Raw genomic sequence first — 288,358 nt, 5'->3', positions numbered from 1 at the left:
TGCAGCCACGGAGTGCTCGGGTTCGGACAGACCTGAACATGCTCATTTCTATCTGACTTTACAGTCCATGCAATGTTCTAGCTCAACTCCAACAGAGATCCATGGCCGTATTTGTTAGAGATGATGTCATATACATGGAACTCCCTAGCTATAATCCCTTTAATAAACACTGTACTCTTCTCAGGCTAACATATAAGAATATGGAATTAAAAAGGTTATCCAGGATTAGAAAAACATAGCTGCTTTTTTCCTAAAAACAGCACCGCCACTGTCCTCAGTTTGTGTGTGGTATTACAACTTGGGTCCCATTCACTTCAATGGAACTAAGCTGCAAAAGCCACAACCAACCTGAGAATAAAAGTGGTGCTGTTTCTGGAAGAAAGCTGCCATGCTTTTCTCATCCTGGATAAGCTGTCTTCTTTCTTGAACTAGACACCTACTTCTATATTTATGTGAACTGCAATTTAATGTCTCAGTCTTTACTTTATACTTATCCTCTAGTTATGATTACAGATGCGCGAGTAGTACCTGCACTATTCGAAATACATGTTTTTAATTGAGCACCCCACTGAAAACGCAGAAAAAAATGCAGGGTGTTAGGGCGTGACAGGCCCTAGGACCACGCTGGCATCGCAACAACAGCGTCTACATTCATTGGCTGGCTTACTCATGTGACCTCCACAGTACAGTGTAAGGGTCCGTTTACACAAAGATTTTTAGACTGATTATCTGCCAAAGATTTGAAGCCAAAGCCAGAAACAGACTATAAACAGAGAACAGCTCATAAAGGAAAGCCTGAGATTTTTCAAATCCATTCCTGGCTTTGGCTTCAAATGTTTGGCAGATAATCTGTCAGATAATCTTTCTATGTAAATGGACCCTAAGAACTTGGCATTTCCTGCTTGTCATCAGATGCCATCTTAAAGGGGTAGTGCCGCGTTTTCGTTTTTTTTTCAGCTTAATTAACACATATTACAAAGTTATATCCCCCCCTTCCCCACGGAAGTTAAAAAAAAAGTATACATACCAAATTACTGTCGACCTCGTCCTCTTTTCCCAGGCACCATCTTGGGTCGATGTCGTCACAGCAGGTGGCGGTCCTTGTCTCCTTTCTGTTCGCTGTCTTCCACAGCAGTGAATGGAAGAAGAATAGGCCTTTTCATTGGCTGGAGCACATCACTTGACTTCCAGCTTTCTCAGCCCTGATCGGATAATTAGCAAATCAACTGACTACCAGTACATCAGATTATTCTTACAGACAGGCAAGCAGCTGCTGCTCACTGTGAAGAATAGGCTGCTGTGTATCTCCTTCCTCCTTCACTGTATGTGTTGTAGGTAGTTGAGTGGATACAATTTGGAGTAGGGACAGTGAGGATTTTAGAAGATTGTAGGCAGGAGAGACCAGAAAACTACTACACAGCACAGACAGCAAATAGCTGCTTTCTCCACTAAGAGTGCATAGACTGCCTAGCAGCATATCTGATAGTGACACAGACAGGCAGTCAGGCAGCTTATAACTATCTTGCATATGTGGTGTACCCCCGAAGGTGTTATATCAGAGGGACGGCCGGTCACTTGCTAGTTGTTATAGTGTTACACCACTCCGGTGGTGGATGGCCGAGATACAGCCGGACCTTATTATGTTGTCACATGACGCCAGTGGCAGGTGGGCACACAGGTGTGATAGTCGCCTGCTTTTAGTGTGTAAGACCGGTTGAACCCTTTTCCCCTGTGGTCAGTGTCCTGTCGAGTTGCTACCGGGTCCCTTGGGATAATGGTATGGATGATGTAGTCACAGGTGGCCAGAGAGGTATACTGACCCGCCACCCACAGAAAGGGGAAGTGTCCCAAGGTTGCGGTGTATAGGCTGTGTAGGTGGTGATGAATGATCACAGACTCTGAGATAACGTTGAGTTGGTTTACTACTTGTAAATGTGCAACAGGTAATACAGAAAGTCTTGGATATACACTTGACAAAGTTCCAATAGATACTTTAACATAGGACAACCAGATCTGTGAGATAAGTACTGAGTAGGAAATAGTCGTGTTGGTAGAGTTGTACTGAGGTAAAGTAGAAGAGAGGAGGATGCCATGAGAGTCTCAACCCATGTGGTAATGTGCTCTGCTGGGATGTTAGAGGATAAAATAAAATACTTGTAGTAGTAGAAGAAGAACAACAACACCTGTGCCTGTGTATTGACCTTTGTTTTAGTCTTCGCACCACCTTATGTCCACTAGCGTTAGATGAACCGTACTAATGGGTGACACAGGTCCCAGACCTTGTTACCTGGGCTGAGCGGAATGCTGAGGGTTCCCTGCTGACACCCATGCTGCAAGATGGAGTTCATAGGCTTACTGCAACTTTGCTCCACCCGGATCAGTTCCTGGCTCTGTGGCTCTATAGTGGATACTGTCCTGCACTGTTACTTCTCCTAATCCACGGCATGGGTTGAGGTTATCTGCTGGCTGGTCCTCTCCTTAGAGGTTTAACACTGCATAGTCCTTTGTGAGGGTACTTGTAAGAAGGTTGGTAAACAGTGTGCTGTCTTGCGTCTTACCCATGCGGGGTACTGGCTAAGACTGAACTACGGGGACCTGGCAGAAGGCCAGGGCCCGGATAAGACTGCTGTGGAGAGCTATCTAGCTTGCGTCCTTCCTCCACACTGTCCCGAATGGAAAACTCTTGCTCCTCCCCCGCCCAAGGGACTAACTTCCTCTACAGCGTATAGGGTGCGTGGTGATTGGGAGAAAAGAGTGCAATAGAAGAATAGAGAGAAGAGGTGATAGGAAAGAAGAAAGCAGAAATCCTACTGGTTCACAGATTCTGGTACACATAAACACAATAACCCTTTGCGATTCTTCAGCTGTGCAGCTTCCATACATCAATACATAATAAAGCGACATCTAGTGGTCAACTCTTAATCCCGCTTCCACTTGGACTTGGACATGTTAGATGCACCCAGGCATGCTTCCCCTGCTGTCCCAGTTGCATTGCGGAGGTGTGTGCATTAATTTCTGAGGTGTCATTGTGGACTTGGAAACCTAAATTCGACCACTTGGCGGTTTCCAAAAAAAATAAGCATTTTTCTCCCATAGACTTTGGAATGGAATTCGATATTCGATCAAATAGTCGAACATCGAGGACTATTTGAATCGAATTTCGAGCTTTTGAATATTTCACTACTCGTTCATCTCTAGTTATGATCTGTTTCTGGCTTTATAGTCAAAAATAGTGTTTATAAACTTGACCATGTTGGGGTGCACTGGCATAATGTTATGAGACTTTCCTGCCTAACAGTAATATAATTTCCGAGAAGACTTGAGCCCCCGTGTGAACCACTTGCCTTGTGCTTGGTTTGAGCCTGCACCATCTGGGGATGTTCTGTGTATAATCTGGCCTATGTTTAGTATTCTCCGCTTACATTGTTTACTGCACACAATGTTCCCTGTCTGCTCCTAGTGGTTCAGTGGCTCTAAATTGTCTGAATCTCGGGAGATTTCTGGTAAGAATCCTCTAGTAGCATTCCTTGAATCCGCCAATGCAGGAATTGGAATCTATTCTCAGAGATGCCGTACAGCTACAATAATCTCCTCTATTTTGGTAGTGTAAATTATCTGCTATAGTACAAAGTGAGCTGGGCTTATACTATCGGAGGCTTCCCTGTGGATGAGAGCCAGGATTACATTGGGAAAATCTTAAAGGGATATTGCATGGACTGTCCTTGTAGTGTGCAAATTATAATTGATTGGATTTTAATACATTACTTACTGTCAAAAAAAAAAAAAAGTTTTGACGCAAACATATGAAAGGTTTTGATAAGTCAGGGTCTCAAGGCTTACTTGTGGGCTGACCTGACAGACTCGCAGCGAGATTTACGCTGCGAGTCTGTACTTGTGAACTGACCCTAAAGGGGGACTCCAGGATAAGAAAAACTTCTTTCAAATCAACTTGTGTCAGAAGGTGCCAGAGATTTGTAATTTACTTCTATTATTAAATTATCAGTCTGACACAGTGCTCTCTACTGCCACCTCTGTCCATGTCAGGAACTGTCCAGAGCAGTAGCACATCCCCATAGAAAAACCTCTCCTGCTCTCCAGACTGGAAAGAATACCATTTCCTGCAGGACATACAGCAGCTGATAAGTATTGGAAGATGTGAGATATTTTTTAATAGAAGTAAATTACAAATCTGTGGCACTTTCCAGTTGATTTGAAAAAAATAATTTAGTTATTTTGCTGGAGTACCCCTTTTATGCCAGGGTCACACGATTATTGAGTTATGTATTAGACTCTGTAAGGGTCCACTAACAAAGAAAGATTATCTCACCGATTATCTGCCAAAGATTCGAAGCCAAAGCCTGAAACAGACTATAAATAGAGATCAGGTCATAAAGGAAAGACTGAGATTTCTCCTCTTTTCAAATCCATTCCTGGCTTTGGCTTCAAATCTTTGGCAAAAAATATTTCTGTGTAAACTGACCCTAAACAAGGCTCCATTAAGGTGCGTCTGGCGCTATCTAATACAGCCTGTGGTGCCGAGAAGCCCATTGATCTCCAGATATAACCAGTTTGCAGTAGCATGCTGTACTATGTGGCTCTGCGCTCAGTCCATCTGATTACACGAGTCAGGCTCTTGTCGGGTACCGAATAGGGGATATGGTCAGTGTTCGCCATTTAAATTCAGCTGCTTGGAGAAGATGGATGCAGCCCTAGAGCTGTCTACCATTCTGTCCTCCAAAATGTTTATTTAATGTTACAGTTATGTAGCTATTTGAGCCATGTTTCTTTAGGGAAGTATTTTTTAAGAATCATTCTCAGGTAATGTACCCAGAAGATAGTGGAGGTCCAGTCGTGTCAACTATCAGTTGCAGCATCTGAGACAATACAAAAATATGGCCGCTTTCTTCCAGAAGCAGCACCACTCTTGTCTCCAGTTCAGCTGTAGTTTGCAATTAAGCTCCATTAAATTCAATGGAGCTGAGCTGCAAAACTTGACCCCAACATGGAGACAAGAGTGGTGCTGTCTCTGGAAGAAAGTAGCCACGTTTTTCTAATGCTGGATAACGTCTTTAAGTATAACACACACCTTTGTTTTAGACCAAGCAGTTTACTAAATTTACTCCAATAAGGGGTAAGGGGTAGTTCAGTTTTCTTTTTTTTCTTTTAAATTAACTGGTGTCAGAAACCTATTTAGATTTGTTATTTACTTTTATGGAAAAAAAAAAATCTCCAGTCTTCCTGTACTTATCAGCTGCTGTATGTACTGCAGGAAGCGGTGTATTCTTTCAGGTCTGACACAGTGCTCTCTGCTGCCACCTCTGTCCTTGAAAGGAACTGTCCAGAGCAGCAGCAAATCCCCAGAGAAAACCTCTCCTACTCTGGACAGTTCCTGACATGGACAGAGGTGGCAGCAGAGAGCACTGTGTCAGACTGGAAAGAATACACCACTTCCTGTAGGACACACAGCAGATGATAGGTACTGGAAGACTTGAGATTTTTAAACAGAAGAAAACTACAAATTTATATAATTTTCTAAAACCAGTTGATTTGAAATTTTTTTTTTTTTTTGCTCGAATACGCCTTTAGGCTGGGTTCACACTACGTATATTTCAGTCAGTATTGTGGTCCTCATATTGCAACCAAAACCAGGAGTGGATTGAAAACACAGAAAGGCTCTGTTCACACAATGTTGAAATTGAGTGGATGGCCGCCATATAACAGTAAATAACGGCCATTATTTCAATACAACAGCCGTTGTTTTAAAATACCAGCAAATATTTGCCATTAAATGACGGCCATCCACTCAATTTCATTTCATTTAACATTGTGGGAACAGAGCCTTTCTGTGTATTCAATCCACTCCTGGTTTTGGTTGCAATATGAGGACCACAATACTGACTGAAATATACGTAGTGTGAACCCAGCCTTAATCAGTGCAATGTCACAGGTGGTCTTGTAGCATGATATATAGTTGTTATATATTATTTGGAAATATGAAAGTTGTATCAAGGAAGCTATTTCATGATCGGAATATCACAACCGCAGTGAAGTCTAAAGACCCTATTACACTAAATGACTTGCAGCCAATTACCGACCATTCAGGCCGATTATCGTTTAGTGTAATAGCGCATGTTGAAAGGCAATGATCAGCCGACATGCACAATGCCGGCTTATCGTAAACTGTCAACATGCTGAAAAATCATGTTTATGTCAGCGATGTCAATGTGCATTGTTCAAATGACCCCACCCCCCCCCCCCCCCCCCCCCCCCCCCCCCCCCCCGCTGCTCCCTTCTCTCTGTGTATATAATAGCACAGGCAGCGAACACTGAACTGACAGGTCAGCGCTCGCTTCCCCTGGAAAATCACACCATGGCCTTTACACACACAGATGATAGCCGGTCTGCAGTATCTGATCTGGACTGCCTCCATATTGGCTCTCATCAGAGTAGATGGTCACACAGGGGCACAGTTCAAGGACTTATATGCCTTGCTAGTTTTATCTTCAGGGGTCATGTCCTGCTCTGTTTTCCTCTTGTTTTCCACTGCTCCTCCGCAGTTCCGTTTTGTGTCCAGTCTTCTCCAGGACAGCTGCGTCTCCTCAGGGTTTCTTGGCCTTCCTTGGATTAGAGTTGAACAGTGGAGCCAGCCCTGTTTCACAATCACTAGAGGGCAGAGGTGTAGCCAAACTACGCCTGGTGTCAGAAGTACGACACATCAATTACCATGAAGACGTGCTCCAACTCGTCAGAGATTCAGCTCCGCTTTTATGAGAGCGAATAAACTGGGTTATTAAACATCAATCTCCGGCCCTTGTGAGTTTTATGATATGCCTGCGATACTTCATTACCGTCTTATTATTTACTGTGTGCCTGAGCAATCATCATTCATTTGTATTGGCTGTTGAAGAAAACGCCTGAGTTGTTTTTCTCCGGGTGATAACTACTTTGCCGTAGGGATTTTCAGCCGGCATTCCACAATAATGACATATAGGTCTGTGTTATTATGCACTTACGTTCCCACCTCTCTCTTCTCCTGCCTGGCCTGTGTGTCAGGCTTCACCGTAGTTCTGGCATTCTATTCATAAACTGTAATGATCAGTGTCTCCATATAGGAGAGCTGGAAATGGTCATGCAATGCATAGAGGGGAAAAAAGTAAAGGGGGGGGGGGGGGGGGGTACATGGTGGCGTATCATTTAAGTTGTAGAACTAAATATTTGTGTGACTTGCTGTTATGCGATTGCTGCAATCTGGCTGTTAATAAAATAGCCGCACCAACGCCAGTCTATTCATGTAAAAAACACAAGGCGATGTACCTAGTGGTGCATTGGCTTTAAGGGGTTAATAATGATTATTGTCAGTAAACCAAATCTACTGCAGAAAAGTTGCACCAAATTGTTCAGGTCTGGATTTTGCGCTACAACATTTTAGTGTGGACATGGGAAAATATCCTGGTGCAATCTGCAGGAAGGGCTAGCTTACATGACTACTGTGTTTCACATTTCTGCTACTTGCTCGACAATGGGCAAGACCTAGCGGGAAAGGGGGTGGAGCTTGCATGAAAAAATGTATCTAACATTTTGCCATACAATTTTAGTTTAAAGAAGTTGTCCTGAGAAAACATTGCCTTCTTCTATCACCTCCCCATGGCATACAACAACATGAAATCAAGTCATACTTGTATTTTAAGGTCCCTTACACACATCAGTAATACACTTTCTGCAATTACAGACAGTATAGTACCCGTTTATTTCAATGACATCTGTCATTTTACGGACCCGTAGAATGGATGCATTACGTTCATCGCCTATCACTAATGACTTGGGTCAATGCAATGTGATACGAGTGAACATCCTTAGTCTGTCTGAAGCTGCGGGTGCAGACAGGGATATGTGAACCTAGCAATATTCTGCTTTTGATTCTTAAAAAGTACTTTTCATTAAAAATAACTTTTGACATATGAGACCTGTTGTGATCAGGAGCTATAGCCGGGGAGCAGCAGGAGTGATTTTCCATGACAGTGACGCTTTAAAGGTTATTTCATGCCTTATAATATCTGATGATATTATATTGATTGTATGCTGCTATTGCCTTTTCTTTTTAAATTGACATCCACATGGATTCCACTTTTTGCTAAAAATCTGCAGATAATGTATGTGTGACCCTATCCTGAGGGTGATAATATATATACCCAAGCAGAATTGTAAGCGCTTGCTGGTTGTAGACCAAAAAGAATGTTCATAATGTGAATTTGTTCCTATATCTGGATCAATAAGCGTCTATTTACTATTCCCTAAACTTATTACCTGCACTCCCAGTGAAGTGACACAGTGTGACCTGTAATCAGCTTATAATAGCCTAACAACTTCATTGGTTGCGGGAGGTTTTGTGGTGGTCCAGTTACATTCATTGAAATCGAAAACATCACATTTCAAACCCCATCTATCCTGCCAGCCTACAGTTCAGTGACCTTTACTATGATCTCTTCCAGAACGTCTCTCCTTTCTGTCATCCTCTGTGGTTGTTTTGCTGAGGCCTTCAATGATGTAAGTAACACTACCTGCCCTGTGGTCTGCCAGTGTTCCTCCGATGATGAGGTCTTTTGCTATAAAGTTGGGATTGAATGTCTACCTGAAGGTCTGCCGGCTTCCTCCATCTTATTGAACCTGGCCGGGAACCTTTTTCGGATCCTTCCTTTCAACGCTTTCCGTGATGTACCTGCCCTTCAAATCCTATGGCTCAACCAGAACAACCTGATCTTCCTGTATCCCGATGCTTTTATTGCTCTTGGCAACCTAAAAGAATTAAATCTTAGCCGGAACCCAAGATTGACCTACCTCCACGCCCACACCTTCCGTGGCCTCTTAACCCTCATCTCTTTGGATCTGTCACAATGCAAAATCTTTGACATCCACCCTCTTGTGTTCTCGCATGTCTCGTCTTTGGAATTTCTTGACTTGAGCTCCAATAAAATGCATCACATCCCGCAGGCGTTGAGGAAACTCCATAATTTGACCAAGTTATCTCTGGAAAATAATCACATAGAAGCCATCGGAATAAATTCTTTCAAATATCAGCAAGCCCTGGAAAATCTTAATCTACGGAGAAACCGGATTTGGGCCATTCAAGTTGAAGCTTTCAGCCAACTGAACAAACTGAGCGTGCTAAATTTAGGACACAACTCAATATCCCATTTGCCTAATCGGCTTTTTAGTGGATTAGACCAGTTAAGGATTATGTACCTACAGGCTAACAAGATTGATCAAATCAACTGCTCTCTTAATACACTTGTCCATCTGAAAAAACTCCATCTTAATAACAATCGTATAACGCACATCACGCACAACGCGTTTTCAGCCCTAAAAGAACTTCAGCTCCTTCAACTGAATAAAAATAATCTCAGCTTGCTCCCCAGTTACCTGTTCTCACGTATGCCCAAACTGAAAGACATCTATCTATCGTATAACAATTGGAGCTGTGGCTGTAGCATGGCATGGATTGCCAACTGGATGGTAACCTATGAAGGAGCCATCCAAGGCTTGAACTGCGTCTTTGCAATGTCTTACAGGACCACAACCGAGGTCTTCACCCATAATGGAAAGGTTTGCATCCAGGACGACATGGCGGAGGAGGACACATGTCTGGAGAGCTCCATGGATTCTGCTCCAGAAATAACTGTTTATTCAAAGCTCATAACACTTCTACTAACTTTAAGCCACTTTGTCTTTTTTGTAAGTCTACTATGAAGTGGTGATATACTGTTTGGAATGAATGGACTGTGCTATAGTTGTAGCCGAAGAAACTAAAACATATACATAGGTTTATGTCTGGCTCTGTGTATTTTTGTGGATGTCATTGTTTTTAGTAACTGTCTGGGGTGGAAATCTAGTTAAAATTGTGTATATGTATGTATGTACAGTGGTGCCTTGGATTACGAGCATAATTCGTTCCGGGACCGTGCTTGTAATCCAAATCCACTCTTAAACCAAAGCAAATTTTCCCATAAGAAATCATAGAAATGCAGACAATTGGTTCCACACCCCAAAAGTAATTTTTTATTCTGAATAACATGTAAAACTAATGAAACAACCATTTACGAACAGCTGAATATGTGATATTATAAGTTACTGTACAGTATAGCAATCAGCATGTGGAGTATAATGTATAGAAAGTGCATGAACCTGAAGAAAAAGCAGCAGTTTGTAACTGCAGATCCCCATAATACAGTAGCGTAGTACAACAGGCTAGAATAAAGAAGAAGGGCTGCTGTAAGAGGTCTGTGTGGTCACATGACTGCAATGGGGAAGGGGGTGTGTTTAGCATGGACCAAGCAGTAAGTGATAAACCTCTCTATACAGCAGTGTGAATGGCTGGGTGTGAGTGCAGGCAGCTTATAGCAGCAGTGTGCAAAGCTGAGTGTGAGTGCAGGCACATTATATCAGCAGTGTGTATAGCTGAGTGTAAGTGCAGGCACATTATAGCAGCAGTGTGTATAGCTGAGTGTGAGTGCAGGCACATTATTGCAGCAGTGTGTATAGCTGAGTGTAAGTGCAGGCACATTATAGCAGCAGTGTGTATAGCTGAGTGTGAGTGCAGGCACATTATTGCAGCAGTGTGTATAGCTGAGTGTAAGTGCAGGCACATTATAGCAGCACTGTGAATGTCTGAGTGTAAGTGCAGGCATATTATAGCAGGAATGGAGAGGGTGGGAAACACAAAGACTGAGAGAGACTTCAGGAAGGAATGAGCAGGGCTTACAGCAATGGGTTTACAGCTATGGAGAGATTACCTCCACAGTCCTGTCCCCTGATGGAAGGTGAAGGAGACTTCCTGGGTCAGACTACAGGGCTGTAGACCCCCGCTATGTAGACCATGCCCTCTCCCACTCCCCCTCCCACCCAGTAAAAATAGCTCTTAAACCAAGTCACACTTTTGAAAAACTGAGCTCTTAAACCAAAACGCTCTTAATCCAAGTTACTCTTAAACCAAGGTACCACTGTATATGTAAGGAGTATACTGATGAACTTTGTGATCTCGCAGACCTCTCTGATACCACAACAGAAATCTCTGATCAGTTCTAGAGATGAGCTCAACTTGAGTCCGAATGTTCAGTATGTGAAAACATGGATATGGCCATAGGCTGTATTCTTTTTTTCCAGAACTCCCTAGGGCTGCATCTAACCTCTTCAGCTACTGGTATTCACATACCGAACTAATCAATAACAAAGAGTTAAAAGCGTAGCTGTACTCTTTCCTGGCATGTCATTTGTATTAAATACTTTTCATGAAATAATGTTGGATCTCTTTCTTGGAACCATCTGACATTTCTCTGTTATTTTTTCTGGAAATGTGTAAGTCAATTGATACCTTAATGTTACAGTTTCTTGGTCTGTAGAGTATGTCCCTACCCAGCCTGGTAATGTCTGCACTGATCGGATTGTATGACAAGGGGAATGGGAATATCCACTATTATCCATACATATCCTGGAGGAATGACAGAGGAATAGCACAACTCAATACAAGCACAGTAAAACCTCTCCATCTCTTTGACAAAACCACCCTCTTATCCAGACCAGATTTCATGTGATGGATTTCCAGCCCATCATACATTATGCATAGTGGCATGCCCCACTGGAGCCTTTGGTCAATGCAGTTCTGGTTATTCTGCTCATAAAGATTACTCATTATTTCCAAAAAATGTCAATAGAGCTAACAGACCCTTATTACGGTTTTTTGTATTACAAATCAACTGTGATTTTTTTTAACATGTATCTATGGCTTATCACAAACCACGTTTTGGTTGTATTGCCCCTTTAATAAAATACAAGTATCAAATCAACTGGTTTCAAAAAGTTATATAGATTTGTAATTTACGGTTCAGGGAAGAAAAAGAGTGCTGCACCTCACACCTATGGCTGATACTAGTGCCCCTAGGCTAAATAAAAAACACATCAGAATTTTGTGTATGAATTGATCAAGCCACACTGCCCCATGTACCATCGTGCAGGTATCTGATACACATGGGTCCCTACACTAAGTCCACACCGTGCCGGTCAGTGGCTACCAACCCCGCAGGCGTGCACAGTCAGGGAACGGGGGCCATGGGACGGCCCTGCGACCCCCATGCCACAGGACCAGACCCAAAAACACCACACCAGAACCCGGCCAGCAACGCCGGCGGAGAAGGCCGCCCCCAAACAGCACAAGTCTGGATGAGGTATTGCGCTCACCATAGCTGCTGCAGACAGAATGGGAAAAGACAGGAGGGATTAAAACCATGTGCACTCAGGTGTCTCCTGCAAATTGCGGTCATGTGGGTTGCCAGGAGGAGTGCAAAAACACTGAGAAAAGAGAGAAACAAAATACGGTTCAGGGAAGAGACAGAGCGCTGCAACTCACACCTATGGCTGATACTAGTGCCCCTAGGCTAAATAAAAAACACATCAGAATTTTGTGTATGACTGTGAACGCCTGCGGGGTTGGTAGCCACTGACCGGCACGGTGTGGACTTAGTGTAGGGACCCATGTGTATCAGATACCTGCACGATGGTACATGGGGCAGTGTGGCTTGATCAGTTCATACACAAAATTCTGATGTGTTTTTTATTTAGCCTAGGGGCACTAGTATCAGCCATAGGTGTGAGGTGCAGCGCTCTTTTTCTTCCCTGAACCGTATTTTGTTTCTCTCTTTTCTCAGTGTTTTTGCACTCCTCCTGGCAACCCACATGATCGTAATTTGCAGGAGACACCTGAGTGCACATGGTTTTAATCCCTCCTGTCTTTTCACATTCTGTCTGCAGCAGCTATGGTGAGTGCAATACCTCATCCAGACTTGTGCTGTTTGGGGACGGCCTTCTCTGCCGGCGGTGCTGGCCGGGTTCTGGTGTGGTGTTTTTGGGTCTGGTCCTGTGGCATGGGGGTCGCAGGGCCATCCCATGGCCCCCGTTCCCTGACTGTGCACGCCTGTGGGGTTGGTAGCCACTGACCGGCACGGTGTGGACTTAGTGTAGGGACCCATGTGTATCAGATACCTGCACGATGGTACATGGGGCAGTGTGGCTTGATCAATTCATACACATAATTCTGATGTGTTTTTTATTTAGCCTAGGGGCACTAGTATCGGCCATAGGTGTGAGGTGCAGCGCTCTTTTTCTTCCCTGAACCGTAGATTTGTAATTTACTTCTATTTAAAAATCTCAAGTCTTCCCATACTTATCAGCTGCTATATGTCCTGCAGGAAATGGTGTTTTCTTTCCAGTCTGACACAGTGTTCTCTGCTGACATCTCTGTCCGAGACAAGAACTGTCCAGAGGAGTAGCAAATCCCTATCGTAAACCTCTACTGCTCTGGACAGTTCCTGTCTCAGACAGAGATGGCAGCAGAGAGCACTGTGTCAGACTGGGAAGACTACATCACTTCCTGCAGGACATACGGCAACTGATAAGTATGGGAAGACTTAAAGGACAAGTGCCATGAAAAACTTTTTCCCAGTAATTGAAGCACATTACAAAGTTATATAACTCTGTAATGTGCTTCAATCACCTATCTGCCTCCCTTCCCTGTCTTTCCCCCCCTCCACCCCCCACCAGGAAGTGTCCTGACTCACACAGACCTAATTACTCTCGCCACCGTCACCAAGCTCTTCTCTCAGCTCCTTCTCCTGTTACACCAGCCTCCCCCCTCCCCTGCCTTGTCAGGTGACTCAGCTTGCTCAGCTTATCTTCTTTAGTGACATGACTCCTTCACTGAGTCCACGGCAGCAGGAGAGAGGGTATGAGGGGAGGGGGGAGCTGCCTAAGTGCCCGAGTCAGTCAGAGGGAAGATAAGCAAGTGAGATGTGACAAGTGATGGCTTGCAGTTGTTCAGCCAATCGGAGGTGAGCAAGCTGAGTCACCTGACAAGGCAGGGGAGGGGGGAGGCTAGTGTAAGAGGAGAAGGAGCTGAGAGAAGAGCTTGGTGACGGTGACGACAGTCATTAGGTCTGTGTGAGTTAGGACACTTCCTGGTGGGGGGTGGAGGGGGAAAAGACAGGGAAGGGAGGCAGATAGGTGATTGAAGCACATTACACAGTTATATAACTTTGTAATGTGCTTCAATTACTGGGAAAAAGTTTTTCACGGCACTTGTCCTTTAAGATTTTTAAATAGAAGTAAATTACTAATCCATATAACTTACTGAAACCAGTCGATTTAAAAGAAAAAGATTTTGCCGGAGTACCCCTTTAATTATGATTGTGATCCTCTGGACCAGACTGGGCTTACCGTTCTCACAAATTTCATCCATTTTAGCTCAGAGAATGGACACAGATTCTGGCTCCAGTCCCAGTAGGAAGACATTGACCACTTCAGCCATGTCACAAGTGTATAGCATGTTCTGGCGGCAGCAGAGTGACGCACTGCTTGTTCCTGAAAGCGTACTGACTTTTACAATGAGCAGTAAAACCTCTTTAGTAAATTTCACATCTTGTCTATTCTTTTATCTCCTTGGTTCAGTATTATGTTCACGTTACAAACCGGTTACAATTAGAAGCAATAATCCTCCCTGCGAAACATATTTTAGCACATCTGGTACAAATGCACGGACAACAAATCCATCCTGTCATGTCGTTCAACATGGTTTTAATTAAATGTTATATTGCAATATTTCTATTTTTGGCAAGGACTTGTTCCCATGGAAGAAAAAAGAAGAAAGTATTGGAAATTCAATTGGATTATGGGATTACTTATAGTGGATGAATCTAGAAGGTTAACAACAACTACTACTACTACCAACTACTACTTCCATCAACTACTACTACTACTTTCATTAGTAATATATTTTTAAGCCCCTATTACACGGGGCAACAGAGAGGAGTAAATGAGCGTTGTCAGCACTCATTTGCTCCTTGTTCCCTCGTCCCTCGTTAAATTTGTCGGCAACGAACGGGTGAGTGCAGGGGCGTGTGGGGGCTGCCCGGGCGATCGCTAGATCGTCCGGGCAGTCCATAGCGGATAGCAGCAGTCTGCTGCCGCCACTCCTTTTCCATGCAGTGATGGCAGCAGATCGCTGCTATATTAGTCGTTTGTCTTTCAACATGTTGAAAGACAAATCACAGCAACGATCCGCTCACATCGTTCATATCGGATGATCGTTGCCTTCTATTACACGATTACCGAATACGGCCAATAATTGTTCCATGTAATATGGCCTTTAGGAACCAATGCAAAAACTCACCCCATAACTACCATGTACCACTTATAGGATGTGTTTCCTTTTAGATGTCAAAGGGTTTGGGTGTGACCCTATCTCTGGGAGACATAAGTACTGTGCAATAGAAGACACTTAACTGTGGAGCACAGAAATGAAACTATTACTCTGTGGGGTGGGGGCAAAGAAGAGGACTATTACTGTTGGGCACAAAGGAGGAATTATTAGGACATATTACACGGGCAGACTATGGCCCAATCATTTTAGTAAATGAGCACCGATCTGCTAGTTCGGCGCTCGTTTACTCGACCTATTACACAGCCCGATAATAGGGCATCAAGGGCTGCATGGACATTGTTAGCGATGTTCATGCAGCCCTTGCCCAAACACCTGTTACCTTACCTCTTCCCGCTCCTGGTCTTCTCTCCTTTATTCCACAGCTTCCCGGTCCTGAGGGCAGCAACGTCTGAGCGGCCTGTTGGCTGATAGGCTCAGCTCATCACAGGATGGGTCCTCCACGGCCTGTCAGCTGACAGGCCGCTTAGACGCTGCAGCCGCCGGGACCAAAAAGTTGCGGGCATGTATAATAGAGCCCTTACCTTATGGGGATACCTATTTTGTAGTGCTCAAAATCGGGTACTAGTAGCCTTTAGCCTTATTTTCAGTGTCTCTCTGTCCACACAGATTTTTCAGCGGACTTTTGCATTTTGTCTGTTTCACTGTTTAGAGCTAAAAATGAGACTTAAATTAGTGTGTAAACCTAGCCTTGCTGTGCACTGTGTAAACCTGATACTATTGCATTATTTCGTGGTATACTTATATGTACAGCTGAGCCATATAAATATGCTGACTCTGATGTTTATTTATTTCGTTTTGTGGAGAGACGTGAATAACTATAATCCACTTAAAGGGGTTATCTAGGATTTAAAAAAAAAACATGGCTGCTTTTTCCAAAAACGGCATCACTCTTGTCCTTAGTTTGTGTGCAACATCACAGTTCCACTGAAATGAATAGAGTCAAGTTGTAATACCACAGACAATCTAAGGACATGTGTAGTATTGTGTTTGGAGAATGGAGCCATGTTTTGCAAATCCTTGGACCCAATCCTGACCGAGCCTCATAACATTATATCATTATATATTAAAAGAGTATTCCGCTCAAACGTAACTTTTAATATGTTGCTGCCCATGGTGAGACTAACAATTCCTTTCATACTTGTTATTATCTATTCAGTCTTCTTCCACCGTCCTGAGCTTCTGCTTTCTGCTGAAGACACAAAAAACTGTGTGAGCGTTTCTCTCTGTCTCCCCCTCTTTCCTCCTTTCCCCTCCCTTTCAAGACGGCTGATGTAAACAAGTCCCTGGCAGGCTTTATCTGCAACTCTGTAGCTTCTTTGTAATGCTGGGAGTGTTAATTTGAGGTCAAGATGATGATGAACTCACTATGATTAATCCTCCTGGCATTACAAAGTTTCTACAAAGTTGCAGATAGGGACAGATAGGGGCTCACACACAGATTTTTTTTTCTTCAGCAGAAAGCAGCAGCTCAAAACTGGGGGGAAGGAGACTGAATAGATAATAACAAGTATGGAAGGAATTGTTAGTCTCACCATGGGCAGCAACATATAAAAAGCTATGTTTGGGTGGAATACCTCTTTAAAAGTTTGTAATGATCCCTGCTATTCTGTGTTCTCTGCACCATTACTCTGACATATTTTTGGCTTTATGTTTTATATGTAAGTCCCTGTTTCTATGCAAAACTGGTGAATGTCCGATGAGTAATGTGTGATTTCTCCCAGGAACATATTTTTAGTTTTCAGTCCTCTTGTCCAAAGTTTGACATCAGAGTTATTGAGTAATCACATGACAAGAGAACAGATTGTCGTACATGACATGAACTTTCTCTCTCTCCTAATAAAATGTTCTCTTATGCTGCTGGCAGTCAGACTTATAGAATAATTAGAATATTAGTTTAACCTCTCTTGGGCTGAAGGAGCTTTATAAAGTCTTGCTGCTATTTCTGTAGTATTCAATGTCAAACATATGTTTTACCTTATTAACTACTGGTTATATGAGAACAGTACATTGTGTCCACATGGCAAGGGAGATGGCGGAAACACAATGGGGCATCAAGTGGTAAACAGATCAGCTTCTAAATCCTTCTGTGATGTTGGTATGCACCCACCCCTGGATATACTGACACACACTTCTTGGTTTAGGACAGGTGTAGGTAGTGCCAGGGAGATACATTAAACAGGGTGACTTTGAATAATCCTGTAGACTTGAATAGGCTCTAGGAATACTTTACAGCTAGTCGCTGTTTGATAAATAGGAAGGACTTGATTTTAGTGGTAGTGGGCTACTCACGGGAAGGGGGCTTTTCCAGACCCTTGGGTACTCAACTAGAGGGAGCTCCAACCACCCTTTAAGTGGCAATGAACGGTACCTGTGTCCACAGTGATGAACATCCGCTTTTTAATATCTTGTGGACACAGAGTGACACAGGATCAGGCACTAAGGCCCCAATTCAGGGGAGGTCTCTTTTGTACTCTAACTGGTGTTTCTCTAGCCAGACAGGACTAGTTCTGGAACTCTTTTCAATACTGACTACCTCACTCTCTGGAAACTGACTCCACTACTCTCAATCTCCTACTACAGACTACACTCCAGACTGCAGTCTCCTGACTAATGCTACGTTTACACAGAGCGATAATTCGCCCGATCGCACGATTAACGATTTCGAAGTAACGATTTTTATTTTATAACGATCAGCGTTTAGATGGAACGATATATCGTATAGAAAATTCGTTTTGCGATCGCTTAAGCCTATCTCGCACATAGGAAAAATCAGCGAACGACTGTGTACACGGAACGATCTGCGAGTTTTTTGCGAACGATCAACTACGATTTATTAACATGTTCAAAGATCAAAATGAACGATTTTTAGCTAATCACTTGATCGTTCGCTGCGTTTACGCGGAACAATTATCGCTCAATGCGATCGTTATCGCGAAAATTCGCTCGATAATCGTTCCGTGTAAACTTAGCATTACTAGTATCACTTTATTGGATAACATATACGTAATCAAACAGCAGTTAGCTCACGTTTAGCTTCTTTCAGCTGTGCTCCTAGGTGTGCATGGTCCTGTAGATGGAGAAATAAAAGAGTTAGAGTTCTAAATGCAAAAATAAAAATTGTCACGGTCCTTAAGGCCATTTTAGGCTCTGTCCGTGAGGGGTTAATGTCGAGGAGGTGCTCCCTTCTGGGAGATTTTAAGAGGTCATGGGTTCTTTCCATTTTTTGCAAGCATCCTGGATGTTCCGGGAGAATTGTAAGGTACTAAGAGTGCCACAAAATCCATTATTTTGTCATAAGAAACATTAGAACTGGTGAAAAAATAATTCATTTTATTCATGGCATACAATTCAAGAAGGTAGAGCCTACCTAGGCCAGTTTATGTACTTAAAGGGCTTAATCCTGATTGGAAAACCAGCGCCACGCTTGTCCTCAGGTTGTGTGTGGTATTACAACATGGCTCAATTCACTTCGAGGGAACTGAGCTGCAATACTACACACAAACTGGATACAAGAGTGGCACTGTTTTTGAAAAAAGGTAGTTATATTTTCTAATCCTGAATAACGACTTTAAATTCAATGGGAGGCATTTATTAAGTCCGGCGTTTTTTACGCCGGACTTAAAAATGCCCCCGCAGCTCCGGCGGTACGGGGATTTATGTAGAGGCGGACTGCCTGTACATAAATCCTGTGCGCGCCGGTGCGCACCGCCGAAAACCTACGCCAGCTGAGGACTGGAGTAGGTTTTCGGCGTACATTTGGGCGGAACGGATGATAAATCGCGCGGACTCTGAGTCCGCGCCCTCCGTTCCGCCCACTTCCCGCCTACTTTCCGCCCCCTTTCCGCCCCCTGGCGTACTCGGCGGAAAGTGCCGATTTGCGATTATTTTATTCGCAAATCGGCCATTTGCGTATAAAATAATACGCAAATCGGCACTTTCCGCCAAAAATCATCCGTCCGCCGGATGATAAATGTGGCCCAATGTGTTTTGTCCCTAATTCATCCCTGCCAGCTGCTAACATGTGCACCATGAACTCTTCTAGGCTCTTGTCCAGAATCTGTCGTATCTTTAACTGCTGCTCACATTTTTGTAATTTCCAAGTATTTTTGGTATCGCCTTATAATGCAATACGAGTAACGTTGGATAAACATTAGAGATTTTGGATGGCATAAAAGGAAGATTTTGACAATTTTCGGCCAAATGTCGTGCTATTTGTGACATATAGAAACATGACAAGTCCGGACCGAAGGAAAACTGCTACTGCCGAAAGGTCTGCTCACGATTGCAAAGAGGAGACCCAGGACCCTCATTTTCTGACTGACATTGAGAAGGGTGTATATGCAGGATCGAGATGCAGTGCTGCCTCTACACGGCTGGCTACAAGAGAGACGGGAAGTCAATGGTTTCTTGCTCTGTCAGTCAGTGCGCCGCAGCATTTACGGTGACACAGTTAATGGGCCAGATGCTGGTCTGGGCTTGACAGCCCCCTTAATACATGGGCTCCGTAGTGGTGGCGTGGTCTGCATTTATGGTAGTCACACCGCTGGGACCAGGGGTGATTCTAGCCTCTCTGCTGCCCGAGGCGAACTATAGAATGACGCCCCCCCCCACCCCCGTCAATCCGCCCACATTATAATCCACTACTGCCCCCCCCCCCACTGCTGTCCCCAATAAACATAATGTTTGGTCCCTTGCTGCACAGAGGATGTCAGGAGAGGAGGAGGCTGACTTTATAGGAGAGGTCCCAGCAGCACAGAGGATGTCAGGAGATGAGGGTGCTAATCCTATAGGAGAGGTCCCAGCAGCACAGAGGATGTCAGGAGAGGAGGGTGCTGATCTTTTAGGAGATGGTCCCCCTCTTCCCCCCTTATAGATGGTCCCCCTCTTCCCCCCTTATAGATGGTCCCCCTCTTCCCCCCCTTATAGATGGTCCCCTTTCCCTTATAGATGGTCCCACTATCCCCCTCTTATAGATGGTCCCCCTCTCCCCCCTCCCTTATAGATGGTCCCCCTCTCCCCCCTCCCTTATAGATGGTCCCCCCTCTTTCCCCTCCCTTATAGATGGTCCCCCTCTTCCCCCCTTATAGATGGTCCCCCTCTTCCCCCCCCCCTTATAGTTGGTCCCCCTCTTCCCTCTCTCCCCCCCTTATAGATGGTCCCCCTCTCCCCCCCTTATAGATGGTCCCCCTCTTTCCCCCCCCTTATAGATGGTCCCCCTCTTCCCTCTCTCCCCCTCCCTTATAGATGGTCCCCTTTCCCTTATAGATGGTCCCCCTCCCCCCCCTTATACATGGTCCCCCTCTCCCCCCTGCCTTATAGATGCCCCCTTATAGATGGTCCCCCTCTTTCCCCCTCCCTTATAGATGGTCCCCCTCTCCCCCTTATACATGGTCCCCCTCTTCCCCCCCCTTATAGACGGTCCCCCTCCCGCCCCTCCCTTATAGATGGTCCCCCAATTATAGATGGTCCCCCTCTTTCCCCCCTCCCTTATAGATGGCCCCCCCCTTATAGATGGTCCCCCTCTTTCCCCCCTCCCTTATAGATGGCCCCCCCTATAGATGGTCCCCCTCTTCCCTCTGCCCCTCCCTTATAGATGGTCCCCCCCCCTTATAGATCGTCCCCCTCTTTCCCCCCTCCCTTATAGATCGTCCCCCTCTTTCCCCCCTCCCTTATAGATGGCCCCCTTCCCCCCCCCTACCTTATAGATGGTCCCCCTCTCCCCCCCCCCCCTGCACAGCAGATAAAACAAAAACAAAAAACAGCACACAACTCACCTGCCCTCCGTTCCCCCGTCGAGCCTCTCTGGTCTGGTCCCGGCTGATGTGCGGCTGCCCGGGGTGTCCCGTCCTGTCCCCGGCAGCGCGCGCATCACAGAGCTCCCCGTGCGCCTGTGCCTGTGACTTCCGGCGCACGGGGAGCTCTCTGATGCGCGCGCTGCCGGGGACAGGACGGGACACCCCGGGCAGCCGCACATCAGCCGGGGGACTAAGGCTGCATTCCCACGTTCCGTGATCCTGACGGATCACGGACGTGGAATGCATGTACTGGAGCCCCCCCGCCCCCGGGAAGTATCTGTAATGAGATGCTGGGAGCGGGGGGGACTGTATTCATAAGCGCCGCACTGTAGTAACAGCACCGCGCGGCTGATTTAGTACAGCGCGGCGCTTATGAATACAGTCTCCCCCGCTCACAGCATCTCATTACAGATACTGCCCGGGGGCGGGGGGGCTCCGGTACATGGTACAGTCAGGGCCGTTTTAATACATTGGTGGGCCCAGTGCACAGCCCTCAAGAGTGGGCCCCCCCCCTTACCTTTCTGCACATTGTATAATGTACTGAATTTGCCCCCACACTGTATCAAGAGCCCCAATACATACAGTAGTTACCTTATAACACTATTTCCACCATTCAGTGATTACATATTACATAAAAACTGCACTAAACAAAACAGAAAGATATCACCATTGATACCATTACATAATACCGCCACATCATGACCCCTATCAGTACAAGCCTATAACAGAGTGAAGTTACATCCAGTGACTCACCGGAGGCGTCTTCTCCGATCAGAGTCTGTCACCTTTTCTTTTTCTCTCCATCCAGCGTGGGCCACCTTGAAGTCTTCTCCTGGCTGTGAATCTTCTCTCCAGAATCTGCCAGACAAATATTTTAGGCTCCAACACATACAGTAGTTAGGTCCCTTGTACCCCTATACAGTAGTTACACCCCTCTGTACTCCTACATAGTTACACCCCTCTATGCCTCCATAGTTTTAAGGTGTCCCTGTAGTATATAGACCCTCATGTGCTCCTCCAGTTATATACAGCCCTCCTGTGCGCTCCCCCATTAGTATATAGCCCCCCTGTGCACTCTCCCCAGTAGTATATAGCCCCCTGTGCTCACCCACAATAGTATATAGCCCCCCTGTGCTCTCCCCCAATAGTATATAGCCCCCCTATGCTCTCCCACAATAGTATATAGCCCCCCTGTGCTCTCCCACAATAGTATATAGCCCCCCTGTGCTCTCCCACAATAGTATATAGCCCCCTGTGCTCTCCCCCAATAGTATATAGCCCCCCTGTGCTCTCCCACAATAGTATATAGCCCCCCTGTGCTCTCCCCCAATAGTATATAGCCCCCCTGTGCTCCCCCTCAATAGTATATAGCCCCCCTGTGCTCTCCATAATATATAGCCCCCTGTGCTCTCCCCCATAGTATATAGACCCCTGTGCTCCCCAATAGTATATAGCTCCCCTGTGCTCCCCAATAGTATATAGCCCCTGTGCTCCCCAATAGTATATAGCTAACCTGTGCTCCCCAATAGTATATAACCCCCTGTGCTCCCCCATAGTATATAGCCCCCTGTGCTCCCCAATAGTATATAGCTAACCTGTGCTCCCCAATAGTATATAACCCCCTGTGCTCCCCCATAGTATATAGCCCCCTGTGCTCCCCCATAGTATATAGCCCCCTGTGCTCCCCAGTAGTATATAGCTCCCCTGTGCTCCCCCATAGTATATAGCTCCCCTGTGCTCCCCCATAGTATATAGCCCCCTGTGCTCCCCAAAGTATATAGCTCCCCTGTGCTCCCCCATAGTATATAGCTCCCCTGTGCTCCCCAATAGTATATAGCCCCCTGTGCTTCCCAATAGTATATAGCTCCCCTGTGCTCCCCAATAGTATATAGCTCCCCTGTGCTCCCCCATAGTGTATAGCCCCCTGTGCTCCCCCATAGTATATAGCTCCCCTGTGCTCCCCCATAGTATATAGCCCCCTGTGCTCCCCCATAGTATATAGCCCCCTGTGCTCCCCAATAGTATATAGCCCCCGTTCTCCCCCATAGTGTATAGCCCCCTGTGCTCCCCCATAGTATATAGCCCCCTGTGCTCCCCCATAGTATATAGCCCCCTGTGCTCCCCCAAAGTATATAACTCCCCTGTGCTCCCCCATAGTATATAGCCCCCTGTGCTCCCCCAAAGTATATAGCTCCCCTGTGCTCCCCCATAGTATATAGCTCCCCTGTGCTCCCCAATAGTATATAGCCCCCTGTGCTTCCCAATAGTATATAGCTCCCCTGTGCTCCCCATAGTATATAGCTCCCCTGTGCTCCCCCATAGTGTATAGCCCCCTGTGCTCCCCCATAGTATATAGCTCCCCTGTGCTCCCCCATAGTATATAGCCCCCTGTGCTCCCCCATAGTATATAGCCCCCTGTGCTCCCCAATAGTATATAGCCCCCGTTCTCCCCCATAGTATATAGCCCCCTGTGCTCCCCAATAGTATATAGCCCCCGTTCTCCCCCATAGTATATAGCCCCCCTGTGCTCCCCAATAGTATATAGCCCCCGTTCTCCCCCATAGTATATAGCCCCCCTGTGCTCCCCAATAGTATATAGCCCCCGTTCTCCCCCATAGTATATAGCCCCCTGTTCTCCCCCATAGTATATAGCCCCCTGTGCTCCCCAATAGTATATAGCTCCCCCATAGTATATAGCCCCCTGTGCTCCCCAATAGTATATAGAGTATATAGTATATATAGCCAATGGCTCTCTCTCTGTCAGTGTCGCTGCTGCTGCAGCGCTGAAGCGCCGCAGCAGCAGCGGACGGGGGCAGCGGCGGACGGGGGGGGCCCTGCAGGGGGCGCCATGGAGGGGTAAGTAGATTACCCATCCATGGCGCTCCCCCCTGACAGGCTGGTGGCCGGAGCCCTGTGCGACCGCACTGGTCGCACATAGCAACGGCCGGCCTGCTCGGGGGGGCCCCTTTAACCAGTGGGCCCGGTGCACGTGCACCATGTGCCCTCTGGTTAAAGCGGCCCTGGGTACAGTCAGTGGCGGATTATAATGTGGGCGGCCGCCCGAACCGCTCATATTATAATCTGCCACTGAATGCCGCCCCCATGAAGATAGCTGGTGGCGCCGCCTGAGGCAGACGATTCAGGTCGCCTCATCATTGCGGCGCCCCTGGCTGGGACCAACCTTCCAGCCAAGCGGCTCTGTCATTACAGTGCCGTGAAAATTCAAACATTTTCCCAGCTCCCGGCATGATATTGATACGTGATGCTGGCAGGAAAAGACTCTGGCTATTACAAGGCTCTGGCATCTGTATAATCCATAGAATACGAGACGTGGCAATAAACCCTAACAACCTAGGGCTTTCCTGTGGCAATGATTCTACTTTAAGATTTGGCACAAAGTCAAATCTATAACAAGCCAGTTGTCCCAAAGCACCAATAGGCTATAGAGCAGACTGTACAAGGAGGCCGCCTAAAAAGGTCTTGTGCGCAGGTTATACAAGAACGACAAGGAACTCAACAGACTATTGGTAATAGACATTTGCTTGAAAGGAAGTGCATACAGTAGTTTGCACTGGATAAAACAGTGACCTTGAGATCAAATAGCTTTGATGTTTTTAGGTCATTCAACTATAAACCAGAAGATATGTGCTCAGAGAAATACTTCTAATCCTAGGCGAACTTACAGCATGAGTAGGGTGCCTCCGCAGTTTTGGTCTTGGTTTAGAATGGCAAAATGTTTTTTTATGCAAAGTTTTCACCTTGAATTGTCAGAACAATTAACACCACAGAGGGCAATATAGTCAGGTGACCTAATAAGATTGTACTGTAAGAATATTGTACTGTACACTTTGCATTGTATATATTAGTCCACTCCCAGTGAGGCAGCTTTCATACATGAGGTACAAAGTGTAAAATGTCCTCTTTTTGGTTTCCAAATGATTTTACTAGAGGAATCAGTCAGTCAGTCATAGTGACCGAGCTACAGTAGCTTGGCAGGACCTTATCATCTGGATGTGCTTTTAGAGCTCCCTTTTAAGTCTTCCTTGATCTAAATATTTATATGTCCACCACATGTGATTAATAGGAAGCAGTAGTAAGCCTCGATACAATGGGTTACAGTCCTAGGATGGAAAAGAACTATAAAAATTATACTTGTTAAAAATATAAAATGTATATATACATGCCCAAGGAGGCACTCTGGGCAAAACTACCAACCCTGGAACATTACTCCTTAAAATACGCTAAACCATTATTATCTTTAGCTGCGGATAATACATCTTAAAGTATGCTAAAATAAAAGATATTAACCTCTTAACCCTATGAATATTGAGAGAGTTTATAATTACAAACTACATAGGCGGTTGGGCCTATTTTTTTTAATGACCCACGCTTTAAAAATGGAAAAAAAAGAGAAACTTTGTGATAATCTAAATTGAAGGCGCCTATGTTTTTACAATTCCTGTAACAGCCTATATGCTGCCATGACACCAGATAACTATGTACTGTAAGGCCATGTTCCCACTGCGTAAACCACTAGCAGACCTGGCCGGGTCACAGAATGCCCGATGTTTGTGAAGATCATCCTGGACGGTACTGCAGTACCGGCCGGATGATTTTCCTGTCTGCTGAATTGGGATGCGGGCACATCCATGTGTGCCCACATCTCAATTCACCAGGGCCGGACTGGCCATAGGGCACTTCTGGCAAATGCCAGAAGGGCCGGTGGCCTCTGGGGGCCGGTCCCGTGCTCCTCCTGACCCGACGACTCCTTTCCCCAACCATAGGGAAAAGGAGACCCTGGGCCACGAGGAGCACGGGACCGGCCCACAGCGCTCCGTCCGGCCCCCGTCTGATGCGCGGCAGCGCGCGTATCATAGAGCTCTCTGTTGGCTTGTTCTGCGGCCGCGACTTGATGTTGCGGCCACAGGCCCACAGAGAGCTCTATGATACGCGTGCTGCCGGGGATAGGATGCAACACCCCCGGCAGCCGCGCATCAGACGGAGGCTGCAGGAAAAAGGCTCGACGGGGGAGGGCGTTGTCAGGTGAGTTTTTTTTGTTTTTTTAATCCTGCTTTCCACGAAGGGGGGAGAGAAGAGAAGGGGCCATCAATAAGGGGGTGGGGGGATGGGGAGAAGGGGCCATCTATAAGGAAGGGGGGGGGGAGAATGGCATTTCTAAGGGGGGTATAGGGAGAAGATGGCATCTATAAGGGGGGGGGGGAGAAGGTGGCATCTATGGTGGGGATGGGGAGAAGAGGCCGTCTCTAAGGAAGGGGGGGAGAGGGGGACATCTACAAGGGGGGGGGGGGGGGAGAGAGGGACATCTATAAGGGAGGGAGAAGGCGGCATCTATAAGGGGTGGGGAGAAGAGGCCATCTATAAGGAAGGGGGGAGAGGGGACATCTATAAGGGTGGGGGGGAGAAGGTGGCATCTATAAGGGGGGGGGTTGGGAGAGGAGGCCATCTATAAGGAAGGGGAGATAGGGGGACATCTATAAGGAAGGGGGAGAGGGGGGCATCTATAAGGGGGGATGGGGAGAAGAGGCCATCTATAAGGAAGGGAGAAGGTTGCATCTATAAGGGTGGGTGGGGGGGTGGGGAGAAGAGGCCATCTATAAGGAAGGGGGTGAGAGGGGGACATCTATAAGTAAGGGGGGAGAGGGGGACATCTATAAGGAAGGGGGGGGTGAGAGGGGGACATCTATAAGGGAGGGAGAAGGCGGCATCTATAAGGGGTGGGGAGGGGAGAAGAGGCCATCTATAAGGAAGGGGGGAGAGGGGGACATCTATAAGGAAGGGGGGGGAGAGGGGGACATCTATAAGGGAGGGAGAAGGCGGCATCTATAAGGGGGGGGGAGAAGAGGCCATCTATAAGGAAGGGGGGAGAGGGGGACATCTATAAGGAAGGGGGAGGGGGAGAGGGGGGCATCTATAAGGGGGGATGGGGAGAAGAGGCCATCTATAAGGAAGGGAGAAGGTGGCATCTATAAGGGTGGGTGGGGGGGGGAGAATTGGCCATCTATAAGGAAGGGGGTAGAGGGGGACATCTATAAGGGAGGGAGAAGGGGCCATCTATAAGGGAGGGTGGGAGAGAGGGCCATCTATAAGGGGGGGGGACAACATAGGGGGAGAGGGGGCCATCTATAAGGGGACAACATAGGGGGAGAGGGGGCCTATAAGGGCACAACATAGGGGAGAGGGGGACAACATAAGGCGAGAGGGGGATTATAAAGGGACAACATTGGGGGAGAGCGGAACATCTATAGGGGGACAATATAGGGGGAGAGGGGGCCATCTATAAGAGGACAACATAGGAGGGGCCATCTATAGGGGGGAAACATAGGGGGCCATCTATAAGGGGACAAAATGGGGGGCTTCTATAAAGGGGTGCAACATAAGGGGGCTATCTATAAGGAGGGGCGACAGAGAGGAGGGCCATATACTAAAATGGGATCACATAGAGTCAGCCTACCCACTAAAGGAGGGTGTAAAGGGGACAATACAGGTGTGCAGTGTGTATAGAGATGAGGATGGTGTCTGTGTGAGGAGCCTAATATGTCTGTCTGGCAGATTCTGTGGATTTGTGGCTCGGAGAAGTTCTAACGGCCCAGGACAGATGGAGAAGAAAATGAAAAGGGAAGAAATTCCAATCAGAGAAGATGTCCCCTGTAAGTCACCTAATAAAACTGCAGTGTAATGTATAAGGAGTACAGAACCTGTGTAGAGCTGCGTCCACCTCTATATGACTGGATGAGGTGATAGTGATCTGTGTACAGAGGATCTTATTCAGTAGCAGCGGTGGGGTTAGTCAGTATGTGGTGACATTAGTCAGTATGTGGTGACATTAGTCAGTGTGTGGTGACATTAGTCAGTGTGTGGTAACATTAGTCAGTATGCGGTGGCATTAGTCAGCATGCGGTGGCATTAGTCAGTATGCGGTGGCATTAGACAGTATGCAGTGGTATTAATCAGTATGTGGTGGTATTAGTCAGTATGTGGTGGTATTAGTCAGTATGCTGTGGTACTAGTATGTGGTTGTGGTGTTAAACTCAGCACGGTGCCCAGGGCCGGAAGCAGTCTGTCTCTGTACACTGTGTAGTGGTGACGACCTGTAACTGCAGCACCGTTACACAGTACAGAGACAGAAGCTTCTGACCCCATTTACTGTGTTATTATTTGTAATTCCAGTCATGGCCGTGATGATACAACATGTAGCCGTGCTGCACTCACAACATCGTCTCATAACTTATCACCGCGCGGCGGGTGGGCCAGTTTGTGTATACACTCAGGACGGGATTCCCTCTAACTGCAGTGCACGTAAGTTTTGAATTAATCACAGCCGTTGTTGCGAATCGGCAACAACACCCGTGATTAATTCAAAACTCACATTGTGTGAACATGGCCTAAGGAAATACTGTTCTCTCAAATGAAAATGATGATACTATGTTCTTACTAACGGAATCCACTACTGATATAATGACCTGCCTAATGGATTTCATTATTCCAGCTCACAACACAAGGATCCTTACTAAGGACAACATTTTATTTTGAAACTTGTCCAGTGCTACAAAACCATGGCCACCTTTGCACCAGTCTTATCTCCAGTTTGGAGTTCCATTAAAGTAAATGGCACTTAACTGCAAACCACATCTGAGCTGGAGACAACAGTGGTGCAAAAGTGGCCATGTTTTTGTGGCGCTGGATAACCCCTTTAAAGTGTAATGACAAACATTTGAAAAGTAAAAAGTTTTGATCAGTTGGCGTCTAAGTGTTCAGACCTCGACCAATCGGCAGTCATGAGAAGTCTGCGCCCTGACCTGAGGCCTATATAATTACTCTAAGGGAGGCATTTATTAAGTCCGGCGTTTTTTACGCCGGACTTAAAAATGCCCCCGCAGCTCCGGCGGTACGGGGATTTATGTAGAGGCGGACTGCCTGTACATAAATCCTGTGCGCGCCGGTGCGCACCGCCGAAAACCTACGCCAGCTGAGGACTGGAGTAGGTTTTCGGCGTACATTTGGGCGGAACGGATGATAAATCGCGCGGACTCTGAGTCCGCGCCCTCCGTTCCGCCCACTTCCCGCCTACTTTCCGCCCCCTTTCCGCCCCCTGGCGTACTCGGCGGAAAGTGCCGATTTGCGATTATTTTATTCGCAAATCGGCCATTTGCGTAAAAAATAATACGCAAATCGGCACTTTCCGCCAAAAATCATCCGTCCGCCGGATGATACATGTGGCCCTAAGAGTTAATTGGGAAACATTAAAAAGAAGGGAATTGCAGCTACAAACATCTATGTATCCCGTTTGCCTTATTTTGCTTTTTAATTCCCTCTTCATGATGTCTTCTTGACCTGCAGTTTTGTGTTACAAATTGATTTGTCAGATTCGCCTCCAAGAATAATCCTTCCCTGCACCCCAGAGGTTCTGTAATCAGCAGATCTGCTGGAGCGCCTGCTGATCCACTCCTCTTCTGCTAATCTTCAGTATCATGGAATGCTTTAGATGGGGATGGTGTAAAGCCATCTATGTGAGTTTTCAATTGCCAACTTGGATTTCAATCCCTGTTTTCTTGGGCTGTGAATTCAAGACAAATCCTTACAATGAAAGAGGGCTCCGCAGTCGGATAAGGGGCTGAGGAACACGAAATGGACGTTGCTGCTGAGTGTGCTCGCACAGCTTATCCCTGTTGGTGTCTGCTGTCTATTAAAAATTGAAATAAAAGACTGAAGTTTTAGCAGCAAAGGCGGTAAGTGCCTTCCTATGACTGGAAAGAGGGTTTGTTTTTCAGATACTTTATGCAGACATTCTAGGTTTATGGGGACCTTGTTTAAGAGCTTTTTTTATTTGCCATAATGAAAAATGTCTGCCAAGAATTTGTAGAACCTGACATTACACTTACAATCTATTGGTTTAAAGGGGTTGTCCAGTGAAAATCTTTTTCTTTGAAATCAACTGGTTTCAGAAAGTTATATAGATTTTTAATTTACTTCTATTTAAAAATCTCAAGTCTTCCCATACTTATTAGCTACTATATGTCATGTCATGTCCTTTCAGTCTGACACAGTGCTCTCTGCTGACACCTCTTTCCGAGACAGGAACTGCCCAAAGCAGCAGAGGTTTAATATAGGAATTTGCTACTGCTCTGGACAGTTCCTGTCTCAGACAGAGGTGGCAGCAGAGAGCACTGTGTCAGACTGAAAAGAAAATAACTAGAGATGAGCAAACCGGGTTCAGGTTCGAGTCCATCCGAACCCGAACTTTCACCATTTGATTAGCGGTGGCTGCTGAAGTTGGATAAAGCCCTAAGGCTATGTGGAAAACATGGATATAGTCATTGGCTATATCCATGTTTTCCAGACAACCTTAGAGCTTTATCCAAGTTCAGCAGCCCCCGCTAATCAAATGCCGAACGTTCAGGTTCGGATTGACTCGAACTCGAACCCCAACCCGGTTCGCTCATCTCTAAAAATAAAACTTCCTGCAGGACAGCTCATACGTATGGAAAGACTGGAGATTTTTAAATAGAAGTAAGTTTCAAATCTATAAAAAATTATTTTGCTGCATAACCCCTTTAAAGGGATCTGTGTAAATCTTCACTGTTTCTGTTGTGGTTCTGCAGGTAATTTGTACACTTACTGCCAGGTTCTCTTCACATTCTAAGTGATTGCGGTGTGATGAAATTATTTTTACCATACAAACAAGGGATTGCACAAGAAGGCAGACGGGGGAATAAACCATGTTATTATTAGAGCAATATTTCCAAGACCCTTTGTCTTTCCTGATATGCTGAACTTTAATGCAACCAGACGATGGAAACCCCTGATTTCACATAGAAGGACCCTCAGATTGGAAATAACATCTATAAGCCAGAAGGAAAAGTCGTGTAAGTCCACTGGTTGGCCATTTTACATGCAGCCTCAGTCCTATCCATAAGATGAGAAAAGATCACCACAAGATCCCCGCAATGGTTCCTTATGGAACCCGTGCTGGGATCCGAGTTGGCGCGGTCGTGCTGATTGGTTTCCTTCAACTCTTCTCTTCTGCACCAGTTTGCATTGTTGTCTGTCCCGTGCAGAAGGGGTTAATGCCCTTACACATTCTCATTAGTTTTATTATGATGATTATTATTATTATTTATTTTTGCCTATGACTTCTCAAATAAAAAAATAAAAAATATATATATATATATATATATATATATATATATATATATATATATGTATGTATATTTATTCGTAATGCAAGTGACCTTTGTGGCGAGCAGCTTCTTGTTCTATAAGAAATCCTTTAAGATGCTCAGCAATAACAATAAAGTGCTTTCTGGGTAAGCTCTATGTAATGTAGACCTAGTCCTGTTTTTACCAGAAATAATTTAATAAAGGAAACAGTAGTGTGCATTGCTTTTTATTTCTCTCCCGATGACTTGTGAGTTAAATATACAATGTGAAATGAAGGAAGATGCAAGTTACAGTTGCCAAAAAGTGCGCTGCCAAGATTTTCCGTTCTGATCCCACAGTGATGTAGGCGAACATGTCCCAGAGGGATAAACAGAAGATATAAGAAAGAGACCAGACATTTCAGGCAATTACTCGAGGACACGGGCAGAGGGAAGGAAATGTAGTGGATGTCTATGCTGCGGTAAGTTACAACCGGTGAAATAGCTCTGCATGGGACATACTGTATGTTTTACCTTCTTCTGTATATTGTATCACTATAGTAATGCATCACTCCATCAGAGCTGAAACCTACACATATTACCAGTGTAGTAGAGATGAATTTTGTTATTTTCGATAATTGAGAATACATTGTTGATTGATCATGGAGACTTTCAATGTTTAATCTATGTGGTATATGTGCAGTCCCATTCATTTGTACCAAATGACAAACTCATCTGTGTTTCATGTAATAAACTGAGCTCCGATGCATATAAGCTTGTGTGTAATATTACAATTATCCAGCTTATTGTTAGATTTATTCGTAACCAGGATGTTTATAGGCAATATGTATATTTTTATATACCTAAAATAATAGAGTTTCTATAAGTTTAGATCCATAATTTTAAATAATATGCAATATACAGAAAATGCCGTGCTGAGTTTGTCATCATGAGTTTGTCATCGTACTATTGATGAAATGAATGTAGCAAATTTATTTGGTAAAATTGCAGATATCCCTGGTGCCATGTCATCAAAAATGATCTTTACCGTATCAGTTCCCAGGTAGAGGGTTGCTGCTGTAAAAAGACAACAAAAGAAAATTAATTACTAGGATATCATTGCATGCGTCACTATACAGACGGCTATATAGATAAGTAGAAATATATAATTATCACATGCAGATTCACCTTTGAATCTGAATTTTTTAATATACAGTAGCATTTATTATTATATAACATAATTAATATATGTGCTTTAATTAAAATTATATTGCTTTAAATAGGAGCAGCTCTTATGACTAGAAATCTGTATATTAAATTAAAATTACTTTTCATGTTCACTGACATTTCAAACTAATTTCTTTGCATGTGATGCCTATGTAATCTGTTACATATTTGTCAATCACTTAATTTGCCAAAAATGACTCCGAACCCAGAAAAATAATTATTGGCCTCTAGGTGTCTCTCTTCTCTGCAGTCTGTTGTTCACCAACATTTGTTAGGGAAAATCTGTCTCTAGTAACAGAGACAGCAAGATGGAACACATGGAACGGGATCAGGGCTTAGCATGTGCTCTGTGCATGAGAGGGGGAAGAGAAAAAGAGGGATCTTAGGCTGTGTGCATGCAAGTTGAGGCTTTCTCTATCCACTGAAGACCTGCACTGCCCAAAATAGGTTCCGTATTTTCCGGCATATAAGGCAACTGGGCATATAAGACGACCCCTGGCTTTTAAGAATATCGTCAGGGGCTCGCCTTATAGGTCATGAAATGTAAACCCCTGCCTGACCGCAGCCCTGCTGTGGTCAGATGGGTTAACTCACAGTTAAGTCACCTGGGGCCCGTTCCCGGCATCCGCGCATCTCCTGGCTCGTTTACGACGCAGGCAGTGGGACGTACACTGGCTGCGCCGGGGATCCCCCAACGCTCAGCTGCTGGGAGAGCTTCGGGAGAATGACAGAGGGTTCGGGTACTTCTGGAGCCTCTGTCATTCTCCCGAAGCCCTTTCAGCAGCCGAGCGTCTCTGACGCTGATGTTCGGCTGCTTGGGAGAGCTTCGGGGGATCCGTGGCGCAGGCAGTTTACATCACACAGCCAGTGCCGGGAACGGGCCAGGAGATGCGCGGATGCCGGGACCGGGCCCCAGGTGAGTTAACAGTTTTTTGTTTTTTTTTATAATTGTTGCCCCATACGGTGGGAATGGGGCCATTTTTGAGCCCCCACACCGTATGGGGCGACCATACCCGACGTATAAGACGACCCCCGACTTCTAAGGAGATTTTTTAGGGTTAAAAAGTCGGAAAATACAGTATATCAAGGCTTCTTTCTCATCACAGCAGTGGTAACATTAGTGTAAACCCTTCCTTGCTGTGCTGCTGATCTATCTTTCCTTCCTACCCACATGTAACACCTTATAAACCTATTGCATTTCTTTTTTTGGACACAGTTAAGATACCAGTTACATATACTATAAGGCCAACCAAATAATATAAATGTTTACCTATGCTATACTTATGTCTTTCAGGTTATTGCATGGTGCCAAAGGTGGACATTTTGAATTCTCATCGTCAACGATAATGTTATACAAAAACTATTCTGTGCTCATCATCATGAGCAAGGGACTGGAGGATATGTCTATAAATCTAACAAGTAACCAATCTCTGTCATTATCCTGTGCCAATTACACTATTCCGAATTACCAGCGCGATCTGCTCCCGGCTTTCTACTCCTTCATTTTCATCTTCGGCTTCATAGGAAACAGTTTGGTCATTTCAGTGCTTTGTCTTCAAAGAGACATGAAAACTGTGGCGAGCATTTACATCCTAAATCTGGCTATAGCCGATCTGTTATTTCTGGTGACGTTACCCTTCTGGGCCACGTATTATGCCGCTGGGTGGAACTGGCAGTTTGGGGCAGTCATGTGCAAAATTTCAAGCTCCCTTTTAACCTTGAATATATTTGCCAGCATCTTCTTCATTAGCTGTATGAGCATTGACCGATATTTGGCCATCGTCTATCCTTTCCGGTCACAAAGAAGGACGCTGACTCAAGCAATTTTTGTAACCTTCATCATTTGGGCCTTGGCTGTTATGTCATCCTTGCCTACGTTCTACTTCCGGAACACTTACCATATTAAGAACCTTAACGTCTACGCCTGTATAATGGACTTTCCCAAGGACGAGTATTCGAGCTGGTGTGTGGCAATGGCTCTGCTGAAGATCATTCTAGGCTTCTGTTTTCCCATTACAGTTATCCTGACCTGCTACTTCATGATTGGATTACATCTTAAAAGGAGTAAAGGATCCATACTAAACAAGAAGACCAGAGATCGGGTTCTGAAGATTGTCACCGCCATCGTTGTATGCTTTTTGATTTGTTGGCTGCCCTTCCATGTTCTGACCTTTTTGGATGTCCTAACAAGAATGAAGATTATTAATGACTGCAGAACTGAGTCATTTGTTGAGGCTGCTATGCCTTTGAGCATTTGCCTGGGATTTTCTAATAGCTGCATTAACCCGTTATTGTATTGTTTTGTCGGCAACCAGTTTAGAGAGAATTTCCGGCATGTGTTTAATAGTATAAGAAGTATAAGACTATTACAAAGCACAAACAGCCATCATAACTCCTCCAAAAGAGGGAGTGACTCTAAAGAGCCTGCACTAAACGGAACTTATGAGAACCCAGTAGTATGACTACATGGCTTATTTACCATTTATGAAAAGGGCATATGTACTATGTGACATTATGGATGGTATTTTTTGTAGCCACGTTGGCATTTTCTTGAAAGTCTTTGACTGATCATGTAACCTTACAAGTATGTATATAATCACCCCGAACCAAGAACAGTAGTTAAAAGTACAGTAGTTAATCACATATTCGGCTGTGCCCTACTTTGCAACTCTATTAAATTGAATAGGATTAAGATGCAAAGCCGACCAGGGGCATGGAAAAGATTGGTGCTATGTCTTGTAAAATCAGAACGCCTGGGTATAAGTGTATGCCTTCAAGCGTATGGAACCATTTTTAAGTCATTAAAACAGCTTTAAAAACTCACACGTGTTTTTACTCACATAGATCCTTTTTCCCCCTGCAATGATTTCCGCACTTACCAAAATTTTCCTGTTATTATAAGGGTATATTCACACGGGCGGGCTCGCAGCGAGATTCTCGCTGCGAGCCCGGCAGGTCCTGTCAGTTCCCATAAACTACATACTTGCTGCGGTCTAAACGACCGCAGCGAGTATGTAATTATACCGCGCTTAACCCCTTCTACTCCCGCCGGCTCCCCCGCTGTAAGCAGCATACATTACCTGTCCTTGCTGCACGGGTCCGGCGTCCTGCTCTCCCGTCCGGCCAATTAGTGTGTTGCCCAGCCGCAGCCACTGATTGGCCGGGCGGGAGAGCAGGACGCCGGACCCGTGCAGCAAGGACAGGTAATGTATGCTGCTTACAGCGGGGGAGCCGGGCGGGAGCAGAAGGGGTTAAGGGCGGTATAATTACATACTCGCTGCGGTCGTTTAGACCGCAGCAAGTATGTAGTTTATGGGAACTGACAGGACCTGCCGGGCTCGCAGCGAGAATCTCGCTGCGCGCCCGCCCGTGTGAATATACCCTAAAGGGCGTATATAATAATTTGGTCATACATAAATTTCAGTCAATTTAGTAATTCACTAAGTATTATTTTCTCTAGATGAGTAATATAAAGCTGTATAGTTGGTAGATTCTATAATACTAATATTAAAATGTTTTTGATGGCTATTAGTGTAACAAAAATTAAACAATTAAACTAATTTTTAGTTCTAAACAACTTTCCCATTTTTAAACCTGCTTGGGATAAACATAGATCTATCCTAAGGTAATGAAAAGAAGGAAGACTGAAAGGGCAGACTAGATGGACCTGGTGGTCTTTTTCTGCCGACAATCTTCTATGTTTGACAGCCTGTGATTCCTAACTTTTTAAAAGCAATTAATTTACCAAAAATGATTCCTTATGCCAGAAAAACAAAGTCCTGAAATAATAGCCATTAAGTGTTATACTCCCCAACAATCTGATGTTCACTGTCTATTATTAGGATCAGCCCATCTCTAGTAACAGAGACACCAAGACAGAGCACAGGAAGTTAAAGAGGATGTACCACCCGTTACATCCTCTTTAACCTGAACCCACGGATCGATCTGCGCCGGCACGAGGAAGCCGGTGCCGTGGTCCGTTTTTCAGACCAAGGCCCGGTTCCTGTGCACGGCGCCGTTCGATCCAGCGGTACAGGCCGGCTGTACGACGCGGCTCCATTCATTCTAAGCGAAACGCGTCATACGGGGGGGAATTCCCTCCCACTGTGGGCGGCCTGGCCGACCTCCAGTGCTTCAGCACCGGCCGGTACCACTGGATCGAATGGGGCCGTGCACGGAAACCGGCCAGCGGTCCGAAAAATGGACCGCGGCACCAGCTTCCCCGTGCCGGCGCCGATCGATCAGTGGGTTCAGGTTAAAGAGGATGTACATCCTCTTTTAGATGGGGCTTGGCTACTGCTATGTGTAAAGAATTACTTTGGGCAGGGCGTTTTTTTTTTTAATGTGTCGGTGAAGGCTGAAAGAAATAATGTGCTCTGGACAGTCAGGGTCGCCCATCCAGTCAATGGCCATAATGGGGTCCGCCTTGGCCAATGACTTACTCATGACCCAGATCCCCTTTCTAACCCGGAAGCAGTCGGGGACTCGGGGGACTAGATCGGCGGTATGTGATATAAGCACTAAAGCTGTGAGAGCCTGTTATTTCTTCCAGCCTCCCTCTCCCTGGCACTTTTACAAAAAGAGAGAGGGAGAGAACCTGAACTGTTTACATGCAAACCTGGCCTGTCTGTTTCCACATTGTGCCCGAAAGGTAAATCAAGGCTTCACTCTCATCTCTCACCACACATAAAGTTCTGGGCAGCTGCCCCAGTGTACCATCTTCTGTATATGCACATTGCAACCTCCTGAAAATAATCTCCTTCTCTTTATTTTATCACCAGCTGTACTTTAGTTCTACTAATATTTACTTTATTTCTCTTGTCATTAATATAAAAGTGGGCATGGTATGGCTGTCAAGGAACATGGGCTCCATGTAATTTGCATACATTGAAGAAGTCTTTGCCAGCTCATCACTAGCATAGGTTTCAGTTTATGGGTCACGAACAGCCCCAGATTCAACAACTTTATTAACATACCTTACTCCATTGTAATTCAGATTACAAATGGTGTATGAAAGTTAATTAAAATTTTTCTACATTGAACGTTTTCAGACTTGTCAGAACTGGGCTTGTCTGGTTTCTTGGATCTCCCTTGCATATACTTGGCAGCATTATTTATGGGATGGCTCTTAAATCAGATAATTTTTATTGTAGTTTTTCTTACAAGGAGACAAAAGAAACAATTTCCAAAACAATTGGAACATCGCAAACAAATGCAAAATCGTAAGACAGGAAAATGAGTCCAACTGTGAATCATGTCAAACAATCGGTTATCACATATCCTAATTATATGCACAGAAATGTATAATATCCGATAATAACAAAAAGTCATACAAACAAAAAGAATAAACAAAAAGAACAAGAAAACATGCACATGTCTTGTAAACATTTAGCAGAATCTGAACAATCCCCTACATCCCTCTCCTAAGATGCGATTCGTGGACTGGCTAGACAGGTCACATAACACATTATTGTATAACAATATGTTAGAGTATCATAACACCATTAGATTGCATTTAGCAGCACATGGAATGGACTTCTACAGATCCTATGTAATATAGGTGACGGCAAGCCAGGAGTATCCACCCACCTACCCCATATGTTCTCAAATTTCTCCAGTCTCTCAAGTCTAATCACTGCATTCATTCTACAGGTAAATTCATCCACTGTCGGTGGATCAGCATGTGTCCACTTGGAGGCAATGGTTTTCCTAGCTTGGTAGAGGATTCGCTGTATCCCCAGGGCAGTATAGTCATCAGGTTGAGTGTTCTCCAAAAGTCCCAAAACACAATGTTTAGGTGTAAGGGGTAAGACAATACCAAATACATCTCTCATAAGAGCAACTATTCCTCTCTAATATACCTCCATCACCTTGCAGGCCCAGAACATACAGTATATATAATGTGTGCTTCTGTATCTCCGCACCTTGGGCAGGTGGAGGTCGGCCTATATCCTATTTTATGGAGAAAATACGGGGTTTTGTACACTCTGTGTAAGAGGAGCAACTGAGACATAAGCTGAGCCTTGCATAGGGACAAGGATGGTCTCATAGTTAGAAGCTCATCCCACTGTGCGTCGTCCAGCTCGCCCAGATCCCTACCCCACCTCTCCCGCGCCGCCAGTGGCTGTGTGTGTATACGTGCGGATAACAATGCCCCATATGCCACCGAAATAGCACCTTTCGCAGAGCCCTTATCAGCTGTATCCCAGAGCAAGGAGTGGGAGCCCAGACTAATTGGGCAGAGGCCATTCTGTGCCTGGAGGGCATGACTTAGTTGTAAATATTGGTAAAACATTCTATTTGTTAAAAGAAAGTCCTCCCTCCTTCCAAACTTGATTAACAAATTAAATACCTAGCTTGTCCCATGGGGAGAAGCCCTCAAGTTTGAACACTTCCGGCAGCCAAGGGTTATGCCAGAGCGGAGTAAATATTGTCATATCCCCCAGGCCCAAGAGAGTTATGGGATGGCTCTTGATCCCTATTCATTGCTATTATGAGAAAAATCAGTTTTATCCCAAGCAGGAAGAAAGAAAAAAAAAAAAAAAAAAAAAAATATATATATATATATATATTAATATATATATATATATATATATTAAAAAAAAGCATTTTAAGAATTTACAAGGGTTTGATGATGTCTCACCATCCATGTGTGCAGCATACTATAGGACCGATCATATAGATCATATAAAAAAAATGAATTCACTGGGTTTATATTCTTGAAATAGTCATGCATTCTGTGAATGTTGTGTTTCATATAATAAAGATACTATATATTAAGAAACCTATGTGTGGAATAGAAAATGATTTGTTGACTCTAATGATGATGTACTTATAGTACTCACATACATGCCCATCCATCCAAGACACATTCATCTGTCAGGGGAGAGACGGGAGGACATTAGATTAGATATTAGATTACTCTAAAGGCTCTATTACACCAATCGATTATCGTCCGTATTTGGGAAATTATCAGACGTTAGGCCAATAATTGCTTGGTGTAATATCTCCTGTTAAAAGGCAACCATCAGCCAAAATGCATGATGTCCACTGATCCTTGTCTGTCAACATGTGCTTCATGCAACAGGAGTGGCAGCAGCAGACCGCCGCTATCCCCTATGAGTTCCTCCTGCAGCTCCCTCCAGTGGAGCCCCTTAAACTTATCCCCCTCTCGAAGTCCTGGTCTCGGACCACATCCCGCCGCCGCGAAATCCCCGTCGGAAGCTGTGCGTGCGTTTACCAGAGATAAGTCCGATGCCCATAGAGAATGACTGGAGAAGTCATACTCTATGGGCGTCGGACTCATCTCTGGTGAGCGCACGCACTGGTTCCGACAGGGATTTCACGGCAGCGGGATGGGGTCCGGGACCGGGACTTCGAGCATAAGGGGCTCCACCGAGGGGTCGGGCAGGCTTCACCTCGGCAGTCAGGGTGACAGGCTTCCTTTAAGTGTTTTTATGTTGAATTTATTATGCTTTAGTACATTCTAATCTTTGGTATGGTATACAGTACAGTGGTGACTTGGATTACAAGCATAATTCGTTCTGGGACAGTGCTTTGGTGCTTAAACCAAAGCAAATGTTCCTATAAGAAATTACAGAAATTCAGACAATTGGTTCTACAAAAATAATGATTTATTATTCTGAATAACATGTAGAACAAAACAAACAATAAGAAACATCTGAATATTTGATATTATAAGTTACATTACAGCATAGCAATCATCATGTGGAGTATAATGTATAGTAAATACATAAACCTAAAAAACAGCAGCAGTTTGTAGCTATAGGATGGAACTGCAGATCCCCATAATGCAGAAACACTCAGTTTCTTCAGTCTATCTACTATTTTCACTATGCAGTGCGAGACACTACAAGGAGGACAAATCAGGGATAAACTCAGCCCACGCCGAGAACCACACTACAAAGTGCAGGGCAGTATCCTACAACCCAAAGGAACTAGCCTGGATAGAACAAAACAACCAGAAGGTCTACGTATTCTATGTCGCAGTGCAGGTGACACCGGGACACCCTGGGACACTTAGCTTCAACTGGGTAACCACGGCTGGGGCTTGTATCACCCTAGTAGGATGAGTACCTCAACACTGTAGGGCAGAAGGTGGTCAGACACAGTCTAAACACAGGTAAAAGTTAAAGGAGAAGTCTGGCAAAATTTTTTATTAAAGTATTTTATTGCCCCCCAAAAGTTATACAAATCACCAGAGGGATGGTCAGTGTCCTGCAGTGCCCTGTGTCCCTCAGTGTCCCTCTGCCATCATCCTCTCCAGCAGCCACAGCCCGCACAGCTCTGGGAGTCGGGTCGTGACATCACCATTTTATCCAGGAAGTGAAGCCTTGATGCAGTAGTAAGTGCAGGGAAAAAAAGCACTTTATAAGCATTTCCTGTAATAAGTGTATATTGGTAATTTGTATAGCTTTTTAGGGGGAATACAACACTTTAATTAAAAATTTCGCTGGACTTCTCCTTTAAGTGCTTCACTGAATCTGTGCTGAGAGATACTTGTAATTGCTGAATATAAAAGAGGTAGTGGTAGTTGTGCCTGTATAGCTGAGAGTTTTGAGTAGAGCAGTGGAGAAGAGAGGAGTTTGTCAAGGGAGTCCCAACCCAAAGTAGTTTTGTGCTCTGCCAGAACTTTAGAAGAGAATACATGAGACTTGAGAGTAAGAAGTTAAAGGAGAAGTTCTTATTACAGGAAATGCTTATAAAGTGCTTTTTTCCCTGCACTTACTACTGCATCAAGGCTTCACTTTCTGGATAAAATGGTGATGTCACTTCCTGGATAAAATGGTGATGTCACAACCCAACTACCAGAGCTGTGGCTGCTGGAGAGGATGATGGCAGGGGGGCACTGAGGGACACAGGGCACTGGAGGGACACTGACCATCCCTCTGCCATCATCCTCTCCAGCAGCAACAGCCCGCACAGCTCTGGGAGTCGGGGCGTGATATCACTATTTTATCCAGAAAAAAGCACTTTATAAGCATTTCCCGTAATAAGTGTATATTGGTGATTTGTATAACTTTTGGGGGGCAATACAATACTTTAATAAAATTTTTTGCCAGATTTCTCCTTTAAGCCTGTATCAAGATAAGCTATTTATTGCCAAAGCGTTTATATTGTTCAGAGACTGTACAGTAAAGCTGTTCTATTTATTCTACTGGGACTCAGTCTTCCATACATCAGCACCAGCACCTATACACATCCGCTACACACCTTGGGTCATTTTCCTCTTTCTGTGGGTGGCGGTACCGATAGTCCGGGTGGATCAATTGCCACTCAGGACTACCGTGACAAGAGCCCAAGGGACCTATCACAGCCCGGCAGGTCACCGACCATTTTTGGGGACAGTACAAACTGGTCATATAAAAAACAAGTACTAACATCACACCTGTGTGCTGCACTAGCACTGGTGTCACGACAACCACCATCACTAGCCATACACTACAGAATTTGCGTCACGTTAGCTCAACTACTGGCCGAGTACCACATGGATTGGCGATGTAAACAGTTTGTTGAATCATCATCCATCCAGCTATTACAGGTAGTGATGCGTGGTCAGGGCCTAAAGAAACGATCAGGCGATGATCGTTTCATTGGCTGATCATTCTTTCTATTACACTGAGCGATAGTCGGCTGAATTGGGCCAATTTGGGCGATTATTACTCAATGTAATAGTGCCTTTAGGCTTCCTTCATAGGAATGTATTGTCAGGTCTGTGTAACGCCCACAGTTACCTATTGATTTCTTTGCACACATCTGCTTAGTTTACAGCTCCAGATCTAGACCTGCAACAAAAAATAGGACCTGCATTTATTTGTGCAGCAGATTACCCATAGAAGTCAATGGGTCTGTTAAAAAATACAGACAGCATACAATACAAATTTCCATCAGTTTCAAAAATAAGAAGAGGAACTTCCCCCTCTTAACATTCATTTCTACCCAGGATCATGCCTGATCTGTGCATTTATCTGAAGTTCTGAGCTTTTTATGGCCGAAATGTAGGAAATGTAATTATACAGTGGAACACGACCAAGAAAAGCAAAATGAACCATTCTTCACAGATTACTACTGCCTCATGAGTTTCTATATTTAGTTCTGCTTGTCCGACAATTAAAGGAACGGTTCACAGTTTTTTTTTCTCCCACAGTCTCGGTTTATGACTCTCGCCAGCTTCCCCGATATTGTTATTTTTGGCATTTCTTAAGCACAGCCTTGTCAACAGCCGTGAAACTTTTTATGGAGAATAATATTACCTCATGACAGGGATAAGTACATAACCCATAGAACAAACACCTCCAGGTCTTCTAAGGCTGGACCTGTTTTTCCCAGGAGACAAGGGGGACAGGGAGATGGCAAACAACACCAGCACATGTAGCAATGATGTGTAATAAGATGTGGCACATACTTCCTGACATCTTAATCCTCATTGGCAGAACATTGGGCTCCACCCAGAACACCATCAAAATATCCAGAAATTATTTGCATAATCCCAATCCCAGGATAGTTAGGAGGTGTGTGAGGTAGCTGTAGTGGGCACAGAGGTGGGTTATGGTGCCCAACGTCACCTGTGCCACACAAGGAAACACCATTATTATGAACAGTAGGTTTAGGTTCAGATCTGCATTTCTGAAAATTAAGGCTATGTTCACACAGTGTATTTTTTTAACACAAGAACAGCCATTGTTTGCAATTAAAACAACTAACATTCTTGCCTTAAAATAATGCACTGTATTGAAGTCTATGGGGAATAACGTGCGTTCTTGCCTTAAAATAATGGACTGCATTGAAGTATATGGGGAACAGACGCTGTTCTTGCCTTAAAATAATGCACTCTATTGAATTCTACGGGGGACAACGGCCAAGTCAATTATTTGTGCAGCCGCAGGGGAACAACGGCCGCTGTACAGACACATCCAAAAATGATGTCAAACAGCGGCCATTGTTAATACATAGTGTGAACATACCCTAATGATAATGAAAAATGAATGATTTTTAATTTGTTGCTCGCCTTTATATAGAACATAATAAAGAGCCTCTTCTTTCCTAGCCACGCTCCCCTGGGTCCCCCTGCAATGTCTTGGGGTCTCCTGCTGAACACTATTGCCACTACTTCGGAGACGGCTTACCTTGGTAGTGACAGCCACCTTAGCCAATCACTGGCAGCGGCACTTAGTGATTGTTCAGCGGGGGACTCAAAGATGCTACAGCAGGACCCAGAGGGAGCGTGGTTAGGAATCGGCTCTGTATTATGTTCTATATTAGGACAGCAGTATTTAAAACTTTTTAAAGGACCGGAGTACCCATTTAAGATGTCATTTGATACCCCTTTAACTGGTCAGTTTGTTGCTAAAGTAAAGTGGGTTTTTGTATTCTACCAGGTCTGTAATAATTGTCATTGTCATGGAAAGACAAAAATGATAAAAATAGGATATGCTTAAATAAGGAGTATTTATTAAGGTGACACCTTCACCAATATTTACAGATATTTCCAAATAGGTAAGTTATGGAAATTCATGCACGCAGTCGTGCTGTTCTTTCCCTATGTCGAAATTGTCCAGTACAGTCCAGAACCTTTGTCGGTCTATTAGCTGTAACCAGAGATATCGTATAGTACCAATCAATCAACTCTACACCGTGATGGCATTGCCAACCAAGCTACTCCGTCCCATGTCGGTCTACGAGTATAATAGTCAGTCAAACCAATCACGTTTTATGTAGTATTAGTCCATACAATTTCCAAAATGCCTCGCCGGGCATGAATTTCCATAACTTACCTATTTGTAAATATCTGTAAATATTGGTGATTATTTAAGCATATCCTATTTTTATCATTTTTGTCTGTAGTGCAAGGATTTTTGGAATCATCTGGTACTTAGTGTTACATACCACACTATTTGATATATTTCTTGTCATGGAAAGGTCAGCCATATGCTTCAGATAGCTGCCAGGCAACACCCAGCGCCTCCAACTCTATCCCAGCACCTCTATCATGGCTATGCATAGTCAGCTTGTGTGAGCATACACTCTGTACAGGAGAGTGAGGCACAGTCACTCACCTCTTGCAGCAGTGTAAATATAATTGCTCTATTCTTCTCCCCTCCACCTTCAGATCTTTAAGGAAAGTTTGAAGGTCCTCATTGTTTGATGACATTAATCTGACGTGTATATCCAGCTTGATGCTATTCCCAGATATTTATCAGCTGAGTGTTATTCTTAGCTGTAATTAGGTGAAGATTATTCTAGATAACCTGAATTCCACAAGTACCATAAATAGCTTAGTAAAGTATATGGCATGAGTGCCAAGACACTTCCTTACTGCAGCATAATTCCGATAATTCAGATCATATCACACTCTAAGCACAGCAGAGATCCTGATCCCTCAGAACCCAAGGATGGTAAACTAAGTGTTGAGGCAAGTAGCTGAAAATATACTATTACTACTACTTATACTACTACTACTACTACTACTACTACTTATACTACTACTTACACTACTACTAATAAAAATAAAAATCTGTTGTTTAAATTAAGCTTTTATGTTCACCCGTCTTTCCCCGAGCACTGGCCAGCCAATGGGCCCGCCGCCCCCTAGTGTGGTGATATCCCCTCTCCTCTGTGACGCGGCTCCATTGATTTCATGGAGCTGTCGAGTCGTTCTTGAACATGTATGGCTAGCTTAAGATAAGACTTCCTACAGATTACTTGTAGCAGTGTCCGCATTACTACCACAGACAGAATTACTGTACAAGCTGACACTAGTGTATAGATAATGCACCATTCTTCAGAGCTGAAATTCAGAGCCCCCACTTTGCACAGGTAACAAGGCACACCCAGAAACCACTCACATTCTAGTGAATAGGGTCTGCTCCAGATCATTGATTCTATATCCATGGGGCTTGGATTAAAGCATATCTCTAATGTTCTTAGTCAGCTCAGGCAAGATGGCCATCCCATAATAATGTGCTAAAAATACATTGTGAGGTCATAATGTTATAGGCAGCAGACAGTTACTGGTGTTTTGTAGGAGTGCGGGGGTGATATCAAGGGAGGAGGTATACAGCTGGGTATCATCAGTATAGAGATGGTACTGAAAACCAAACTTGCTGATAATTTGCCCAATGAGTAAAGTGATAAAAAGAGGGGTCCAGGACTGATTTCTGAGGAACCCCAACAGTAAGGGGGAGAGAAGATGAGGTGGAGCGGGTAAATGATATGCTAAAGGAGCGGTCAGAGAGGTAGGAGGAAAACCAGGAAAGAGCAGAGTCTTTGAGTCCGATAGAGCAGAGCAGAGGGGTCGCCTTTAGATTTGGCGGTGAGGAGATCATTAGAAACTTAATTTATAGCAGTTTGTGTAGAATAGAGAGGACAGAAACCAGACTGAAAGAAGAGTTTTTAGAAAGATAGCGGGTCAGGCGGGAATGGACCAGACGTTCCAAGAGTTTAGAGATGGAAGGGAGATTAGAGACAGGTTGATAGTTGGCTGTACATGACGAGTCTAGAGAAGGTTTTTTCAGAAGTGGGGTAATAACTGATTGTTTGAAGGTTGAGGAAAAGATCCCAGAGGAAAGGAAGAGGTTAAAGATTTAAGTTAAGTAAGTGGTGAGAACAGGAGAGAAAGAATGGACAAGTTGTGAGGGAATAGGGTTACTAGGGCAAATGGTAGGGCGAGAGCAGGAGAGAGAGTCTAGAAACTTCCTCCTCTGTCACTGATTCATGGATGAATATGCAAAAGAAGAGCCAGTGGAGCCTCATTAAAGAGTCTCGAAACACAGGACTATAGCCAGATATCCCTCCGGGAAGGACCCAGCCAAGGGGCAGCTCCTGTAGGGAAACCACCCAAACCACCATATTAAGTGGCCCTATAAGTCAATGTAATGACAAGGGAAAAATCAAGGCCAGGTTCCATCCACATACAGCTGTTTCAGGGTGTTTCCCCTCCTCAGTGTGGAGCAGGATTCTGTCTAGGTGGGAGCAATGCCTAGTAGAGCCATAAGAGAAACAGATCACTGATCTCAGGGAGACCAGCCAAACGACAACACTGCCGGCTGCCAGTGAAAGCACTCAATGCAGTGAAATCCTAGGTCCATTGCCCCCTGGGAAACACTGGTTCATGGATGAAACTCAACATTCACGCAACTTTTTTTTTTTTTTTTTTTTACTATGAAGTTTTTCTGGGCAGTTTGGTGTTTTTCAATGAATTGCAGCTTTATGAAATCACAGCAGATTGTTTTGTGTTCTGTATTTTTCTACAGAAATCCCCCCCCCTCCGTTGGTATCTCAAAGGGGGTAAACACCAAAAACAAATGTATATTGTTTTTTTTTCCTAGCGTTTTTTCCCCACATTCTTAGAAATAGACCCTGGTGAGATTACTACCTCCGCACTTTCTATAGCTAATCACTCCTGAGAAACCACTGTAAAATTATATGTTAAGTACAAGTGGATATTAAAAGTTTGTTATATTTTTACTTAAAAGCATTTCTAAGAAATTCAATAAAACATCTCACTTATCCCATAGATTCTAGGAAATATTGTTAGAACTACTTCTCCAGAATCTCAGTTCTTATATTTGGATTTATATAGTGTATCTTTACTTTCCCAGTCATTTCATCCAATAAAAATTTCATGGCGTTTTGTTACTTTGTGTGAACAAGATCTTTCCAAAATCCTACTGAATCCATTAGAACATCTGACTGCTGTGGTGACGCAGCTACTCAAGGTAGACGCAAGATTTACAGGCAAGGCTAGTTGCCTAAAGCCGGAAAACATGGATGGGAGGGGGAGCAAGGAGGCATACTTACCTACAGCACATCAGTGATTCGGCATCACCTCTTTGGCAATTGTATCTAGAAGAAACAATCATAGTGTGTGCTGCATGTAACCTGATCTATAACTGAGAGATTCCCTTCAAAGTATCCCCAGTGAGTTTGCCTATTCTCAGCATATGAATATATATATTCCATAGTTTGTTTTTTCCTGGTAAATTTGGTATTGACCATTTGGCTCTGGGGCCCAGCTTTACTTCCACATGGCCAAAGCAAACCAACTCTACTGTTATAGGAGCCTATTAGTCAGAAAGCACTGTCGTTGTCATGGTGGGGTGGGCCCTATTCCAGGTTATGCTATTGATACTTTTAACACCCCTGAATAAAATGGTCCATTCCGATGATTTTAAAACAATTTAATAATTTATTCTGGACTTTGTACAAAGTATAAAGAATAGTAAATACAAACTATATAATATCTTCAGTCACTCTGAAAGGATGGGTTAGTAAATCCTGTAGTATTGGGAATCTCCATCCCTTTGTCTTCCTGCTTACCAGGTTCATCTTTCATTGGTATGTATCTTTCAACATATTTTTTATCTGAAATATCCATTTCCTTGTCTTCCTTCTTTACGCTTTCATCTTTCATGTGTTGGTACCTCTCATTACGATTTTTCGGTAAGGCAGGGCCCCAGGTATCAGTTGGTCTGCAGCAACTTGCAATACGCTGTATTGTGGAAAAATTATCTTTATTTCGGAACACAAAAATTTACTAAAGGTGGCAATTCACCTTCATAAGCCGACAGTTATCTCTGCCATCCCCCCATACACATGCTATTTGGTACAGCTAAACGGCCCTGTGTTCTCTATGGGGAAGGATAATCCACTTATCTCTCCAAGAACAAAGGGTTTGGGCAAAGATTTTCTATCACTCTACCTCTTTTCTCCGCCAACATCCCAAAGGAGCTGCCTGGGTAATTTCATAATTAGCTGCAGAGGACAGTGCTATATACTTACCTGTCCCACTGGGCTGCAGCTGGCGGTTCCCGGACATCCCGCTGTCAACATTTTAACACCATCACGTCACCAACACTCAGCACAGATACTATGGAGTCAGCGGTTGTTAAAACACTGACAATGGTGCGAAGGCCAGGAATTGGTAGCTGTGGCTAAGCGGGCCAGGTAAGTATGTAGCACTGTTATGTCCCCCCCAGCCCCAGCAGCATCATTGATTATGAATATATCCCAAACAATGTCTTTAGGTTAACTCGCTGCTGCTTTTTATTTCACCAGATTTATTTAGAGGTACCGATAATACCCCTAATAATTCTGCTTGTGCAGTTCAAAATAATGTAGCTTGGTTGGTTATAACATCCCGTGTCCATTGTGCAATAAATCTGTTACAGCACTTTCACCTCTGTTATAAATGGAAGCCTCAGTGCAGATATGAACAGAGCTTTAATGTTTCTGTAACATATACTATTATATCAAAGGCTTATATGCATATATTAAATGATGGTATATTGTTAGGATACACCATCATTTGAAACTATTGAACTACACTTGCAGTGCACTTTTTGCTCCACAAGGACTCTGACGAATGTACCAATTCCGGAAACCTCTGAGATGGTGTCTACGTTGCACTACTTCAAACTGATTAAAATTCATACAATTATCAAATTAGGTAAAACTTACATCACATAGAGTACTTGGCATCAATAGAGTAGAAGGGTAGTTACCATGTGACTCAATGACATTCTAAAATTATTTAGCCACAAACCTACTGTCTGGGCTCTGGCAATGATTCTTCTCTTGGGTTTGTTCCTAGAAATCTTATACTTGGCTAACTCCCTTCAGCCTGACCCTCAGCTCAACCCAGCAGACTCTTCCACAATTCCCCACTTAAGTCTGATAGGATGCTAAGTGTATACCACCTTGGCAAACATAAGTCAGCAATTCTCCTCCATGACTAATACAATCCAGTCCCTTCAACAAAGTCAGCTTGAATAAAAGGTCAGCTTACCATCTAAGGCCTTGCTGGGCAGCGTTCTAGGGATAACTTAAAGGAGAAGTATTTTTAAAATCCAGCAGCCAGCAGTGGAAAATTTGATAACGAGTAGGAACTTACCTCTCCCTGTGCCAAGTGGTGAGCGGCGGGATCGACTTCGGGACCCCCACTTGGCTCTGGGATCTCTGACGCTTACCCGTTATGATTCGGCTGATGGACTGGCTGCTCAGGCAATCAGTGACTGGGGTGGGACGTCGCTCCAGTCACTGATTGGCTGAGCGGCCACTCCATAAGCTAGGACAGGCACTTTCTCATCACAACTTAAGGCAAAATGCCTTCTGGCGAGGGTCCTGAGGCCGGTCCGACCGCTCATCACGGGCACGGGGAGAGGTTAGTTCCAACTCGTTATCAAATTCCCCCTGCCAGATTTGAAAAATTGCCGGACTCCTCCTTTAAGACACTTCTGTTGGACATGATCAAACCTACCTATTCTGCACAATCCAATCTTCGACTTGCTAAAACATATCGAATTATCATCTCCATTATATACTGACCTGCAAAATATTTCCTTTACTTTGAATGATCTTGACACCTGCAATGATTGGAATCCAAATAAGGCAGAAAACAATCATGAGGAATCCCAGGATTATACCCCATTTTGGATACACAACACCATTATTAACTGGGGCTTCAAATGATACCAGTGACCAAATCAAAATCACCTGGAAAAAAAAATAAAATATGCCTCTTATCGTCAGATTTGGTTAGAAAATTATACAGATTCAAAAACTTTACATTGAGGTTAAAATTTTAAATATAAAATTAAGACTTCTGTTTTAGGAAACCGGTTATTAAATATTCTATTTTAGAATTCCTCTATCGGCCAGGGACCGATCATTCATGCAACCCTTTTCTTTGCATCGATCCCACAACCCGTTTTCTATGGGGGAGAAGTGCTCACTGGGTCTTTTACACAAAGCAATATCGGCCCGATTAGCTGATACTTACCCCAGGTAACAGGGCCTTAAAGCGAATATACCATCAGGTACATAGCTTTACTATTTTTACATGAATAGACCAGTGCCGGTGCAGGGACGTTGGTGCAGTGGTCCTTTTTTTGAACTGTGCCCTGATTCCTGCGCACAGCGCAGGTCTGTTCCCGCCCAGGCTAAAGCATTGGAAGCAGGCCCACCGTCCCCCAGTATGATGAAACTCCTCCCCTTTGTGGCCCCGCTCCATTAGAATCACAGAGGGAAGAGGGTTTCGTCACACTGGGGGAGGGGGGTCCCATCCCTAATGCTACAGGCTGGGACCGTAGACCGGGGAACTGGGACACAATTCAAAAAGAGAACCGTGGCACTGGCACTGGCATCTCCGCGCTGGAGCCAGTTTATTCATTTAAAAAATTTTACATTTAAAATTTTACATTTAAGCGATGGGCCTGATGGTAAATTCGCTGGTTCTTAGACAATTGTCTATAGGATCTTGTCTCACCTAATAGACTTCTGGGATCAGATGGGGTGTACTTAACATATTGACCTTACATCTTTTCCAGCAACAACATTGGTGAACACTGGATGCCTAGTAATTGCCAAGATGACTTGGGAATGTGAAATGGGGAATTTTGTCCTGACAAAGAAATTCTAGCATTAGCTGGTAGATGGTAATACATAACACTTACCGCTAAAAGAACAGGTGACACAAAATACCAGCAGGCCCTCCACCACAACCAGAAGATCCAGTGCTTCTTACCAATCATCATCTCTATATCCATGATGACCTTATTGCCACCTGTTGGGTTGAAAAATGAATTGAAATTATTATGTAAATAGAAGGGAAGGTGAGATGAGTAATAATAATAATAATAATAATAATAGGGAAATGCACAAGTGATGCACAATGGATTACGTAATGACCTTCTGTAAACAATTATGTATCTAGTTGAGTTAAGGTCAGGGTGAAGACTGTTGGTTGTTTGCAGTTATTTCTCTTCCTTTACCCTAAAGGGGTTTAATAGGATGCCAAAAACATAGATGCTTCCCTCCAACAACAGCGCGCTGAGGTCATTTATTTGTTTAGGGAGTACTTCCCTTAGAGTCAATGGTAAACACTGGAAGATGATGCAAGTCTATTTCTCACCTTTTCTATCTTGGCTCCAAAATAAATATATTATTTAATAAATGGTTCATGATCATGACCATATTACGGAACCATGGAGTATGTTAACAATATAATTCTATGGGCCCATACTTCCGCATATTGTATGGCTATATTATGGAGGAGCATTATATGGAGGCCACCATTAACTGGCATAGCCGCAGGGGCGGATTAACTTTACCATAGGCGCTGGGCTGTTCACCAAGCCTGGGCCCCCCCACCCCACTGTAACTATGGCGGCACTAGCGTGGTGTTCATAGTACAGGATAGATAATGTCATGATGCCCTGATTTGTCCAAAATTGAGGTAAAAAAAAGCAGCGATTGTTTGCAAATCATGGCAGAAGTGTAGCCAGGAGACAATACACCAGTGAAAGAATAAGTGTGTTTTGGTGGCCATGGGCCCCCCAGGATCTCAGGGGCCCCGGGCTACCACCCGAATCGGACCTATTATAATCCTCATAGGGGTCTGTAGTATGTCATGTGCCCTAAACCTGAAACCAACACCATAGTTAATTTGAGAACTATAGATGTTCACAATTGTCATTTTCAGGTTATTTCTAGAGATGAGTATGTTCGTACGAACATGACGCTAATTGTTCGTGTTTGCCGATCACAAACTAATTGTTCGATGATCGGAATGGTTATAACGATAATTTTCGAACATATTCGAACTTGCCAATGTACACAACTGCGTAATTTACACTTTGCACCTTTGCAATCTGTACGCATCTGTGTAACTCTAGACCGAAACGTACACAATCTGTACGTAACTGCATGTACAAATGCGTACGCAACTGTGTAATTTATGCTGTACGCACGTGGGTAGACCGAAACGTGCACTTCTACTGCACGTTCGTTATTTGTTCGTGAATGTTTGATGAACATGAACCGATCACAATAATTTTTTTTTATGTTCATGTTTGTTCCGAACCGAACATCGGGATGTTCGCTTATCACTAGTTAATTTCAGTTGCATAAGCTCTTCACTCCACTCCATGTGATTAAAGAGATCATTATTCTATGTCTAAGTCTAATGATATAAAAAAAATCTACATTCTAATTTGTACCTACCATAAATCCATATCAGCGCCACAAATTCCAACAATGCAGCAAATAAGATCGCCCATCCCCCACAAAAGGAATCAATGAGAATAACCCAGTAAATTCCAGCCTGCAAATGGAAGAAACAAGAAGAGTCACATAAAAATGACATACATATACGATAATGAAAACCCTTATGATTGTGTGACCATTTCTTGGTCAACTTCTACAGTATGCCATTACTTTTCTATCAAGGGGGTCTGACTTTATTAAACCAGTTTTCTGGCTCATTCCTCCTTAGTAACAGAGTATCAGAAAGTTGGTAGAAAACGGTTGCTGTAGTTTCTTTACCATTAGTGTTTATACCAGTTAGTTGGTTTTCAAGTTAGTGATGGGTCAGGGAGGTCGCCCCCTACTGGTATGGAGAAATCAGTTAATCTCATATTTGAAATTCTGGAACCTTATATGGTCAAAAGCCAAAAATGACTCATAAACAACCAATTATAATACTACTCGGGGAAAAAGAGAGTGAAAGCAGTGCTTTTTAAGGTTTAGTCTTTGAGGTTTTTTTTAAGCTAAAACAAAAATAAAGGGGTCACTATAGGTTGCGTCCTTGGAGCACAACACCTAGTGGCACATCTAGTATATATTTAGCATTGCAAGCCGATTCCATTAACATTGAAGATCCAAAGCTGAATGGATGCCTAGTAAATATAATGGATTCAGTATGCGGACACAGGGTGCCCGTCATCTGTTCAAGAGGGCAATGAAAGGTGCCACTGGGGGAAGAGATGGTGCGGTGAAGTAGGAGTGAAGGAGATGTCTTTATTGAAATCTCAACCTAGTAAAATTCTAAGCAGCAGAGGAAGATCTCTAGACCCCGAAATGTGTTGCTACATAGAGATTTCAATAAATACGCTTCACTCCTTCATCGCACCATCACATGCCCTGGTTACTTCTTCCATTGCCTTCTTGGTCAGTTCGCACACTATCTCACTCATGAAAAAACTTGGGTTCACTCATAGTACTTTACTTTTTTTTTTTAATACTATTTTTACATAGTATTTTGGATGTGTTTCAGCAGGGCTATTTTTGTGACATATGTTAAGTCAGGATATCAGAAGAAGTGAAAGTGGTAAGCACAAACTGTACCTGAGTGACACATGGGATACCAAGAAGAAACAACAACACACAAAGCGCTGTGGTAAGGGGAATCCGCATTTTCTTCATTGCTTTGGGGAACGCGTCCTGTATGGCTGTTGTAACAGTTTCTTGTGAATAAAAAAAAAAGCAAAAAGAAACACAATTTAACTGCTGCTTTTTGCGAAACTTATTACTATGTACAAACATCTTTTAAGCAGTGGCTTGGCTGGCCAGAACAATACTATGGATGTGGATTAAAGGGTAATTGTTTTGCTTGTCTTACCTACAGTAGCAAACTGGGAGTCAAGTCCTAATGCGAGAAGCATGCAGAAGAATAAGATGGACCACAATGGAGATATTGGCAGCTTTGCCAGCGCATCTGGATAAGCAATGAATGCCAAGCCAAATCCTACAAAGAAAGCATACAATAGAACAATACAATAGACTGGAGCTGTCCCATGGAGTCTTTTCTATTAACTGGTGTCACCTTTCACTATAATGTTATACAGATCACTTTTCATCAGACACCTTCTTATCATCACAGTCAGAAGGGAAAGTCTAGATGTTAGGCTTAGTAATAAGAATGGAAACTGCAAGATTCTAGAATTATAATTTTAAGATACACATAAAATGCAAAATGGAAAAAAGAACCATTATTAACATAAAAACTTGATTTAAATGATAGGCCACTTTCTGATGACACATTCCCTTTAAGGCTTAGTTCACACTATGTTTTTGCAATCCATTTAACGTAAACGTTTTATGGAAACAACGGATTAAAAAACTAATGCAATTGTGTGTCATCCACTTGGATCCATTTTTCCATTGACTTCCATTATAAAACAAACAAACAAAAAAAAGGATCAAAATGGATGCGTGGATGCAGAAAAATAGTGTTGACTGCATTTTTCTGTCCATTAAAAGTAATCAATTAAAAGCGGATAGAAGCAATTCTTGCATTCAATGGCATGGCTCTATGCACTGGGGGCAGGCCCGCCGCCACCCAATGTAACGAAACCTCTCCCCTCATGGCTCCATTAGGATCACTGGGGAGCACCAGGTCAATAATACTTTCATATCGATATCTTTAAATTGTATTGGCCGTTCTTCTCTTTAAGAACCTTGTCTGTGAATGTTTTGTTACCTTCATCAACTACTTCTGAGACTTTTTTCCCAGACACGAAGGCCATGTGTCCCAAGATGGAGAAGATAGCGAATCCTGCCAGGACGCTGGTGAGACAGTTTACTACGCAGACCACTATGGAATCCAGGTAACAGTTGTTATTGAATTTATTGTAAGATGAAAGAGCGATCAGTCCACCCCAAGCCGTAGATAGGGAATAAAAAATTTGGGTAGCAGCATCTCTCCAGACCTAGAAAAGACATAAAATGAGGAAACAGCTCCCCATTCCAGATGGGATCCACCTCTCCACATAATGAGAGCGGCCAGAAGTAAGAATCAAGAAGTAGGTTCAGCAAAAACGTGTTCTCCAATCCAAACATCTTTACTGCATAAAAACACAAAACATATGTCAAATAATGTGTTTCGAGTCACAAATAATGTGTCTCGGGACCGCTTAACCTTTAATCATGGTACCATGATTAAAGGGAATTTGTCACTAAGTTTATTCCACCTTAAATAAGGGCAGCATAAATTAGTGCAAGGAAAGCTGAACAGATCGGTGTATTACTGACATCACTTTGTTAAGCCATTTTCCAAATATGGAAGAGAATAGGATTCTTGCCGCACCCCTCCCCCCGCCCTCCAGCTGTTGATTGACAGATGACTGTCTATACACAGCATAGATAGATAACTGCCAATCAGCATCTTGTGGGCGGAGTTTTCTCATAAATATCCAGGACTACCGGGCTTATGCACATAATGGAGAGGACTACTTATTGTCCAGGTTATTCAGGAGGATATCTCTGGATCAGCTGCACAGAACAATGTAAGTGATACATTATTCTGCTCAGCTTCTCTGACACTAGTTTATGCTACCCTGAGATAGGACAGCAGAAAACTACTGACAGAGTCTTTTTGAGGGTTAAGCGTAGCCAAAACGGTTGTGACATATGATGTGGTGTTTTCGCAATAAAGATGTTTGGATTGAAGAACGCCTTGAACCTACTTCTTGATGCTATAGATGTAATAAGTAGGCTATAAGTAGGCAAGGAATGCAATGCGACACTGATTTTTTGTGATGGTCCAGAGGTTGCCCCCATGCAAAGAGTGCGGTTACCCCTCATCCTGTACATGACTGCCCTCATCCAATCCATATCTTTATCATGCATCTGCTTCATCTAATAGATGTAGCACTGACTCTCAGATGAGATGAGCTCTGTTGTTTAATGTATTGGGGCTGGGGGGTGCAAAATATATGCATTTCTACTAAAATGTCACTTTATGGTCATGTTAACAAAATAAAGTCATTCTAGATAACTCCTGTAATTCATATTAAATAGCTTATCAGTTGCCCCTTGTCACAGGTGTCAATTTGCGGCTCTCCAGCTAAAGCTTTGGCTGTCCAGACATGATGGGAATTGTAGTTTTGCAACAACTGGAGAGCCGTGAGTTTGGCACCCCTGCCTATGTACAGGCTGGAGAGCAAGTGCAAAAAACTGATTTGATGCTGGAGAACATGGTAATCCCAAGGCCATGTATGAATGTAGTTGCCAACACTAGCCATGGGGAAAATTGTGATCACCGGCATCTTCTCTAGGCAATGTCACCTGATTGATGGGGATTTTCAGTGTCTGACATGTGGTGATCAGCTGATCGGCCCAGTGGCTTCCTGCCCAGCCCAATACTAGCCAAAAACATATGAACACAAAAGTTAAATCAGTAAAATGCAAAGTTTAACTGAAAAACTCACTTCCCCATTACTGAGCTTGCTGATGTCAGACTGCTGGCCAATATAATATTCTATCCCATCCTTTGCCCCCTCCAGCGTAGCGCCTCTGATCAGGAGGATGATGAGGACGACATAGGGAAACAGGGCTGTGAAGTACACCACCTACATTTAGGAGTAAAGAGGCAATACATAACTACTGATCTAGATAGTGAAGTTATACAATGATGAAGTAGTAGTAGTGTCATAAGACATTAGAGCTACCTTTCCTGAAGACTGTATGCCTTTAGATAATGAAGCCACAGTGATAATCCATGCCAGCAATAGACAAAGAGCTAGGTACCAAACTACATGCCCGGTCTCATCCAGGCTACCAGATTTCTGCAGGGCGACTTTTCTAAAAATATAGTAAAGTTCAGATCAGTATCCAGCTACAGAACAGGACATACAAAGACTTTACACCATTGAGAGTCTTAAAGGAGTAGTGCGGCGGTAAAAAAATATTCACAGAATAACACACATTACAAAGTTATACAACTTTGTAATGTATGTTATGTCTGTGAATGGCCCCCTTCCCCGTTTCCCACCACCCCCACCCGTGTACCCGGAAGTGTAGTGCATTATACATACCTGATCCGTGCCGACACGCGTCCGTCATCTTGTGCCAAACGTCATCTTCGGCCGGCCGGCCCGAACACCTCCGATCTTCCCGAGTGCCGGCCGCGTCATCAGCTGCTCAGCCGCGATTGGCTGAGCATAACTGTGCTCGGCCAATCGCGGCTCAGCGGCTGATGACGCGGCCGATGAGCCGCGATTGGCCGAGCACAGTTATGCTCAGCCAATCGCGGCTGAGCAGCTGATAACGCGGCCGGCACTCGGGAAGATCGAAGGTGTTCGGGCCGGCCGGCCGAAGATGACGTTTGGCACAAGATGGCGGACGCGTGTCGGCACGGATCAGGTATGTATAATGCACTACACTTCCGGGTACACGGGTGGGGGTGGTGGGACACGGGGAAGGGGGCCATTCACAGACATAACATACATTACAAAGTTGTATAACTTTATAATGTGTGTTATTCTGTGAATAATTTTTTACCGCCGCACTACCCCTTTAAGGTGACTATACACCTTCAATAACTGACCACCGCCCCATCCTGCCCCCCTCCTCCCTTAAGACAGGAACGTTCCACACAATTGATCTCGTGTTCTCTATGGGGAGGTTTAAGCCACAGCTAGTGAGCTCTGGCTGCGACTTCTTTTTTTCTAGAACAAAGGGGTATGGGAGTGATTTTCCATCATGCCTGATGCATATCTCCACCGATATTATCCGTGAGTGGCACAAGCATCGGGTATAGCCTATAAAAGTATCTATGAGGACATTTAGTGAAAATCCTGGCGAAAATTGGAAAAAATTGAATGTGTGAATACATTAGTCTTCATTTCTAGGAAAATAGCATTGTTCAAAGTTCCTTTTAGCCAGGCTAGGGTACAAGCATGACTTTCTAATACCGCATTACTACCCCATGTGTACATATTCTAATTGTACATCATCCATGAAATTAGTTTTATACATACTCCCAGTATTGTTTGCTTGGAAGCTCAGTATTGTTATCAGCCAGGCAGGTGAGGTTGTTGCTATTCACCCATGACACATTAACTGTTACTGTATCATTGTTCATTGTCACATTGCAGAATCCTGTAATAAAATAATAAATTATTAAAACAAAACATTTTATTATTATTATTATTATTATTATTATTATTGATAATAATAACAACAACTAAACTGTTATATTGTCTACCGATTTACCAGAAACTAAAAAGTATATGTCCATGTGAAATCACAGGAGTAATGTGTCTTCTTGAGAAAAGAAATAAAAATAACATGTGGAGATTAACAGGTCATTAAAGGGGTACTCCGGGGGGGGGGGGGTCAAAAAGTTATGCAGTTTTGTAAATTACTTCTATTTAAAATTCTCAAGTCTTCCAGTTCTTATCAGCTGCTGTATGTCCTGCAGGAAGTTGTGTATTCTTTCCAGTCTGACACAGTGCTCACTGCTGCCACCTCTGTCCATGTCAGGAACTGTCCAGAGCAGTAGCAAATCCCCATAGAAAACCTGATATGGAAGGAGGTGGCAGGAGAGAGCACCATGTCAGACCAAAAAGAATACAGCGCATTCAATAGCTTATATGTAGTTGAAGGCTTTCGTTTTTTCTTTTTTTTTTTTCTAAGAAGAAGTAATTTACAAATCTGGATAATTTTCTGAAACCAGTTGATTTAAAAACAATTTTATTGTGTACTCCTTGTATGCTTCACTGATGTTTTTGGGAAAGAAATCTAAAGCAAAGCAAAGTAATTCTGTGGTGGAGTTACCTCCAGAAGGTGGCACCATAGAGCTAGTTTGCATATGCATCTGCCCATGTGAAAGGACTGTTGACTTAAAGGGGCATTCCAGGAAAAATCAACTTGTTCCCTATCCACTGCTCTGGGAGTCGGGTCGTGACATCACCATTTTATCCAGGAAGTGAAGCCTTGATGCAGTAGTAAGTGCAGGGAAAAAAGCACTTTATAAGCATTTCCCATAATAAGAGTATATAACTTTTGGGCGGCAATACAATACTTTAATAAAATTTTTTACCGGATTTCTCCTTTAATAACCTAAAAATAGTATACTGACCTGATATACCGTTACGACAACTGCTGTCTGCCCAGTGGAAGCACTCTGCCCATGGCAGGTAACTATTAAATGAGGCAAACAAGTAATACAGACTATAGGCAACAATAACATTGTAGTAAATAGATACCAATGCTGATATGAGAACCATTGCCACGCCAACACCTGAGGTAGAAAGAGAGGCTGATTAATTATGGACAATTTTTTTTCAGATAGCTGGAGATCATTATGCAACAGAAAAGTTAAAGGATGGTTTCATTTTTTGTTTACTTGTTTGTTGGAATATGAGCAACAGCTACAGACCTATGAAATGGAAGAAGTATACTACATAGAGAGTAGATGGCATTGTGTAAATGGTTAATGTTTATAGATGTGTACAGCATTGTGCTGCTCTCTATGGTTCTTCTTCTTTGTAATCCTTCATCTCTGCAACAATTTGCAAGTCTAGATCCCCAACTAGAGTGGATCCACTTGTCTCCACAGGTTCCTTCTGATGCTCCAGTTTATCAACACATTTAGACCATTTATGCTACGTTTACACAGAACGATAATCGCCTGATCGTACGATTAACGATGTTGAAGTAACGATGTGTTTTTCATAACGATCAGCGTTTAGACGGAACGATATATCGTACAGAAAATTCGTTTTGCGATCGTTTTGCGATCGCTTAAGCCTATCTCACACATAGGGTAAATCGGTGAACAATGATCTGCGAATTTTTTGCGAACGATCAACAACGATTTGAGAACTTGTTGAAAGATCAAAATGAACGATTTATTGCTCGTCGCTTGTTCTTTTGCAGCGTTTACACGTACGATTATCGTTTGAATGCGATTGTTATCGTGTAAATTCGCATGATAATCATTCCCTGTAAACGCAGCATTAAACCCATGCCTTATGCTTGGGACACCTGAATCATCACACTGTCCCTGTTGCCTGTCTTGTTTCCATAATGCATCCTTGTGTCATCACACCTTCAGGTAAGTGATGCACCCAATTGTCCATTTCTTCCATGGTTTTCTTCTGATGCCCCTGTGCCCATTGTAGGCACTTTTGGCAGTGGCAGGCCCGGAATGATCATCTGCCTTTCTGGACAAATTCCTAGTGGGTCACCATGATAGTCAGTCAGTGATCCGCTGAGACTTTGTGTGTGGCTCTGCAGAGGCTGCCCGTCCTGTCATTGGTAACTATCAATATCTGTGCAGTACCCTGCACAATGGGGGAGATTTATCAAACATGGTGTAACCAATCAGATTCCACTTTTCATTCCTCATAGACTCTTTGTAAAATGAAAGGTGGAATCTGATTGGTTGCTACGGGCAACTGAGCCAGTTTTACTTTACACCATGTTTGATAAATCTCCCCCATTGTCCTTCTGCTCATACAGTATATAGTTAAAGAGGTTGTCCTGGCAAAACTAACTTGTCCCCTATAAACAAGTTACAAATCGTTGTAATCGTACTGACTTGGGGGACATAACATTTCAGTTTTACCATAGGGCGAACAACGTAACCCCTCTCAAATAAAATTGTGTTTTATTTTCAATTTCACTGCGCAAATATTTTTTTTCCTGGTTTTGCAGCATATTTTTATAGAAAAAAAAACTGAAATTGGCTCGGTCCTTAAGGGGTTAAAGAGATGTTTTTTGGGGTTATTTTTGAAGGTCTTGATGGTGGATGAGAGCCAGATGTGTCAGGGTAGAAAGTTCTAGAGTATGGGGGAGGCTTTGGCATAATCTTGGAGGCTGTTGAGTGAAGTACGAACAAGGAGAGAGCACAAACGGAGGTCATTGGAGGATTGGAGGTTGTGTGAGGGACGGTAGCGGGATATCAGATTAGAGCTATATGGAGGGGACAGGTTGGGGATGGCCTTGTATGTCATAGTCTCTGGAATCACAGTTTATTTATGGGTCAGGATATAAACTTATCCAGTGGACTGCAATATGAATTTTGAATGAATCCAGTCTCTAGGATGTGTCCCAACATAGTCTGATGTGCGCAAAAAACAACTCAAATATGGCTTTACAAATGGATGTAAAATCTAGACAGTTTTTTTGTCCAGTCATTTTTGAATGAAAAACAGTAGGTTTTTTTTAAGAATAGACATAATGACCCGCCAAAATGACCATGCACATCTGTAGGCACAAGCAGCCATTCTACTATTGGTTCAGTAAAAGTCAATAAAAAAAAGCCTTTTTTGCATGTTTTGTGAGCTGTAAAACTCTGTGGGAAAAAATAAATCTCCATGTGGCAGATGTCACATCACCAGATGAGATAAAACATCTTCATTAGTGTTTCATGATTTATGTCCGTGAGTCGGGATGTGTTACAGATCAAGGTAGGAAGCTTGGTTAGTAAAATGTTCTGGACTGGAGAGATGTCACATAGATGTCAGAGGATGTTGGCCAGCGGTGGGATGAGATATCCGTCTGTCCCCAGATTAACCCTTGTTTATCAGATCTGTCTCTGCCCAACGTGTCTATTGACATAGTGATATTGTAAAATCTGTGTTCCATGCAGCAAATTCATCTTCCTATAACCATATTGGCAACTGAAATTGGAAACCATCCTTGCAACTTTCCGAGAAGAGTATAATAAATATAATTTAGACTCTAAAGCCTACCTTCAAAGAGTGGCACAATCCTCCAAACTGCAACAGGACCCAGGCTGGCAAACTGGCCGATTGAACATTCCAAAAAAAACAGGGGCAAACCAGCAAATGCCAGCATAATCGTATACGGGATTAGGAAGGCTCCTGAAATAGAGAGAAACATTGTTATCTCTTTGTTATGTCTATGGACAAGCAAATCTTTCAGAATCCTTTTGAGCAATACCACCTCTGCAGTTAGTAGTTTGATCCATGGTCCGGTAAGACCGTAAGAAGCAATGGGGAACCCCTTAAGAGCACTGCCTGCCCCCATAGCGCTGATCTTCCCCGCTTCGGCCCGCCCCTTTATAATTATAATGAAAGGAGCCAGCTGGATCAGTGCTATGGGGGCAGGCTTACCGAACCATGGAGCAGACTTCTAACTGCACTGGAACAGCGCCGAAAAGGAAGGTAAGAAACATACCTTCCTCCTCCGCGTCTCCTGTGCAATAGGGACATGTCAGCTGGTTAGATTTGTCTAACCTGCTGACAGTTCCCCTTTAATTCTTGGTAAGAATATGTCCATAAAATGGTGGCAGAAGACATAGGTGCTCTTATTGTTCAATTGAGCCTATGTTATACCCCTTACTTGATCTTATTACCCCAGATGCTTTACTACTACTTTTAGTTATTGGGCACATGTAGCCTATGATAGCGCTGTAGTTACTGTGCATATTACACTGTGTTACTTGATATACTGCATCTTTTTGTTCAATTTGATTCATTTATGTAACCCCCACCTTATCCATCCCACTTAGTGATGTAACAGAAATTCACTGTTTGAAACGGCCCAGTAACAAGATTCCTGGTAAGGCCAGAAGAAGTGAATTTTTTGCCTGCAAAACAGCTGTCTTGACCCCTTTTGTTCCTCTCTACCCTGTACACTTTGTTGGAAGGTGGGTGGGAGGTAGTCACCTGGACGGCTCCCCGCCTGTGTCTAGTCACGATATCTCCCTGTCAGCGCTCTCGGCAGGGGCAGGGATTATTGACAGGGAGAGGCGCCGGTAACAGGGCTCTCTGCCTGTCACTCATCCCCAGAGAGCGCTGACATGGAGAGAGTGGTGAGTAGACACAGACGGGGAGCCGTTTAGATGACTATCTCCCGCCCCCTCCCTGCCGCACGTTTGGGGATTAAAATTAATTTTCTCTCGGTATAAAGCTGCTGCTGCAGCCGAGGCCGGAGCGTACCATGAGCTGCACAGGAGCTTTAAGCAACTTTTCTCTAGTGGAAAGCCTTTTGGGTTATTGCAATATGCTGTCCAGTGTCTGTGAGATTTCTATCTATAGTCAAAGAGAGACCCAGGTGAAAACACAGGAAGTGGCTGCTATTTGCTGGAGAGAGAGAGAGAGAGAGAGAGAGAGAGAGGACGTGGAATCCCCATAGAAAACCTCTCCTGCTCTAGACAGTTCCTGTCTCGGCCAGAGGTGTCAGCAGAGAGGACTGTGTCAGACTGAAAATAAACAAACATTTCCTGCATGACATACAGCAGCTAATAAGTAAGGGAAGACTTGAGATTTTTTAATAGAAGTAAATTACAAATCTATATAACTTTCTGATATCAGTTGATTTGAAAGAAAAATATTTTCGCTGGACAATCCCTTTAATATAAATCTTTGCCAGACTTCTTCTTTAATTTCCTAGCTGTAGTATAAGGCCTACAGAGCCGTGAATAACCGCAAAGAAAGTGAGCTGCCCATTTTATTATATTATTAAACACATTAGGCTGCCAAAATGGTTTTGGGTGGAGACAAGTTTCACTAATAGTCGGCTTATGGGAAGGATAAACATTCTAACAGGAAGAGCTTTATATTCTGTATCTTCATGATCATCTAGATAATTCTATGCAGGAAGAACATAATGAGACTACATTGGGAGCATGCTAAGAAAACAAGAGAAACTGCGATCTCACCTGAGACAAGGGACCATGGACTTACTATGCAGCATCTATATTTTTTTGCTGTAACTTCCATAGATGACTGTTGTCTCAGCTAAGTTTTAGGTCCCCAAACATCTTAGACTTTAGTTGACATACTCACCACCAATGGCAGGCTCAGCCATCAATCTAATGTGCATCAGGCTCTTCCTAATAACTTATGACAGATGATATCAATGGAGATGAAAAATCACCATGCAACCCCTTTGTTCAGGGAGAGATAAGTTACAGCCAGTTCTCACTTATGTAGATTTAAGCTGGCATTTGTATGAGGGAACTTTGGATATATTAAAAAAGGGAAAATGTTAATAAACTATGCAACAGAAAGCCAATGATGCTGGAAAACATTGCAAATCCCCCCCCCCCCAAAAAAAAGAGCACTGTCAGGACTGTAGTGGAGTACACTAGAGAAGGGATGGGAGAGGACACAGACAGTGAGTCCTAGCCTGGTTTCACCCAGCTGACCCTGCCTACTTGCAAAAGCAGCCCTAGGCAACTGCGGACAACCACAGTGACAGCCCCTTACCTGAGGCCATGGTGGAAACACAGAACAGAGACAAATCAGACAAACACCAAAGGAAAGTTGTATCGGTTGGGGTCAAACCAAATAAACAATGTGCACAAAATCAGGAACCAAAGGTGTAGTCAAGGAAACAAGAGCCGAGGTCAGGAAAACCAGGTAACAATGCAGAAATAGGAGGAGAAGATGCTTGCACGTTAGTGACACTAGACTTATAGCCAAAGAGTACGGGAGAACTAGGGGCATTATATAGGAGATAAGGGGCCTGGTCCAGAACATGATTGCCCCCTGATCCTCACCACAATCATGAATCAGCTCAGCTGCGGGATTCAAACCTTCCCACAGGTGACATGGGCCTGTACCACCCTGATAGCTAGGGATGCCATTGGGTATCCCTGACATTACGCAGCTGGGAGCGCCACATGGAAAACCTATTGTAAAGCTGCTGGAGCATATTCCTGAAGGTCTGGGGCCACGCTCCAGTCAGGAAGGAAGTCACTGGAACGCTGGAAGGTAAGGATCTGACAGAGCACCATTGGGTGGCATTCGGTCTTAGTCTCATTTATTTCAATGGAGCTGAGTTTCAATGTCAAATACAACCCATGGACAGGAATGGTAATAAAGTCTACTGTAATAACTCTGTTTTTACTATAAAACACATTACACATCTTTCAAGACATTGTACTGTTCAACTCTTTCAGTATTGTTGCCTATTTACCTCCACCATGTTTGAAAGCAAGGTATGGGAATCTCCAGACATTGCCAAGTCCCACGGCATATCCCACCATCGACAACAAATAGTCGGCTTTTCTAGGCCACATCTCCCGTTCTGGTTCTCCATCCTTGGCTGTTTCATTGACTTCACTCTTCATTTAACATGTATATTATATAGATTAATTTACTTAAAATGACTGAGTGTTTATAACAGTATTGGAAGATATGATTAGTGATCGTCAAAAAAAGAAAACATCCATATCCCACCAGTGTCTGAATTTAAAGGGGTACTCCAGCGGGGGGGCACTTTTGTGCTGGGACCGGGGAGGAGGTGGCTGAGGGAAAAGACGTCCACCCACCTCCCCGGTTCCAGCGGCGGGCCGGGCACCGGAGCGCCGCGATGCAAGACCCGCCACTGGAACCGGGATGGTGAGTGGATGCCGTTTCCCTCAGCCACCTCCTCCCCGGTCCCAGCAAAAAAGTACCCCCCCCCGCTGGAGTATCCCTTTAAATTTAGTCATAAAAGGCCCAAAATAAGCTGTTCCAGAGTATCCTGATACTGAGAGTCGTATCATACTGCTTTAATCTGTAGGGGAACCTGACACCACACGCTCAATTCAAATCCAGTGCCACCATAGGTGTGGTGAAGCACTGCATGCTCAGAACACTTAGGGGGGATATACATCAATGTCCGCACATAGTGCATACCAGTGAAAAGGTGCAGAAAGGCCGGTGATGGGCGCTAATTTTGAGACTTTTCACTGGTCTGAACCGCACTTGCTAAGAAGGGCAGGAAGCGGGCATGGCATTGCACATAGGCAGGTGTGGCCGCTCCATGTACAAGCTTTATTAAAGTATATGCCTACACATAGATGCCACCTAAGGTCATGAGTAGATTCCTGAGGCTGCCAATCTTGATACATTCCCCCTTTAGTGAGCAGAATAACAAGGCTAAATGAATCCAGAGCTGATTTTGTGAAACTTACTTACTTAGAAATGAGAAATAAAGATAATAAAAAGAAGGTATGAAATGGACATAAATAAGAAAAAATAGGAAAGGAAGTAAAGAAAGAGGGAAGGTAGAAAATAAAAGAGGCAGAAATACATAAATTTATAAATATATTAAAAAAAAAAAAGAAGGAAGAAAGTAATAGACATAAAGTGAAAAAAGATAGATCCAAGATAAAAAGGTAAGGGTGCGCTAAAAATTTATCTGAAAGATTTAGGAAGCCAAAGCCAGGAATGGATTTGAAAAGAGGATAGATCCCAGTCTTTCCTTTATGACCGGATCCCTGTTTATAGTGTGTTCCTGGTTTTGGCTTCAAAGATCTGTCAGATAAATCTGCCTGTGTATACGCACCATAAGAAAGATAGATGTACATAACGTAAAGGTAAAAGGGGAAAGAAAAAGGCTACAAAAAGCTAGAAAGAAATAGATAGTAAAAAATAACACATAGATAGAAAGATAGATAGATAGATAGATAGGTAGATAGGAAATAGATAGATAGGAGATAGATAGATAGATAGATAGATAGATAGATAGGAAATAGATAGATAGATAGACAGATAGATAGATAGGTAGATAGGAAATAGATAGATAGGAGATAGATAGATAGATAGATAGGAAATAGATAGATAGGAGATAGATAGATAGATAGATAGATAGATAGATAGATAGATAGATAGGAGATAGATAGATAGATAGATAGGAGATAGAAAGATAGATAGATAGATAGATAACATAGAAAGAAAGAAAGATAGGTAGGTAGACAGAAAGTAGAAGAAAATGAAGAAAAGAAAAAAGCACGATAAAAGAGATAGCTAGATAGAATAGAAAAATAAGCGCTGTAGGTAGTAAGCACGCAGAAGAGACATAAGAAAAAAGAAAAAAAGAAGCATCAATAGAAAAAAGAAAGAGATAAATACTTACATTAATATCTAGAGATTTCTTTTGCGCACATCTCATAAATCCCAGTCCAGATAACATGCCCATGTTCTTCTTCCAGCGTAGCCTGTGAAGTGACTTGTCTGCACTGTGTCACTATTGGCAGTGATTGCTGGGAGGTGCTATCAGGTGTCCCATTGTAATTATTACAATCAGTCATTTATTCCCTGGGATTTCTCAATGGCGCTTTATATCTAATCCTTCACAGATCTGCTTCATAACTATGCAAATCTGAAGTAATGTCATTAATAATTAATTAATAATGTCAAACATTTAATTACAGGAGTTCTTAATTGACAAATACCTACATATCCTCAGTGGTACATTACATATGTAATACAATGCAAACCTGACCGTGACGTGATAGTTTGGGGTACTGTTATTCTGAAAGTGCTCATATGTATGTATCATGCACATGCTGGGTCCTCCGCAGGGGGAAATGCTCAGGTTATCCCTATCCACCATAGCTAATACATGGAGATCTTGGAAGTTGTCCCACAATATATATGCGCATCCTCGCTCTAACTTACTGTAGATACTGTTACACCCATTTATCAGGAAAGGTCTCTATTGTAATGGAATAAAGTCAAGATTGAAATACCCTTCTAATATATTTTTTCATAACTACACATCCAACAATGATTTTTATTTTTTTATTGTCTATTAAGGGACAACTCCTGGTAGAACCACTTTGTAAAAAATGCCCCGGAGGGGATGAGTAAAAAAATAACACCCACTTACCTGGCTACTGCGCTGGTGCCCGCTTTCACCCCTGGTGTCCGGCTGCTTCCTGGTCTAGAGACGAGACTGGGAATGTGATGTCCCAGGCCCACTCGGCTCATCGGTGGCAGAAGTGGGACGCCGTTACAGCCACTGACTGGCTGACGTCATGTCCCAAGTCCAATCTCTAGACCAGGAATTGACTGGACACGGGGGACCACAGCAACGGAATGCGGGCACTAGCACGGGATCTGAAAAGGGAGGGGGGTAAGTGGATGTTATTTTTTTCACTCACCCCCTCCCCAGGCCTTTTGAAAAAAATGGTCCTGCCCGAAGTTCTCCTTTAAATTCAATGACCCAACATGCTCTGTACACAGTCTATATGGTGTTATAATTAAGTGTATAATTCTGTGAGGTCTTTATTCATAGAAAGGGTCAAGTAGTAGTTCACAGCAATGAATGAGAACTGTCAAGCATTGTGTTCAGATATTGATGTAAGATTCATTGATCTTTGGTAATTCTGCTGTTGATCATAAAGAAACCTATCTTTGCAATGCCGTTCCAGGGTATTATTAGGAGGTCTCTCCCTGTAAAGCTCTTTGTGTAAGTATGATATACCCCTACGGTGTTGCTAGTGTATACACCCTTCGCAAAAGCCTGTACTCTAAGTAAAAGTGGTGATGTAGTAGTACCTAAGTTTTGCCACTAGATGTCACTAGTATTGTATACTTAAGTATTGTACAGCTGTAATACTGTACGGGTTATTGTTGTTTGTGATCTGTGCACCAATGAGAGCTCTTTCTTTTTCTCTACCTATCACTTTTCTCCTTCTTTCTCTGCACTCTCTTCTCACCCACTAACAGCAGGCATTACAAGTGTTAGGGAGCCTTAGTCTGGTTCCTGTACAAGGAGGAAGCAAGCCAGAACAGCCCCTACAGAAGTCACGTTGGGCCCTGGCTTATGCCAGGTCCCCTGCTAGAACCAAACTTCAGTGTAGTCTAGTGAACAGACACACATGGGAAACAAGGACATCCGTTTCTTGAGAGCAACACTTCTATACACCATGCAGTGTTAGACGCTCTCAGAGAGGACAATTCAGGGATCATCCCAGCCCATGCCGTGAACAAGTCTAAAGGTGCAGGACAGTATCCTAAAGAAAGAGGAACTGATCTGGATAGAGCAAAGTTGCTAGAGAGCCTATGCACTCTATCTCGCAGCGCGGGTGTAACCTGGAAACCTTGGTCACTCTGCTCAACCCTGGTAACAAGGTCTGGGGCTTGTGTCATCCTCTAGGACAGGGCACCCGACACTGGTGGGCAATAGGTGGTGTAAAGACCAAAGAAGTCAAAACATGGGCTCAAGTATTCTCTCTACTCTCAAGTATTCTACTTACTCTACTTTTAAAGTTCCGGCAAAGCACAGTACTACATTGGGTTGGGACTCTCTTGACATCTTCCTCTCTACTTCTCTGAACTTACTGTACTTCTCTGCAGGCAACCAAGCCAGCACGGCTATCCTACCTCTCAAGCTCTCAGCACAAGTCTGTTAAGTCAAGTCCAAAGTTTATTGTCAAGTCAGAAGTCTATTGTATACTACTGTATCAAGTATTCTTGGAGTAAAGAAGAGTTAATTTATTGTAAAGGGACTTAAGCACTGACACAGTAATTGCATCTTCCTTGGGTCATCTCCCCTTTCTGTGGGTGGCAGTACCGATAGTCCGGGTGGGTAACAACTCTACTCCGGACCACCGTGATAAGCGCTCAAGGGACCCTCTTACAGCCCGGCAGGTCACCAACCACAGGGGAAAGAGTATAGCCAGCTCCCTAAAATAAAAGGAGGTGTGCCTACATACCTGTGTGCCCAACCGGCACTGGCGTCACAGCAACCTAACGTCTGTTATATCCCGACCAACCACTACTAAAGTTGAGTCACACTTCACCATTTAGCAAGTGACCGGTTGAGCCTCACATTGGGGCTGCACCACACCTGCAGCGAATTTCCCCTGAAAATAAAACTTACACTGATCCTACAGGTATGACTCAACACATTTCCTCTAAATAGTTAGATTCCTCAGGGAAAAAGTAGTAGGAAAATATGTGAGTTGTAAATAATTGGGATATAAACCTCTCCATTAGACACTGGCAAAATTGTGTGATTTCTGATACAGTGGTACAGTGGTGTCATAACAGAGGGACCAGGCACAATGGAAACTGTGACCCAATGAGTCTGCTGCTACCTCTGTATGTGCCAGGTACTGCACTTCACCCAGCTTCTGTAGGTACATAGAGTTCAGTTGGGCTCCTATATGCCCAGATATGTAGACTTATAGTCCGAGAGAGGCCTCTGCTAGTGTAGGACCAACTCTTTGAGGTCACCTTAACATGGTGAGTTGGTACATTCTGTTTGATCAAATGGTTTGCTAAGAACCTCATTTAAAAAAAAAAAAAAATAAAAAAAAAAACTAAAATTGTATATGGCACTTACAGTTTGCTGCAGCAATTTTTTTTTATTTTGAGGTACTATCCATAGCAGCAGCAAATCTCACAGAAAACCTCTCCTGCTCTGGACAGTTCCTGACATGGACAGAGGTGGCAGCAGAGAGCACTTTGTCAGACTGGAAATATTATACCACTTCCTGCAGGACATACAGCAGCTGATAAGTACTGGAACACCTCAGAAGTTTTAATATAAGTAAACTACAAATCTCTGGCACTTTCTGGCACAATTATCCCTTTTAATAGCCCTGATACAGTCAGATTCTCTGAATCTCACATTATGTTTAATTTTGAAAAGGTTGTTCTACTTTTCACGTGTTTCCATTGTTCGAGTCAAATATGAGTCTCAAGTCTCCTTGTAATGTGCCATACCAGACTGCCTAGTCAGAATGCCTAGAGAGCAGAACACTAAGGGGGGCATCTATCAAAGTTACGCCAGGAACGTATGTCTGGGAGAAGGCACCGATTCACCCCTTCTCCCTGGTATAGGCCGGCCAGATCCCCCCCTTGCCTGATGGGCGGGCAGCGGGCCTCCTCCCACACCTCATTTATCATGATTTACGTCTGTTGGCTGGGGTAAATCAAGGTCCAGATCTACACCTGGCGCACCGGGCGCACGGCTAGCTGGATCCACTAAGAAGCGTGTGCCTCTTAGTGAATTTGGCCGGGGGAAAGGGGGTGGGGCCTAATTTAATAAATCTTGATAAATGATTGCATCTCCGCATCCATTGAAATTCAACCTTCGCAAAGGATTAGCAAAGGATATCGCCGCTGATCCGGAAGGGCTGATCATGACAGGTACACTTTAAGAAAGGTACATGCTGTACAAACAACGGCCGTTGCATCATGATAATTAATTCCGGCCGTAGGTAGCATTAAAAAAAGTCAGTTCACAGCAAGGAGTATTTGCTAGAGTATCGAGTAATTTCGCATGATACTTGAGTGAACACTATACTCGATAGAACGTGCTCGCTGACCCCTAATTTGCATGCATGTCCCTCTGCATCATTCTGACAAAAGAGTCAGGTCCGATTCTCTAGATCAGTGAGAGTTCCAGTAGTCGGATGTGCACTGATTAGCTTTTTCTCTGTTATCCTATGGATTGGGGATAACAAGCTGAGATGGGAATGTCCATTTAACTCCATGGAAGAAAAATCTAGTTACACCTTTCCCTATAATATACTTTGTGGCCTATAATATTTATGGTACTCATGTTTCAATTTTTTTTTGCTTCTTTCTCTTCTGCATCCACAGTGGTTTCCTAGCTCTCAAGCATCCCTGAGGTGGTGCAAGTTTTCCATAGATTTTCCATACAACAGCCTCTTACATATTTACAAGTCTTTATTCTTGTATTGTATTACTATTATCTGTACAGGAGGTTTTAGGCATAATTTGCCATAACAAAGTGACCTGTGCAATATTACGAGTTTTTTTTTTTTTTTTTTACATCAAGCTACAAATCAAGGTTACTTTGTATTATTCACCTGAGGAATTGAACATGTTTTCTGTGGACAGTCCAAAAAAAAAAGTGAATGTATAGAAGAAATCTATCAGATTCAGTCTTTCTGAAATGAAGAATTATCAAATCCTGTAACGTCTGGAATCTCGACCTCGTTTTCTTTCTTGGAAGCATCATCCTTCATATGTTGATACCTCTCACCGCGGTTTTTTGCCAGTCGAGGACCCCAGTTTTCAGTCGGTCTACAACATATTGCTATGCGCTATAAAGGCAAAATATTAAAAACATGAAATTCTAGATGTAGCATATACACAATATATAGTTTATAAATGATAAGTATATATAAACAAAGTGATCAAAAATAACATGTGCAAAAAGCATAATCAAAAGAAACACTATTAGGCTATGTTCACACTGCGTAAAAGTACGGCCGTTGCCATCCGCAACAATGGCCGTACTTTATGCAGTGTTGAACATTGCCTATTCCTCTATGGGATCCCGGCCGGAGCGTATACACATCATATACGCTCCGTCTGGGATCCCGTGCGGCGCCGCAAATAATTGACATGTCAATTCAATGACAATGACAATTCAATTCAATGAATAGCAGCCGTGATGTGTGATGTGGGAGGTTCTGATGCGGGCGCGCTGATGCACCTGCATCAGAACCCTGTGGCCGGAAAGATCATCCGGCCGCTACTTAAGTACCACGTCACGGAACGGCAGGTTGTTCACAGCGTGTGAACATAGCCTAATAATGGACTAGTCGTAAAATGTCACTTAATATGTTAGAAATACTGACCTGAAAAATGTTACCAGGAGCTTGAATGACTTTTACAATAGCTATAATGGGAATCCATATTAGACAAAATACAACCATAAGGAAGCCGAGTATGATTGACCATTTAGGATATACTACACCACCATATGTTGCAGCCTCATAGGTGACCAACGACCAGACTAAAATAACCTATAAAATAAAAAGTATATTAAAAAAATACAATTTGAATGTATGTCCTGTAATTACACATATGTACACAGAGACATGTCAGATACTTTTATTAGTCGGGCCTGAGTGTTCAGACAGTAACCGATCAGGAGAACAAGTGGGAAGAGAGGCACATGGCATCTCTGCCTCTATGTGAGCTACACTGCTTCAAAGACTTAGGCTAGGTTCACACTGCGTTTTTGCAATCCGTTTTTTTCATCCTTTTTTTTTGCAAAAAACTGATGCATTTGTGTGCATCCGTTTTGATCCCATTGACTTCCATTGTAAAAAAAAAAAAAAGGGATCAAAACGGATCCGTTTTTTTTGACGGACAAAAAAAGTAGCTGACACTACTTTTGTGTCCGTTAAAAAAACTGATCCGTTTTGATCTGTTTTGCAAAAAAACGGATTGCAAAAACGGTGTGAACCTAGCCTTACATCACATGTCTGTCTCGGTTACATGTCTCAGAGCAGACTTCTCTGAACACTGAAACCCGACAGATAAAAACTTTTTATTTGTCTCTATGACGTATCAAAAGTTTTTGGGTGACAGTGCCCACCCCAGCTGTGGAAGAAGTGGGCTACCTTGTGCTTCTCCTGTTGAGATCTAGAGATTCGCCAGGGCCTGAACATTCAAATTCTGAGTGATCAAAACTTTTTGCATGTTTAACATGTCCAAAGTTGTGGTAAATGCTGGTGTTTTATGGTGTTTTTTTTTTTTTTTTTTAATTATTTATTATACCCACTGTTTGTGTCAGTATGTTTACAACAATACCCAATGAATACAACTTTTATCTTGTTTTACCACCTTTAAAAAATTTAGGGACACATTTACCATCTGCACAATTTTTGCTGTGCTTGCACATTTTTTTGGTGCTGCACATAAACTCCCAGACCTTCCTCAAAATGTATCATTAGGCGTACAAGCCTTGATGAATCTTGTATATTCAAAGAAAAACAGATACTGATTTCACGTAGCAAAATAATCTTTATTAAATACACTTTTTAAAACAATTCATATATATTTATAAAAAAGAGAGATGACCAAACATTAGAAAAGAGAACGGCGGCTGTCCTGTAGGTATTCCTATTGTAACCACATCACATATGCTGGGATCCCTTGACCTACAACTTGCATCACAAACCAGGGGGATAAATACTGAAATCTCCTGCAATAGGGTATTATATTACTAGTATTACAGAATAAAGTGCTAGTGCATCTAATCCATATACCGACCTACAGCTAGTTAATTAGTCTCCTATCCACCCTTCACCTAGATATTACCACCCAGGTGGTACCACTCTAGGTGAAGGGTGGATAGGAGACTAATTAACTAGCTGTAGGTCGGTATATGGATTAGATGCACTAGCACTTTATTCTGTAATACTAGTAATATAATACCCTATTGCAGGAGATTTCAGTATTTATCCCCCTGGTTTGTGATGCAAGTTGTAGGTCAAGGGATCCCAGCATATGTGATGTGGTTACAATAGGAATACCTACAGGACAGCCGCCGTTCTCTTTTCTAATGTTTGGTCATCTCTCTTTTTTATAAATATATATGAATTGTTTTAAAAAGTGTATTTAATAAAGATTATTTTGCTACGTGAAATCAGTATCTGTTTTTCTTTGAATATAGTTTGTAATAACTGTAGTAGCAGTTCAACGACTTTCTGCATTAAACCCAGATTGACCGGCACAATCATCGTACTTCATTATAGGTATTGCAGATAGACAAAACCGCGAACTTGATGAATCTTGTGCAATTTCTTTTGCATAATTTTATGGCTAACAAAACTTTGCTAAAAAACATGAAAATTCTGGTTAAGAAAGTAGCTGACTTGAAACCATGCCTCCGAATGAAAAACATTAAAATAAGTACAGTCGGCATAAACTGCTCGAAAATAGCACAAATGGCGTGCAAAATGTTGCTTAAAATTTTACGATGTGCCATCCACTCAATTCCAACATTGTGTGAACAGAGCCTTTCTGTGTTTTTAATCCACTCCTGGTTTTGGTAGCTATGAGGACCTGACATGAGGACCAAATACTGCCTGAAATATACCGTGTGTGAACCCAGCCTAAAATAAAATAAATATGGTGAGCGTCAAGACTGGCCTTGGGACCCCCACTGGGCTCCGGGATCCCTAGAGTGTACACGTCACTACACAGCTGTTGGACTGGCTGCTCAGACAGTCAGTGATTGGGGTGGAACGCCGCTTCAGTCACTGATTGGCTAAGCGGCCAGTCCATCAGCCGGGACAGGCATTTTCCTCAGAGTTGTTAAGTCATCACAACTCGAGAGGGGAAATGAGTTACGGGCTCGGGGAGAGGTAAGTGCCTACTAGTTATCAAATTCCCCCCTGCTGGCTGCTGGATTTTCAAAATCCCTGGACATCTCCTTTAAATAGAGTTTAGTTGTGCAGACTGACACTTTCTGTATTGAAAATATTCTAGTGGCGCCCTCTTGTGTCTGATATTGCACTGATTCGTTTGAATTTATTTATTTTTTTTAAATGAAGTAGCTCTTTCTATAGGATAGCCAATTATCACATATACAGATTGTAACTGAAACTTACAGCTAACAATACAGGGGACACAAAATACCAGCAGATTCTCCACCATAGCCAGAAGATCCAGTGCTTCTTTCCAATCATCATCTCTATGTCCATGATGACCCTATTGCCCCCTGTGGGAATTAAACAAGCAATTGCATCAACACATCAGCACAACAAACACTAATCCATAGAAGCCAAAGCAGTGTAAAGAGTACAATACAAACACATTGGGGGAGATTTATCGAACATGGTGTAAAGTGAAACTGGCTCAGTTGCCCCTAGCAACCAATCAGATTCCACCTTTCATTCCTCACAGACTCGTTAGAAAATAAAAGGTGGAATCTGATTGGTTGCTAGGGGCAACTTAGCCAATTTCCCTTTACACCATGTTCGATAAATCTCCCCTATTGAGTGGGAATGAACAATTTCTTGGTAGATAATCTGGCTAATGTCCAAGTTACCGACTACCTTTATCCCCCCAAAAATTGCAGTGCTGGCTTCTTATTTCATTGGAAATTATGTAAATTAAAATGTGACATATATCAGACCAGGCCACTTTAATTCGTGGTCCATTTACTCTACGTTCTGATACCTATCATAGCCAGCATAATAGTAGCTAGTTAGGTGGGATGGGACAAGATGGGTTAGCCTTTGCTCTGCGCAGGCACCCATGAACGTTCAGCCATAGGGACATCAGAAGTGATAACTATTGGTCAAACTAACCTTGTGTCAGCAGTTATTAAAAGTATAAGGCTAGCTTTACGAAAGGAATTATGTCAGGAAAAAAAACCTCCATTACGGTTATATATGATTCATTGTTTTGGAGGTTTACCATATATCCAGATGACTGCTATCAATTCCAGGACTGCCGCGAACAGCAAAGCCCATCCTCCACAGAAAGAGTCAATGAGGTTTACCCAGTATATGCCTGCCTGTATAAAGGAGAAGAGAGTTAAATACAAACCGCTGCACATATGAGCCACATCAGTCTGGTTTATTAATATGGATTAAAGGCAATGTACCATCATAGTACCTGCTCTGCACCGGTACGGGGGTCCCGGTGGTACAGTCCTTTTTTCAAAATGCTGCCTGGTTCACGCACTCTGCACCCTTTATTGCTTGAGCACCGGCCTGGCTTGGAGAACTGGGGGGGCAGGTCCAGTGCCCTCCCGGAGTGAGGTTTTATTGTCACACCGGGAGGCACTACGTCTGCTCCCAGTGCTCCAAGTCGGTACTCAAGCTAAAAATTTCAATGAGCACGGGAACCGTCCAGCATTTTAAAAAAGAGACCAAGCCACCGGGATCCCTGTGCTGGCCCTGAGAAAAGAAAAATCAGGACCATTGATTGTACATTCGCTTTAAATTCTACTCATGATTAATAACAACAATAAGCTTCTATCTTTTCATATGCCCCACTACTTGTTACTGGTGTCCCATTTGGAGCCTTTACATATTAGTTTCCTTTGGCAATTTTAAGAAACTTGAGTAGACAATTTCATTGCATTAAGAGCTTGTTGATAGTTCCAGTGTCATCATCCTGTCATAGTATACATTAACTAAACACTGTGTAGTATTTACTGTTTCTCCAAAAATAAGACAGGGTCTTATATCATTTTTTTCTCCCAAAGGGTCTTATTTTTGGAGAAATAAGGTATGCTCCTACACTGTAGCCCCACTCTCTACAAAAGTCAGACACCATACTGTATGTCCCTCTGTTGTTAGGCTCCTATATTGGATACATCCCTCCTCTGCAGGTAGTCCCCATACTTTATACCTCCCTTCCCCCCTCTAGTTGGCCCATGTACCTTCTGTTCCCTCCTCAATGCCCCCTTCTGTGCATAGGGGGCACTGTGATAGACCATAGCCCCACAAGTTGCTTCCTTTAAATCCATAGGGGAATCCGGCTAGATGTCTTTGTGACTATGGCCTCATGTCTGATGTTACATTTACTATTTACCTGAGAAACACAAGGCAGCCCAAGGAGAAATAACACAGCACATATTGCTGCCGTAAGGGGAATCCTCATTTTCTTCATGAATACTGGAAACACGTCTTGTATTGTTGTGGTAAGTGTTTCTACAAAGATGAAAAATACGCTTATAAGCCATGCAACACAATCATTTGACCCTATACTGTCCACTGCCAATCTTTTAGTAATGGAGATCTCTGGACATCTCTCTGGACATCTCTCGTATCTCTGGAAATCTCTCTGGGATCTCTCGTAGACCCCCAAGACCTTATCTCTCTGTCTTAGGGTCCTATTACACCGCCAGATAATAAATAGTAAACGAGCGCCGTTCTGCTAGTCTGGCACTCGTTTACTGAGCTATTACACAGGCGACTATCCGGCAGCAAGGGCTGCATGGACATCATTAGTGATGTCTATGCAGCCCTTTTCTTTAGAGTAAAATAATAAAATATTAACTTACCGTACCGTACCATGTTCCCTGGTGTCATTGGAGGCCTTTCTCGCCGTCTGTAGCTCTGCCTTCTGTTGCGGTTACTACACCAACAGGGTGTGGCCCCTCAGCCAATCCCTGGCTGGTGATTGGCCGAGCGGCCGGCAACCTGTCTCGGCCAGGGGCCGCGGCCAGTCAGTGCAAGGACTGTAACAGAAAGCAGAGCTGCAGACATCAGAGAAGGCCTCAGAGGACACCGGGGAACGTGGTAAGATAAGTTAATACTTTATTATTTTATACTACAATCATCAGCCGTCAGCTATCACACATATTGATGTGCGCCCGATGCCAGATGATTTTAGGTTTGGGCCTAAAGAAACAATCAGCAGATGATTGTTTTACCGGCTGCTCGTTCTCTCTATTACATCGAGCAATAATCGGCTGAATCAGCCTGATTTGGTTAATTATCGCTTTTCCCCACTCCTCCTGACCTAAGTTTTCACTTTCCTTCCTTAGGCTATGTTCACACACCATGGTTGGACAACCATCATTTTGAGTCCAAATAACGGACGTTATTTCCTGATGACTGCTGTTATTAGCCCCATACATTAACATATTAGGAATATTTGCACCAGGGAGGGCAATATAAATTATGTTCAGCATACCTATTAGTGCAAACTGTGAGTCAAGTCCCAAAGCCAGCAGCATGCAAAAGAACAGAATAGACCAGAGAGGAGAAATCGGCAATTTCGCCAATGCATCAGGGTAAGCAATGAAGGCCAACCCGAATCCTACAGGAAATAGAATTCATTTGAAGTCATAAAGTTAACAAGTACTACTACTATTAATATAATGACTTTATTCTGTGAGCAACAGTATCAGGGCTATTTAATATTTTTATGTTCAAAATCTAGAAAACTAGTATAATCATCTCAACACATTATGGGTATGTTCACACAAAACATGCAGAATTTCGCAACGCAGAATGCTGCCTGCTTCAGTGTGTCAATGGGATGGCTCGAACGCTTTCGCTGCTCTCCACTCAAAGAATTGACATGACAATTCTGCTTTTTTTACTCAGTGTGAACGGGCCCTATAAAGGTAACATGCAGTTGAATTCTAAATATTTTACTTCAACAAATTGTATATCACTAGAACTAAGGCTAAGCCTATGCTCCCAACGTCTTTTAAAGACTGGTGAGTGCCATATCTTCTTTCTTCCTATTTCTGGATCGAAGTATGTGCATATATATACAACATCCTGCATTGCGATACAGTGATTTAGTATTCTGCTCCCACCTTGTCTCCGTTCAGTGGTGGCGGACTGGTGTATATTGTTTTTGTTTTTGTTGTTTATAATGTATATAGGCATTCATAACAATAATTAACAAAATGATCACCTTAAAGCAGAGAAAATTGTTATGTTCATGCCTGTTCAGACATTGGCATGGTCTTCGGCTCGTGGTATGCGGCTGAGAATGCACTCTTAGGGCCCTATTCCACTGGACGATTATCGTTTGCATAATCGTTAACGATTAACGATCTCAAACGACCGCTATTGCGAAAGACCTGAAGACATTCACTCATTTCCATGGAACGATAATCGTTACTTATGTTCGTATTTGCGATTGTTTTTTCTTCGATATTTCTTTGCTATTGCGTTCGTATCTACTGCGAACCACCGAAAGACGTCTTATTCAATGCGAACGATTTGCGAACATTTTGCGAACGAGCAACAATAAAAATAGGTCCAGGTCTTATGAAGCAATCAACGATTTCTCGTTCGGTCGTTAATCGTTAACTGCATTTCAACCGAACGATTATCGTTTATATTTGAACGATTAAACGATAATCTGAACGATAATCGTCCGGTGGAATAGGGCCCTTAGTCATGGTTGCCTATTTGTATTCTATGTTCCATTTGTACTTCTCTGAACACTGTCTGAACACAGGTCTACTACTTCTGCTTTGCTGATTGAATTCTTACCACACCCATCTCTTCCTTGCTAGTTCTCTATGGACACTTAACAGTTAAGCTCTGTCTTGCTGAGGTGATTGACATCTGGTTTCTCCATTCACCTTTGCTGTTTCTGTGTGTTTCTGGTCCAATCATTTCCTGGACTGGGTCCCTGATCTCCTATAATGCGTATTAGTGCCCTGATATCCATGCTGGCTATTAGACTAGTTTTCTAACATGCAAGCCTCTCCATATCTTTTCCTGCATTGTTACCTGCTTTTCCCTGACTTTGGCTCTGTCACCTGACTATTCTCTTGGATCTTATTATTGTACCTTTCTGCAGACAACCCAGGTCCGTTAACTACCCTTTGTATGTAAGTTTGTCTTGTCCTTGTTCCATGTTATCACATTGGGACTGTCTCTGTGGTTACAGTCACCTAGAACTGTTTAGGCAAGTAAGCAGGGCCAGCTGAAGGGACAGATTACGGATCACTGTCTGTGTCCTCCCCCGTCCCTTCTCAGGCTGTACACTACCTACTGTCATGTCAGAAATATTATGTATAACCTATTTTTATTAAACATTTTTCATATTTAACGATTATTTTTCACACCATATTAAAGTTGAACAATAATAAAGCTATATGATATCACGAAAGTACAAATATACAGCTCGTCATAGTAGAAAAAGCAGAGAAAATATTACATCATTAAGTGGTTTACCTTCATCCACCACATCGGAAACCTTTTTTCCTGATACCCTAGCCATATGTCCAAGGATGGAAAAGATAGAGAATCCTGCAAGGATACTGGTCAGACAGTTGATTACGGAGACCACTATAGAATCCCAGTAAGCATTGTTATTAAATTTATTATACGATGAAAGAGCGATCAGCCCTCCCCAGGCTGTGTTCAGAGAGTAAAATATCTGGGTAGCAGCATCTCTCCAGACCTAGAATGAGAAGAAACCAATGGGCTTAATGACCGTCCTTCTAAAGTTTAGGAAGAAAGCAGTTGAAGGGCAGTCACACAGAGCTGTCATACAGTCGTCATTGTATCTAAGAATAATAAAAAAAAAATACATACCTCCCCATTGCTAAGCTTCGATATATCAGATTGTTGTCCAATATAATATTCAATGCCATCTATGGCACCCTCCAAAGTGGCCCCTCGAACAAGAAGGATAATAAGGACAATATATGGGAATACCGCTGTAATATATACCACCTAGAGGAGAAAAAAATCAGATTGAACTGCAGATTACAGTATATCGAGCCTGGTTTGATGGGTCTTCCAATATGACATGTACATTATATGTTTCTGCTTGGCATATGTTGAATTATTTATATCATTAAATGATGATTGTACCATGGTTGGCAGACTGGTAAAATGGGGTGCGGGTGTATATCTGCATAGATAGGTATGGGTCCCATTGATTTACTGACCTGAACATAGTCAACTAGTGACTGCAGTCATTTCAATAGGGATGAGCGAATTTACAGTAATGGCAAAGCAAAGCACTCCACTAGTCTCAGAGGTAGGATTGTCAGTCGGCTGCCTTTGCACTCAGTGCCACTCCGCTCTGCTCCTGGTGCCAGAAAATGCTGGATCAAATCCAATGATTGGATCCAGCTTTTCCAGGTACCCAGAGCGGAGCAGCAAAGAGCAGCACCGAGTTCAAAAGCAGCCGGCTGACAATCCTACCTCCGAGACTAGTGGAGTGCTTTGCTATTACTATAAATTCGCTCTTCCCTAGTTTACATGTATTCGCTCAAAAGCGTAGTGTGATGCACTTTCCACTCAATACAGTCAAGTCAATACAAATGTACATTTGGAAAGCGTTCCAAGAGTTGCCGACAGTTGACAACATTCAGGTCAATAAGTCAATGGGACCATTGCCAATCCATGCATGTATACAGTACATTGGCACCCCCGGCTTTCCATTTTGATAGTTTACTGACATATATACTGACATATATTTGCCACAGATGGCACAATGTGAACAAGTCCTAATAAATGCCTCTCAGTTAATTCCAGTAATCTAGGCTGGCATATTTACTGTGTACCTTCATACATAATACGATTTTAGTAGCCAAAATGTTACTTGAGATATTGTTAACAGCAGAGAATATAGGTTTGAATATTATTTTTTTTTATAGTTCAGTTTTAGTAGTACAAATGTACCCGCTGACCATCATCAATTGAAGTCATGGATGCATTTGGTTGGACCCAAGCTTTAAAGTCAGGAGCTCAAGTTGGTGCACAATGTATCTGTTATAGGTCAATTACATATAGCGGCAGTTCAAGGGAACTTTGGTGTGACTGTCAAAAAATATGTTCAATGGAATAAATAAAAGCTGACACCATCACACAACATAAAAAGTAAAATTATGTTTCCGCACTTTATGTACAGGCAGAACACAGCTATAGTGCTGCAGAGGGTACAGTAGGACTTGGGTACTGATGCCTAAAGGGTCCTTGTGCAATACCAAAAGACACACACATAGGGGGAAATTTACTGGTGTAACTGGTGTAAAATAGAATTGTCTCAGTTGCCCCTAGCAACCAATCAGATTCCACTTTCCATTCCTCACAGATTCTTTGAAAAATGAAAGGTGGAATCTGATTGATCTGGTTGCTAGGGGCAACTGAGCCAGCTCTACTTTACATCAGTTTAATAAATCTCCTCCATAGTGTATTTGAGCCCAGGAGCATCAAGTTTCTTCTCCATACACATTTTTTACAAGCTTGTACATACCCCAAGGGGGAGATTTATCAAACTGGTGTAAAGTAGAACTGGCTTATTTGCCCCTAGCAACCAATCAGATTCCACTTTTAATTCCTCACAGATTTTTTGCAAAATGGAAGGCGGAATCTGATTGGTTGCTAGGGGCAACCGGGCCAATTCTGCTTTACACCAGTCTGATAAATCTCCCCCTTGGGGTATGTACTTGAGTCCAGATTTAGATGTCTTCCCCATAGGTCAGTTTGACATCTCATTGATATCACAGTCTACTTTCACCATCACTTTTGCACCATAACTTATGGTGCGTTCACACCTACAGGATCTGCAGCTGATTTTCTGCAGCAGATTTCATTTAAATAACTGAACACAGCATCAAATCTGCTGCAGATCTGCTGCAGATCCTGTAGGTGTGAACGCACCCTTACAAAGAATTGTGCAAGTACTAGTACATGTCCAGCAGCTTCTGGCCTACAGTGAATTTGTTTTGCCCCAGCATGCTCACAGTAGTGTCAGCTGTCGACAGTGTTTAAGTGCAAAATAACTAGACAATGTCAATTATAAGATACTAAAGTAAAGCTGGGCTTAGAGCTCCCATTATATAGCTTTAGTCTGTAGATAATTATGACCTCTTATAAGTGCAGTGTGAGAAGAGCCTTATCTGACAATGCTTCTTCTCCTTCTAACTTCTAGTGTACAGACAATAAAAAAATATAGAGCAGTGGAGCAATATATTGAGCGTTCTCTAGGTCATTGTTAGTGATGAGCGAATAGTGAAATATTCAAATATTTGATATTCGTACGAATATCTCCCCGATATTCGAATATTCGATTGAATATTCAATCCCATTAATGTCTATGGGAACAAATATTCGCTTATTGAAAAACATCTATTTGACCACTTGGAGGAAAAAAACAGAAGTAGGGGGATTTGAACGCTTATCGAATATTTATCGAATATTCGGCGAACTATTCGATAATATTCGATAGGTCGAATACCTTACTATTCCATTGAATATCTATTCGATCGAACAGTATTCGCTCATCAATAGTCATTGTATTATCCCTAAACAGCATCTTTAAATACTTTGTAAAGAGTTTTCCAGCATTAAAAAAAAATGGCCACTTTCTTCCAGAGACAGCACCACTCGTGTCTCCAGTTTGGGTGGGGTTGTGCAACTCAGTCCTATTGAAGTAAATGGAGCTTAATTACAAACCACACCTGAACTGGAAACAAGAGTCATGTTGTCTCTAGAAAAAAGTTGCCATGTTTTTCTAATGCTGGATTACCCCTTTAAATCTCATATAATTATTTTTGTGTTACACCGCCCTATTGTATTACATGGCAGCAGCACTTAGTAATATACACATTTACCTTTCCTGAAGATTTTATTCCCTTCACCAGGGCAGCAGCAGTTATGATCCATGCCAGAAGCAGGCAGAGGGCCAAGTGCCAAACCACCTGCCCTGTCTCGTCCATACCACTCGATCTCCTAAGAGCCACTTTGCTGAAATAATACAAAAAAAAATTAGTTATTAGAGCCAGTCTGTATGTCTACTGTATGACTGTATAGGCTGGGAACTTATATCACCACTCATCTTATACTGTACATAGTCATTGATATGAGTGTCTCTAGAGACATGGCATGTATTTCCTGGGGTACACGAACCACAAGTTGATAACCTAAGCTTGAGAAGATTCATGTAGTACAATCTATACATTTGAGCCCATCCTTGATTTACTTCTTTTACAGTATTTTGGGGTCTTCTATCGACCATTTTCACGCACAAAAATTGTGTTTAGCCTTAGTCCAGAAAAAATATTCATGCACTCCCGCATGAGCTATATGAAAACCGAATTCGAAGCTAAATCTGCTGCAGATCCTTAACTGTCATCTTCAGTGAAATTCCATACTCACAATGGGATTGTCATCCCGCTGCGTGTAAGTAAAAATCAGCCCCCTTAAACCCCCCCCACACACACAACCCTGGACAAAAATTACTGGGTCCACGCTCCGGCTTGCTTTGGGGGCTCCCGTATGACTTTTACATTGTCATACCAAGTACACGAGTATAGAATCTCGTTGAAAATGACAGTTAAGGATCCGCAGCGGATTTCGCTGCAAATTCGTAGCGTAAAATCTGCTGCGGATCCGATGTGTGTGAACCCACCCTTACTCCTAAAAGCATGGGAAATAAAGTTTCTGGAGTCATTGGTTTTTGGGTATAGGTACAACTTACAATGGAACTGGTAATCACTTTCATGCTGTCTGAAAATAAGTAATTGAGGTGGTCCAACAGGGAGAAATCTATCAATCAAGCTAAAAAGGGTGGAGAGAAGCTGCTGGGGACCACCCCATGACTTGTGGTTCAGCCAAAAGTGATGACAGGTTCCCTTTAATGCAAATTTTGTAACAGGGCCTCCATCTACTAATTGCCATTTATAATATTAATCTATTGATTTGCGCAAGACAGGCACCTGGACCCCCTCCGACACCAAGGCTCCAATGCCACTGCTGTGTGTACCTGCTACAGCTACACCAGTGTTTGTGGGTTAAAAAAACTAGATTTTAACTCTCTGAACTTTCAATGTTTTGAAAATATCTGGTTATCTAATTTGGACAATGCATATACTGTTTATTCATCCTCCATGTCACAGAGAGTCAAGTAGCCCCTATACACAAAAGATAGGCATGTATAAGCTTGGAAAATGAATTGAACGTAGTCACCAGTTGACTTTATTTTCCCGACTAAAAACAGTCGTCTTCATCCCACTTTGACATTTTGCCAACATGTCCATGCCTCAGAGGCCACCATTGTAATGTGAACCCAGCCTTAGCCTGCAACATTTCCATTAACTATTAAACTTGAAGATGAGAATACAATACTTACTCCCAATATTGTTTGCTGGGTAATTCAGTGGCGTTTCCAGCTGAGCAGGTGAGGTTGTTTTCGGTGACCCATGATATGTTCATTGTTACTGTAGTATTCTCCAGAGTCACATTGCACAACCCTAGAAATGAGATGTTACAGTCTTATCGGATGAAGGGGAATGAACCTTGTAATATGTTATTTTGTCATTGTACTAAAAAGCACTGTATGACACAATGCGACATTTATAGAAGAATGCATGTAGATATATATATCTAGATACAAGATAAGAAATACCGAGGCAGCATCACAGCATCACAAGGGTACAAAGCTGAGGACCCCCCCCAAAAAAATGCTAAGACAAATATCCTCAGTGCCGTCTCCTTGTTTACTGAACACATGACCGCATCTGCCCGTCGATGGGGGTGTTAGCACCTGGACCCTGATTGATCAAAACTTATTACATGTCAAAAGTTTTGTGAAATGACAATTATAATGGGCATCATCATTAAATCCTGCTGTCAGAGTCTCTTTAAGCAGGGTTCCCCATGGTATATTTAGGGGTCCATAAAGTCAGCATCCATATTTAAATGCATCTTATGGCTAGGTTCAGACTATGTAACTGTGCGGCTGTATTTGAGGCTGTAATTATGCGGCGGTATTTTTGGTGGTTCATGCGTACGCTGGAAAGTATAGGATATACGGCTGCACAGTGCACACTATGTATGAATCTATGGCCCTATCGTAAACGGACCCGTAAAAAATGAACAAGACCATTGTTTGCGGCTGGAAATGCGGCCGTGGATTGACAGGCGGTCCGTACGGAGTACTTCAAAAATAGCCGGCAATGATGCCGAATGCCGATGCCTCTAATAGTTAATATATTAAATTAATAAAACACATTTTCTTAGTAATAAAGTCCCTTTCGTTGTTCAATAATTTAATTCTAACGAATCCATCATTTTGCAATTAAATATACTGTTAAAATAAGTATATATATAAATAAATGTATATTTATATATATATTTATTTTTTGACAGTATATTTAATTGCACAATGATGGATTCGTTAGAATTAAATAATTGAACAACGAAACTGATTTTATTTCAACGAAAATGTGTTTTATTAATTAAATATTAATTAGTACAGGAAGCTCCATAAGCCGTTAATTCATATGGGTGCAGTCTGACATCAGTCTGGCCCCCAAGGGGTTAAGGGGGATGCAATACATCCTCCCTTAACCCCTTGGGGGCCAGACTGATGTCAGACTGCACCCATCCCAGCAAGGAAGGGGTTAACTGACCCCCCCTTCCTTGCTGGGAGGGGTGCAGTGCTGGGGAGGGGGTGGGGAGAGCTCTATACTCACCCCGATGTGTCCTCTTCGCTGGTCCGCAGCACAATGAAGTCACTGTGCTGCGGACCCGCTAATTATATGTGCGCTCAGCCGATCAGCCAATCAGCTGAGCGCACATATAATTCAAAATGTTTCTTCTAATAATGCTATTGTGATAACATAATTAGAAGAAACATTTGATGTTTTAATTAAAGTAAAGTGATGATTAGTACAGAATGCTCTTTTGCCGGCAATATGAATTAACGGCTTATGGAGCTTCCTGTACTAATTAATATTTAATTAATAAAACACATTTTCGTTGTAATAAAATCAGTTTCGTTGTTCAATAATTTAATTCTAACGAATCCATCATTGTGCAATTCAATATACTGTCAAAAAATAAATATATATATAAATATACATTTATTTATATATATATATTTATTTTAACAGTATATTTAATTGCAAAATGATGGATTTGTTAGAATTAAATTATTGAACAACGAAAGGGACTTTATTACAAAGAAAATGTGTTTTATTAATTCAATATATTAACCATGAGAGGCATCGGCATCGGCATACTGCAGAGGATCGCAAACCCCGGTAATAGCAATTCATGTAAACTGTTTCCCTGCTTTCCCAGATGCATCCAGAGGTGTTTGCATCACTTTCTTAAGATTTTATTTGTTATTTTTAGTTGAACCAGATTTCCAAGTAAATGACCGTATGTTTTCTGCCGCATGTCTATTTTTTCCCGCGGCCGGAGTTTCACCCGCACATTTACAGCCGCATAAAAAATACAGCCGCACAGTTACATAGTCTGAACCTAGCCTATTAATGGATTTGATCCCTTATAGATTATATATAGCTTTTTAGACCATTGTACAGTTCACATGCAGCATGCAGTAGATATAATCTCCAGAAGGAGTTGAGTAACTTTGTAAATACTCTGATTAACTTATCTTGTAATGACCTGAGTTTCATCATCTCGTAAATACAAACTCCATTCAGTTGTGTGCAAGTGTTCATATATCCAAGCAACCTCTTTAGCGTTTGACAAGAGCTTATTGCATTAATTTGCTTTCCGGGAATTAGGGTTATTCTAGCACTCTACAGTACCAGATGATCTTCTGAAGGGCAGCAGCTCCAACCAAATACTGGTCCTAATGGACGTTAAGCATAGGCGGAGGGTGGCCCATCAGAATTAAATGTAGTTTTTACACCGGATAAAGTAGGATATATAGTAATAAGCACTGTTAAAGAAGCTAAGCTGTTAGAGGTGTGCCTTCAGAATTATGAATGCAGCTCTGGATGAAAATAGATTATGACTAAACTACAAATTTCATGTAACTCAAGGTCACTACAGGGGAAATAGGTAATAAAATTTCCCTCAGCTTGGGCGGCTTGTCTATTTATTCTCAGAAAGCTCATTCCATCTACACTGTCATGCGGCGTATGTGAACACAAAATCGCTGGCAAATGTATCTTTGTCATTTTTTGCTATCTCAGCCAAGGAGGCTAAGAAAAGGAGGTGAGCTAAGATAGCATTCATACTGTTTTTATGTTCTGCATTAATCTCTATAAGCAATTAAGTTGTTATTCATAGAAATTGCCTAGGGAGACTAAAAAGTGTTGATAAATAAATCCATTGCATAATATAAACTCAAGTTACCCCTCTGTTCCCATTTTTCAAATAAAAAGTACTGTAAGTAAAGATAAACAACAAAAAAAAACCAAATAAAATAATTCTGTGTACTTAAGGGGTTAAAGGGATCAAGCCATCAGACTGACCCCTTTCAAAGAGAAACTAGCTGTGATGAGCTGATCACAATTTGTTTGGCTTCAGAACTCCCAAATCCGGAAATGTAGCATTCTATTTAGATACAGTATGTAGTATTATATTTATATTATACAGTGTTGAGTGAAATTCTAGTAAATGCTTCTAACTCATTTTCTTGGCCGTTGATGCTTATGAATAAATCAACAACTAAGTCATAAGGTTTGGGCTCAGTCACATTTACTAGAGTTCAAAATTTTTTCAAATCAGTTGGTGCCAGAAAGTGCCAGAGATTTGTAATTTACTTCCATTAAATCCTTCCCACAGAAGGACGTACCAGAGGGGCCTCGCCGCAACCTTGCTCTGAACTGGCACGATCCCGGGTGCTTTCTGCCGCACCCGCTAATTAGGAAAGCAAAATGCGGTTGTCAAACATTAAAAAGTCCTTAATAGCCCCCATCCCTGCTGTGTAGTGGCCAGATCCCCCCCCCCCCGCGCAATGCGATTGCAGAGGGGGGATCTGTTGTACTTGCCGGGCTGGGACTTAGCACCGGAATGGCGCTGATCCGAACTCTGTATCTTATGTATCTGGTCTGCAGCAGACCAGAGTAATAGAGCACTAATCTAATGGATAAGTGCTCTATTATATACACAGCATTGATGCCTATGAGAGATCAATGCTGTGAACAGAGAAGCCCCCCAGGGGGCTTGGAATTAATGTATATGTGGTAAAAAACGTTTTTCTACTAGTAAAAAATTCCTTCTGCTAATAAAAATTTGAATCATCCCCCTTTTCTTATTTTATAAATAAAAATGAATAAATAAACATGTTTGGTATCGCCAAAAATTGTGTTAAAAAAGTCATACATACGCAAATAAGGTACAGATAAAAAGAACAGATAATGGTGCCAAAAATGACACCTCACACATATTGTATAATATATTAACCCCCTCCCACCGCTGCACAGTAAATTAACGTTGCTATGCCCGAAACTGCAGCAACGTTAATTTACGATCCAGGATGACACAGGCACAGAAGCTGCACCTCTTTCAACTGCGACGGATTCCGGCTGTCAGTGATAGTCGGGGACCCGCCGCAACTGTCCTATCCAATAGCACAATTATTAGTAAATAGGTCTTCTTACCACTTAAGCTTTGGCATTTACTGTCGGCCCACTCAAAGCAGTCGGACCAGGGCAGATAACTTCGGAATGAGGAAAATAAATAAAAGAGACTGTAGGCTATAATCACATTGTAGTATATAGATACTAATGTAGATATCACCACCATGGTAACACCAACACCTAGAAATAGAAAAAAGATGTTACGTACTGTCTAAGCAGAACATATGTACATACAGTGGTACCTCTGTTCTCGAACTGTTCGAGAACTGAGCAGTAAGTTTCCATAGGGAACAATGTAAATCTCATCAATAGTTTTTTTTACACTCCATGGGTCAGGTGCAGTGTGCCCAGCCCACAGAGCGTAAAAACTAGCAGTAAGTAGAGGTGCATCTTGCACCACAACTTAGGGCCCTATTCCACCGGACGATTATCGTTCAGATTATCGTTAAATTGTTCGAATCTAAACGATAATCGTTCGGTTGGAATGCAGTTAACGATTAACGACCGAACGAGAAATCGTTGATCGCTTTATAAGACCTGGACCTATTTTTATCGTTGCTCGTTCGCAAAACGTTCGCAAATCGTTCGCATTGAGTAAGACATCGTTCGGTCGTTCGCAATAGATACGAACGCAATAGCGAGGAAATAGCGAAGCAAAAACGATTGCAATTACGATCATAAGTAATGATAATCGTTCCATGGAAATGAGTGAACGTTTTCAGGTCTTTCATAATAGCGGTCGTTTGAGATCGTTAATCGCTAACGATTATGCAAACGATAATCATCCGGTGGAATAGGGCCCTTACTGTAAAGAGCAGGGATTCCCGTCATAAAGATAGAAATCCCTGCTCTGTGTTTCCCAGAGAGTCAGCAGCAGGCAGCTGTTTAAATTTGCCACCCACTCCTTCTTCTCTCAGCTGCGGGGAACACCCTGTAAAGATTCCCCTCATAATAGTTGCATGTTAATGTGCTTTAATTTAAGTCAATAATTTGGTAAACACAATGGGGGACATTTATGAAATTCGGCGTTTTAAATTAGGCCCCGACACAGGTGTAGATTTCTGCGCCTGGATTCACTTTTTGTGAATCCGGCCTAACCTGCGCCTGCTGTTTGGTACAGGAGGGGGCCACATCTTCTCCCCACCTTACCAGACCCCCCTCCCCGCGCACCCATTGGGAAAATGGGGGATTCAGCAGGCATAAACCAGGGAGAAGGGGCAAATCTGCACCTTCTTCCTGGCATATGCCAGTGGAGCAGAATTCATAAATGTCCCCCAATGTGTACATAACAGGGCAGATCAGTGGTTATCATTGGTTTCCTTGGGGCACTGTAGACCTGGGTTCAAAGGCAACCAAGAAGTTTGTATGATCTCCAGTTTCCTCTTATACTCCCTGCTAACTACATAGTTTACCATAGAGTGTGCCTGACCACAACTGTACCTTATGGCTTTTAGAACACACCAACTCTATTTAAATCAGGGATAGGGAACCTTTGGCCCTCCAGCTGTTGCAAAACTGCAATTCCCATCATGCCTGCAAAGGCATAATGAGAATTGTAGTTTTGCAATAGCTGAAGGGCCAAAGGTTCCCTATTCCTTTAAATTTTAGAAAGTATTAATAAAAAAAGCCCCTTAGTCTATGTTGAGTGCCTTATTGTCCTTAGGTCACATGGCATTTTTTATACTCCTAAAACATAATATGCAAATTATACTGAGTAGCCTCACCTTGAAAGAGTGGTGCAATCCTCCATATTTCAATGGGGCCTAAACTGGCAAACTGTCCAAGAGAGCACTCGAGAAATAATAAAGGTAAACCAGCCAGCGCCAGCATGATCACATAAGGGATAAGAAATGCTCCTAAAGTGAGGAAACATATAAAGATTACTTTGAAGTAAATACAATTCACTCCCAAGGTATAAGAGGTGCTTGTGTATTTTAGCTAATGGGTCTGAACAAATTTGAAGGGGCTGGTCCCTTTATAGTAAAATAGTTCAGTGTAAAGTATTAGTAAGTGTACTGCACTGCACTTACAGCAACTCCCTGTGTACAGTACCTCATAGAGCTAAATCAGACTCCCCTCCTCCAGGCTGTGCTGCCCTGCTCTGTGGTGAGTCTGTCCATAAGATGGCTCACATGGAGGAGCATATGACTAAAGATGAGGGAACCTGACGAGGTTCGGGTTCTTATGAACCTGAACTCTCGGTGTCTGATTCCCGCTGTCTGCAGGCTCCGTGAAGAGGGTGGATACTGCCGGAGGACCGCCTGGAAAAGTGGGATACAGCCTATGGCTATGGCTGTATCCCAGTTTTCCAGGCGGTCCTCCGGCTGTATCCACCCTCTCCACGGAGCGGGCAGACAGCGGGAATCAGACGTCAAGAGTTCAGGTTCATACGAACCCTAACCTCGGCAGGTTCGCACATCTCTACATATGACCATGCCCAAACCCCAAGTGTCTAACATTGAGACTGTATATGCCTATGGAGGACCCTGGTGGGCGGGGAATAGTCAGCCATCTTATTTACAGACTCACCACAGAGCAGGGCAGCACAGCCTAGAGGAGGGGAATCTAATTTTAGCTGTATGAGGTAAGGGGAACTGTTGTCAGTAAGTGCTGTAAGGATACTTACTTAGGCTATGTTCACACAACGTATATTTTTGTAAATATGGCCGTGATTATTACGAGAATATACGTTACCTTTCCTTCTATGGGATCCCGGCCGGAGCGCATACACATAGTATACGCTTCGGCCAGGATCCCTAGCGGCGCCGCAAACAACTGACATGTCAGTTTTCTGCGGCCGCTATTCATTGAATAGCAGCCGCAGAAAACCATGTCAGTGCACACTGTCGCTCGCTCCATAGCGTGCAGTGGAGAGTTCTGATGCGGGTGTTCACGGATGCGCCCGCATCAGAACTGTGCAGCTGCAAAGGTCATCGGGCCGGTACTGCAGATTTTTTCCAGAGAGTGGCCGTTCCATGACCCGGCCGGGACACGGAACGGCCGGTCTCTTACATAGTCTGAACATAGCCTGATACTGTACACTGAGCAATTTTACTATAAAGTGACCAACCCCTTTAAATTTCAAATAAATGTAAACACTGCTATTCAGCTGTTTTCATGGGTCCCATAGAGAATGAATGGAAAGGCAGTGCAAAAACCTGCCACTTCATTCTAAAAGTACACTGGGGTCCCCATTCTTGAGATCACTATCAAGCTAGTTATCCCCAAGGTTATCATGGGAAGATGGGAAAACCCCTTTAAGCAAACGACCTGTCTGTTTTTAGCTTCCTGACTAGCTGTGGTGGATGCAACCAGACCAGAAGGGCTAAAGGGACTGCTTAATATGAGATGGGGCCTGTATCTATCAGAGATTTATGGCATATCCTGTGAATATGTCACAATTATTTAAATGGGAATACCAATATAAAAAGACATGTTTCATCAATCAAAGAATTTATCAAGGGATAAATTAAGGGATTTATGCAACTTGCAAAGTTGTCCCCCGTCCACTGGATAGGGGATAGCTATCAAATTGTGTGTGTTGGGGTCTTACTTCTGGGGCACCCTGCATCACGAGCAGCGTTCCTTTGTTCCTTCACACACTCATGTTTAGGGAAGCTGGGAGAGCTAATGACGGTGGACTGTCCCGGGCCAGGTGAGTATGTGTATGGGGGCTATTGTTGCTGGAGGTGCAGTATTGCCTCCAGCCACAAGAGAGCCTGGCAGACCCGGAAGCCAATAGCTTCTTTCTCTCTAAAGTCAGAGCACCGCAGCATTTAACTGTGAGCATTCATCACAAACGTACACAGTTAAAGGGCCAGGGGCCTGCAGGCCTCCTTGGTGCATTGGCACCATAGCAGTGGCATGGTCTGCCTTTACGGTAGCTACAACACTGGTTACAAAAATCTTTTGACATGTGAGAGAGTTTTGATTCTTCCGGGTATAAGTGTTCAGAACCTGACTGATTGTGAGAATGAGTGAGGAGAGGACCGCTCTGCTGTGCGCTCCCTTCCCCTGATGTGCTGTGCTGCGGTCCACTCCCTGCTCTGCTGTGTGATCTGCTCCCTGCACTGCTGTGCGGTCCACCCTACACTCTGCTGTGCGCTCCATTCCCTGCTCTGCTTTGTGGTCCACTCCCTGTTCTGCTGTACGCTCCGTTCAGCGCTCTGCTGCGCACCCTGCTCTCTGCGCTGCTGTGTGGTCCGATCCCTGCTCTGTGTCAGTGAGAAAACATGCTCCCTATGGACTTTTATTGTGAGTTTTTTTTTAAATCACACAACACAGACCTGGACTGATCGAAACGTTTGATATGTCTCTCTGACATGTCAAAAGTTTTTGTAACAACAGTAACACTTGAAAGCGTTTAACTTCTAAAAAAACCTTATTACTCTATCACTTTGTTGTATGGTCACGTCTAATGTAAAAAACCTTCTTACTCTATCACTTTGTTGTATGGTCACGTCTACTGTGCAGGAAATGCTTGTAGTCCAAATTCTCTTCCTGTTGCAATATAAATACAATAAGTACGTTTCTAATCCTTTCTGATTATTTCCCTTCCGTCTAGTTTTATGCTTTCCATTTATCACCTATTGTCCCCAGATGAATGGCCTCCTGTCACTATTGTACAGATCATATATTGCATAGAATAATAGTATGAACTGCTTAGTAGCTATGTAAATACATGTCCAGACAACCTATTGTGTTTGGGGGCCGATGTCGAGGGGTTGGGGTAGTTTGTGCATGACTGTCGCAGGCTCGGGGAGGAATGGCCGACAGCCAATTCTACTATTTTCACTGACATGAGGTTTAGCCCCACTCATACCCAGTAGTGGATTATAATAGGGGCGTTTCGGGCGGCAGCCCGGGGCCCTGAGCTCCTGGGGGGCCCATGACCACCCAAAAAGACTTATACTTTCAGTGGTGTATTGTCTCCTGGCTAGACTTCCGCCATGATTTGCAAAAAATCACAGTTTTTTTATGGCAATTTTGCACAAATCAGGACATCATGACATTATCTGTCGTGTACTATGAACGCTAGGCTATTGCCGCCATAGTTACAGTGGGGTGGGGGGGCCCAGGCTTGGTGAACAGCCTGGGGACTATGGTAAAGTTAATCCTCCCCTGCTCTTACCTGCTCACTGTCTGTATGTGTAATAGCACTAACAGCGAGCGGGAAATGAGGAACAAGCGAGCACTGATTTGACAAGTTTGCACTTGCTTGCTCCTCCGGATTGGGCTGTGTAATGAGGCCCTTAGAGTCCTTCTACACCAGCCAGTGATCGACAGACAAACAAGAAATCTCTCGTTCCTCGGCCAATTGCATGTTTTGTGGGGATATTGAAGACAGGAATGTAGGGATGACTGGAATGAAGTTAATAGATCTAGCAATCGGTTGTGCGGCCTGTCCGCTCAATTGATTGAGCCTTTTAAAGGCTTTGCAAATCAGTGCTGATCTTGCTGATCATTGCCACTTGTGGCGCCACATCGGCCCATGTTAGAGGGCCCTTAGACCTTTCTTTCTACATTACCTCAATAAAAAAAAATAGGCTGGTCTTAGTAAAAAAAAAAAAACTTTTACGTATCTTTCCACTTTACCTCCTCCATGCTTAAAAGCAAGGTACGGAAATCTCCAGACGTTCCCAAGTCCCACTGCATATCCCACCAAGGATAGGAGGTAGTCTGTTTTGCTGGACCAAAATTCCCGTTCTAGATTTTCTTCATTATTTTCCACACTCACTTCATTATTCTGGAAATACAATGTGAATACATTTAGGTTCTCATTTGTGGCAGTGGTTCAGCCCAGAAACACAAACACAACACAATGATCACAGCTTTCATGTTCATTCAAATCAATTGGTGATAAGAAAACAAAAGACCAAAATAAACATCTAAGAAAACACAATGACCCCGTAAATAGGCCATGTTACATTCATTACAATACACTACAGAAAATCAGGGAGAATACTGAAGCAGCCAGAGCCAGGTGTGAATTTGACCTAAATACACAAGGTAAATGGGCAGCATGAGTGGTAGAAACAATTAAAGGAACAATAGATACACTGTATAGTGGCAGCTATTAAAAGGGCATCTAATAAAGTGAATACAAAACCCAATGTATTTAAATGTTTTTAAGGTTCTCACTTCTCACTACTGGAAATATGTGACATAAGTGGTGATTATAGGATCAGGAAGTCTTCTGCGCTTTCTGTACTGGACCGCCATATAGAGACACTATAGTCAGACCAGAATAACTACTCCAACAATAGTAACATTACTGTAAAACAAAATAAAGGAGGCTGAAATGTCTAATCCCGTATAAATATATAAGCTTTTATAGAGACCAGACAGATGACACATCTAAGGGACATACACCTTTTAGGGGAATGGGGGTCTCCTAATGCAGACCTGCCAGCTGCATAGGCCTCTATAGTTAGTGGTCTTCTCTGTTATATTGGCTCTTTCTATAACATCCATATATTTGGAAAGAGTCAAGACCACTTCTCCATTGAAACCAATGACTTTTTATAATATACATACGTTAGGGGATCTCTATGCTCCTGATAGGTGGGAGCCCCATCTATAAACCATTAATGATTTCTTGACATGTGATATATCATGTACTTTTTCTTAAAAAATGATAACGATAATTCTTTATAATGTAACGACGTAAGAGCATCATTATAAAAATTGCCCTGAACCTGTATGTAATTACTCCTGCAGGTTCCAGGAAGATATTTGAGCTATCAGAAGATCATGGGAACCAGAACCTAGTAATGTTACTGAAAACGCATTCCTGTTTAGAATCGGCTGCTAACAGATAACAATAGATTGCAGTCAACATTACCTAATGTTGATAAAATAAGTTTGTAAATGTGATAATGAGATAAATGTGTAGGTGAACAAACTCTACCATATGTTTTTAGATGTGTCTTTTCTGCTGTAACTAAATCTCCCCTTGTTGGAAATTACAATGTGGGACATATCAGATTATTTTAGGGAGATACAAGGCACGTATTCAAGGAAGCATGTAATTATCGAATAAAAAAAATTACTTTGCAGAATAAATTAAAAACTAAAAAAAAAAAAAAAAATCACCACCACTAAAGGAGGGAGATGTTGGCAGGTCTCCACTATATAATGTTACTTACATTTGTTTGTGTAGAGTTCTTTCCCCGGCGTTTCATACATCTTGATAAAGCTGTATTCCCCATGTCCTGTATCGGAAGCTCTTTGTAGAAAGTCACTGATATAACCTGTGCGTAGGATTGTCATTGAATGGAGGGGGTGTAGGATGACACAGTACTTTATAATTAAAGAGGACAATGATCGACTCCCTGAGATTACTCAATAAAACTGCCACAGAACGCCCATCCTACAGTGTGCTGTAATTCACTATGCAAATACTGAAGTTGTATGACTGGTAGAGACAACCAGACCTGAAAACGAGACAGCTGCGGGGATGTAAATTTCTCCTACGTCAGCACAGGTGAAAGAAGGACGGCTAATGGATCCCGATGGCTGTCATTCCCACATTTTTAGGATCTTGATACTAAGCAAGAAAAAGTTACCAAAAATTAATATTCACATTTGCATTTGTCTTCTCTGCTTGCTGTCTTTTTGTCTGATCGAATCTTGCAACAGAAAAACGTAATTTAACCGATCCCTTTGATTTGAAGGGGCGTTCCAGCATGTGGTAAAAAATAAGATGGTGCTTGGAAAAATATCATAAAAACCTATACTGACCTAACTCAGTCCCTTGCTGCTCCCCTATGGTCCCCATTCTTTTCTTTGGTCTTCTTTCTTCTTCCTGTTCTGAGATGAGTTCTCTGTGCAGGACCTGCCCACTCACCCAATCAGCGGAGCACTGTCTCAGCCAATGCTGGGCTGGATCCTGCAACAAGAAGAAATAAAACTGGGCAACTAGAAGGAAAATAACAGGAGCAGCGGGGCACCGGGCCTAGTAAATGTAGCAATTTTTTTTACCATATTCTGGAGTACCCCTTTAATTGGGTCAGTTTTTTTATCAGTTCTTTCTATCCATTCTATCTCTTGTGGCAAAAAAGTGGCATGCACTATATTCTTTTTCTATTCAAAAAATGAAAGGGTACCTCTAAAGTTCAGCTCCCACCATATCCTCACAAGCTGAAGCAACCTTCTAATGCCCATTAAGTCCAGTGCACAAGTCCTTCTATGAATTGGCAATTGGCTTCTGCACTGAACTTGCTGGGTGTTGTATGGTTGCCTTTGCAACTGTAAAGCCCACTGTGGATACACTGCGACTGATTTAGTGCTAGAAATGGATTCTAACTCCCGAGCTACAGCTGCACTCCGAAGCAATACATTCATATGCAGTTTTGTGAATCTCAGCTGTTATACTCAATAGTTAAAATCAATTTGTAGTGCTACAAAAAGTTGCCGTGTAATCCCGACCTTAAACCAACACTGAGAAGTGGTACAGCTTAGGATGAAGGGTTGGCAGGGCATGAAAGCAGGAGCTCCAGTAAGCCACTTTGCCTTAGCTTGCGAACTGAACTGAAGATGAACTGAGCGTTGGTTTAATGCCTTACAAGCTGGGTTACAAAACTTTAGGGTCAGGTTGTCTAGTCTAAGGGCTAGTTCACACAGTCTGTCTTTGGGAGGGCTTGCGTGCCTGCGCTCTCTGTGCCTCTCCGCTCAAAGAATTGACATGTCAATTCTTTGAGTGGATGAGAGTGGAAGCACGCAAGGCCTCCCATAAACAGACTGTATGACACTGAGGCAGGCGGGATTCTGCGTCGGAGAGTTCCCTTGCGGAATTCCACCTCTTTTAAGATTAATCCACAATGTCTTCCTATGCACCACCTCAAAGCTGATTAACATACAAACAGGCATACTCAAAGGGGTCATCCTTTATGAGAATGGTGGCCCTGTTTGGCAATCCCATAGTCAGACTGTTAATGTATCTGATACCCCTGTTCCCGTGATTGGCTGTTGTCTTAGGGATAGGTGAACATTTTGGAATAACCACTTTAAAGCGAATGTACCATCAGGTACAGTGCCTATTTTTTTTACATTACCCAATCAGTGTGTGGATCCTGGTGGTGCAATCCTTTGCTCAAAACGTTGCCCAATTCGCGTGTTCAGCGCCCTTTTTTTCTCGTGCACCGGCTTCACTCGATTCACTGAAGATGGGCCCAGTGCCCCTCAGTGTGATAATGTACCCTCCCCTCTGTGATTCGACTCCATTAGAATCAGTGGAAGCATGTCACATTTCTCCTCCCCTCGAAGGGAGATGATATCGTCACACTGGGGGGCCGGGCCTGCCCCTAGTGCATAGAGCCGATGCATAGGAAGAGAACGGCGCCAAGCACAGGAACCGGGAGACATTTTGAAAAAAGGACTGTGCCACCAGGATCGGGTAATGTAAAAAATAAATAAATAATAAAATTAAAAAAATACTAACATAAAAAAATAAATACTATTGTAATTGAAAATTGTGACAGCGCCAGTGTAATAACATGTTTCTTTCTAAATATAATAGACTTGTCTCATACCCTTCTATCAGAAACACATACCTCTACATAAACAAAACAAATAATAAATAAAAATATTGCAGTCTGACGATGTAAAGTCTTCATTCTTTGTATTTCTGTGGTGATCTAAGTATAACATTCTGCAGTACAAATTGTTCCAAATGAATTAGCAGTGAAGCTAGGCATGGAATGCTTTATAAAGATGGCAGACGGCCACATGGCAATGATATCACAGTTATTATATTTACTCACCACTTAACAAGAATGGCAACTAGCAGCCTCACTATCGTGCAATGTCTGATTAACATTATTAAAGTCAATCAAACTGGACCTCCAGTCCTAAGTCACCACAGTCCCGGAACGATCGGCGTCGGATTCCCGCTGTCTGCTTGCTCCGTGCAGCGGGTTGATACCTCTTAAGGAACGCCTGGAAAACTGGGATACAGCCAATGCCAATGGCTGTATCCCTGTTTTCCAGGCGTTCCTTAGGAGGTATCCACCCGCTGCACGGAGCGAGCAGACAGCGGGAATCCGACACCGATCGTTCTGGTTCTCACGAACCAGAAATCCGAAAAGTCCACTCATCTCTACTTATCAGCTGCTGTATGTCCTGCAGGAAGTGCTGTATTCTTTTAAGTCTGACAAAGTGCTCTCTGCTGCCACCTCTATAAGTTACAGGAACTCTCCAAGCAGGATAGGTTTTCTATGGGGATTTGCTACTGTTCTGGACAGCTCCTGTCATAGACAGAGGTGGCAGCAGAGAGCACTGTGTCAGACTGGAAAGAATACACCACTTCCTGCAGGACATACAGCAGCTATGTACTACTGGGATTTTTAAGTAGAAGTGATTTTAAAAGGCTTCATAACTTTATGACACTAGCCGATTTGAAAACTTTTTTTCTTCACTTTAACTCTTCAATATCTGCTGAGCACACAGTACCCCGTTACAATACAATCTAACATTATTATTGGACCATAGGAATAACGCACATTTGACTATGAGGATACTGCAGAAATATATGGATATTACTTATTGTCTGAAAGCTTTTTCGGTTGAGCTTTCAGGCTACTGTATGTTCACACAACGTATATTTTCGTAATTATTGTGATTATTACGAAGATATACGTTGCCTGCCTTCTATGGGATTCTGGCCGGAGTGGATACACATAGTATACGCTCTGGCCGGGATCCCTAGTGGGGCCGCGAGAAACTGTCATGTCAGTTTTCTGCGGCCGTTATTCATTGAATAGCGGCCGTAGAAAACCCTGTTAGTGCACACTATGGAGTGAGCAGCTCCGGCCGCTCGCTCCATAGTGTGCTGTGGAGAGTTCTGATGCGGGTGAGCACGGATGCACCCGCATCAGATCTCTGCGGCTGCAAAGATCATCCAGCCAGTATTGCAGTACCGGCCAGGATGATCTTTTCGGAGACCGTGAACATAGCCTCATGCTTTATCACCCTTGATGGACAATGTCGCTATCTGTGTTTCGAAACAGGTGATGACACAAGCCTAGTCTGCTGCCCGAGAAGGCTTTACTGACCTGAGCATTGTTGCCCCTTACTGTTCAGCACTATGCCATTAAGTACATTATGTAGAAACTTACTGGTAACTTCTGCCCTTTGTTTGCTGGGATAAATATAGAGACTGAGATTATAAATGAGTGACAGTTAATGAAAACAAATGTAACATTGTGTTCTCAAGGATCAGAAGTGATCATGATACTTATTCATTGAATGTTCTCTAGACATCTTATTGTTGGACAAGGATTTGGGAGTGAATGTAGCAATAAAGCTGGATGGTTATAAAATGCTATTAAGATCTTACTGTGCACAAAGCTGCATTGATCTATCACAGCAGAGCACAGTATAACTTCCCATACATACCTGATATACTTTCTGAAAGTTTTTCAATATAGGGCACAGTATAACTTCATTAACATACTCTATTGTAATTATGAATGAGACAACCAATCTGTCCAGTTAAGAAATAGTGAAGGAAGAAGGACTATTGTGGTGAGCCCAGCATATTATACAAAAAGCAACTTTATTAGATGATCATAAAGTGCACTTTATGATCATCTAATAAAATTGCTTTTTGTATAATATGCTGGGCTCACCACAATAGTCCTTCTTCCTTCACTATTTCTTGTTTGTACTACAGACTTGTGGGAGCCACATATAGAATTATTCAGCCAGGTACCATCCTCCTTTCTTACTCCCAATCTGTCCAGTTGCTTGGCGACAGATGTAGCTGGGAAAGGATGATGCTGGGTTCCCATACTTCCATTTTACCTCCAGAATCGCTGCAGGAGGATTTACATAATAAACGCATAGAGCTCGGGTAGACCCTATATTTGCTTTAGTAGCCCCACAAACACATAACCAGCATAGTATGATACAAGGCCGTTTCTAGGTAATTTTGACTACAGGCAAATCTTGCTAAAAGCGCCCCCCCCCCCCCCCTAAAAAAAAAAAAAAAAAGGCATTCAGTGACTCACAGGTGACTCTTTGATCTGAGGTTTCACTTTGCTTTTCCTCTCCTTCTGGCCCAGACCACCATGATGATTTCTTCCAGGTGCAATTCATCTCCTCTGAACCTGCCAGACAAACATTTTAGGCTCCGCACTTTTATAACTTCCCCTTTTTGTGTCATGTGCAGTTAAGTCAGTAGGTATGTGGGTTGCCCCCTGTATGTAGGATCCCCTGCTGTACCCACATATAGTAATAATTCCCCCGTGCTCTGTACCCATAGTAATAATTCCCCTGTGCTCTGTACAGTTCCCACGATAATAATCCCCCCTGTGCAGCCCCCATGGTAATAATCCACCCTATGCAGCCCCCATGATAGTAATCCCCCCTGTGCAGTCCCCATGGTAATAACTCCCCCCCCCCCCGTGCAGTCCCCATGGTAATAATCCGCCTGTGCAGTCCCCATGGTAATAAATCCCCCTGTGCAGTCCCCATGGTAATAACCCCCCCCCATGCAGTCCCCATGGTAATAAACCCCCCCTGTGCAGTCCCCATGGTAATTCCCCCCCCGTGCAGTTCCCATGGTAATAATCCCCCCCTGTGCTTTCCCCATGGTAATAATCCCCCCATGTTCTGCCCCATAGTAATTATCCCCCCATGTTCTGCCTCATAGTAATAATCCCCCATGTTTTGCCCCATCGTAATAATCCCCCATGTTCTGCCCAATAGTATTATTCCCCCTCACATGTTCTGCCCCATAGTATTATTCCGCCTCACATGTTCTGCCCCATAGTATTATTCCCCCACCCATGTTCTGCCCCATAGTATTATTCCCCCTCACATGTTCTGCCCCATAGTATTATTCCCCCTCACATGTTCTGCCCCATAGTATTATTCCGCCTCACATGTTCTGCCCCATAGTATTATTCCCCCCACCCATGTTCTGCCCCATAGTATTATTCCCCCTCACATGTTCTGCTCCATAGTATTGTTCCCCCTCACATGTTCTGCCCCATATTATTATTCCCCCTCACATGTTCTGCCCCATGGTATTAATCCCTCCTCCCATGTTCTGCCCCATAGTAATACCCCCCATATGTTCTTCACCATAAAAATACTGCCCCCCTTTATTGCCAATCACAACACACACAACAACAACAACAAAAATGTTATACTCACCTTCTTTCAGACAGCGGGTCCCTCTCTCTCTCTCCCTCTCTTCTGATCTCCGGCATGTTCTGCCCCATAGTATTATTCCCCCCACCCATGTTCTGCCCCATAGTATTATTCCCCCTCACATGTTCTCCATAGTATTATTCCCCCTCACATGTTCTGCCCCATAGTATTATTCCCCCTCACATGTTCTGCCCCATAGCATTATTCCGCCTCGCATGTTCTGCCCCATAGTATTATTCCCCCCACCCATGTTCTGCCCCATAGTATTATTCCCCCTCACATGTTCTGCTCCATAGTATTATTCCCCCTCACATGTTCTGCCCCATAGTATTATTCCCCCTCACATGTTCTGCCCCATGGTATTAATCCCTCCTCCCATGTTCTGACCCATAGTAATACCCCCCATATGTTCTTCACCATAAAATACTGCCCCCCTTTATTGCCAATCACAACACACACAACAACAACAACAACAAAAACGTTATACTCACCTTCTTGCAGACAGCGGGTCCCTCTCTCTCTCTCCCTCTCTTCTGATCTTCTCCGGCCTGCGAGGAGCAGGCCTATCCTCAAGCAGGCGCACTGACGTCATGTCAAGGCGCCTGCTTGAAAGAGAAGAACAGGGCAACGGCAACCTGTCATGTCATGGGCAGCTGACCGCGGTCCCGGGGGGGGGGGGGGGGGTTTGGTTGGCGAAGCTGCGCTCCAGCAGGTGATGGGGCGGGGGGGCAGAGCCGCACTCCAGCAGGTGATGGGGGTGTGGGGGGGGGCAGAGCCGCACTCCAGCAGGTGGTGGGGGCAGGGGACGGAGCTGCGCTCCTGCAGGTGATGGGGGCGGGCGGACAGGCAGATGATGCGGTGGGCGAGCGGAGGCGCGCACAGCTTAGGTGAGGTCTGGGGAGGTGCCATGAGCGCCCCCTAGCTGTCGGCGCCCCGTGCGGTCGCCCGGGCTGCCCGCCGCTAGAAACGGCGCTGGTATGATGTAAGCTTTGAATTTTCCAGTATTTGTCCACTCTTTTGGTCAGAGATGATTGCTTGGCTGATGTAGTAATCCTGAATAAAACCTATTTACCTAATAAAACCTGTTTTATTAGATTTTGTTTTTATAGTATCTGTTATGAGAACATTTTTTGTGTGCAATAAAAATTATGAATTGACCTCATTGCTTCTGCTGAACATTTCCTATACGCAATGTAAAACAGGACCTGTGGCGGGTGTAAAGAGATCTGTGTGACCCTGATCTCCTGATTCCCACCGCCCCCCCCAGTGATAAGGAGCTAAGTGGTTGTGGGTTCCCACACTCTATGCAGCTATACTGTTTTGGGGGTGCCCGTGATGGTAAGCTATAGAAAGGAAGGCAGACACTGATGAAAAAGTCTAGCAGAATTATAAATTCTTCCGCAATTGGTGGAAGAGTCTCATAAACAGTATACAGGAATGTGATGGCCGGAGCAGGGTTACCCACAAAACATATTTGGTTATCTCGAGCTTTTTTTTAAATTTTTTTTATTTGAGCCCATATGCTTTGTTACTAGTATTTTATTTTGTCTTTCTTCCTGAAGTAGGTGGCTTAGTAGAGATCAGCTATGGGAGAGATTTCCATTTATTTTTCTGGTAATAATAATTTTTATTTGTATAGCGCTAACAGATTTCACAGCGCTGGCAACATATCTTACAGTTTTGGGGTGCATAACAGCAAAATCCACCCAAATAGCAGCTTAGGAATATTTAGGATCAGATTGTAGGCAAGAACTTTTAGCAGGAGCCACACATAAATCCCACTATACAAAGATTAGTGTCCCCCCCCATACAATGACCCATACAGAGGTAGATACCAATTGTACACAGGCTGTGCACACCATATAGTGATTACAGTGCAGTTATATTTAGTGACTCCAACTCCCATATAGTAGTTAGACCCCTCTGTAAATCCATATATTTTAGGAGCTCTCTGTGCCCTCCTCTTATATAGTAATTAGGTCCCCTGTGTCCCCATACAGTAGTTGGGTTCTCCTATGCGCATCTATATAGTAGTTAGTCCTCCCTGTGCAGGTAGCCCCTTCTAAGTAAGTACTGTCCCTGGTAGGTAGAAATGCGCCTGTATGTAAACCCCCACCCACACTCAATAATAAGTAAGCCTGCAAGTATGTAGTATTCCCTGGCATCCCCTATAGGTAATCCCCTATAGTTAACCACACTATGCACCGCCTAGTAGGTAATTTCCCTAATAGTTAGCACCCCTAGTAGATAGTATCCCCAATTTAGGTATCCCCCAGCCTCTTATGGCTGGAAGAATGATGCTGCCTGCGGCCACAAGCTAATAGCTCCTCACTCTCTCAGTGACACTCTGTGCTGCATTTAACTGCGAGCACTCACAGTAATAAGTCCGCTTGGAGCACCCAGCGCTGACACTGCCATGGGGGGAGTGGAACGCATGGAGGCGATCCATAGTCTGGGCTACAGGCTATGGATTGCTGATCTGGTATAGTTCCAGGTTTTAACACTTGTACATAAGGTTTCAGGTTTTAACGGAGAACTGTTTAAACTTTATTAAGTAATAATTATACTTCACAATGACACCACAATGAATCTATTAGCAATGCAGAATTTGAGAGCTTTAGTGAAGCTCATAAGATGCTATATTGCTCCACCTTGAGGTAGAAATATTAACTGCAGTATTGATTTTTTACGTAAAAAAAAAAAAAAAGTATACATAGATAAATAAATAAATAAAAAGAATACATGAATGAATAAATAAATAAATAAATAAAGTTGTCGAATTGAGTTTAAGTCATTATACAATGCATGCCTAAAGATAAAATAAAAAAAAAAGATATGTTAAATGTATAAAACATGAGGCTTTAGGTTACATGTGCTTCCAATTGACTGTGTCAGGGGCCTTCTATTTGGCAGAAGGGAGAGTGTTTGGTGCACCTGAAAACCTCAGAAAGTGATGGAAACACCACAGAAATGGCATGGGTGCATGTGTACAGCACATAGGGCCATTTTATCCAGATATAATACAGCCAGATTCAGGCCCACAATATATGACAGAAACCAGTATCAGACCTACAGTATAACAGACCCCAGATTGTCTTCCCATCAGCATAGCCATAAGGGGACTTGGGGATTTTTTTTTGCCAGATAAGTCACAAGTGCCATGACATGGGTCATTTTGATTACTTTTTCATACTTCCGGAGAAACGGCACTAAAGTGCTTCAAGACAGGACCTATGTGTTTCGCGCGGTATCGCTTAATCATTGTCATGACAACTGGTTTCCCGGTCTCCTCCCATTGGCAGCTGCACAGGGGCCACATCCCCCATACTGGTACATAAGCAGCTTAGTAAAAGCCATAAATATACTAACCAGCAGTGAAGCATGGGCCCGGGCCATCCTCCAGTATTCCTCAGGTGTTGCCTTCATATCTCGATGATGGAGGTCAAGGAAATCCATGTTGAAAAATCGAAATCCAAAAATCGTAAGCCAAGATCCAAAGGCAAAAAGTCGTAGTCCGGGTAGTCCAAAGCCCAAAAAAAGTGCCCAACACTCAGAGTCTGCCTTCACTCAGTAAGGAGATCCAACAGACAGAGTTGCCTAGTGTATAATATTGGAATTTATTCTACAAATAATTTTTTATTAAAATAATATATTTTTTATTATTTATTATTATTATTATTTTTATTTTGCAGTTTAGCGATGTACACATGAGCTCAGTACCAGACACATGTACTATATCTATCCCTATGGCATCCAATATTCCTATATTTATAGTTAGTATAGAACAGAAGAATAAAATCTACAGCTCATCTATCAAGTAAAATAGAAGCTTAGCTAGGATTGGTTACTATGGGAAACGGAGGCCATTTTTACTGTAAGATTGCTGCATAACTTTCCCTCATGAGATGTTCTTCACCGATGTAACAGTTACTGGTTTCATGTTCTCTCTATTCCCAGTGTATACTATATATTGGGTTCTATGATAGTATTGAGGAATATAAGTCTATACATACAGGCCAGTGGGGGCAGTACAAAGGGGCTCTGCCATATTTGCCCCATGCTGGGCCAGATTATACTGACACTACCCCCTGTGTCACTGTATAACCTGAAGGACCAGCCAAGACATTGACTTTTCTCCCATACCCTATTAATAGAATATTATAGATTGTAGTCCCTAACCTGTATCTGTAAGGGCATGATGGGATCTGTAGTTTTACAACAGCTAAAAAGCCACAGGCTGCGGATCACTAATCGAAGACATCAATTATAACAAGTATTGTGTATAGATGACAGTGTAGTCCGGTGCTTCTCAACTCAAGTCCTCATGGCCACCAACAGGTCATGCTTTGAGGATATTCCATACAAAGTATCACCTGTGAAATACAAGGAAATCCCCAAAACGTGACCTGTTGGTGGCCATGAGGACTGGAATTGAGAAGCACTGGTGTATTCCATATGGTAATGCACTTTAGGGGCTGAATACTATATATAACAGGATGGGGAACCTATGGCTGCAAAACTACAATTCCTATGATACCTTGGCAGCCATTGCCATATCATTCGTTTTCAAGGTATAATGGCAATTGTAGTTTTGAAACAGCTTGGGAGCTGCAGGTTCCCCATCCATGTTATATACTATGCTAAACATCTGACCCACTGGCAGCTCCTCTGTATTATCTGTGGGAGCGCCATTGGTTTTTGATTATAAAATAGGAAATGAAGATATTTTCTCCTATAAACCTTCAGTTTAAGATATTATTAGCCTATATGGCAGTATGTGAAGTCCCTAGAGCTATGTACATCTGTATATCTGCTCAGAGCTTGTGTGGAGCTATAATACAGTCCTATATATGAGACCTAAACCCATACTATATACCGCTGATCGCTTGTTCCAAATGTTACCACCCCAGATTACTCACTCCAGTTTTGAGTGCAACCACTCAGATTACCCATAACCATCCCAGATTGCCACAGACTGCCTGTATCCCCCCGTTCGTCCATCACTACCTCTGTTTGCCCATCACCACCTAGAGACGAGCGAACTTTTCAAAAGTTCGTTCCGACCGGACTTCCGGATTTTTTCGGAAGGTTCGGTTCGACCGAATTTCGGATTTCTTCGGATTTCATAGTTTAAAGCATCTATATGATACAGGGGTAGTGTATTTGGTTGAATTTAGGGCTCTACATGTCAGTAATATCATTATCTTTTCGATCTCAAAGTCAATTTTTTTAAGACTTCAATATTCACCATTACAGGGTCTATGAAGGAAATTCACCATTACAGGGTCTATGCAGGAAAAAGGTCACAAATGCAGTGAAGGAGCAGCAGTAGTCATTATAAGCCAGTGGAGGTCCAGCAATAGTCATTTGAGGCCAGTACAGGCAGGAGCAGCAGTAGCCAACAAGGAGGCCAGGCATCAGCAACAGTAGTCAACATGGAGGCCAGGCAGGAGCAGCAGTAGCCAACATGGAGGCCAGTACAGGAGTAGCAGTAGTCAACATGGAGGCCAGGCATCAGCAACAGTAGTCAACATGGAGGCCAGGCAGGAGCAGCAGTAGCCAACATGGAGGCCAGGCAGGAGCAGCAGTAACCAACATGAAGGCCAGGCAGGAGCAACAGTAGCCAACATGGAGGCCAGGGCAGGAGCAGCATTAGCCAACATAGAGGCCAGGGCAGGAGCGGCAGTAGTCAACATGGAGGCCAGTGAAGGCCCAGCAGTTGCCTATATGGAGGGCAGGGCAGGAGTGGCAGTAGCCAACATGGAGGGCAGGGCAGGAGCGGCAGTAGCCAACATGGAGGCCAGGGCAGGAGCAACAGTAACCAACATGAAGGCAAGGGCAGGAGCAGCAGTAGTCAACATGGAGGCCAGTGAGGGCCCAGAAGTAGCCTATATGGAGGCCAGGGCAGGAGCGGCAGTAGCCAACATCGAGGCCAGGCAGGATCAGCAGTAGCCAACATGGAGGCCAGGGCAGGAGAGGAAGTAGCCAACATAGAGGCCAGGGCAGGAGCGGCAGTAATCAACATGGAGGCCAGTGAAGGCCCAGCAGTAGCCTATATGGATGCCAGGGCAAGAGTGGCAGTAGCCAACATGGAGGCCAGGGCAGGAGTAGCAGTTGTAATGGGGTGACATGAGCAGCGGAAGCAGAATAATGAGGTCCATGGACAGGCGAAAGGTAGTAGGGCAGCAGCAGGAATGGTGGAATGACCAGTAAGGTCTAGTTCACATATAGGCCATAATAGAAGCAGAAAAGGTCCTACATCTTGGTGACAATAGGACCAAATCCTACTCTGTGAATCAGAAGCAGGTGTCACAAAGTCCTTATCTATTCATGTGGCGTTCATTTTGATGAAAGTCAGACGTTCCACACTATCACAGGAAAATCTGGTTCTCCTGGGACTGACAATATAACCTGCTGCGCTGAAAACTCGCTCGGATGACACACTGCTGGCCGGACAGGAGAGTATGTCCAAAGCAAATTCAGTTAGTTGTGGCCAGACATCTAATTTTCCCACCCAGTAGTCCAGGGGTTTAGGTACGTTAGGTGGCAACGTAGAGTCCAAAAACACCTGGACTTGCTGTTTGAGGTGTGCCGCAATGTCCTGCTGCTGTGCGGGTGCTCCTGTTACCCCGGCCTGTGGCTGCATAAAAGCGTGCATCATGGACATCAGGCTCAGACTAGTGCCGCTGCTCATGCCACCCAAGCTGCTAGAGGAGGATGTGGAGGAGGCAACGCTGCTGGTGTGGCCCTGGTGGGAATGGCGTGAATGAGAGCGCCATGTTCCAAAGACTGCCACTGACTGTGCACCCAGCTCCTCTCTATAATAATTCATTTTTTCCTACCGTTGTGAAGGGTGAATGAATTCACACAGCTTGTTGTGATACAGTGGGTCCAGTATTGTGGCCAGCCAGAACTCGTCCCGTTGACAAATCCGTTGCAAACGTGGGTCAGCCCGAAAACATATCAACATGCGCTTAGCCATTTCCACCAGGGAGTTGGAAGGAGATCCCGCCTCCGTCTCCACAGCATACTGCCAATTGGTACTGCCTCCATCCTCCTCATCCTCCTCATAGCCCTGCATATCCTCCTCTGGTCCCCCTCTGGTCTGGCAGGAAGGCTCATCTCCTTCTCCTCCACCCGTCTCCCCTAAGAGTTGCTGTGCGTACAGGTCCTCCTCCTCCTCAACTTCCTCTGCCTCCTCCTCCACCAAGCCTTCCTCCAGCGACCCAGACTGCGACGATGGCAAGATCTGTTCCCCCTCACCACTGAGTCACATCAGCATGGACTCCAGTACATGAAGCATGGGTATGATGGCACTCAGTCCTGTATCTTGCCCACTGACCAGAAAGGTGGCCTCCTCAAAGGGTCGTATCAAGCGGCAGGTGTCACGCATGAGCTGCCACTGCCCGAGCTCCAGGTTACACAGGGGGGTCGCCGTGTCCGCCTGCATCAAGAAGAAATCAGTCAAGGCCTTCCTCTGCTCATAGAGCCGGTCCAGCATGTGGAGGGTGGAGTTCCACCGCGTGGCTACATCGCAAATGAGACGATGGTTGGAAAGACCATTCCTCCGCTGCAGGTCGAGGAGGATGTGGTGAGAGCGACTTGAATGGCTGAAATGGTTACACAGCTTTCGAGCCATTGACAGCACAGTCTGTAAATGGGATGAAGACTTTAGAAAGTGTGTAACTATTAGGTTTAAAACATGTGCCATACATGGGGCATGCCTCACTGTCCCACTGTCACTCACTACCGTCCCAACTTTAAGATGGCGTGGAGTCAGCCACGAGAGGATTTCTGTCTTGAGCAGGCAGTGCAGCTCTTCCCCTGTGTGTCTCCTTTCTCCCAGGCAGGCTAGGTGCAGCACAGCATGACACCTCCGTGCTACACCCAAGTGGTACAAGGGAGGAACAGTGGCGGTTAAGGAGGCTTTGGACCTACTGGAGGAGGTGAAGGAGGACCGCAACACAGGAACCCTGCTGTGACAACGGGGTGGTGTCATCGCCCTTCCTTGGCCAAGTTGCTGAGGGACCGCCGGCCATATTACATTTACCCACTGAGCAGTAATGGACATATACTGCCCTTGCCTGTAATTACAGCTCCAGATGTCTCTGGTTAAATGTAAATGTCTGCTCACTGAATGGCTCAGCGAGTCAGCAACCTTTTCGCGAACATAGCTATACATGGCCGGGATAGCTGTGTTGGAAAAGTAGTGTCGATTCGGCACCTTCCACCGTGGCTCCGCACACATCAGTTCACGGAAAGGTCGAGTCGACAACTTTAAACGGCAGAGCCTGGAGCACCAGCAACTTGGCCAGGTGGGCGTTCAGCTTGACTGCTGCGGGATTGCTGGGTGCATTTGTCTGCCTCCGGTATAGGGACTCCATGATGACAGGCTGCCTACTGTTAGCAACACAGGGGCCACCAGCTGAAGAAGGGAGTGAAGACACACTCCCTTCCCCAGAGGAGGTCTGACTCTGTGAAAGGCCCCCCTGACTACTGCTGCTTCCTGCTGCTGTTGACCACGGGTCTGCCTGGGCCTGCTGTGATCCACTCACAGACGGAAAGGTGGTGGCGCTTCATATGGGCAGCCATGGCGCTGGTGCCAGGATGGCAACTCTTGCCTCTTTTAATGCGCCTGTCGCACAGGCGACAGATGACCACATAGGTATTCTCCTGGCACTTTTTAAAAAACTGCCACACAGGCAAAGAGTAGAGTCTAGTACCGACAGGCTGTGAGGATGTGCGGGGTGCTGCTGATACTAGGACCTGCAGTGGAGGAGGTTTCCCCAGTGGTCATCTGCTTGTCCCGGCCATGCTTCCGACTTGTTAGTTGACTTCTGCAGCCTGTCTGCTTTTTAGTTGTGGCGGGCCTTCTGGCAGATGGTTTCCTGGTTGATGAATCCGTTGAATAAGCCAAATCCTGCCGTGGATCCCATGTAACATCCGATGTAGCATCATTCGGTTCCAGAATGATGCTATCATCCTCATCAGGCTCCTGCCCAGCCCTCTCTCGTCTACTGCCTACTGCTCTCCTTCCAGGCCTATCATGGGCCTGCTCTGATATCGCCTCCGACACAGCTATGCCCTCCACTTGATTGGCCCCTGTCTCTTCCTCCACGTGTTCATCGTCATCAAAGAGCAGTTGGCTGCTCATAGACACCAACAGTTCCCTTGCAGGTGGCGGTTCAAAAGTTAGCGGGATGCTACTGATGATGTCAGAAGGATGACGTGGGGGAATTGCTGCGTGCCCGTGCCAAGTCAGGGTCGTGTCCGAGGTACCCACAGATACCTGGCTGGCTGTCTCACTACTCATCCTTGTGGATGTTGAAGTGTGAGCCAGCCAACCCAGGACTGTGGAATTAGACATGTGGACAGGACCCTGGTGTGACAAAGGAAGCTCAGGCTTGCCACTGGACCCTCTTCCTGCGCTACTTCCTCTTCTGCCCCTTGAGCCAGACTCTCTGCCCTGCCCTCTGCCTAAAACGCTTTGTGAAGTTTCCTATTGCCGCTGTGCCATGACTTTATATTAAAATTATTTGTGTCTTAGGAGAACACGTATGTCATATACACTCTCACAAGGAGCCAACTATTGTACTTGGAATATCTGGATAGCACTTTTTTTTAGACTTTTATTGTCCACAAATGCATGAGGTATATTTGTGTCTTAGGAGAACACGTATGTCATATACACTCTCACAAGGATCCAACTGTTGTACTTGGAATATCTGTAGAGACCTTTTTTTTAGAGTTTTATTCTCCACAAATGCACGAGGTATATTTGTGCCTCAGGATAACACTTATGTCATATACACTCTCACAAGGGAGACAGTGTAGTGCTTATATATCTGTAGAGCACGTTTTTCTTCTGTGCACCCTTTGCTCTCCTATGCCTAATCTTTCTATCTTTAACCCTCTCTATTTTTCTCTCTCAATCAGTATATGTTTCTCCTGTCCGCTTTCTAATAATCTTGTGGTCTTTGCTTTTGTAAATATCTTCTCAGTAGTCAGTACAGCAGAGTACAGCAGCAGCGTTTTATCATCGACAAGCTGTGTGCAGTAACGGACTCCTTCCTCTCTCTCTCTCTCTTTCTCTCTCTCTGTGCAGACTGTGTCGTGCGGTCATGTGACCGCTCCTCTTAAATCAATACCACGTCACACAGGGGGTGGGCTAGTGCAAGATCCCTGCTGATTGGATGTGTTCCTGGCATCATGGGAAAGCGCTTCTCCCGCCCGGAACACTTCCTGCTTTCTAAAATGGCGGCTGCCATTTTAGAAGGCACGAAAAAAAAAAAAAAAATCGAAAAAAAACCAAACTATCTTAGAATCACTAGCATACGTTAAAGCAGCACTGAGCTATAAGCGCATAAAGTGAGACAGGTCAGATGATAAAAAAAGAGCCTGGTCATTAAGGCCCAAATAAGCTCGGTTAAGGGGTTAAAAGGACTATTGAGTACGTTTGTAAGCTAACTGCCTACCTAACTAGCCAATCTAAACGCTATACTAGCTCTGTCCCTGCTCCAGCACCTCTCCCTGTCAGCTAACAGACCACAAGTGAATCTAGCATCTGAAGACCTGAGTCTATACACACCTGATGCAGCCAGCCAATCACTGCTTTGCCAGCAGCCAACATAGCTGCTATGTAGCCAGATCTCCCATCCCCCTTCCGTAAGGTTTATTGGCTCATTAAAGCCGCCAAACATGTGGGGAGAAGACTATAAATGTTATTTGAGCACCACACGATATTTAAGTATCGAGTGCTTTCGAGTACCACGATACTCGAGTGATTAGGGAGCTTGAACGAGCATGTTAGCTCATCTCTAGTATACTACAGTATGTTATTCTATTACACAAAAAAAAACTTATGCCAAAGTAAATAAGGCACACATATGCACTGTGTCTAACCCATGTTTATAGGTACTTTAAGCAATAGATTTCAATGCATTTTTCATGTATATATATATGTTCAATGTATAGCATAGTGATATGCATATAGTGATATGCAGGAGCCTTTTACCTTTTGCATCCTTTTCCTTTTGTCACATTTTGTTATGTTGCGGCCTTTTGTTAAAATAGAACAATTTCCACCGTCATTCTGCACTCAATCCCCAAATTTAAGTTTCCCCCATCATTCCACACTCAATCCCCAAATTCAAATTTCCCCCATCATTCCACACTCAATCCCCAAATTCAAATTTCCCCCATCATTCCACACTAAATCCCCAAATTCAAATTTCCCCCATCATTCCGCACTCAATCCCCAAATTCAAGTTTCTTCCATCATTCTGCACTCAATCCCCAAATTTAAGTTTCCTCCATCATTCCGCACTCAATCCCCAAATTCAAATTTCTCCCATCATTTCACACTCAATCCACAAAATTCAAGTTTCCCCCATCATTCCGCACTCAATCCCCAAATTCAAGTTTCCCCCATCATTCTGCACTCAATCCCCAAATTTAAGTTTCCCCCATCATTCTGCACTCAATCCCCAAATTCAAGTTTTCCCCATCATTCCGCACTCAATCTCCAAATTCAAGTTTCCCCTATCATTCTGCACTCAATCCCCAAATTCAAGTTCCTCCCATCATTCTGCACTCAATCCCCCATAATGACAAAGTGAAAACAGAATGTTAAAAATCTTTACAAATTTATTGATAAGGAAAAATTAAATATTACAGTGACACAAGTGACACCCTTTCCTTGCTTTGGCAGTGATTCCAGCCTCCAGTCATCCTGGATAAAATGCCACAAGGTTTGCTCATTCACCTGACCGGCCTTTGTAAAAGTGCAGCCGATAACAATGTATTTAACGGGGAAACTATGAGCAGGATAGAAGCATCTAACCTACTGATATGTCCCTATAGCGCACAGGGCACTGAGGATGAAGGTAATTTTCTTACCTTGATCTTCAGGATGTTTATAGGTTATTTATTAAGCAAACTTAATGTTTTGGTGCAAGGGGGGGGGGGGCTACCATGCTCTGAATCCCCCAGCCCACTCCTCCTAATGAATATTACGCTGCGATCTGCTAATTTGTTAAGAGGGGCGGGTTTACCAGGCCGCTGATGTGCAGTGAAACGCTTCATTAGCATATTAAATAACCTACAAATATCCTTAAAGCGGCGCTGAAGATCAAGGTAAGAAAATTCCCTTCACCCTCAGCACCCTGTTCACTATAGGGAAATATCTGCAGGATAGATGCTTCTAAACTGCTCATAGTTTCCCTTTAAATGTGTGCACAAATGATACAATGATTGTTTGTGTGGTCCGGCTGCTTGGTTAGTCATGCCTTTTAAAGGGTCAATCTCATTGATCAGGTGCTCCCTCTTTTTTTTCCTTTCTAAAACTGACCATTAAAGGGGTAGTTCAGCAAAAAATGTTTTCTTTCAAATCAACTGGTGCCAGAAAGTGCCAAAGTTTTGTAGTTTACATCTATGTCTGGAGCAAGTGGTATTCTTTCCAGGCTGAAGAGCAGGAGAAGTTTTCTATGGGGATTTGCTACTGCTCTGGACAGTTCCTGACATGGACAGAGGTGATAGACTGGAAAGAAAACTCTGCAGAACATACAGCAACTGATAAGTACTGCAAGACTTGAGATTTTTTTTTTCAAAAGAAGTAAATTACAAATCTTTGGCACTTTCTGGCACCAGTTGATTTGAAAGAATTTTTTTCTTGGTGAACTGCCCCTTTAAATAAGAAGAGGGGTTTTCTGCATTTCTTTTAATTGTTCTGACCTGGTTGCCGCCATAAAAATTACATTCTCTGTATGAGGATCAATATATCTTAACAGTTTATTATATTCTGTAAAAAATTAAATAGCTGTCCATTATATACACAATGTTTTGTGCTTAAAAAGGAATTTCCCTCCTTATTCACATATTCTCTGTTGGACATCTGTTGTTAAGTCTCTTCAGAAATAGGCGACATTATCATGCCCGGTCATTGACGTCACACTTGGTATCTCCACAAAATTCTTTGGTTCGGTGTCGTCATTTATATGTTTGTACCGTTCTCCTCGATGCTGAGTCAGTGCTGGTCCCCAGTTGGCAGCAGGTCTGCAGGTCTTAAGAGATTTCACATAAGTGATTATTATATGATATAATGAGGGTTAAAGGGGTTATCCAGCACCTCTCCTGTCCTTAGTTTGGGTGTGCATTTACAGTTACATTAAAGTGAATGGAGCTGATAAGTTCAGGTATCAACATCTAATACAGATATACTCAAGTGCAGTCAAATTATTAAGCTGAGGCATCTGCAGTCTGCCTAATATCAGAAAGGACACATAAGACAACTCTGTGTTCAAGCTGTAAAGCTTCTGTTTAATTGAGCGATAAACGTCTTGTTATAAGCATAGATAAGAAAAAGAAAACAATTACAAAACAGCAGTTACATAGCCAGTGTCTAAGAAACTGATGTTCTTGGCTATAAGCCCAGACTTAGGGTAGTCTTGAGAAAGTTACAAGAAAGCAGCAGCTAAGAGGGAAACTGAGGAGGCTCCCTCTCTGAAGTTTCCGCTGCAGACTATCATCACTATAGAGCAGGCATGTCCAAAGTCCGTCCGGAGGGCCATTTGCGGCCCGCGTTCCGAACTTTTACGGCCCCCCAGGTATCCAGCTTGCTATTATCTGCCTGTGTTATAAAGCATATAGCATGTACCATGTAAAATGGTCGGCCCTCGCACATGTTCACTTCATCAAATTTGGCACTCTTCGAAAAAAGTTTGGACATGCCTGCTATAGAGCATCACTACTTGCTGAATGTATGTTTTACTTTTTATAGAATTACCTTCAGCCCCACAGAGCCTAATTGTGATACCACATACAACCTGAGAACAGGGGTGGTGCTATTTTTGCAAAAAAATTTGCTGTGTTTTTTTTTTTTTTTCTAATCCTGAATAACCCCTTTAAGGTGTGTTACAGACAGTACTGTACACGTAAGAAAGGGAACTCTATAGTAAAGACTTAAAATATCTGCCGGTCTAGGTTGACCTCCATTACAGAAAGGTTGCAGTTTTTCTGTAGATAGGATCCCCGCAAAGAGGACAGGATCGTTCAGGTTGAGCCCCCTTTCTCCATAGGTCTCCAAGCTCCATGGTCTGACTCTATGAGTTGTGGGCCGTTGATGCACTTAAAGGGCTATGTTATGGTATGCTCTCAATTTACATGTTAAAATGTCAGAAAATTGGGTAATAAATGTAACATGTCTATATTACATGTGATACATTATCAGTAAGAAGAAGGGAATATTTAGCCTCTTAGTTGCAGAGAACCCTATAGACCCAGTGCAGTTTGTACTTCTATCACCCCTTTGGCTAATATACAATGTATCATTTACTGATTCACTTACTTGCAGGAAGTTTCCTTTGGCACGGATAACTTTTATTATGGCTACTATTGGAATCCATATAAGGCAGAAGATGATCATACACCAGCCCAGAGCGGTCCCCCAGGTGGGATACTTGATGGTACCATATGATGGGGCTTCAAAGGTAATCAATGACCACAAGAGGATAGCCTGTAAAACATAGAAAGGCGTTATCGCAGCATCAGTATTCCAACAAAATATTTTACTAAAATGATACGTTATTATATATGATATCAGAGAATATATGAAGGCAACTAAACATAGAATAAAGATGGGTTGGGTTCCTATCATATGAATGGAAAAATCCTTTTAATATACCTTTATAAAGAATATAGGAAAGTTGTCTCTAGTAGTCATAACAAGTGCTAAGGACCTAAATGGTACAATCAATGCACATAACATAGCTCAGGTCACAGTCATAGCTATGGGGGTCATGGGTAGCAGTCACACTCAGGCCCTGCTGTCTAAGTCTATGGCCCCCTACATCACCAGCAAATTATGGACAATACATTGAAATTCTCCAACATTAATATATAATTTACCATTGTAGTATACTGTCGTTTGTAAGGCTAAAAAATGTCCATTCAGTTCAGCCTGAATTCAGTGTTAATCCAGATGAAGCAACCCCCCTCTAAGACCTCATATTAGGGGAAAATGGCAATCAGAATAAATCCTGGATCAGTAGCCCACCTCTAGATTCTAACTATAACCTGTTATGTTATTACAGTCCAGAGTGCATCCAGGCCCTTCATGATGGGGATTCTTTCCCGTAACAGCATTGAGGCTATAGAACACGCTCACTAGAGCCTTTAAATCCTGTATAATAAAAGTGTATGTTTCGGGAAATAGTGCAGTCATTGTCCCTAGTAGGCTTGGTCCGTTAAACCAAATGGACTGGCCATTGTATGCCATAACACTGTATATATATCGGCATTCCTTACTGACAATATCTATCCTAGGGTGAACCAAAGACCATTTTTCTGATGTGGGCCTAACCTAAGTGAAGTACCACATACTGTACAGGGCAATTCTAAAGGACATTTGGTATTCCTTTGTGTGGTGTCCCACCATGAGTCTTCTTTTCTGTTTCTCATGCACCTTTCGTAAAAGCTCTGTACTCAGGTTAAGTGGTGATGAAGGGTACTTTGCAGTTTCACCACTAGATGTCAGTATTTTGTATTTATATGTATTGCACGGCTAAAGGAGGCTAAGGGTTAAGAACTGTGTTGCTTCTGACCTATGCTCTCTGCTTCTAACCTATTATCTTTGTCCTTTCTTATGCACACACTCTTCCCTACCACTCACAGGGAAGTTCAATTAAGCCCCTGTAGGAGGAGTTACTTGGTGGAGGAAGTACAGATCAGTTCTAGTCAGATTCCCATGGGAGAAAGACATGCAGAGCAAGTGTCCCTGCTTAGCCAAGCAAGGGCCTGGCTGATGCCAGGACCCTTGTCCGGGACCAAAGGGCAGTCTAGTCTAAGACACGAAAGTGTACAGCTGGAGACAACCAGTTATTTTACTACTACTTGTGCTATATCTGTTATGCAGTGCTAAACACTAAAAAGGGAAAAGAGTCCAGGAACACCCTAACCCACAATGTTAACCAGTCTAAAAAGTGCAGGGCAGTATCCTGAACACACAAGAGGAACTAGCCTGGATAGGACAAAGCTACCAAAGGAGGTCTACATATCCTATCTCAGGGTAACTGGGACACACCCGGAAACTTTGCTTCACCCAGATAACCACGGAAGTCACTCGACACTGTAGGGGACAAGGTGGTCAGGCACAGTCTATACACGGGTACAAGTAAACTTATCACTCTAAAGTATCTCTCCAAAGTCCAAAGTTCCGGCAGAGTACATTGCTAAGGGCTCCTTCGACCAACTCTTCTCTACTTTGCTCTCCAACTCTCCAAGGATCGCTACAACTACATCACTTCTAGTCTACTTCTCCAAGCACCTCCTCAAGTATAACCAAGTTCCAGCACTTAATATGTGAAGTGTGTGTGTGTGTGTGGCTCTTCCGGTAGAATATGTGAGTTGCCAATATGTAGCAAGCAGCAGTGATATACTGTACTTTATTGTGGCTATTATAAAAGTATATAGAATAATAACATGTATTATTATACTACTAATGCTGGCAGGTATAGTCCAAAGAAGCACTGAATGGAATCCATTCTGTAATCACATACCAGTAATAAGGCTGGAGAGATGAACATCCAGCAGGCCCTCCACCACAACCAGAAACTCCAATGCTTCTTTCCAATCATCATTTCAATATCCTGAATGAACCGATTGACACCTACACGGTAAGATCAGGGTACATTTTTCTATTGAGAAACATGAAATTTTTATCTTGACATAGAAACTAGAGATGAGCGAATCTACAGTAGGAATGAAGTGAATTGCTTCATTCCTATCTGTATTCTGCTCATCAGGCTTTGAAGTCTGCTCCACTGCCTGCGCTCCTCCCCGGGTGCTGGGAAAACATGGATCCAGTTCTGGTAAACTGGGAGACGGAGCACAGAGCGGAGCAGACTTCAAAGCAGATAGGAACGAAGCGCCTTACTTTGCTCCTACTATAGAATCACTCATGTAGAGCTGGATACACATTAGATGTATACATACAGTGGGTATAGAGTATAGATTATAGAGTACACAGTAGCTGGATAATTATACACAAAAAAGAAAACCAAAGCATGAGGCCTAATGATGTCAGTATGAGTGGCCAGCAGGTGGCGATGTAAAGCTATCATTCCTTTATGCCTCTATTCAGGTCACATATTTACTTTGGTATGATATTTATTTTTACTTTATTTTTCCTGATTTTACTTGCAAGTTTCACATCCGACCCTCATGGCACAGTCTTTTCATTCGGTTTAAATTATTGAACACTAGTAAGGTAAAACAAATAACACTGCAGTGGGACACTATGTACTTTGTATGAGACTGGGAAGAACAATGGGCTAAGGTACCAGTATCCTAAGACATGGATTTAAAAAGAACAAATTGTTCAAATAACAAATGAGTGTTCATGTTTAATCCCATTTCTACCAATTTTGCCTACAATTGCTGATAGATCTAGGGGTATAACTATAGGGGTGCAGAGGTAGACTAGGAGTCACATAAGGAACCACAGTATTAAAAATGGAACATGGTAAACATGGGGCCCTTTTCCAGATTTTTCATTTAGGGCCAGAAGCTATAGGTTACTTCTCTGGACTTGTTCACATTATTTACTTGCTCTTTGTCTGCTCACTGGATCTTTTACATGGAGCACTAATATTCCTCTTCTGCTGATAATCACTCCATATAAAAGAATACATAGAAGATGAAGATCTTACCATAAATCCAGCATATGCCAATTAACTCAAGCACCGCAGCAAAGAGGAGGGCCCATCCACTACAGAAGTAATCAATTAGGTTAACCCAATAAATTCCTGCCTATAGGAAACAAGAAAGCACATGCTGCATACTGGTACCCAAAAATAAAGTGCAAAAATAATTGGCCATTGTCATTACAAATAAATAATGCTAAATCAGCAGGGGAGGTGATATACTACAGTACATCTTTGTAATTTACTTCATTTATCTTGTCTGTTTTTTATATGAAATACAATGCTGTAAAATCGGCCACTAGGGGGCTCACTTAAAGGAGAAGTCCGGCGATTTATAAAATTTGGATGGGTCAGGGTGGAATTGATTACAAGTACTGACTTACATCTCCCCGTGCCCGCAGTAGGCAGCGGAACTGACCTTGGGATCCCCCCTGGAAGGCATTTTTCACAATTTGGGGGGGAAGAGGCCTGTCCCCGTTGATGGACTGGCTGCTCAGCCAATCAGTGACTGAAGCGGCACCCCGCCCTAGTCACTGAGTGGCCAGTCTATAAGCCGCATTGTGACGTGTCATCGATGGAGAGCCCAGAGTTCAGCAGGGGCCTGGCAGCCAGCCTATGGTGACAGGGATCCGATGTTTTTTCATGACTTGTGGAAATGCATCAAGCAAGGTGGTTGTTATAGTCTCTAAAAGAGAAGTTATAGGTGTTACCAAATCAGGCTGATGGCTACCGGAATTCATTACTGTAAATGGCACAAAATGAATAGACTTAAAGGAGATATTCCGTCATTCTGGGATGAGTTGTGGATAAATGTGAAATGATGGTTAGCATTGTTCTCTTGCAGCACTAGTGTCCTGGATTCTAATCCATCTGCACGAAGTTTGTTTGATCTCCTCATGTTTACGTTGGTTTCTTCCTATAGCTGATAGACATGGAGGGAAATCTATAAAAGGGTGTAAATATACACCTGGTGTAAACTGGCCACAGCAACCAATCACAGCTCAGCTTTCAGCTCTCTTAAAATTAAAGCTGAGCTGTGATTGGTTGCTGTGTCCAGTTTACACCTGGTGTATATCTACACCCTTTCATAAATCTCCCCCATAGTGATCACTTTGCAAATGAAGTTGTGTGCCCAAGTTTTGTGGGTGCTTATATAAATGATGACATTGAATACAATGGAATGTGTTGGTACTACAGATATTATAATACACAAATTATTATTATATTATTATTGTCATTACATAGACAGGTAATGCAGCTGTTATGGGCCTATGGAGAGACTGGGCATGACACTGAACTGCTGTCCCTCCTTCCCAAGACACTGCCGTAAAAGTCATATATAGCTTCCTCTATGGGGAACTTGCACTTGACCGCACTTGATATAGCTCAAGGATTGTCATCCATGGGTTGCACGTAATCACAGACCATGTACACAATAGAAGATCCTATAGTAAAGGTCCATGACTGTAGGTGGCCCACTGATGACAGGCCTCAAATTTACAGTGTACAATGACGGACTGTGGAATCCATTGTCATGTGCTTTGGCTCTATACTATATTATACTATACGATTTTGCATGGTTGAGTATATAGAGTCTCACTGCATAAAGATTCATACACCTCCCACTAAATTTAATATTATAATATATTATATATATTAATAATATATTTTAAAGTTATAAATCCATACACTATTAGGATGACAGAGCTCCACTATACAAATATTTTGGGACATTATTGGGACAAGAATTTGAGGTATTTGACATTAACTTTAATAATGGCTACAGTAAGTCCCGGTGTGGAGGTGAATTCTTCTATGGAGCTCTCTGATTTCTGTCTTTCATAAAATCTTAGGTATATTCTCTTAACGAACGAATCTTCTCCAGACACAATGCACAATTCCTGTGTTATAACTAATAGGAGAGAAAGCTTGGTAATTGTATCTATTCTTACCTACTATTGCAAATTGAGAGTCCAGGCCTAAAGTGAGAAGCATGAAGAAGAACAGGAACGACCAAAGTGGGGACACTGGCAGCTGAGTTAAAGCTTCTGGATATGCAATAAAGGCCAAACCAAAGCCTAAATCATATAGGGAACAGATGGAGAAAGTAAATAAATGTTATAAAAAAAACACAATTTTAAAAAAAAAAACAACAATTTTTTTTAGAATTAATAAGGTCAACGTAATGCTGTTTGTATGTAATATGATCAGCGAATAGTGAAATATTCGAATATTCAATATTTGTACAAATATCTCCCGAATATTCGAATATTCGATCGAATATTCGATCCCATTAAAGTCTATGGGAACAAGTATTCGATTATTAAAAAACATCTATTCGACCACTTGGAGGTAAAAACCGGAAGCTGGGGGATTTGAACATTTATCAAATATTTATCGAATATTCTGCGAACTATTCGATAATATTCTATAGATCGAATACCTTACTATTCGATCAAATATCTATTCGATCGAACAGTATTCGCTCATCACTAGTATGTAACTTACATCTTATATAACCTGAATGTGATACACCGGTCTCCATAAAATTTCCCTATGAGTCTGCTGCCCCTAAATGCCTAAAAGGACCCTGTGTGATTGTGGTTACAGCCTGTTGCCTTTATTGAACCCTCATGTAGGATAATAGACAGTTGTATAACAAATTTTCAGTAGATCTTTCTTTAACCTTGTTTACCAGAATAGAGCATATAGAAACGGTGTCAAAAATTTAAAGGCTAAATATATTCCTGCCTGCTTCTAATAATGATTCTGTGTTATGGTGTGTTTACACAGGCAGATTTATCTGACAGATTTTTGAAGCCAAAGCCAGGTACAGACCATAAACAGGGAACGGGTCATAAAGAAAAGCCTGAGATTTCTCTTCTTTTCAAATCCATTCCTGGCTTTGGCTTCCAAAATCTGTCAGACAGGGGCGTAGCTAAAGGCTGATGGGTCCTGGTGCAAAATGTTATCTTGGGGCCCCCCATCTCACCCGATCAGGCAAAGTCCTATCTAACGTTATATCCAATTACTCTAATGTGCCACCATGTTCTAATGCCCTGTCACTGCCTCCACCTCATGTACTGCACTACTGCCCCCTATCATTAATGGACTGTACTGTGTCATTGTCTAATCATTGTATTCCAATCTTTGACTCTCCAGCTGAAAAACTACAACTCTCATCATAAACTGCCAGTTGGATATGATGGAGGTTGTAGTGCTGCAACCTGAAGAGCCAAATGCTGCAAAACTCCCATAATAAACTATCAGCAGGGCACAATGAAGTTTGAACTTCTGCAACCTGGAGAAGTCACCTGATATCACCTGCAGTCCTATGTAACACCACAGATAACATAGTGATATCCCTCTGAGTACAGATAATGTAGTAGTCACCTGCAGTCCTATGTAACACCACAGATAACACAGTAATATCTGAGTACAGATAATGTAGTAGCTGTCACCTGCAGTCCTATGTAACACCACAGATAACAGTGATATCTCTGAGTACAAATAATGTAGATGTCACCTGCAGTCCTATGTAACACCACAGATAACAGTGATATCTCTGAGTACAAATAATGCAGTAGATGTCACCTGCAGTCCTATGTAACATCACAGATAACACAGTGATATCCCTTTGAGTACAGATAATGTAGTAGATGTCACCTGCAGTCCTATGTAACATCACAGATAACACAGTGATATCCCTTTGAGTACAGATAATGTAGTAGATGTCACCTGCAGTCCTATGTAACAGCACAGATAACACAGTGATATCTCTGAGTACAGATAATGTAGTAGTCACCTGCAGTCCTATGTAACAGCACAGATAACACAGTGATATCTCTGAGTACAGATAATGTAGTAGTCACCTGCAGTCCTATGTAACACCACAGATAACACAGTGATATCTCTGAGTACAGATAATGTAGTAGTCACCTGCAGTCCTATGTAACACCACAGACAACACAGTGATATCTTTGAGTACAGATAATGTAGTAGTCACCTGCAGTCCTATGTAACAGAACAGATAACACAGTGATATCTCTGAGTACAGATAATGTAGATATAGACCCCCTGTGTAGCCCCCCCCACAGTATAGACCCCCTGTGTAGCCCCCCACAGTATAGACCCCCTGTGTAGCCCCCCACAGTATAGACCCCCTGTGTAGATCCCCCACAGTACAGACCCCCTGTGTAACCCTCTCATAGTATAGACCCCCTGTGTAGCCCCCCTCCCATAGTATAGACCCCTTGCGCAGCCCCCTCATAGTATAGACCCCTTGTGCAGCCCCCCCAGTATAGACCCCCTTGTGCAGCCCCCCCAGTATAGACCCTTTGTGCAGCCCCCCCAGTATAGACCCCTTGTGCAGCCCCCCCAGTATAGACCCCTTGTGCAGCCCCCCCCAGTATAGACCCCTTGTGCAGCCTCCCCAGTATAGACCCCTTGTGCAGCCCCCCCAGTATAGATTCCTTGTGCAGCCCCCCCAGTATAGACCCATTGTGCAGCCCCCCCAGTATAGACCCTTTTTGCAGCCCCCCCCCAGTATAGACACCTTGTGCAGCCCCTCCAGTATAGACCCCTTGTGCAGCCCCCCCCCAGTATTGACCCCTTGTGCAGCCCCCCCAGTATAGACCCCTTGTGCAGCCCCCCCAGTATAGACACCTTGTGCAGCCCCCCCCCAGTATAGACCCCTTGTGCAGCCCCCCCCAGGATAGACCCCTTGTGCAGCCCTCCACATCGCAACATTTATGTAAAAAATGAAAAAAAAAAAAAAAAAAACTAAATAAACTCACCTCACCTGGATCCTTGATCTCCCTCAGGCCTGGCAGCTTCTCTTCAGTTCAGTGAGCTTCCGGGATGCCGGCCCCGGCCGGAAGCTCGCTGATGCAGGACCGCGGCGCCCGGATTTCTCCTCTCTACTGCACGGCGGCTGACATGTGACGTGATGATGTCACATGTCAGCTGCCGAGGAGGAGGAGAAGTCCCGGCGCCGCGGTCCTGCATCAGTGAGCTTCCGGCCAGGGCCGGCATCCCGTAAGCTCACTGAACTGAAAGAGGTCCGGTGGCCGCGGCTATTTAACTGCACGGGGGGTACCGGGCCGGGGGGCATATCCCCTGCCGCGGCCCCCCCGGATTGGGGGAGCACAGGAGGAAGAGGCAAGGGGGGCCCTAGCGTAGGGGCCCGGTCGCCATGGCGACCCCTATAGCTACGCCACTGCTGTCAGATAAATCTGCCTGTGTAAAGGCACAATTAGAAGGTATCCTAATGCTGTCACCCCAGCAAATAGCTTTGACCTGTGTGGAACCCAAGTGTTGCAGCACCCCCACAGGTGAAATAAGGAATTACACAGTTCCCACTGAATGTCTGTGTAAAGCATAGATGTGTGGAGTCCTCCAGAGAAAAATATTTTTTTTTCTAAACAAGACAATCCTTGTCTGTCTTTACAGTACTTTTGGGGTTATCAGTTATGTTTTTATGGTTCTTGAAGTATTAATGTAATTTTTAAAAAATGCAAACGTCAAAAGTTTTTAACAGCCAGGGTCTCAAAACAGAGACCCCCACTGTTCTTAAGTATATCCAGGAGAGGCGGCAGTCTAGTTTACTCACCAGCTCAGCGCTCAGTCTGATAGAAGAAATTGGACTCCTTAGGGTCCATTTACACAGAAAGATTATTTGACAGATTATCTGCAAAAGATTTGAAGCCAAAGCCAGAAACAGACTATAAACAGAGATCAGGTCATAGAGGAAAGCCTGAGATTTTTCCTCTTTTCAAATCCATTCCTGGCTTTTGGCTTCAAATCTTTGACAGATAATGTCAGATAATCTTTCTGTGTAAATGGACCCTATGACGTATACTGTAGTCCATCTCCTGTAGTCAGTACGAGCTGTACGATTCTCCAGGCTATATCTAGGGATCGCGACTGAGCAAAACTTTTTTACATATGTGTGTGACATGTCAAAAGTTTTTTTCTTTTTTCTTGGCAAAACCACAGAATTGGTGGGTAGGCTACTGCATCACTTAAAACATACCCCATTCAGAGGTGCTGTGTTATCCTTATAGCACCTTTAATACTTATCCCTTAGTCTTGTTACAACAAATAAAAAAAAGTTTATTCTATAAACATAATTGTTTCTTAATGAAAAGATACAATACTTAAAGGAGGAAGTTGTGGACATACAGTGATTGTATTCAGTAAACAGCGGCTGAGCCAGAGCCCAATGCAGTAACAGGATATTCTGCGTACTTGTATAATGCACTGAGATGTTGACTGTGGCTTATTCCGAGGGCAATGACATTCATAGATAGGAATTCTATAAATGGATTTCCAAAGCGGTATGTACAAAAAACACACAAAAGTTCAAGGATGTTACTAAGGGAAAATCCCTTTTCTAAAATGCAGGAAGTACAGGCTGATTTTTAGGGATTTGTGTTTTTGCCTGAATCGGCTACTGGTTTTATAGCTTTGTCTAATGGTCTGTGTTGGGTCATGTTTGTATAACATTTTCAGGTGATTGAAACCTTTCTCCTAGCCTATTGCTACAGTCATATACCAGAAGTATAATGTCAGCATGAAAGAGTCTATGAAATTAAACATTTTCCTATGTCAATAGAATGTTTCTTGGTGTTATACTGTAGCTTAGCCCATTGAAGTGAATGGGGATAAACTGCCATACCAGACAAGAGCTAAAGACACAATTTGTTTTAATAGGAAAATAAAGCATTCCTGTTTTTTAATCACCTAAACCTCTCATTTGTGCAGAACTGACCATAATAACTACTTAAAGGGGTGGGTCACTTTATAGTAAAATAGTTCAGCATACAGTATTAGGCTATGTTCACACTACGTATTAGACCGGCCGGTCTCTGCCTGGATCTTCCCGGCCAGTACTTAAGTACCTATCGGAAGATCTTTCTATCAGTTTTTTGCGGTGCCGCACGGGATCACGGCTGGAGCGTATACGATGTGTGTGAGCTCCAGCCGGGATCCCATAGAAGCAGAGGCAGTGTTCCACAATGTGAAAAGTACGGTCGTTGTTGCCAATGCAACAACGGCCGTACTTTTACGTAGTGTGAAAATAGCCTTAGTAAATGTACTCACTGTATATACTGACAGCAGCTCAGAGGTAAAATCAGACTCCCCTCCTCCAGGCTGGGCTGCCCTGCTCTGTTTTGTTAATGTCCATAAAATGGCCGACATGGAGGAGCATGTGACCACGCCCCGCTCCCTGTGTTCTCCATAGACATATACAGGCTCAGTGGTGGACACTGGGGGCTGGGGCATGGTCACATGCTCCTCCATGTCGGCCATCTTATGGACATTAACAAAACAGAGCAGGGCAGCCCAGCCTGGAGGACGGGAGTCTGATTTTAGCTCTATGAGGTACACAGGGAGCTGCTGTCAGTATATACCGTGAGTACACTTACTAATACTGTACACTGACCCATTTTACTATAAAGTGGCCAACCCTTTAAGGGGGAATTCCCATCTCAGCATGTTATCCATAGGATAGGGTATAGCAAGCTGCTGGGACCTCCACCCATCCGACAGAGATGCAATCATACCCACAATGGCCTGCGGTTTGTTCACACCCTGTTGGGCCACTAAGCGTTTCCAACTTCAGCACTGGAAAATGTTCACAAGCCCCATAGAGAGTCAATGGAACACAGGTCGTGGTGACTGCACAGCAACGCCGAGTGTTCTATTGATTGTGGGGCAACTGAGTGCCTGGTCCTAGGATCTGTGGCACTCTTAGCGATCGGCCCTCATTGACCAACCTGTTATGTCCCATCCTAAGGAAATATTTGGAAGCCCCATAGAAAGTTGAAGCACGGGTCCCAGCAATTGGACCCTATTGTTAAGCTTGTTATCTCCTATCCTTTGGATAAAGGATAATAAGCTTAGATGGGAATACCCCTTTAAACCTATAAGCATCTGTATATATCTAAAATTGTAAACTAAAAATAGCCAGGATTACTAAAGTTATCCAGAGGTTACACACACACATACACACACACACACACAGACACACACAGACAGACACACACAGACAGACAGACACACACACACACACACACACACACACGGTCTCAGAAGTGTTTGCACTAGGATCTGTAAATGTTAGTAGTATTGTTCAGAATTTCATTTTTCTTAGCTATCAAGTACCTGAGTCTACGACTTCTGAAACAGACTTCTCAGTCACATGAGCCATGTGTCCCAAAATAGAGAATATGGCAAATCCGGCAAACACACTGGTGGCGCAGTTGGCTACACACACTATGATGGCGTCTGTGTAGCAATTGTTATGAAATTTATTATAGGAAGACAAAGCAATGAGTCCACCCCAGGCCGTAGAGAGGGAAAAAAATATCTGAGTAGCTGCATCTTTCCAAGCCTGCAAAGGATCAAGTATTGACACATTAAAACTATGAACAATGAGACAAAGGGAATGTATAGTTCATAGTAACAAAGAGCAACAACGATTAACAGATATAGATCATTGTAAGGACAGTTAAAGTGAAAAAAAAAAAAAAAAAAAAAGTATGGCCTTACATGGCAGGATGTGCCAGGATTTCGTAGGTAACAAGAAGTTCCACAAGAAGCATACCAAGACTCTATGACTTCATTTTAAATTTTGCAATTCTATATTGTTCAATCATTATCAATAAGCGAGGAATTTGGAGTCAGACATTAGTTCTTCTATCCCACCCAGAACATTTTTTCTTTGCATGGGTGGCCGCCAAGTTAATAATTACTGACATTTGCATATGTGAGGGCTTAGAGTGACCTCAACATTCAGATGTTTGTAATGTAAGAAAATAATTTGTGGGCACAACCAGGGTCATACTTAAAGGTCATGCTGCCCTAGGCAATTTAATGCTTATATACCCCATTATAGAGTCAAGAAACATGAGGGTTCATGAGGATGTGATGCAGTCGAAGCACAGGTGGGCTGTTTTAGGTCACAGTGATTTTAATATCGACTTTACCTGCAAGCATTATAATTACCATAGTTATACCATTACTGTAATAAAAAAAAGAAAGGCCCCCCACCAATTGCTACAATGCACTCAGATACCGTGTTTCCCCAAAATAAGACATCCTCCTAAAATAAGACACCCCCACTATCCTACCAACTAGCCTAAAATAAGCCCCCCCCCCCAGAAAATAAGGCGCCCCCTGAAATTAAGACACTCTCAAAAAGTAAGGCCGCTAACCATCCCCCAACCCACTACCTGATCCCCTTGTGGACTTTGACAGCCGGCACCGCACGCTATTCTATGGCCGCCACGTCCGTCTGCACATCACTCCGCACGTACCGACGTCTTGCCGCACCTTAAGACATCCTGCCGAAAGGCCCGATGTCCCCCTGCGCACACATGCTCTTCTGGTCCTACAGGACATTAGCGAGTATATCAGGGGGGTTTCAGGGGTAGAGAGTTGAGGGGGGAGAGAGACGAAAAGGGAGGCCAGGGGGAGAGAGCCTGGGGGGGGGGGGGACAGGCCAGGAAGGGAGAGAGCCGAGGGGGGAGGCTGGGAGGGTGGAGGGGGGACAGAAATAAGCCATGCCCCTTTTTATAATAAAAAGGTCTGTGTACAGTAGCTTCAATTATTGTCAGGAAGCACCAACCCCTACTAGATGCCGCCCTAGGCACTGGACCACCTAGGGCACCTACGGTGAAATACGGCCTGGGTACAAATAGAAAATTACCCATGAGATGTAGATTTTCTTCGTTGTATAACTACATAGTAGTCGTAATTCAACTAAACTTGTTGTGTTGTTTGACTGATGTGTTTTATTTATGTACAAAATGGTGATATTACGTCCAATGTGTATGGCTGTATACATACGATGGATGCTGTTTTGCTGGCTTCCTATTGACCTACTTTACAAAACTATCCCTGCAGGCACGAAAAAGGTAATCTGAGGTTATAACACTTGCCTCTGCTTCCATTAGCTTTGTAATGTTGGACTGCGTTCCAATGTAATAGTTAATTCCATCATATGCACCTTCTAGAGTTGCTCCTCGAACCAACAAGATGAGAAGGACGATATAAGGGAAGGTTGCAGTAAAGTACACCACCTGAAATTACATACAAAAATATACTGATCAGAAGTACAACATAACGTCGCACATAAATACATCTACTATAACTTTATTTATGATGCAGTGGGGATCTGATGGATTTATACTGAAAAAGGAAAACATGGAACCTTGTGTTATAAATATTTAGAATGGACTAAATGGGCTTTATGATTTCTGGTAGTACCTTCCCAGATGATTTGATTCCTTTAAATAAAGCTGCTCCAACAATTATCCAAGCTAGAAGTAGACACAAAGCCAAGTACCAAACCACTTCACCAGTCTCATCCATACCACTGGACTGACGGAGCGTTACTTTCCTACAAACAAAAAAGAATAGGAACAGAAAATCAATTTTGTGAAAATATACACCAGTCCTTAGATGTCACTGGTGGATTCACAAATTTCTCTTGTTAAAAAAACAACAGGAGTTGTGATCCCAGTTTTTTTCAATATACTCATTTTATTATTTTTACTCGCTTTAGGTTTTCTATGCTTAAATCAAGGTTATACATAAGGCCAAACTGTGGTCCATGCTACCTCTATGCTGATGTTTGCTCTTTTCTCTGTTCAAAAAAAAAAAAAAAAAGACCAGACACTCACACAAGGAAAGACACCTGTTCATCATGCAGGCTGTATATTTGTGTATATATGGACAATTTACTTATATTATCAACTCTGCCAGGAGACAGTGCTTTTTGTTATGCAACAATTCATTCAGTGGTTAACAGATGTTTTGGTGCCGTGTGACAGGAGAGCTGACCATACAATGCGAGCACCCCCAGGATTCTCTGCTACTGAATGTGGACATGTAGCAGCTGTACACATGCACAGTGAAGACTTGTCCCACTCCATGCACACTCAGGAATTGCTGTCAATCAATACCCAGGTTGGTCTTTGGTTTTGGTATTTTTGAACAGAAAAAAAGATCAAATATCTGCATGGAAGGAGCAATGGCAATATGTAAAATGTTGATTTAAACATAGAAAACTTAAAAGGGTTGGCCACTTTATAGTACATGTTTCAGTGTACAGTATTAGTAGGTGTACTCACTGTATATACTGACAGCAGCTCCCTGTGTACCTCATACAGCTAAAATCAGACTCCCCTCCTCCTGGCTGTGCTGCCCTGCTCTGTGGTGTTTCTGTCCATGAGATGGCTGACATGGAGGAGCATGTGACCATGCTCCACCCCCAGTGTCCACCATTGAGCCTGTATATGCCTATGGTGGACACTGGGGGGCGGAGCATGGTCACATGCTCCTCCATGTAAGCCATGCCATGGACAGACTCACCACAGAGCAGGACAGCACAGCCTGGATGAGGGGGGTATGATTTTAGCTCTATGAGGTACACAGGGAGCTGCTGTCAGTATATACATCAAGTACACTTACTAATACTGTACACTGAACAATTTTACTACAAAGTTGCCAACCCCTTTAAAAAAAAAGAGTATATTGCTAAATTGCTTGAGATTACAAAAAAAATGTACACACACATACGTGAGCATGCACATGGTAACACAGCTTATTACTATTTTTATGGCTACTATTGATAGCATTTTATTTACTGTACTACTTATACAGCTCTGTGCAGTACTGAACAAGCAGGGCATGATGGGGAGTTTCAACTTAAAATGGTGCTATTATTTTTCAAAAAAGCTGGACTTCCGAACCAGACCGATCAGAACGTTTGGCATGTCTCTAACTTGTGATCAGTACAAGATATACAGTATAATGCAATGCATTTATTTTATGCGTTAATCTAATCTGACGTCAAACGTTTTTTTTTTTTTATGACAGTGCCTATTTTAAAGTTTAAATATTCTTTAAAGTGAGATGTAAAAAAGTTATATCATCAAGGCACTTAAAGGTATTGATGGTATATCTTGGGGATTGGTCCCCAATATTTGATCACAGGGGTCCAACCTCGGAGATAGCTAATGAACAGTTGGGAAAAAAAAGTTGTTGTTATAATCTATTGATTGATAATTGGACTTTGTTTAGGTTACAGTCTGTGGCACGCTTATATGAGAACAGAGATTTAAAGTCCCCATCACTACTTTACTATAGGATAATTTAGATAAAAAGGAAAAATACTAATCACTATAAACAGTTAAACTTGCCGCATTTCCTTAACCTGGTCATACACATAAATAAACTGTTGGCTGTATGCTGGTTCTGCTGAATGCTGTCTCATCCAATAACCCCATACGCATATATATTCAGAATTTGTGTGCTCTTAATAGGGTGAGTGAAGGCAACGATTGACAGGCACCCCTGGCAGCAGCTTATTTCCCTGAGGACATAAGGATGGGGCAATTGAATTTCACCATGCCTGATCTTTATCTTCCCTATTTACAATTGAGGAGAATTAGGAGGTCCCACACACATTTAGGCCATGTTTCCATTTCGGTAACATGTTGGGAAACAAGGCTGTCTCGCTATATAACATGATGGCCGTGTTCTCCTGATATGTTCCCAAAGTGGGAACATAGCCTAAATGCTTGGCTGATCCTGCCAAAATGACACTTGTCTAATGTGTACGACCAACTTTCGACCAAGTTTTGTTTGTTTAGACGTAATCTTTGCTACTTTCCTATAAAGTACCATGACTATGCGACATAAAACCAACAAATACAGGTATAACAAATGAAGATAATCAGGATGGAGAATAGGCCAAAATATCCTAAATGTTCCACTTACTCCCAGTACTGCTTGCATGGCAACTCTGTATCTTCCCGGAAAGTGGAGTTCTCTATGCAAGTGTAGTTATTATCTCTCACCCAGGTTAAATTGGATGTAAGTATATTACCATCTACTGTTACATTGCAGAAGCCTGAAACACAAAGAAGAAATAATATACAGCAATGATAAAGACTAAGGGGGAGATTTATCAAGCATGGTGTAAAATGAAACTGGCTCAGTTGCCCCTAGCAACCAATCAGATTCCACCTTTCATTCCTCACAGACTCTTTAGAAAATGAAAGGTGGAATCTGATTGGTTACTAGGGGCAACTGAGACAGTTTCACTTTACACCATGTTTTAAAAAATGCGGCCATGTTTTTTTTTTTTTTTTTAAGCCTGATTTACCCCTTTAAAAAAGAAAATAAATTTAGTTACGTCGTATAGTCTTGCTGCATTTGTCATCAGACCAGGCAAAGCAATCTGACCAGGGTAGGACACTCTGAAATGAAGCAAACATGTAGTATAGACTGTAGGCAATGATGACATTGTAGTAGATGGATACGAGTGTACTTATGAACACCATCAGAATGCCGACACCTAAAAAAATTAAAAAAAAAATTAATTGTCTCTATGAGAGCTAGAACATAACGAATACTCTGCATTGATAACTAAACAGTCAGGGTGTTTTGACAGCAATAAACTGAAGGCTTCTCTAAGGTAAGTACAGGTGGTCACATACATGCATTGCTTAGGCTCTATTTATAGTCCAATTCTTTTATTTTTGCTAAGGTCAGCATATAGATCAATACAATCTCCCTATGTCTACACCAGATATGCCAATATATAGCTCTGTCATATAAAGGTTAATGCAATACACATTTTAGTTTACATTATAGTGTACTGTGTATCTGTGAACATCACTCTACAGTTAGGGCCCTATTACTTGGAGCTATATTTGGCCAAATCAGGCCGATTCGGAAGATTATCGCTCTGTGTAATAGAAACAACGATCAGTATTATCTGCACTCTAAAACCTAACAAGTCACCCGGTCCTGATGATATAAACATCATATAAGAATTTTAGCCTCTTATTTAGATAGAGTTTTTAATCACATTATGACCTTAGGATCCCCCCCAGCTGAAATGTTGAAAGCCCTCATTGTTACTCTGCAAGACTCCGGATGTTCCTCCCAATTTCCGTCCAATCTCACTTTTCAATTCAAATGTAATAAAAAAAAAAAACTGTTTTCCCATAGACTGACTTATATGAGCCTCCAAATGATACATAACAACCAGGTGTGATTTGTGAAAGGACAACAGACGGTGGATGGCATCCGCAGGATGATTAACATGAAGCTGAGCGCTGGCGAACACCTTCTCTGCTCCTTACTTGAGAAGGCGTCCGACCGGGTCCATTGGGGCTATGTACGCTCAGTTCTTATGAAATTTGGATTCCAAGGTCCCTTCCTCCAGGCATTTATAACTCTCTATACCCTTCTTTCGGCCCAAGTATTCTCTGTGAGATCTTTGTCTTACTCATTTAAAGGGGTTATCCAGCGCTACAAAAACACAGCCACTTTTACACCACTCTTGTCTCCAGATTGGGTGGGGTTCGAAACTCAGTTCCATTGAAGTAAATGGAGCTTAATTGCAAACCACACCTGACCTGGAGACAAGAGTGGTGCAAAAGTGGCTATGTTTTTCTAGCGCTGGATAACCCCTTTAAAATCACAAATGGGACAAGGCTGTCCCCTGTGTCCTACTATTTTTGTTCCAGCCATTGAACCTCTCGCACAGGCTAAAAGAGCAGCCTATGGAGTGAAGGGAATACCTATAGGTACTTATGAGCAGCGTATCGGGCTTTTCGCAGATGACATCATCCTGTGTGTCTCCTCCCCATCTGATTAATTACCTCACATCTCTTAAATTCTTCAGACTTACAGTGCTATAAGTTACTGCAAGGTCAATTCTTCTAAATCCGTTACTCTGGCGATGCGCGGCCGACAGCTGGGGATTGCCCAAACATCTAATACCTTACCTTTCCCCGCTCCCGGTCTTCTCTCCCGTGCTCCACAGCTTACCATTCCCGGCGGTTGCAGTGTGTGATCGGCTTGTCAGCTGACAAGCCTCTCAGCCAATCATAGGTCACAGCGGTCCCGGCCAGTGATTGGCTCAGTGGCCTGTCAGGTAACCGGGTTATCCTGCTCTATACTAAAGCCTGTTTGTTTAATGCTTAAAGGGAATATGTCAGCACAAAGTTGCTGTAGGTGGCCATTCCCTAGTGAGCATGGTACCTTTGGGTGATGTGTCCGTGGAGTGTTTTTTTTTACGCAATCTTAATGTTCCAGCTGTAAAGAAAAGTTAAAATTGCATCGTGGCTCAGTGTTTGTGCCACGCTGTAGTATGCCTCACCACTGCTTTCCCCTTCCTCTTCTCTGGAACCTGAAATATCTTCCATTTTAACCTTGGACATCTTATCTTCTTTAAAATATTAAATCTAGATGATGACCTGACTTAAAAGGGCACTTCGGCTAAACTTTTTTTCTTTTGAATCAAGTGATTTCATAAAGTTATACAGATTTGTAAATACTTCTATTTAAAAATTCTCCAGTCTTCCAACACTTATTAGCTGCTGTATTTCCTACAGGAAATGGTGTATTCTTCTCAGTTTGGCACAGTGCTCTCTGCTGCCACCTCTGTCCATGTCAGGAACTGTCCAGAGCAGGAGAGGTTTTCTATGGGGATTTGCTGCTGCTCCTGTCTCAGACAGAGGTGGCAGCAGAGAGCACTGTGTCAGACTGGAAAGAATATACCACTTCCTGCAGGACATACAGCAGCCAATAAGTATGGGAAAACTTGAGATTTTTAAAAATATTACATTTTAAATTACAAATCTATATAACTTTCGGAAACCAGTTGATTTGAAAGAAAAAGATTTTCGCCAGAGTGCCCCTTTAAAATAGTTATTTGAGTGGTTTATTTAAAGGGGTTATCTGGAGAGCAGTAAAATGTCTGCAGAGCAGTGCTGGAGAGCAGAGCAGGTAGTACATTTTCCGTTCTTCCGATAACCCCTTCAAGACTCCCTACTAAACTTCCCATTTCTTTGAAAGTAATTGTTCTTGTTTGTTATAGTATATTATTGCGCAAAGTCTGTATATAATGTAAGTACACTAGGAATATTCCAGTGCACATCAGGCATGGGGAAGTCACCTAGAATTATTATGGTCCGTTTGTTTGAATAAAATGTTCCTTTGTTTTCAATGTTTATGGTAACAAAACAGACAACTAAAAGCCGATTCCCGAACTGTGAAATGACTTTGTGCACTGTGCCGTGTGGATCACTGTGATTATAGAAACAAAACCCATGTGCAGCGCCACCATATTTTTGCCAACTACCTCATACGTCTATTGAAAATAAAACCAAGAAGCGTGACATATCTCCCATAGTAAATATATACAGGAGACTGTCAATAACCTCCATTGTTCTTATTAAGATACTGGTACAAATAATTTCGTTTTTCATAGAAATGCCATTGGTGGTGCAACAGGGACAGAAGCTACCCCTGGAGTATAATAATGTATAATAATGGAACTGTCACCCCGTAACTCTATGGGGGGGGAGATTTATTATGCAAAAAAGTGTTTTTTTTTGTTTTTGTGGCTTAAAATGGCCAGATTCGAATATATTTATTCATTTATTAATGTCATTATTTTCCAGCAGAAAAATTATAAGGAAACTTAGATTAGCTCTAAGCTGGCGTAGGTTTCCCTCTATGCGCACAGGATTTATGTAGAAGCAGTACACCTCTACATGAATCTGTGAGCCTTCTGCGCTGCTGGGACCTTTTTAAGCCCGGTGTAAAATGCTGGACTTAATAAATGTCCCCCTATGTGTGGGTTTCTACACCATCCACAAACCTAGATGCTGCACATTCAATATATGTGGGGGGATTGTTGCACAGTACCTCTAACAGTGGATAAGTGGAGGAGAAACCTTGGAGGACAGCTCACATAGGCTGTAGATAGAGAGGAGAATGTGTACAAGTGGAAAGAGAAAGTAGGACACACTCAACTGTAGAGCCTTTTGAAAAGAAATGAAGCAATTTTTTAAAAAATAAAGACCTATAGAGAATTTTTTTTTAAATATGTAAAAGCGAAAATAAATCTTTATAAGTATATTGCAAAAAATTGGTCACATAGTCAATTGATTGGCACATGTCTGCTTTCTGAAACTCCTTTGACAATCATGTGTTATTTCTAATGGACGATTTAAGGGATGATGGTTTTACCCAGAAGTTACCAAATGAATGAACATGTAATATATGGCTCCGTAGATATGTACATAGGACTGGTACTGGTTGCTCTGGACTCCGGACTCTTTGTGATGTCCACATGTTTGTGATGTCCAGATGCTTGAACACAGTAAATAGACTAATTGCTCTCTAACATTGAAGGCCTATGTATAGGATATACAATAGCAAGAAAAATGCACAATGTGTAGCGCAAATCGCCATCTTTACTAGAACTTAACCAAAGGTCTCTTAAACTTCAAGACGTTGGTGCTGGAATTTCCACATTTTGCTAGTATTACAGGCCACCAATAGTTTAATCAGTGAGCATCCAAACAGGCAAACCATGCCACCACATTCCTGGATTCCCCCTATCCCCACACATAATACCCCACCTATGCCCCCCAGTGGTCCTCCAGGTCATCAGGATGCCCAATGCTACGGTCGCCAACCAGCAGGTGACGACACTGGTGCGTGCGTCCCGGGGCAGGTCAGGAGCGTGGCTCGCGTATACTATAGAGGAGTGCGATATGTAGGGCAGGCAAAGGGTAGGGCGGGCCACAGCTGCTGGCATCTCGGCGCTGGTGGGTGGCAGGACATCTGATCAGGCGCCTGCTACATGGGTGGATGGACGATGCATATCATCTATGCGACAGGGCCGGGGGCAGTGGAGGGACCCGCTAGGCTGAAGCTCAGAGTCAGAGCCTGGCAGTCCCCTCTCTGTTGGCCTAGGCCCCTGTGCAGCTGAACCAGCTGCACAAGTGATATGTCCGCCACTGCATCCAACACTGTCAGCACCTCAGCATTAGCAGAATGATGGTGTTACTCATACAGTACATATGTAGACCTTCCTAGTTCTGTAGCTCGGTCCTATTAAGGTGTGGTTTCTGGGACTTTAATACTGATGGCCCATGATGGTGTGACTAACAATACCCCCACTAATGAGTGAATTGAAGGGAAGAGAACTTGTGATCAATATGGCCTTATCGTCACCATGTACAGCTCCATACATTTTGAAGCAACAGTACCTGGTATTACATGTAGCTTATACAATATAATCTGTGGAGTCAATAGTGTCAGTCATAAGATGACATTTGCAGCAGCAATGTTATCCCTTGTTCTGGACCACCCTAATAGTCATACACTACCGTTCAAAAGTTTGCGGTCACGTTGAAATGTCCTTATTTTTGAAGGAAAAGCACTGTACTTTTCAATGAAGATAACTTTAAACTAGTCCTAACTTTAAACAAATACACGCTATACATTGCTAATGTGGTAAATGACTTTGGTGAATGACTTTGGTGCAATATCTACATAGGTGTATAGAGGTGTATATCACTCCAGTGTTATAATGGTACAATGTGTTTGCTCATTGGCTCAGAAGGCTAATTAATTAGTAGAAAACCCTTGTGCAATCATGTTCACACATCTGAAAACAGTCTAGCTCGTTACAGAAGCTACAAAACCTTGACCTTGCTTTGAGCAGATTGTGTTTCTGGAGCATCACATTTGTGGGGTCAATTAAACGCTCAAAATGGCCAGAAAAAGAGAATTTTCATCTGAAACTCAACAGTCTATTCTTGTTCTTAGAAATGAAGGCTATTCCATGCGAGAAATTGCTAAGAAATTGAAGGTTTCCTACAACGGTGTGTACTACTCCCTTCAGAGGACAGCACAAACAGGCTCTAACAAGAGTAGAAAAAAAAGTGGGAGGCCGCGTTGCACAACTAAGCAAGAAGATAAGCACATTAGAGTCTCTAGTTTGGGAAACAGACGCCTCACAGGTCCCCAACTGGCATCTTCATTAAATAGTACCCGCAAAATACCAGTGTCAACATCTACAGTGAAGAGGCGGCTGCGGGATTTTGGGCTTCAGGGCAGAGTGGCAAAGAAAAAGCCATATCTGAGACTGGCCAATAAAAGAAAAATATTAAGATGGGCAAAAGAACACAGACATTGGACAGAGGAAGACTGGAAAAAAGTGTTGTGGAAGGATGAATCCAAGTTTGAGTTGTTTGGATCACAAAGAAGAACGTTTGTGAGACGCAGAACAAATGAAAAGATGCTGGAAGAATGCCTGACGCCATCTGTTAAGCATGGTGGAGGTAATGTGATGGTCTGGGGTTGCTTTGGTGCTGGTAAGGTGGGAGATTTGTACAGGGTAAAGGGATTCTGAATAAGGAAGGCTATCACTCTGCAACACCATGCCATACCCAGTGGACAGCGCTTGATTGGAGCCAATTTCATCCTACAACAGGACAATGACCCTAAACACACCTCCAAATTGTGCAAGAACTATTTACAGCAGAAGCAGGCAGCTGGTATTCTATCGGTAATGGAGTGGCCTGCGCAGTCACCAGATCTGAACCCCATTGAGCTGTTGTGGGAGCAGCTTGATCGTATGGTACGCCAGAAGTGCCCATCCAACCAATCCAACTTGTGGGAGCTGCTTCTAGAAGCGTGGGGTGCAATTTCTCCAGCTTACCTCAACAGATTATTAGCTAGAATGCCAAAGGTGTGCAATGCTGGAATTGCTGCAAAAGGAGGATTCTTTGACGAAAGCAAAGTTTGATGTAAAAACAATGTTATTTCAAATACAAATCATTATTTCTAACCTTATCAATGTCTTGACTTATTTTCTATTCATTTTACAACGTATGGTGGTGAATAAGTGTGACTTTTCAAAGAAAACTCAAAATTGTTTGGGTGACCCCAAACTTTTGAACGGTAGTGTGCATGCAAAAAAGTGTATACAGCAATAACATATATATGTTTAGATACCTTGTAAGATTGGTACAACCCGCCAAACCGAGACTGGTCCCAAACTGGAGAACTGTCCCATGGAGCATTCCAAGAAGAAGGTTGGGAGACCAGAGAATGCCAGCATAATTGTATAAGGTATGAGAAATGCTCCTGTAGAATAGAATTAGTGAGATTAATACATTATATTGTCATATAATAAAAATGGATATATTGCAGTCAATTGTAAAACAGAAAATGTGGATGGAAATTCACTTTTTCTGGATCAAGGTAGCCAGAGCATAAATAGATGAAGCTTGTTAGAATTGTATATTTCCTCCAAGGACAATGTTTGCATTATAACTTTATGTTAATAATGTGAATGGAGAAATACTGCAATGGATGTTCCATAAATATAAGATGAGAGAGTGATCTGGCAAAGAGACAACTCTGTAAGTAAGACCTCTCACCCTAGGTTGTTATACACATTTTAGGCTTTAGCTATAGCTTTGTGTAACGCCTGTATTTGCACAGTGAAGGCCGATGTTATAAAAGACAGCCGTCATTTTTACATGCTGTGTACCTAACTTTAGCTTACAGGGCAAACTTCTGCAGAATAAATGTTAGATACTTAGATATTTAATATCCAGATGTAGCGCTATTGCTTATATATACACACATGACAGCTTATCCTGAAAAGTCAGCTAAAACAAATATTACTAATGCTATCACATATTTGATTTGTATAAATACTATCTAAATTTGTTTATTATAGCATTTTTTTAATTATATATATGTTACTACAAAGTATGATGGTAGACCGGCATAAAGGCAACTTGGACCCAAGATACCTGGACATGGGAAAATCAAAGTAATTGATAATAACTAGAGATGAGCGAACCGGGTTTGGGTTCGAGTCGATCCGAACCCGATTGTTCGGTATTTGATTAGCTGGGGCTGCTGAACTTGGATAAAGCTCTAAGGTTGTCTGGAAAACATGGATACAGCCAATGACTATATCCATGATTTCCACATAGCCTTAAGGCTTTATCCAACTTTAGCAGCCACCGCTAATCAAATGCCGAACGTTCGGGTTCGGATGGACTCGAGCATGCTCGAGGTTCGCTCATCTCTAATAATAACAGAAAGTTGTAAGCATGCTCTGTACTATGTGAGAGTGTGTTGTGGGCATGCTCCATATCATATGTTCAAACAGGGGGAGGAGCCAAACTGTTTATGTTACTTATGTTCTATGGTGTTGTCCTGTTTTATCTGCATCTAACTTTATTGTAGCGGTATTAGGCCATGGGCACACTGCGTAAGAGACCGGCCATTCCATGACCTTGTCGGGTCACAGAACAACCGGTCTCTGAAAAGATCATCCCGGTCGTATCAGAACACTCCACTGCACATCAGGCGCTCGCTCCATAGTGTGCACTGAAATGGTTTTCTACGGCTGCTATTCAATGAATAGCGGCCGCAGAAAACTGATATGTCAGTTGTTTGCGGCGCCGCTAGGTATCCCGGCCGGAGCATATACTATGTGTATACGCTCCGGCCAGGATCCCATAGACAGCAATACAACGGATGGCCGTGATTTTACAAAAATATATGTTGTGTGAACATAGCCTTAGAATGAAAACTGAATTACTTGAAGATTATTCTCAATATAGGTAGTGACGTAGAAAACAACAACAACAACAAAATGATACCAAGTGTCATTGATTCCTGATGGTACTCTATTAGGCTATAGGAAATTTCTTGGTTCTTTCAAAGTACATATTGTACAGAAGCCAAGAATGTAATCCCAATGCACACAATCTAAGCCTGCTATAAATTCCTTTCAGAGTGGCCACCATTGTACCTGCTTGTGAAATCTTCTACAAGTCTTCTACAAGAATGTGCAGTTCCCTGTAAGTGCTTTGCCCTATGAGACATCAGTCAGATATTAAAAGTGGATTAATGGCCATATTGAATCTTTACAGACTGTTGCACAAATTATTCCCAGACTAGTAAATCTTTGTTACTTGTACTGGAGCTCAGTATTGATGCATTGCAGTATAGCGGCTGTCTGAGACTCATTGTGAAGGTTTAAGTAAACATGTAAAGGTTGTCACTGATTAACTGGGCACCGAACAAACAGAGAATGTATCACCTATTGACCAGTGCTTGAGTACATAAGGGATAAATACATCATCAGTCAATGCATGGGAAGGCATGTGCCACATAATACCCCATTCAATATTGACTGTTGCAGGTCAATGTATTGTATGGATTCTGTAGTTATGGTATGGCAGGACAGAGCAAAATGTGACATCATGAGACCACCAACATAATCTCAGCCTAACTGTTTCTCACCAGTGGTCCCAGTGTTCTAGGTAAAGGCAGAATGGTTTTGACCCAATCATAATCTAACATGTGACCCATAAGGTAAATCTGATCATCACAGTTTGCATCTGATCATACAGTTGTTCTTTAAAGTGTTATTACCATCTGGGCATTTGTGGCCTTTTACAGGTGGCTGTTTTAAATTTGTAAATTTGTAAGTTAAAAGAGGATGTACCACCAGGTACGTCCTCTTTAATCTGACACAGGAATAGAACGGCGCCGGAATTCCCTCACCTGTATGATGCTGCTCCATTGATTGTAACGGAGCTGCGTCATACAGGGAAGGGAATTCCCTCTAATAGGGTGAATGATTTAGGATCATTTGTCATAGCGGCCGTTTGAGATCATTTATTGTTAAAGGACAAGTGCCATGAAAAACTTTTTCCCAGTAATTGAAGCAAATTACAAAGTTATATAACTCTGTAATGTGCTTCAATCACCTATCTGCCTCCCTTCCCTGTCTTTTCCCCCCTCCACCCCCCACCAGGAAGTGCACTAAACTCACACAGACCTAATTACTGCCCTCACCAAGCTCTTCTCTCAGCTTCTTCTTGTGACGATGAGTCATCAGCAGGAGGGCTGCTCTAGTTCCTGTTACACCAGCCTCCCCCTCCCCTGCCTTGTCAGGTGACTCAGCTTGCTCAGCTCCCATTGGCTGAACAACTGCAAGCCATCTGAGTCCATGTCACTTGCTTATCTTCTCTAAGTGACATGACTCCTTCACTCACTGAGTCCACTCGGCAGCAAGAAAGAGTATGAGGGGAGGAGGGAGCTGCCTATGTGCTGGGAGTCAGTCGGAGAGAAGATAAGCAAGTGACATGACTCAGATGGCTTGCAGTTGTTCAGCCAATCGGAGCTGAGCAAGCTGAGTCACCTAACAAGGCAGGGGAGGGGGAGGCTGGTGTAAGAGGAGCTAGCCCAGCCCTCCTGCTGATGACTCATCGTCACAAGAAGAAGCTGAGAGAAGAAACTGGTGACGACAGTAATTAGGTATCTGTGAGTTTCCTACACTTCCTGGTGGGGAGTGGAGGGTGGAAAAGACAGGGGAGGGAGGCAGATAGGTGATTGAAGCATATTACAGAGTTATATAACTTTGTAATGTGCTTCAATTACTGGAAAAAAGTTTTTCATGGCACTTGTCCTTTAATTGTCAATTTTTTTTCCCATGTAATACCCCCTTAGTGTAGTAGGGGGAACCAAAGATTGGCAGGGGGTGTGGGGGGATTGACTAGCCTATCGTGTGGATAGGCTATCATTATTTTTTTTTCTGGAAAAATCCCTATAAGGTGGCCAAATATTTTCTTGTTTAGCCAACAGTTATCTCTCCCAACCTCCTTATACACATGAACGTTTGCCATGGCTAAACAGTCTTGTTTTCTTTATGGGGAGGGTAGAGGTAAGCTGCAGCAAGGCTGCTCAGATGGTGGATTATTTCAGCCCCTTGATGATTGAGAGTTCGGGGGCAGCCATACACTTAAGACAATTGACTGAATCTGCCAAAGTTGTCGGGTTTGAGCAACTTTAGTTCTAGGTTTATAGGCATCTTTAGGCTATGTTCGCATCGACGTTAGACTCTATACATCATGCAGCATAATTCTTTTTGCCAAAAAGAAGGACACCATAATAGAACTCCAATAGATCCCGATTCCTAATATAAATCAGTGGAGTCCATCAGGTACTACTGACATCACCATACAGATCCAGCAATACGTCATAGTTTTTGTTTATAATGGACACTTTGATGCAAATGTGAACAGAGTCTTAGTGCAAATCTTTCTGATCCTTTGAGTGATGATATCTTGTCTTTTCCTTTAGTAGATATATTGCTCAATAGTAAAGTTTCCATCAGTTTTCTACTATCAATTTTGAGACATTGTTTTACCTCCTCCATTCTTGTATGCAAGATAAGGAAATCTCCAGACATTCCCCAAACCCACGGCATAACCAATCATAGACAGCAAATAGTCTGATTTCCGGGTCCAATTTCCTCGTTCTTTGTTCTCATCATTGGCGTACACATGAGAGTCCTTAAGAAATAAGATCATACTTAAACACATAATATATAATATGTCTCCTTAATACAACTTATTGTATCTGTCAGCTGCAGAATGAAGTTCATATCAGCACCATTCTTTATTATTATTACCATCAGCTTGCAGGGTAATGATCATTTTATTGTATAATGGGGGACTGGCATGCAGTTGTCTGGAAAGCTGGTAATTTACCCACATTAATGGAAAACAATATCATTATGGTTGTTGTTGTCATCTATACATACAAAACTTCATCTTATCATGACCAATAGTCAAAGCACTTTATTAGTTGTGGGTCATATCCTATGAATGAAGTCTCCTCATCAGACGGGGCTGTGTTAAAACTGAAGGGGGGGGGGGGGGGGGGGGGGGTAACAATTCAGCCTCCAGCCTTTAGTTTTGCACACAGAAAGGGAGAGTGATAAAGGACCTGAGTCACATGACCCACAGGGGCGGATTAACTTTACCTTAGGCCCGGGGCTGCTCACCAAGCCTGGGTCGCCCAACTCTACTGTAACTATGGCAGCACTAGTGTGGTGTTCATAGTAAAGGATAGAAAATATAATGATGCCCTGATTTGTGGTAAAAAAAAAATTGCAGTATAAAAGCAGCAATTTTTTTGCAAATCATGGCAGAAATGTAGCCAGGAGACAGTACACCACTGAAAGTATAAGTCTTTTTGGGTTGCCATGGGCCCCCCAGGAGCTCAGGGCCCCGGGCTACCGCCTGAAACTGACCTATTATAATCCCCTACTGACCCACAGGTCCTCAAAGTTACAGTGTGGACCAACATTGGCGTCACTGCTGAGAGGGATAGGGGGAAGGCAGAGCTGTAAGTGCTGTGTGTGTGTGTGTGTGTGTGTGTCAGTGTATGTATCTACTGTATCTGTGTGTATGTCAGTGTGTGTGTGTGACAGTAAATGTATGTATATATCTGTGTGTCTATATGTATATGTGTATGTCTGTGTCAGTGAGTGTATGTATGTACTATATCTGTGTGTATGTGTGTGTCTTTCTTTGGGTGTCTGTGTCACTGGTGGGTTTGTGTATGTCAGTGTCTTAAGTGATTTACATGTTTGTTTCCAAAGATGTTCTGCAGCAGATTCTGAGGTCTGATCTTTAGTTGTAAGACCGTCTACCCAATTACACATGGAAGAATGGAATGAAGCTGCTATTCATGCTGAATTCCCTTTTTTATGCTATGATCATCCAGCACATAATCTCTGTACCTTTTCCCTCTTGATTTCCTTCTGATGTATTAACTTTTGATGTATAAAATGTATTTGCAAAGAGGCTCTGCAGCAGCTGGAATTAATACTGGATTTTTTAAGTACAAGAGTCCCCACCACATGTGACGTTATAGTTGCAAATAGCTTGTTTCCGATGGGCCCCTGAGTGATGTGCTGCACTGCAGTGTCGTCCCAGGATATTTGTGTTTTTTCTTTAGGAGCGCTGACGTACAGCCAGGGCTTCCGGCACAGGCAACGTCTGTAACACATGCTGTCTGTGCTGGAAAACTAAGGAGGAGGCTGCCCCCGCCTCCTCCACAATGATTGACAGACGGCTCATGTTGAAAACCCACTTAGCAAAAAATGAGCCGTCTGTCAATTAGAGATGATCGAACAGCGCAAATTTTAAGGTTAGTTCGAACTCGAACCATTGGCATTTGACTCCCGCTGCCTTCCCATTCCGTGGGGAAGGTGGAAACAGCCCGAGTACCGCCAGGACAACAGGGATACAGCCTATTACCTAGGGCTGTCTCCACCTTCCCCACAGAACGGGAAGGCAGCAGGAGTCAAATGCTGATGGTTCGAGTTCGAACGAACCTGAAAATTCGCTCTATTCGATCATCTCTACTGTCAATCATGTTAATCATGTCACTCTGTCTCTTAATGCACCAATCACTGATTAGGACCACCCACCTGACTCCTAAGCCTAGAATAAGTGGAAAATTATAGAAATTAACAGTAATATGTGTGTGATGGGCTCCTGAGCTTCTTTTTTTTAATTATTTATTTGCATTAAACATAAAAAAGGCTTTTTAATCTCAAATGTATGCCCTCCCTCCTTTTAGTACCCGGGTAACTCCCATGGTCTATGTAATGTACTGTAAGGAACATCTGTATAGTACACAAGGGTTTTTTCTACTGGGTCATGTCATACAGTGTAAGTATTTCATATGGATGCAGGGTAGACACCTTCTCTGTGCAATATAAGTGCCAAATACATTACAGGCTGGGATAGAGGCAGATGGCCAGAGAAAAGCTAGAGAAAGAAGAAGCTCTCAGCCAGGTGCTTCTTCTGACCCAATCTACCAATCACTGGGGGTCTGAACAGCCAGATTTATCAGAGCATTTGACATATACGTGACATGTGTTTTTAAGGGTAAATTTACACGGGCGTCTCGCATAAAAAAAACGCAGCTAATCCGCAGCTAATCCGCAATACATTTATTATTATTATTATTATTATTATTATTATTATTATTATTATTATTATTATTAATACGTGTATTGCGGATTAGCTGCGTTTTTTTAATGCGAGACGCCCGTGTGAATTTACCCTTAAAGTGTTTTAATCTTAAACTTTAAGACTTGATCCTCATCATGACTGTGCCATCCCTGTGTAAATGTATAAAAGAGTCCTACCACATGTGTGGGATCTCATAACCACTCTATAGCTTGGTGCAGTGATGCCACCGGGTATGATGAGGGTGAAATAATAAGGGAGAGGAGGAGTAAGACTTGATGGGAGAATTTAATATACCTAAAGTTACCTATTAACGTACTTCTTGCACAAGAAACAGTCATTACTTCTAAATGGATCATAGAGTTGAAAGACATCAAGGTCATTTGAATTATTTACATGTCTACAATCTATCTAATGTGTGTATATATACTGTATATCTTTATATCTATCTACTGTATCTATCTATCTATCTATCTATCTATCTATCTATCTATCATCTATCTATTATCTATCTATCTAGAAATAAGAAAAAAATAAGCAGCACTGCTCTTCAGGTTGTGGGTGCCAGCAGGCCTAGGTCCTGACTGAGACCGTAGGATAAATAGCAACAGATAGTCCACGGCACTCCCAGGGTTAACGGTGATTTTTCAGTGGCCTTGCGCTACCTTTTTCAAGCGTAGCACAAGGCTACTGAAACGTTGCATCTTTGGAGTGCTGTATCATGAATTTGCTTTGAATAAAACACTGAAATATCACTGTTAACCCTGGGAGTGCCGTGGACTATCTGTTGCTATCTATCCATATATCTATCATCTATCTATCTATCTATCTATCTATCTATCTATCTATCTATCTATCTATCTATCTATCTATCTATCATCTATCTGTTGCTATCTATCTATCTATCTATCTTTCTATCTATCATCTATCTATCATCTATCTATCTATCTATCTATCTATCTATCTATCTATTATCTATCTATCTATCTATCTATCATCTATCTATCTATCTATCTATCTATCTATCTATCTATATTCTATTTATCTACATCTTGACACTCACCTAAACTGAACTTATAATTAAAGGGGTTATCCAGCGCTACAAAAACATGCCCACTTTTCCCCCTCTCAGTTCCATTGAAGTAAATGGAGCTTAATTGCAAACCACACCTGACCTGGAGACAACAGTAGTGGGAAAAGTGGCCATGTTTTTGTAGCGCTGGATAACCCCTCTAAACAAGAGCAATCAATGTTGTGTCCGTAAGATGGACACCTAGTTGCGGTATGAACCCTAACGTACAGTCACAAAGGATTTCACTGAAAGTATTATTCAGAATTCTGTTATAGATATATTCCAGTATATTACAGTATACAGAAGGTGTATATCCCAATTCTATTCCTTTATGTACCAAATAGAAAACCAACACGAATGGACTAAGAAAAAAAGACAGACAAATTACCTTATGGTGTATAAGAAACTTTTAGGTTACTTCTTATCAATCTCACTATTTTCCTTGTGATGGTTCACATTTTTTCAATGTGTCTATATGAGTCCATGAGGGTCTATATGAGTCTGTATGGGTCCCACAGACATATAGCATGGGCTCCTGAGAGCCTAGTGCCACTATTTTACAGATCTATGAAAAACATCAATTACAGTATATACATAATACCCTTGCGAAGTGAACATGGTTTCTGATGCATTTCCCTAATATAGAGGTATATCTGCAGTAATATGTATTGAGCAGCAGGCAGTTTGTGCTGACACTTGTGATCCAATTTTGTTCCCAAGATCATATATCTGGAACTATGGCTGAATTCTTGGGCTTGGAGTTGCTTAACACCCAGAAGGTTAATGCATGAGGAATGATTACATAAGAATATCAATGAGATCTGCTCTTGTGGGCCAAACTGAAACGCAATATGTGTTACAAAATATAAGGATGCACTATGCATTCTTCCTTAAAGAACCCTTTAAGCCATTTTATATCACACAAATAATTTGCTCTAGACAATGTTCAGAAAAGCAAACAAAGCTATCATATGTACAGTAGTAATGCAAATACAATGTAACCCTAATAATGACTGTATAGACTTGGCATATACCCTCCCGTACTTCTGTAAATGGCCATTACCTTGCACAGTATAGAATTTCTTATCCGAGAGTTACTCATTTACTGACTTCATGCAATTTGCAAACACTTTAGGAGCTTAAATAGTTTTGTGACTACTCACCTGTATGTCCGCAGAGGATGTTTTACCGTTAAGTTTTAGAACATCTTTTATGCCCATAGTGTCCTTGTCCAGTATTGGGGGGATTTGCTAGGTCTTGTGGTGTCAGTGATGTTCCACTCTTGGACTGTGCATGTGCAATGTGAAGCTGTGTGGAGCTTTTATACCTTCAGTGGCTGCCAATGTTTTCTTTGTCTTTCACTAAGGTGTGTAACTGGTAACTGGCACCTCCCCTGGTTGTCACTTATTTTAGTGAGACCTACACTGATGCACAACAGCACAAGGAAAGCAAACCTAAGGCTGGGTTCACACTATGTATATTTGAGGCTGTATTTGTGAGGCTGTATAGCAACCAAAACCAGGAGTGGATTGAAAACACAGAAAGGCTATGTTCACATAATGTTGTAATTGAGTGGATGGCCGTCATTTAATGGCAAATTTTTGCTGTTATTTTAAAACAACGGCTGTTATATTGAAATAATGGCAGTTATTTACCGTTATATGACGGCCATCCACTCAATTTCAACATTGTGTGAACAGAGCCTTTCTGTGTTTTCAATCCACTTCTGGTTTTGGTTGCTATGAGGACCTGACTTGAGGACCAAATACTGCCTGAAGTATACAGTGTGTGAACCCAGCCTAAACTGTATACAGTGAGATACAAAGTGACCCACAGTACTGAATGATAGCATCAGCCCTATGCCATAAATAACTGATTTCTGCCAGCTGATATTTTCAGGAGACCATACTGATGATCTTGCTAACCTTTTAAGTTTCTGCTCCTAAGGGGAAATTAAGCCTGTTTAGGTTCCATGGCCGTATTCTATGTTTATACATAGAAACATAAATTCCCAGAAGGGGTATCACAGTCATTATTAAAAATTACTCCCCAGATAACACAAAGAACTAGAAAGTAGCACCTGGCCACTATAAGCCACCCCCCAAATCAATCATAGGGGCTCCATAAAGCACCATGAATAAATTAATTAAATATATCTCATCAGTTCAGATGTCTGCAGGTCCTATTCCACGGAACGATTATCGGCCGTATTCGGCTGATAGTTGTCCCGTGGAATAAAAGGCAATGATTAGCCTCCAGAACGATTAGGTCCCCAGAACTAGACACAGTATTCCAGATGTGATGTCACTAGAGCTTTATACATCACATTCTCCCTCTTCCTACTGGTTATACCTCTAGCTATACACCCCAGCAGGGGCTGGCTGGCAAATTTTAGCCCGGGGGGCAAGTACACAGCACTGGCCCATGAGTAGCAGGCTGGCAGCCCATCCTAAAAGGACCACTCTGGCCTCTTACCTCTTACCTATAACATCTTCGGTCCTTCCAGTCATTTGTGACCAAATATCCTACTGTGCCCTGTGAAAGGGTCAGAACTCACTTTCCTGTATAAGTCTATGGGGCGGCTCAGTGATGACACAGAACGGTCCCATAGACAGATGCTAGGAAAGCTGGGTGACCTCTATCATACTGAGTACAAGATGCTGGAAAGCTGGGTGACCTCCATCATACTGAGTATAAGATGCTGGGAAAGCTGGGTGACCTCCATGATACTGAGTATAAGATGCTGTGAAAGCTGGGTGACCTCCATTATACTGAGTATAGGATGGTGGGAAAGCTGGGTGACCTCTATCATACTGAGTATAAGATGGTGGGAAAGCTGGGTGACCTCCATGATACTGAGTATAAGATGCTGTGAAAGCTGGGTGACCTCCATTATACTGAGTATAGGATGGTGGGAAAGCTGGGTGACCTCTATCATACTGAGTATAAGATGCTGGAAAGCTGGGTGACCTCCATCATACTGATTATAAGATGCTGGGAAAGCTGGGTGACCTCCATGATACTAAGTATAAGATGCTGTGAAAGCTGGGTGACCACCATTATACTAAGTATAGGATGGTGGGAAAGCTGGGTAACCTCCATCATACTGACTACAAGATACTGGGAAAGCTGTGTGACCTCCATCATATTTAGTATAAGATGCTGGGAAAGCTGGGTGACCTCCATCCTACTGAGTATAAGATGGTGGAAAAGCTGGTGACCCCCATAATACTGTGTACAAGATGCTGGAAAGCTGGGTGACCTCCATCATACTAAGTATAAGATGGTGGAAAAGCTGGTGACCCCCATAAAACTGTGTACAAGATGCTGGAAGGCTGGGTGACCTCCATCATACTGAGTATAAGATGGTGGGAAAGCTGGGTGACCTCCATCATACTGAGTATAAGATGGTGGGAAAGCTGGGTGACTTCCATCATTCTGAGTATAAGATGGTGGGAAAGCTGGTTGACCTCCATCATACTGAGTATAAGATGGTGGGAAAGCTGGGTGACCTCCATCATACTGAGTATAAGATGGTGGGAAAGCTGGGTGACCTCCATTATACTGAGGATAAGATGGTGGGAAAGCTGGGTGACCTCCATTATACTGACTACAAATACAAGATGCTGGGAAAGCTGCCTGACCCTCATTATACTGACTACTACGCAAGATGCTGGGAAAGCTGGGGTTACTGTATTTTTACAATAGTTTATATCACTCGATGTACTTCTGTATATATGTCTCCTCTATGTACTCCTGTGTAGGTCTCCTCTTGTATATATGTATCATCTATATACTTCTGTATATACGTCTCCTCTATGTACTGCTGTATATATGTATCCTCTATGTCCTCCTGTATATATGCCTCCTCTATGTACTCCTGTATATATATATGTATACTCTATGTACTCTTGTATATATATATATGTATCCTCTATGTACTACTGTATATATGCCTCCCCCTGTATATATGTATCCTCTATGTACTGCTGTATATATGCCTCCCCCTGTATATATGTATCCTCTATGTACTGCTGTATACATGTATCCTCTATTTACTGCTGTATATATGTATCCTCTATGCCCTCCTGTATATATGTATCCTCTATGTAGCAGGGACACATGCAGGCAGGGGCATTTCCGGGATAAGCGAGGGGGGGGGTAGCGGGTACAGGTAAAGATGAGGGGTGAGGTAGTACAGGTATAGATATGGGGGGTATTAGTAATACTGATGAGGGGGATTAGTAGTACAGGTATAGATGTGGGCTGTAGTAGTACAGGTAAAGATGAGGGGTGTAGAAGGAATAAAGGTATAGATGAGAGGTGACAGGGGCATACTGGGGGAAACTGGGGCAGCTGGGGATGACTGGGAGAACTGGGGGTGTACGGGGCAAACTGGGGGGTGAGTGGGGCAGCTGGGGGTGACTGAGGGGGACTGGGGCAAACTGGGGTTGACTTAAGCGGGACTGGGGCAGTTGGAGTTGACTGAATGAGGACTAGGGCAGACTGGGGGTGACTGAAGGGGGACTGGGGCAGACTTGGGCGACTGAGGGGGGACTGGGCAGACTGTGGATGACTGAGAGGGACTGGGGCAGACTGGGGTGACTGAGGGGGACTGGGCAGACTGTGGATGACTGAGGGGGACTGGGGGTGACTCTAGGGGGACTGGGGCAGCTGGGGGTGACAGAGGGGGACTGAGGCAGACTGGGGGTGACTCTAGAGGGATTGGGCAGCTGGGGGTGATTGGGGCAGGAGTGCACATATCCCTCCTCCTCTCACCCCGGCACACAGGTTCCCCTCCCGGCCACACGTGCAGGTCCCCGGTCTCTGAAGCAGGCCACAGGGACTGTAGAGGTGATAGCGTCACTGCCATTACTGGAGCTGTACAGCGGGATCGGGGGATGCAGATCCCGCTGTTCAGCTCCAGGACCCGAAGCAACGTTATCACCACTACAGTCCCTGCAGCCTCCTCCAGAGACCGGGGACCTGCACGTGTGGCCGGGAGGGGAGCAGGACGTGATATGTATAGCTGGGGTAGGTCAGTTGCGGCTCTGTTAGGCGGACTGCCGACCGCCCTGCACCTCACCTCCGGCCCGACACTCCACGCACCGCCGCCCGCCATGCACCTCACCTCCGCGCCGCCTGCTTGACCTGCACCTCTTGCCCGGCCGCCAACCCGTCACTCTACGCTGCTCCACCTGCAATGATTTTTTGTGAAAATTGAATTTACGGTTTTAATCGAAATTGATTCTAACCTTCTGGGCAAATTAATTTGATTAATCGCCCAGCCCTAACTCCTCTGTATGTATGTATCCTCTATGCACCCCTGTATATATGTCTCCTCCTGTATATATGTATCCTCTGTATGTCTCCTCCTGTATATATGTCTCCTCCTGTATGTATGTACCCTCTATGTACCCCTGTATATATGTCTCCTCCTGTATATATGTATCCTTTGTATGTCTCCTCCTGTATATAAGTCTCCTCCTGTATATATGTATCCTCTATGTACCCCTGTATATATGTCTCCTCCTGTATATATGTATCCTCTGTATGTCTCCTCCTGTATATATGTATCCTCTATGTACCCCTGTATATATGTCTCCTCCTGTATATATGTATCCTCTGTATGTCTCCTCCTGTATATATGTCTCCTCCTGTATATATGTATCCTCTATGTACCCCTGTATATATGTCTCCTCCTGTATATATGTATCCTCTGTATGTCTCCTCCTGTATATATGTCTCCTCCTGTATATATGTATCCTCTATGTACCCCTGGTAAAGTCCAAGGTTGGAACAGCGGAACCTCCCAGGGATGCACAGTCTCCGTCAGGTGGGCCCACACCTGATACTCAATAGCGAAAAAGAAATGGTGTGGAGACAGCATCCATCCAGTGAAAAAATATTTTTACTTTATTTTAAGCCATTGCATATAAAAAGATTACCGACGTTTCGGCTCTAACACTCCTGAGCCTTTCTCAAGTGTTAGAGCCGAATCGTCGGTAATCTTTTTATATGCAATGGCTTAAAATAAAGTAAAAATATTTTTTCACTGGATGGATGCTGTCTCCACACCATTTCTTTTTCTCTATGTACCCCTGTATATGTCTCCTCCTGTATATATGTATCCTCTATGTACCCCTGTATATATGTCTCCTCCTGTATATATGTATCCTCTATGTACCCCTGTATATATGTCTCCTCCTGTATATATGTATCCTCTATGTACCCCTCTGTATGTCTCCTCCTGTATATATGTATCCTATATGTACCCCTGTATAGATGTATCCTCCTGTATATATGTATCCTCTATGTACCCCTGTATATATGTCTCCTCCTGTATATATGTATCCTCTATGTACCCCTCTGTATGTCTCCTCCTGTATATATGTATCCTCTATATACTCCTCAGTATGTCTCCTCTTGTATATATGTATCCTCTATGTACCCCTGTATATATGCCTCCTCCTGTATATATGTATCCTCTATGTACCCCTGTATATATGCTTCCTCCTGTATATATGTATCCTCTATGTACCCCTGTATATATGTCTCCTCCTGTATATATGTATCCTCTATGTACCCCTCTGTATGTCTCCTCCTGTATATATGTATCCTCTATATACTCCTCAGTATGTCTCCTCTTGTATATATGTATCCTCTATGTACCCCTGTATATATGCCTCCTCCTGTATATATGTATCCTCTATGTACCCCTGTATATATGCTTCCTCCTGTATATATGTATCCTCTATGTACCCCTGTATATATGTCTCCTCCTGTATATATGTATCCTCTATGTACCCCTCTGTATGTCTCCTCCTGTATATATGTATCCTCTATATACTCCTCAGTATGTCTCCTCTTGTATATATGTATCCTCTATGTACCCCTGTATATATGCCTCCTCCTGTATATATGTATCCTCTATGTACCCCTGTATATATGCTTCCTCCTGTATATATGTATCCTCTATGTACCCCTCTGTATGTCTCCTCCTGTATATGTGTATCCTCCTGTGTAGGTCTCCTGTATATATGTATCCTCCTGTGTAGGTCTCCTGTATATATGCCTCCTCCTGTATATATGTATCCTCTATGTACCCCTGTATATATGTCTCCTCCTGTATATATGTATCCTCTATATACTCCTCAGTATGTCTCCTCTTGTATATATGTATCCTCTATGTACCCCTGTATATATGCCTCCTCCTGTATATATGTATCCTCTATGTACCCCTGTATATATGCTTCCTCCTGTATATATGTATGCTCTATATACTCCTCTGTATGTCTCCTCCTGTATATGTGTATCCTCCTGTGTAGGTCTCCTGTATATATGTATCCTCCTGTGTAGGTCTCCTGTGTATATGTATCCTCTATGTCAGGGAGGGGGAACCTTGGCTCTTCAGCTGTTGCAAAACTACAACTCCCATCATCCATGGACAGCCTATCGCTCTCCAGCTATGATGGGAGTTGTAGTTTTGCAGTAGCTGGAGAGCTTTGGTCCCCTCCCCCTGCCTTATGTCCTGCTGTGTAGATGTCCTCCTGTGTAGGTACCTTGCTTGCTGCAGACACCATCTTCTCGGTCTTCAGGCTCTTCTAGCCCAGTTGCAGGAGAACCAGCTGGGAGGAGAGAGCGGCCTCTGGTGGCCGGAGGAAGATACTGCGTACAGCAGTTTGCTTTTTACCATAAGCCTCTTAGGCTTATAGAAAGCATAGTGGGCATACAGGGGGCGGGGCTTACCGGTATGGGGGCGGGGCTTCGGCGGCCGCTTCCATCACAGTCCGGATCCACCACAGCCACAGGTAAATATGACAGAAGAGGGCGGGGCTGTAAGCAGGGGAGGCACTGAGGACTCCAGCCAGCTGTCAGCAGCCATGCGGCCCTGACAGCTGGGGGAAGACCGGCCCGGGGGGCATGTGCCTCCCTGCCCCCCGGCCCAGCCCGCCCCTGCACCCCAGCATACGATTTGCTTTCCCCACCGCCTGGTTGCACTGGTGACTCATTTTAAGGCTGTCAGAAATCATTACCCCTAAATCCTTCTCTTCTGAAGTGTTCTCTAGAACAGAACCGCCAATTCTACATAGAAGATGCCTTCTCTCCAAGTACAATATGTTACATTTGGAAACACTGAACTGCAGTTTCCAATGTTTTCACCATTTAACTAAATCTTTTTCCATATTACATAGACCCCCAGGAACATCAACCTTTTGTGCCATCGACAGTCCGGCAAACCCTGATTACCAAACCTTCTCCTGTGTCATTTACAAACATTTTAGTAGGACTCAGAACAGATACTTGTGACCACCACTTGTCACCAGTCTCTGCTTAGAATACGCTCCAGTAACAACAATAACAACCCTCTAAAATCTATCCTTCAGTCAATTGCAATTCTACTGAATTATCAAGGGATTAACTCCAATTTTCAATAGCTTATCTATCGGCTCTTTGTATGAAACCATATGAAAGGCTTTGCAGAAGTCCAGATAAGTGTTATCCACGGCACCACCTTCATTCAACACTTTCGTGACATAGATCAGCAAGACTAGAACATATAATGAGACAAAGAGCTTAGTATACACAAAAGTCTCTCTGGCACTTTTCTTTGTGGTTCTTTCGGACTTCAGTGTGCTGTGGCTTCCATCTGCCGACTCCGTTTCTTGCCCATTCCGATGCCACTCCCAGATTACATTTCCCAATAGTCTTTGAGGCACCATTGGAAAGTCCATTTCCCTCCCACCACCTCCCTGCCTCTCATGCCCTACAGTACATCAGTAATTGGGGATGGTCTTAGTCTGATGTCGAGGGTAGTGGTAGTTGTCATTGGAACCAGAGCTACTAACAGTCTAGCTGTAGATGGAGTTCACATGGTCCTCGTCTCAGCCGGAAGAGGGAAAAGTACTCTGTAGACAAACTGGATTGTCTTGTGCCATTTTGGATCAGCAAAATAAACAGGTTATTCTCTTATATTACAGGATTTATTAATTAATCATACATCAGATCATTCGTACTAATGGTTCAACCATCAACATGCCAGACTAAACTGGTTGATCAAAGGGTAAAAACATCAAACACTGGATTTGACCTGCACAAAGTGGTAAATGATCAGCCGCCATACTTATGGAATTGACATTTACTAAAAGAATCTAAAGAATCCAGTAGATCATATTTTATGCCATTGATCATTTGTGTATGATTTCTAGGTGACCTTTTTAAAGGGGTTAAATTAATTAAATTAAATTAATTCCGGGCTGGGGGGATTTTGGCAAACTGCCAGGGAGAGGAAGGATGAAAGAAGTAACATGCGCTCACCTCCCCCGCTCCAGTCCCCCGGTCTTGGATGATGGGGGGTGGAGTGGGGACCTGGGACGTGACGTATCAGGCCCGCTTAGACAGTCAGTGGCCGAGGCAGGACCCCGCTAAGGCTGCTGACTGGCTCAGCGGGCCTTGCATGTAACATCCCAGGTCCCCTCTGTTACTTATTTAATCTTTCCCTCCTGGAACTCTGCCAAAAATCACCTCAGCCTGGTATTCTCCTTTAGGCTATATTCACACTACGTAAAAGTACGGCCGTTGTTGCCATCTGCAACAACGGCTGTACTTGTTGCGGAGTACAATATAACCTTATCTGATATGGGATACACATCGTATACGTTCCGGCCGGAATCCCATACGGGGCCGTGGAAAAACCTGTCAGTTCACACAGTGAAGTGAGCAGCTCCGGCCGCTCGCTTCACTGTGTGCTACGGGAAGCTCTGTGGCCGGACGGATCATCCGGCCGGTACTTAAGTCAAGGAACGGCCGGTCTAATACGTTGTGTGAACATAGCCTTAGGGTGCGATCACACGTACAGGATCCGCAGCAGATTTGATGGCGTAGATTAGATTCAAAGCAAATCTGCAACTTCAAATCTGCTGCAGATCCTGTATGTGTAAACGCACCTTTATTAAGGATAAATTAGGCAATTTTTGGTATAGCCTACCAATAACATTTTTAATAAAAAAAAATATCCCTTTCGGCAATCCTTCCTCATATGTCTTACTACTTTTATGTATATGGATATGGGTTTTTCTTGATAAAAACAATAAAAAATTTTGTTTGAAAAAAAAAAAAAAATATATCCCTTTCAGAAAAAGACTTTGCTCATAGACAAGGCTGTATTAACACCTGCTGCTGCCCTAGGCACTAACCCTGAAGACACCCCATCTACACGCACCTATTGGCGATACCAGACCTGACCAATACCACCATACCCCCCACCCCCCTGGAAAAGACACCAGATTTACTGGCAAGTCTGAACGGGAGGAGGGAAACTAAAAAAATAAAAACAAAAAAATTAGTTTTTTCTGTCCCCCTGCTCCCTGGTGCTGCCCCCCTGCAAGGTGCTGCCCTAGGCACCGGACCACGGGTGCCTAGAGGTAAATACGGCCTGGTTTATAGACGAGAAAAGATTCCCATCATATCCCCGATCAAGAGCCATTACGCAGGGTAATTTTTCCAAGTAAACAGTGGCACAAATACTCATTGTTGGCAGCATATTTCCTGTTTACATGGGAAGATGTGCTGATGAAATAAATATGATTATTGTGGTCACATAAAATATGCAGTCAGTCAATAAACAAGCTGTTTACACCAGGCAGTTATCACTCAATGAATGTCGGCCCATGTGAAAGTAACCACTTCTATAATTGAGCAATAAGCGTGGATAAAGCATTTTATTAGGCCATTCCAAGGATTTATACTAATAATAACAATAATAAGGATGTGAAACTAAAAAAATTCGCAGGAGGTGGTTTCCAGTTTTGAACCGTAACTAATCCTATTAATCCCATTCAGTTATTAACACAAACAGTGATCCCTGTAAATTTCCCTTTGACTTGCCATTGGCGATAAATGTTACTACAAAACAATCTTAAAAGAGATAACAGTACATGGTTAAAGGTACCAGGTAGAAATAAGCATGCAGGTACGCTAAGACAACTATAAAAAAGGCATGGAAAGTCGCACTGCTTACACAGCCAGGCAGCCATGTGAGCAGATTAGGACGTCTTTCCTAGCTCCCAGGTATGCTTAAAGGCAGTTGCTGTGGGTTTATTAACCACATCTGCTGGAAGTTTGTTCCAAGCATCTACTACTATTTCAGTAAAGTAATATTTTCTCATGTTGCTTCTGATCTTTCCCTCAACTAACCTCTGACTGTTCCACTTGTTTTTGTGTTCAGTTTCTTATTAAAAACCCTTCCCATTTCAGGCTATTAATATATTTAAAGGGTACCTATCATGATGTTTTCTCCCCCGATCGACGTGTAGTTTCTCATATAGTTCAGGTAAATATAGATAAGACCATGCCAGGTCCGTTCCAAGCACAAGCACCATTCTGATCCAATAGGGAAACAATAGGAACCAATGCGGTGTGGTCGCATCCATAATTATCCTAACTTTTGTCAGCAGGAGCCACTGCAGGTCGGTCAGGGGAGAAAACATAATGACAGGTACCCGTAAGAGTTTCGATCATGTCCTCCTTTTCTCCAGACTACACAGATTTAGATCCTTAAATATTTTCTTTAGACACTATTTTTGTAGCTCGTCTTTGCATCCCTCTTATTTTATCAATATCTTTTGTAGGTGAGGTCTCCAGAACTGGACACAGTATTGCAGATGTGATCTCACTAGAGCTCTATACAGCGGGATCACAATCTCCTTCTTCCTTATGATTATACCTCTAGCTATACAGCCCAGCATGCGATTTTCTTTCCCAACTGCTTGGTTGCACTGGTGATCATCACTACCCCTTAATCCTTCTCTTCTGAAGTCTTTGCCAACACAGAACTGTAGATATGACACTCGTGCTTTATGACACAAGTGCATTATTTTACATTGAACTGCACTTTCTATAGTTTTGACCACTTATCTAGGATAGCTAAGTTATTTTCCATATTAAAGGGGTAGTGCAGCGGTAAAGAATTATTCACAGAATAACACACATTACAAAGTTATACAACTTTGTAATGTATGTTATGTCTGTGAATGGCCCCCTTCCCCGTGTCCCACCACCTCCACCCGTGTACCCGGAAGTGTGGTGCGCTATACATACCTGTCACGTGCCGACTCGTCTCCGATCTTCAGTCATTAAAGCCATCTTCGGACGGCCGGGCCGAATTCCGATGACGCGGCAGAGGGCGGCCGGCACTCAGGACGGTCGGAGGGATTCGGTCCGAAGATGACTTCAATGACTGAAGATCGGAGACGAGTCGGCACGTGACAGGTATGTATAGCGCACCACACTTCTGGGTACACGGGTGGGGGTGGTGGGACCAGGGCCGGCCTTTGGGGTGTGCGACCTGTGCGGTAGCACAGGGCGCATAACTCCCGGCCAGCAGGGGGGCGCTCTGGCAGACAGTGACAGCTGCACATTTAGCTATAGAAATGTGTGCTGTCTCTGTCTGCAGGAGCGTCGGAACACTATAGGAGGAGGAAGGCGCAGGGCGATCAGCCATAGAGGCGCCCGGGCAGAGAGGCAGCTCTGCATACCTATCTTTGGTGTAGAAAAGTTCACTGTATGTCTGCAGGAGCGCCGTTAGAAACCACTGTATGAGCAGGGTGCCGGGCGGCCAGCTGGGGGAGCGATCGGGGCGGACAGACATACACAGCACGACACTGTCACATAATGCATGTTGTGTATGTCTGTCGGCCCCGATCGCTCGCCCTGCTGGCCGCCCGGCACCCTGCTCCTACAGTGGTTTCTAACGGCGCTCCTGCAGACATACAGCGTACCGTTCCTTTCTACACCAAAGATAAGTATACAGAGCTGCCTCTCTGCCCGGGCGCCTCTATGGCTGATCGCCAGCGTCTCGTGCGTCCCGACGGATGAGTGACGTCACTGGAGCGACGCCCGCCGAGCTGAGGAGAGGAGACGCGCGGCGGGGAGCCAGGTGAGTTAAAGTGTCTGTTTTTTTTTGTATGTGTGTTTGTTAGTGCCTACATGGGGAGGGGAGGGGATGGGGTGGCAACTCCCTACCTACAGCTACCCACAAGTACCTACCTACAGTTACCTATAACTAACTACAGCTACCCACAACTACCTATAACTACCTACCTACAACTACCTATAACTACCTACAACTACCTACCAACAACTACCTATAACTACCTACCTACAACTACCTATAACTAACTACCTACAACTACCTACCAACAACTACCTATAACTACCTACCTACAACTACCTATAACTAACTACCTACAACTACCTACCAACAACTACCTATAACTACCTACAACTACCTACCTATAACTATCTACCTACAGCTACCTATAACTACCTACCTGCAGCTACCCACAACTACCTACAGCTACTTATAACTACCTACCTGCAGATACCCACAACTACCTACAGCTCACTATCTATAACTATCTACCTACAGCTACAGATAACTACCTACCTGCAGATACCCACAACTACCTACAGCTACCTATCTATAACTATCTACCTACAGCTACCGATAACTACCTACCTACAGCTGCCTACCTACAGCTACCTATAACTACCTTCCTACAGCTACCTACAGCTATCTTCTTACAGCTACCTTTAACTACCTACAGCTACCTACAACTGCCTACAGCTACCTATCTATAACTATCTACCTACACCTACCTATCTACAGCTACCCCCATCTCCTATCTGTACAGCAGCCCTGCCCACCAGCCTCATCCCCCTCCTGTCATCTCTCTCCTATTGTTTGTAATGGCTAACCGCCATTTTACATCTTTCCCCAAATTTCCTCTTATTTCCATCTTTTCCCTGCCCTTCTTTCCTTCTCCGATACTGCCAATTCCCTCCCTCTATGATCTATCTCAGGAGATCGCTCTTGCTCTGACATTCTGGTGCTCAAGTGACAAATAAGTGCGCTTGTGCATTATATGGGGGCACAGAGGGGGCCTGACTACTGTTTGGTGGCATGTATTGGGCATACTGCTTATATGGGGGCACAGAGCAGCCTGACTACTATTTGGGGGCATGTATTGGGCATACTGCTTATATGTGGGCACAGAGCAGCCTGACTACTATTTGGAGGCATGTATTGGGCATACTGCTTATATGGGGGCACAGTGCAGCCTGACTACTATTTGGAGGCATGTATTGGGCATACTGCTTATATGGGGGCACAGGGCTGCCTGACTACTATTTGGAGGCATGTATTCAGCATGCTGCTTATATGGGGGCACAGAGGGGGCCTGACTACTATTTGGAGGCATGTATTGGGCATACTGCTTATATGGAGGCACAGCTCAGCCTGACTACTATTTGGGGGCATGTATTGGGCATACTGCTTATATGGAGGCACAGAGGGGGCCGACTACTATTTGGGGGCATGTATTGGGCATACTGCTTATATGGAGGCACAGAGGGGGCCGACTACTATTTGGGGGCATGTATTGGACACACTGCTTATATGGGGGCACAGAGTGGTCTCTGTTACTGTGTGAAGTGATACAGATGAGGATTTGTATGGCGATGAGGATGGTGCTGCATTAGAGAGGAGCCTAATATGTTTCTCTGGCAGATTCTGCGGAGTCGAGGTGTCACCAGGAAAAGTCTCCATGATGGTCTAAACAAGAAGAAAAGAAAAAGGGCCTGCAAAAACATCACCTGCCATTCATACAGAGAAAATGCCCCCTGTGAGTCTAGTATTGAGTATTTTCGTATGTTAATGTATTATTATTTTTTTGTTGTATGTGGTATTACAGTTTGTCTCTATTCACACCAATGGAACTGGGTTGTAATACCACACACAACCTGAGGACTGGGAAGGAGCAGTTTATGAAAGATAGTAGCCATGTTTTTTTTTAATCCTGGATAACTCCTTCAATAGGGTTGTCTAAAATTGGAAAGGACAGCTACTTTGTTGCAGAAACAGCACAGCCACAGGGACAGCAGCAGCTCCGTCCCTGTGTGTGTGTGTGTGTGTGTGTGTGTGTGTGTGTGTGTGTGTATATATATATATATATATATATATATATATATATACAGGTACTCCAGTGGATGATAAATGCACATCACCAAGTGATGATGTTCCACAATTAGTACTCATCCCATCTAGTAATCACGGAGATATATATATATTATTATGGTGTCCTGGGGGGGGGGGGGGCGCCAGAAGACGGTTTCGCACAGGGCGCCATCTACCCTAAGGCCGGCCCTGGGTGGGACATGGGGAAGGGGGCGATTCACAGACAGAACATACATTACAAAGTTGTATAACTTTGTAATGTGTGTTATTGTGTGAATAATTCTTTACCGCTGCACTACCCCTTTAAAGAAAACTCCATCAATCAAAAAAAAAAACCCAAAAAGTAGGAAAAAAGGAACAGGAAGACGGGCATTATAAACCAGTGAATGTTGTATGCTTTTGAACACAAGTATTTGCACAAGAAAATCTTAAATCAGATAACATGGCTAAAGGTACTAGCTGAAAGTAAACATGCCAGTATACTTCCTATAGTCTATGCCAAATAGTTGTGTTTATAGTCTTTATTAAGCCTCAATCACTGGGACCCTTTCAAGGTACTGCGGCATGATTGTATTTCCCTGATGAGTGTAAGCATCAAATAAAATAATAAAGAACACAGGATGAGTACTCCTTAGGGCACTAAGCAGTTATATGACACTGATCTGCCCAAGTTGTGAAATAAAAAGGTACAACTGTTAAGGCCCTATTACACAAAGCAATTATCGGGCATGTTTGGCAGATTATTGGCCATTACAGACGATAATTGCTTTGTGAAATAAAAGGCAACTATCAGCCGACATTGTGCATGTTGATCGTTGTCTTTCAATGTTTATCAACATGTTGACAAACAAACAACCACAATAGCAACAATCCACTGCCGTCGCTCCATGTAATAGTAGCAGACCGCTGCTTTCTTCTATGGGCTGCCCGGACGATCTAATGATCACCCGTTTTTGCGTTTCCCTTGTCTTTTAAGGCTGGGTTTACATGCTGGCGACCATTCTGTGACATGGCCGTGTCACAGAACGGCCGCTGTCTGTGAAGTTCATAGCCGGTAGTGTAGTATTGGAATGTGGGCACATTCAGGTGTGCCCGCATTCCAAATCACCATAGCAGACATAGCAGCATATAAAGTGTGGCCGGAGCTGCACAACTACATTGTCTGCAGACGCACAAAACTGACATGCCATTTTTTTGTGCGGCCACATGGAGTCCTGGATGGAGTGTATATAGAGTATATACACTCTTTCCAGGATTCCATAGCAATTAAGCAATCGGCAAATTTATTAAATAACAGCCGTGGTTGCAAACCTCCAACTACGGCCGTTGTTTAATGAATTTATACGTTGTGTGAACTTAGCCTTACATTCATTTCCATGAACAGACTGATATAAGGTCTTGTTTTTTGCAAGACCAATTGTACTTTCTAATCATTCCATTCCAATGTACTGCCTTGACAGTCCATTGCTACCGACCGTTTTTCATATCATATCATATTGAACACTTTGGAGTAAACTGAGGCTTTTACAAAAAATTATCCATATTTTTAACATCAGAAAGCTGACATAGAAGCCTTGATAAATTCCTGCCATTGTTCTTAGAAGTGCTTCCCATCCCATGAAAGGGATATGTCTCAGTGCCAATAGTGTATGACAGTGATCCTTCACTTAAGTATATCATTATTTTTTCCTCTATTATACACAGTCATATTATAATTTAAATGAAATCATCACATTTTATTCTATTTTTACAAATGAGAATAAAAACAATGTTATCCAAATTATTCATATCGTCATAAGTTCTGTGCAACAAGATGCGAATATTACACAACTCACACACAAGAGATATTCATTCTAGAGTCCCTTCTTATATAAAATGTAAAAATGTAAACATTTCATATCATGCGATTTTGATACATATCCTATGTACTTTATGCCTATGCTACTGTATATACAAAATATTATCTTGCTATACAGTTTTCTTCAAACACTGTGTCCCTGAGACTGCAAGGACCATGAGCATCCCATAGCCATCGGCCAGCTGAGGCTCACGGAACCTTCCATCCTGGCAGCAATAGCTTCATATATGATCTAACCTGGAAATGAAGCACTAAAACATTACAAATTACCCCAGAAAGACATTTAATATTACAGATATATCTCAATAATTCACTACATTTTTTTTCAGAACTCTGTGAATTAGAAACTTAATATGACTATTGGCAAGTGAATTTTAACTATCATGGTATTAGTATTACTATTATTTCAGCCTTTTATTTTTGTCCAATTCTGGGTTATAAATAGCCATTATGATATAAGATAGGTATCCCCTACACTGTAATGGGGCCAGAAGAGGAGATAGGCCTGAGCTCATCCTAGAGACCAAATTCAAGGTGATGTAGACTAACACAGGGCTCCACCTCACTTGACAGTGTAGTTTGGCATACAAAAGGTGGAAAGTCAACCTAAGGGCCCTATTCCACCTGATGATTATCGTTTTCATAATCGTTAACGATTAACAATCTCAAACGACCGCTATTGCGAAAGACCTGAAAACGTTCACTCATTTCCATGGAATGATAATCGTTACTTATGATCGTAATTGCGATCGATTCTTCTTCGCTATTTATTCGCTATTGCGTTCGTATCTATTGCGATAAAAATAGGTCCAGGTCTTATAAAGCGATCAACGATTTCTCGTTCGGTCGTTAATCGTTAACTGCATTTCAACCGAACGATTATCGTTTAGATTCAAACGATTTAACGATAATCTGAACGATAATCGTCCGGTGGAATAGGGCCCTAAGGGTATGTTCACACTGAATTTCTTTGGGATGGCTCGCATGCCTCAGCTTCCGAAGCTTTGCACGCAAAGACTTGACATGTGTTTGAGCAGAAAGGGACGGAAAAGGAGGCACGCGAGCCATCCTATAGAGACCCTGAGACAGGCGAGATTCACGGAATTCCACCTGCTTTACTCTGTGTGAACATACCCTTAGGGTCTGTTTACACTACGAAATCGTAGCCGAAATTCCCCTGCGGGAGGACTCGCCGAATTCTGCCTGCTCTCTGTTTGAATATGAGGGCTCGGGCGCCTCTGTTCTCCACGCCTTTCCGCTCAAAGAATTGACATGTCAATTCTTTGAGTGGAGAGGCGCAGAAAGCGGAACCTGGCCACCATCTTGAAAGCTGCCATATTGGATCAAGGGCAAGTTTGCCCAATGGGAAGGTGGTCATGTAGTATATCAGAGAGGACCAGAATTTCCTCAGAAATCAATTGTCACTTTCAGATTTGCAATATCTCTTGTGTTTCAAAAGGTATTATAGGTTCAAAAGTTTTCAAAAGTTTGGATCCAGCACCTTCAGCTCTGTGTTCAACAGAGCTGTCCATTGTAATATTTTCCCTTTTATCAGAAATAAAAGGGTTTCCTGATATATCTAGCACATGGATGGACTACTGCATTAGTAGCCCTCGTGGCCAGGCCCAGGTAATGTCATTACTGCTATATAAATACAGGATATCATTGTATGGATTAACACTGCTATTCCAGTATAACATATCTATGACAAAACAGTTGGGTAAGTCTGATCTTCTTATTCTTCATAGCCAGCAATCCACCATTGCCTCCTGCTTATTCCCTAGGATGTTGTCTAAGAAACGTCTTCTTATGGATGCCGTCCTAGAATGGACAACATATGGGTAGGAAGGCCCACAAGTATTTGGAATGTCAGGCACCATCACAAAAAAAGACTGTAGGATAACACTACATAGTAAAAATACCATAAAAATATCAATATTTAAAAAAACAAAAAAAAAAAAACAACAGAGTATTCTAAAAAATGTTAGAAAAAAATGGTGCGTTGTCCTGTATGGTTCTCTGTATAGCTGACGACACAGTCAGAATTTATATATAACATTTTTAGTAGTCCCTTAGTCCATTGTGCAGGTATTGCCTTGGTTTTGGAATGTTTATTTTTCCCTAGGAAAATGCTTTGTTGTCGTAGCCTTGCAGTCCTCCTTCAATTGTGGGAATCTCAACCCCATTGGCGACTTTTGGGAAATCTCCAGTATTTTTGTATCGTCCTAAGCGATGCTTTTCCAGAGCAGGACCCCATTCTGGAGTTGGGGAGCAAATCTTTTTAAAACGCTGTGGAAAAAAATGTAAAATAAAATAAAAATGGTGGAGCACACAGCATAATGTAATAGGTTGGTGCACAGTTGGCAGTGGATCAGACGAGGATGGTATGGCAGTATAATAAAGCTAAGTTTGGGACATTAAAGTCAATGGAGCCCATGCAGTTTTGTGTGTATACATTTGGCAGGTTGCCGACATATACAGGTACATGCCACACAAGGCACGATCGCTGTGTGAACCCATGCTTAGTCAATTGCCCAACATTTTTATGCCATTTTGGGTAATAAGAGTATGGACCTGTAGCTAAAATTTTCTGCCATTACATAGGACAGTGTATTAAACTAGAGAAAGATTCCCGCTCTGCGCCTGTGGACACCTGAAGGTGTTGACAATTAAGCTTGGGTCGGGAACTTTTCTCTCTTTTATGTAATGTGATCTGGGACTTACTGCATTTTTCGCTAGTACACAGCAAACAATAGGCAGCGCTTACTTGTAATTCTTCTTTCTATATCTATCGGTATATTAAAGGGGTACTCCGGCCAAGCTTACTTTGTGTGCAGCTCTGCTGCTGGACGTGTGACATTACAGCAAGGCTGCGTTCCAGCGCCTCCATTCTGTGCCGTGATTTCAGCTGCAGTGGGTGTCTCTTGTTCCAGGCTGTGCCGCCCTCCTCTTCAGACACAGTGCTGGTGTGCCGTATTCTAGCGATAAGAGAGTGTACAGCTCTGCTTTGTCAGCTCTATTCTCGCTTATTGCGAGAGTCCGGGACACAAGCGCTGTGCCTGAAGAGGAGGGTGGCACAGCCTGGAACAAGAGACGCCACTGCAGCTGATGTCACGGAACAGAATGGCAGCAGCCATGGAACGCAGCTGTGCAAAGACATTACTTTGTGTGCGCAGAGCTGCACACAAAGTAAGCGTGGTCAGAGTACCCCTTTAAGATATTAGGTCCCCTTTAGGGCCGGGTTCACACATCGTAAGACACCAGCCGTTCTGTGACTCGGCTGTGTCACAGAACAGCTGGTGTCAGTGAAGTTTATCTCAGCCGGTACTGCAAAACTTCTTTTCTGGTAAATTGGGATACGGGCGCATCCGTGTGCCAGAGCCGCAGTCTTCATTGTGTGAACTGTCAGTTCTGTGCGGCCGCTATTCAATGAATAGCGGCCGCACAAAACTGACATGTCAATATTCGCTGCGGTCGCTATACTATGTGTATACACTCCGGCCAGGGCCCCATTCGTTTTCAATTGAAAGTGTTTTTTTTTAATTAATCACGGCCGTTGTTGCAAATTGCAAAACCGGCATGATTAATTTAAAAAATACATTGTGTGAATATAGCAATAGCGGTTATCCAGGATAAGGAAAGCATAGTTGTTTTCTTCCAAAAAATAAAATAAAATTGTGCCACTGTTGTCCTCAGAACAAGAGTGGCACTGAGGACTGAGGACAAGAGTGGCACTGAGGACTGAGGACAAGAGTGGCACTGAGGACTGAGGACAAGAGTGGCACTGAAGAAAGCAACTATGCTTTTCTAATCCTGGATAACCCTTTTAAAGGGATATTCTAGTGTAAAAAAAAATCATTTTTTTTTTCTTGTCCAGTGGATCTTATTGTTTCATGAAAAGCGTTTAACTCTAATGGATTGTAGTGTGCCAAATGATAAACTAAGTTTTGTTCCATCAACACATGGCTTAACCAGGAACAACATTGTCTATACTGCCACCTATAGGTGGCAACCCTGTAAACGAATAGCAAATGCATTCGAGGAGAAGTCTGGCAATAATAACTCATTTTTCGCCGGCTTGCTCCTGCGTCAAGACTGATGGATTCCCTGCTTAGCCAGTCATGACTGCAGTGGTGTCCCACCCCATCAATGACTGGCTAAGCAGGCTCTCCTTCAGCCAGGGCGTGATGTTGCAGCAGCAATAGCTGCAGTACAGCGGTAGAGTCCGGAGTGGTGCTGCGGGGGCACGAGGACAGGTAAGTATACTTTCTTTATTATGTTTCCCCCACCTCCCTGCCTGCGCAGCAGTACAGTACAGAATAGTATTTTGGGTGTCTGGTACAGCTATATCACCATTCCTGTTTGACATATATAATTACTTACTTGCCACAGTGTTCCTTCACCTTTACACATTTTTACTATAGCCAGTATGGGGATCCAAATGATGCAGAAAATGATCATGCACCAACCTAGTGCAACTCCCCAGGTGGGATATTCAACATCCCCATGCATTGGAGAAGTGAAGGTGACCAAGGACCAGATCAGAATGCCCTGTCAATCAGATAGAAAACATGAGAGATGTTTATATTTGTATCCTCAGCTCCTTTCTCTCTCTATAGCTTCCTTATATCTATCTCTACATGCGTTAATGCAACTTGTGAACTTACAGTCAACAGGAGAGGAGTGATAAAGAACCAGCAAATTCTCCACCAGAGCCAGAACATGAAGCCTTTCTTTCCGATCATCATTTCAATATCTTCAATAAAACGATTACCACCTTCGAATGGGAGAACAAAAATGAAAAATCTCCCATGATTCTTTATCTTATTCCTAACATAACAGGCGACAGTGACTATTAAACATAATGTGGTTATTATGCTGTGTGCCAGGCTCATGCCAAAGGGGTGCACGACTACATAAATCCAGCGTGCCTGTGCACTGGCCTGACATTACTTAAAGGGGTTTTCCAGCATTAGAGAAAATACAGCTACTTTCTTGCAAAAACAGCACCACCCCTGTCCTCAGATTGTGTGTGGTATTACAATTCAGCTCCATTCACAAGTCAATATCCTATTACTCATAGGTATCCTATCGCCTCCTTGTTTTATCACACAGGAATATAAGGTCTTTTTACTCTTTTTCATGTATTTACCATAAATCCAGCAGATTCCAACTAATTCTAGAATGGCAGCGATAAGGATTCCCCAGCCAGCGCAGAAATAGTCAATCAGATCCACCCAGTATATTCCTGCCTAAAAATAGAAAGTCACGTCCATTATAATCTTATATAGTAATATAAGATCTCTAAACATTTATATTAAGAGAAAACATAATGAAAGGCACAATAAAGTCATCAAAGCGACAATCTCTAAAAATGTACATGTTTATGATGTTACCACTAGGTGGCGCTGTACAGTATGTTTTGGAATGTGTGTTTGTTAACATAACCAAAAGATCATGTTGCTGCTGTTCTCTTCCCACTGACTATGTAATTGATCATCAATGTATTTATGCAGTATAAAACAAATATATCATAGAACTGTCTCTTTACTTACATTTACATAAAGGGGTTGTCCAGTGAAAACCTTTTACTTTCAAATCAACTGATTTCTGAAAGTTCTATAGATTTGCAGTTTACTTCTATTTAAAAATCTCCAGCCTTACAATACTTATCAGCCGCTGTATGTCCTGCAGGAAATCGTGAATGGAAGGTTATGCCAGCTAAAGGTACAACCGTGCAGGAAGGTCCGGGACTTTTGGTGGCGCTGACGGCATCAGATGGACATCTCTCCTTCAATGATGGGAGTAGTAGTGCTTGATGTAAAATCAAAGCTTTATTACAAGAATTACGCGTTTCAAGGTAACTATGAATCTGGTGAATACGTATAATACGAATCTGATGAAAAGGCTGTGCGTAATGAGGCGAAATTCTTGTAATAAAGCTTTGATTTTACATCAAGTACTACTATTCCCATGACTGAAGGAGTGATGTCCATGTGATGCTGTCAGCGCCACCAAAAGTCCCGGATCTTCCTCCACGGTTGTACCTCCAGCTGGCATAACCTTCCTTTGATTCTCCACCGGGATCTCCCGGCCCCGCGGACTGGCTGCAAAAAGCGCGTTATTTGATTATGCAAACGGCAGTGTCGGGCTCGTAGCACGACCACTCCAGGTGAGCGGCTCCAAAGCCACCATTTTTATTCGAATGTCCAGTTTGCAGTAACACACTATGTGCACCCCTGGTGTTTTTTAATCTTTCCAGTATCTGCAGGAAGTGGTGTATTCTTTCCAGCCTTACACAGTGCTTTCTTCTGCCACCTCTGTCCATGTCAGGAACTGTGCAGAGCAGGAGAGGTTGTCTATGGGAATTTGCTGCTGCTCTGGACAGTTCCTGGACAGAAAACACCACTTCCTGTAGGACATACAGCAGCTGATTTTAAATAGAAGTAAATCTCAAATCTATACAACTTTCTCAAACCAACTGATTTGAAAGAAAAAGAGTACCTCTTTAAATTACTACATCAACCCTCCTGAAAAGGCTTGTATACTTTAGACAAACCCTTTACAATTGAAACATATTAGGGTGCGTTTACACACAGAGATTTATCTGACAGATTTTGGAAGCCAAAGCCAGGAATGGATTTGAAAAGAGGATAGATCCCAGTCTTTCCTTTATGACCTGATCCCTATTTATAGTCTGTTCCTGGTTTGGGCTTCAAAGATCTGTCAGATAAATCTGTCTGTGTAAACGCAGCATTAGTCTTCCATCAAGAGTTTTTTTTCTAATATGTAGGAGAAATTAGGTATTACACAACGCCTACTGAATAAGTGTGCAGGGCCTGACAAGCTGATTCCTTCTGTGCTTGGACCAATAGATGTCGTGCTAAGTTGGGAACCGACCTCTATTCACTCAGGATTCTCTTAGTGAATTTACTAAACCAGACAACCCCCTTTAAGTAGCAGACATACAGAAGCATATCCTACCTGAGTGACACACAAGATTCCAAGTAAGAAAAACACAATACAGGCACCGACAGTAATGACACCTCTCATTTTCTTCATCACTTTTGGGTACGCATCGTGTATGGTGGTGGTTATAGTTTCTGTCAATGGAAATACATCACCAGTTTATTCAGCCTTCATTTCAGATAATTACATATCATTTCCTTCCACATAAATAATAATTCCTATCCTAGCAATGAGCATAGAAGGAAGTTCATTCCAGGTCAAAAACAATGAGAAATCTGTGATTTACCTTAAAGGGTTTATCTGACCTTTTAAAATTGTTGGCCTATCCTGCAGATATTTTGCTATCCCTTTGCTATTTCCCGTAGCCCTACAAGATAATACCTAATGCAAAATATATGGGTCACTCAAAATGGAAATTTTGCTAAACTACATTCGATGTAATAATCATAGATATTTTTAATCCCCTTCATTGTCCTCCTTAAAGTTTGCTGTAAGTGACGATTGTCCCAGCCTGGCGTATTTCCTTCTAGCCTCACCCTTTGGCACGCTCTGCTGGCAGAGATTACATGATGCACTGCGGTTTCACCTGTTACAGGGAAGAATACATGTTGTGTCACATTCCTAATTATCATCCCCAGACTGTTTCCCATAGCATTAAAGACTAGTTTTTGAGTCACAAAGGAGGGACATAGCCTAAACTTCATTATTCTTCTGGGTGTAAAGTCTACTAGCTTTTATAGGACATGAGCTAAATCATTTGCTCAGGATTTAATACTTTTAATTGTTTTTATACATTTACTGAAATACAAAGTTTTATTAGACTGGGTTTACACTCTGTCCGTTTCCCTGTTTCCATTTCAGTCTGTTCAAATTTTATCTACATAAAAAAAACACCAGATCTGTTTAAATCTTTATAATGTAGGTCAATGGGAAACAGGTTGAGCAGCATCTGTTCTTACTGAGAGTTATTGTAGAAACATAAAAACATAGAAGAGTGTCGGCAGAAAAAGACCCCCTGGTCCATCTAGTCTGCCCTTTTAGTATTTCCCTTCTTATTATCTTGGGATAGATATATGTTTATCCCAGACAGGTTTAAATACTGTTATTGTAGATTTACCAACCACATCTGCTGGAAGTTTGTTCCAAGTATCTACTACTCTTTTAGTAAAATTTTCTCACGTTGCTTCTGATCTCCCCCCCCCCAGATAACCTCTCACTGTGTCCTCTTGTTCTTGAGTTCAGTTTTTTTTACTGAAAACACTTCCCTCCTAAACCTTATTTAGTCCTTTAACATACTTAAAGGGGTACTCCAGCGGGGGGGGGGGGGGCTTTTTTTTTTTCGATCTCACCTCCCCGGTTTCAGCGGTGGGTCCCGTATCGCGGCGCTCCGGTCCCCGCTGCCCGGCCACTTCCTGGTCTCTGACACGGGCCAGATCGGAAAAAATCCCCCCGCTGGAGTACCCCTTTAAAGGTTTTAACCATGTCCCCCCTTTCCCTTCTTTCCTCCAGACTATACAGATTCAAATCCTTAAGTCTTTCCTGATATATCCTGTCTTTAAGAAGGTATTCTCACCTGGGGTAGTTATGCCTTATTATACACAGGATAGGGCATAACTAAGAAATTACGGGGTCCAGCTGCCAGGGGTCTCCATGATCTTGGGAACTAGGATCTAGAAATCCGAGCATAATAGAGCTGCAGTTTGGACATGTGTGTCACAACTCCATTCATTCTCTATGGAGCTGCTGAAGAGAGCAGCTTTTTTGGCCCAGCAAAAGCTTCTTAAAGTCACAGTAAGGGCCCTTTTACACGAAACAATAATGATCAGCTGATAAAACGATCATCAGCTGATCATTTCCTTAGGCCCTGACCTAAAATCATCAGCTGCACATCGCTACGTGTAATAGTGACACTTGGCTGACGATTCAACCAACAGTTTACATTACCTGTCCATGTTCCCGGTCTCCTCCTGTGCTCTGCTTCCTCCCCGGTCCCTCACACTACGGCTTTAGAGCTGACAGGCCGCTCAGCCAATCACTGTGAGCGCAGGAGGAGACTGGGAACGTAAACAGGTAATGTAAACTGTTTGGGCAAAGACTGCACGGTCATCACTAATGATGACAGTATTCATTGGGCCGTCATCAGCCCTTGTAATGGGACCATAACACTTTAAGCTGTACTTCTGAACCAATCCTGTATCTCTGTATCTTCATACAGAAGCTTACAGATTTACTTATAGTAATATGTTCAACTTATATAATATGTTCAACACTGCCGGGGTACTTTCCCCTAGAACTCAAGAGAAAATACAGTAGTACATGGAGTGCTTATGGCTTTATAAAACCAATTGATAAGAACGTAGGTTCTGCTGTGTGCATTAGGTCTTGTAGTCACTCTCTAGTCGCCAACATTACTTATTAGTATATCAATGGTGATGTTCCCGCTTCGGGAAAATATCGGGGAAGGTGGCCGATTCGAAACATAGACATGATCATGATCATTATTAGCAAATGTCTATACAATAAGACGACCATCTTTCCCGATACTTTCCCGAAGTGGGAACATAGCCTACCTCGGTATTACCATATAATGTATACGCTGCAGGCATAAATTGTTGGAAATAGAATGATAGGACAAAAAAATACATTATAATTGACTCACCTACGGAGGCGAACTGGGAATCGAGTCCTAAGGTTAGTAGCATGAAGAAGAACAGAATGGACCATAGTGGAGCTACAGGTAACTGAGACAAAGCTTCCGGGTATGCAATGAAAGCAAGTGCAAATCCTAGAAAAACAGAGACGTGTTAATCTCTTGGTGACAGAGCTATAGTACGTTACAGCCTCATAATCCAGAAAACTACTGCCTACGGCGCCCACTACAGGACAGATGCGGCCTTTCTATGGAATGACCGTCTATGTAATTCATGGACAGTATTTACTGTCATAATTCAGCTTTGGCTCACCTGAGTCTACTACATCTTTGACTTCTTTCTGGGCTTTGAATGCCATGTGCCCCAATATAGAGAAGATGGCAAAGCCAGCAAACACACTGGTGAGGCAGTTGGTAACGCACACCATGATGGCGTCTGCATAGCAGTTATTGTGGAACTTGTTGTAGGAGGAAAGTGCTACTAGTCCACCCCACGCTGTGGAGAGAGAGAAGAAAATCTGCGTGGCAGCATCTTTCCAGACCTAGAATGAGACACAAGCAAGAGATGAACATTATCACCAGAGTCCTGAACCGTCACGTATGATCTCATTAGTATAACCCAAAAGAAACCACTTCAGACACTGACAAATAATATAATATAGAATATATTGTCTAGAGTTTGATAATACATAACTCGCTCACTGAATTTAATTCAAATTATATTGTATTGTATGCTGGCTCCTCCAGAAAGATAGGGAGTTTCTAGATCTAACCTCCAGTAAATTGATTGAGATCCCTAGGGACTCCCCTCTAATAAATTAGAATACCCTAACAGGATAGTTTACATTAATTCTCTAAACCAGATAGCCCCTTTAATATACAACATACCAAAAGCATTAGTATTGTGTAGTAAACATACTATGGTAATGCTTATATAGGGAGTTACATTCTGCATGAATAGCTTTGAGGGATGCATTAGCTGACAATAGTCAAGAATAGTTGCACTCTTGCAAAATTTAATAAAGTTCAAAGCAATCAAAAGGATATAGCAATATCACAATAGCGAAGGGCCATCATAGACACTTACCTCTGCATTGGTAAGTTTTGAAATGTCCGACTGTGTTCCGATATAATAATTGATCCCCTCATAGGCCCCTTCCAGTGTAGCTCCTCTTATCAAGAGGATCAGCAGAACCACATATGGAAATATAGCAGTGAAGTATACAACCTGTCAGAACAAGCACAAAGATAGAATGATAACATGGTCATTAAAAAAAGCTCCATCCACACCCAGGGCAAAATAAAAATTCTGATGAAAAAATCTTTATGGATCTGATTGTCTTGGAAAACAGAACAAAATATTTAGTGCTAAATATTACATTTACATTGAGGCTGGGTTCACACACGGTATATTTCAGTCAGTATTTGCTCAGTATTTTGCCACCTCAACCAGGAGTGGATTGAAAACACAGGCTCTGTTCACACAGTGGTGAAATTGAGTGGATGGCCGCCATATAATGGTAAATAACTGCCATTATTTCAATACAACAGGCATTATTTTAAAATAACAGCACATATTTGCCATTAAATGGCGGCCATCCACTCAATTACAACATTATGTGAACAGAGCCTTTCTGTGCTTTCAATCCACTCTGTACAATAATAGTAAAAAAAATTCCAATTATAGAATATCTATCTATCTATCTCCTATCTATTATCTATCTATCTATCTATCTATCTATCTATCTACTATTTTTATCATTTTTACGTTCCTAATATTTTTAAAGGCCTATAAGCCACCATACCATCTACAAACACAACCGTTACTCAAAGCAATCCCATTGACTTTAGAGAGCAAACTATTAACCTCATAGCAATGATTTGTTAATATTTGGTAGAAATGGATTCTTTACGAGGTAATATAATTTCACGCTGGAGACAACTGGACACTTTACGACGCCATCTATTTTAATGGTTTACCATCAAATGCATCCTTAGCCGCCTGTATCATTAACAGACCACTGGGTTTATTGGTTTACAGTGGGATGTACATTACAGACAGTGTATGGGCCTGTTCCTGTAACTTTTGGTAGTATAGTCTTTATAGCATAATAAGTTTAATGCACTGGTTGTATACTTCTAATGACTTGTATTTTAGGTTTAGGTTTGACCTAGAGAGCTACTTGTAGTAGATTCCATTTTTGGTATGTTAATGGTATACAATATAATATAATGGAGTATAATATAGTTTTATGCTATATATAATTGAGTAGACTATGTACAGGAGCCATTCGACATTCATGACGGACGATGACCATTTTGAGGAACTTGATACTTACTTGATAATATATTACCACGCTGTGCTGTTTCAGGGAACATGTAGTATCACTGAGGAGGAATGCTGTGAGCCTATTTGGGAAACAATGGGTATTCCCACCACCGTAAGGGATGGCATTTGATCAAGGTACGTTATTACTGCCTAAATGGACAGAGACCGCAACTGATCCTCAGAATGATGATGCTACATTGCTTGTGGCCCTATCACTGACTCACAGGCAGCACTGACATTATTAAATCTGTGCATTTGGGGTTAGTGCTCACTATAGGTCCTTTGTCCTGTACAAGTAGTCTAAAGGCACTGACTATTTTTTACCGCCTGGTAAATGCTGGCTCCTTCGACTGGTAGAGTAGGAGCAAAAACATCTTATTTAAAGGGCTTGGCCTATGAAACACATTCATCCCTTATCCATAGAATGGGATAGAATATGGGATGAGTATCTTATTCATGGAGGTATGACCACTGGGATCCCTCCCAATCACGAGAATGGGGTTCCGTGTTGTAGCTGGTTTAATAGACTGATAGCTGTACATGTTCAGCTCAATGTTATCATGCACATAAGGGCCCGTTCACACAATGGAATCGGTGCTAAAATTCTGTAGCACCTCCCCCCCCCCCCCCGTGGACTTAGTGCCATATCCTGCCTGCTATCTGTTTGAATGGGAGGGTTCGCGCGCCTTCGCATGTCAATTCTTTGGGCAAAGAGGCACGGAGAGATAGCAAAAAGGATCTGGCGCAGAGTCCGCACGCGGGAGTTCCGCACGGTATTCCGGCGCCAATTCCTTAGTGTGAACTATCTCCATAAGGCCCAAAAAGTTGAATGGATGGGCTGTGAACATGTCCACTTACTGCTCAATACAACCAGGGGGGACACAATACTCCCTTTTTTGTGATTGGTAGGAGTACCAGGGGTGACCTTCCACCACTGATCAGACACATCCCCTATACTGGTATTATCATAGAATAAGCATTCGATTTTTTTTTCCTGACTGCATATACTGTATTAGTACAGGGAGTATCATGCAAGTATCACATGTAAGGCTGTGTTCTATTATAATGGCGCTCTGGCTGACACAGCCTTTCTTATATTTATAGCTTCTTTACAGGGCCGTATTTACCACTAGGCACCCGTGGTCCGGTGCCTAGGGCAGCACCTTGCAGGGGGGCAGCACCAGGGAGCAGGGGGACAGAAAAAACTAATTTTTTTGTTTTTATTTTTTTAGTTTCCCTCCTCCCGTTCAGACTTGCCAGTAAATCTGGTGTCTTTTCCAGGGGGTGTGGGGGGTATGGTGGTATTGGTCAGGTCTGGTATCGTCAATAGGTGCGTGAAGATGGGGCGTCCTCAGGTTTAGTGCCTAGGGCAGCAGCAGGTGTTAATACAGCCCTGCTTCTTTATACTGTTGACTGGAATTATTTCATGAATAATTTTATATTAAAGATATTTATTAGGTATTTTCTATCAAGGCAATAACAACATGGCGGTATATTGTCTGTGTTCTTCCCAATAACTATCCCCACCCAGCTCAAGACACAACAACATGGATTGATTTATATGACAGTTCATCTGCTAAAAAGGTCTTTTCCTCTGCCATTGACTCATAACCTCATAAACGTGGGGACACCTGCTGTAAGGACTCCTATATAATGCTGTTTATATCATAAACATTTATGATTATTGACAAGTGACTGAACGGCCTAGTGACTGGCAGAGGAAGGTTCACCGAGTTTCTCAGCACTATTCAGGGACACCCATATTCACTAATATTACAGGTTATTGGACGCCACAGACTTCCAGAAGGTGCTACCTACTCTAGCAGTCAATTAAAATAATGCCATGAGCATTTACTGTATGACACATAGAGGGAGAGGCACCATATTAGTTTCTCTGTAATGTTGCAGGTGCATTGTGTTAATAAGTGTCCTAAGGGCTATGTCACACAGTTTATCCACCCAGTATAAGAACTTCCTATACTCTCTGCGTGAGGACATAAGCAAGGCTACTTATAAAATACTCTTCTAGGACTGGGACCAATCAAATAGATGAGGTCAGTACAACCACCTATATAGCATTAGCTTTAGGGGAATTCTAGTATCTTACAAAATTGAATTATAATTTCTTATGGAAGACTTGTCCTTATTTAAAGGGGTAATCTCGGTAACAAAAACAATATTCTAAACAATCCCCCTTCCCAATACCACCCTATGTCTAATATACATGTATAACCTATCTTGCACCCTTTCCCTGTTTTTTTTTCTCTCATTCTTATCTGCTGTGGATGTCTAAAATACTCTACTCAGGGTCCACTCTGACCACGTTCAGCTCCCTCTTCCCCTCCCTTTGTAGTCACAGGACATGTGATCTCCTCTCTGGGGGCTGGGTTAGCTGTCTATTCACTTGGTAACCTGACTCCCAAGAGACATTATCTGCTTCATCTCCATACACCTGTGCAGCTTCCATAGACTTACATGTGTCCCTGAGCCTAGGTTTCTGTAATATGAAAAGATATAGTTCTATCTCTGCTTGCTGTCAGTGAATACAGGCATATGTACCTGTCTTTGTGTCACAGCTCTGTATATTGTAAGATGTTCTTGGAATCTGGATGGATCTAGAATGTTTTCATTCACAGTCAGCAAGCAGAGATCTAAACCTACACTGCACCCCCGGTAAACAGATACCCATTATGCAGTACACAGCTACACCATGCGTGCGTCAGCTCTGCTACATAATGCCTGTGTCAGCTCTGCTACATCATCAGCTAGTATGGAATACATATTGGGGTGATGTGATGCAAAATCAGTGAAAAAAAAAACAGTCCTGTGTTTACTGTGCAATAGTAATGACAGCAGTGGGCAGGAAAGAAAGCTAAGGGGGTGAGTACGCAAACGGGCCAGTCAGGGAGATGAAATGTACTTTCCTTTCTTGGATAAAAATTGGCTTTTAGGCTTTTAAACTCTAGCTAGAAAGACAGGAGACAGCTCAAAATACTCAGGTGACTTGGTGAGTAAGACCAGCTAGCATTTAATTATTTTGCTCTTAGGAGGATAACCCCTTTAAGTTGGGCTAGGTACTCTCTTTTCAAGGGTTTCCCTATCCTTTCTCTTCTATTGTGTGCTCAGAATAGTATTAGGACAAGGTGCGACCAAATTAATATCACAGTACATGGTAAACAGCTCAGCCTGTTCACAATATGAATATTTAATAAAACCACAGAAAGAATGTGCATCCATTGTATAGATCATTACCTTCCCGGAAGACTTTATGCCTTTGAACAAAGCCGCTCCAATTATAATCCAAGATAAGAGGAGGCAGAGAGCCAAGTACCAAACAACGTCCCCCGTCTCGTGGAGCCCACTGGATTGACGAAGCGCCACTCTTCTATGAAGGTTATAGAATGTCTTATCAGTATAACAGAGCAAATCATGATGAACACAATGATAGAAAGAATATGCTCAATGTCCATAGGAAATTGGTTGTGAGCAACAAGACCGCTGGGATATTGATTTGTGCTGTTATTAGTCAATAGAAGATGTTAACCCCAATTGCTACCTAATAAGTCCAGTATGTTCTAGTCATATTGTCATAATAAAGTGGTTGGTTGAAATTCAGTTTGCTTTAAGAAAAAGTGCCCCATTTGTCTATAGACTAAGGGTACTATTACAAGGAACGAGAATCGGCCGAATCGGCCCTATCCGGTCGATTATTGTTCTGTGTGATAAACACAACGATCAGCCGATGATCGTTGTCATGGGCTGATCGTTAATATAGGTTCAGACCTATAATTTTCGTCCACCGGACGGCGGCTGGCAATTTGCAAAGTAAATACATTACCTATCCATGGTCCAGGGCTCCTTCTGCGTTCTGCTTTTCCCGGGGTCCCGCGCGCTGCAGCTTTAGAGCGTCCTGTCTTAGCTGACAATCACAGGGGAGGACCGCCGCAGTCAGCGACTGGCTGAGCGGCCTGTCAGTTAAGACAGGCTGCTCTAAAGCTGCAGCGTGCGGGACCCAGAGAAAAGCGGACCGCAAGAGGAGCCCTAGATACCATGGATAAGTAATGTAGGCCAGTTTAGCAAGGGCTGCAAGGACATCGGTAACGATTTCCATGCAGCCTTTGTTAAACGATTATCGGGCCATGTAATAGGCCCAGTAAACGAGCACCGATCTAGCAGATCGGCGCTCGTTATCGGGCCCCCATCGGCCCGTGTAATACTACCCTTAGTTTGGCATTGCAGCTAAGCTTCTTCCAGAAACAAATGGAAGTCTTGGGGGTAAATTTCTTCTCTTTTTTGATCTTATATAACCCCTTTAAGTGATTATATTATGCAGATCAAACATTGTACTGACTGTCATTGAAAGGATGAAGTAGTTGATGGAGACTTAATTTTGGGCAATGTTCTATGGGGAAAAAAGTATGCAAATTTGCTTTCCACTTGAAACACTATATAATGATATACAATATTCACTATATTTGATCTCATCAGTCTATGATAAGTCTACATGATTCATCTTGTATACTTACTCCCAATATTGTTTGCTGGGAAGTTCAGTGTCTAGATATATAGTAGAGTTTTCCACACACGTATAATTATTATCATTGACCCATGTGAGATTCACTGTTTCAAAGATATCTGGCTGTAGGGTCACATTACAAAACCCTATGGATAGAAAATCAGTTATTGATGATATTATATGGGTAAGTAAAGGGGTTGTAGAGCATTAGAGAAATATAGCTGCTTTCTTATAAAACTGGTGCCACACCCGTCCCACAGGTGGCAAGCTCCTTTTGCTTTTACCTTGAATAAATCTGCATCTTTAGGCTATGTTCACACAATGTTTAAAAGCTTCGGCCGCTATCCACACAAGCTACCAATATGCCTTAGGCACCTTACACTTTTGGGCACTAGCTATATCGGCTTCTTTAGTATACCCGGTTGACAAAGGTCATCCGACCGAAACGTCCCTTGATTGGGTATATTAAATGTTTGAAATATCACTGTGATGAATTGTGAGAATAATTTGAAGCATAAGACATATGGAAAAATAAATAAAAGATGGCATTGTTAAGCAATTAACTTCTGGAGTCGAGTGCGGTTGATATACTTTCTACAACGTTTAACAGCATCCATTGCATAGCAGCAGACTTTGTTAAACTACCGGCCGCCGGGCAGCGTTCGGCACACTCCTGTAGACGATACCTCTGTATCGGCTGCAGGAACGTTCCTTTTTTTACAATTGACTTGCGGGCACTGTTGGATGTACGTGCAGATCAATTAACCTTTCATTTTAATGCAAAGTACGGCCTCCGCACTTTGCATTGTGTGAAGAGCTATTATTTCCGGACGCTGTTTATTGAACACTGTCCTGAAATAATAGGCATGAACATTATTTTAAAATAAAGATGTATTAACACAGTGGGCTGCATTGCGTTAACTTTAATGCAATGCCATCCCTGCAGTAAAGAACAGACGCTGATTCCATTACAAAATGTTGTGTGAACATAGCCTAAGACAGATGCTCCTGGTCATTCAAATGTTCTTGGTATTGCATCCATCCCCATTAAATTAAATGGGGCCTTGTGGCTAGGGTGGCACCTAGTAGAAATAAACAATGAAAGGAATGCAGCACTACAGTAACGCTGCTCAGGGGTCTTAGAGATTGGAACCCCCCACCCCCAATCATAAAGTCATGATAAGGAAACACATTACAAAATTGAAGTATCAATTTAAATATGCTACGGAATGAGAGAAGACACAGGAGACTACAGGTCCTTAAAGCAAATGTACCATCTCATAACTGATTTTTTTTTTTCATTACCTTGTCTGCAACGGCACTGAGATCCCGTTGGCGTTGTCCATTTTTCAAAATGCTGCACAGTTCCCATTCTCGGTTTCTTCATGTGCAGTGGGCACTCTATTCAGTGGAGGTGGGCTTGGCGGCCCCAGTGTAACGTTATCCCCTCCCCTTGGTGGTGCTGGCTTGATTCTAGGTGCATCACAGAGGGGAGGGGATATCATTACACTGGGGGGGTGCTGGGCCTGCCGTCATTGCATAAAACGGGCTGGTACACATAAAGAAACCAATGCCGACAAGGTAAAGGACAAGGTAATGGGGGGAAAAAATTCTATTATGAGATGGTACATTCACTTTAACAAGCATAGCCTTTCCATTACTTCAACACATCACTATTAGAGATGAGCAAACCTGGAGCATGCTCGAGTCCATCCAAACCCGATCGTTCGGCAATTGATTAGCGGTAGCTGCTGAAGTTGGATAAAGCCCTAAGGCTATGTGGAAAACATGGATATAGTCATTGGCTGTATCCATGTTTTCCAGACAACCTTAGAGCTTTATCCAAGTTCAGCAGCCCCAGCTATTCAAATGCCGAACGTTCGGGTTCGGATGGACTCCAACCTGAACACGGTTCGCTCATCTCTAATCACTATTAATTCTGGTAATGGCCAAGATAGACCCCATTCCGAGTTTTGCTTTGGGGTCACATGGTTATTTTATTAGACACTGTATTGCTTCAGGAAAAAGCAGATTTTTTTTCTTTCTAGTTTATTTTAACGTCCTATAACTCCTTGAAGTCATTTCAGGTTTGTATTGGTGAATAACATTTTAGTGTATAACTCCCTTCTGGAATGTTATGATTGCCTACTAATGATCTTATAAGTAACTCATTTCATATAGGCTCCTTACTGGGGAAGAGAATCATTACTGAACAAAGTGTATATAGACTTTAACTTTTACATTTACTTTTCTAATTACAGTTGCGCTCGGTTTTCTCCCGTTACTTTACCTTTAGGTGTTTTGCTGCATTTGCTGTCAGACCATTCAAAACAGTCAGACCACGGTAACACACTTGTAAATGAAGCGAATAAATAATATAGACTGTAGGCGATGATGACATTATAATATATAGTGACCAATGTTGAAATCAGGACCATAGTAATCCCCACTCCTGTTTAACAGAAAAAACACATGTAAATGGAAAGTAATCACATATAACAGAGAATTCATAAACACATGAAACATGAACACATAAAAAAAAATGATCCAGAGGAAAACTAAGTTGAAATTCAGTTGAAATTCCCATAAATACTCTTATAGTCACTGTCTATTCTTTGGTTGGTCCAACCAAGCTGTCTTCTTCAATTTTAACAAGACTGTGGTCATAGGGTTAAAGCTATAGGTCCCATCGAATTAATACTCTACTCTGCAGGCCAGTGATCCCTTTAAGCTATGCAGGGAAGCCCCGCTTACTGCTGCCAGCCATTTGCTCAGCCCAGGATCTCTGGGCAGCAGCTGGCAAAGTCCACTATAGCTGAGTCCTCCTCTGGACACATATAGTGTTACTACCTGCCCTTCATTCTCATAGACTACTGTACCACTAAACTGCTATATGTGCTGGAGCAAGGAACCTAAAATATTTCTCCAGCTGATTCTGGAGAGAAGTTACATGGCCTGGAGACGTCTTGAAAACAGCCCGGTGTGGTCGGAAAGGAAATGGAAAAGTGAATGACTCCAATCAGGAAGATGCCTCATGTGAGTCACTGGATGTAACTGCACTGTAATCACTTCAAGATGCTGATCTGAGCTGTCTAAACCAATACAACTAAATGTCTAAATATTGCATCAAATCTGCAACAGATGAACATGTACATGTGAATGTGCACTATGTCTGCTAGATTTTATTTACTACGCTACATTAGCTTTTAAACAAAGATACCAACGCTCCTGTGTTAAGTTTTTGGTTTGCCCAACTTTGTCTGAACATTGCCTAGCTCTCTTGCCATTCTGCTCAGCAGTGGCTGAAGCTTAGAGGAAACATTGCTGTAGACTATTATTTTTATTTCCAGTCTTGATGCAATTTGGAGTAGGTGCATGTTAAGATCTGCTAACACTTCACATATATATGTTGGCATCCTGTCTAAATGGGATGCCGATGTATATAACACGCTGTATGCACTCCAGTGATATCAGCTCAGGTTTGGGCTCAGCAAATGATACCTCTGAGCCCAAACATGTTTATGATCTATCTATTTAAATCTCATTTAAAACTGATAATACTTGTGTATCAAAGACAGACTGTTGATGATTTACTGACCTTCAAATAGAGGAAGCACCCTCCACATGGCGACCGGTCCCAAACTGGCAAATTGTCCAAGGGAACATTCCAGAAAGAATAAGGGTAACCCAGCAAGAGCCAGCATGATAGTGTATGGGATAAGAAATGCACCTACAATGAAAAATGGCCATTCATTGATTAAGCCACGATATAAGTTCTACTTTTATATTAGCGTACTCCTTAAAATTGTTGAGTCTATAGCTCTGTGCACAGAATGTTTATTCACTTACATTTCTTTTCACATGGAGCCTAAGTTACTATCTAACTTCCTCAACACAGACCAAAATGAAAACATTAAGACCAAGTTAGTCAGAAAGTAAATATCCTGTCAATATTTGTTTTGGTTGCGGAAGATGATGGGATTAATTGTGGGAATACTGTGTGCAAATGGTGCAAGAATTTTCGACAAACCTTAAATGTCAGGTAAACAATGGTGCAACTTGTGCCCAGCAAAGTATAGTAGGGGCCTCAAAGTAGCACGTCTATGGAGGTCAGATTACGTTGTGGTACAAAAATGTAGTAACCAGAGAACGTTCTTGTAGAATCTTAGTACCCAACTACCAGACAGACTTTCAGTTTAATTTACCTTTGCACTATTCATATGTAAATTACAGGATTTGTATATTGAAATTGATTGTACAATGCGGCTAAAGTCTCCATATACATTAGTGAAAAATTGTCTGAATCCACCATTTTTGACAGGACAGGGCAACCGTTAAATGTGCATGGAGGTCTTCCAACTCTCTCAGGGAAGAGAAGGATTGGACATGTTGAAAAGAAAAGCCACCCCCAGGGCTCTGTGGCAGTGACCTTCTCCCCCTCTCTCCATAAATGTTCAGCTAAGCCGAATGTTCACGTGTATGTGGTGGATCGCTGCCGGTAGCCCGTTGACATAGCTTCCGGTTGAATGAACATTTGGCTAACAGCCATTGAAGCTGTATGTGCAATTATAAGTAAGAATAGCAGACCTATTGCTAGGACATCTTTATACTGCCCTAGTCAACAGAAAAAAAGACAAAGACTCTTTGTGGCAAGTGTAAGGTAAAGTTTTGGGGCATTATTTGACCCAAATCTTAACAAATTGAGTCACCTATCATTACCTTTGACCTAAATCAGGGGTGTCAAACTCACGGCCCTCTAGCTGTTCCAAAACTACAATTCCCATCATGCCAGAACAGCCAAAGCTTACGCTATTCAGGTAACAACTGGAGGGTGTGAAGCTTGACACCGTGAGCTGGAGGAGAAACAATTAAGGCCAACCTAATTTTTTAATTAGTATGTGACAACTTTAAAGGTAGTGTACAAGTATTTTATGAAGTTTCTTACTAGAGATGAGCGAACCGGCCGAGGTTCGGGTTTGTATGAACTCTTGGCTTCTGATTCCCGCTGTCTGCCCGCTCCGTGGAGAGGGTGGATACAGCCTGAAGACCGCCTGTAAAGTTGGGATACAGGCGTAGCCATAGGCTGTATCACAGTTTTCTATGCGGTCCTCCGGTTGTATCCACCTTCTCCACGGAGCGGGCAGACAGCGGGAATCAGAAGCCGAGAAGTCAGGTTCATACAAACCCGAACCTCGGCGGTTTGCTCATCTCTATTTCTTACCCCCCACCTTAAAAATATACTGAATAAATTTAGGTCAATTACCTCCTCCATGTTGAAAAGTGAGGTAAGGGAATCTCCACACATTTCCTAATCCAACAGCATAGCCCACCATAGACAGGAGGTACTCTGATTTGCTGGACCAGTTTCCACGTTCCGTGTTTTCATCTGTATTTTCCACTTGGGAATCCTGCTTATAATGGAAGGACTAACATCAGTTAATCATTTCAATTAGATCATCCTATTGTAGTCCCAACATGTTCCCCACCTGGAGCAAATATCTTATCTTCTCTTTTACCCACTTTTGTCATTTTTTACACATTTCACTTTAGATTTTTCAGAATTCATTTTTGAAGAGTTTTAAATTTCAATACATTTAAGCTGCTCTTGACACTTGATGGACCAGGCACATTACTCATGTTCTTATCATGGCCACTTAGTTCAGTTTTATTTGCCCTCCTAATATTTAAGCTCTAAAACTGTCTAGATACCTAAAGTTTGCTTAGTTGACATCAGAGTTGAGATTATAATGCTTGACTTTATAATGGATGGCAAATTTGTTACCTTAATTCACCCTACCAGCATCTAGATAAATAGTTGTCTCCAAGGCTTGGAATTATAAATGGCCCATTGAATTGACCAACCAAGTACTGGAACTTTATGATACAAAAAAACGTCCAAAATTGTACTGAAATGTGGTCTTCTGTGGGGTGGTCTCACAGGAAAAGGTCACTATGCATAATGTATACAGTTTTTCTCTATACACTATATTGAAACTTAAGTCTTGTGCAAGTATGTGAAAATTCTGACTAGTATGGCTATAAACATGCAAACAAACTCATATCAGGGAATCAGGGTATAGGGCGATAATCGTCTTTGGTAATAGAAGACAACGATCAGCCGACATGAACAATGTTGGGTAATTGTTGCTGCCGTTGCTCCACAGCCCCTCCTGTACTCATTCGGTCGCTGCTGACGTGTAATAGCGGCAGCAGCGAGCGGGGAACGAGGAGCAAGCGAGTGCTGACAGCGCTCGTTTGCTCCTCATCTTCGCCCCCTGTAATAGGGGCGTAAGGGCCCGAAACGCATTGGCTGTCACTTTTATTCGCATTCTGTGTATGCTGTTGTCGTAATGAAGTAGCCTTTACCATTGTATCCATCAGTGCTGGACTTTTTCAGAGGAAATAGTAAGGGTTCATCTATATGGTCATATTGCAATGCCATAAAAGTTGTCAGTTGTAATGGACCAAATTATAATACCTATAGAAGTCTATGAAACTATATTGTAGCCATGTGTGATTCTATACAGTATACGCCTAGTGTGGCTGTGAGTGTTTGTAATCTGTATTATATATATATATATATATATATATATATATATGTAATGAATAACTAGGATGGGTTTAAACAAAAGTTTTCCATTCTATAAGACAATATTTGGATGCCGGTAGAGGTCTATGGGTCTATACTGTACCCATGTATGTTTTAATTAGAGATGAGCGAACCTCGAGCATTCTCGAGTCCATCCAAACCCGATCTTTCGGCATTTGATTAGCGGTGGCTGCTGAACTTGGATAAAGCTGTAAGGTTGTCTGGAAAACATGGATACAGCCAATGACTATATCCATGTTTTCCACATAGCCTTAGGGCTTTATCCAACTTCAGCAGCCACCGCTAATCAAATGCCGAAAGTTCGGGTTCGGATGGACTCGAGCATGCTCAAGGTTCGCTCATCTCTAGTTTTAATATAATTTAAAAGCATATAAAAGATTTCTTTACTGAGAAAAAATTATCCTGTGTTCTTTCAGCTGCTGTATTATGGAGATATTCTACCTTAGTCATGACTATGTCTACAGTGCAGTAGCAGACAGGGGCACTATATGGCAGCACACTCTGTGTCTAGTCTTCTATAGTACTCATTTCACACTGAATATCTAGTAGATATAGAGATATACCTAGTAGATAGATATTGTTTTATCTAGCAAACATAAAAAGGAGTTAATATATATATATATATATATATATATATATATATATATATATATATATCACATTTAGGGTCAGTCTCACTATAGTCCTGGGTAGTGATGAATAAGTTTACAGTAAGTTCAGGTTGGTATGAACAGAGCGTTCGGGTTTGCGTACTGTAAGTTCGCTCATCTCTATTGGAAATTCATAGATAAATAGTGCACAATACTGTTTTCTCCATCCAGCTACTGTGCACTGCTATCACCTTATACAAGTCTATTAAATAATGCAACAAACACCTTTACTAATCATTAAACAGGAATCTAAGTAACCAGGTAAATATGCCTTGTACTTTGCTTTTGCAAACTGTTAAACATCACAGCTCATATTGATTAATGTTGCTGTTGATCACAATACATCGGAGGGATACAGATGTAGCAAGGTGAGTTTTTTATTAAGCTCACAGAGATATCAGGTATCCTTACTGCCATATTGTGCCAAATCAAAGCTTAATGGAGAAATTCTATAGAAACTGTTGAAAGTGATTTAGTAAGACGGTGGGTGAGATTGTGCTACAATGTAAGAGTCAACATAAGAAAGACCATGCAAAAAAAAAAAAAAACACACAAAAAAAATTTCCTGGCTGACATCCCAGACACTTGACTTATTTTCCCCCTTTGTTACAGACTAAGCACTTACCACCAGGTCCTTACTGGCTTTCCTGTTACAGCACTTGAGGAAATTAGGTATAAGTCCCATTCTTGAAGTAGACGATAACAGTGGATGTATTATGTCCTTGTTCTTTTCAGGTAATGTGATTGTCCTTTGTAGCTTGGGCACCCAATGACCCAACCTCCTCCTCCTCCTCCTCCTTACACACTGAGAAAGAGGGCTCCTTTTTAAAGACAAATCACCACCTCCCAAAATTATTTTAATTACGAGCTTTACCGAATAGGATGTACTAGTTATATTGCAACATCCCATAGAAATCACTGAGGTGATGGGAGTTTCAGGAAAGATAGTGCTTGACTCAGGCTTGACACTTGCATTTGCTCTTCTTGCCAATTCAAACTCACATGTGCCAACCTGCTGGCTTTTTTTCCCCTGTAATTGCAGCACAGGTGCTTCACACTGCTCTTATTATTGCAGATAGTGTATATTATTTATATATTCAGAGCATGCAGAAATGCTATATCGGTAGGTAATATGTGCCATCTAGAACAAGGATGGGAACCTTTGGTCTTCAAGCTGTTGCAAAACTACAACTCCCATCATGCCTGGATGGCCAAAAATTTTGTTTTGGCTTTCCGGGCTTGATGGGAGTTGTAGTTTTGCAACAGCTGGAGGGACAGAGGTTCAACATCCCTGATCTAGAATGTAGCGGGATGCTTTTTTAATTGTATATTGTTAAGATTGGTGGAAAACAGGTGGAATCCTTGGGTTTTCTCCCTACAGCCCCTCATATGTAAACCATACACAGCCCCCTTCTGACATACATTCCGTGGATCAGCTGCGTGACCAGCAGGGCCGACCAACAATGCCCATCTCCTGTTCTGTAAACCTGAAGATCTGGAAAAAAATAATTTAGCAATATACATCCTAAAGCCAAAGACGTAGCATTAAGCAGATGAATCTTTTACATCTCTAACATAAAGTGCACATATACTCCATAAAAATGAATATAAACTGCAGGCTACAAACACTCAAGTGTAAACAGAGCCCTGCAAATTCTTGTAAATTCAATCAGGCATAGAAAACTCAGGTAATACCAGGTAATGACGTTATAGGAGCAGACGTTATACAGTTTATATGATGATCTGACGTGAGCAGTAAGAATTATTACAGGCCTATATAGTATATAGGACTAAGAGCACAGCTAATATAATACTTATAATACTTATAATAAATGGATTTTTTTTTAAATACACTTATCAAACATGGTATAAAGTGAAACTGGCCCAGTTGCCCTTAGCAACCAATCAGATTCCACCTTTCATTTTCCAACGAGTCTGTGAGGAATGAAAGGTGGAATCTGATTGGTTGCTAGGGGCAACTGAGCCAGTTTCACTTTACACCATGTTTGATAAATCTCCTCCATAGTATATATAATTGATATAAATCTAAAGGTATAGGAGCCAACTTTTCCAGCTATTCCCTACCAATCTGATGGCGAATCTCAGCTGGTGCACAATCAGATGCTTGTGTGCTAGTGCATTACTTCTTGTGAAAACCAGACTTATTACTTTTTATATCCTAGTTAAGGCTGGGTTCACACTGCATTTTTGCTATCCGTTTAACGGCTTAGTTTAATAGAAAAACAGTTGAAAAAATAGATGCATTTGTGTTCATCCATTTTTCCATTGACTTCCATTATTTAAAAAAAAGCATCCGGTTTGGTAGCGTTGACTGTTAGCAGATCCGTTAAACGAACAGCAAAAATGCAGTGGGAACCCAGCCTAATGTAATAAACTCTGCTTCATTGTACAAGTTGACAAGAATACTTTTTCCCAGGGCAACATGGATACACCTTAACTAATGGGAATCAATGAGCAATATGGTGCACTTGAGATGTCCACAGGTGCTATCTACTAAGGCGCCAGCGCTTATGGTTACTGTATATATAACATCGGAATAAGAGAAAACTTTCCAGACCTTTCAGTAGAAATCATGACTTGTGAGGGGTATTGTGGGATTGATGGGGTAATGTGCCTCCATGAGAAAATGGTCAAATAGTCTCATAATCCAGGAAATGTTCCATGGGAAATTAGAAAGCCCTTCTCCAGAAGACAAAACTCTTGCTCCTCACTGCCACCTATTGGAAGGGTATTGTATAACAAAAGAGGAATTATCTGCTTTCTTATTAGTTATGTTCTTACTACAGAATACACGTGGAGATTTTAAGCGGATTCCGCCGCGCGGCCTCCGCTTGAATTTCCGCCCATTCCATAGACTCACATATTTGCCGTTGAATTCCGCCATCAACCCATGTCAATTCTTTGGGCGGACAGTGGAATTCGTCGGTGAATATCATTGAGTCTATGGGATGGGCTGCGTGGCAGAAGTCTCCGCGTATAGTCCATAGTGTGCACATACCCTTACATTGCAAGCTGATCATGAGCCTCGGTAACATATTGGTAGATATAATTATTATACATCGTAGAAAGCTGTAACATAATGGGTAAGGGGGTGTTATAGATTTTGCACTTGGACCTAAAGTCTAGGCTCAGTTTTCAATGCAGTTTCACAGTCCTACCCTTCCCCTATGTACAATGCCAGTTATAGTAAGTTATGCATCCAAGGTAAACATAATTTCTGGCAGGATGTAGCCACACGAGGACTTGGATATGAAGTGCACATTACAAAAGTTTCCATTGTGCTGCTAAGCTGACATGGCTCCACGGTTCACGTACGTGTACTGTACAGCATAATTGTGAAATTATGGATTATTGTCACATGATTAGAGAGATCACTGTCTGGAAAGTACAATGTAATGAGTTAAGTAATGGGCACACACAAGGTTATCCACGGAAATTATCTTAATATTGATGATTTATAACTGCTCCCTGTAATGGCAGCAGCACCATATGTTACACCATAGCCAATGGCTGATGTATAGAGGAAGGATGGATCAAGCACATTGAATTTTAACAGCTTATTCCTTTATTCCTGTTGTGGATAAAATCTGTTAGAGGGGTCTAGTAGAAGTTTTATCCACTCTCTGCACTGAAATAAACAGGTATACTCAGTCAAGTGTTGAAATCTGAAGGAATAGTTGCCAACGAAATGAGCCTATATGCTATGTCTAGTGGCCGGGGACAAGTGTATGGATTCTAGGGGTTCTACATCCGGGGCCTCCAGTGATCATGAACACAGAGGTTCCATGTCCCCTTTTTCAATACAGCAGCCATTGAACATGCTTGCTGCTACAACCTTGAACCATATGGGGCTCTTAGAACTCTGTACTAAGACCCATATATTGGGAGCATCAGGAGCATCAGTGAGCATGCCCGACCACAACTCTATTAAAACAGAAAACAAAGCACCTCTATACTTGTGAATGGTGGGGTACCGGCAGCCATATAGCTCCTATTCTGTAAATTGGTTATAAATGTTGGTTCAGGCAGAATACCATTTGTCAGGCTGGGACCCAGGAAGCCCTAACACTGGCACCCGCCCTGCGATCAGCTTCTTAGCAGGACGGCGCCAACCTGAAGACTGGAACACGAAGACAAGGACAAGATAAAATAAACGCAATGGTAGCAGGGTCAACTAGCTGGGTCCAAATCTTTCGGTCGTCACACTACAAAATCAGAAGTCAGGGAGAATAGTCAGAATGTCAAGCCAGAATCAGGAAACCAGGGAATAAACAATCAGAATACAACGCTAGCTTAGTCACACTCAAAGAGGCTCTATCGCAGGCAAAGAGGATGATGAGGGGATGATGAGGGGAATAGTTTTATGGAGGCCGGAGTGTATTACAGAGCCAGCGGCCAGTCAGCACGTCACAATGAATACCACCTGAGCCAATCTGGCCGCGGCAATGATAGGAACGCTTTGCCGATGTGCCCCTAGCAACCAGCCAGTCGTTAGGGGTGCCGTCGGTGTGCTCCCTGCAACCAATCAGGGACGCCATCAGCATTGACAAGAGGCCGGCCGCGCTCCAGCAGTGTCAGCTCCTGACAATTTTAAGGGGGTATTCCCATCTGGGCTTTCCAGTCCTTTTGCAGGAACTTGAGGTGACTTCAAACAGGCCAGAGAGGGCCAAGTATCCAAAATGGAAATTCCCCTTTTAGTCTGCATATTGGCTGGTATATAGGATTCCCCATTACCACATAGTGCCAAATTATTATTGGCTGGCCTTGAAGTAACACTACACAAGGCCATATATACACAGCAATCCTTGAATCAGTGCCATCGTGCAGTGGCCATGTTCCTTTGTATTGCATCATAAATAATTATTATTGAATGATTTATTGTTAGTCGTATCAAAATATGCTGGTATCTATGACGACCTTTAGGGAGATCTGTCATTTTGTCCGTCATTTTTCATCCACTGCTTTTCGGGATTGTAGAACCAATCCGTGATGTATGTATCCTAATGGTTTCAGGACCTTCTGGGTAATCATTTACTGCGGAGTATGTTCTCAGATAACAGTCTCAGACTTGAGTTTCGTGTCAATCTTCTACTTACTAAATTATCTCAAGTCTTCAGCCAAGTGATAAGATTGGATTAAAGCTTCTGTTTTCTCTACAAACCTACATTCACAGCCACACATTGCTCTTTTGTATGGAATATCATTTAGAGTAAGTGGTCATCATGAGGTCCATTGTGGGCTACTGGAGACCATTGTAAGGCCTTGTATTGATGTTAATAGTCTTCACAGCTCAGTCATGGTGAAAGTCATTCTTGTCTGTACATTCAATTACAGGTTATAACACCTACTGTATAAGGAAAAAAACATCAACACGACCATAGTCCATGGTGTAACCTGTATCTGGGTCATCGAGTATGATTGCAGGTTCTGGGAAGAATGAAGACGAGGAAACAGTAAGAATAAAGCCCATACTAATAAGTTTCATGTAGGCAAGGGGTGAGTAAGTTTGCAGAATTGACAGGCCTGTTAATCCTATCTCAGATTATTTTAAATGATATCATGCATTGTCTGCTGTTATCCAGCTTGTAAACATGTTGGTGAAAACCATCCTGTTTGTTCTTCCATGATGGGTTTATTGCCTTTCTTGCTTTACTACTATCATTGACTGTTTAGCAACTTTGCAGTCAAATGAAACTACAATAGAGACAATAAACATAACATAATCAGTATATAAATCAATGTAATTTCGCACTGTTGTGACCCTGAACTGATGTTTCCTTCTTATGATTGCCATAGACTAGTGATGAGACTAGTGATATTCCAATATTCGATATTCGTACGAATATCCCGCGAATATTCGAATATTCGTTCGAATATTCGATCCCAATAAAGTCTATGGGAACAAGTATTCGATTAGTGAAAAACATCTATTTGACCATTTGGAGGGTGAACCCGGAAGCTGGGGGATTTGAACGCTTATCGAATACTTGCGGGATATCCGTACGAATATCGAATATTCAAATATCTCACTATTCGATCGAATATCTATTCGAACGAACAGTGTTCGCTCATCACTACCATAGACATTAGACAACATTCACCACAACAAGAACAACCATGGATTGTGCATGTCTTTCATGAGATAGAGGGGAGAAAGCTACTGATGGTGGTTGAAGTTGACCATTATGGGCAACTGCCATGAAATGGTTATGGCTATCATCAAAAGGGCAACATTGTCGTTTGTCGTTTGCCTGGGTCTCCTCTGGGTTCTCTAGTTTCCTCCCAAACTCCAAACCCATACTGATAGGTTAAAGTGTACCTGTCTTGGGCTTGTGCTGACCTGGCATGGTTGTATCCATGGATACCAGAACTTCTGGTGCCAGAATGAATTTCGTGCCAATTTGGTCAGTGTACTTCATGTCATGTATGTTTTTATTTCGAATGTTCATCATGAGCCCCAGTAAAGGACAAGAACTGATACGTGTAATGTCAGAATATGTTGGTGCAATATACAGTACATGAATAAAATAACTAAATGAATAGACTGATCACCAGTTGTCCTGCTATTGAGACTCCTTTCAGGACTGAAACCAAAAGAAAAAAAAATATAATGGAAAGATTAGCACATTTTCTGTGTTTTTAATCTTGGTTTTGGTTAAAAATACTGATCAAAGACCCAAACAAAATAGTATGGGCCCTATTACATAGAGAGATAATAGGCCAAAACAGCCAGATTTGGCTGACTATCAGTCCATGTAATAGAGACAACGATCAGCCAATGAAACGATCATCGGCTGATCGTTTTTTTTAGACCCAGACCTAAAATCATCGGCCGCCGACCGTGCATCTCTACATGTAATAGCGATGTACAGTCAATGGCCGATAATTGAACAGTTAATACATTACCTGTCCACGCTCCCGGTCTTCTCCTGCGGTCCGCCTCCCGTCACCGTGTGCTGTGCCCTCAGAGTGGCCTGTCTGAGCTGACAGGACGCTTAATGACTGTGCAGGACAGTGATTAGCTGAGTGACCTGTCAGCTCGGAAAGTATGAAGAGCGCAAGAGAAGACCGGGAGCGTGGACAGGTGAAGTATTAACTGTATGGGACTTTTATACTGCTCAATAATCATTTAGCAAGGTCTGCACAGACATCATTAACGATGTCTGTGCAGCCCTTGCTAAATGATTATTGAGCCATATAAAAGTCTAAGTAAACGAGCGCTGATCTAGCAGATTGGCGCGAGTTTACAGTATTGATCAACCCCCCCCTTGACCTGTGTAATAGGACCCTATGTCTGAACCTAGCCTTAGCCCAGACACAGGTTTCAATTCATTTTTATGATCAATTCGTGTTTAGTAAACTGCAAGTTCTTAAGCCGATTATAGAAATATTGGCCAAAAGGAATTTATAATAACACAGAGGTCAGTACTTGGCTTAATATAGAGTAAATCAGTGCTGCACACCTCTCGCTGGTTGGTGCTCAGTGGGTTGTGGTTCTTCAACCATGCATACCAAGAAGTAGTAAAATCCACGGCACTCAATATTATGCAGAAGTGATAGTTTATTTTACAGTGATAGACAAATAATGTATACTCCGACCAATATGAAACACTATGAGGTAGAGACCATAAATATAAAGCAAGCTTTCGGCCCTTCCCGGACCTTCTTCAGACTAATGGATCTCGCAGTAGTGAGTACGTCTGGAGTCTACCAAGAGTCTGACGGTAGCTGATTCATAGGTGAAGCTATCAGTTACATTAAGTGTCTCTATTTTAAAAGAAGTCAGTGGTTTCAGGCGGAACTGAACAGCTACAGTTCTATGACTACTGACTGGGTCAATGTTTTGGGGGATTTTTTTTTTACTTCATGTATATTTTAGGTAAGTACATTAATAGCAATACTTTAATAGGGCATTATGGGAATATCAAGTGGTGGGAACCATGTAGTGCACTGAATTCCTGGGTTCATATCCAAACCAAGGGTGATATCCACAAGACATCTGTATGTTCTCCCTGTGTTTATGGAGTTTTCTTACAAAACACCAAAAACATACAAGTAGAATAATGTGTAATATAGGTTGTGAGACCAATTGGGACAGGGACTGATGTGCTGGTCAGTACTGACAATCTCTGTGCTTTTATCATCCAGAGACAGCCTCTGAGCTAAGGACAGAGAAGAAAAAAGGGGGCATTATAGAACCTCATTCTCTCTAAGGGTATGTCTACACTACGGAATCCCAGCGGATCACCTGCCACGGATTCCACAGCTCGCCCCTGCTTGCGGCCACGCGCATCTCCGCTGGTCCCATAGGCTTCATTCTGTAGTTTAGGCAGATTCTGCTGGCTCATTCTTCAGGCGGACGGTGGAATCTGCCAAACCATAGAATGAAGCCTATTGCGCGTAGCTGCAAGTGGGGGTGAGCCGTGGAATCCGTGGCTGGTGATTCGCGGGGGTTTCGTAGTGTGGAATTACCCTATGGCAGTGTTCACATTTGGGTTTTAGCTTTGCCATTAGTTCTGGATAAATATCCCAAAACATGCACTCCTGTTAAAATACATCACACATACGCTGTCATGTTACAGAAATATATGGGTCCCAGATGGCAATTCTTTTTCAGCCATTGCTTTCAGAGAAGAAAACTAATTTGCATTAAAATATATACTGCACATCTCTATTCACAATACCTGTGTACTTAGTGTAGATAGTCCAGTATGCTCCGCAGTGCAACCTAAAAAGTACACCAGCAAACACTCCCCAAATGTGCTGGGTCATTGGGTGCCTTTGGCTATATTCCCTTCAAGTATATACTAAATAGATCATTGTTGATACTGTTCAGTATTGACATCCTGCTGGGAGTATGTACTGTAAGTGACAGCCCCGTTACAGTATGGCGGAGAATACTGTACCTGCTCTACGATCCGGCTTGCTTTGGGGGCTCCTGGCTGGACGTCCCACTCAGCCAATCAGTGCGCTGCCCCTCTGCAGAGCACTGATTGGCTGAGCGGGTCATCTAGCTGGGAACCCCGGAAACAAACCGGATCGTGGAACAGGTAATGTACGCTTCGGGCGGCGGGGGATTGTGTAGTGCGCTTCTACATAAATCTGCCTACTGTCGGCGCTGCAGGAACATTTTTAAGCCTGGCGCAAAAAACGCCGGACTTAATAAATGTCCCACTGTGTGTGATCTGGAAACTGACAGCACAGATGTATACATACAAGGATTGTTTGTGCAGCACGGCCGCTTGATTTTTCGTGCCATGCAAAGGCCCTCAAAGAAGCGCCAACAAGGGCCAACAAACCTTTAGGTCTAAAGGGGCCTTAAGATGAACAGATATTTTTCAAATATATTTGGGACATACAGCACCTGCGAGAATGGTGGCTGCTCTGTAGTTTCCCAGCACCACCACTACGAACAGTGTATGAAGCCTGAAACTTCCAGCTCCCATACATTGTTTATTTCCACCGTAGATCAGCGGATCAACTTTTAATGGCTTACTCAATAGAATATGCATAGGCCATAATTAGTTTCAGGCTAAAAGGTCCTTAATATCGTAAAGGCTGAGAGGTTAGGTACTAGGGCTTAGAGGAGTTTCCGAGTTATTTAAAGGGGTATTCCACTCAAACAAAACTTTTGATATGTTGCTGCCCATTGTGAGACAATTTCTTCCACAGTTGTTATTATGTATTTAGTCTCCTTCACCCAGTTCTCAGCTGCTGTGTAAATCTGTGTGAGAGCTTTTCTCTTTGTCTCTCCCTCCCCTCTCCCTGCTGAGACGGCTGATGTAAACAAGTTCCTGACAGGCTTTATCTGCAACACTGTAGCTTCTTTGTAAAGCTGTGAGGGTTATTTTGAGGTCAAGCAGCTGATGAACTCACTGTGATTATCCCTCCCAGCATTACAAAGAAACTACAATGCTACAGATAAAGCCGGCCAGGTATTTGCTTACATCAGCCATCTCAGAAAGGAGGGGGGAGGAGGGGGAGACAGAAAGAAAAGCTCACACACAGAACTGGGGGAATGAGACTGAATAGATAATAGCAAGTAAGGAAAGAACTGTTAGTCTCACCATGAGCAGCAATATTTTAAAAGTTATGCTTGAGTGGAATACCCCTTTAACAATCTTGACGGCAATTACAAATGCAGTAGCTTCGGTGCGGCCTGTCTGTGCTGACAGACCAGGACCGCCGCGGCCAGTGATAGGCTGACCGGTCTGTCAGCTCAGACAGGCCGCTCCAAAGCTGCTGCTGTGCACAGACCGGGAGAAGGAGTACAGGAGAAGCCCTGCAGCCTGGATAAGTAAAGTATGATGTTTAAACAAGGGCTGAAAGGAAATCGGTAACGATGTCCCTGCAGCTCTCGCTAAAAGATTATCAAGCCGTGGGATAGGCCCAGTAAACAAGCGCCGATCTAGCAGATCAGTGCTCTTTACATTGTTGATCGGGCTCCCATCGGCCTGTGGAATAGGACCCTAAGGCTAAGTTCCCATACCGTCTTTTTTTGGACATCATTTTAAGGCCGAATAATGCTCATTATTTTATACAGACGGTCGTAATTGTACAAATAAAGTCAATCACTATGAAATAAAAGCCGTTATTTGGCCTTAAAATGAAGGCTGTCCTAAAAAATGGCCTTCAAATGGTCAAAAAAAAGACGGTGTGTGAACATAACCTAACACAGTATTTTTTGTGTTCAGGAATGTAACATTTCACTGTTGAAACTTTCACTTGCTGAATAATCTGGTTCATAAATCTTAATATGTAGGCAGGGTCATTTTCCCACATCAGTCTGATGAGGTTGTCATTATGAAAACTTGATCAGCTACTTTTGTTATCTCCTGAAAAATCACTGGGACAGAACACCTCTGTAGGTGAAATCTTTTAGCCCTCGGGGGAAATTTTTGAGAGCAAGATTTAAAGATCCAGGACATTCACTTCTTTATTGGGCCAGATGGAGCACACATTATATCAAAGCAGTCATTGAAAGCCACCATATACATTAGATGGTCAACTGGCCCAGCCGTATTATCTAATGTGATCATCTGAGGATCTACAGTACTTAGCTTTGATATACTATAGGAGAAAAGAAAACAAGATACAGTTTAACTGCACATTTTAGTAGAGTTTTTGACTTCTTAACCATGTGGGATTTATATTGATTACTGTATATTGTATATATTGGCTGCTATCCAGTATGAGGCTATGTTCACACACAGTAAGAGACCAGCCGTTCTGCGACCCCAGCCGGATCACAGAACGGCTGGTCTCTGCCCGGATCATCGTGGCCGGTTTAAGTATCTGCGCGCCCGCATCAGAGCTTCCCCCTGCATACTATGAAGCGAGCGGCCAGAGCCGCTCGCTTCACTGTGTGAACTGACAGGGTTTCCTACGGCCGCAATTCATTGAGCTGTGGCCGCAGAAAACTGACATGTCAGTTATTTGCGGCGCCGCACAGATTTTTTTTTTTTTTTTTTTTAAATAAAAGCTAAAAATGTGTGGTGTTGAAGTTACCTGTTTCTGAGTTATCTTGAAGTTTAGGCAGGAGCAGATGCCAGTCTAGGTTGACTTGCTGCTGCCACAAACCATGATGCTTAATATGGTCGTCGCAAAACCGAACTCATAGATCTGGGGCAGAAATACAGGTAAGAGGTGCAGTAACAGGTTCCTGGTAATTCTATACACTTTTCCAGTGTCTACTCTTACCAACAGTATTTCACACCTTTACTACTGTCGCATACAAAGGGATAAAATGAGGACATGAAACCAAACATCAATATGAACACAGGTGGAATCCATTTTTTTAATTATTATTATGTACAGTATAACCTGCTTTACACTGAATTAAATTGTATTTAGTTTGTACTGGATTGTTGTAGGACTCCGCATTTATGCTGAGAATACACAAGTTTATTGAGGACAGGGACTGTTGTGATGTAAATCTCCATGCAGCGCTGAGGTTTGTGATGGCTCTATATAAGCAATAAAAACAAATGACCTAATGAGTCAGTATTTTCTCTGTCAGTCATATAGCCATGAGACATCGACTGTATCAGTGAGATATATAAGGAAATTGTTTATTATAAACTAGATGATTCTTCAGATGCCCTTAGTAACCTTTTCTCTGTACATAATGACCTATGAGTTTAAGGTGAATGTCCCATCAGCACATTCGCTTTAAGTTTCGCACATGGATAAAAGGGCGTTGGTGGAGGGAAGCTGGTGCCGTGTCTTTTTTTTTAAACCGCGGCCTGGTTCCGTGCAAAGCGCCAGTCTATTACTGAGCGCCGGCCAGGGGTAAAGTACTGGAGGCAGGCCAGCCCGGCCCCAGTGGGAGGAAACCCCCACCCCTGTATGATGTTACTCCATTGATTCCCAACTGACCCCAACTGATCAGTAGAATGAGCACTTCTATCCACATGTGTGCAAAACGGTTCTATAGAGTTACATTATGAAACTCTCTTGGTCATATGATACAGAGTGGGGAGAGAACACTTCAAGAACCCTATAACACGGAGCGATAATAGGCCGAATCGACCCGGATTTGGACAGTTATCGCTTTGTATAATAGAAACAATGATCAGCTGAAGAAACGACCATCGGCTGATCGTTTCTTTAGGCCCAGACCTAAAACCATCAGCCGCCGACCATGCATTGTCACATGTAATAGCATTGCGCGGCCGACAGTTGACGATTGCCTAAACAGTTAATACATTACCTGTCCGCGCTCCGAGTCTTCTCCTGCGCTCTGCATGCGTAATGTATTGACTGTTTGGGCAAGGGCTGCACGGATATCACTAATGATGTCCGTGCAGCCCTTGCCTAATGATTATCGGGCTGTGTAATAGGCCGAGTAAATGAGTGTTGATCTAGCAGATTCACAATATTGATCGGGCCTCCATCAACCCTAAGTACACACTTAAAAAAAAAGTCAGTGAGTGCCTCGCCTGAGGCTTAAACAATCAGTAGGGGTCTGAACACCCAGACCCTAACCAGTAAAAATTCTTGACATGTGTCCAGGACAAGCCAGAAAGAAGTGTAGTCCAATAGCAAAGTGGAACTTAATCTGTTCAGCAAGTAGAAAGGTGGATGTCTGATAAAATGCCAGCAATCCCAAATACAAGCTTTAACCCCTTGCCGCAAAATGACATTCCGGGAATTCCGGGAACATCATGTAATGCAGGTAGTTCCTGCAAAATGACATTCTCTCCCTGCCTCCCCCCGCTGTCCATAACAACGATCGGGCACTGGGAGAAGGCTGTGTCACACAGCCTCTTCTCGCTGCCTCTGCCCGGAGGGGAGCCGCACTCCCATAGGCACCGCGGTCTAGGTGACCACAGTGTCTATGGGGCAGACGGAGGGAGATCCGCTCCCTCTGCCCCCCCCCCCCCCACGAGCCATGCGAGTGTCCGCGTGGCTCCAGGGGGCTACCATGGCAACCCAGACACTGCTTCATACATCTGGGCTGCTATGATGTAAGACGATCAGGCCCCTGTACTGAGGCAGGGACCTGATCGTATGAATGAGCTGTCAGGTTCTGACAGCTCATTCATTCTATAATACATTACAGCACTGATCATGTGCTGTAATGTATTATAGATAGACCTGTAAAAGTAAAAGCACATACACAAATAAATAAATAATTATACAAATTAATAAATAAATAAATAAGCTCTCATAACTACAATGAACAGTGCAGCAGCGAGCGGGAGCGGGCCAAAACAGGCTGAAGAGGCAAGGGGTTAAAACATGTAAGGGTGAGAAAGTCCGACAACATCTGAAGTTGTGCAAAAATCTTCAAGTTTTTAATTTCATGTCCAAGAACAAAACTTTTAAACAATTTCTTTTGGACTTTCTCACCCTTACATATCTCTAGGACATATAAAACATTTTTTAAGTGAAAGGGGCACTTTAAGGCCATGGTCACATGGCTGTATTTTGCTTCCAGTTTTTCTGTATGCATAAATCTAAAACCAGGACTGGGATGCTTTTTCCCCACCCATATCAATGGGGAAAATTACAGGAAGCTAGCAACCCAACCATATATTCCCATCCTGTGGATATCCCATACATGTCTGAGATAGGAATAACCCTTTGATCATCCATGCATTTATCTCCTGAAATACACAGTGCCGCTGTGAGCTTGCTAACTTCATGTCTCTTTAATATTACTCAATTAGCAATGAAGAAAAAGATTTTTTTTCTATATGCAAACCAATAGTGAATATAGCTCTACTGGTAAACACAATCTGCAGATAGACATGACAAAATATGTCCTACTCCTCTGCATGTGTTATATAATTGCCACATCCATTATTTGCTGACATAGCCGAGTATACATAGCCCCAAAGTTATTTAAACAGCTGCGTCACCTACATTAAGGTGTATCCTCCCTATTGTGAGATGGTGAGTGTTGTAACCAGGATCAGTGCAAGAATTAATTGACAGAGTATTTTGCAATGTGCTGGTAGAGTGAAGACAATGGGAATTTAGCAATGTGCCACATATTGCTGAGGAATAACTGGCCGCATTGGCATAGGTATTTCCCTGATGTCCAGAAATAGGTTGAGGATAGGGGTGAAGGCACAGATATTACACGCTGGCACTTACCACCTTCCTTTATTATACAGGGCCTACCATAAATCCCTTAGGAGTGGCATATCTATCTATCTATCTATCTATCTATCTATCTATCTATCTATCTATCTATCTACAGTATGTCCAGTATCTGTTTATGTAGTGGCCCAGTACAGGTGGTTCACTAAGTTTTAAACCACCTGGGTAAAATGCCTCTGTCAGGTATTGCACTAAAGGGGAAAAAGGAGAAGTGATATGTATTTTCCCCACTAGGTGGCACTGTCATATTTATTAACTGTATTGTCCAAAGCCCAGCTGAAGGAAAGCTGTGGGTTAACTGTTTTATGTCACATGATGTTGTTTAACCAATTAAAGGTGCAGGTGCTTTTCCCTCACTTTTCTACCAGTTACACTTCTTCTCTCTCCTACAACCCCACCAATCACAGGGAAGCTTAGTTATGCCCTTATAAAAGGGAGGTCAGTTCCCAGTGTGTATGTGTGTATGTTTGTATGTATGTGTGTGTTTGTGTGTGTGTGGGGGGAAGTCTCTAGTAAGTTAGCGTATGAGAAAGAGCCAGAACCAAAGAGAAACACCTTGCTGCATTGAAGCTGGGCCTGGCTTAGGCCAGAACCCATGTCAGGGTCCAGAAACCTTACGGAGTTCTTCCAAGCAAGTAACCTGTTCCAGTATGCAGTGCTTAACCCTCAGGAGGGGTAGCCATCCTCTGAAGAAACCTTATCCATGCCTGGGATCCCTCTCCTATAGTCTCAGGGCAGTAACCACAGCTAGGTACTGACCCCCAGTAGGACAAAAAAATGGATCTGATGCATCCTACTGAGTAACGCACAGTTCTTCTGGGAAGTCTTTTACACCCAAATGTAAAGACCTGGGGCTTGTACTACCCAGCTTAGCCCTTGCTGAACTAGTTGCACAGAAAGAGGTCAGATAGCACACTAAACGTGAGTATGGGTATTCTTCTCTTCTATATTCGTCTACTACAAGCTCATCCCAGCACAGTACACTACTACTTGGACAAGGCCCCCAAGACGGTCCCCATACTCACTTTTCAAGCTACCTCAATCTCTACTCTATCTTTCCTCTGTTACCTGCACCTGCTGTTCAAATTGCCACCAGTATTATCTTGTATTGCACTGAAGATCCACAGGAAAATGTTATTCTGGTTCAGCCTTGGACTTTGCTCTATTTTTGACGTGTCCCCCTTGCCCCCACACCTTACACTTGGGTTAACCATTCTACCTCAAGCGCCGTGCCCGTTTGTCCAGGGGTGGGTTCCAACACCACTCCTAGCCACCATGACAAGTGCTCAAGTGACCCTACACCCACGGTGCAGCCACAACACCGCATAGCTACCCCAGCATACACTATCTATCTATCTATCTATCTATCTATCTATCTATCTATCTATCTATCTATCTATCTATCTATTTGTCTGTCTGTCTGTCTGTCTGTCTATCTATCTATCTATCTATCTATCTATCTATCTATCTATCTATCAATCTATCTATCTATCTATCTATTTCTCTTCAGTATCTGTCTGTCTGTCTATGTAAAATATCTGTATATCTATCTGTCTATTTATACTGAATTACTAAGTTGCATCACTGATTCAATCCACAATTATTAGTAGAAACATTCCCATAGTACAGTGTAATAGAGACCGAGATATTCTTTGCTTATGCCTCTTGAGTCTGTAAGTGACACAGTGAGCTGTGTGAGGCTGCCAGGGAAGCTGTGCCAAGTTCCGTCCTCTCGTGCCTACACAGCTCTATTATCAGATCCCTCCAGCTCATAATGGAAGCAATTTTCATTTTAGAAATATATGAGGACTTTATTGTATATGATGATATAAGACTGGGTTCACACCATTGGGCGCCTCTGTTACAGGTTTTGTCCTCAATGCCAGACAACATAGTGCAACATGATATGGTATGCCAGGTCTAAGGAGCAGAACAACGGAAGAAGGATGATCCATTTTAGTATCTGCTACTGATCCCCTGTCCTGCAGTTTGTGGTGTGATGGTGCTGTGAGTAAGGCAGAGATGAATCCAGTCGCTGCACCCTCACCACCGCTGTTAGGTTTCACTGCTGGAGGCTATTTATCTATCTACGGGAAGTATCTGCTGGAAAGTTCAAGTACACACAGTTACATCACAGCAGGTGCCTGAAATGTTTCATTGTGTCTCCAGGTTGTTATTCACAGGATCCCAGGATGAAACAATATGGGGGTGGGGGGTATTGGGAATGTATCATCTGCATATTTTTTAAAGTAGGTGCAAAATTTTATGGTTTTTGTACAAAAATTATCATTAGGGAAAAGTGCTCTGATAATTTTTGTCTAAAACAGCTTGGATTATAAAAGTACGTTAGGGTAGGAGTGGAGTATGGCTGTGCATTTTTTGTGCAAAAATAAAAAAAAATTGCAGATGATAAATTAGCTAAAAAATGTAGCTAATCTAAAACATCGCCCTCTCCTGGCAAAAAACAAGAAATGGCGAACGTGACGTAAAATATAGAAATCTAGCTAATTTGCCTTGATAAATGTTGTAAACAACAACAAAAAAGAAACTCAAAACTCAGTTTTAGCAAAAAAAAAAAAAAGCAAACATGTTGATACATTTGCCCCTTAAAGTTATACTTTCACTAATAGGCTATGTTCCCACTTCGGAAAAATATCGGAGAAGGTGGCCATCTTGTAACATAGATGGCCACTAGAGATGAGAGCACTTTTGAAAAGTTCGGTTTGATTCGGCGAACTTTTGTGAAGTTCGAATTTGTACGAACTGAACCTAAAACGAACCTTGCTCTAATGGCTGAATAATTGCAGCTACAATTGTGGGAGTCTGATAGGGTAAAGTTTCGTTGTAGTTGCTATTACAATGAAAAAAAGTGTAAAAAATCAAAGTGCAAAATAGTGAAAAAAAATTAGCAAAGGTGTGAGTGATTACACGGGACATAGGACACAAAGTTCCTTGGACCCAGTAGGCTGGAAAACAGACATTTGACAGTGGAACTAGCAACAGCAATAGTACTGTATTGAACCTAGTGTGGTGGAGAACAGACAATTGACAGAGGAGGCAGTAGCACTTGATTGCACCCAGCCCAGTATGGTTGAAAAGAGACTATTGGAGGAGGCAGCACCATTTGATTACACCCAGTCCAGTATGGCTGAGAACAGACTATTTGAGGAGCAGGAGGAGGAGGCAGTACCTGATTGTACCCAGGCCAGTATGGTTGAGAACGGACAATTGACGGAGGAGGAGAAGGAGGATGTTCAGCAGGGGCGGAACTACCGCCGTAGCAGCCGTAGCGGCTGCTACGGGGCCCCTAGCATCGGGGGGCCCGTGGCCTGGGCCCCCGGAGCTTGCTGCCTACAACACCCAGTGGCCGAGCGGCCCTCCCGGGTGTTCAGTGTTCTGATTGACAGCATGAGAAGCCATAGGCTTCCCGCCCTGTCAATCACTCTTGTGACCGCAAGCAGCATTTGCTTGCGATCACAAGAGTGTTGCCCCCGCCCCCGACAGATCAGCAGCTTCCAGGCGAAGTCCCGGGCAGCGACATCACAGAGGTCAGTGTGCGTCGCGGCGGCTGGGACTTCCGGTACAGGAAGTGACGCGCACCCTGTACCGGAAGTCCCAGCCGCCGCGGCGCACACTGAGCTCAGTGGTGGCGCTGCCCGGGACTTCACCTGGAAGCTGCTGATCTGTCGGGTGCAGATGAAGAGAGAAGAAGAGGCCTGCGACCGACGGGGGATCGTGTGGTTAGGTGAGTTGTGAGTTTTTTTTATTTTTATCAGAGGGGAACACTGGGGGCTGTATATATATGGGGGATGCACAGCACTAGGGGCTGTATATATATATATATATATATATATATATATATATATATATATACAGCCCCTAGTGCTGTGCATCCCCCATATATATATATATATATATATATATATATATATATATATATATATATAGCCCCTAGTGCTGTGCATCCCCCATATAAATATATATATATATATATATATATATATATATGTACAGCCCCTAGTGCTGTGCATCCCATATATATATATATATATATATATATATATGGGATGCATAGCACTAGGGGCTGTATATATATATATATATATATATATATATATATATATATATATATATACAGCCCCTAGTGCTGTGCATCCCCCATATTATATATATATATATATATATATATATATATATATATATATACAGCCCCTAGTGCTGTGCATCCCCTATATATATATATATATATATATATATATATATATATTATATATATGGGGGATGCACAGCACTAGGGGCTGTATACATATATATATAATATGGGGGATGCACAGCACTAGGGGCTGCATATATATATATATATACGTATACAGCCCCTAGTGCTGTGCATACCATATATATATATATATATATATATATATATATGGGATGCACAGCACTAGGGGCTGTACATATATATATATATATATATATATATATATATATATAGGGGATGCAAAGCACTAGGGGCTGTATATATATATTTATATATATATATATATATATATATATATATATATATATGGGGGATGCACAGCACTAGGGGCTGTATATATATGGGGGATGCACAGCACTAGGGGCTGTATGTATATATATATATATATATATATATATATATATATATATATATATAGGGGATGCACAGCACTAGGGGCTGTATATATATATATATGGGGGATGCACAATACTGGGGGCTGTATATATATATGGGGGAGGCACAGCACTGGGGGTTGTATATATATATGGGAGAGGCACAGCACTGGGGGCTGTATATATGGGGGAGGGACAGCACTGGGGGCTATATATATATGGGGGAGGCACAGCACTGGGGGCTGTATATATGGGGGAGGCACAGCACTGGGGGCTGTATATATATGGGGGAGGCACAGCACTGGGGGCTGTATATATAGGGGAGGGACAGCACTGGGGGCTATATATATGGGGTAGGCACAGCACTGCGGGCTATATATATATGGGGGATGCACAATACTGGGGGTTGTATATATATGGGGAGGCACAGCACTGGGGGCTATATATATGGGGGAGGCACAGCACTGGGGGCTATATATATGGGGGAGGCACAGCACTGGGGGCTATATATATGGGGGAGGCACAGCACTGGGGGCAATATATATGGGGGAGGCACAGCACTGGGGGTTATCTATATGGGGGAGGGACAACACTGGGGGCTATATGGGGGAGGCTCAACACTGGGGGCTGCATATATGGGGGAGGCACAACACTGGGGGCTATATATATATGGGGAGGCACAACACTTGGGGCTATATATATATATATATATATATATATATGGGGAGGGACAACACTTGGGGCTATATATATGAGGGAGGGAAAACACTGGGGGCTATATATATGGGGAGGGACAACACTGGGGGCCATTTGTAAGGGGAACAACACAGGGGGCAATCTATAAGGAGGACATCACAGAGGAGGCATCTATAAGGGTAACTACACTGCGGTATGTATATAATAGGGCATGCGCAGAGTGGGGGGTATTTATTTTAGTGGACTAAATAGAGGGGTCATCTATAAGGGGACTACACAGAGGGGGCCATATACTACAGGGCAGGGATAGGGAACCTTGGCTCTCCAGCTGTTTTAAAACTACAGCTTTAGCTTTGACTGTCTACACATGATGGGAGTTGTAGTTTTGCAACAACTGGAGAGCCGAGGTTCCCTACCCCTGGTATAGGGGATGCACAGAGGTTGTCATCTACTATAAACACAGAGGGGCTCTCTACTATAGTAGATGCACACAGGGCCATCTATGTGGAAGACTGAACAAGGGACTATCTATAAGGAGCCAGGGCTACCCATTGAAAGAGGGCTTAAAGGGGCCAAAACAGATGTGCAGTGTGTATAGAGATGAGGATGGTACCAGAGTGAGGAGCCTAATATGTCTGTCTGGCAGATTCTGTGGATTCGTGGCTCAGAGAAGTTCTCATAATGGCCCAGGACAGATGGAGAAGAAGATGAAAAGGGAAGAACTCCCATCAGAGAAGACGTCCCCTGTGAGTCACTAAATATATTTGCACTGTAATTTATATGTAGTACAGACCCTGTGTAGAGCTGGGTGTGTTGACGGTGTAGTGGTCGGTTGAGGGGGGGGGGCCCAATTAAAAGTTTGCTATGGGGCCCAGCCATTTCTAGTTACGCCCCTGATGTTCAGCCTTGGAGTGGTGGCCAGGGACTCCTAGCTGATGATGTTGTCCAGCGCACTTTCCAGAACAGGGATGAGTGGGATAATGTTGTTGATCCCATAGTCAAGCCTGCTCACAAACACAGTCGGGTCCTCAAAAGGGATCAACAATTGGCAGGACATGTTCGCAGAAACCTGTGCACTAAGAGGTTTATCACATGTGCCATACAAAGTTTATGACTCCCTGCTGCACTGCAGAGAAAAGGTTCCTCCCTTTGTGGGCCACAACACTTCCGACTGTTAGTTGACCTTGGCTCAGCCATTCATATATCTCCTACCTGATGGTCTGGAGGAGCTCCTGCCCACTGTGGCTCTGTTCACCCAGGCTCACAAAATGGAGGACAGCCTGAGAGCGCCAGGCCTGACATCTTTGGTAAGACACCGGGGCAGGTTGGACAGCAGTCAAAGAGGTGGATGGTTGCAAGCTGGTGGAGGCAGAACTTGTGCAGAACTGGCCCCCTAAAGCACTGGGGAGGTGACAGTGTCAAAAATGGGCTAACTTTCTGATGGTCTTCAGGGGGAATGTTGACCCAATGGGCAGTAACAGACATGTACTGCCCTTGCCCATAATTAAAGGACCAGACATCAGCATCGGGGTGCATGGTCTTGGACACCAAGTCGCCAACATTTTTCTTCACAACTGTGCAGAGATGGGACAGTTGATGGGACTTTTTTTCTGGGACAGTGACGGGACTTTTTTTGGACTGTTTTTTTTTGTTTGTTTTTTTTACATTTTTTTTACATTTTTTTGTTGCGACTAAACAGGTTTTTTTTAACCTTTATTGTAAAGATATGAACTGAGATTTTCACTTAATAAAGTAGATCAGCTTGAACACTGAAGTTGCTTTTATGTGTCTTGGTTGATACTCACAGACAGATGTCACATTACATTTTTGATTAGGCAGCACCCAGGTATATCTGAGGAGACAAATTTAAGGTCTCACCGTAACAGAGGTGATCTCACACATCTTGATTTTTACAGAAAACCAGGATACAAGGGATTATAGGAGTAATAGTCCCTTGTGTCCTGGTCTATTCTGTGATTTTATTTGTTATTGTTATTTTAACCAGATTCGTTCCGAACTGTTCGTAACGAATCTGGTTTGTTACTATTCGGTTCGCTCATCCCTAATGGCCATCATGATCATAATTTACAGCCCAATTGCTGAAAATTATGTGCAAATACAGTGGCTGGCACTTTTATGGGGGCACTCTGTAGGGCATAGGGCACTGAGGCTAGTAAAATTTGTGGGTGCTGTATCTGGCACATGTTTAGAGGGTAAATAGCTGACAATGTAATGAGGCGATGCTTTAAAAACAGTTGCACCTACTGTAAGTTCTGATTCCTTAATGACAAAGAAGAAGGCAAATTTTAAACCAAGTGGCTTAAGAAGGGGACTTGTGTTTTGGTACATTCAGAACGACCCAGGAAACTTGGATTTGATAGATAATTCTCTATATTATGTATATGAAGTGTGTTTTAAAGATTGGAATGGAACCAGCACTGTCTGAATAAAGTTCCATTTCTGGTAAAACACATTACAGAGTTACCGTATAAATAACCTTGTAATGCGTTTCAATTATCGGTCTTTGACTCATCGACAAACATTTATCTTGTGGCCTCTATGGGGTCCAGAAAAAGAGTTTATTTAATAGACTAGTTTTATTTAGAGCTGGGACAGGTGGTAAGAAAGGTGGGCATGCACCTAGGGCACCCACCCATCATTGGGCACCCCAGATGGCTACCTACAGGATAGCCGTTACCTACTGGAGAGCCACTACCTACAGGTGGGCTGCTATCTACAGAAGGGAAGACACTTATCTACCTACTGTGAGGGAATATACCTACTCAGGGCACATATCTACTCACTGGGGGAGCAGCTATGTACTAGTAGCACTTAGCTACGTACTGAGGAGGCACTTAACTACCTACTGGAGGGAGGATACCTAAAAGAGTGGCGTCATTAACATTTAGTGCACTTGGTGGTGGTGGTGGTGGGGGCGATGATGACGATGATGTTAGAAAATGTGCGGGACCTAAGATATTTGTCCGACAGACTCTGCATATACAAGTCGTGGACTGGAGAAGCTGTCCTGGTGGTCTGGGCCAGAGGAAGAATAAAGCAAACTCAATCTCTTCAGTCAGAGAAGATGCTTCCTGTGAGTCACTGAATGTACTTGTATGTATTTACTTGTGAGGTCTACAAAGTGTATCTACCACTATATAGTCACTGTTTAGGGATAATACTGGTCTGTGCGTAGGGTGTTTTGTTCAATGACAGTATGGATGCTATGCCCTGGCCCCTAGGGGCCACTCCGCAGTATAGATGGTGCTAACAGGCAGGAACCGGGGCAGCTGTAGGATAATGTGGTCACGGTGTAGGCACGAGGGTGATACAGCTGGAAACCGGACTCCTGACCATGCGGGAATACTGGGCATGCGATTCTTCGTTGTCCTTAGTTAGGGCACCAATTATCACACCAATGCCAAGGTTCAGAAACAACGGTAGTTGTATATTTATTGTAACGGTGGTAACTAGTAGCAACAGTCTCTCCCGATGCAACCGGGTATAAGGTAAACCTGAATAAAGCAGAGTAATGGGTGATGCTGCAATAGGCTGTGAGAGTAGCGTGCTGAATGATGGGAGTAGTAGTGAAACTGAAGTTGAGATGCTGGGTGGAATGAGACTTGAATGAAATACTTGCTGTTGATGATTAGAGAAGATGATGATGAGAGGAACTGAAGAATGACTGAAGAATCGACACCCAGATGAGAATCTTGAGACTTGAGACAGGAACACAGCCAGTGGACTGGAGCAGCAGAGCACACGCAGGTCTCTCTCTTAGCAGGGAGAGAGGACAAATACACAACCTATTCCCTTGATGGTAGGGAATAGACTGAGGTAGAACAGGAAGTCACATGGTAAACCCCGGCCAAAAGCTCGATGACCATTGGAGTTACCATGGAAGCAGGGGCAGTCACGTGACATCCAGCCATTGCATCATCACACCATTAGTCATATACAGAGAAATATACATGAGAAGTACCATACTTGATTACTAGGGGGCGACATAATACCATTAGACACTGATACCTGAATAAACATGCAATAAATGAATGGAATAGCAGACCTGAATACTGCAGGGGTGACACAATACATGCAGTTTGCAGTGGGCCATAGCTTTCCAGAACAGAACTGGTTATAATACAAGTGTGATCAGGGCCGTTTCTACCACCGTGCGCGCCGGGTCGCTGACAGGGAGGAGGGCGCAGTAACCCGCACTGACATCTGATCACCGCCCCCCCGGCACATCTGATCGCCGCCCCTAATCGGCGCAGCGTCGCCCTCAGAAACTTGTGATCGCCGACGACCCGGCACACCTGTCGCCGCAGCGCCGCCCCCCGGCACATGTGATATCCGCCCCTCCCGGGACACCTGATTGCCGCAGCGCGGCCCCCCCCCGGCACATGTGATATCCACCCCTCCCGGGACACCTGATTGCCGCAGCGCCGCCCCCCGGCACATGTGATCGCCGCCCTCAGCCGAAAGCACTAATGGGGGGGGGTTGCGGAGATAAGGTGTGCCGCGGAGGGTGCTGTGAGGTGAAGTTGCTGGCCTCCTGGGCCGGTCCCGGCCCCCTCTATGCCTGGCTTCATCCCCCACCCACTGTGACGTGCCTACGTCACCTCCACGGTTCCCGGCTCACATCCCTAGCGCTGCCCTTACTACTCAGACGCCGCCCTCACGTTCCCAGGGCCCCCCTCTTCTCTCCAGCGCCGCCCCCGCCCCTGATCTTGTTCTTGGCCGCCATTTGCAGATTCCCGCCTGGCCTGTAGTGAGGAGCAGAGAAAGGCTGCACAGGAGCAGCAGCAGGTAGTAAAAATAAGTATAAATGAAGAAAACTGTAACGTAAGCTTTAAGTGTGGAAGCTGGGCCCCTAGAATTAAAAAAAAATAGATTATAATGAAAAATTGTGAACTACACCTCCCAGCATGCCCTGACACTGTCATTTATAAACCTTCAGGAACTGCTGGGAGTGGTAGTTCTCCCAACAAAATAAAAATAGATGTATTTTGTAGGGAGAACTATAAATCCCAGCAGTTACTGAAGGTATATAGCTGTCAGGGCATGCTAGGAGTTGCAGTTTCCAATCTATGGGGTTGGGTGTTACATTTTTTAATCATGTAAATGCATTTTCCAGAACTATTTAACACCCAACCCCATAGATTGGGAACTACAACTCCCTTCATGCCCTAGCAGCTAGAAACCTTTAGGAACTGCTGGGAGTTGTAGTTCTCCCAATTAAATGAAAATAAAAAAGGATGTTGTAGGGAGATCTATAACTCCCAGCAGTTACTGGAGGTATATAGCTGTCAGGGCATGCTAGGAGTTGTAGTTCACAATCTATGGCAGGGGTATTCAACAACTTTTAGTGAGGAGCCACTTACTGGGGTCTATTGTCAGGTGAAGGTCTGAGCTGAACATCAGTAGTAAACGTGTTGCGCTTCCCAAGTAGTATATAGCCCCCCCTGTTACTCTCCCAGTAGTATATAGACCCCCTGTTACTCCCCCAGTAGTATATAGCCCTGTTACTCCCTCAGTAGTATATAGACCCCTGTTACTCCCCCAGTAGTATATAGACCCCTGTGCGCTCCCCCAGTAGTATATAGTCCCCCTGTTACTCCCCCGGTAGTATATAGCACCCCTGTTACTCCCCCAGTAGTATATAGACCCCCTGTTACTCCCCCAGTAGTATATAGACCCCCTGTTACTCCCCCAGTAGTATATAGACCTATGTGCGCTCCCCCAGTAGTATATAGTCCCCCTGTTACTCCCCCGGTAGTATATAGCCCCCCTGTTACTCCCCCAGTAGTATATAGACCCCCTGTCACTCCCCTAGTAGTATATAGACCCCTGTGCGCTCCCCAAGTAGTATATAGACCCCTGTGTGCTCCTGAATTACTACTGTTTGAAGCCTGTGTGCTCCTGTATTGCTTCTGTTCGAAGCCTAAGTGCTCCTGTATTGTTCCTGTATGGAGCCTGTGTGCTCCTGTATTCCTGTTTGGAGCCTGTGTGTCAGTATTTATTTTATTTATAATTTATCTTATTGGCACATTATTTGCCTTTCAGAGTATTATTTGCTAAATTGTATTATTTGGAAATAGGGACGTTTAAAAAATGTATATGTATCCGAACCTTTTTTTTTTTTTTTTTTTTTTTTGAGGGGGGGGGGCGGGGGGCGCTTTTTTTCACATTCGCCCTGTAGCTAAAATGACCTAGAAACTGCCCTGAGTGTGAGCATGAGAAGGGCTGTTCTGGGACACTGCATGGATATCAGATCCCACCTTTCATTTTCCAAAGAGTCTGTGAGGAATGAAAAGTGGAATCTGATTGGTTGCTAGGGGCAACTGAGCCAGTTTCTCTTTACACCATGTTTGATAAATCTCCCCCTATGGCCCTAGATCAAAGGATGTAAAATATAGACTGGTGTAAACTGCCCACAGCAACCAATCACAGCTCAGCTTTCATTTTACCAGAGCTGATATCTTAGCTGTAATTGACTGCTATGGGCAGTTTACACCAATGTATATTTTACACCCTTTGATAAATCTCCACCCATGTGGTCATGGCCTGGCAGTACTAATTGTTCCTTGTATAACAAGGTTCATGTTTATACTGGTTTCTTTACCATGACAGTATAGTGGTATAGTATAGTATAGTTTAGTATAGTGTCGATCACTGTGTGGCGGACATGGTATGGCTGTATTATGTGCCTTTTACATTCTGCTATTATTGGTTGATCTCAGTATACCATATGTAAGGTGACACAATTTGCCTTATCTACCTAGGACACCAAATTACCTTGTCCTGCCCATAAATTTATTTACTTCTACTTGTATTGCATGTGGAGGTGAGGAAACATAGATGTCCTCCCCAAAGCTTCTCGGACTAGGGTTGTGAAATTCATTCCATCACAAGAAGGGTGATGATAAAGAGAAAGAAGACAAACACATATTCCATATCCACCCTTACTAAATAAAGATTCTTTATTGCTTCACAAAGTAGACAGTATCTGGGAATGAGGGGTCTCTGTAGATAACAGAGGAATTCAGGTTACGGTAAACTGGACGTATTTCTTTATTTTACCAATTAGTCATTTCTACAATTTTTTTTTTTCCTTGATCCATTGTGAAACTCAAATGCCAAATATTTGAAGACTCAGCATTTACTTCCATTACATGTTGTTCTTATGTTGTTTGGTTTGATTTTGTGGAAAGTATTTTGTTTTGGCCATTGTTATGGTAAGCTAGGACATCGCTCCTCTTTAGAGTTTATTTATAGGGCAGCTTATTCACAGCTATCTTGCGCTATATCGAAACAAAGGATCTTGCTTAAAGGGGTAGTGCGGCGCTAAACAATTATTCACTAAATAACACACATTACAAAGTTATACAACTTTGTAATGTATGTTATGTTAGTGAATGGCCCCCTTCCCAGTGTTTCCCCCCCACCCACACCAGACCCGGAAGTGTAGTGTTCTATACATACCTGCCTCTAGCCGACCCCCGTCCGCCATCTTGTGCCATGATGTCATCTTCGGACGGCCTGACGAACCGCTCTGACCCTCCCTAGTGCCGGCCGCCCTCTGCCGCGTCATCAGCTACTCAGCCGCGATTGGCTGAGCACAGTTATGCTCAGCCAATCGTGTCTGAGTAGCTGATGACGCGCCAGAGGTGATGTCGGAGCGGTTCGGCCGCCCGCCCGAAGATGTTATCATGGCCCAAGATGGCGGACGGGAGTCGGCTAGTGGCAGGTATGTATAGAACACTACACTTCCGGGTCTAGCGTGGGTGGGGGAAACACGGGGAAGGGGGCCATTCACTAACATAAGATACATTACAAAGTTGTATAACTTTGTAATGTGTGTTATTTAGTGAATAATTGTTTAGCGCCACACTACCCCTTTAATGTTAAAGCAAAGTTAATATTTGCAGAAACATGTAAGAGCATAGAGCTGTATTTAAAAAAAAAATGGGGAAAAAAATCTAAGTCAAAAATAACTTGTGGAGAGAACCAATATAATAAAATTTTATGTATGGGCTGACAATTAAAAATAATAATAATAAAATAACTCCTTTGAAACCGAACTTGGGTGCAAAAATACAGACTTCAGGTATACTTTTAATGTAGACTTGAGAAAGTAAAAAGAAGAGAAGACTTGTGTGTGAGTGTAGTAAAGGGGCCGGATATGAGCCCTTGACTAAGTAATAACAGTACTCTGCCAAGATGTGTGCGGAAAAATACTTGAAAGAAGAATCCTCATACTCGCGTATATATATATACAGTATATATATATATATATATATATATATATATATATATATTTATGTATATAGCCACCTTCTGCCTACACAAGTTCTCAGATCGCCATGTCAGGTAGAGTCCCAGGTCTCTGTCTCTGGGTTTCGTAGGGGGTTGGTCCTAATCTTCCGGTTACCCCACCTCTAGGGTTTAACACTGCATAGTGGATGCGAGTCTATCCTAGACAGGACAACTCCTCTCCTTTCTCTGACTAAACCACAAGTAACTTGCCAAAGGAACTGAGGGTGAGAGAGTGTAAGAAGGGTAGAGTGTCTGCACCTATGATTGGCTAAACACACACACACACACACACACACACACACACACACACACACAGCTAAAACCTTTATGAAGTACTGCAGCTGTGTACAGGGGAGGGTGAGACACCTATTGGCTGAAGTGGAAAACCACAGCTCCCAGCTTTTGGTGTGACACCTCACAGAGTTACTTTATGACGGGCAGTAAACCAGTTAGTGACCCCTGTACTGGGATACTACCATATGGGGTATAAGTTCGTAAAAGTCCAGGTTTCTCATTGTAAGACCACTGCAAATGAAGGTGCCAGTGGCTGTCACTGGAAGGACACATAACTGGCTTCATGGCATCCAATTTCTTGGGAAACTTGTCTGGGCAGAGACAGGGTGGTGTAACACATGTGCCATCTGTGTCTAGATGGTGGACAAGGGAATGGTTTGTGCTTGTCAGTGGATCAAACAATCCTCTTTATTAATGGTAAGTTTAAGCCGTTTGGACCCTGTCCTATATGTGTGCATATCCTTAAATACCTCCTTCTCCTGTGCCTAATTTACTATGAATTAGGCAGGCACAGGTCCCACTGGATTTACCCAAGAAGTTTCAGCCTTTTAGTTAATCTGGCAAAGTGAAAGGGGACGGGGCCTAATTTGAGCCTGGCATACAAGTACGCCGGTCTCAATAAATATCCCCCAATGTGTGTACATTTTGTATTGCATACAGTTTGCAATGGTGTACTTTTTATTTGAGGTTTTTAATATCCATTCTTGCATTAGCTTGGATGAAATTTTATTTTATTGTTTGCAGTAAGGTTAGTACCTTTTCAGTTGTCCTGATGTGAACTTGAATTTGCTGCAAGCCTACTGTACAGTGTACCAGGAAAGTGTTGGTCTCTGGGTGCTGAAAATAAAGCTGCCTATGAAACCTATTTGTAAATCCAGACTAACCCTGAATTTTTTTCTTTCTCGATACCCTACTTGATTCTCTATGGTATATGGCGGTGAGGTTGTAGCCCTTGTGTCATAGCCGACAAGTCCACATTAGCCTATTCTGTGCAATCACATGGTAAGACGAATCCTAATAAATAGGAGCACTCTTTAGATCATGATACCGTCCCAAGAAATGTCATTTATCATAGTAATTTCCAGCAAATAATATTCTATTAAAAGATTCTGGAAATTCATCTGCCTTTCTCTGACCTCTGAGCCCTTTCCTTATGAATAAGCTCCTTGTTTGATGAACTTGTAACACTATAGTCACATAAAGTCACCTTGGAAGCTCTTAGAAAAGGATTGTTTTAGTATTCTTGGGAAAGGTTTAAAAGCCACATGTAACTAATACCAATTAGACAATGTCATGTTAGATAGCAAAAAAATGGATGAACGATCAATGAAAATACCTGTAAAATTTGTGTAGACTTTGTTATTCCTTAGAAAACAAAGGTGGAAAAAGTTTAGAAAGTTAAGTGTAGCACAATCATGTTATATTTATCAGCTGCTGTATGTCCTGCAGGAAGTGGAGATTTTTCTTTCAGTCTGACACAGTGCTCTCTGCTGCCACCTCTGCCCGTGTCAGGAACTGCCAAGAGTAATAGAAAATCTCCATAGAAAACCTCTCCTCAACTGGACAGTTCCTGTCATGGACAGAGGTGGCAGCAGAGAGCACTGTGTCAGAAAAAAATATATCACTTCCTGCAGGACATACAGCAGCTGATAAGCACTTGACGATCGCCCTAGATAGGCAAGATCACATGCAAAGGGAAACCAATTTGCCCCAATGGTTACTAGTACATGTAAATATCTCTAGTTTGAGTACCTGCAGGACTATATCTTAATGATTTTAGCTGCACTTCTAAAGGCCCTTTTACATGAAACGATTATCGGCCATATTCGGCCGATAATCGTCCTGTGTACTAGAAGGCAACGATCAGCCGACATGAATGATGTCGGCTGATCATTGCTGTCGTTTGTCTTTCAACATGTTGAAAGACAAACGACCAGGATAGCAGCTATATGCTGCCGTCGCTCCGTGAAATAGAATGCAGACCGCCGCTATCCTCTATGGGCTGCCCGGACGATCTAGCAATCACCGGGCAGCCCCCTGCAGCTCCCCCCAGCCCCCTCTAATAGCGGTGGGGAACAAGGAGAAAACGAGCGCTCCTCACTGTCGCTCCGCGTACTAGGGGCTTAAGCTGCTTAGTGTTTCTTATGTTTGTGTATTTAAATGTATTTACTGTAAATGATCAGTTAACATGCAGGGGTAAATCTAACTAAAAGTTATATAGTTAATTTTCTTTGTATTTTTAATCAATATTTATATTAATTTATATTTTTTAGGTTTATCCTTGGAAAGAAAAAAAGAAAACCTGAAACAAAACAAAAACAGAATGAGCCTTTACTGGATGTTTTTTTTTTAAGATTTGTTATTAGAGCATAGATCTTACTACAACAAAGCCCAGCTGTCATGGATATCTGACACGACTAGTAGGTATGGATAGTCCTTTTATGTTAGACAGTCCCGCAGTGTAAGTCTTGTGGATCTCCTGGCGTTGATAGATACAAGTTCCAAATCTCCTTTAAGTCATACCTTCCAGCATTAATAAGCTTAAAGGGTCTTTTGTATTCAAAGAATTTTTCCCACATAAAACCACTCAACTAAACCATGAATCCCACAATAACATATTTCAAAAGGAAATGTGTTGAAGTAAAAAAAAAAAAAAAGTAAGTTAACAAAAAGCAGGACAATAGAAAATACAGAAATGTATTTATCTGGGGATCTCTTAGATTTAGTATAGACTATTCCTTTTACCTTCATGGTATAAAGCTAAAGCTAAAAACTCAGCTTTTAATTAGGGATGGTCCGAACCTGGTTCGGTTCGGGTTCGTACAAACCCAAACTCTCGGAAATGATTCCTGCTGTCTGCCCGCTCAGTGGAGAGGGTGGATACAGCGGGAGGACCGCCTGGAAAACTAGGATACAGCCATATCCGTAGGCTGTATCCCAGTTTTCCAGGCGGTCCTCCCGCTGTATCCACCTGCTGCATGGAGCGGGCAGACAGCGGGAATCTGACGCCGAGCATTCGGGTTCATACGAACCCGAACCGCAGCAAATTCGGACCATCCCTACTTTTAATCATTTCTAGAATAATTTCTTTAAAAAAACAGGAGACACTTGCAGACGCCTGGAAACCCTCCTCTGCAAGAAAAATATGGTGTTTCTTACATTGCCCAGGATCTCTTATAGACGTAAATCAAAAAGCACTTGATCAAAAGCACTGCAAAACCAGACCGGCTTCTGAACCAGGGTAAAAACGTGCCGCAGCGATTAGCACAAATGAGTGAAAACACCCCCTGACATTCTCGTGATCGCTGATGTCAGTCATAAGGAGCGAGTGTTTCTGCACATAGAAACATAGAAAACACCCACTGTGTATGGCGCATGTATGCAATCAGGCTATGTTCAGACAAAAGAAGGGTCCGTGGAGTTTCAGTTATGAGTCTCAAAACACGGGAATAGCCAGATATCCCTCCAGGGGAGGGAAGGCTATTGCCAAGGGGGTGCCTCCCAGTGGGGAGTACACCAGACCCTTCTTTTGCATATTTAAATTTATAGGGGGCAATGCATCAGTGAAGACTCTTCAGTGAGTACTCCAATTGATTTTTTTGTCGCTGGTCTCTCTGAGTTCAGCGATTGCTGTGTTTTGTATGTTCAAACAAAGTAAAATAATAGCAAAATACAGACGTATTTTTGATTGAAAAATATGACAGTCTTTTTTATGTAATAATAGGGAGTGCTTCTCTTCACCATCATAAATCAACAAGAAACTTGTAGTAACTTGTAGAAGTAAAATGGTTTGTTGTTTTTACACTGTTCACCATATGGTAAAACTGACATGTTATACTGTCGGTGTTTCTAACAAATTAGCTGCAAAAATGAATGGCCCCTCCCAAAAGATATGTCAGGTGCAATGACTGTCCCTATAATAATGCACACACACAAAAAAATTACAATAAAACATAGAAACCAATTACATGTTTCAGTATCTGGATTTAATTGATTAAAAAAAAACAAACAACTAAGCAATATATTTCCTTTAGCACAGAATATTAGCCATGGTAGTGTATTAGAATGCATACACAAAAGTTATAATTTAAGGGTATATTTACATGTTGCACTTGTACAGTGATTTATAACATTTCAATTGGTAGGGGATGATGGAGATCTCTGGGACATCTGGTACACACCCCATCAGACTGACTGGTGACACCTATTTATACCGTATTTGCTGTGTGATAGTCCACATATATCAAGCACTAATTTGAGTAATCCTTACTAAAGAGAGCACATTAAAATATTTATTAGAGGAAAACTAATGGTCCTTTTACACAAAACAATTATCGTTCGAATTTTCGCAATAACGATCCCATTTGAGAGATCATCGGCTCGTGTGAACACAGCGAACGATCAAGCGACGAGCGAGAAATCGTTCATTTTGATCTTTTAACAAGTTCTCAAATCGTCGTTGGTCGTTCACTGAAAATTCGCAGATCGCTTCGTGTAACAATTCTTTTACCAATTCACCCTATGTGTGAGATGGGGTTAAGAGATCTTAAAACGATTGCAATAACAATTTTTTCAAACTATATATTGTTCCATCTAAACACTGATCGTTATAAAAAACACATTGTTACAAAAAAATCGTTAAATGTTTGATTGGGCGAATTATCGCTCCGTGTACAAGAACCATAACAGCAGGTTACAGTCTTATAACCTGCTGTTAGTTTTCCTCTAATGAATATTTTCCCTAGTTTCCCTTTAAGAATCTAAAGGACTGTGACAATGCATACAGAGACAACTAGTCTAGACTGCCTCAGCATCCCAGGGATGGCCATTCCAATGTAGACAATGGGGCAGATTTACTAACAATCCATCAATTTTAAGTTCTTTTGCTGTGGATTGTGTCTGTTTTTTCGAGTCACTTTCATTAATGTGGCGCACGCCCTTAGTAAATATAGGTTTTTCACAGGATAAAACTAAAACCCGACCATCCCATCACACTTCTATAGAAGTGGCTGGTTTTATAGAACAGAAAACCCATTAAAAAAACAACAACAACAATTTGCTTAGTAAATCTATGGGTTGTGACGGGTTTTAAAGGACACATCCATGACACACCCACGGCCGGTTTTTGGATAAAAATGACAGGCTTGTCGGGTTTTTGGAAAAATTGTGTTGCACATCTTTAGTAAATATATCAGAACACCAAACCGACAGGGAAAATGGACAAAAACCTGGCAATTTTCTGATAGGAACGCTTTAGTAAATCTGCCACAATGTCCTCATTCACCTCCAGAAAATTGAGGGGCAGCTTAGAGGAAAGGGTCCATTGGGTGACAAGACACCCCAGAAAGGAAAATTGCCATAAAGAGACAAGATAAAGAAGACAAAGGCTTAGGGCGGCATCCAACTTCTTCCACTGGTAATGAAATGCTGCACGCTCAGGTTCGAACAAAGAGCCTCGCTATTGGACAGGTCCCCTCCATATAGTCCCCTCACCTCAAGTACAAGTGTTCGAAAAGTAACTTCCACAGACTTTTCCAAAGAAACCTCAAGTATCACCTATCCTATCCACTTAGGCTCATCCGCTACTGCAGGTTACCCCTAAAAGGTAACCTCTAAAAGGGGTAGCAAAAATAACTCTCAAGTTCAAAAGGCACCTTGTGATTGCAGTCATTACATGCGTGCACATCCCCACCTTTTGGGGTGCGCTCATGCAGGTTGTCATTTAAAGAGACAGTATACCCCTAATTGGTCACCTCCCTATAGATCCCAGCCTGCCCTGGCCCTAGTGTTGGAGCCACTGCATGCTTCCTAGTGTGTGGTCCCAGCTCTCCCGTGGTTCCTGCTGCCTGTGGTTCCAGCCGCGAGTCCTGCTTTGTCCCGGTCTGCTTTCCTACGTGTTTCCAGCCACTAGCAAGCCAAGCCAGGGATAGTCACCTGGGGGTCGCTTGCCGCAGTAAGTCCATCCTACCTTGTGATGGGAGCTGGTGAAGACCAACAGCCCCTGAGACTCCGCTCCCTGGTGCGACTGCTAGCGGTGGTACAGCAGATCCACGACTCCTGTCGTAACAACTAGCTGACTACATGTGGCCCAATGGAGTAAATTGGCTCCGTTCCAGATATGTGGGCACCTGATTCTCACATCTAAAAATACCTGGAGCATTGAAAAATACTTGACTTGAATAATAAGGACTTTTACCATTTTACTACTTGCTCAACTCCCTAGGCAATGCTAGAGAGGGTCATATAAACCTCAGTAGAAAAATATCTGATCTGACGAAGCGTGCAAACGTGAAACAGCTGTCATGCTGAAGGTGTTTGGCGTCCTCGCTGGCTGCTAATCCATGTTTTAACAAGATGGAACAATAAAGTACAAGCACGGATCGGTGAGTGCCCTTGCATTTTTCTTTATGTGGACGACTCAGTAGAAAAATATATTACAAAAGGGGGGAGATGTTTTTGGCTGAGATGCCAGAGACTGTCTTCATACTATTGTACCTCTATGGCTTAATCATTTAAGATAGTCACAATGTTTCAGGTGTAAATGTGTCAGCTACAGAAACCTCAACTTTCGTAACTAGAAGGCAGGAAGAGGGCAGCACACCTTGTGGCTGCGGACAGATTAACCTTTATTTTATGGTCTGATCTGTTATTTTAGCAGCAGGTTATAATTATGGTTTTTGTTGTGTGATTTATACAGGATATCAGATCATGACTAGACAGTCTTGTACTTCTCTTACTGCCTTCTGTTACAGACAGGGAGAAGCTCCTCTAGGTCAGTCATGTCCTAGCCATCATCTCACCAGGGTGTATCATGTGGGCTAGAAAAGCCGCCATCACATTAGGGCACTCAGACTTGAGAGGGCCCAAAAGGTCTCTTTGCTAAATAAGAAGATATAAGAAGATATTATAGATATATTATAATGGCATATAGTATGTGGGAGTATGTGCAAATTTTGCATTGGGGCAGTTATACGAGTGCTGGGACTGCAATCTCCAGGACTGGTACCTGAATGTTTGTTGTGAATGGAGCAGTGAGATGACCATTCACTGTTTAAGGAGACTACCTTTGCCAGCTCCATAGACAATGAATGGAGCATCAATGTGCATGTACAAGTATCTGCTCTATTCAGAACCCTGATTTGGAGACTGCAGGTGGTCCCAGAGATTGAACTTCCATGACCCGTCTCTCATCTACTATGCTGTGGATAGGAAATAGGTTATTCAAGCTTGAAAATCGGGTATTGTGTAGGTTCCCCTCGAATTGTGTATTGTGTAGGTTCCCCTCATGACAGTAAGAGCTAAGACTCTTCATGGACTCCACAAGACCGCGGAAGGTTTCCTATGATCTCTAGCACCAAGATATTAGCAGCAGATCAAGTTGTCAGGTGCGGCCTACATGGAGTGGTCTTCCTTTCTGGGTCAACTAACAAATGCTTGATGGGATTGATACTTAAAGGGGAACTCCAGGTATTCTCTACCTGTAACACCACGCAGTACACTGTATTCTCTACCTGTAACACCACACAGCACGCTGTATTCTCTACCTGTAACACCACGCAGTACACTGTATTCTCTACCTGTAACACCACACAGCACGCTGTATTCTCTACCTGTAACACCACGCAGCACACTGTATTCTCTACCTGTAACACCACACAGTACACTGTATTCTCTACCTGTAACACCACACAGCACGCTGTATTCTCTACCTGTAACACCACACAGCACACTGTAGATCTTTTATTTAAAAATATAAAACAACAAACCAATAATATAAATAAGATAACTGTACAATATATACAAGTCCATAAAAGTCCATAAGTATATTGGCTGGTCCAGCCTCACACTCACCAAACGCACCGCTGTATTATCCCTCACACGTGCAAACTAGATTTTCCCACAAACACCACAATAATAACACTATGAAACTTAACTTAACTAACAATAACTAACCTAACTATACTCTACACTAACCCCCTGGTCTGGTTGCGTTCCACAAAATTGAATAAATGCACAAATAAATACATAAATGAATATATACATAGATCCCAACACTAAACACCAAAACATTTTTTTTTATAATAATTTTTTTTTTTTTGGGCCCTGAGCTGGTCCCGCATCCCATGCCCCCAGTACATGATAACAGACGTCCATGAACCAGCCCAGGATTTTCTGTTTATACCAAAGTCCCCAGAAACTCCCTCCCCCCCATATAATCCACCACCAACCTAACACTAAACCCCAACCCCAGGTGGAGACAAAATATGCAAACTATATACACAAATAAACACACTAATAATATACACACTTATAATAATGTATTCTCTACCTTTAACACCACACAGCACACTGTATTCTCTACCTGTAACACCACACAGCACACTGTATTCTCTACCTGTAACACCACACAGCACGCTGTATTCTCTACCTGTAACAATACACAGCACACTGTATTCTCTACCTGTAACACCACACTACACACTATATTCTCTACACGTAACACCACACAGCACACTGTATTCTCTACCTGTAACACCACGCAGCACGCTGTATTCTCTACCTGTAACACCACACAGCACGCTGTATTCTCTACCTGTAACAATACACAGCACACTGTATTCTCTACCTGTAACACCACACTACACACTATATTCTCTACACGTAACACCACACAGCACACTGTATTCTCTACCTGTAACACCACGCAGCACGCTGTATTCTCTACCTGTAACACCACACAGCACGCTGTATTTTCTACCTGTAACACCACACAGCACGCTGTATTCTCTACCTGTAACAATACACAGCACACTGTATTCTCTACCTGTAACACCACACTACACACTATATTCTCTACACGTAACACCACACAGCACACTGTATTCTCTACCTGTAACACCACGCAGCACGCTGTATTCTCTACCTGTAACACCACACAGCACGCTGTATTTTCTACCTGTAACACCACACAGCACGCTGTATTCTCTACCTGTAACACCACACAGCACGCTGTATTCTCTACTTGTAACACCACACAGCACACTGTATTCTCTACCTGTAACACCACACAGCGCTGTATTCTCTACCTGTAACACCACACAGCACGCTGTATTCTCTACCTGTAACAATACACAGCACACTGTATTCTCTACCTGTAACACCACACTACACACTATATTCTCTACACGTAACAACACACAGCACACTGTATTCTCTACCTGTAACACCACGCAGCACACTGTATTCTCTACCTGTAACACCATACAGCACGCTGTATTCTCTACCTGTAAAACCACACAGCACACTGTATTCTCTACCTGTAACAACACACAGCACGCTGTATTCTCTACCTGTAACACCACACAGCACACTGTATTCTCTACCTGTAACACCAGACAGCACACTGTATTCTCTACCTGTAACACCACACAGCACGCTGTATTCTCTACCTGTAACACCACACAACACACTGTATTCTCTACCTGTAACACCACACAGTGCGCTGTATTCTCTACCTGTAACACCACACAGCACGCTGTATTCTCTACCTGTAACACCACACAACACACTGTATTCTCTACCTGTAACACCACACAGCGCTGTATTCTCTACCTGTAACACCACACAGCACGCTGTATTCTCTACCTGTAACACCACACAGCACGCTGTATTCTCTACCTGTAACACCACACAGCACACTGTATTCTCTACCTGTAACACCACACTACACACTATATTCTCTACACGTAACACCACACAGCACACTGTATTCTCTACCTGTAACACCACGCAGCACACTGTATTCTCTACCTGTAACACCACACAGCACACTGTATTCTCTACCTGTAACACCACACAGCACACTGTATTCTCTACCTGTAACACCACGCAGCACACTGTATTCTCTACCTGTAACACCACACAACACACTGTATTCTCTACCTGTAACACCACACAGCACGCTGTATTCTCTACCTGTAACACCACACAGCACACTATATTCTCTACCTGTAACACCACACAGCACGCTGTATTCTCTACCTGTAATGTTGATATTGGAATAAAAACTTTTTGAATTTAATTAACTATTTTTTTTTTTTTAAATCTCCACGCACATATTATCATCATGCATTTTTTATCTTTGAAGTTTATGCCAACAACAAGGACTTCTTACATGAGATACACTGTTTATGTCTTGTTTTTTGGCCAGGTAGTATTGGCTGTGGCGGCTCTCATCCTCTGGGCCATTTAGAATCATTTAATTGTGTTACTGCATCATTTTTGTGAATAAGCTGCAGTACTGCAATGACACTCCAACATGTGTGAACATAGCCCTAATTTCACTGCAGAGTTTAGCACAATCAGTGAATTTGCAGGGCCTGCTTCTGGACGGTCAGAGATGGTTAATCACTTGGGGGATTAGGGGATCCAGCCAAGCCTCCTGTGACATTACACCCTGCCCCCTGTCTGCATTATCAGCCTGTGCTCAGCAAACACACACAATGTGAGACAGAAGCATGGAGTCTTTGTCTCCTAAGGTGGGAGAGCAGGAGACAATGTCATTTTTCTTCACTTCCTGGATTTCTATCAGCTACCAGTGTGACAGAACCGTACAGATATGGTAATACATTATATAGACACATCTATATAACTTTTAATGTACTTTTAACAGAAAACATTTTTTTTCTTATGTGGAGTTCCCCTTTAAGGAATTTAGAGCAAAGTCATCACTTTTTTGCAGTGTGGTCGGGGGAATTATCCTGCAGAAAATGAGCACACCCAGTCGTCCACATGAGGTTAAAGAAAACATGATTACTTTGACTTGAATTTCTCCTTCCATAGCTCCATTCTCTAGTTCTGATGCTCACTTCGCCATTGTAGGTCATTTTGTAAACAGCGATCCTAATGGGTATTCCTTAGCCGTCTGTGACTATGCAAGCTGCCATCAACTTACCTTGTGCCTCAATAAGCCTTGAGCACCCATAAATCTGTCTTCAGTTCACCAGTTAGCCATACGCACACCTAACCATCAAAGGAGAAGTCTGGTGATTTTAAAACTTGTCAGCTGGCAGGGGCATGGGGGAACATAATAAACAATACTTACCTCTCCCGTACCTCTGCAGTGCTGCCTTGCTGCTCCAGAATCTTCTTCGACTGGATCCAGCTAATGATCCAGTTGGCTGAGCGAGCAAACCATCAGCCTGGTCAGGTATTTTCCCTTGAGTAGTGATTGGAGCTTGGTGGAAAAAGTCTTCCGGCAGAGGTCCAGGAGCCTGTAACCCGGGGCTTTGGGGGCACAGGGAGAGGTAAGTAGTGAATGTTTATTATGTTCCCCCTGTCCCTGGCACCTGAAAAATTTTAAAAATTATGAGATTTTGTAGTGCTGACTGATGTGCATATTGGCCCCTGAGGATAAATTGCACTTAGGAAATGTGTTGGGCCATACAGAATGATTAAGGGTGCAGCCAAGGTGGACGTCCTAAAGTGTACAGTGAGTGAAGTCTGAGCGTGCTGCAAGTATCGGGGCAGGGATAAGGAAAGCATTCTTATATCACAGTGCAAAATACATGGTGTGCTATATGGATGCTGCAATTCACATATAAACATAGAGGTTGGTTTAAATAGACTATTATAAGGGTTATCCAGTGGAAATCTTTTTCTTTCAAATCATCTGGTTTTAGAAAGTTATATAGACTTGTAATTTACTTCTATTTAAAATCTCAAATCTTCATGTACAGCTGCTGAATATCCTGCAGGAAATGTTGTTTTCTTTCCAGTCTGACACAGTGCTCTCTGCTGCCACCTCTGGCAGGAACTGTCCAGAGCAGGAGCAAAATTCTCATAGAAAATCTCTCCTGCTCTGGACAGTTCCTGTCTCGGACAGAGGTGGCAGCAGAGAGGACTGAGTTAGATTGAGAACAAAACACTACTTCCTGCAGGACATACAGCAGCTGATAAGTATAGGAAGACTTGAGATTTTCAAATGAAAGTAAATTACAAATCTATATAATTTTCTGAAACCAGTTGATCTGAAGGAAAATATTTTCGCTGGAGTACCACTTTAATTTTGGAGATTATTAACCGTTATACCAACAGAGCAGAACTAACAGCATTGAGCCAAGGTGACGCATAATACCTAACCTCATAACCTGCATAATTAAGACTGTGCATTTTTTTTTTTTATTTCCTCTTCTAAAGTTAATCATTGCACTGATGTTACCTAGGAAACATAGTTTTAAAAAAAAAAAGTGAATGAATTTTAAACAGTTGAAAAAAAAGCAATTATATATATATATATATATATATATATATATATATATATATATATATACATATATATATATATTGTAGGGATCTTCCCGGGGGATGGTGTATTAGGACACAGTTCAGGCAGCAGACTTGGACTTATAAAAACAGCTGGGTGTTTATTAGCAGCATAAACAGTCCTCAACAGAAATGTAGCAATACCATGCTTTTCAGAACAAAACCAAACAAAAAGGTCCTTGCCCGTCTGGGCACTTACTAACACAGGTCTCCTGTCTAACTCTTCAGTAGGCAGTATCACAGGGTATGAATAGGCCCCAGCGGCGGCAGTATTCGTTGCTCCCAGGAGATACAGCATGCAAGCTGTTCACCCCTGGCTGAGAGCAATCCCCTGTAGCACTGTGAAGCTTTTTAAGTTGTTGCAGGCTAATCAGGGCACACCTGATTGCAACAACCGAACTGGATCGGGGGGAAGGGAATGGCAGGTCCCACTACCAACCTACCCACCATTCCAGTAAATCCGGCCCGAAAAATGTAAAGAACAACTCAGCAGCATAACACTGCTGAGTAAGAGATCTTTCCCGGATTTACCATCTCACCGTAAGCAGTAGCCTGGGTGAGATGTACCTCCCCTCGCACACTTTACCAGTGACATGTCCACATATCCCCCCCCTCTTTTTCAGACCGGAGGGCTGAGCATTTTGTCCCCACAGACAGTGTACCCTTGATAGGGCGTCCGCATTTGCCTGTAACTTTCCTGGCCTGTGTTCCACGGTAAAATTAAAGTTTTGGAGGGACAGAAACCATCTAGTCACCCTCGCATTTTTCTCTTTATTAACCTTCATCCATGTTAGGGGGGCATGGTCGGTCACTAACTTGAACTTTCTGCCTAGCAAGTAGTACCTCAGGGATTCTAGGGCCCACTTCACTGCCAGACATTCTCGCTCCACAATGGCGTAGTTTTTTTCGGCCGGGGATAGCTTCCTGCTTAAGTACATCACCGGGTGCTCCTCGCCATTCACGACCTGTGAGAGAACGGCGCCTAACCCTGTATTAGAGGCGTCTGTCTGGACCAGAAACTCTTGCCTAAAGTCAGGGGTAACTAGTACAGGTTGTTGACACAAGGCAGATTTAAGGCTTTGAAAAGCCTTCTCGGCCTCTGGAGTCCATGTCACCATTGCGGACTTACCTCCCTTTGTCAGGTCAGTTAGCGGGGCTGCAACTGTGGCAAAGTTTGGCACAAACCTACGGTAATAGCCCGTAATACCCAGGAAAGCTCTGACCTGTTTCTTTGTGAGGGGTTGAGGCCAATTCTGTATTGCCTCGATTTTATTTAGCTGTGGTTTGATTAACCCCCTCCCAATAATGTAGCCCAAGTATTTGGCCTCCTCTAAGGCTAGTGCACACTTCTCTGCATTGATAGTTAACCCTGCATCACTTATGGCCTCTAACACCGCCTGGACTTTACAGAGGTGACTTTCCCAATCAGGGCTAAAAATGACCACATCATCGAGGTAGGCAGCGGAGTAATCACGATGTGGTCGCAGAATCAAGTCCATCAACCTCTGAAAAGTGGCAGGGGCTCCATGTAACCCGAATGGCATCACTACGTATTGGAAGAGCCCATCAGGGGTGGAGAATGCAGTCTTCTCTCTAGCCTCAGGAGTGAGTGGGATCTGCCAGTAGCCTTTTGTGAGATCGAGGGTGGTTATGTACCTGGCATTACCCATTCTTTCAATCAACTCATCTACCCTGGGCATGGGGTAGGCATCGAACTTGGAGATCTCATTTAACTTTCTAAAATCATTACAGAACCTCCAAGTTCCATTGGGCTTTGGGATTAACACAATCGGGCTGGACCACTCGCTCTGGGACACCTCAATGACTCCTAGGTCAAGCATACGTTTTACCTCGGCTGACACCGCCTCCCTCCGTGCTTCTGGTATCCTATAGGGCTTAAGGTTTACCCTGCTTCTAGGCTCAGTTTCAATGTGATGGTGAATGAGATGCGTACGCCCTGGAAGGTCAGAAAACTTGTCTTTATTTTTCTGCAAAAACTCTTTAGTCTCCTGCTTCTGTGACACTGATAGAGTATCACCAATCTTGACCGGAGGGATTGGTTGTGACAAATTATTAATAGAGTTTGTCGCCACCAAGGATTCCCTGTCTTTCCAGGGTTTGATCAAGTTTATGTGATAAACTTGAAAAGGCTTCCTTCTACCTGGTTGGTGTACCTTGTAGTTTACCTCACTGATTTTTTCTACAATTTCATAGGGACCCTGCCACTTTGCTAAGAATTTACTTTCTACAGTGGGAACAAGAATGAGTACCCGGTCACCTGGGCTAAATGTCCTGATTCTCGCAGAACGATTGTAAATTCTGCTTTGGCTCTCTTGCGCCCTCTGGAGGTGTTCCCTTACTAGGGGCATTACAGTGGCTATACGGTCCTGCATTTGTGCTACATGCTCAATAACACTCTTGTATGGGGTGGACTCACTTTCCCATGTCTCTTTCGCTATATCCAACAAACCCCTAGGGTGACGACCATAGACCAACTCGAAGGGAGAGAACCCTGTGGACGCTTGGGGTACTTCCCTAATAGAAAACATCAGGTAAGGAAGTAAGTGATCCCAATCCCGACCATCTTTTTCCACCACTTTCTTTAACATATGTTTTAGGGTTTTATTAAACCTCTCCACTAATCCATCTGTCTGGGGATGATATACAGAGGTACGTAGGTGTGAGATTTTAAACAGTTTGCATACATCCTTCATCACCTTTGACATAAACGGGGTACCTTGGTCGGTCAAGATCTCCTTGGGGATCCCCACCCTGGAAAACATATAAAACAATTCACGCGCAATTGTTTTGGATGCAGTGTTTCTTAAGGGGACAGCCTCAGGATAGCGGGTTGCGTAGTCTAAGACTACCAAAATGTACTGGTGTCCCCTTGCCGACTTTACAATGGGGCCCACTAAGTCCATTGCAATGCGGTCAAAAGGTACCTCTATGATGGGGAGCGAAACCAACGGACTGCGGAAATGCGACACTGGGGCGCTAAGCTGACATGTGGGGCACGACTCACAGTATTTTTTTATGTCAGCATAAATCGCAGGCCAATAAAACCTCTGGAGGACTCTCTCCTGCGTTTTATCTGTCCCCAAGTGGCCCCCAAGGACATGATTATGGGCCATGTCGAGTACCTGACGCCGGTACGACTTAGGCACCAGAAGCTGTTCCACAACCTCATCATTAATTTTAGTGACTCTATAGTAGAGATCGTTAGTCACAGAAAAATGTGGAAACTTTTTCTCAGCTTCAGGTTCCTGAGGTACCCCATTCATAACAGTGACCTGCTCTCTCGCATTTTTGAGAGTGGGGTCCTGCAACTGTGCAGTACCAAAATTATCCCTAGACACCTCTAAGTCTGGAACATTCTGCTCAGTGGGAGGAGCCTCTTCCTCACCAGCCAGGACCTGCAAAGGAAAAGCATCATTTTCATCCTGTACATTTTTATCATTTACCGTGGGTAATGCAATAGACTTAGGGGTCTCCTCACTCCTTTCAGGGGATTGTTGTTTTCCCCATAGAGCCCAGAACAATGGAAAATCACGCCCCAATATCACATTATGCATAAGGTTTTTAACCACACCCACTTCATATTGTACAGCGCCTAGTTCAGTCCCGACATTAGCCAGTACTATAGGGTAAACCTTTGTATCACCATGTATGCATACCACACTCATATGTCTTTTTGGCACAAAGTCCCCAGTCACCAGGCTGGCATGCACCAAGGTGACAAGGCTTCCTGAGTCCAGCAACGCCTTAACAGGGAAGTTATTGACAGTAATGTGGCAGACTTGCGGTTCAGTCTCTAGTCCAGTGACCGCAACAAAAGACGGTTCCGCAAATAGCGACTGACGCCGGCTAGCGTCACACTCCATGGGCTCAGCGGTAAGAGGGCAATGGGCAGACACATGTCCCGTCTCATGGCATCTCCAGCACTGGATAGGGCCTGGTCTCCTTGGCAAGGAGTCCTTTTTAGGGCCACTTAGCCACCTGGGACCATCACCAGTCTTTTGCCCTTGAGACACCTCCTGAGCGCTCTTCCCTCTATCAGCACCCCTCCACACTCCCCCAATAGATGGAAGTCTCTTACCAGATGATGGCACAGGTCTGGCACTCCGGGGAGGTGAAGGTGCTGCAGGAACATCACGGAGGTAGTCCTCGGTCGCCTGGAACCTCTCCACAAGGCTGACGAGTTCGTCGGCACTCCTAGGGTCACCTTGTCCTACCCAGCGTTGTAGATCAGCAGGAAGTGCACGGAGGTAGCGATCCATCACGACCCTCTCTAGGATCTGGGCAGGAGTAGAGGTGTCTGGCTCCAACCACTTTCTTGCCAAATGGATCAGGTCGTACATCTGGGACCTCGCTGACTTGTCCAGACTGTAGCTCCAGTTGCGGACCCTCCGGGCACGGACAGCAGCAGTAACTCCTAGTCGGGCGAGTATCTCTGCTTTTAGCCGAGGATAGTCTTTGACCTCTTGCTCACTGAGGTCATAATAGGCCTTTTGAGGTTCGCCTGTTAAATAAGGCGCAATCACTTCTGCCCACTCAGTGGAGGGTAACTTCTCTCTCTCAGCCACCCGCTCAAAGACAGTTAAGTAGGCCTCAATATCATCATCAGCAGTCATCTTTTGCAGCGCACGCTGCACGGCTCTTTTCACAGACAAAGTCTCTGGCGCGGCTGCTGCCACCAGCTGGGGATTAGCACCTGCAGACGCCTCTTGCTTTGCTATCAGGTGCTCAATAAGTCTCTGTTGTGCAGCCATTGTCTGTTCATGGCGCAGGTTAGCGTCTGTCAGAGCCTGTTGTTGCTGCAAACTCACTTGCATTAACTGCTTCATCATCTCCTCCATGTTGCTTGGCTGTTTTTGGAGTGAAGCAGCAGCCTTCACCCAGGACATAAGCAGCTGTAGCCAAGTTGATGCACACCGTTGCCCCTAGCAACCGTTTTGCCCGCATCCTCCACCAATTGTAGGGATCTTCCCGGGGGATGGTGTATTAGGACACAGTTCAGGCAGCAGACTTGGACTTATAAAAACAGCTGGGTGTTTATTAGCAGCATAAACAGTCCTCAACAGAAATGTAGCAATACCATGCTTTTCAGAACAAAACCAAACAAAAAGGTCCTTGCCCGTCTGGGCACTTACTAACACAGGTCTCCTGTCTAACTCTTCAGTAGGCAGTATCACAGGGTATGAATAGGCCCCAGCGGCGGCAGTATTCGTTGCTCCCAGGAGATACAGCATGCAAGCTGTTCACCCCTGGCTGAGAGCAATCCCCTGTAGCACTGTGAAGCTTTTTAAGTTGTTGCAGGCTAATCAGGGCACACCTGATTGCAACAACCGAACTGGATCGGGGGGAAGGGAATGGCAGGTCCCACTACCAACCTACCCACCATTCCAGTAAATCCGGCCCGAAAAATGTAAAGAACAACTCAGCAGCATAACACTGCTGAGTAAGAGATCTTTCCCGGATTTACCATCTCACCGTAAGCAGTAGCCTGGGTGAGATGTACCTCCCCTCGCACACTTTACCAGTGACATGTCCACAATATATATATATATATTATTTTTTGGGGGGGAGGGGTGCAAAGGAACAGGGGAGCAGTAGCCCACAGCAAACAGTCCAGCTCTCAATTTTAAAAAGGCCTCTGTAGAATTGATGAATACCTGTCATTAGAAAAATCTTTTGACACTGAAGTTTTACTTCAGTGGGCGGATGAGCCATAAACTGGTGACATGTCTCTGTGGTTGTCAAAAGTTTTTTCTAATGACGGGTACTCTTAGGGTACGGTCACACTTACCGGATCCGCAGCTGATTTTCTGCTGCGGATCTGCAGCAGATTTCATTTAAATAACTGAACACAGCATCAAATCTGCACCATCAAATCTGCTGCGGATTCTGTAGGTGTGAACACAAATTAAATCAGTCTTTCTGGACAGCTGGCATTTTAGCGCCAAAACACATCCGTCTACTGATAGCGACAGCTGTAAATAGTGATGATACTGCTAAAGTGACGGCCATCTAGAAAGACGTCATTTTCCCGTTGTGGGAACATAGCCTAAAGCTGTACTCTGATTGGTACTATCAGCTCTTCTATATTCTACATGTTTCATTAGTCTCCCCCAATATTTTAATAGTACGGTGTTCTTTTTCACTTGACTCATACATTAATCAATAAGGTAACAAACTGAAGTACATAAATATTCTGTGTAGTATGTGTAGTCCATTACATGTTATAGCATTGTGCACTGATGATAATGCTGTCATAACCTTACTATCATATACAGAGCTCTCTAATACACACTCTACAGTATTTGTCATACTGATTATTTGTTATAAGATGGGAAATACTAGTTTGATTCTTCCAGTAACTATAAATGGTAAATTATAGATTGCAGCAGCTCAGTCAGTCAAAGAAAATCCCACCCCCTTAGCTTTCTTTAGGCTGGGTACCTAGTGGATACCATGTTGTAATATTATATCATACTGCCACCTAGTGGTCAAAAAAGGAAACCGATGACTGGCAGATTTGCTATCTTGAAAAAAAAAAAAAAAAAAGGACCTGCAATTAGTTTAATTAACTTGTTTCTTACAGGAAACTTGTCGTCATTTTCATGTTGCCTGAACCATGGACATTTAGACAGTGGATTCCCCTTACCCATCAGCCATGATAAATATGTTGTTCCCTGTTTGGATGTAGATATAACCAGGAACCAGTTCCACAGTTTGCCAATGCGCCTATCAGCAATTTAGCAGAGATATATACAGTATTTTGCCCACATGTTGCTATAAAGTATAAAACCTACAGCCTTGAATTTGCTACACCGAGAAAAAATAAGGTGCAGAATTATGGAGATCACGGGATTGATAGACATGTGAATGATATGTGAATGATGGTAACATGCACTAGGGCAGCATTTCCCAACAGGGGTGCCACGGGATTCTGGTGGGAATTGTGACCCTGTCTCTTTAAGCATCCCTAAAAGCTGTGGCCGTGCAGCTTGTAGGGATGCACCAATCACTTTGATGTTCTGCCTGCACTGTGAGTGGGCGGAACATTAAAGTGAGCAGAATGTAGGAGCAGGTCCTGTCAGCATCCGTCTCCTACATTCACTCCCATAGGCCACCGGCACTTCATGCCTGCAGCCTATGGGACTCTGGGACGTGACCTCTCTGGCAGGCGTGATAATGTTTATGGTGAGTAGGATGTTTTGTTTTTTTTAACTATTTCTGCATAGCGGGTGGGGGCACAGCATGGGGGAAATAATTACTAGGGGCAGAGCAGGGGCATTATTATTTGATGGGGTACACAGCAGGGGGCATTATTATTTGATGGGGTACACAGAAGGGGGCATTATTAGTAAATGAGAGCACAGCAGGGGAATTATTATTTAATGGGGTACACAGCAGGGGGTATTATTCGTATAAGGGGCATACCAGGGGGGTTATTAATATAAGGGGCATATCAGGGGGATTATTAGTATAAGGGGCATATTAAGGGGATTATTAGTATTCCTGGGATTATGGTGTGGGGCGGAATAACGTTTGGTAGCCAGACCCCTCTAGTCTTCCAGGTACATTAACAGCTCAGTATTACATTAATTTGGTCGCCAACCAGTGGTACAGCCATTTCTCCATGTGTTCCAACCCTTTGGCCTAGGTGTGCTACTATGGCCTGCAGTGTCTCTGGACTGGTCTCTCATTGAGCACATCTGGAACATCACTGGTCACCACTCCAAAGGGAGCTGATGATGTGAAGGCCCCAGTGCATGTAGCATGGCAGACCATTCCTCAGACAAGCATTAATACCCTCATTGACAGCATGCCAAGGTGGTGCTCATACTCAATATTGAACAAATCAGGTTGTTTAGAATATGTTAGTTAAATTTGTCTACCGTTTGTATATCATTAACATGTCTCTCTATCATGTGATTTCCATAATTCCGTGACTTCCTTTTTGGTGCTGTAATTTCAATGCTGAGGGCTGTATAATGTGCCAAACAGAAGTCTGGGTGCACTGGTTGATGTCTTTTCTGGAAGTCAGGGTCATGCTTGCTTTATTGAGCAAAATCGAGTAAGAATTTTCGACAACATTCCTTAATATGACCCACAGATATAAGAACTAAAGATTTTTGCTTTATGTTGGTCAGATTAAAAGGAAAACTAAAGATAAAAGGTACATTCACATGTACAGGATCTGCTGCAGATTTGATTCTGTGTTCTGTCATTTAGTTATATTGCTATTTGCAGCATCAAATCTGCAGCACATCCTGCACATGTGAATGGACCTTTGGATATAAAAAAAATACAGCTACATAAAATGTGATATGTAACTGAATGTTTACAATGACAATGTCTCCCTCTGCTGGTTATTCTATATAATTACAATTGTGGTTCAACATTCACAAAATGAATTAACATGAACAAGACTCTATGCATATGAAGGATTTTTCCATCGAGAAAATAAAACTCACAATGACTAAGGATACATGCATGACAAACTTTTCTGCTAAAAAATTGTGTATCCATGTCCATACTTTTATCTTTGATGTGGATTTTCACTCTTCACGCTGTTTTACCGGACTAGCCTTTCTACCCAACAGTTTCCACCCAGAATCCACATGGAAATCATTTAAATAGGTTACATGTTACCTTGAACCCCCCATGTGGCCATCTCCACCTATAAGTAATATCAGAGTAGGCAGCCCCCTCCCCATGTAGGCATCCCCTCCAGTAGGAGATCCCCCAGCCCCCTCCCCATGTAGGAATCCCACCTCGAAGGCACCCCCTCCCTATGTAGACATCTTCCCTTGTAGGCAGCCCTCTCCCCATATAGACATCTTTCAGAGGCAGACTCTATTCCTTCGGGGCCCTGGATGTTTTTTGCCTAGCAACAACCCTATTGGGCACATCTATGGAAGCCTCATATATTGGATGAATTCCCCATACAAGTAAATAGGGTCATGTGGTTGGCTTTCTTTAATGCCCATAAATTTGCGAAGTTTGTCCTTGACCCTGTCAGCAGAGTAAAGCCCCTTACCCTGGCTGTCATCATATATGTACAGTAATAAATGGCATAATTCTGATACATACATATACATACATTAGGGATTGACTGGTCTACTTTCTTACTTCCCATCAGTAAACGCTGACAATATAAAGTAACATAGTTAATAAGGTTGAAAAAGACAATAGTCCCTCAAGTTCAAACTATACTGTGCTGATCCAAAGGAAGGTGTGCCCCATCACACTCCAATATGGCAATATGGCTTCAGAATAAATTTCTGGATCACATGAAATCTAATGTTTATAACTTGTAATATTATATTCATACAGAAAAGCATCAATGCCTCCCTTGAACATATGTAATAAATCAGCCATGACAACACCATGTGGCAGAGTTCCATAGTCTTACTGCTCTCACAGTAAAGAATCCGTGTCTGTGCTGATGGCGAAATCTTCTTTCCTCTTGATACAAGATGGCTCCTTTTCATGGTTACAGACCTATGAGTAAAACATTTAAAAATTAAGGGGAACTAATATTTATTAAAATTTCTAGTGATGCCTGTGAGGGACTACTTCCTATACCGGACAGTGGAGCAAGGCAGGAGAACTGAGCTGTGGTAACTAGGAAGGTTGATTTACCCAAAGCCAGGCTATAATGAAGTTTGGGAAATACAGCTGCTGGGTGGTCATGTAGTTCCCTGCCTGCCTGTAGAGAGTGAAGAGACTAGAGATGCAAAGGGGAGAAAATTACAGTGGATAGCAATGTAGATGGTGGCCTCGCCTCTATGACACCCCCCCCATGTATCTTGATATTAAGGGCTCCCCAACCCTCTTTGGCCTGTTTGCAGCTACTGGAGGTGATCAGAAACTGAAGCAGGTGTTATGCGGTTTGTGTAACTCCCATAAACTTTAATGGAAATTGCGCAAGTAACACAGCTCACCGGTCTACACTGTTTACAGTACATAGGTGTTCTTACAGGCGTAATAATATAGACAACTCCTTTTATAATGGAGCCCTCACTGGCAGGGAATGTCGGATTACATGTAATGCCAAAGTCCACCAGAGCGGGAACCACTGCTTGTTCGCTGCCGTCTCCTATAGCTCATAGACCGGGGCATCTTCTCTATGATGTTTATATGCCTTAATGGAGATTTATTATAAATCTACATAGAGTTGTTATCAGGCTATGTGGTCAAACAGGTTTGCTGTCTTCATGACTGTGACGGGTATATGCAGGTAACTATTCCCTGTTCTTCCTATTGAGCAATGTGGTAGTCAGGTTGCCTTTATCCCAGTGAGTATTAGCTTTTATTGCTTTACAGACCATAAAAAGACATGGCTAGATTATTTCCTGGGTCTTAGGGATCCGCTAGTTGTGAAATCGGGAGTCAACTATAGTCTGGTAGGTCTGGAAGAAAGTAGTCACATAGTTCCATAGTAATGTGACCACAAAGTCAAAAGAGTTAAAGGGGTTATCCAGCGCTACAAAAACATGGCCACTTTTCCCCCTACTGTTGTCTCCAGTTCAGGTGCGGTTTTCAATTAAGCTCAATTTACTTCAATGGAACTTAGTTTCAAAACCCCACCCAAACTGGAGACAACAGTAGGGGGAAAGTGGCCATGTTTTTGTAGCGCTGGATAACCCCTTTAAAGTATACCTGTCATATTAAAAACCTTTTGACATGTTGCAGGGACATATCAGAAGTACTTTTGATAGTTGGAGCATCATCGTAGAGACCCCCATCAATCAGGAAAATGCATGCTTCTCCCAGCTCATTCTCATGAATGTAGGGGTATGACCTGACCATCTCCTGAAGACTAGTGATGAGCGAATGCTGTTCAATCGAATAGATATTCGATCGAATAGTGAGATATTCGAATATTCGATATTCGTACGACTATCCCGTGAATATTTGACAAATATTCGATAAGCGTTCAAATCCCCCAGCTTCCGGTTTTACCATCCAAATGGTCAAATAGATGTTTTTCACTAATCAAATACTTGTTCCCATAGACTTTAATGGGATCGAATATTCGATCGAATATTTGAATATTCGCGGGATATTCATACGAATATCGAATATTCGAATATCTCACTATTCGCTCATCACTACTGAAGACATATATTGGAGTTAAAGGAGTACTCCACTTATTTAACCCTGTTCAATCACCATTCATAATCTAAGCTGGTTTGTAATAGGTGCAATAGGTCCATTTGTCTGCAACACATCCTGACTTTAACCCTGAAGCTGCTGAAAATCCTCATTTTCTAGTCCACTCTGTCTCCACTTCTCTGTCCTCCCCCTCCCTTTCTTAGACCAAAGTCACATGATCTCTTCCTCTTTTGTTGCCAGGCAAGCTGTAACACTTCATCTTTAACCCCACCCACCACTGACATCACACTTATCAGTGAACACATGGCCAAGGGGCAGGGAAACAACAGAAGAGGGACAGCCTCCTGAGCAATATAGAGTAAAGGGAACACCATTTTCTCATATCTCTCTCTATTTCTAATCTATCTATGTAGATGCATAGATGATAGATAGATATTTTGTGTACAGTGTAAAGCAGAAGTAGGTTGAACCAGCGATGGGCAGATACTACAATAGGAGGCAGAAACTTTGCAGTTGGCTCTGAGGTGCAATGAATGCTGGGAAATGTAGTTTCCCGGCCGGCGCCATCTTGGATATATACCGGGTTTTAGAAAAACTTTCGACTTAGCAATGCCAGCAGCTAGAAAGACAAGAGATGGCTCAAAAATACTCAGATGGACTGTCTGGGCAAGACAAGACCAGCAGTTAATGTTTTAGTTCTTGGGTGGAATACCCCTTTAAGAGGCATTACTGCAAGTAAGATTTCAATCTTTGTAAAAAAAAAAAAACAAGGGTAACTAGCACCATGTGGCTTCTAAAATGGCATCCAGTTATAAACATTCGACCATCACAACAGCATGCAAAAAGCACTGAAAAAGCTCTTGTTGGCTGATGTGTTTTGCCCTGTATGATTCCTACTAATAGCTCAGAGTGAGTAAGTGCTGTACAGGTAAAAGTGCTCTTTCCAGGCTGCTATTATGTCTTAATGCTTTTAACTGAACCTAATAAGAAAAGTCCAATGTTAGGAGATGCACAAATCCGGTCTGAGCCTGTTTTTTGGAAGACTTACTAAGTTCCTAGGTACAGGCATCCAGCAGAGGTGACCAAACACTACATCTTTGTCTGGATATTAACATTTGCTATGCCTTTTCCCACAGGAGAGATGCACTGACAGCGGTGTCTAGCAGCGGCTTATTTCCCTCTCCTCCTTGATATAAGTATGCAGGTCTATGCTGGAAGATATGGAGGAGGGGTGAAAGATTCCCTGTGATACAGAGTTGGCCATGTCTTGATCCCTCCGTTAGCTTCTTAGTGGCTCAGGGGGCTTCTGAATATGCTCCTTCTGACTAGTACAAATAGGCCATTGTTCACTATAGGCAGAGGAGGCAGTGCTCAATGGGGGGCTGTAGATGGATACAGTACAGTACAGTATGTAAGGGGGATGTTTATTCTGCCTAGCAGGAATACTATGCTCTGTAAGTGGTTGCCTGCCACTTCAAATGAACCCTTTGTATGTAAACCACTGCTCAGTGATACTTTTATTTATTCTGCCCTTGCACTTACTCTTAGTTGTATGTATATGATGTATGCACCGTGCATGTGTCAACAGTTTTGTTACATAACCATGGGAGGCTGTGATACCTAACAGTGCCACTGTGCCCGCTGTTTTTGCCAAGCAGAGCCTGTGTCATGGGGTATGACTTTTAGCTAGGAAGGTGACCTCTATTATTTTGGAAGAAGGTGGCAAACAGCATGCTAGGTTACCTCCAGCCGTCTTACAGACAGTGAATGGATTGACAGTGCATACAGTACATATAACATATATGCTGTGCCCTGGGGTGCTGGATACTGGTATTGATCCAGCCCATGGGCTCTGGTGTTTTTGTGCGACTTCTCATGGTGGCCAGGAGTGATAATACCCACGGGCACCGGACCTTTGGTAGGACTAGTGTGAGGTGGAGATGTAGGTGCAGCGGCAGAGATGACAGCGTCCCGTTAATTTTTTACTTGAATTAACTTCAGTGCAATACAGAAAAATATAAGGACAATACTGCTCACAAGTGCTAGTGCAAAAAAATATATAACACAATACTTCTTAGACAGACTTTGGTGGCAGGTTGTAGAAGAAGAAGAGAGTTGTTTGTCAGCGTAGTGTAAGGGCCGGATAGGCGCTATTGCCTAATTAGTACTCTGCCGGGATGTGTGTGAAGTATAACTTGAAAAACTCCTCGTACTAACATTAAAAAAAATCTGTGTTATCTGACCGCCTTCTGCCTACACAGTCTCGTAGACTAGTAGTACGAGTCCCAGGCCTCTGTCTCTGGGTGAAGCTAACTAGTAGAAGTTTTCCCACATAGTCGAGCATAGTCAGTAGAGAATAACTAACTTGCATCTGTGCTCTACTGCTGATCAGTCCCGCTGCCCGTTCTCCCTAGGGGATGACTTTCCTGAAGTGAAGAATTCACGACATTGGCAAGGGTTGTTCCTGTAACTCCGATTACCCTAGGGTTAGGTTCAGCAGTACATGACTGTTGTAGTCTCTCACACTGGAACTGTTCTGACTCCTCTGTCCCTAGACTGGAACTAGCCTAGACAGGGACTACCCCTGGACTCTCCTAACCAGGAAAAAATTCTAATTTATATAGGGCCGTGTGACAGGAAGTTGTGTGCAAGAGAGAGTGAAAATAGGCTTACCTTCGTCCATGTTCTGCAGCTGTGCCCAGGGGTGTGGGACACCTAGTGGCTGGAGCAGGGAACAGCAACTACATAACCTAACTGGAGCACTTGAGTGAACTAGTTTTACCTGGGTGTGTAAGGACAAGAAGAACCACCCATAGAAGAACACTACATATACATCAAATAAAAACAAAAATACAGTGTGACCCCAGTCTTAGGGCCCTATTCCACCGAACGATTATCGTTCAGATTATCGTTAAATCGTTCGAATCTGAACGATAATCGTTCGGTTGAAATGCAGTTAACGATTAACGACCGAACGAGAAATCGTTGATCGCTTTATAAGACCTGGACCTATTTTTATCGTTGCTCGTTCGCAAATCGTTCGCATTGAATAAGACATCGTTCGGTCGTTCGCAATAGATACGAACGCAATAGCGAATAAATAGCGAAGAGAAACGATCGCAATTACGATCATAAGTAACGATTATCGTTCCATGGAAATGACCGAACGTTTTCAGGTCTTTCGCAATAGCGGTCGTTTGAGATCGTTAATCGTTAACGATTATGCAAACGATAATCGTCCGGTGGAATAGGGCCCTTAGGCTATATCCAAATGGACCAATAATAGAGCTCAGAGTTAATTCTACTGGCAGGCCCTAAGCCCCCCAGTCGGCCTGGTTTTTAGGAGGTGTGCTTTGTATTACTGTTACCTGACTAAAAGTTTTATTTGGCTTTACGACTAAAATGAAATCCTAAACCTAGTCTCATTAATTTTAGTGAACTACCAGCAAATTAGCCTGAACACTTGATGTATTAGATTTCCTCTCATTATATGTATTTCTAGTGGGAGGCAAAGAACAAAGTCATTATTATCTGCAAGGTTCTGTCTTTAATATCATTAAAATGGCACTGAGACAAGCATAAATGTTATGTGTGCTCAGAGAGGTCTGCTCTCCCCTGGGGTGGGCCTAGGATATCTAGTGTGACACAGAGGCTGCCATCTGCCTGCCATATATCATTGCCTTGCATTGCTCCTCCTTATACACAGACTATGTTACTCATGTCCTGCTATTATTTCATTTGTCTTATTACTTTGTTTTTAATCACTTTTGAATGATCTAAGCTGTGATCTTATAAGACATGCTGGGGAGAGTCATGCAGACAGGAAGATGGTAAGCAGAACACATTACGTCAATTGGTGGAAATCCACTAAGCAACATAGAATATGAATCTAGGGAAAAAAAAAAAAATACAGAGGAAAAACAAGAAACATATCAAGCAATTAAATAGTCTAAATACTTGAAGAGTTCCAATTCACTGTCCTAGTCCTTTATCTAAATTCCCCAAGCATGAAGGGGCTACAAGTTATGTAATGCATGGCTAGCTGGATGGAGTAGTCCGGTGTCACATGCCACATTGACTGGAAAGAAGAGAGGAATCAAATGAATCACACAATACCCGGAGGCATGTATGAAGACAAACAATAATCAGCGTTACAGCCGATCAGTACAGTCTACAACCGAAGGTCTAGAAGAGGACGGCAAATCCAGGGGGGCCCAGAAGCAAGAAGCAATTTCTCCAACCCTGGTCTAGCAGAATATGACGGGTCCTCACAACGTGGACTGAAACTAACTTAACTTAAGAATAGTTGACTGAATTGTTTAAAGCTGAATGACTTACAGGATGTGAGGAACAAACTTGCAGGAACCAACTGACATGAGCCCTGGCTCCTAAAGAGACTATTACCCCCTTTGTCTAAATCCACCCTGTATATCCTACAGGGAATTGATGTAGAGACATGAGGTGATAAGAGCACATAAATAGTAATGAGGCATGGCAGTGATGGGAGGAGATATAGGTGCACTGGCTCCACCTCCAGTGCACCAGACCTGCTAATTAGCATATACTGAAAACCTGAGAATTCTGGGGAACGGAGCAGCAGATGTCCGAATAAAGACACCACTGGAATAAGCATGGCGGGGGCGATCAGTGAGTATAAAACACTTATTTCAGAACCTGTGCTGATAGGCTCGCTTTAAGAAATCCATGACATATTGACTATTCTACTTTGACACAGAGGCTTTCATATGCCTGCCATATATCATTTTCTTGCATTTCTTCTTTTATGCAGACTATGTTTTTGATGTCCTGGTATCATTTCATTTGTCTTATTACTTGTTTTTAATCATTTTTGAATGATCTAAGCTTTGATCTTATAAGACAAGATGGGGAGAGTCACGCAGATGGTAAGCAGAGCACATTAAGACAATTGGAGGAAATCCATTGGCAACATAGAATATGAATGTAAGGAAATAAAAAAAAGGGCAGAGGAAACACATGGAACATATCGAGCAATTAAACAGTCTAAATATTTGAAGAGTTTCAGTTTGTTGCTCTAGTCCTTTATCTAAATACCTCTAAGATAGAGCCGCTTGTTAGTACTCAGCACCCGGGCACTATCAGCCTATGCCCAGCTATGCCTCTGATCTCTGGTGTTGTAATGGTGACATTTTTTATGAACCTCTATGCTTAGAAGGAAATGAATCTGTGGCCCTGTACATACTGGCAGATACTATTTTAGAAGGTTGCAGACAGCTTATAGGCCCCGAACAAACACAACCTATACTTGAGCCCACAGAGACATAGACCATAATTAGCTGGGTGGTGACCGACCACAGCTTTTATTTGTAAAATTGTAAATTATACCACAACAGACTCCTACCATGGAAGTTCGCCTTACAACCCCTCACCTCCTTAGCAGGTGTTACATCTCCCGGCTGTGAATTAAATAAAACACTATGCAAAACAATCTCAACAATGGGGGGAGGCTAATGAGCTTCTGGCTATAAAATGCCAGGGGGTGGCTCCAGAAGGAAGGGTCCTCTGGGACTGATTGACCCTTAACACCCCCCCCCCACCCCCGACCGCTTTGTGCCAAACTGCGTAGAAGTGAAGGAGAGTTAACTCCTTCACTCCCAGACCCGGATAATTCTGGCGGGAAAATGAGGGTTAGCCAAAATGGGAAACAGGGGGGTGCCATATGCTGTCAGCAGACAACCCTCCTCAACCGTCAGGTGTTTTTCATTTAAGTTTTAAACATGTCACAAATATACACCAAAAGTTTTGATCAGTTGGGATTGAGTTGTGGGAAGAAGCATGTAGTTGTGTGCTTCACTACCCAGCTTTCTGTGAACTCCATCCAGTTGCAGGAGATGGGCTTCCTAGGCCTATAACGCAGCTTGTCTTCTGCAACTGGTTGAATGAAGGGGGGTAAGTAAGCCTAAACCCCGACTGATCAAAACTTTTGATATGATGTTGTAACATTTTTTCTTTCTTTCTTTATTTTTATCTCAAGGATACTTTAAGAAATCCATCATCTATTTCCACCTATAAGTGGAAAAAATAGCACAGACCATCCATCCATATGTAGCTAATGTGTGTTCTCAACATGATATTACAGAGCCCTAGTCACTACGACTATGATCAAGGATCATCTGCTTGATTTACTGACTATTCAGAAATGGACAGAGGAGAGAGAATATACCCTTGAAGGGGTATTCCAGGAAAAATTCACTTTTCCCTTATCCACAGGATAGAGGAAAAGTAGGGGATTGCAGGGGAGTCCAACCCATGAACTCCCTGGCGATGTCCATATTGGACGCCGCCGGCTCTGTTATGAACAGAGCCCTGGGTCAATCTGCGGCTCAATTCATTCCTATGGATAGACGGAAAGAGACGGGTACGGCGATCTTCTGGCTTACTCGGCTCTTTCCGTCTATCCATAGGCATGAATAGGGCCACGGGTCACGTGCCGACCAGGGGCTCTATTCATAGCAGAGCCAGCAGTCCCCCGCAATCCCCTACTTTTACCATATCCTGTGGATAGGGGAAAAATAAATTTTGCCCGGAATACCCCTTTAAAAACATAAAGTATACATTACCTGAATGTAGCAGACACTTATGGTGCAAACCAAAAACCTTTATTTTCCTTATGTTGTGGCACAAACAACTTGGTAGTTACTGTCACTTTAAGTGGTACACAACTGTAATGGTTACAGTTTTTAGAAAATGATTTCAATGGAAGCTGAAACAAACAATCATGTGAAAACATGTCCCTTTCCATAAAATAGGATTTTTTTTTTTTAATTTACTGAAACCACTTTTTTTTTTTCTTCTGCCTTTTGCTTGAATCCTCCATGCTGCCATGCCCTGCATAGCTGTTGTTCATGGGGTTTCACCAACCACTTGTATACAATGTCCTGACTCCCCTAGGGGTGTCCTTGACCAATCCAGCTGCAGATCTGTAGCTTGCACACTTATTATACTTGCACAGTGCACTGACGGCCCCCGAGCCCACATCCCCCCCCCCTTCTGCTGGGTGATGATCCTCGAACACCATTCTTAGTACCACAAGCTAAAAAAAGAAAAGGTGACACCAATAAAACAATGGTTTATGACCTCCTACTTTAAGCATCTGGGAGTGCCAGGATTCTACTACAAAGGTACTTACAGGTCACCCACTCATTTTAAGGGCCATGTCATTTATGTACTGTAATATAACACATTATATGGCAAAGTCTTAGGCTGGATGGTTTCTTTGCAGTAGTGGTGGCACACCCCTAAGGCTGCCTGTATAAACTGCAATGTATAACGCACAGTGCTAGGTACTTGCAGTGACAGCCATTAATACACAGACATCTTATGTGCAACCCACTGGGCTATGTACATATTATATCAGTGTAAGGCATGAATGACTATAAGGCCACTAGTGCTGGTCCACTATCTATTGTTAGTATATGAAGTCTCCAAGTGAGTTACACTGCAGTAGACACTCCCGCTGGGTCCGTACCCAGCTACTACATACTGTTCATAATAGCAGGTAACAGACTGTTTGCCTTTAATGCTGTCCCTAAAAAAAGTCTTACTATGCATCATACTCTACATTTATCTCGTGCTAAACACCCCAAATAACTAGAGAGACTGCTAACAATCGACCACTGCCATCTGCCTATAGGAACAGGGAGTGCAATGACCAGATAAAAACTACACACTAGACCCCACCCTAAGGAGTAGAGAAATCCTGTAGTTGGTAGAATGTATATACGATAACACAGCTTGTAAACAGTAGGAACAAGGGTGTGATATACATCAGCTAATTGTGATTGTCTGAATATATATGTTGGCAAGACATTGAAAAAAATATTGATGTAGGGTTTTCAAACATGACAGTTCCATTAAGGGAAGGAGACCCTCTTCCATCATGTGAGGACAAATAAAAACTTTTGGACCTTGGCATCAGGCGGGATGCCAGCATGTGGAGGGGATTCCCAGAAACGCTGTGAAAGACTTCACCAGGGTGTAGGAGCAGCTGCTCAATTTCAAGAAAACGATGAACCTGAGGGCAGGTCCAGGGTCGGGTGAGAGTCATATTTTATGTGGGACTAACCTTAGTTGGGGGCCTCAAACCACCTGCCCTGCTTGAATTGTAGAAGGGTGACCACTCAAATCATACAGGGGCAGTATCGACCCAAAGGGAAAAAATTAAAAAAAATTTCCCCAGTGGTGCCCCTCTTCCCATGTCAGCACATACAGTAGCTGCTGGGAGAGGCAGTGGTTCCAAGGGCAGCCCAACAACATTAATCACACAAACGGTGGGTTGTCAGAGTCCAGATCGGGCCCGGTACACACATTCAAAGAAGCAATTAAAACCCTCAGATAGATGGCGAAACACATTTATTGGGAAAAAGATAACATAATACAGTAAAGCTCATGGTAAAAGAGAGGTTGGGTTCAGTAAACAGTATGGGGGTTAGGGATCCTGTGACCAAGGGAGAGGAGAGAGAAGTCAGAAAAAATCCTGTGCCCAGTAAATAATAGATTGCTTCAACTGGTCCCAGAGTTCTGTGGGCAACCAAGTATAAGCCTGTCCACTCCCACGCTCTGTGGAAAAAGGAGAATGGAGAACAATTAATGCCCACGTACAGCCCATTACATGGCAAGTATCAACACCGGTGATGTGACATAGTATACCCGTGTGTGCACAACAATTAAAGCGTAACCGTCATTTCAGGGTCATTTTTTTGAAAACATTAAATATCAACAGTTCAAGCGATTTTAAGAAACTCTGTAATAGGTTTTATGTACTGAAAGAGTTAACTTCTGGACTAAAAAAGCTATCTCCCAGCCCCCACCCTCACTGCAAATGAAGCAGGATTTCTGTCTCCATTATGTGGCTATGGAAAGGGGAGGGGCTGTTAGGAGCGACTGAGCATGGAGCAGTCCTGCACAGCACAACACTCTCTAATCTTTTCTCAGTAAATTCATAGATAAGCACTGACCTTTCTGACACCTGAATCCAGCGTTTTAGGTGCCCCGAGAGTCTACAAACAGCTGACCTTCATGTCACCTCTTCCTGCTCCCTCATCTCCCTCAGCCCCTCCCCCCTTCATAGGCTTACAATGGAGAGAGCAGAGCCCGTCTTCACTGGCTTCTCTGTAATGAAGACGTGTTTGCCTGATAATGCACAGATAAGAAGTCGGGGGGGGGGGGGGGGGGGGGGAGGCTGGGAGATTGCTTCTTGAGTACAGAAGGAGGCTTTTTTGGCTGATGAAACCTATTACAGAGTTTCTTAAAAACGCTTATACTACTGATTTCTGCAATAAAAAAAAACATGACAGTTACGCTTTAAGATTATAGTAAAAAAAAAAACATGAATAAAACATACAGTATATATATATATATATATATATATATATATATATATATATATATATAAAACCACATAATGCAGAAGAAAAAAGTACCACGTATTACCAAGAGGTCAGCTACCCATCATTAGTACCACTTCATTTCCAGGTTTAACCCCTTGTGATGTAGAGTCTAATACTTGAAGATCCATTGTGTCTCCCTCCATTTGAGAAGGAGTTGTCTGTCACCTCCACATCTAGGTGGTGGTATGTGGTCAATAATCATGTAATTCAGTTGACTGATCGTATGTTGTGCCTCATGAAATTGTTTGGGGATGGGGAGATCCAGCATGGCCTTTCTAATGGTACTTTTGTGTTTACCCGAGCTTCCATTGTTGTTTCACATTTCTCAGGCCAAAGAGGCAGGTGATAAGATACATAACATATCTGGATGAACACGAAAAGCATTGTGTGGTTTTTTATCTAAGTCCAGTATGTTGATGTGGGAAGGAGTCCCCTTTTATCACGTCGCTGCATGCTGCACAGTTAAGGCAGAGGAAATGGCCAGGCTTAGGTGGATGTAGGAATGTATGTGAGGATCTAGTAGGGAGTGTAAGGTCAGTTTTGACTAACATGTCCTTGAGGATACGACCTCTCTTAAATGACATGATAAGGGGGGGCTCCTAAACTCATGTATGTTGGGGCAACCTTTCAGTACCCTCCAATTCTTTCTCAGCAGCCCCAAAATCTGGGTGCTTACTGTGATGTATGTCGATACACATGGTATTCTCTGGTTGGGTCTGGGTGGTCTCTTACTGAGAGTGGTTGCCCAATTTATTTCATTGATCCCATTTGTATGTTTGTATAGTAGGGCCTCCGGGTAACCCCTTTGCATGAACCTCTGGCACATTTGATCTACTCTCCTGTCTGCTTGTTGGGGATCACTTACAATCCTCTTTAATCTTAGTAGTTGGCATACAGTCCATACAAGAAACATATCATCGATATATCTTAACCACTTGTTGACACACAGCCAGGAAGGCGAGAGGTATACACAGGGCCGGATTAAAGGGAGGGCACCCGAGGCATGTGCAACGAGGCCCCCACAACTTTGGGGCCCCCACCAGCCCAAACCTGGAAGCAGAATTCTGGGTTCAGGTTGGTGGATCTATGGTAGGGTCAGTGAGCTGTTCCGCAAGCGGCATCAGGCCCCCAACATCTCCTGATTCAGCCCACGTGCACAGCACTGTCCTGTGTCCAGCAGCCTCTAGACACAGGAGAGTGCTGTGTCTGAGAGATCCTCTGAGGTGAAGCATGTCTCTTCTCTCTGGCGGGCTGCGCGCGATGACATCGTTTCATCTCGCGCGGGGGGGGAACTACAGACACCAGGACACCACTGGGGGGGAGAACTACAGCTACTAGGACACCACTTGTGGGGGAGGGGGGAGTACTACAGCTACCAGGACACCACTGGGGGGAGGGGGGAGAACTACAGCCACCAGGACACCACTAAGGGGGAGGGGGGAGAACTAAAGCTACCAGGACACCACTGGGGGGGGGGGGGGAAGAACTACAGCTACCAGGACACCACTGTGGGGGGGGGGAGGGGGAGAACTAAAGCTACCAGGGCACCACTGAGGGGGGAGAACTACAGCTACTAGGACACCACATGTGGGGGAGGGGGGAGAACTACAGCTACCAGGACACCACTGGGGGGAGGAGGGAAAACTACAGCTACCAGGACACCACTAGAGGAGAGGGGGGAGAACTACAGCTACCAGGACACCTCTGGGGGGCAGGGGGGAGAACTACAGCTACCAGGACACCACTGGGGGGGGGAGAGGGGGAAAACTAAAGCTACCAGGACACCACTGGGGGGGGAGGGGGAGAGCTACAGCTACCAGGACACCACTGGGGGGAGGGGGGAGAACTACAGCTACCAGGACACCACTGGGGGGAGGGGGAGAACTATAGCTACCAGGACACCACTGGGGGGGAGGAGGGAAAACTACAGCTACCAGGACACCACTAGGGGGGAGGGGGAAGAACTACAGCTACCAGGACACCTCTGGGGGGCAGGGGGGAGAACTACAGCTACCAGGACACCACTGGGGGGGGGGGAGAGGGGGAAAACTAAAGCTACCAGGACACCACTGGGGGGGAGGGGGAGAGCTACAGTTACCAGGACACCACTGGGGGGAGGGGGGAGAACTATAGCTACCAGGACACCACTGGGGGGGAGGAGGGAAAACTACAGCTACCAGGACACCACTAGGGGGGAGGGGGAAGAACTACAGCTACCAGGACACCTCTGGGGGGCAAGGGGGAGAACTACAGCTACCAAGACACCATTGGGGAAGGGAGAGAGAACTTCTGCTACCAGGACACCACTGGGGGGAGAAGGACAACTACAGCTACTAGGACACCACTGGGGGGGAGGGGGGAGAACTACAGCTACCAGGATACTACTGGGGGGAGGGTGACTACAGCTACCAGGACACCACTGGGGTGGGAGGGGGGAGAACTAAAGCTACCAGCACACCACTGGGGGGAAGGGGGGAGAACTACAGCTACCAGGAGACCACTGGGGGAGAGCTACAGCTACCAGGACACCACTGGGGGGGGGTGGAGAACTAAGGCTACCAGGACACCACTGGGGGGGAGGGGGGAGAACTACAGCTACCAGGACACCACTAGGGGGGAGGGGGGAGAACTACAGCTACCAGGACACCACTGGGGGGAAGGCGGGAGAACTATAGCTACCAGGACACCACTGGGGGGAGGAGGGAAAACTACAGCTACCAGGACACCACTAGGGGGGAGAACTACAGCCACCAGGACACCTCTGGGGGGCAGGGGGGATAACTACCAGGACACCAGCTACCAGGACACCATTGGGGAAAGGAGGGAGAACTGCAGCTACCAGGACACCACTGAGGGGGAGAACTACAGCTACCAGGACACCACGGGCGGGGGGGGGGGGGGGGCACTGCAGCTACCAGGACACAATTGGGGGGTAGAGGGGAGAACTACAGCTACCTGTACACCACTGGGGGCGAAGGGGAGTGAACTACAGCTACCAGGACACCACTGGGGGGGGGGGGGGGAGAAATACAGCTACCAGGACACCACTGGGGGGGAGAAATACAGTTACCAGGACACCACTTAGGGTTGCCTACAATGTTAGGGGCAATGGGGGCACAGTACTTTTTCTTGCCTTGGGTGCTGCTAACCTTCTGCGCATTAGGTGTGGGCACAGCAGGAAATATGATTACTATATGGAGGGCATAGCAGGGGACATTATTATTGTATGGAGGGCACAGCAGGGGACATTATTACTATATAGGGCACAGCAGGAGACATTATTACTATATGGGGCACAGCAGGGGACATTATTACTATATGGGGACACAGCAGGGGACATTATTACTATATGGGGCACAGAAGAGGACATTATTACTATATGGAGGGCACAACAGGGGGCATTATAACTATAGAGAGGACACAGCAGGGGACATTATTACTATATGGGGGAACAACAGTAGGGAATATTATTACTATATGGGGACATAGGGACTTTATAACTATTTGGGGGCACAGGAAGGGATCCTACATATAGGGGGCAACCCACATTCCTACTCACTTTACTGGAAATCACACCAAAAAGTGGATGACTACTGTTTGGAACCTTATGGGTACGAATAAAGGAAGGAAGTTTCTGGAAAAGTGCAGAGTCTAAGATGTTTGTCTGGCAGGTTCTAAAGAGATGAATTGTAGCTGAAAGAAAACATCATGGTGGTCATGGTGGTCTGGGCCAGATGGAGAGGAAAAGGGAAAGTGACGCCTCAGATCAAAGAAGACATAACCTCTGAGTCACTGAATGACGTTTCTTTCGTATTTTTTAGAACATTATTCATTAGGGGTGCCCTGGGGTAAAATAAAAGGTTAGCCATAATACTCACACTGCTTCTCCCTGGCAAAATCCCCCCATTAACTGATCCATATCTTTCTACATGTTCAAAAATCATTAGCCACTGGCCGTGCATCGTTAGGTTTAATAGTGATGTGCGACCGATGGCTGTTCGAGCCTTATAATAGGCTCTGTAAGCTCTGTAAGCGAGCTCCTATCTAGCAGAACGGCTCTGCTTACCCATGATACCAGACTATGTAATATGGCCATAACACACTAGGTAAGAACACAGAGAAAGTGCTGGGTTCTCACATTGCGTTATTAAGACTTAGACATGTTGATCTACGGGCATTGGCTCTCCTAGATGTGTTAGCATACACATGTAGTATGCAGGGTTATTTCAAGAGGTGTATGTGATTTATTCTAGAAACAACTTATCCCTGGGCTGTGTCTGGCCTTGTAGCTCAGCTTGCTTCATATATATATATATATATATATATATATATATATATATATATATATATATATTTAATTTTTTTTTCCGGCATATACTTCACAACATTAAAATTCCAACAACAGGAAGTGGTGGGTTTATGGAAATCACTGGGTGGACAATTATATTATATGTCATGTGATTTTTTTTCGTGGCATGAGACTATAATATGTATAAAGTGACTGGGTGGTCACATTGTTTTTAAGCTTATGACTATGAATAAAAGTTTCCATTTTAAGTGATATCTTACCAGCCTTATAACCGGTGGCAATGATATTTAAAGGGGTGATCCAGGATTAGAAAAAGCACAGCAACTTTCTGGCAAAAACAGTGCCACCCCTGTCCCAGGTTGTGTGTGGTATTGCCATTCAACTTTATGCACTTTAATAGAACTGTGCTGTAAAATCCACAGGACAAAAGGACAAAGTGTTTCTGGAAGAAATTGTCAATTTTTTCTAAGCCTGGAGTACCCCTTTAATGATATGTCAGCAACATGTGGCTTCTGCTACTGTGAGCAGCGTGTGCAGTCTAAATATACTACCATATCCTGGCAGGGACTCCAGACTTGTCTCCCATGGAGCACATCTGGGACACAGCAAAGGGAGCTTTCTGCAGCCGATCCTGATTTTTGTTTGCCCAAGTGCTTCCAATGTGGTGGAACATTCCTCAGCCATTAACTATTAATGACTTTATTGAAACATGCCAAGGTGGGTACGTGTGTGTATTTTATCCAAATTAAGATGTTATGAATATTTTGTGTCCATTTTTTCATCATACACAGATCATTAAAGGGGTTATCCAGCGGAAATATTTTTCTTTTAAGTCAATTGGTTTCAGAAAGTTATATAGATTTGTATTTTACTTCTATTTAAAAATCTATTTAAAAGTCTTTCCATACTTATCAGCTGCTGTATGCTCTGCAGGAAATGATGTTTTCTTTTCAGTCTGACACAGTACTCTCTGCTGCCTCCTCTGTCCATATCAAAAACTGTCCAGAGCAGCAGCAAATCTCCATAGAAAACCTCTCCTGCACTGAACAGTTCCTGCCTCTGACAGAGGAGGCAGCAGAGAGCACTGTGTCAGACTGAAAAGAAAACATCATTTCCTGCAGAGCATACAGCAGCTGATAAGTAATGGAAGACTTGAGATTTTTAAATAGAAGTAATATACAAATCTATGAAAACTGTTGATTTGAAAAAAAAAATATATATATTTTCGTTGGAGTACCCCTTTCACATGTCTATCGATCCTGTGATTTCCATAAGTCCACAACTTTTCCTTGTTGCAAATTTTAATATATCTACTGTATATATGGTATGGCATAGACATAGTGAACGTAAATCTGGCTGCTGCAGGTCTGTTGGGTCACAGTGACTAGGCAGTAGCCCAGGATAGCCCACTCCGGTATAGTCCTAGTACTAATCACGTGTGTTCTAGTTACTGTACCTTCCAGGCAGATTATATTCTCTGTCCTCAGGCAGATGACACCTGTCTACGTGCAATGTATCTGAAGCAGTTCATAAAAGTGCATCTGCCTGGGTGTCTGCCTGGGAAGAATTCAGACAATTGAAGCACTCATTGTGACTAAGGAGAACAGTGCAGCCAATAGGAGTGCTCACTGGGGCTCTCACACTTCCTGCGGTGACGTATAGAGCCTGCACATACAGTCAGCAGAAAGGGGGTAGTGTGCACAGACACGCCTGCACCAGCTCAGCTGTTTACACACACAGGCCTAGCTACACTAAATCTTCTGCAAGAACAATGTCAAGACTGACTTCTGTCGCTTTAAGATCCCTGGTAACAAGTTCTCTAGGTGCTCCTAGAACTAGTGCAAGGAATACCCTGCAGGCAAGATCTTACTGCCACAATGCCAACCCTGCCAAACCAAGTGTGACTAAAAATGAAGCCTATGCTGGTAAGTGCAGCGTGCAATGCAATGCATAGAGATAGTAACTGCTAAACTAGCAGAGGAGTAGTGTGCATGCTTTGTTATATAGAAAGTTTCATTTCTGAGCAGTTTGCATAACAGTAAATTTACATAATACAGTAACTTTAAGGAGTAATTTAAAGCAATATAATACAGTAAAGGAGGTGTTCTTTATATTTTAACTCATGCTGCTGCGCTACAGCTAGTGCAGTATGTATGGGGAAAAGTCGCCTCCAGTCCATCCCAGACGGGGATTGTTTTTCCTTGCATATTTCTCTCTGCAGCGTTCTCTATATGCGTAACGAATTGTGGAATGTCTGCATAGATTTCAATGCAAATTCACATTGCACATTAAAATCCAGCATAAAAACCCTGCAAAATACCATTCACATAATAATAATAATAATTATATATATATATATATATATATATATATATATATATATATACACACACATACACACAAAAAAGTGAATGCATAGAATTGCACAAGTATATGGATATCTTAGGGTGATTTTAGTGTCGACTTTGTCTAGTTTTTTTTCTTATTCAGCATCTAAGGGAACAAGCCCACTGTTATCACACATAGAGGCTTATCTGTCCCAGCTGGAGGAGGCACACTCGCCCTATTGTCAGGTTTACTGTTATTTAACAAATAGTTTGGGCATGTCATAGGGATGCGTGATAGGTAAATATTCCTTAAGAAAAATTGGAAGGATGCATTCCATTTTCTAGTGGTGCAAAGAGGGAGCAGCTATAAAAAAAACACATGTGTTTTTAGGGTAGAGTCCCACAGTGCAGAAGCTGTATGGTTTTTGTTTTATTGTTTTATAGTCATTGTTTTGATTGTGTGGTTAGATTTGTTCAGATCTCTAAGGCTAGGTTCACACTATGTAAAAATGACGGCCGGCTTTCATAACAGTGTTCATGGTTTGAAATAAGGGGCGTTAATTGCTCAATGCCAACCGTTGTTATGAAAGATGTCCGTCATTTTAACATTGTGTGAGCCTAGCCTCAGGCTATGTTTCCACACAGTATTTTTGCTCAGTATTTTGCAACCAAAACCAGAAGTGGATTGAAAACACAGAAAGGCTATGCTCACACTGTTGAAATTGAGTAGATGGCCGTCATTTAATGGGAAAAAACAGCCGCTATGTTAAAATAACGACCGTTATTTGCTGCAGCAATTTCAACAGTGTGTGAACATAGACTTTGGGCGACATGTATCATCCGGCGTACGGATGATTTTCGGCAGAAAGTGCAGATGTGCGTATTTTTTTATTTGCAAATGGACGATTTGCGAATAAAATATTCGCATATCGGCACTTTCCGCCGAGTACGCCGGGGGGCGGGGAGGGGGTGTGGAGGGGGTGTTACGGGGGGCGCGGACTCAGAGTCTGCGCGATTTATCATTTTTTCAGCGCAAATATATGCCGAAAACCTACTCCACCTTTCAGGTGGCGTAGGTTTTCGGCTGTGCGCACCGACGCGCAAGGGATTTATGTAGAGGCGGTCCGCCTCTACATAAATCTCCGTAGCGCCGGAGATGCGGGGACATTTATAAGTCCGGCGTAAAAACGCTGGACTTAATAAATGTCCCCCTTTATGTTTTTAGTCCACTCCTGGTTTTGGTTCCAAAATACTGAACAAAAATTCTGCATGTGAACATAGCCTAATACTGGACACAAAAATTTCCAGCTGCCCCCATAAACTCTCCATACTGCCCACATTACATGCAGCCTCAACATACATAGATTCCACAACAATTGTAATCTCTAACCACAGATAGATCAAGTTTCTTAGGGGATAGAATTTTTGTAAAGAATAGATGCAAATAAAAAAACAAAAACCTTTGCAAAGAATTTGATTTGGTTCAACACCTCCATTACAAATATATATATATATATATATATATATATATATATATATATATATATATATATATATATATATATTTATTGTGGCTGCATGGTTAAAAAAAAACTGTTAGGTACAAGTGACCTTTACATATCCTGTTAAAGGGAATATCCAGGATTAGTCAAACATAGCTGCTTTCATCCAGAAACAGTACCACTCTAGTTCTTAGTTTGAAATGAATGGAGCCAAGTTGTAATACCATACACAACCCGAGGACAAGGGTGTCACTGTTTTTTTAAGAAATCTGCTCTGTTTTTTTCCAGTCCTGGATATTCCATTTAAATTTTTTTTGGGTGGACTTGCAGGGGGGCTACTCCCAGTAGGTGGCACTAGAGAGCAAATTCTTTACTTTGGAGATACTGTATAATCTACTACACCCAAATATAGGTGTGAAAAATAAAGTATGTACGGATTAAATACTGATTCAGTGTTATCTGTAATACACCATAATGCGGCCAGATTTCTCACACCAACGTGAAACAAACCTTATTCTGTTTATGAATAAAGAAGAGGGGTTCTGGCTTTGCATTTGGTACGTTTTACAACATTAAAATAACATGGGTTATTGTGGACGCAGTTAAACCAATAATGTGTGCGTTTTTTAAGTTTTTCTTTAAAAAAAAGCGAGATATACTTTTTATGTGATATACTGTTTTTTTGTTTGTTTTTCTTTTACAATTTTTGCTAGTCCCACATACAGGGTTGTGACATGTGATCCTTGATGTATGTGCAGCGTGCCCGTCAGGGTTAATCTGACAAACATCCTATTCAGCCCTGCCTCTGACCCCTTTGTGGGGCCCCCAGCTGTCATGGTAACCCATCGGCACCCACTTTGATGCCTATAAAGAATAATAAATTGCACAGGTAATAGGAATCCATAGTACAGGCTTTACCAGACCAGATGCAAAAGACAGGACATTGTATACAGCAATAGAGCAATTACAGAGACAGCACTTGAGGTGAACTGAGCCTTTTATTCACACCAATTCCATGCGATTCAACTATTAAAAGCCTTTTTCATGCATGATTGAATAATACCCTTTTTCATGCATGATTGATTAGTACTCAAGTACAGGATTTATATATATATATATATATATATATATTTTCTTTTGCAGGTATCTTTTCTACAGTGTATCAATAATAGAGCAAATACAGGTGTCACTATTGTCACTATATCATCCCAGTATAAACTTATATAATAATCTTTCTTCATTTATCAGGTGTGCCCCCCTCCCTTTTAAACTCATTATTCACTCAGGTTACTTGGTGGCCATAGGAGGTTATGGAGAGAGGAGGAGTTTTTTTTACACACATCACAGGTTCTGAAAAAAACATCACAGATTGTAAAAAAACGGTCCGGAGCAGTAGAGATTTTTTTTATGTGGATTTACTACTGATCTGAAAATTTCCTGTTCCTCTATGGATCATTTTTACTATGCCACTACCTCCTTCATGCCATCTTGTAGATTTGTGAATCAGTGAGTGGTACCATAAAAAACTAGGGTAATCACAATCTTGGTGCAAACCCAAACTCAGCTGGGTACCGCATCCTCAAAGACCACACATTCATTCGCTTAAGCATACTGAGATACTTACTTCCCTTAGGCCATGTTCACATGGCGTAAGACACCGGCCGTTCTGTACCTGCAGTAGTGCCCTAATGATCTTCACTTCTGATGAAATGGGATGCGGACACATCTGTGCGTGCCCGCATTCCAATTTGCCGCTGCACACAATGGAGCGTGTGGCCGGAGCCGCACGCTCCATTGTGTGCACTGACAGGTTTTCTGCGGCCACTATTCAGTGAATAGCGGCCGCAGAAAACTGACATGTCGTTTTTGTTGGTGGCACCCTTAGCCTGTAGCACTATGTAAGTTCTGTAGTAATCCCTTTAAATAGTGAACAACGACCGTGATTACTACGGAACTTACGTAGTGTAAACATAGACTTACATTGTATATGGTACTTTTTATAATTGCCATTTTATATGATACCTTGTTGCCAAAAGAAAAAAAAAGTTTATTCCTTTCTGCCTTTAGGTCACCATCTGTATAGAAATGAGAAAAAACCAACAGACTTTGACAGGAAAGTGTTAGTGTGGTCCAGACGTTACAAGAAAAAGGAAGATATCCCGGAATATGTATCGTAAGTATGGTATAAAGCGTTGCTACTATAGCTCTTCGAAGACATGTGTGCCAGAACTTACATTGAATTTGTTAGCTGCAATCTGTGTATGCTTCCACAACCTAGAAACTGATTTTATTCTACAGAGCTAAGCTCCTAATATGCTGAAAGCTAGAATCTCTCTCTCTCTAAGGCTATGTTCACACAATGTATTTTTTCGTATTTATATGGCCGTTGTTGCCGATTACAACAACGGCCATAGTAAATATGAGAAAATACGCTGGCTGGGTGTCTATGGGATCCCGGCCAGAGCGTATACACATAGTATATGTTCCAGCCGGTGTGTGCTTGACCGATCACTTGCTACATGGTACCACTTCTATTGTGGTAGGTCTGAGTATAGCTCAGCCAGATGAGATGGTAAGTTGTCGTGACACCACTGCCGGTTGAACACACAGGTATGGGGGCACACCTGCTTTTAGTTTAGGGTGGCGAACTATACCCTTTCCCCTGTGGTCGGTGACCTGCTGGGCTGTGAGGGAGTCCCTTGGGAACTTATCACGGTGGTTCTGGAGTGGAGTTGTGACCCTATGTGTACACTATCGGTACCGCCACCCACAGAAGGGGGAGATGACCCAATGATGGTGTAGTTACTGTGTAGGTGCCGGAACAATGATCACTGAATCCTGTTATCATAAATTAAATTTTCTTTACTGTGAAAATGCTTTGTACAACAGTTGATCATAGACAATATACCTGACAGAACAGAATCTGCGCTTAGAACCTTTAGAAGTAAAAGAGCTGAGCTGATTTAGTTGCGTACTGAGAAGTAGAGTGAGGTGAGAGCAGTAGAGAGAAGCTTGTGCTGCAAGTAGTGGAGAGGAGCTTGTGCCGAGAGTCTTAACCCAGGGTAGAAGTGTGCTCTGCGGGAACTTTAGAAGAAGAAGAAGTAGAATACTGAAGAATACTTGAAAATAGAAAGATACTTGTGGCCGTGTTTTGACCATTGTTGTTGTGATACCACCTGTTGTGTCGGGTGACCCGTTTTATTAGGGGGACTCAAGCCCCAGACCTTGTTACCTGAGCTTAGCCAGGTGGCCAAATTTACCTGGTTACATCTGCACTGCGAGATAGAGTAAGTAGGCTTCTAGCAACTTCACTCTATCCGGATAAGTTCCTCTAGCTTTTAGGATACTGTCCTGCTCTCTTAGAAGTGTTCGCGGCATGGGTTGGGGTGTTTTCTGACTTGTCCTCTCCTGAGTAGCTTAACACTGCATAGTGGAATGAAGACTACTAAAAACTGGACCGACTGGAGGGGGGACCTTGCAAAGCCAGGGCCCAGATATACTATAGCAGGGACCATCTTGTCTTGCATCCTCTCTCTACCAAGACTTGGGTAAGACTCACTAAGTGTAAGGGTGAACTTCCTCTCCCCATGTGACAACTTTCTGCAGGAGGTTTAATGTCCGCTGTGAGTGGTGGAGAAGAAAGTGTAAAGAGAAAGAAGCATAGAGATAGGTGAAAGGAAAGAACAGCTCTCATTGGTGCGCAGATTACAACACACAATAACCCCTTATTCAGTACAGCTGTGCAATACATAAGTGCATGAACAGATAACAGCGACATCTTGCGGTAAAACTTAGGCACTACTTCATTACCACGCTTACTTGAAGTACAGACTTTTGCGAGGGGTGTAAAAACTAATAACACCCATGGTGGGACACCTCATGAGTGCACAGTGACTTCAGTGTGTAACATTTCAGTGTGTTAGGCTAGGTACACTTTCTGTGCCTTGATTCCAAATTCAGTATATTTACTTCTTACCACAGTTTTGGAACATGAATTGCAGCGGAAAGAGTCACTTTAAAGCAAATATACCACTAGATACATCACTTTGGCTTTTTACATGAATAGACCAGCACCAGTACGAGAATGTCGTTGTCGCTGTCCTTTTTTTGAACCTCCACCCAGTTCATGTGCACGGTGCTAGTCTATTACCGAGCATCGCTCCCCCCCCCTTCCCCTAGAGATCTGAGCTGGCCCCTAGTGTGACGATCTCCCTTCCCTTCTGTGACCTAGCTCCATTAGAATCGATGGTTTGTCACACTGGGGGCCGGCAGGCCTGCCCCCAGTGCTCTGAGGGCTGGGCGCTGGAACTGGGCGACAGTTCAAAGTAAAGGGCCATGCCACCACCATCCCTATGGTCTATTCATGTAAAAAACCCAAAGAAATGTATCTAATGGTACATGCACTTTAACCCCTTTCAACACCACGACTTCTGTGCCAGATCTTTTTGTTTGCACCATAGGGCCATGTTCACACAACATATGAGACCAGCCGTTCCGTGAGCCGGCCGTTTCACGGAACGGTCGGTCTCTGAAAAGATCATCCCGGCTGGTACTGCAGTACCGTCCGGATGATCTTTAGCCCCGCAGAGTTCTGATGTACTATGCGTATACGCTCCTGCCAGGATCCCATAGAAGACTAAGCAAAGTATCTTTCCGTAAAAAGTACGCAACAACGGCTATGTGAACATAGCCTAGATCTGTTCACCAGGTACTCTATACATTTAAAAAAATATTATTTTCTTTTATTTCCATTTAGATGGGAGGTAATTTCAGCTGCCAGAAGTAATTTCCGTATAAAGGTCTGCATGGCCATGATAATTGGCACACTTGTTGGATGTATCTTCATGGTCCGATCTGGCAAGAAGGTTAGTGCTTGGGAAAAGCTACATTGTTTTAAAGTTTTTCCTTCAATTTATTTAAACTATTATTTGACTTTAATTGAACTTATGAGAGGTGACCAAAAAAGTGAAATTCTGGTATTGATTTATTTTGCCCACAGAATTTGCTGTGCAGGATTAATTTATATTTGAATAGTTTGGACATTTCTACACATTGAAATATCAGTTTATCTGATTTTTTATTAGAACTTTTTTTTTTACGTGCTGTCTTGTATTATGCCCTGTTGGCAAGTGTCAGCTTAACTTTGAAAGAAAGATCTGCCGTGTATGGAGCACGCTAGCAGCAGAGATCTCTCCATAGACCCATACATTACATTTTATGGCATTAAGTTTGTTATGTTAGATTTTAAGCCAGAATCTCCTTAAAAAAGAAGAACGGTTTTGTCGTTCTTCCACCACCAAGTACAGAGCAGGGTATTGTTTGGCCAGGTGAGAGACCTTTGATGAAGGTGCTTCTTCACTATTTAGGGTAATAGACGAAGACATATCGAGAGCAACCATTCAGGTCCTTGGATGCTCTACAATACTGCCTACAGAAAACATATCGGAGTAATGTGTGAAGTGAATATGTCACCTTAAGGGCAAGATTTACATACCACCTTATTGGCATCGCTGCGGTGAATCCACTGTGTGGATCTTTTTTGAATTGGTGGGCTTTTCCCCGTTATCTTTGCTGCCATTCTGAAATGCACAAGTTCCATTGTGCACTGGAGACAAGCCCAGTGAGAGCAATTCATAGATTTGTCCACCCCACCCCCCCAGATGCTCTTAGGACGGTGCTCGAGATCAGGGTGTACTGACAGGCCAGATCGGACCAAGCAGGAAACTGGAGGCGAGTGTGGACGAGAAGAGGAGGCATGGGTGGAGATATCTTTGAATTGCTTATGCCGGGCCTGCCTCAAGTGCACAACGGAATTCATGTGCATTTCAGAATACTGGCAAATAACGTGAGAAACAGCCCACCAATTCAAAAAAGAGGCAATAAAATCTGGAGGCGATACGCTGTAATCTCAATAAGATACCACTATGCATAACACTGGTGTGCTAATTTTGTGTGGTCATCATTGTAGACCACCTAACTCTCCCCAACCCAGGAATGCTGACTGGTTGCTCTTGATGTGTCTTCATTTTTTACCCTGGACAGAGCCATCCAATACGACTCTCGTATGCAAGTCTTATATCAAGTATAGAGAACCTTCGGCCCTCCAGCTCTTGCAAAACTACAATTCCCATCATGCCTGGCCAGCCAAATCTAACACTTTGTCCAGGCATGATGGTAATTGTAGTTTTGCAACAGCTGGTGGGCCATCCCTGTCTTATATGGTCAGTACTGGTGAGCACAAAGTTAGGAATCCTGATGCAGCTTTTTGCCTACCCTACCCTATGTTCCCTACCCACCCTACCCACAGTCTGAGCCCCCCCCCCCCCCCCCCAAAACCACTTCTACCTTCAGATAGCTGTTTTAAATCCAAGATCTGTCCTGGGGTCCGTTTGGCAGATAATGCAGTTACTGTCCTAAAAAACAACTTTTAAACTGGCAGCCCTGTGTCAAACAGCCGTGGCTTAAAATATTTGTGCCCTTACTTTGCATCACACCTCCATCTCTCCTCCCCACCCTCTTCATCATTAGGAATGCCCCTAGCACATTTTCTCCTGTCTCCGATCCAGCCCATGTGCCGTGCTGACACAGGTGATGAATAGTAGAAATTCTGCCTGGAGCATTCCTAATGATAAAGAGGGTGAGGAGGAGGGATGGAGAGGGTGAGCCAGCCTAATGCATACATAATCCAAGCCCTGGATGTTGGGCACAGGGCTGCCAGTGTAAAAGTTGTTTTTAGGACAATAACTGCATCACCTGCCAACCCCAGGACAGATCTTGGATTAAAAGCAGCTATCTGAAGGTACAAGCGCTTTGGGGGGGGGGGGGGGGGGTCAGATTGTGGGTACAGAGTCGCTTTAAAAGCTCTGCTCCTTTTTTCCTCTTCAGGCTCTCCATGAAGACCATACACTACTGCAAATGAACATAGACAAGAAGGCAAAATGGAAGGAGGAATCATCACAAGAAGAGAAGAATCACTAAGTTGTCATTTTGCTAGAGAACTTTCATAATCTTTTCTATAAGGTGGAATGCCTAGAATACTAATGTTTTAGCTTTTATATTAGATCTTAGTGTGCCGTAATAAATGTGTCTAGGCACAGCTTCTCTTCTTACATCTTCTTGTATAGTAGTAGATTTAAAGGAGATGTCATTGTTCTCCTCACTGTTCTCTGCCGTAGTTTTAAGATGTCAAAAGTTGTTAGCTCACGGATCAATGTGAAAAGTAAAGATGGATTCATCTTCTTGTGTTCATTTAAAGGGAACCAGTGAGCACGATTGTGCTGGTATAGATCCCAGCAGCACAATATAAAGCTGCAAGACCTGGAGAGGGCCTCCTCCCATTCAGGTGACTAGTTGTCACCCCTCTCCTGTAGATCTTTACTGTGCTGCTGGCAACCATATCAACACAATTGTGCTGATTGGTTCCCTTTAAACGGATATTTGGACTATACTACCTCTAAGCTAGACAGAACAGTTTTCTGAAGCTTTTTTAATTTTTAGATTTTTTTTTTTTACTATAATAGGATGTATTTCTGTTTTTTTAAATGTTCTTAGGTTGGGATAAAAAAAAATTGCCCGATCCTCTGCCACTGCCATTACAATGGTGCCCGGACCCAAGTGCTCACTGCTTCCTAGTGACGTCTCAAAACCCAGGAAATGCCCATTTATCAGTCATTGGTTGTAGCAGTCACCTGTCTTAGCTACTGATTGGTTAGGGCAACAGGAAGCTGAACATTAAGGCCCAAAACAGCAGCAGGGGGGTGATCAGGCAGGTTAGTCCAGCTTAAAAAAAATACTTGCCTGAGCACTCTAAAGGAAAAATAAAATAAAATACAATTTGCCAAAATATAAAATAATGAAATTAATGATACATATATAATGTGGTGGCTTAATTTGTTTCTGAGTTACAAAGGGTATTGGGAAAGCTGGGAGATAGTGTCACACCTTTTCCAAGTTGTGTATGTAAAAACATTTGCAAATTTACTGTATGAGATTTACAGAACCTCCTGAATCACACGATCAAGGATGAAACTTCTTTTAGCCTGTAAGTGCCATTACAATGCCAATGTGAAGCTTCTGTAGTCATAGTATAGTGCATGCTGTTACATAGTGCCCAAAAGGGTTGCCTTTTTATGGAAAAGTACAAGTCATTTCAGATAACTTTTTACAATAAGCTCATATGTTTGTAACATAAGAAATAAATATATCTGTCCATTATTTGACCTGTGATCTGTATTTATCCCTTATTTTCCTCTTTGTAGGCTTTATATCTAAATGTCAATTTTTCCTGAGCGTCAAAGAGGTTGTACACTAGCTGCTGTGATCTCTTCCCTATATGGCACATAGGAAAAAGGAAGATCCCATTAACCTTTCTATCCCCTATATACAATCAGAGGCAGCAGCAGCATGGAGGACATTATAGATCAATACTCAGCAGTGTAGCTGTAAATCAAGCATTTGGGTGAGACATTATAAGACTTTGTCCACACTACTGTCACAGGCTGCACTTTTGGTAGCTCCATCTGATCTCAGCATCAGTGGGGTTGTAGACTAGCTGCTGTGATGTCTCCCATATGTGGCACATGAAAAAAGGAAGATCGCATTCACCTTTCTATCTCATATATAAAATCAGAGGCGGCAGCAGCATGGAGGACATTATAGATCAATACTCAGCAGTGTAGCTGTGAATCAAGCATTTGTGTGAGACGTTATAAGATTTTGTTCACACTACTGTCAAAGGCTGCATTGTTGGTAGCTCCATCTGAATTGATAAAAAAAGACACCATGGCAAAACCTAATCAGCCCTATTATAAGTCATTAGGATATATCAGACACAGTAGTTTTCCACCTGGCACTGCCATCATGGCTTCCATTGTAACATAAGCCATAATAGAAGTGTGAAGCCATGTTTCTATCTTCGGCTCCCCTCTTCATAGACTTCTATGGGAAGCAGATGTAACCCGATGACATAGTGAGGCTGAAAGGGGAGGCCAAGAAAGGGTTCATAAGTGAAAGAGGCATTTCGCCTTAATATGATATATTACAAAGTTTCTTAATTTCACTTGTACTATTGATTTATGGAAAGTTTGTTGAGAAGAAAGTGTCCATTTAAACAGTGACAGATTCATTTTAACAGCAATTCCCTAACATTTCATTATAAAGCAGATGTGAACACTGATAGTAGCTCAGAGAAGCAGTGAGGAAATTACATTTCAGCAGCGGCCCATATTATGTGACAGTGGAGCATTTCCAGGATGTAAGAACACATGGATATGCTAAAAAATTTAAAATAAAAAAAATATTGTGCCCTCACAGTAGCTGCACCTTAGTAATCTCCATCTTTCTTTGTATGTAGCACATGTTAGCATGGACTATGCCACTATCTCTATTGTCACATGACACAATGTTTCAAGAACATTAAGTCATTCGCATACAGATTGACCCTAAGAGCCAATAGCAACCTGAGCCAGATTCAAAATGACACTGATTCATAACCTCTAAATTACAAAAGGACTGGACCCAGGGGAAAAGTCTAAATTTCAGGGTTGACTAGAGAGATGCAGTTGTGGTATGGCTGGGCCTTGTGATGTCTTAAGGTTTTTTACAGAATGGAGTGCCATGGGCTCCATTGAATAGGGGTGGGAGGGTCTTCACAAAGGTGTTGGTAGTTAATTCTCCTCTGAGACCTTTTTTTTCAAAGGCAACAATAAATTCCCCTCAATAAAATCTTCAAACCGTTCTTAAAACCTTTAGGGCAGTTACAGGGGGTCACTGGCAGCGAACTGTTTACTGGCGTATGAAAGAGCCATGTAGAGTCTAGCGCAACACTTGGTCCTATTTTGCTTGGATGATTACACCGGTTGGCTCCTGAGGGTAGACTTGCTCAGAGCTGTAGTGCAGAAGAGCTGTGGTTTTCTCTTACAGGATTCAGGCCTGAATGGAGATGTGCCATGGTGACGGTCATGAGTATCAGTCATGGGCGAAGCCCAATTTAGGTACCTTCATTTGATCATCAAGCCGCCGACCTTTCAGCGCTGCACTGCTCCACTCCCTGACACTACACCCTGGGTGCCGGGGCAAAGCTGGAAGAAGTTTCCCAGGATTGGATCCAGCTTTTCCCGGCATCCTGGGAGAAGTGGCAGGGAGCGGAGCAGCGCTGAAAGGCCGGTGGCTTGATGAGCGGATTCGCTTAATTTACTTCTCTAATAAACACTTTACCACCTGTCAAGGACATCTGTGGAAAGTTACAAATCGAATATGATATTATCAGAAATTTTTTCACATTTTTTAGCATGGCAATATTGTTTGTGCTGTTTACAGCCAAAACCACAGTAATATTACACACAGGCAGCACTATATCACAGTTGAGACTGTTATACCAGTGTACATAGAGTAAAGGAGGCCCCTCCAAGCTCTTTTTTAGCAACTCCCTATGCCAACAACATGCCCAGAGCTCCTCTCTATAGCACTACATTCTCAGCCCAAAATTGGTGCAAAACACGGCAACAGGGGGCGGTTTAGTTGACTGTTACTATACCGCCCACTGTGGGCGTGTTTGGTGCCAATTTTGAATGCTTACTCCAGTATAAAGCTAACCCAACAGTAGGGTAGTACAATCTGATGAAGGGACAAAGTGGGGGAAGGGGGCCAGACCGGTTATTTAACCACATTACAAAGTTAACAAAGTTATATAACTTTGTAATGTGTGTTAAATAAGGCCAAAATTTTTTTCATGGGAGTTGTTCTTTAATACTTACCTGAACTCTTTACCCAACAAACAGGATTACACGAGGCACTATCTTCCTTGTCCTTTTTCCTTTCCTGCATACCTCTAATGTTCACTGTCTTCTCTAATGTATGTGCCTTCCAGTTTCTGCTGTCCTTCTTTCATTGTATTCCCCCCATATTATATTGATCAGATGCAGGGACAGAATATAGAACTATTTCATCTTGTGACTCACAAGTGACCTCCCCTCTGACTGTAGATGTACTGTACTAAGACATATGTGAGCCCTCTCTACTCCAGCCATCTCCAGCCTCTACAGCAGTACAACCCTGCCATCCTATAATAATGCTGTGTCGCTGCTACTGCCAATTTTGTGCTTGCTGCTGTCACATCTGCCCTGGTTTTGGACATACAGCCATGTCTAATAACCCAAATTCCATACTCAGATATAAAAGAGCCTGAGAATAAAGACAGAGATCACACTATGAAGAAAGACAGTGGCTCACAGAGGACACCTGTCCTTCTGGCATTTGCCAGAGTTGCTAGATGAAGCCAGTTAGCTAGTGTGTTCTAAACTGTTAATGTTTTCTCCAAAATCGACTACTAAAAATGAATAAAGAAACGTCAAAACCAACAAGATAATTTATTTTGTGTGTTAATTGACTAAATGATTTATTCTGGCAATTTAATTTTGACTCGTTCATATTTCTATCTATTGAGCTATAAACTGTATGTATTACTTCAGGAAGTTTTGAGGATTTATTGGCCTAAGCCAGATAAATCAATGAAACCTGATGTCAGGACTGATACTGGCATTTTGAGGTCACTGGAAAGTAGATTTGTGTGTTATCTGAATACAAGAGGTAATTGAATTCAGAAAGATGAAATTAGGTCACCCAGAAGGAGCGTGTACAGAGAAGAAGGAAGCAGCCCCTCGACAGACCCTCGGGGACATCACCTTTGGAAATCAATAGCAATGTTCAAGCTGTGTACAAAATGAAGCACTGGAGGTGCAAAGAGAAAACCAAGAGGAATTTCAGGTGACAGAAGATTTATACGTACCAAGTGCCATGGTCAACAGCGTGAATTATGGAAACTAGATCAATCTCTCAGTCTGCGGCAACAGGGACTAATGTTCTCACTTAGAAAGACATTCAGCTGTTTTATTATGACAAGGCTAAACACAAATGAAGAAAAGCTGAACTATAAAGTTTTAAGGGGTTTATTTCAAAAAGTCAACCTCTCCTCATATGGACATCATATACGGGGGTAACCACTCTTCAAGTGAAATGGAGTGCAACTTTAAAAGAGCAGCTCTCACTCTTGACCTGTCCCATAAATTACAGATGAGCACAACTCCAACATGTTCAAATTCAGTGATTTGGCATGTGATTACCAGTGGCTTAAGGGATCAAGCCTGAGAGAGTCCGAGAATGTACCGTCAATGTATTACATGGTCAGCAACCCCCCTCTGCAGGTGAACTGTATTGCTATGGGATATCTCTACATATGTATCCCATATGTATTTGATTACATTATTGGTAACCATACACATACAATAACTGTTGGCCAAACACTTAATCAGTCGAAAGTTGTCTCTTTGAGTTTCCCCATACACATGGACACTAAGATTAGCCAAGTATTTTTTCCTTCAGAATGAAAAGGGGAACAGAGAGGAAGCCCCCTCCAGATTCTTCTACTGACAGCTTAGATCTGGATGGGGCCATTGAAATTAAACAAGCCCAATCCTTCTTTCCTCCAACAGATAATGAATGATGAGAGGCCCCTATACACCTTGAATTGTTACGAGGTCCTGTGCAAATTGGCTGGTTTAGCCACCCTATATGTATTATGCCTGACTTGACTATCCTATAATGTCTAAAATGCAAACTAGGATTACATATTTAAAATGGTAAACTAATATACAAGATCAAATCTCCTAATGTGACATTGATAGCCGATTCTAAATATAGGCCATTAGTTTTTAAATCTGAGAAAAGTTGTGAAAAAAACCCTATAGTGCTTCTAAGACCTTCCAGAGCTTCAGGCCAGGACTAGAGACACTGTGACAAAATTGAAAATCATGTGATGGAATGCTGGTACTTAGAAGGCTACAAGAGAACATAGACTACCCAAGACCCCATAAGTATACTTGCTATGTTTCTAATCCAATAGATGCCAGTCACTGCTATGCTATACCATCATCAGAGACTTGTACCTCCATCCATTGTTTAAGGGACTGTTTTTCCCCATTATCTCCATGTCTCCGTACCCTTAACCCCTGGATTGTTACTCACCCATGCCATATTCCTACTATTGTGGTGTCCCACCACAGGTGTTTCTCTCTCTCTCTCCTGTGCACCTGTCAAAAAGCCTTTTCTTTCAGGTTAAAAGTGGTGATGAGGTATTCTAAAGTTTCACCACTAGGTGTCAGTATTTTCTATATGTATATGTATTGCACAGCTGAAGTCAGTAATGGGTTAATGTTTTTTTTGCATACCATGTGTTCTTGACCAATAGGAGGTGCTCTTTACTTCTAACCTCTTTTTTTTCCTTTCTCCTGCACACACTCACAGGTAGGCATATAGAGGCCCCTGTAGGAGCAGTTACATAGTGGAAGAGGTGCAGTTCCTACCAGATTCTCAGAGAGGAAAGCACTACAATACCGCAGGCTTGGGAACACAGCCAGCCACACAAACAAGCAGGTATCACAAGCACTGGCGTCACGGCACTAACATCTTTGGCTGAGCTGACACAACCACCGTAACAACATCACTCAGTGGATCACCACACTATAACTATTGTCTTTGTATTGATATGTAGCAGAACTATATCAGTTAAAGGGAATCTGTCAGTTCCCGGGCCCTACCTAAGGTTTTGATAGTGTGCTGTACAGTAAAAACACAGAAAGGCTGTGTTCAAACACTGTTGAAATTGAGTGGATGACCACCATTTAATGGCAAATAATTACAGTGGCCGTTATTTGCCATTAAATGGCAGCCATCCACTCAATTTCAACAGTGTTTGAACATAGCCTTTCTGTGTTTTCAATCCACTCCTAGTTTTGGTTGCAAAATACTGACCAAAATACTGAGCAAAAATACTGTGTGTGAACAGAGCCTTAAAAATGATACAATAATGAGAAAATATATTTTTAAAAATCAGGGGATTTGAACTGCTAGCAGGTCTCTAGACAGGTGAGTTACCTCTTGACCACAGCTCCAACACACTTGGAATCAGAGAATCATTTATATGTATCTAAGTGTTTTTTTACAACATAACCTGCCTACAGAGGACTGATCTGCAATCAGAGACACTGGCTGACAGCTGAGCCAACAATATATGATATAATACACCTGATATTCAGTTTTCAAGCCCCTCAGTCAATGACATAGAAAAATGCAATCCTGTTGCAGTCAAATGTAAACTGCATCTTCATTTCTTACTACTGGCCACACGATGTCACTATTTCCCTTGTTATATATCTTTATATTGCATTCAACTCATCATTTTGAGCCTAGGAACTGTATTTATATTGTGTCATAGCCTGAAGATATGAAGAGATAGTTTAAAAGTAAATACATAGGCCCAATATCAGTGAGAAGTCCCCTATCTCTGAAAGTATTATGGCCTTAATGATAGATGTTTATGGATGTAACAAAGTATGTAAACTAGTTTCTAGAGCTTTATAAATGACACACAGTAACATCTAAAAGAGAGTGGATATTGTTTGTAGGAAGACGGTGGAAATACACATACGGTGTACTTGGAAGTAGGCGGTTTTGTGTGCTGTGTATGGAGTGTGTCTTCTAAATATGAATCTGAACTCATTGTGACATACTGTTTATATCAATATTACATTCTCTAATTCACTACATGCAGTACTGTATGCATCGCTGCTCACTGCTGTACATTCACCCATTACATTCAGTACTGTATGCATTACTGCTGTACATTCTCTAACTACATTCAGTACTGTATGCATCACTGCTCACTGCTTTACATTATCTCACTCACAACATTTAGCACTGTATGCATCACTGCTCACTGCTGTACATTCTCTCACTACATTCAGAACTGTATGCATCACTGCTCACTGCTGTACATTCTCACTACATTCAGAACTGTATGCATCACTGCTCACTGCTGTACATTCTCACTATATTCAGTACTGTATGCATCACTGCTCACTGCTGTACATTCTCTCACTACATTCAGAACTGTATGCATCACTGCTCACTGCTGTACATTCTCTCACTACATTCAGAACTGTATGCATCACTGCTCACTGCTGTACTGTCAGGATTGTGCAGTAACCTGGTGTTAACTGGGCCTGTTGTTGCTTTTGTGTGACACACCCGCTTTCTTCTCAGCTTCCTGGCAATGCAGGAGTTAAGCTAAAAAGCTGCTGGGCTTGATTATTGCAGCTGATAAGTCTGGGTGATGGACTGGTTCCTCTGCTTATCTGGAGCCTGGGAGATTAGAGCGCCGATCCAATGAGGATCCGGACTGGGTTTTTGGTCAGCATAAGCGAAAGCTGAAGCCGGTTTTTCCTTGCTGGCTAATTAGTTTCATACCCTGATCCCAGCTCCCCCTTGTCTACTCCTGCGATCCCCATCCTAACTCCCTCTGTTTGCTCGACTGTGTTACCTGACCCCTGGCTTTGGCTTTTGACTATCCGACTGTTACTTGTTTTTGTACTGCACTGCCCATTTGGTTCTGACCCTGCCTGTTCGACTATCCCATATTGTGTTTGTCTTGGTCTGTGTGCACATATCCAGCGCAGTAACGTATTCGTGGTAGTCCACGGCTGCCTAGGGCCGGTTGAGGCAAGTAGGTAGGGATAGTTGGTAGGTTCAGCATTAGGGCTCACGTTCGTGTCCGGTCCCTACCTGACCCGTCCTGACATGTACATTCTCTCACTACATTCAGAACTGCATGCATCACTGCTCACTGCTTTACATTATCTCACTCACTACATTCAGTACTGGATGCATTGTTGCTCACTGCTGTATATTCACTACATTTAGTATTGCATGCATCGCTGCTTACTGATGTACATTCTCTCACTCACTGCATTCAGTACTGTGTGCATCACTGCTCACTGCTGTACATTCTCTCACTATATTCAGTACTGTATGCGTTGCTGCTCACTGCTGTACATTCACTACATTCAGTATTGTATGCATCGCTGCTTACTGCTGTACATTCTCTCACTCACTACATTCAGTACTGTATTCATCGCTGCTCACTGCTGTACATTCTCTCAATACAATCAGTACTGTATGCATCGCTGCTCACTACTTTACATTCTCTTTTTTAGCACTTTCAGGACTATACGCATCACCACTCACACTATGATGTGATATTTGTGTGGACGGATTCTCTTGCAATATAGGGTGTGTTGATACCTACTGTACTGTATGCATCACTGCTCAGTACATACAAGTACAGGAAATCCAGGGAGAAACAGCAGTTTTTCTCTTGTATGTACCTTCAGTGGCATGCTGCGTCAATTAAATAGCGTGCCATAGAAACTGAGTAACACGCCACCAATCACATAAGTGGCCTTTACGTCGATGGGATACGAATAACAGGCTCTGCACTCCATAATAAGGATTCATAGAACACACATCCATAATACTGCCGTGCTTGAGCTCCAAGGAACCTATTGGCACTTAACAGAATTCTCAACCAAATATTCATCAGATTCTCAATGTGTAAATAGGGGCTTACTGGTCCTAAACCTCTGACGTTTATTGTAAGACATTTACTCTGAACCCAAAGAAAATATTCCATCCAGTAGCTGAGCCATGATGCCATAGAAGAACACCCCTGCTTACTTACGCATGCTGCTAGTCTTTACCTGTGACAGCACGGCATTGTACATTGTGTTCTGGAATCTTAATGGAGTTTAGTGACATTCAGTTTTCTGTAGGCTGGATTGCAATGGCTCTTGCTGATGAATAGCGGTGATCATGCCAAATGTTGCATATTCATAAGACCATCAGTATCATTGCTAATTATTGGGTTGAATCAGGAATGGCACTAAAAATAAATTCAGTTTTTGGAAGTTCGGCACTATTCCAGTTTATGTGTGAATAACAGTGTAGAGACATCCATCTTTCTGCTCAGCATATGCTAAAAACACCTGCACACTGCAATGCATGGCTTATTAATTACTAATTAAATGCTATTATAAAATAATTATTATTTACAGCGTTTTCAATTGACATAGAAAAAAAGTGACAGAAATGTATTGTTTTCTATAAAAAGGAATTAAAAGTTATTAGGGTTGTTTTCAGTGATACTTGCTTAAAGTGGACCTGTGGTGTCTCACCACAGGTGTTTTTTTATCTCTCCTTTGCACCTCTCAAAAAGCTTCTACCTTCAGGTTAAGTGGTAATAAAGGGCACTTTGAAGTTTCAACACTAGATATCAGTATTTCTTATATGTCTATGTATTTCTAGGTATTGCACAGCTGAGCACAACTGTTTTATATGTACCACGTGTTGTTGTGGACCAATAGGAGGTGCTCTCTACTTCTAACCAATCTTTTTCCTTCTTTCTTTTGCCCACACTCATCCCCACCACTCACAATGAGGCAGACAGAATCCCCTGTAAGAAGTTAGTTACTTGGTGGAGGAAGTGCAGTTCAGTTTTACCCAGATTCTTGTGGGAAAAGGACACACAGAGCAAACATCCCTGCTCTAGCAAAGCCTGGGCCTGGATTATGCCAGGACCCTCCCCCGGGACAAAGTTGACTCTAGACACTCCACTCCAACCAGTTTTCCTAGTATCCCTACTATATCTACTATGCAGTGCTAAACACTAAAAGGGAGAAGAGTCCAGGAATACCTTAACCCACACCGGGAACCAGTCTAAAAGGTGCAGGGCAGTATCCTGAAACACAAGAGGAACTAGCTTGGATAGGACAAAACTACCAAGGAAGGTCTATGTATTTCACGGAAGAAAAAGAGCGCTGCACCTCACACCTATGGCTGATACTAGTGCCCCTAGGCTAAATAAAAAACACATCAGAATTTAGTGTATGAATTGATCAAGCCATACTGCCCCATGTACCATCGTGCAGGTATCTGATACACATGGGTCCCTACACTAAGTCCACACCGTGCCAGTCAGTGGCCACCAACCCCGCAGGTGCGCACAGTCAGGGAACGGGGGCCATGGGACGGCCCTGCGACCCCCATGCCACAGGACCAGACCCAAAAACACCACACCAGAACCCGGCCAACACCGCTGGCGGAGAAGGTCGCCCCCAAACAGCACAAGTCTGGATGAGGTATTGCGCTCACCATAGCTGCTGCAGACAGAATGGGAAAAGACAGGAGGGATTAAAACCATGTGCACTCAGGTGTCTCCTGCTAATTGCGGTCATGTGGGTCTCACCAGGAGGAGTGCAAAACACTGGGAAAAGAGAGAAACAAAATGCGGTTCACGGAAGAAAAAGAGCGCTGCACCTCACACCTATGGCTGATACTAGTGCCCCTAGGCTAAATAAAAAACACATCAGAATTTAGTGTATGAATTGATCAAGCCATACTGCCCCATGTACCATCGTGCAGGTATCTGATACACATGGGTCCCTACACTAAGTCCACACCGTGCCAGTCAGTGGCCACCAACCCCGCAGGTGCGCTGGCTGGGTTTTGGTGGGGCTTTTTGGGTCTGGTCCTGTGACATTGGGGTTGCAGGGCCGTTCCATGGCCTCCCTTCCCTGCATGTGCACGCTTTGCGGGGTTGGCGGTCGCTGACCGACACGGTGTGGAGTTAGCGTAGGGACCCGTGTGGACCAGAGGACCTGCGCGGTGGTACACGGGGCAATATGGCTTGATCAATTCATATACAGACACTCTGGTGTTGATTTTTAATATAGGCCTAGCGGCATTAGTATCAGCCATAGATGGGATGTGCAGCCGTTCCACTCTCTCCAGTTCGTGTTTCACAGTTCTCCCTCTCTGAACAGCTAGCACTCCTTTATAAGACCCACATGACCAAAATTAGCAGGATATGTCTGTGCTCACATGTCTGGACCCTATGTCTTCCCCATTCTGTGAGAGCAGCAATGGTAAGTGTAATACCATATCCATACTTGTGTTGTTTGGGGGCAGCCTTCCCCGCCGGTGGTGCTGGCTGGGTTTTGGTGGGGCTTTTTGGGTCTGGTCCTGTGACATTGGGGTTGCAGGGCCGTTCCATGGCCTCCCTTCCCTGCATGTGCACGCTTTGCGGGGTTGGCGGTCGCTGACCGACACGGTGTGGAGTTAGCGTAGGGACCCGTGTGGACCAGAGGACCTGCGCGGTGGTACACGGGGCAATATGGCTTGATCAATTCATATATAGACACTCTGGTGTTGATTTTTAATATAGGCCTAGCGGCATTAGTATCAGCCATAGATGGGATGTGCAGCCGTTCCACTCTCTCCAGTTCGAAGGTCTATGTATCCTATCTCGCAGGTACAGGTAACTGAGAAGGCTCAGAAGCTTAGCTACACCTAAATAACCACAACTGGGGCTTATATTACTCTATTAGGACGGGTAACTCAACACTGTAGGACAGAAGGTGGTCGAACATAGTCTATACACGAGTACAAGTACATTTCTCACTCAAAAGTATCTCTTCAAAGTTCCGGCAGAGTATATTTCTACACTAGGTTGGGGCTCCTTCGACCAACTCTTCTCCTCTACTCTATTCTTAACTCTTCGAGCTCCCCTACAACTACCTCTCTTAAATTCTACTTTTCCAAGCACCTCCTCCAGCACAAACGAGTTAAGTTCTAAAGTCTATGTGACGATTTGTCTATTCTACTGAAGTGTATTGTACTACTGAAAGACTTTGCAGTAAAGCTGTTATATTTTTTACAACACTGGAACTCTGGTGTAGGTGTAAGCAAGCGGGCACAGAGTTGGTTAATAAGAGATGGACTGGTAACTCTGGGCTCTTGCTGTGCTGGGTAATGTCCCCTGAAAACTTTAGCCCTATTATCTATTAACAAAAAGGCTTATATCTTGGTGCTGAAAGGGATTATAGAGATAAAATAAGGTAAATCCAGAATCCTGACAAGAAGTCCTATAAAGACATGATCTTATTTTTACCCCTGTATAGCTGCTAACAGATCGGCTTTAACGGTTGTCCAACGCCATATAATTGTCATGTATGGGCTCTGCCTAGCATAAAAAATTAAAATAAAATAATACTAACCTGCCGTGATACCCCCCAACATGCACACGACTGGAATATCATTAAAGAGGTATTCCAACTCTTACAATTTTTTTAAAATAAGTCCTGGGGCTTAAAAAATAAAACAGCAAGCACCTCTATTGTCCCCCCACTTCTCCTGACATTAAGGTTCCAATGTTGTTTTGTCCTTGCTTCTCTCTGTTTCCTCTGAGATGACAACTCGGCAGCCAGTGATTGGCTTAGCTGGCTGTCAGTCTCGTCTGGGAAGTGACAGCCCACATAGCCTGACATGGGCTCATTTAGCCAATCACTGACCGAGATGGGAAAGGGCAGTAGCCAGTTATTGGCTTAGCTGGCTGTCAGTCTTGTCTGGGAAGTGACAACCCACTCAACCTCACATGGGCTCACTCAGCCAATCACTGACTGAGATGGGAAAGGGCAGTAGCCAGTTATTGGCTAAGCAGGCCCATGTGAGAGTGACAAAGATAAGCCAAGCAGATGGAAAACACCTCATCTTCGGCTGATCGCATCTTTTGTACTGCGGCAAAACATATAACTATTGGCCGCAGGGGATGTGCGGCTGATACCATTATATTTAAATGGCCGCACGAACGATGCAGTGATTAATGGTGTGATCAGGCAACTCAATCCATTGTACTTCTTAAAGGCACTTCAAGCGAGTAAAATTACTGTTTAAGATTGAATGCCCATCTGGTTCTATTCATTAGTGGCTGAATGACTTTGCAACTGAACATCAGTTTATCTTGCAAAACCATACTGCCATTAATAATCAATTAGTTTACTGTGACAAACGGCATGTCTGCATTATTTCCGGCTTTATTGCGGCGATGTCTCGGATGTGCCACTACATGAGACCATACTCTAAGAGACTGTCAGCTAAAAATTATCATTGTCTCTGGCATGCACACAGAGCAATATTGAGGAGGAAACCAGCGTTGTAAGCACTCGTTTGCTCCTCCTTCCCCTCGTTGTAAGAGCACGTGAGAGTTAGGGGAGCCGCGGAGAGGTGTGGGGGTGGGGGGGTGCCGCGGGAAGCTGCAGGTGGGCTGTCCGGGTGATCGCTAGATCGTCTGGGCAGCTCATAGAAGTTAGCGGCAGTCTGCTGCCACCGCTCCTGTTCCACGGGGTGACGGCAGCTATCCTGGTCATTTGTCTTTCAACATGTTGAAAGACAAACAACAGCAACGATCAGCCGACATTGTTCATGTCGGCTGATCGTTGTCTTCTATTACACCAGACAATTATCGGCCGTAGCAGCCGATATCGGCCAAGTACGGATGATAATCATTTATTGTAATAGGGCCTTAACAGTAGAGACAGCAAAATATCTTTCTAGTTGTCAACTTTCTTTATTGGTGTTTGTCTTAACACATTTCTATATAGCCTAGATGATAGACTGTAAAAGCTGAGGGAGTCGATAAACAAAAGTCAATGTGTGTAGTCAATGAGCACCTACTATAACGTACACTACCGTTCAAAAGTTTGGGGTCACATTAAAATGTCCTTATTTTTGAAGGAAAAGCACTGTACTTTTCAATGAAGATAAACTTTAAACTAGTCCTAACTTTAAACAAATACACTCTATACATTGCTAATGTGGTAAATGACTATTCTAGCTGCAAATGTCTGTTTTTTGGTGCAATATCTACATAGGTGTATAGAGGCCCATTTCCAGCAACTATCACTCCAGTGTTATAATGGTTCAATGTGTTTTCTCATTGGCTCAGAAGGCTAATTGATGATTAGAAAACCCTTGTGCAATCATGTTCACACATCTGAAAACAGTCTAGCTTGTTACAGAAGCTACAAAACTGACCTTCCTTTGAGCAGATTGAGTTTCTGGAGCATCACATTTGTGGGGTCAATTAAACGCTCAAAATGGCCAGAAAAAGAGAACTTTCATCTGAAACTCGACAGTCTATTCTTGTTCTTAGAAATTAAGGCTATTCCATGCGAGAAATTGTTAAGAAATTGAAGATTTCCTACAACGGTGTGTACTACTCCCTTCAGAGGACAGCACAAACAGGCTCTAACCAGAGTAGAAAAAGAAGTGGGAGGCCGCGTTGCACAACTAAGCAAGAAGATAAGCACATTAGAGTCTCTAGTTTGAGAAACAGACGCCTCACAGTTTCCCAACTGGCATCTTCATTAAATAGTACCCGCAAAACACCAGTGACAACATCAACAGTGAAGAGGCGGCTGTGGAATTTGGGCTTCAGGGCTGAGTGGCAAAGAAAAAGCCATATCTGAGACTGGCCAATAAAAGAAAAACATTAAGATGGGCAAAAGAACACAGACATTGGACAGAGGAAGACTGGAAAAGTGTTGTGGACGGATGAATCCAAGTTTGAGGTGTTTGGATCACAAAGAAGAACGTTTGTGAGACGCAGAACAAATGAAAAGATGCTGGAAGAATGCCTGACGCCATCTGTTAAGCATGGTGGAGGTAATGCGATGGTCTGGGGTTGCTTTGGTGCTGGTAAGGTGGGAGATTTGTACAGGGTAAAGGGATTCTGAATAAGGAAGGCTATCACTTTTGCAACGCCATGCCATACCCAGTGGACAGCGCTTGGTTGGAGCCAATTTCATCCTACAACAGGACAATGACCCTAAACACACCTCCAAATTGTGCAAGAACTATTTACAGCAGAAGCAGGCAGCCGGTATTCTATCATAGGTAATGGAGTGGCCAGCGCAGTCACCAGATCTGAACCCCATTGAGCTGTTGTGGGAGCAGCTTGACCGTATGGTACGCCAGAAGTGCCCATCCAACCAATCCAACTTGTAGGAGCTGCTTCTAGAAGTGTGGGGTGTAATTTCTCCAAAGTTTGATGTAAAAGCAATGTAATTTCAAATACAAATCATTATTTCTAACCTTGTCAATGTCTTGACTCTATTTTCTATTCTATTTTCTATTTCACAATGTATGGTGGTGAATAAGTGTGACTTTTCATGGAAAACACAAAATTGTATGGGTGACCCCCAAACTTTTGAACGGTAGTGTATGTCTGATTATGTGGAGGTTTTCTCTTGTTAGATTTCATTTGAATCCAATAAATATAAGTAAAGGAACAAGCAGATAAAACAACAGCTCAATATGAAAAGAGTACCTAGACTGAGAACCTAGGTACCTAGAGCCTGAAAGGTACTATATACTAATCTGACTCCAACTAACTTAGAGTAGAAAAAACTGTCTTATGTTTAGAAAATTGCCCTTGCCAGCCCTAATTCATCGCCATTTCTATAAGTTGTATTTACTCTTGCTTTTTTTTATTAATTGCATGTCTTGTATTTTTTTTTTAAATAAAGTTTTCATGATTTTATAACCATGGGTGATAGCTAGATCGTCCAGGCAGCCCATAGCAGATTGTTGCTATATTAATTGTTTGTCTTTTAACATGTTGAAAGACAAACCATTGCAACGATCAGCCAACTTCGTTCATGTTGGTTGATCGTTGCCTTTTATTACACAAGACGATTATCGTCCGTATACGGCCGATAATCGTTTCTTGTAATAGGGCCTTAATAGCTGCAATTTTTCTAATTAGTTTTAGCTACCAATATTTCTCATTGTGCTTGGTGAATGTATCAAAAATCGCACACATCCTGAAAAAATTTTGATTGATAAAATTGTCTACTGCATTTTTTTTTCTAACAAATAAGTGAAATGTATTTATCGGATCTAGAGCAGACCAAGCCTTGCGCCAGCAGATGTGATTTTAACATTTTTTTCACACATAAGTAAGGCACACTGAATATTTAGTCCAATACTACAAATTGATGAATTCTAAAATTATTGCTACAAATTAATATTCCACCAGTGAAAACTCATTGGTAAATACCACAACCTCTGAAAAATTGGTGCAAACACCGAAGTCACCTCTAAATACCCTCTATTGTGCCATTAGGCTAATAGCGGTTATCGAAGAATAGAGTTGACTCAGGAAGAAAAACATCCCATAAATCACAGCTGACAGAGTGGAAGGAGGTGAGCAGAGCATTCCCCTCATGAATACAACACACTCATATGTGTAAGTCTGCTGAACTCTTTGAATGCTGCCATTAACCAAGTGCCATTTGGGCTATCAGACCAGACTTGTCCCTGGGTAGCGTAATATACTGACAGAGCCACTTATATCTGGTATGTGAAGACACCATACTAGATCACATGGAGTGCATTGAGGTTATGTTCCCACTTTTGGGAACATATTGGGCAAACGCAGCTCGTAACGTAGACCCCCCTAATAATGATCATGATCTGTGGAGTTGTAAGGAAGAAAAAACAGCTCCTAGGCTAGGTTGACACTATGTAAAACCGACGGCCATCATTACGCAAATAACGTCCATCATTGCGCAAATAACATTTAATATTTCTTAAATAACGGATGTTATTTGCACAATGACGGCCATTTGTACATAATGTGAACCAAACTCCATGGTGAAAATCCTTCAACTACTTTGAAGGAAACACATGATGCATGTGCTTCTCTGTTAGTTATCCCCTAATGCTACCAGCACTGTATATGTATGCTCTAAATGTAATACATAGACACTTTATATATACAACCTTTATTTTTGCTGAGTTCTTGTAAATATAGGACTGGCTAATTGGACAATTACGGTGACATTAATGTTCTTGTTGGGCCGGTCTTCCTTATTAGAGTCAATTATAACAGACTGTATATTACACTGCTGATGGCTGATCCGTCCACTTTAGGCAGAATTTAGTTTGATCTGAGTTTCTCCTTAATTAGAATTCTATGTTATTTTAACTGACACTTAAACATGACGTTTTCTACCGCTTCGAATGTTCCTCCACTATGAGTACTGTTCTATTAGATCGCTTAGGAGTTTCTTGTATCAACAATTTATTCATGTGAATTCTCTTTGAAAGTGTGAAAAGAGAAGAGCTCTTGGTTTATCTTTATACAGGTTGGTGCTGAAATCTGATACAGATTTCCATTTTCTCTACACATTGAGATAGTCAAATTATAACAATTGATCTGCCTAATGCCACCATTAGGGGGAGCTCAGGAGCCTAAACCAAACAAATAGGAACTATATAGATCCATTATATCACTACTGATACAAATAGAACACTCTGTTCAGATAATTATTAGATTTCACCTTCATCATCAGATGTGCAAAAGAACATTTCAATGATTTATTTGTTTTTCTGCCTCTTTAACTCTTCTTGTGAACAACCAGCTTGTTTGTGAATGGTATCGGTATTGCTAGGCTAAAATTAGACTGATTCCTGGAGATTCACTCTACTATCTCTATATTACTGTACATTAGAGTAGACTGAATCCACATACTGATAGAAACTAATGAGCTGTCTCCATAAGCACAAACAACTGTACATATACTGTATATCCTATATTTACATTTATCCAGCTCATAAAAATGTATGTAATTGCAGCCAACTTAATACAGTCTTTGACCAATTTGACCTAATCAATTAGCAAAAAAACAATTCACTGAATTTGAATGTAAATGTAAATAATGTCAGTGCATTGTATTTGTTTATTGTTTACATTGCTTGTGTGTTATCTTGGCAGCAACATGCAAAACTGGTGCTGAAATTACATTTGTTTACGCAACTTCGAGAGTAGGAAGGAGGCAGATCATCTAAAGATGACACAAGACATGGCATGGGAGCAGGGTAAGATGGACAACACAGAGGGGGGGCCATCTATAAGGGGGAAACACAGGGGGGGCATCTATAAGGGGGACAACACAGAGGGGGCATCTATAAGGGGGCAACGCAGAGGGGTGACATCTTTAAGGGGGCAACACAGGGGGGCCTTCTGTAAGGGGGACAACACAGTGGGGGGGCCTTATATAAGGGGGACAACATGGGGGCTTTCTGTAAGGGGGCAACACAAAGAGAGGCCTTCTATAAGGGGAAAACACAGAACCCACAGAAACCTGGAGCCAGCCATGCATGGGAGATTCTATAAGACAACTATAGACCACACAGGATGCAAGAAATTTGTAGTCACCCATTGCATGGATCACTGTTGCATTGCTCTCTGTACTCTCAAACAGAAATCTTGAAGCTGCTAGAAGGCTTTGGAGACGTTGTAGATGTCTTCATTTGGCATTAAGAAGGTGGTGTGCCACAGAAGGCAAAGCTGCTGGGCTGATATCAGGACTTGGTGAAGGGATTTCTGGGATACCAAAGCTACAAGAGGTATATAGTGTACAGTAATTTAGACTTCAACACTGTAGTACATACAATAAGAGTCCGGGGCTATGATCTAGATCTCCAGAGCTGCAGCAGCTCAACAATCTCCAAACTGTGGGGTCAACTTAGGAAACCCACGCAGACTGAGATGTACAGTACCTATTGTCCTGCTGTACTCTACATCCTTGTTTGCATTGGCTCCCTTCAAAGTGGACATAGTAGCTGTGAGGCTGTTGAAAGGCGCCATCTTGTTTAATACAACGCACAGATATATATAAGTCTGTTGAACGCTTTGAACCCTGCTATTAGCCAAGTGCCATTTGGGCTATTAGATCAAATTTGTCCCTGGGCAGCATAATACTGTACACTGACAGATTCACTTGTATTTGGTGTCATATGAAGACATTATTTAAGGATACATGCGCTGTCTTTAAAGTGACTGTACCACCAGGCCCAGGCTGAAGCACTGGAGGCGGGCCGACCCACCCTTAGTGGGAAGAAACTCCAGCCCCTCCATGAATCAATTGAACCCTATCATAGAGGGGCGGAGGTTTTCTCCCACTAAGGGTGGGTCGGCCCGCCTCCAATGCTTTAGCCTGGGCCTGGTGGTACAGTCACTTTAAAGTGTGGAGTTGTAAGAGAGAAAAAAGATGCAAATTCTTCAACAACTTTTGCCAGGATTCTGTAGTGTGGACATATCCTAAGGACGCAAATGATGCATGTGCTTCTCTGTTAGTTGAGCCCTAATGCTACCAGCTCTGTATATGTATGATCTGAATGTTATACATAGACACTTTATATATATACAACCTTTATTTTTGCTGAGTGCTTGTAAATATAAGACTGGCTAATTGGACAATTACGGTGACATGAATGTCCTTGTTGGGCCGGTATTCCTTATTAGAGTCAATTACAACAGACTGTATATTACACTGCTGATGGCTGATCTGTCCACTTTAGGCAGAATTTAGTTTGATCTGAATTTCTCCTTAATTAGAATACTATGTTATTTTAACTATAGAGAACATGACATTTCTTACCGTTTCGCATGTTTCCGCACTATGAGTACCGTTCTATTATGAGTTTCTTGTATCAACAATTTATTCATGTGAATTCTCTTTGAAAGTGTGTAAAGAGAAGAGCTCTTGGTTTATCCTTATACAGGTTGGTGCTTTGATTTTATGATACAAGTTTCCATTTTCTCTGTACATTGAAAGGGTTAAATTATGACAATTTATCTGCACTCTTTTTTTGCGCAAATTTGCAAAAAAAAAAATTACCAAATTTGAACTCAAATGTAAACAGTTAGTTCAATGTATTTGTTTATTGTTTACATTGCTTGTGTGTTATCTTGGCAGCAACAGGCATAACCACTACTTAAATTACATTTGTTTCCACTGAACTGCAGCTTTGGGGGATGAAACCAGGCAGATAATCTACAGATGACACAAGACATGGCATGGGAGATTCTAAGAGACAACTACAACCCACACCGGATGCAAGAATCCTGCCGTCACCCAATGCATGAATCACCAATGCATTGCTCTCTGTGCTCTTAAACAGAAATCTTGAAGCTGCTAAAAGGCTTTGGGGATATTGTAGATGTCTTTATTTGGCATTAAGAAGGTGGTGGGCTGCTATCTGGACTTGGTGAATGGATTTCTGGGATATCAGGGCTGCAAAAGGTATATACTGTACAGTAATTCAGACTCCAACACTGTAGTGTAGTATACAATAAGAGTCAGGAGATACGATCTAAATTTCCAGAGCTTCAGCTGCTCAACAGCCTCCAAACTGTGCGGTGAACTTATGTAACCCATGCAGAGACACCATCTTGAGCCAGATTGTGAAGTCTTCTTTAGTCTTGGTGGAAGAGCAGCCATGTTGTAGTGCTGCCATTAAGAAGTTGAGAGGTGCTACATGTGTAAGTAGCCTCATAAGCTTGCTATTTAGCCTCATTTCCTCTAACCATTAAAAGGTATCAGATCAGCAAGACTCCTATTGTGTTACCTTAACTAAAAACAATAAAGCTTTACTAACTGGTCAACGTTGTTTATTTTGCCTCTGGCATGTATATTGTAGCAGCTAGAGATGAGCAAATCGCTCATCTAAACGAAGTGAAGCGCTTCGTTTGGTCTGTGCTCCGCTCATTAAGCCACCAACCTTTCAGCGCTGCTCCGCTCCCTTCTACTCCACCCCAGATGCCGGGGAAAAGCTGGATCCAATCCTGGGAAATTGGGAGAAGTTTTCCAGGATTGGATCCCGGTTTTCCCGGCATCCTGGGAGGAGCGACAGGGAGCCGAGGAACACTGAAAGGCCGGCGACTTATTGAGCAGAGCACAGATCAAAGTGCTTCACTTCATTTAGATGAGCGATTCACTCATCTTTAGCAGCAGCAGATCTTATATCTCTAGATTTCAGGTACGCCTTTCTCCAGAGTTTCCCTTTATCATACCAGACATTCTTTTTAACTCTCCCCACATTATCATGACTTTTTGGAACCATAAGGTTAATGTCATTGTGGCATCTAATAAGAGATCTCCTGGCAAAGGATTATCGTGAAGCATGCAGCATACAGGTTGATAATGTCAGCTGCAATTCTGTACCAGGAAAATAAGGAATTCTGTCAGTACTGTGGAAGCATAAACATAAGAATGAAAAATGTCATGTCAACTTGTCAATGAAAAGCTGTTGAAAGTGAACAGATACATTGCTTATTAATGTAGCGGCAGCGGGTTGGAGAGGTGTCAGCAGCAAATAGAACGCTCATGATTCTATTCAGCTAATTATTTGATGGCCCCTTCATTCCCAGACTTGCTAAAAGAACATTTCAATGATTTCTTTGTTTTTCTGCCTTTTTAACTTTTCTTGTGAACAACCAGCTTGTTTGTGAATGGTGTCTGCATTACTAGGCTAAAATTAGACAGATTTCTGGAGATTTAGACTACTGTATCTATATTACTGTACATTAGAGCAAAGCCAATCCACAAGCCGATAGAAATGAATGAGCAGTCACCATAAGTGCTAAACAACTGGGCGTATAATATATATATATATATATATATACAGTATATATAATATATATACACACACACACACACATTTCTCTAGCTAATGTATGTTTGCCCAACCTCTAGATAAGCCTAGTGACAACCACTGTGCCCACCATAACAGCCACAGCAAAGGTTGTCACTAGTGATGAGCGAGCATGCTCATTCTAGCTTGGTACTCGTTCGAATATTAAGGTACTCGTTACTCAGATGAGCATCTCGCGATACTCGAGAAAATCTCATCATTTCTCAGCCCATTAACATGCAGGAGACTCTTTGGTACATCCTGCGATCACGTGGAACCCATAAATGTCGCTAGCAGCGATTGGTTGGCCAGATCAGATGACCCTGCCATATAAACGCGCAGCCGGCAGTGCTCGGCTCACATGTATGCTGAAAGAGATTAGGGACAGAGCTGCTGCTGGTCAGGGAGAGTGTCAGTGTAGGATTTAGTGTTCCAGTAGGCAGGGTATATACTAGCAATACAAACAGCCCTTTTCAGGGCTTAAAAGCGTTTTTTAATAGTATTACTACAGACTGCTGGCTGGGACTTGCAGTGCTGCTACCACGATTTCACCAGCACACTGTGGTGATCGGCTGTTGGCAGAAAGGGGACATTACTAAGGTCACATTAGGTGTTGCATACAGACCCCTAAGAAGTGCTCAATGTACTCTTTTTTGATTTTGTGGCTGGTGGTGCTGCTGTACTACATTGTATTGCTGGGATTTGTAGTACACCTGCATAGAACTTCACTGCTCATTGTAAGGGGGTGTAACAGAGTGTGTATAGGTGCAGCCACTACTGGATTGTATCCCACAGCCCCCCAAAACAAGTGGGACCACAAGTATTTTTCCTGATTTCTGTATTTCATACTCATGGCCTAAGTTCACAAAACTAGTGGCAGCCACTACCGGATTGTATCCCATAGCCCCCCAAAATTAGTGGCCTAGCCAGTTAGCTGTCAGCACCTAGGTTTGTGTCCACTAAAAATCCCAGCCCCTGGACTCACTCAAATTTTTGGGGAGGCTCACTTGCTTCCTCAATTACTTTTAATGCTTCTCTGTGTGCTCAATGCCATGCTGT

The 288,358-nt window shown here is 43.0% G+C and overlaps 6 protein-coding genes across 9 annotated transcripts; 2 read left to right on the top strand and 4 right to left on the bottom strand.

Moving 5' to 3' along the window:
- The first annotated feature begins 29,722 nt into the window (after nt 1-29,722).
- On the top strand, nt 29,723-35,264 carry AGTR2 (angiotensin II receptor type 2). 2 transcript variants are annotated; one of them, XM_069986578.1, is made up of 3 exons: nt 29,723-29,804; nt 31,575-31,696; nt 33,736-35,264. In XM_069986578.1, the coding sequence occupies exons 2-3, from the start codon at nt 31,683-31,685 to the stop codon at nt 34,901-34,903; spliced, it is 1,182 nt and encodes a 393-aa protein (XP_069842679.1). In that variant the 5' UTR covers nt 29,723-29,804; nt 31,575-31,682; the 3' UTR covers nt 34,904-35,264. The 2 variants fall into 2 exon arrangements, with proteins under 2 accessions (XP_069842679.1, XP_069842678.1); XM_069986577.1 differs by lacking the exon at nt 29,723-29,804 and having other exon boundaries at nt 31,480-31,696.
- Nucleotides 35,265-47,624: 12,360 nt separating this feature from the next.
- On the bottom strand, nt 47,625-66,977 carry LOC138802867 (sodium- and chloride-dependent neutral and basic amino acid transporter B(0+)-like). 2 transcript variants are annotated; one of them, XM_069986575.1, is made up of 14 exons: nt 66,846-66,977; nt 64,920-65,067; nt 61,724-61,855; nt 59,104-59,265; nt 58,001-58,121; nt 56,690-56,822; nt 56,450-56,590; nt 54,721-54,949; nt 53,860-53,985; nt 53,586-53,704; nt 52,464-52,563; nt 50,915-51,024; nt 49,788-49,955; nt 47,625-47,952 (listed from the first exon to the last, which is right to left on the bottom strand). In XM_069986575.1, the coding sequence occupies exons 1-14, from the start codon at nt 66,906-66,908 to the stop codon at nt 47,707-47,709; spliced, it is 1,998 nt and encodes a 665-aa protein (XP_069842676.1). In that variant the 5' UTR covers nt 66,909-66,977; the 3' UTR covers nt 47,625-47,706. The 2 variants fall into 2 exon arrangements, with proteins under 2 accessions (XP_069842676.1, XP_069842677.1); XM_069986576.1 differs by lacking the exon at nt 64,920-65,067 and having other exon boundaries at nt 66,846-66,923.
- Nucleotides 66,978-71,398: 4,421 nt separating this feature from the next.
- On the bottom strand, nt 71,399-96,754 carry LOC138802866 (sodium- and chloride-dependent neutral and basic amino acid transporter B(0+)-like). The gene is made up of 14 exons (XM_069986574.1): nt 96,431-96,754; nt 94,878-95,028; nt 91,007-91,138; nt 89,304-89,462; nt 85,070-85,190; nt 83,553-83,685; nt 80,521-80,661; nt 80,158-80,386; nt 78,146-78,271; nt 77,039-77,157; nt 75,914-76,013; nt 75,103-75,212; nt 72,337-72,504; nt 71,399-71,796 (listed from the first exon to the last, which is right to left on the bottom strand). The coding sequence occupies exons 1-14, from the start codon at nt 96,491-96,493 to the stop codon at nt 71,632-71,634; spliced, it is 1,917 nt and encodes a 638-aa protein (XP_069842675.1). The 5' UTR covers nt 96,494-96,754; the 3' UTR covers nt 71,399-71,631.
- An 18,574-nt stretch (nt 96,755-115,328) lies between these two features.
- LOC138766003 (sodium- and chloride-dependent neutral and basic amino acid transporter B(0+)-like) lies at nt 115,329-149,235 on the bottom strand. Its single transcript, XM_069943253.1, is given in 14 exon segments — nt 115,329-115,501; nt 116,785-116,952; nt 118,994-119,103; nt 120,146-120,303; nt 120,749-120,824; nt 122,092-122,217; nt 128,309-128,537; nt 130,087-130,227; nt 130,415-130,547; nt 132,932-133,064; nt 133,350-133,511; nt 139,985-140,116; nt 144,213-144,357; nt 149,068-149,235. Coding segments are annotated over 14 exon segments (1,923 nt in total). The 5' UTR covers nt 149,125-149,235; the 3' UTR covers nt 115,329-115,348.
- A 17,179-nt stretch (nt 149,236-166,414) lies between these two features.
- Nucleotides 166,415-189,317, bottom strand: LOC138766000 (sodium- and chloride-dependent neutral and basic amino acid transporter B(0+)-like). 2 transcript variants are annotated; one of them, XM_069943252.1, is made up of 14 exons: nt 189,128-189,317; nt 186,506-186,650; nt 184,841-184,972; nt 183,533-183,694; nt 181,253-181,388; nt 179,979-180,111; nt 175,485-175,625; nt 174,711-174,939; nt 174,407-174,532; nt 171,763-171,881; nt 169,931-170,030; nt 169,446-169,555; nt 169,162-169,329; nt 166,415-167,067 (listed from the first exon to the last, which is right to left on the bottom strand). In XM_069943252.1, exons 1-14 carry the CDS (start codon nt 189,185-189,187, stop codon nt 166,900-166,902), a joined length of 1,929 nt encoding a protein of 642 aa, XP_069799353.1. In that variant the 5' UTR covers nt 189,188-189,317; the 3' UTR covers nt 166,415-166,899. The 2 variants fall into 2 exon arrangements, with proteins under 2 accessions (XP_069799353.1, XP_069799352.1); XM_069943251.1 differs by lacking the exon at nt 189,128-189,317 and having other exon boundaries at nt 186,506-186,648.
- Nucleotides 189,318-255,949: 66,632 nt separating this feature from the next.
- LOC138802865 (protein FAM162A-like) lies at nt 255,950-266,308 on the top strand. Its single transcript, XM_069986573.1, has 4 exons — nt 255,950-256,187; nt 260,159-260,264; nt 262,848-262,956; nt 264,977-266,308. Exons 1-4 carry the CDS (start codon nt 256,034-256,036, stop codon nt 265,067-265,069), a joined length of 462 nt encoding a protein of 153 aa, XP_069842674.1. The 5' UTR covers nt 255,950-256,033; the 3' UTR covers nt 265,070-266,308.
- The last annotated feature ends 22,050 nt before the right edge of the window (nt 266,309-288,358 follow it).

Source organism: Dendropsophus ebraccatus, chromosome 10 (genome assembly GCF_027789765.1).
Source record: "Dendropsophus ebraccatus isolate aDenEbr1 chromosome 10, aDenEbr1.pat, whole genome shotgun sequence".
NCBI classification, from domain to species: Eukaryota; Metazoa; Chordata; class Amphibia; order Anura; family Hylidae; genus Dendropsophus; species Dendropsophus ebraccatus.
Note: the sequence above shows the minus strand (reverse complement) of the source record. Positions and strands in the feature narration are given on the sequence as shown.

Coding starts and splice junctions, on each gene's coding strand:
- LOC138802867 (XM_069986575.1), bottom strand. CDS start 66,908: ATGGGCATGTTATCTGGACTGGGATTTATGAGATGTGCGCAAAAGAAA. Junction 56,823..58,000: donor CCAAGCAAACAATACTGGGA/GTATGTATAAAA, acceptor CTATATTTTTAG/AAAAGTCGCCCTGCAGAAAT. Junction 56,591..56,689: donor GCATACAGTCTTCAGGAAAG/GTAGCTCTAATG, acceptor TCCTAAATGTAG/GTGGTGTACTTCACAGCCCT.
- LOC138766000 (XM_069943252.1), bottom strand. CDS start 189,187: ATGGGACTTATACCTAATTTCCTCAAGTGCTGTAACAGGAAAGCCAGT. Junction 183,695..184,840: donor GGTGCTTCCTCTATTTGAAG/GTCAGTAAATCA, acceptor TCTGTTAAACAG/GAGTGGGGATTACTATGGTC. Junction 175,626..179,978: donor GCATAAAGTCTTCCGGGAAG/GTAATGATCTAT, acceptor TTGTTCTGACAG/GTTGTATACTTCACTGCTAT.
- LOC138802866 (XM_069986574.1), bottom strand. CDS start 96,493: ATGGGGAATACAGCTTTATCAAGATGTATGAAACGCCGGGGAAAGAAC. Junction 91,139..94,877: donor TGCTTTTAAGCATGGAGGAG/GTAAAGTGGAAA, acceptor TCCTCACTTTAG/GAGCATTTCTTATCCCTTAT. Junction 72,505..75,102: donor TGTCCCCTGTATTGTTAGCT/GTAAGTTTCAGT, acceptor TTTATTTTATAG/GTTATTTTAGTCTGGTCGTT.
- LOC138802865 (XM_069986573.1), top strand. CDS start 256,034: ATGTCAAGACTGACTTCTGTCGCTTTAAGATCCCTGGTAACAAGTTCT. Junction 256,188..260,158: donor TAAAAATGAAGCCTATGCTG/GTAAGTGCAGCG, acceptor TTCTGCCTTTAG/GTCACCATCTGTATAGAAAT. Junction 262,957..264,976: donor TGGTCCGATCTGGCAAGAAG/GTTAGTGCTTGG, acceptor TTTCCTCTTCAG/GCTCTCCATGAAGACCATAC.